Source organism: Oncorhynchus keta, chromosome 19 (genome assembly GCF_023373465.1).
Source record: "Oncorhynchus keta strain PuntledgeMale-10-30-2019 chromosome 19, Oket_V2, whole genome shotgun sequence".
Lineage (NCBI taxonomy): Eukaryota > Metazoa > Chordata > Actinopteri > Salmoniformes > Salmonidae > Oncorhynchus > Oncorhynchus keta.
In genome coordinates, this window is record NC_068439.1 from 67,583,817 (window position 1) to 67,872,174 (window position 288,358).

General features: G+C 42.6%; 7 protein-coding genes and 1 pseudogene across 15 annotated transcripts; 4 read left to right on the top strand and 4 right to left on the bottom strand.

The window, feature by feature from the left end:
* The first annotated feature begins 4,309 nt into the window (after positions 1 to 4,309).
* On the top strand, positions 4,310 to 94,720 carry LOC118398751 (5'-nucleotidase domain-containing protein 1-like). The gene is made up of 12 exons (XM_052471119.1): positions 4,310 to 4,688; positions 5,355 to 5,446; positions 5,692 to 5,763; positions 5,948 to 6,057; positions 6,262 to 6,341; positions 6,470 to 6,551; positions 45,280 to 45,454; positions 65,868 to 65,965; positions 79,864 to 79,985; positions 84,166 to 84,339; positions 92,854 to 93,022; positions 93,322 to 94,720. Exons 1-12 carry the CDS (start codon positions 4,596 to 4,598, stop codon positions 93,435 to 93,437), a joined length of 1,383 nt encoding a protein of 460 aa, XP_052327079.1. The 5' UTR covers positions 4,310 to 4,595; the 3' UTR covers positions 93,438 to 94,720.
* On the bottom strand, positions 6,708 to 14,360 carry LOC118398750 (collagen alpha-1(X) chain-like). The gene is made up of 3 exons (XM_035794412.2): positions 14,194 to 14,360; positions 13,569 to 13,707; positions 6,708 to 9,166 (listed from the first exon to the last, which is right to left on the bottom strand). The coding sequence occupies exons 2-3, from the start codon at positions 13,690 to 13,692 to the stop codon at positions 7,308 to 7,310; spliced, it is 1,983 nt and encodes a 660-aa protein (XP_035650305.1). The 5' UTR covers positions 13,693 to 13,707; positions 14,194 to 14,360; the 3' UTR covers positions 6,708 to 7,307.
* Positions 94,721 to 94,913: 193 nt separating the features above from the next.
* Positions 94,914 to 126,875, top strand: LOC118398749 (dermatan-sulfate epimerase-like). Of its 6 annotated transcripts, XM_035794405.2 has the most exons (6): positions 94,918 to 95,144; positions 98,171 to 98,642; positions 104,623 to 104,876; positions 110,869 to 111,108; positions 120,544 to 120,751; positions 120,977 to 126,875. In XM_035794405.2, the coding sequence occupies exons 2-6, from the start codon at positions 98,215 to 98,217 to the stop codon at positions 122,724 to 122,726; spliced, it is 2,880 nt and encodes a 959-aa protein (XP_035650298.1). In that variant the 5' UTR covers positions 94,918 to 95,144; positions 98,171 to 98,214; the 3' UTR covers positions 122,727 to 126,875. The 6 variants fall into 6 exon arrangements, with proteins under 6 accessions (XP_035650303.1, XP_035650304.1, XP_035650298.1 ...); XM_035794410.2 differs by lacking the exons at positions 120,544 to 120,751; positions 120,977 to 126,875 and adding an exon at positions 109,449 to 109,496 and having other exon boundaries at positions 94,914 to 95,144; positions 110,869 to 110,995; XM_035794411.2 differs by lacking the exons at positions 110,869 to 111,108; positions 120,544 to 120,751; positions 120,977 to 126,875 and adding exons at positions 109,449 to 109,496; positions 110,299 to 110,368 and having other exon boundaries at positions 94,914 to 95,144.
* Positions 126,876 to 127,957: 1,082 nt separating this feature from the next.
* On the top strand, positions 127,958 to 130,822 carry LOC118398752 (NADH dehydrogenase [ubiquinone] 1 alpha subcomplex assembly factor 4-like). The gene is made up of 3 exons (XM_035794414.2): positions 127,958 to 128,182; positions 128,562 to 128,653; positions 128,761 to 130,822. Exons 1-3 carry the CDS (start codon positions 128,041 to 128,043, stop codon positions 129,061 to 129,063), a joined length of 537 nt encoding a protein of 178 aa, XP_035650307.1. The 5' UTR covers positions 127,958 to 128,040; the 3' UTR covers positions 129,064 to 130,822.
* Positions 130,823 to 131,341: 519 nt separating this feature from the next.
* Positions 131,342 to 142,508, top strand: LOC118398753 (probable G-protein coupled receptor 63). Of its 4 annotated transcripts, XR_004828679.2 has the most exons (3): positions 131,342 to 132,115; positions 142,038 to 142,134; positions 142,363 to 142,508. XR_004828679.2 is itself a non-coding variant. In XM_035794415.2 (2 exons), the coding sequence occupies exon 2, from the start codon at positions 138,896 to 138,898 to the stop codon at positions 140,153 to 140,155; it is 1,260 nt and encodes a 419-aa protein (XP_035650308.1). In that variant the 5' UTR covers positions 131,342 to 132,115; positions 138,770 to 138,895; the 3' UTR covers positions 140,156 to 140,516. The 4 variants fall into 4 exon arrangements, 3 of the variants coding, with proteins under 3 accessions (XP_035650308.1, XP_035650309.1, XP_035650310.1); XM_035794415.2 differs by lacking the exons at positions 142,038 to 142,134; positions 142,363 to 142,508 and adding an exon at positions 138,770 to 140,516; XM_035794416.2 differs by lacking the exons at positions 142,038 to 142,134; positions 142,363 to 142,508 and adding an exon at positions 138,770 to 140,516 and having other exon boundaries at positions 131,342 to 131,865.
* A 3,846-nt stretch (positions 142,509 to 146,354) lies between these two features.
* On the bottom strand, positions 146,355 to 162,681 carry LOC118398755 (E3 UFM1-protein ligase 1-like). The gene is made up of 19 exons (XM_035794418.2): positions 162,431 to 162,681; positions 155,438 to 155,583; positions 155,199 to 155,227; positions 155,002 to 155,099; positions 154,794 to 154,908; positions 154,263 to 154,393; positions 154,105 to 154,163; positions 153,775 to 153,921; positions 153,463 to 153,638; positions 151,793 to 151,972; positions 149,387 to 149,513; positions 148,942 to 149,064; positions 148,533 to 148,653; positions 148,226 to 148,392; positions 147,986 to 148,116; positions 147,776 to 147,856; positions 147,560 to 147,645; positions 147,257 to 147,437; positions 146,355 to 147,012 (listed from the first exon to the last, which is right to left on the bottom strand). The coding sequence occupies exons 1-19, from the start codon at positions 162,505 to 162,507 to the stop codon at positions 146,803 to 146,805; spliced, it is 2,385 nt and encodes a 794-aa protein (XP_035650311.1). The 5' UTR covers positions 162,508 to 162,681; the 3' UTR covers positions 146,355 to 146,802.
* Positions 162,682 to 163,515: 834 nt separating this feature from the next.
* On the bottom strand, positions 163,516 to 164,229 carry LOC118397880 (4-galactosyl-N-acetylglucosaminide 3-alpha-L-fucosyltransferase 9-like; annotated as a pseudogene).
* A 123,159-nt stretch (positions 164,230 to 287,388) lies between these two features.
* On the bottom strand, positions 287,389 to 288,105 carry LOC127909065 (uncharacterized). Its single transcript, XM_052468958.1, has one exon. It carries the CDS (start codon positions 288,103 to 288,105, stop codon positions 287,389 to 287,391), a length of 717 nt encoding a protein of 238 aa, XP_052324918.1.
* Between the last annotated feature and the right edge of the window lie 253 nt (positions 288,106 to 288,358).

Genomic DNA, 288,358 nt, shown 5'->3' on the forward strand with positions numbered 1-288,358 from the left:
GTGCCTGTCTGGGGGCATGTTGGCACCTGCCCTGGTGACATCAGGTAGGTGACCATTTGGCGTGCCCGTCTCCATCTGGAACGGCTCCTGGAATGACCTCCGCAGGTAGTTGTGGAGAACACATGTGGCCTTTACGCAGGCATCGATATTTGAGGAATCAGAATCCCAAAGGCGCATTTAACAACTAACCTTGCCCTGGATAATTGTTTGTTAAAGATCCTTACAGGCTTTGGCAATGGCAGCTGGCGTCCAGTCTCATGAGGTTGGGTCTCAAGGCAAGGCCTTGTCACCGACGAGGGAGTGGAATCTCCAATGTGCCATCCTGAAGTGCCTGGCCAAAGGCAGAGTCCCACCATCACTTCCCGTAAGCACCAACATCGATTGGCACAGAAACAGTAGAAGGCAGCTACCTAATTCCAACATGGTGTAACAGTCAGACGTCTGTTTTTGTCTTGTCCCGTGTATATATTGTTTTCTTCATATATATTTCATCTATATTTTTAATCTCAATCTCCTTCTACAGACTGAACATACTCTCCCGCCTCACCCAATGTGGTACAGATCTGCTATTTTGTTATACTTAATTTTTTCTTCATTTAACTTGGCAAGCAAGTTAAGAATAAATTCTTATTTTCAATGATGGCCTAGGAACAATGGGTTAACTGCCTTGTTCAGGGGCAGAACAACAGATTTTTATCTTGTCAGCTCAGGGATTTGATCTTGCAACCTTTCGGTTACTAGTCCAACACTAACCACTAGGCTACCTTCCGCCTCAGGTTAGTGGCATACTTCAGAACCGGAACCCCAATCAGAAGCTAGCCAGCTAACTAGCTACTAGCTAGTAGTCAGTTAACCACTGCTAGCGGTCATCACCGTTACCTCGGACATCAACCAGCCTCAGCCCGGTCAATTCCTGCCAGTCTGCACAGATGTGGTAGACTGCTTTTTCTCTCCCACATCTCCGGATTCCTACCATAAGCTCTGAACCTTTACACCGGATCATCGCTGCTATCCGAGGGGCTACTCCTGGATAATGTCTCTGTCCCGAAGCAAGCACCAGTTAGCCTGGAGCTAGCCTGGAGCTTAAACCATCTCCCAGCTAGCAGCAGATATCCATTGGCCATTTCCTGGGCTACAATACCTATTTTGCCAATTGGCCTGGGCTCCTTCACTGCCGACACGGAGCCCCGCCGATCCATCACGACTGGTCTGCCGACGTAACGGTCCGAGGGGGTTTCTACAGGCTCTTCCATTCTCTACGTCCCCCAGAGGCCCATCTGCTAGCCCCGGCCTGCTAGCTGTCTGAATCGCTGTGTCTCCAGCTCGCCTAGCTATTCATTGGACCCTATGATCACTCGGCTACACATGCCTTTCCCTAATGTCAATATGCCTTGTCTACTGCTGTATTGGTTATTGATTGTCTTATTTCAAAGGGGGAGACACTCTAGACCCAAACTGTTATAGACCTATATCCATCCTGCCCTGCCTTTCTAAAATCTTTGAAAGCCAAGTTAACAAACAGATCACCGTCCATTTCAAATCCTATCATACCTTCTCCACTATGCAATCTGGTTTCCGAGCTGGTCAAGGGTGCACCTCAGCCTAAGGTCTTAAAAAATATCATAACCGCCATCGATAAAAGACAATACTGTGCAGCAGTCTTCATGGACCTGGCCAAGGCTTTCGACTCTGTCAATCACCGCATTCTTGTTGGCAGACTCAATAGCCTAGGTGTCTCAAATGACTGCCTCGCCTGGTTCACCAACTACTTATCAGATAGAATTCAGTGTGTCAAATCGAGGGCGTGTTGTCCGGACCTCTGGCAGTCTCTATGGGGGTGCCAGAGTTCAGTTCTCGGGCCGACTTTTCTCTGTATATATCAATGATGTTGCTCTCGCTGGTGTTGATTCTCTGATCCACCTCTACGCATATGACACCATTCTGTATGCTTCTGGCCCTTCTTTAGACACTGTGTTAACAAACCCCCAAACAAGCTTCAGCGCCATACAACACTCCTTCCGTGGCCTCCAACTGCATTTAAATGCTAGTAAAACTAAGTGCATGCTCTTCAACCGGTTGCCTCCCGCCCGACTAGCATCACTACTCTGGACGGTTCTGACTTAGAATATGTGGACAACTACAAATACCTAGGTGTCTGGTTAGACTGTAAACTCTCCTTCCAGACTCACATTAAGCATCTCCAATCCCAAGTTAAATCTAAAATCGGTTTCCTATTTTGCAACAAAGCCTCCTTCACTCATGCTCCCAAACATACCCTCGTAAAACTGACTATCCTACTGATCCTTAACTTTGGCAATATAATTTACAAAATAGCCTCCAATACTCTACTCAGCAAACTGGGTGTAATCTATCACAGTGCCATCCATTTTGTCACCAAAGCCCCATACACTACCCACCACTGTGACCTGTATGCTCTCGTTGGCTGGCCCTCACTACATATTCGTCGCCAAACCCACTGGCTCCAGGTCATCTATAAGTCTTTGCTAAGTAAAGCCTCACCTTATCTCAGCTCACTGGACACCATAGCAACACCCACCCGTAGCATGTGCTCCAGCAGGTATATTTCACTGGTCATCTCCAAAGCCAACACTTCCTTTGACCGCCTTTCCTTGCAGTTCTCTGCTGTCAATGACTGGAACGAATTGCAAAAATCACTGAAGCTGGATTCTTATCTCCCTCTAACTTTAAGCATCAGCTGTCAGAGCAGTTTACCCATCACTGTACTGTACACAGCCAATCTGTAAATAGCATACCCAACTATCTCATCCCCATATTATTACTTACCCTCTTGCTCTTTTTCACCCCAGTATCTCTACTTGCACATTATCATCTGGACATCTATCACTTCAGTGTTAATGCTAAATTGTAATTATTTTGCCTCTATGGCCTATCTATTGCCTTACCTCCCTACTCTTCTACATTTGCACACACTGTACATAGATTTTTCTATCGTGTTATTGACTACGTTTGTTTGTGTAACTCTGTTGTTTTTGTCGCACTGCATTTGGTTATCTTGACCAGGTCACAGTTGTAAATGAGAACTTGTTCTCAGCTGGCCTACCTGGTTAAAGGTCAAATAATACAAATCTACAACAGCACAACTGAATATTTATTTTTTGTAATTTAATGGGGGCAAGTCACTTAAGAATAAATTCTTATTTACAATGACTGCCTAGGAACAGTGGGTTAACAGCTTTGTTCAGGGGCAGAAGACAGATTTTGACGTTATCAGCTCGGGGATTCAATCTAGCACCCTTTTGGTTACTGGCCCAATGCTCTAACCACTAGGCTACCTGCCGCCCGCAATATGTACCCTTGCGAACCCGAGCACGGTGGAGCCTGGATTACTACATGTTTCCCTTCAATGGAGCCAAGACAGTTGTGGAAATTCCACCTCTCCAGGAATTTGGCAACAATGGCCCTCCAGTCTTCCTCCTTGGGGACAGGCATGTATTCACCTACAAGACAGTCCCAAATGGTTTGTGCCACCGTGGACCATCCAACTCCAAAGCTGAATCTGATGCTCCTGTAGGAGTCCCCTGTCACCAAGAATCTGAAATATAATTCAAAATAATTATCAATATTGTCTAACTTAATATTCCACCCACATATTCTATCTACTCATATACCTACCTCATTACAGTTTATCCTCTACTAATTATATTGTAATACTCATCAACCATCATTAACAATGCCTTGAAACAGTACAAATCAGTCTATGACTGTGTCAATAAACTGTAGCCCGGGCCAACTCTACTTGTAGAAAAAAAGGTGCTGTCTAGAACCCAAAAGTGTTATCCGGCTGTCCCCATAGGAGAACCCTTTGAAGATTATAACAGCTCCAACCATCTGGAGCAGGTGATCGAACTCGCTTCGGTCCAGACGAAAGTAATCTCGAAATTAGTCGAAGCTCTTGAATGAGACGGTGGAACTCCCCTGCATGCTTTCGGGACTTCAACCATCTCTGGACCCACACAGACCTGCGCTTTCGGCGGGGCTGGTCCCAGTCCAACAGTGCGATCAAAACCATTTTCTATCTTGACTATTTATTATTGCATTTCGCTACAAAACTATGCATTTTGGAGGGAAATTATATTGTAGGCTATCACAATACATTTTTGGAAGTCTTCGAATAAATAATATGTATGCTGCTTGGCAAATAAATTAATAAAATATGTAAAAAAATTACGCAATCAAACTGTTTTTATTATGTAATCCCACATTTATTTACTGGATACGTGTACAACAAAAATTCAACATTCACATTTTGCTACTTTCTGTCAAGTCTACGCATACAATTTGATGCATACATTCCATGTATCGAACGCATGACCGACACAGAATACACATGCAACGCAACGCTGCAAGGCAAACGCAGCGTTCCATTGGAAATTAAAGCACTTCTGGTGTCCAAAACGCACAAATACAGTCGGTGTGGTGTGTTCGAAGCGTACTCATCGGCTTTCGTCTTCAGTCGGTTGCTTCAGCCTAACCACGCAAACGAGCCCATTGATTGACAGTAGTGTGCAGGAGTGCACCGAGCAACATCCTTGTTTTCCAGCATTTTCGTTAAAATGAGCGAATATTTTTCCCTTTCAGATTGTGATGTCATTGGTTTTGATTTGGACCACACACTCTGTCGGTACCATTTGAAAGAGACCTCCAGGGTGAGTTTATTTGTAGCTCACGAGCTAAAGCTAACGTTGCGTGCTGTTCTTCGCATTTCTAATAGCACGATACAGTAACAATGTAGCCGGCAATTGCTACCAAGTAGCCTAATGATTGCATGCAACATCACCATCCTTTCCAACTCGCAGTGTCAAGTCAGACATTCACGGTTCGCTGCATTTCATCAACAGCTACTACTCGTAATGTATTACGAAACGAATGGAATATAAAATACTTCCTACATGGTGTTCATATGCTAAACGTTGTAGTCGTATTGCACGCGCCAAAACCTAAAACGATATTGTTGTAGTGCAGGGGAGTCTTTCTCTTTTGCAACATGAAATAGCTAACATGACATGTATAAGCAACATGCTAGCAACAACAGATTAGCCAGCAGGCCCTTAAGGTGTCTGGTATGAGTCACGTCTGTGTGACATCTGACTGCCAGCTGCAGAAAACCAATGGCATCCTCTGTGTGGAACGTAAATTACATTGAAGCCATGACTTTACAAATCGGTTTAATGCATACGAGGCAGCTCCATCGTGGTAGCTGTCAGTACAGTACAGTGTATATGTATCGTACAGTAATACATGTTCAGTGTCACTGAATGTTCACCCCACCTGTGGATAGATTATAACAATGACCCCATTGTGCCTCTCTGCAGCTGATCTATGAGAGCTTTACCAGGTATCTGGTGGAGCATAAAGACTATGACAAGGACCTTCTCACACTGACCCCTGCTACCTGGGATTTCTGGTGAGTCACTAGCAGCAGAATAATGACTGAATTACAATCATCCCTTCCTCTCTATGCTGTAATGACCGTGGTGTGCCCTTGTAAATTCAGACTACCCCATTTTCAGGTTGGATAAAGGGCACTTTTTAAGCATAAATGAAGATGCTGAATAATGCTCACATATTCTTGTTATTGCCTAGCATAGGACATGGATCAACATGTGTTTTCTTTGGCAAAGACTACTAATGTCTGTTCTGTATGTCCAGTTTCAAGGGCTTAGTGGTAGACCTTGAGGATGGAAACTTGGTTAAATTGGCGGAAGATGGAACTGTCTTACGGTAGGTTTACAGTTAATGATACAGTTAAATGCATGCCTTGATATTGGTTTCTGTTAATATTGATAGGAAAAATGCCTGTTTTGAAGTGTTGGTACAGTATTTGGGCACGCATGTCTTTTTGTTACTCCTCTTTCCACCCCAAATAAATAAAAAGCCTGACTTTAAACCTCTTTGTTTTCATTAGAGCAACCCATGGGACCAATAACCTCAGAACAGAAGAGATCATTAAACATTACGGTCCAAAAAGGGAATGGAAGCACTTTAATAGCCTCAATACCACATTTACGAGATCTAGTAAGTCTTAAATCTTGAATCTGTGTGACCCCTTCCTTTTTGTTTGTGCTTTTTTTGTTGTTTTTGTAATGCAGTTGAATTTTCATGATAATGCAATCTCTTGAAAACATGGGCTTTTTTCTTCTCACTTTATTTCCAATTTACAGAGTGGTGAATGATTGGATTGTTTCTCACAATAAATATATTCTGTTTTATTCTCCGCAGCAAAGTACTATTTTTATGACAACTATTTCGATCTACCCGGGGCTCTTCTCTGTGGAAGAGTTGTGGATATGTTGCGCAAGGTAAAATCTATTCAAATCCATGTTCATTATGATAGTTAATGTTTACACATTTGTTTAAATGAAACATATAAAAAAAAAAACCTATAAATCATTTAATTTCAAGGACATTATTTTGTTTTGGTCAACAGCGTGGGAATGAGGTGAATTCAGACTTTTGGAAAGACATGGTCGCTGCCATCGACCACAATTACAACACCTCAGCATTTAAAGGTAGGTTGATCACTTATTTTAGAATCAATCATTTTCTGTTGTTGAACCAGTGCACCATATCAGAATCACTCATTTAATATCTATCAGTGGGCTCAAAATCAAACAATATTTTCAATTTCCTATCGTACTGTCACAAAACAAAACAAGACAAAAGCATCAGTTTCAGAACTTCGACTTTATTCTTTACTTTGGTCAGTAAGTTAAACAGCATAAATGCATCCTCAGGCATAAAGTTGTTGTTGATATAGTACATTTTTGAATGACTGTTTTTCATAATGCGTGTAACAATAATACACTGCTGGTTTGTCAAAGGTTTGTTACAGCATTGCAAAACAACAAAAACATGATTTCCTTTGCATGTATATTACAAGACATTTATTAAACACTTTGAAAACAAAAAATCTGCTGTAAATGTTGCAGGCAGTCAAAGAGCACCATTTTGTGTATTTTCAAACTTTTTAATCATTGTTTGCTGAATACTTGTGCAAATAGGGAATAGTGATAAAAACCATTTAATTCCTAAATTATATTCTTCCCCTGAATTTAATGCTTCCATGAACTGAATGCCTGTCTCAATGGAATACTTCAGAAAATTGCTGCTCTTACTTTTTTAGCTTTTTGAAAGACAAATTAACTTGAAAAATATTACGTACATTTTTTTATTCTACAATGACAACCAAATCTCAATGGAAGTTGTAAACTGATCTATTCTTTAAGTAGTTTCTTTAAGGTTTCACGGTTTTATTAGTGTCTGTATCACGTTGAAGCAATCAGGAACCCAGAGAAAGAGCAGTGAACATTGTCGGCAGCGAAGACACCATTGGTCTCCTCATCAGGGACCTGAATGTAGACTTGGTCATGGGCATTCAGCATAAGTACAGTGCTGCCAGACAACTGATCCAAGAAGCCCTTATTGTACTCATCGTATGAGAACATGATTGGCTCACCATTTTTGTACAGTGCCACCAATGCATTAGCACCATTAACATGCATATGGTAGGAGAAATAATAGAGACCTGGTACCTGGCAGGAGAAGATGCCAGTCTGGGAATCATAGTGCTGCTCACCATTGTAAATAATCTGGTTGAACTGAATAGGTGATCCCGCTGAAGGGTAAGCCCTAGTCAGCACAGCGCTGAAGGCAGACATGGGGGCCTTCATCATCTCATGATGAGGCATCATAATCTCATGGGACTTTATGGGCATGCTCTTCTCATGATGGTAGACCATCTCACCAGGGGGACCAGGTGGGCCAGGAGGTCCCATAGCACCTGGGTTACCATTGTGACCTCTGGAACCAGGAGCTCCAGGTGGACCCATGGGACCAGAAACTCCCTTCGCCATCTTGCCAGCTGGGCCGGGTGTACCGGGAAGACCTGGGTGACCCTTAAGACCTGGTTGACCTGCTGTACCTGAAGGCCCCACTGGTCCTCTTTCCCCTGGGATACCGTTCTCGCCTGGTTTCCCAGGTCCTCCAGGTGTGCCTGTGTGTCCCTTTGCTCCTGGAAGCCCATTTGCACCTGGAGTACCTGGAGCGCCAGTATGGCCCTGACCTCCCTTATTACCCTGATGTCCGGTAGCACCTGTTGCACCAGGAGGTCCTGCTGCCCCGGGGATACCTGACTTCCCTGCATAACCCTGATGTCCCTGATCTCCCTTGGTTCCCTTTGCCCCAGGAGCTCCCACCATGCCCACATCACCTTTAAGTCCCTGAATACCTGTCTCTCCCTGGAATCCTCTAGCACCCTGGGGACCAGCTGGACCCGTAAGCCCAGTAGCACCTGTTGCCCCAGTGTAACCTGTTGGCCCTGGCTCTCCTTTTTGACCAGTGGTTCCTGATGTACCTGGTGATCCTCTGTCTCCTGGCATGCCATTAGCTCCTGGTTTACCAATTCCTGGCATGCCAGGTGCACCTGGTTGTCCAGCATGTCCCTGGGGACCTTTAGGTCCCATATTTCCAGGCATACCTGGACTGCCATTCTCACCTGACTTTCCTGGTGCTCCTACCCCAGGGTTTCCATTGTGGCCCTTTGGCCCTGGCAGACCCATGGCTCCTGGAGCTCCATCCCTACCTGGAGTACCTGACTTTCCAGGCTCCCCGGGGTATCCAGTAGCACCAGACTTACCAACTCCAGGTTGACCGGGCATACCAGATGGTCCCATTGGTCCCACTGCACCATTTGCACCTGGTGCCCCATGAATACCAACTCCCTTCTCTCCCTTTTGTCCTGGCAGACCAGGGATACCTGGATGTCCTTTAAGTCCGGGCTCACCCCTTGGCCCCATGCCGCCGGGCAGACCATATGGGCCTGGTTTGCCAACAGAAGAGGGTCCAGCAGGTCCTGGGCTTCCAGGGGAACCGGGAGATCCTCTTGGACCCATGGCGCCAGTTGCGCCAGTATGGCCCTTCTCACCAGGCATGCCATTACTACCTGGTTTCCCAGGAGCACCTGAGTTGCCAGGCTTGCCAGCTGCAGAGTATCCAGCAGGTCCGGGGTTCCCGGCTGGGCCCTTTGGTCCGGGATGGCCCATGCCACTCTTGCCGGGAGGCCCAGGGGGGCCCATAGGTCCTGGCTCACCAGGGGATCCTGGAATACCTGGCTCCCCTGCAACAGCTGGGTAAATGGATAATTATAATTACTTAAAGGTGCAATAAGCAGAAATCACTGCTTCCTGGTAGCTATAATTCTAATAGTTTGACATAATTTCAGTTTGTGACAACAGCAGTGTATAGTGTAGAGAATCATTGTACCATCGAAACCTCTGTGAAATATGTTTTCAATAACCAAAAATATAGTTTTTTTTCAGCTGTTAGAAGCTGATGTACAAAACCGAAAGGGAAGCATAGAAATAGCACACACAGACCTACGGCTTCTTAGACCTGACATAAATGAGAATGATCTAAAAATTATAGATCATTTAATATGTGAATTTGGTCAGGTCGCCCAAAAAGTTACATATTGTGGCTTTAAGATGCAGTTAACAAGTACAATCAACTGTAATTGGTTTAGATTCAGGATCTCTTTTTTTTTTCTCCATCTCAATAAGTTTGTTTTTGTTTTTCCAGAGTTCATTATAATTCACTCAAGGTGAACTTAGACACTTAGTCCATTGTCTGCTATCAGAGTATTCTCAATTGAAGAGTTGAGTCCACTTTTTAAATTTCTTTAATGCATCTGAATTATTTGTCTTTCATTTTATATTTTGATGTATTCTCAGTGAGGCCACAAATGGATTTGAGATATTTTAGAAAGCTGATGACTGATATCTGTGCCCTATTTGTATTGGTATTGAGGAACAACATGCACCAGTCATTTGTTTTTTGCTATTGAGTCCTGTTGCAAACGTGTAGTGGCGGAGGGGTTTCCCTGATCGGATTAAACTACCATCTCTCAGATTTCCATCCTGTGCAAAATAGAAGTCATAAAGCAAAGTATGAAATTATAATCTCTTGAATTAGGCTTGAAAATGTAACATTTTGCCTCTGCTTGTCATTGCTCTATATACACTACATGGTCAAAAGTATGTGGACTTCCATTAAAATTAGTGGATATGGCTATTTCAGCCACACCTGTTGCTGACAGGTGCATAAAATCGAGCACACCGCCATGCGATCTCCATAGACAAACATTGGCAGTAGAATGACCCGTACTGAAGAGCTCAGTGACTTTCAACATGGCACTGTCATACTGTAGGATGCCACCTTTCCAACAAATTGTAAAATTCTGCCCTTCTTAAGCTTCCCTGGACAACTGTATGTTCTGTTATTGTGACGTAGAAACATCTAGGAGCAACAACGGCTCAGTTGCGAAGTGGTATGCCATACAAGATCACAGAGTGGGACCGCTGAAGTTCGTAGCGGGTAAAAATCATCTGTCCTCAGTTGCAAACTTCCTCTAGAAGCAAGTTCAGCACAATAACTGTTTGTCGGGAGCTTCATGAAATGTGTTTCCATGGGCAAGCAACCTCACACAAGCCTATGATCACAATGCCAAGTGACTGCTGGAGTGGTGTAAAGCTTGCCGCCATTGGACTATGGAGCAGTGGAAACACGTTCTTTCTAGTGATAAATCACACTTCATCATCAGACAGTCCGACGGACGAATCTGGGTTTGGCGGATGCCAGGTGAACACTACCTGCCCCATTTCATTGTGCCAACTGTAAAGTTTGGTGGAGGAGGAATAATGGTCTGTGGTTGTTTTTCATGGTTCGGGCTAGGACCCTTAGGAAATCTTAACGCTACAGCATACATTCTAGACGATTCTGTGCTTCCAACTTTGTGGCAACAGTTTGGGGAAGTCCCTTTCCTGTTTCAGCATGACAATGCCCCCGTGCACAAAGAGGTCCATACGGAAATGGTTTGTCGAGATCGGTGTGGAAAAACTTGACTGGCCTGCACAGAGCCTTGACCTCTACCCCATCGAACACCTTTGGCATGAATTGGAATGTCGACTACGAGCCAGGCCTAATCGCCCAACATCCGTGCCCAACCTCACTAATGCTCTTGTGGCTGAATGGAAGCATGTCCCTGCAGCAATGTTCCAACATCTAGTGGAAATCCTTCCCAGAAGAGTGGAGACTGGTAAGCAGCAAAGATGGGACCAACTCTATATTAATGGCCATGATTTTGGAATGAGATGTTCGACTAGCAGGTGTCCACATACTTTTGATCATGTCATGTATCATTGTCAAGTCCATTTCTCCCTCTCTTTGACCATTTGCATGTCAATTGTTTCCTTTGTCCTGAGTCCTTTGCTTTGGTATTCCCCTCTGAAACACCACAATGCAATTTAAACAACAGAGTCTGTGATTTATGGAGGGAGGTTGTGGGAACGGACTGCTTTTCCTAGGGTCATCTTGACAGCACCAGTGGTCTGAGGAGATGGTCACATAAACACTGGTGTACAATGCACAGCATGTTGAGACTATATTAGACTACTGTAGCCAGTTATTTTAGTTTAATTTACCCATATTCTATGTTGAACCCTTTAATTTCCCAAGTTGTCTGTAGTACATGGAATGGTTTGTCCTCCAGTTGTTGATGAATGTGCTTCACCTTGAAACCTTTCCTCCTCTTTGCTAGTGAGGAATTTGTGAGGCAGTACAATGCAGGCCATATTGGGATATAATGGTTTAAATGTGTGGCATCTGGTCTAAGTCCTGAAATGCTGACAGGATACTTTTATCCCTGTCTTTGAGAGGTTAGCCCACAATACCTCAACAATTTCCTGAACCCATGTTGTTTGTATGCCCAAAAGTAATTAACTACTGAACACTATCAAGATTTGAATGTAGTTAAACTACCTCCAAGCTACTGCTAAATTTAGTTAAATTACACAGTTCACTATTCCCCAACACTGTCCTCAAGTAATGTGTGGTGTTGTATTGCCATGGTGTGAAGTACTGATACAAAATCAGTAGGGAACATTTGGTTACAGTGAACGAAGTGGATTGGATGTACTATTTGTTGAAAAACGTGTTTGCCTTTTCCTGCTTTGGAATAGCACTTTGAGAACAAAACGGCGAGACAGGGCTGTAATTTGAAAGCCACTGAGGAATAGGTTTGAAACCACAGAAGAGCAGAATGTGTCAGAACTGGACACTTTGGCAGCCAAGTCATACCTCAGAAACTGGGAGGTGATGGTACTGACCAGTCATCACAGTGGCATAGCCAGCTGTTGAACCTTGACTTGTCTAGCTAGTCTGAATGGTTTAGGCCTAGATCACGTCTATTGTCAGCATCAAACCATATATATTTCTATATGTAGGCTATGCCATGGCTCTCACATTGTAATATTATATAAACTGAGGATGCATATTTGAGATTATGTGCAATTTTGTCTACTCTACTTTAGGGTGTTTGTTTTGAGAAGTATTGAGACAATTTAAGCACACTACAAAGTGTTTTGTTTGGGAGTGCAATGTGGTAACATCTGTTTCCATTGTTGACTTGTGGAAAAGTATTCTATTTATATGTCAGAGGTCACCGGCCATAAAAACTGCATCAAAACATCTTCAACAAAGCTACTGAGTGCCGGAGTCTGGTTGAGCGGCAACACTTGACTCCGGACCATATTCTTGACAGAATGGTATGATCTCTTCCATTTTGTCAAGCCCCACTGTCTTACCCTCTCTACTTTCCCCGCTGTCTTCTGAGCTTTCTCCTGAAGAGAAGATAGTAGGATATTTAGCAGGATATTTCAATATTTGTCAAGAGTGAGATATCTCGGAAGCAGTGTTATGTGGCAGCTGGTGCATGTTGGTGTTTCAACAAGGCATACAGAAGTAATAATTGCCCCTGGCTCTCACTTCTACAGAACCTCTGTGGTCTGACTGTCAGCACCGTTGCAGCCAGAAGAATAGTTGTTATCCTAACTAATGTTTCTTATCCACTTTCTGTTGACGAACGAGTGTGTCATGTCTTGGGAGCGTGGAAGGATGAATGGGCACCTGGTTTCCTATTGCCACCACAACTATGGTCAGGTGAAAACCCTCAACAAGATTGACTGAGACATTGCCTCAGGTCCCATCAATACATCTGTTACTGGTTCCCTTGTTAAGGATAATGTGCTATCTGTTTCATAAGATTACATGTTCTATGTAGAGTGTTTTACTAGAAACTGTTAACTTCCACAGTGATGTATTTTTTTGTTGTTGTAAATTAAAGTAATGCTGGATATTCTGCAATTTTAAATGAATTAATTGTCTAAATAACATTAAACTGGTTGGCTAATTAGTAACTTTTTAAAACATATATTTTAACAAACCATGCTTACTAGGAATTCAAAACAGTCATGTAACTTCCAGGTTGACATTTTTATTCTCTGGCCAAGAGTTTTTCCTAGTCTGGTGGTGAAGAAAAACTCCTGGTCCGACTGACAAACCTCTAGTACATTCTAGAATTGGAATGAAATCCTCCATAAGCTTTCCACCAAGAGAATGTACTGCAAAGCTGATGTACAAAATATTTTTTACAGCAATAACATGCTGATAGACATGAAGATGTTGAGACTTACTTTGGACATGGCTCTTGGTAGGATACTGCTGCTTGGCTACTTTCTGTACATGGTAATATCTCTCTGGCGTTGCCACGGCCAAGGCAACCAGGAGGAGGAGAACACTTGTCACCCTGAGGTCCATCTTGTGACGTTAAACCTGCATGAAAGAAATTTTCAGACATTCTATTAGTTTGTTGAAATGTCAATGGTCTTCAACATACAGAGACAGTGGCGAGACACACAGTACCATTCTATAGCAGGGCCTGCACAACGGCAAACTAACATTTCTGAGCCAGAATTACAAGAAACAAGCACAGTAGGGAACATTGCAGACCCCCAATCTTCAGTCAGATATCCAGAGCTACCTCAGTCTGTTTTGTATGGGTTGTTCCTTCCCCACCGTCAAGTGAACCATCTCATAACAGTGACGATTAAGACCCGTGCTACGGGGAACACTTGAAGCTAGACACCCCCAGGACCCTCTACTTACACCTGATCCTCAACTATGCACCCAACTGACTCCCCCAAGACCCCAACATCCTCCTCCATGGCCCCATACACACTGTACACCTCACAGCACCAGAAACAGAGGGCCACACAAGAGTCTCACACACACACACACACACACACAGGGTACACCTACCAGCAGAGAAGACTTAGGCTCCAAAAGATCAGTGTGGGTCGGGAGGCTGCTGTCCCGGCACGTTGCTGTATAGTCCTTAAGTCTGGAGGTTAAGTCTGAGCTGGCTGCTGCTACCCAGGCCACTGGGCTCAGGGTATTTATACCAAATCTGTCTCTAACATCACCCACAATCGACCTAGTATAGGCGTTCCGCCCCGTTGTGATGTCAGCTTTAATGAAGGGTGCCATGTCTTCAGAGAGAGAAGGCATGTCACTTCAGGATGATAGTCCTCTCATAGCATTTAAAAACCCCACAGCTCCCTCCCTCCCTTGCCCCATTCTCAATGGAGCAGCACGGAAAGAGGTTTAACTCAGTGTAGGAGACATTTTGATATTTTTGAGGGTATATGTGGTTGTAAGTTCAAGTCGTATACAGAGCTATATGGGTATAACTTTTTTCTGGGATGTCTTTGACATCTTAATTGCTGTGTTTTTGATGAATTCTAATAATAACATAAGTGTTCCCCTCTTTTACCCATTGATGCGTATTTTCAACTGCTCAAAAACAGGTGCTGAGGAATGGGTTTAGTACATTACATGTTTACAAAATAATTTTATTGACAGTGAGTGAGCATTTTACCCTGGAAAAACATCTATACTTGAGCTTTTTCCCGGTCACCCCATGCAGTCCCTCTGTCAGGGTAAATAACAATGTAAATGGCCCAGACCATTGAGTCCTTATGGCAGGAATCTTCAGGCAACAGTGTAGTTTCTGCCTTGTGCACGCAAACAAATATTAATATATTGCTCCCTTGCAGGATTTTAATGTCAGATCGTGTATTGTGGTAACAAAATCAATACGGTATGTCAGCTTAGTGAACTCTGGTAAACATTAGTTACATTTATAGCCATGCTATTTTATTCACTGGAGAGCTAGATTGTTTTAACTGTGTGTGGTGTAGAGTGCATACAGCGGTACTATGCCTCCACTGAGCCGCAGTGCAAGATGGGTACATCAGAGGTCAGAGTTGAGTTTCTGTCTTCAGACCTCTTGTGGTCGGGTGTTATCGAAGGTCCACCATGGTCTTATTTGTGTAATTTTCTTTACTTCTATACTTTTCATATCTTGTTAACTGATTTTGATTATGTGCAGTACTCTTATGTGCATTACCTACCTTTTTATTTTTCCCAAGAGTCTCTCAACTGTGTTTTGTGATGTCACCACGGGCTATATAGTAACATTCGTATGACACACAATGTCATGTGGGACAGTCACATGCAGTGGACAAATATACTTAAAGGTGCAATATGATGAAATCAGCCATTTCCTGATTTCTAAAATTCTAATTGTTCACCTACATTCAGTTTGACAAAACAAGCAGAATCATTGTACCAACTAAACCACTGTGAAATATATTTTCATGAAACCCAAAACATTGTATTTTCAGCTGTTTGAAGCAGGTGTACAAAACTGGAAGTAAATTAAACAAAAACAAAACTTAAGAACGGGAAACATCGAAATAGAGGACAGAACAGTTTCTTAGATTTGCTTTCAATGAGAATGGAAGATCTATAACTCACACTTCTATGTGGATTTGGTCGGGTAGCCCAAAATTAAATATCGCAGCTTTACATTTTGTATAAAGAAGCTCTGCCTCACATTGCTACTAGTGTGTGTGGATGTGTTTAACTATTCTTGTGTGGACCAGAAGTCCTCACAAGAATAGTAAACAAACTAAAATTTGACCAACCACAAATGCTATTTCTAGGGGGTTAAGGTTGGAATTAGGGTTAGAATTAAATTTACAGTTAGGAGCTAGGGTTAGTTTTAGGGTTAAGTTTTTGTTTTTGGGTTAGGGGTTATGGAAAATAGGATTTTGAATGGGACTGAAGTGTGTCCCCACGAGGTTAGCTGTACAAGACTGTGTGTGTTTGTCTCCTTATCTGCAGTATTTATCTCTGTTCTTCTTTGAGCTGTTTTGCACTTGTTAATCCATGCCAGCTTAAGTTTTACTGTAGTTACGACTGAAGTGGACTCTAGGATGTGTTTAGGTTTCAGAAAACCTAACTGCTTTTTTGACATATTTTCAACTCTTAGTTTACAGCCCGCAGAAGAAAGCCAGTCGAGCCACTGGACATCCTTGGTAAACCCCCTTTAGTTAAATGACAGAGTCACAGGGGGTGGAGTCAACACTTCACATGTCCCTGTCCCTCATCACACGTTCACCATGAAAGCTACGTGGACCCCACAGTGGCAACATGTTTATTTTTGATTTGCATCTATGATTTTTTTTTTGGTGTCCGGATTGTCTTACAGACCGTTTTTGTGCAGGATAGAAGTTAAACACTTTCAAGACCACTCTATTGTATTAGTCATCAGTGTTTCATCGTGACAATGGAGCCTGTTAAGAAATGCACAAACGTTGGCATTTTTACAGGTAGCCTTTTTCACATCACTCCTGAACCACTTTATGATGTGGTGGCATTCTTGCTACTCTATTAGAATGTTAGGAGAGTCTATGAAAGGTTCTGACGTAACCTTTGTAGTGCTGCTGTTGAAACTGTTGAACAGTAATGCTTCTCTCCAGACGTGACTAATTCACTTTCATTGGGTTTAATTAGTATGCTGATGACTGGAATTCTGGGGCAGTCGTTTATCCCATTATTTTAGTACAAGATACAGGCACACTGTGGAGTTCAAACGTAGATTCCTATGTTTCTCAAATTAGTAAGCACTAGGCAGATGTTTTTAATCTAATTGAAAGCTGAATATATGTGTGTGTGTGTGTGTGTACACACACACACACACACACACACACACAATTAAAATAAGCCTTTTGCATTCGCCATGGTTTCATGTGTCTGGTGTGCAACATACCCTGTCAAAACAGCAACTGCTTTTTGTAGTCTATTTATTCTCATGGGTAAAGTTGGACTGGTGACTGGGACTACAAATAAGTCATTTTGGATTTTTAAATCCTATAATTGACCGTTCAGATAATGGATACAGATAAATATATATTTTATTCTTACAAGCCCAATGATTTACAGCACTCTGTTAGATTTATGAAATTAATTATTTTGCCCAATATTTTTTTCCATCATAATTGCTGTGCAAACCTTGCCATCATAAAATGATCATCCCTGGGCTTGTCTTTGCTGCCCGGGTTATTTGAATCATTGTGGTGGTGGTTGCTTCAGTTTTAGATTGCTGGGAAGGCATAGGCTGGGTGAGACAGACACGTTTGTCTGTGTTTAGAATCTCTCTCCTCTGTTTGCTCCCAGTGATTTGAGGATGCCACACTGCCTGAGAGAAAGGAGAAAATAATTGCAGGTTGATGATGTAACTATGCCAGTTAAAGGAGTAGAAAGTGGGAGTCTAAAGATAGCTTGTTTTAGCTGGGAAGTGACTGGGATACAGATATAACGTTTTAATAAAACCAATGTGCCACTAAGAGGCAGTTGCAGCTTTATGAATGGAAGGATTGATGTTGGCCCTCCAAGCTGAGTAAGGGTGCAATTACAGGGACCCAAAAGAAAAACATCTAGGGTCAAAAGCAGAACGGACCAACCTGAGGAGGCTGAGGTTGTGTTTCAAATAGGAACCAGAAATCCAAAATGCATCCCTCCTGACTTTGTTGTTGTCATTTTAAGATGTAAATACTTACATTAAGAAATGACTGACAAGCTGATAATCAGAGAAAGGGGGGATTAAGGCCAAAAGCGTTGAATGTTTTATTTTTCACGCTAAAGTCTTGAGATTGTTCCAAATCAGATTTGGTTCCAATTTTAGGCTCTCCTTGAGGACCAGGTAATGGGAGGGGATTGTTGGAAGTCAATTATGTTCATTGAGGCAGTACACAACACAAAGGAGGACCTTAATGACTAGTGCCTTTCAGTCTAACTATGCCTTCCACAGCTCTTTAAGTGGAACAAACGGCTCACATGGATGCCTGAGCCAGTCCCATGGCTTTTTTCTGCTATTGAGACACCAGCACTGTTGCTCAATCTTCTTTCAAATGTGTGTGAACTCTGACCAGGACAAAATAAGATGGAACATTTTGTCCAAGTACATTATTTTTGAGTCTGAAATAATATTGTAATTTGCAGCATATTTTCTACTAGCTATGGATCTAAGAGTATTCTGACCAAGAAATCTGCCTCTGGATTGAAATCTGCAAACTATATACAGTACCAGTCAAACGTTTGGAAATATACCTACTTTTTTATTTGGACAATTTTCTACATTTGTAGAATAATATTTAAGCCATCATGACACACATACATAATAATGTAGTAAACAAAGTGATAAACAAATAAAAATAGATTTTTATATTTGAGATTCTTCAAAGTAGCCACCCTTTGCCTTGTTGACACCCCCAGCTGCTGTCTAGTTTGGCGTCCCCAACCCAGACCCAGAGTCCAGCAACTCATGACCAAGGGACGCTGGGGGTGTAGAGGGCTCTGGCCTGTGCTTGGCTGACCTGGCAGTCGGCCTTCAGGTTTCCGCCTCTGGAGGTGGTGTAGGAGTTAGTGGTGAGATAGCAGTGTTTTCCCCTACCGCTGCTGCTAAATCATGGCCGCCACAAAAACAAAACTAAAGAATATATATTTTTTAAACATACATGTTGGGGAGGGGGGATTGTAAAATGTTTTCAAAGTGAACTTAAAAGACTAAAACCAGATATAAACTATGTGGAAAAGACAATAGAGCTATATATTTTTTTTAAAAATAAGATCATCTTTGAGAACGAACAATCACCAAAATAAAAACTAGACAGATTGGGAGAAACTAAAATGCAATAAATATCATGTCATGGGGCCCCCATCAACTTTGAAATAATGTTTGAGTCACTCAGAGAGCATGAGAACATGGCATAAGCCATGGCAAAATGTTTTGAATAGCATAAAATGAGTTTTTAAAATAGCACAATACATTCTCTGTGGTCAAAAGGAGGGCCTCTAAAACCATGTCACTGGACACGCCCACTACTCCGAATTGACATATGTGCCCAGTAGGATGCACTTTTTTTTTGCTCTTCTGGGAGGAGCTCCTGTGTTTACCAAATTATGAAGTTCTCAAAATAATTATGGTCAGATAAAAAAAAAAGAATAAGACATGCAAGCACTATTGAGAATTCAAGCCATTGCATGTTGGTAAACATCCCATAGTTATATTTTAGGGCTATCTTTGTATACTGCATTTTCACTTTGGTCTTTTGACAAGGATTTGGTTAAATGCCTTGACCTGAACTTAGAAGTGCCAAAGCTTGCAAACAGCATTCAAGAGTGAGCAGCTTTGTCTGAAACAGTAGATCCACCTTTTGGTTGAATATCCCTAATATGTTGTGGACAGTGGTTTAGATTAGCCTTGAATCCTAATCTCTGCACACATTGTTTATAGTGTTTCTGAAGCTGTGGCCTATCATTCTTCGTGCCCTGTAGTATGTCTTCATACAGTAGTGTCAAACTTCTGGATTTCCCCTTTTAGAGTTTGTCATTGGTCAGGACAGTTTTTGTTTTTCTTGGTTGGATCTTTATTTTAGGTGTGTGGGTTAAGAATCTCTGAACACCACTCTCAGTATGGTGGGGAGAATGTTTGGTTTAAGAGGTACTGTAGGCTAGCTACTTCCTCTTTGAACAGAAACCCAGGGCCAATGAATGAGGAAGAACTTCTGAATAAATCTTTTCTTGTGAATACCGTGGTGGAATAGAAGGGGGGAGCTAAATGTTTATTTTGTTGGAAGTTCATTTACATTACTATCATTAGACTGGCTAAAAAAGGATTCCATTACTATATCTGCTCAACCAATTATTCTTGATGGTGCTAAATTGTCTGGATAAATGTTTAGTTTTCCTCTTATTTTTTTTTGGTCCATACGTTACAAAATGTCAATGTTTGGATCTTTGTAGTTCACCACCATATGTGTTCCCTCATTTTATGCTATTATTGTTGGCCATGTGTATGTAGGCTTAGGTGCTGTATGCGTGTAGCGATCATCAGCTGAGCTCTGTGAAATCCATATATTAAAGGCTGTTGACACGTGTTGTTGTTTAGGTGTGTTTGAGAAATGAAAGAGTGGGAGGAGAATTACAGATTCTTTCTGGCATGACAGGATTCTTAGTTGGAGCAGAAAGCACAGAACATTTAAAGATAGTGTTGGGTTCTCCTCTCTTCCCAAAATGGGTGCTTATGTGTCCAACAGCTAGAACAAGACAGTTTTAGAAATGTGTGGAGTTATATTTGTAAACAAAGGTAAGGAGCAAGCTATTTGTAGAATCAAGCTTTTACCGATTTTTCTCCACGTCCTTGGCCTCCTCACAGGAGATGAATTAAATAGGTCTGCACAACACTGACTCTTGAAGCACTGTCCTACCAGGAAAAAAATCATTACATATTGCCTATTTGAAATGCGTTAATTTGAGAATTTTGTCTCTGTGATCATTTTCTTTAATATGGCATCTAGCAACAGACGCTACTAGTGATGTGGCAGTCAGACAAAAACAATGACATGGAGTACCACATTGTTTAGATGAGCTACTGTAATTGGCAGTGTTTAACAACTTTCACTCAGCTGAGGTGAAGTCAATTTCCCCCACTTCAAAAGACTTGCGTTGTTCCTCCACAAATAATAGGCCAAGTGTGCATGTGAGATATGAGTCGGGTTTAACTGCTTTGGGCTCTGTAACTGTCCTATAATGACCACTGGTGAGGGCTCGTTAACCATGCCCCCAACTTAATCACTATGAAACATCAATGTCAGTTTTGCTCAGTGGCCATATTTTTTACCTTGCAAAGGAAAGAAAAGTGATTTAATAGAACCCTCAATTTTCTTGTTTTTTCCCCCCAGCAATTAAGTTAGAATTAACCAAACAGCATACCATCATCAGCAAGAATAGTTGTACTAACACTGCTTATTTTGAAGTATTTTGGTGCCAGGGAAAAAGTGACTGAGTCATAAATTGCTGATTTGGTAAAAGCCAGTAACCTTACATTAGCCTTTCAAGATACTGGTGTTTACAATGGAGTATCACAATGTGAATGAAAATTGTCATCAAAGATATGTACTTGTATTAGCCTATTTCACACGTTGTTGTAAGTGGATTAAAGCTGCATAGATAGCCACTATACCTATATTTTACTGCACATTTGGGACAAAAGCATATGTACTGCACTTTGCCTGAGTTTTGCTGAGGGGCCGGGAGGAGCACATAGGAGAAAATTCATGCTTAATTGTGCCAGTAAACACATAATGGCAACACTGAAATGTGCTTTGTTGCCCGGGAAATCCTGCAGCTCTAAATAAGAAGTACTTTGTCAGTTAATTCAAATGCAGTATTTGAATATCAAACCAACCACTTCAAATGTTTTCATTGCTTATTAGTGCCTTTCAAAGTGAATAAACACCATAGCAGTTGCTCAAAAATATCTAAAGCCTTTTTATATCTTCTTTAAAATACTTTATTCAACCAAACTGTCATAATTCACAAATAGTCTTACAAATACATGTAGCCATGGCACAAAGACGCCATCTGTCAAGATTCTAACTGCTCTGGCCTGCAGGGTAGAGAAAATCAAGTTTATAGCGTAGACTTGGCATATGCCTTCAAAATCAATCTAATTCAATTTTTGCTCACTACAGTACACCACAGCCATGATAAGTGAGCTACGTGGTTTACCAACCATTATCTCCTGCCTGAAATGGTATATATTTTCTGAGTAACCAACATTTGTCTAAAAAAAGTCCCAACTGATTGGAAGGACACTTGCTACAGAAGGTTTTATTTTTCTCAGCCCAGCTTATCTAAAGCCATCTGCTTGGCTCCAAGTCATTACTATCACTGTCATTTAAGTGTATTTTTTGAACAGCTTGGTGGTCATCCTTCTCTATCCATTGGGACTCTCGGCAAAAAATTGTCAATGGATCTTGTCTATGCTGCTTTTGTTCAAGACAGTCACCAAACTGGTGTCCTGTACTCCTGTAAAATTAGACTTTGATGTATTGTGAAATTTAAATGAGCAGAACTTTTTAAAAATCTTCTGTGGTCTTTGCTTTTAATGAATCGTTTAAGCATGCATGGGCAATGGTCTAGCCATGGATGTGTTTCTCTTTAAGGTTGAATGCTTGTCATGAATTGAGCATGTACATACAGCTTGTGTGTTGGCATAGCAACTGTATCATGTACATGCAGCTTGTGTGTTGACATAGCAACTGTATCATGTACATGCAGCTTGTGTGTTGACAGCAACTGTATCCATGTACATGCAGCTTGCGTGTTGACATAGCAACTGTATCCATGTACATGCAGCTTGCGTGTTGACATAGCAACTGTATCCATGTACATGCAGCTTTGTAATGCTCCATGTTTAACTTGGTACCATGATATGACAGCTAGTCGAAAACTGGGCAGGAAAGGCAATTTGGCTGTCTATGTTTACATTTACAGTGTACCCACAACTACTGTGAAATGAGTTGGCCAAACTAATTTGCCGAAACATGTAAGGAGTGAATCATTGAGGCATTATAGTAGAAGATCTCAGGCTTTGGTCTTTATTTATAGCAGTCATTGTGTCCTGACTGCTTTTCAGTTTTGTATCCATAACTCCTGGTTTGTTTCAATGGCATGGCAGAAGTTCAGTTATAAGGTTGCACTGGTGACGTAAGTTGCATTTGAAATGTGGCTGGGCTGTTTTTAGGGTTCACGTACAGGAAGGGCACAATTTACCTTAGCTTGTCTCTGAGGAGAGGATATCTCTATTTGAGTGTCAACATTTTCACGAGATACAGCTTCTTATTTTATCAATTAACAGTAGAACTCCATATTGTTCAAACTTGTTTTGGTTCTTGAAAACGTGTATCTATTGTATGGTTCAGTTTATAGTAGGGCAGGGTGCCTGTGTAGCATGAGAAATGTACGTCTGTTTCCATACAACTTCTGGTAACTCTTCGAAGGGTGGGAATGTCAACTGTTACGTCTGACACTCTAAATGGTGCCCTAGTTTTGTTTGTTCTTTGTTCTGTGCTAGATTAGTGAGATACGACAACTCACTGGGCACACCAGGTCATTTCAATGTAGATAATTAGGTAATAGTTGGTTGAAACATCAATGAGATTACAACCTACAGTATATTCACCCACTCAAAAAGACAGACAAAAGTTAGATACATTTCAAATGTGTTATCAACTATGCTTTCAACCGTTTCAAAAGCATAACCAAATTCCAATGGAGAAACGATGTCTGATTTTTGGTTTAGTTGTCACCCAAATGTCCATCACTGCGCTTTCAACCATTTAATAGTACAGCAAAGTTTAAATGGGAATACAATGTCAGACATTTTGTTGATTTATACGACAGATTGTGTTATCACTGTGCTTCATCTAATAGCAGAACTAAATGACCTGGATTGCAGTTGAACTTACATTAAAAGCAAGATATCAATGCCGTCCGAGATTCTCAGGAGATTATTAGAGCAATTGTGAAGATCTCCACAGACTGGCAACGACCTATGCATGATATCTTGAACATGCACACTTTATATGATTATGTGATAAGAACTTTCTAGTTACATTAACCTCAATGTGGCCATGGATGTGTTTCTCATTTTAAGGTTGAATGTTACATTAGTTTGTAGGAAAGCCTTAACTGTAGGCTATTTACTGTATTACAAAGTAATATTGAATTGTTTAGTTGACAAGTCAATATCAACATTTAAAGGAGAAGTACAGTATGAGTGATAAATGTGTGGTTACCTTTCATTTGCTCTGTTAACGATAACAGTAGAAGTACCTACTGTACAAAACCAAATATACCAGAAAGTCATTATAGATTAAGGTGGACATACTGTACACTACATGAAATACACTACATGACCACTCTTCAGGGAAGGCTTTCCACTAGATTTTGAACATTGCTACGGGGACTTGCTTCCATTCAGCTACAAGCATTAGTGAGGTCGGGCGATTAGGCCTGGCTGTTCAATGGGGTTGTAGTTGGGGCTCTGTTAAGGCCAGTCAAGTTCTTCCACACCGATCTCGACAAACCACTTCTGTATGGAGCTTGCTTTGTGTTGTCATGCTGAAACAGGAAAGGGCCTTCCCCAAACTGTTGCCACAAAGTTGGAAGCACAGAATCATCCAGAATGTCATTGTCAAATCAAATCAAACTTTATTTGCCACATGCGCCAAGTACAACAAGTGTAGACTTACCGTGAAATGCTTACTTTACAAGCCCTTAACCAACAGTGCAGTTCAACAAGACAAACATATTTACCAAGTTGGCTAAAATAAAAAGTAATAATAAAAATTAACACAATAAGAATCAAAATAACGAGGCTATATACAGGGGGCACCGGTACCGAGTACAGGCTAGTTGATGTAATCTGTACATGTAGGTGGGGGCGAAGTGACTATGCATAGGTAACAAACAAACAGCAAGTAGCAGCACAACTAAAACCATAGGGGAGGGTTTGGGTGGGTTTCTGTCGGCTCTGGCGTGGGACGTGGATCCCACTCCACCATAGTCTTTGTTTTCTTTTTTAGCGTCCTTTGAGTGGCGACCCTCGCCGCCGACCTTGGCCTAGTAACCCTAACAAAGGGCCCACCTGGACTGAGGGGTGCCTCATTACTGAGGAAGCTCAGGACCGAGGAGTAGCTCAGGCAGGTTGGCGGCTCTGGCGGATCCTGGCGGCTCTGGCGGATCCTGGCGGCTCTGGCGGATCCTGGCTGACTGGCGGATCCTGGCTGACTGGCAGCTCTGGCGGATGCTGGCTGACTGGCGGATCCTGGCTGACTGGCGGCTCTGGCGGATCCTGGCTGACTGGCGGATCCTGGCTGACTGGCGGCTCTGGCAGATCCTGGCTGACTGGCGGATCCTGGCTGACTGGCGGCTCTGGCGGATCCTGGCTGACTGGCGGATCCTGGCTGACTGGCGGCTCTGGCGGATCCTGGCTGACTGGCGGATCCTGGCTGACTGGCGGCTCTGGCGGATCCTGGCTGACTGGCGGATCCTGGCTGACTGGCGGCTCTGGAGGATCCTGGCTGACTGGCGGCTCTGGAGGATCCTGGCTGACTGGGGGCTCTGGAGGATCCTGGCTGACTGGCGGCTCTGGACAGACGGGAGACTCTGGCGGCGCTGGACAGACGAGGCACACTGTAGACCTGGTGCGTGGTGCCGGCGCTGGTGTTACTGGGCCGAGGACACGCACCTCAGGGCGAGTGCGGGGAGGAGGAACAGGGAGTACTGGGATCTGGACACGCATAGCATGCCTGGTGCGGGGGGCTGCCACCGGAGGGCTGGTGCGTGTAGGTGGCACTGGATAGACCGGACCGTGCAGGCGCACTGGAGCTCTTGAGCACCGAGCCTGCCCAACCTTACCTGGCTCGATGCCCACACTGGAGACACCGTGAGCTCCACAGCATAACACGGTGCCTGCCCGGTCTCTCTCGCTCTCCGGTAAGCACAGGAAGTTGGTGCAGGTCTCCTACCTGGCTTCACCATAATTCCTGTGTGCCCCCCCAAGAAAGTTTAGGTTGCTGACTCTCGTGCTTCCTACCGCGCCGCCGTGCTCATTTCTCCAACTCCATTCTCCTGTAACCTTCCTCGCACTGCTCTATCGAATCCCAGGCGGGCTCCGGCAACAAAGATAACTAAGGCCAGGGCGTGACAGGTACATTTGGTTACATTTGTATGAGACACCTGGGTGACTTCATGCTCATTGTCATGTAGCTCGCTAATTTTTGAAGTCTAAAACTCAGCTATTGTTGCCAGCTATTGTTGCCATCTTATGTTCTTCATTAAAATCATCACCAGCATCCTATTGGTATCTTTGGCTGTTCTTGGTCATTTGAAAGATGATGCAGCATCAATAAAAAACAGAACACTTATGTTTATTTCCTTGTATTTTCTTCTACCAGATCTATTGTGCTATATTATCCTACATTCAATTCACATTTCCCCAAAGAAGTTAATGCCAAAACGGCATGCAAAACAGGCAAGCCCCCAAAAATATGTATATATTTTAGACCTACAGTGGGGCAAAAAAGTATTTAGTCAGCCACCTATTGTGCAAGTTCTCCCACTTAAAAAGATGAGGCCTGTAATTTTCATCATAGGTAAACTTCAACTATGACAGACAAAAAAAAAAAATCCAGAAAATCACATTGTAGGATATTCTGTAAGTCTTCACAAGGAACTTGGTGGCTGACTAAATACTTTTTTGCCCCACTGTATATTTACTTTGTTTGCAACTATAGTTGTAGTGTTCTCAATTTTCCTTTTTAAATTTTATACATATTTAATATTTTGTTACATGCTTAATTGAAAATTTTCACAGGTTCTAAATGAAATAAATAATCAAATAAGAGTAAGTGCCTTTTTTGTTGTTGAGTATAATTCAAAATGTAATACGAAATAGTGCCTCTTTGCTTGACATCATGGGGAAATCAAAAGAAATCAGCAGAGACCCCAGAAATTTTTTTTTGATCTCCACAAATCTGGTTCATCCTTGGGAGCAATTTCCAAACGCCTGAAGATACCATGTTCATCTGTACAAACAATAGTACGCAAGTATAAACACCATGGGACCTCGCAGCCATCATTCTGCTCAGGAAGGAGACTCATTCTGTCTCCTAAAGATGCATGTACTTTGTTGCGAAAAGTGCAAATCAATCCTAGAACAACAGCAAAGGACCTTGTGAAGATGCTGGAGGAAATGGGTACAAAAGTGTCTATATCCACAGTAAATCAATTCCTATATCGACATAACCTGAATGGCCGCTCAGCAAAGGAAGAAGCCATTGCTCTAAAACCACCATAATAAAGCCAATCTATGGTTTGCAACCGCAGATGGGGACAAAGATCATACTTTTTGGAGAAATGTCCTCTGGTCTGATGAAACAAAAATGGAACCGTTTGGCCATAATGACCATCGTTCTGTTTGGAGGAAAAAGGGGAAGAACACCATCCCAACCGTGAAGCACGGGGGTGGCAGCATCATGTTTTGGGGGTGCTTTGCTGCAGGAGGGACTGGTGCACTTCACAAAATAGATAGCATCATGAGGTGGGGAAATGATGTGGATATATTGAAGCAACATCTCAAGACATCAGTCAGGAAGTTAAAGCTTGGTCGCAAATGGGTCTTCCAAATGGACAATGACCCCAAGCATACTTGCAAGAAAAGTTGTGGCAAAATGGCTTAAGGACAACAAAGTCAAGGTATTGGAGTGGCCATCACAAAGCCCTGACCTTAATCCTATAGAAAATTTGTGGGCAGAACTCAAAATGCGTTTGCGAGCAAGGAGGCCTACAAACCTGACTCAGTTACACCAGTTCTGTCAGGAGGAATGGGCCAAAATTCACCCAACCTATTGTGGGAAGCTTGTGGAAGGCTACCCAAAATGTTTGACCCAAGGTAAACAATTTTAAAGTCAATGCTACCAAATACTAATTGAGTGTGTAAACTTTTGAGTCTGACCCACTGGGAATTTGATGAAAGAAATAAAAGTTGAAATAAATCATTCTTTCTTCAATTGTTCTGACATTTCACATTCTTAAAATAGTGGTGATCCCAACTAACCTAAAACAGGGAATTTTTACTAGGATTAAATGTCAGGAATTGTGAAAAACGGAGTTTAAATGTGTTTGACTAAGGTGTATGTAAACTTCTGACTTCAACTGTAACTATTTATACATTTAATTTACAGACAACTTGCTATGTCGTGATATGTTTCGTTATTGGGATTTGAGATTTTGGCCATATAACCCAGCTCTACTCTCAGCAGCGGGTGTGGCTGAAATGTTCAAATCCTTTAATTTGATTGGCTGTCCACATATATATTGTTTACTTCTAAAATGTTGGCAGGTTTGTTTGCAGAGGGTGTGAGGGACGCCACGTTTCTTTGATCAGAAAGTGTATTTTAGTCATCAAGACTCAATGTTTCACTGACATGCAACCATTATGTGGCCTTTTTAGGGGTGTGAAATGTCAAAGTGAGGTATGTCAGCCACAGAAAACACCAGATAGTCAAACACGCTATTCAACTAGTGACCCCCACTCATAGAATGAGAGAGCCTATTGGCATAAACTATATGTATTTTACCACACTAATATAGAGTTGCTTTGGATAAAAGCATCTGCTAAATGGCATATATCATATTAGATTTTACTTGTTTTGGTCAACATTTTATACTATTCCTGAATTAGAAAAACAATCGTCTTTCCCTGTAGTTTATGAGCAAATATCGCGTCTCTGAACCACATTAAAACTGATAATGAAGTATGCTTTACTGATGTGTAATATTTGTGAGATTTGGAGTGGGATGAAAGATTGTTGGCAGAAATTAGTTAGTGTTTAACGTGTTAATATTTTCACTGCAGGGTTTCGTGTCTCGAACTGTGGTTGGGCTTCTTAGCTTCATTATGAGATTTGAATAGACCTTCCCCAGTAGTGGCAAATGTGGGTGTGTTCAGAACTATGCTTAGATTTGAATGACATGTGAGTTGGTTGCCCTCTAGGTCTACATATATGCGTACAATGGTCAGTTTTCCATTAGAATACAGCACACTAGAGCACAGTTTTCAAACTGTCTATTGAAAATGTGTAACCTAATGTTGAATCTTACATCTTCAGGTGTATCTTAACCCATTGAAGCATCATTCAGAAGTATTCAATGTGAATGTTACCAACCCTTCAACTGTTGTGTTGTACTTTTACTGTAGCACCTTGATGTTGCCATAAATCAGATGATGAAATGAAGATGAATCTCATAAATCTCACTTATAGTGTCTAGCACTACTGTAGCTATAAATAACTGTCTGTTTTGGGGCTATAACGTGCCCAGCGGCAGATCTGAATGCATTGTTTATGGAGATTGTACCTTTAGACAGGAGGGGATCATTAATCTCCATAAGTGTAATCATCCCCTATCGTTAAAACACAACTGGGCTAGACTTGCTGCTTGCTGGGATTTTTCACTTTCTGTCTCTGTTTTTTCTCCTTTCCCCATGTATTCCCACTCAATTGCCTAATATTAGACAATTAGGGTTATCTTTTGCAATATTGGGCTATGTAATGATGGAGATTTTTCTCCCTGATGATGGGGAATTTAAGACGAGGCTTCACTTGACTGAAGATCAGATCCTGAAATACAATTCCACCCGACTTTTATTTTCCTAAGATGTCCATGCTAAATATAACTTTGGTTTTATATAATGACAGATTTCAATGTCCACACTTTTCCTTTTAGGGGAGAGTGACTATGTAACTGGCGTCAGTGTCCCCAGAGTTAACTGCACATTGGTGTCCCAAAACCACCATCCCGTTCATCTGAATTGCCATCCATTGTTCTTTGTGTATCACTGTCTTTGTCTCTTTCTTTTTTTGAAACATGTCAATATATCATCAGGAGAGACTTGGTGAGCTGGTGAGTGTCCTTTTGAAAATAGTTTTTCATCCCCAGCGAGACTGTTCGCTGGGGATTTTATCTCTGTAGCCATCATGATGCCAGTGGTAATAGGTGGCAGACATCAGCCCGAGGTCTTCAGTTTTCCCTCTTGGGGTCTTAATCACATGTAAAGGACTGTTTCGCAGCATCTTTCTTAACCCAGACACTAAAGGATACTCTCTGCTGATGACAGACTGCACCCAATCCTGAAGACGCAAATGTGTTGAACCATCTTACAAATGTTTGTGTCCATTCAGTAGGACAAACAGATAACATAAGAGTCTGTGACTTTGGCTTTGTTGAACCATGCCACTATTGTTACCATTGGTCACAAACTAAGACGCCCCTTGTCTTTTCGCTGACATTAAAAAAACGAAAAATGCATAGGTGATCCAATGCAGCAATTTGTGGTCATTCGTCTAAAAATGGCCCATGCTCGGCCGCTGGTGGCTGTGCAAATATTTTCCCAGGGTTCACGCAGGTGCAGGCAAAAATATCCCCATGCTATGTAAGGTTACACTGTTTTGTATCTTCAGAGAAAACAAAACAACATGTTTTCCTAGATTATAGCTTTCCTCTTAATAGATGTGCTCCATATTATTTATTTATACTTGGCCATGTAGTTGTTATCTATCAACTTCAATTAGGACTACATAAATGTTTATTTTCATTTCCATAACCTATAACTTCCCTCCCTGGTGATTCTGTAGATGATAAGGAAAATGTTTGACTCAAGCTCCTTTCCCTTCACTTATGATGCAGCTGTTTGTGAACTTGTGCTGTGCTCTGCCCTAATTTTCATTCTGTTGATTTGTGCATCCTGTCGACACTCTTTGATGTGAGGCGAGAGTTGTCCTGTCGGACGTGGAGCTCGCCTCACCACAGCTGCTGGGCAGTGCTCCAGTCAGGCCCTGCCCCCTCCTGTTACTGTGCCAACGTGTAGGAGCTGTAGTAGCCCCCCACATATTCACTTTAAAGCCACGTACACACGCACACATACAGACACACATATGTATGCCACACACACACACACAACAGATAGTCCAAAGTGTCCTATTTTCTGTGCACCACTGCTGCTACATGTGTAACTCAAACAATTCCATAGTTTCTTGATATGTGTATAGGCTGTGGGCTCCGCCCCTGGTCAATCCCTAGACAACCATTGTCACTTCCAGGTTTATGGTGATATAGGAAGTGGGGTGTCAGAATTTAGGGGGTCGATGTGGTTTTTAGAAGGGAATGGCTGATGAACCTTGAGGGAGCATGGCAGCACCGGGTGGCTCAATATTGAGTCATCATGTCTGAGGGCCGTGCGAGGAAAATTGCGGATTGTGAGAAGAAGCAAGGCAGAAAGAAGGGCGCGAGGTGCAAACCCGAACCGACTGCAAAATACAAGCTGAGTACTTTCTTGTTGGGGTCAAATACAGGAGAGAAAAATGCACTTTACAGCCGTGAAGGCCTTGAATAGTCGACAGATAGTGAACTTTTTATCCTGATAAAAGTGAGGAGAAAGAACCTGTGTTGTCAGGTGATATGAAGGCTTTCCAAGCCTCATCCCAACGATCAGGAAAATGCTCGATGACACTGGCCCAGTGTGAGTACGATTCATGGAGAAAGTGGATCCATGCCTTGTAGTATCAGGTTGGGTTCAGTCAATTCGATCAAAGTATCCAGAGGGGGACTTGTTTTGATTTGTGTGTGTTTGCTGCTCAGAGGGAGAGGGCGCTGCGCGTTTTGAGACTCAGCGCGAAAGCGGCTTTGCTCTCTGGAGCAGAGCGCCACTGAAAGAGTGATAACTGGGGTGGGTTGAGTGTTAAGGTGGACCAACTGAAGTTGGGGATCCCCGGTGTCTGTGATGCATGCCGTTTGATTCAAACCAGACCCGGTGTTGAGTGCGAGACTGAGGAGACCCTGTCTGTTCTTTTGAGTTTTGGTGCTGCGTGTTTACAGAATAGTCATGCTAGTTAATTATCCTGTGAACGCTTTTGTTCTGAACCCATTATGGTGTTTCAGGTGCCAATTAGTTTGGTCATGTTGCAATATGTAGGAGGGAGATTCCAAGGTGTGAAAAGTGTGCAGGAGGGCATGGGAAATGTGTGTAGTTTCGGTGGAAAAAGTGGAGTGTTTTAATTGTGGAGGTTGGCATTGTTGCTGTGGATAAGAAATGTCCTATGAGAGTGATACAGGTTGAAGTTTCCAGGGTGAGAGCAGGGCAGGAAGGGTCATATGCTGAGGAAGTGAGGAAAGTAGAGGATGGTGGACAGTGAGGGAGCCTGAGAGGATCCCTGTGAGGAGTAGGCAAGTACAGAGTGACTCCAACTGTTTGCTTTAGTAAGGTTGGCTTCTTGCCATTTATTGCAAGGATCATTCATTTGAAACCCACAGATGGAAAGGAAATCTCAGGAGATTTAATTGGTAGTTACCAGAGATTTTAGTGCAGAAGAACTACAACGGGTTTAAGAGAAGGATTTCCAGCCTGCCAGGGATAATGGTATATAGAATGACTGTACAAAACATTTTAAGAACACCTTCTTAATATTTAGTTGCACCCCAGAACAGCCTCAATTCGTCAGGGCATGGACTCTACAGGGTGTCGAAAGCGTTCCACAGGAATGCTGGCCCTTGTTAACACCAATGCTTCCCACAGTTGTTGGCTGGATGTTCTTTGGGTGGTGGACCATTCTTGATACACACAGGAAACTGTTGAGCATGAAATACCCAGCATCATTGCAGTTCTTGACACCTGGCATCTACTACCATACCCTGTTCGAAGGCACTTACATTTTTTGTCTTGCCCATTCACCCTCTGAATTGCACACATACACAATCCATACCTAAAATGTATTAAGGCTTAAAAATACTTATTTAGTCTCCTTCCCTTCATCTGCACTGATTGTGAAATGGATTTAACAAGTGACTTCAATGACAGATCATAGCTTTCACCTGTATTCACCTGGTAAGTCTATGTCATGGAAAGATCAGGTGTCCATAATGATTTGTACCCTCAGTGTATATATGGTTAGAAGGCAGTGAAATTGCAACCCAAGGCTCGCATGCCATCTTAGGGGAATGGTTACATTCAGCGGATGAGCTGGTCAGAGTGGGAACTCTCATAGAAAGGGACTTGCAGGCCTCCAATACATACTGGTCCCAAGTCAATAAGACAGTGAGCAGCAGAAGAACTCCAAACCTCCCTCTTTCCCTCCTTTTGGAGGAAGGAAGCCTCCAGGGAACATTGGCATCTTTCAGCCTGCCAATGAAGGGACTGCACTCTCCAATCCAATCACGCTGCTGTTACTGTTTAGGTCATTCGATGCCACACTCTTCTTGATAGTGGATGCACATACACCCTTGTACAGGAATCATTGGGGTGGTGGGTGAGAGGGCCCAAAGAGGAGTTGAAACCATGCCTTGACTGTTCTTTTGTCTTAGCGGATGGCCAAGCCAACCAAGCCATGTGTCTACAGTTGAAGTCAGAAGTTTACATACACATAAACTCTCCTTCCAGACTCACATCAAACATCTCCAATCCAAAGTTAAATCTAGAATTGGCTTCCTATTTCGCAACAAAGCATCCTTCACTCATGCTGCCAAACATCCCCTCGTAAAACTGACCATCCTATCGATCCTCGACTTCGGCGATGTCATTTACAAAATAGCCTCCAATAATCTACTCAATAAATTGGATGCAGTCTATCACAGTGCCATCCGTTTTGTCACCAAAGCCCCATATACTACCCACCACTGCGACCTGTATGCTCTCGTTGACTGGCCCTCACTTCATACTCGTTGCCAAACCCACTGACTCCAGGTCATCTTCCACTGCAAATCTACTATTGCAGTGTTTTACTTGCTATATTGTATTTACTTCGCCACCATGGCATTTTTTTGCCTTTACCTCCCTTATCTCACCTCATTTGCTCACATTGTATATAGACTTATTTTTCTACTGTATTATTGACTGTATTTCTGTTTTACTCCATGTGTAACTCTGTTGTATGTGTCGAACTGCTTTGCTTTATCTTGGCCATTGTAAATGAGAACTTGTTCTCAACTTGCCTACCTGGTTAAATAAAGGTGAAATAAATCATAGAAATATTGTGCATGCGAAGAAGAATGATGAAGGAACAAGGCCCCGTGTTAATTGTAGAGGCATCAATGTGAAGACCACTCTTGACGCCTTCTCCATGCCTCAAATTCAGGAAATACTGGAGTCCTTACAGTATTCAGAATTTTGTGCAGGTGGGCATAGACCCTGACAGCATCCAGAATACGGCATTTGTTACTCCGGTGGGCTTATTTGAGGTTTTCATTCTTCCCTTTTGTTTGAAAAATGCTGGAGCATCGTTCCAAATGCTCATCGAAATAGCCCTTGCAGATGTGAAGGGGAAGTGTTGCTTTGTAAACACTGACGACATGCAGTGTTTTCCCGCTCACAGCAACACCTGGAAGACCTAAGAGATGTGTTCAGCAGGTTGCAAAAAGCCGGGCTCATGGTGAACCTGAAGAAATGTAGCCTGTTCCAGAGGAGCATTTCTGTCTCTGGACATGTGGTGTCGTCTGTGGGCATCGTGACACAGGCAAAGAAGGTTGATGCTGTCAAATATTTTCCAATGCTTTGGTCAATCAAGAATGTGGAGAGATTTCTCAGTATGGCAGAATGCTATCATCGCTTTATCCCTCACTATGCAGACCGCTCTGCTCCTCTCAATGCTCTGAAGAGGTAGGATGTGTCTTGGGCTTGAACATCAGAATGCCAGAGGCCTTTCTAGGACTTGAAGTAAGCCCTAACCAAAGCACCAGTGCTCCTCTCCCTGACATCTAACTTCCCTACAAAATAAAAGCAGATGCCTGTGACATCGGTCTTGTTGCTGTTTTGACACTAGATTGGCGGTGAGTGAGTTATCACCTATGGATCAAGACTGCTGAACTCTGCTGAGAAGAACTATGGTGTCTCTGAGCAAGAGTGCCTAGCCGGAATTTTGGCAGTGAAAAAGTGTCTGCCTTTCCTTGAAGGTAGGAAGTTCGAGGTCATTACTGACCACTCAGCCCTGGTCTAGGTGTTCAACCATCCAAAGCCCAATTCAAGACTGGTAAAATGGATGATCAGACTACAGGAGTTTGCCTTCAATATCACCTACAGAAAATTACAGTGCAACATTGTTCAGGATGCTCTCTCCTGTGCCCCGGTTGGGATACAGATGCAATCCACGGTCTGCTTCAGCCAAGCTTCAGCCAAGACATGGAAGCATCAATTAAGCCATTGAAAATAGGTATCTGTTCCTCCCTGTTGGACAATGGAGGTATAGAAGTTTCAACTGTTTGTGCCACAGGGGATGAGAGAGTAGTTCTTGAGACACGTCCACCAAGTGGACTGTCGTGGAAATCTAGGGGGAAAAAAACCCCATCTTGATTAGATAAGTATTCAACCGCCTGAGTCAATACATGTTAGAATCATTACAGCTGTGAGTCTTTCTAGGTAAGTCTCTAAGAGCTTTGCACACCTGGATTGTGAAACATTTGCTCTCTATTTTCAGAATTCTTCAAGCTCTGTCAAATTGGTTGTTGGTTATTGCGAGACAACCATTTTCAGGTTTTTCCATTAGAGGTGGACCGATTTTTATGATTTTTCAATGCCACCACCAAAAAAAGCAGATACCGATTAATCGGCTAATTTAAAATATATATTTTCTATTTGTAATAATGACAATTACAACAATACTGAATTAACACTTATTTTAACTTAATATAATATATCAATAAAATGAAATGTTCAATTTGGTTTAAATAATGCAAAAAACAAAGTGTTGGAGAAGAAAGTAAAAGTGTAATATGTGCCATGTAAAAAAGCTAAAGTTTAAGTTCCTTGCTCAGAACATGAGAACATATGAAAGCTGGTGGTTCCTTTTAACATGAGTCTTCAATATTCCCAGGTAAGAAGTTTTAGGTTGTAGTTATTATAGGAATTATAGGACAATTTCCCTCTATACGATTCGTATTTCATATACCTTTTTGACTATTGGATGTTCTTATAGGCACTTTAGTATTGCCAGTGTAATAGTATGGCTTCGGTCCCTCTCCTCGTCCCTACCTGGGCTCGAACCAGGAACACATCGACAACAGCCACCCTCGAAGCAGCGTTACCCACCGCTCCACAAAAGCCGTGGCCACTCCAAGTCTCAGAACGAGTGACGTTTGAAACGCTATTAGCACAAACCCCGCTAACTAGCTAGCCATTTCACATCGGTTACACCAGCCTAATCTCGGGAGTTGATAGGCTTGAAGTCATAAACAGCTCAATGCTTGAAGCACAGCTACGAGCTGCTGGCAAAACGCATGAAAGTGCTGTTGGAATGGATGCTTACGAGCCTGCTGGTGTCTACTATCGCTCAGTCAGACTGCTCTATCATATCATAGACTTAATTATAACATAACACACAGAAATACGAGCCTTTGGTCATTAATATGGTCGAATCTGGAAACTATCATCTCGCAAACAAGACGTTTATTATTTCAGTGAAATACGGAACCGTTCCGTATTTTATCTAACGGGTGGCATCCATGTTACATTGCACAACCTTCAATGTTATGTCATAATTACGTAAAATTCTGGCAAATTAGTTCGCAATGAGCTAGGCGGCCCAAACTGTTGCATGTACACTGACTCTGCGTGCAATGAACGCAAGAGAAGTGATACAATTTCACCTGGTTAATATTGCCTGCTAACCTGGATTTCTTTTAGCAAAACATGCATGTTTAAAAATATATACTTCTGTGTATTGATTTTCTGAAAGGCATTGATGTTTATGGTTAGGTACAGTTTTCGCAAATGTGGTTTTGTTAAATCATCCCCCATTTGTCGAAGTTGGCTGTCTTTGGTTAGGAAAAAATAGTCTTCACAGAGTTCGCAATGAGTCATGTTAGCAGGCAATATTAACTAAATATGCAGGTTTAAAAATATATACTTGTGTATTGGTTTTAAGATGGGCATTGATGTTTATGGTTAGGTACACATTGGAGCAAATTTTCGCGAATACGCACCGCATCGATTTTATATATATATATCTATATCAACGGACACGCTAGATAAACTAGCAGGACACGCTAGATAAACTAGTAATATCATCAACTATGTGTAGTTAACTAGTGATTTATGATTGATTGATTGATTTTTATAAGATAAGTTTAATGCTAGCTAGCAACTTACCTTGGCTTCTTACTGCATTCGCGTAACAGGCAGTCTCCTCGTGGAGTGCAATGTAATCAGGTGGTTAGAGCTTTGGACTAGTTAACTGTAAGGTTGCAAGATTGAATCCCCGAGCTGACAAGGTACAAATCTGTCATTCTGCCCCTGAATAGCAACTCACTCCGCTGCCTGGCCTTGTGCTATCTGGCTGTTACCCCCTCCCCTGTACCCGGACCCTAACCCCCACCTCGTACCCCCAGACCAACCGCTGCTGTGGAACTGAAATAATGATTTGAATGAACTGAGAAACTTATCCTTATTTTAGATTTGTGTTTTCTCTTTAAAAACGAAACATAGTATGGCAGTTAACCCACCGTTCATAGGCCGTCAAATTGGTGTCCAAAAATACAGATTTCTGATTGTTATGAAAACTTGAAATCGGCCCTAATTAATCGGCTATTCAGATTAATCGGTCGACCTCTACTTTCCATAGATTTTCAAGCATTTACTTCAAAAACGGTAACTTGGCCACTCAGGAACATTGTCTTTGGTTAGATTTTTTTCGCTAGTTGAATTTTCCATGCAGTCTGCTTTATGTGTGAAATACACATCTTCCTTTCATGACATACGTGCCCTCCCATATTCTTCTATTAGTGGTGTTGGGTTTAGTGACCATTATTAATGTAGGGGAAACACAGAGCCCTATGGGCCCTGGTGAAAAGTAGTGCATTACATAGGTAATATGGTCTCATTTAGGATGCAGCCTGGGTGTCTTACTGTAGCAGGGTGACATCCAGAGGGACAACAGGGTCCTTGGCCCTCGGTCCACCCATAGGTTGTCAGGCAGGCCAGGCAGCCACTCTGGCCAGGCTGTTCTGTTTATCTGGAGATAAAATGAAGTGTGAGAAAAACGGTGGAGGAGACTGCAGGGCTGGAGATCACAGCCAGATGTTTGTTTCTTTCCTAAAACTACTGATATTTCAAAAAGAGAAACAGAGTTAATCAGTTTTTGCCTAATGTTTAGGTTATGTAAACTTTCATTAGGACACATCATATCACACTGCAGAGTTGGTTGTGAGACTGATGGGTGCTTTTGTTTGTTTTGTCTTCCAATGCTGACCTCTGCTGTTAAAGTGATGCTAGTTTTGAAAGTTGCGCTTATGATCCAAAACTGGTCCCGAATTCCAATTCATACAATATGTTATGAATTTGTAGGTGGTTAAGATCCCGTTAAATCTGTTTAAGAATGTTAGCATGATGGATAACATGAATAAACCTTCCAGTACAAATCTGTATTTCAAATTAAAATAACAAAAATGACATTGGCTTTACTAAATAGATGATTTTATTTGCAATGCATGGCTTCTCATTGCTGAAACATTAAGAGATTCTCATCTGGTATCAGTCTCCCCCCTCTTCTGCTGAGGTGCATGAATAGGGTTGCTCTTGGTCTTGGTAAATGCAATGTTGCTTTTGTACCACATGATGGCAGTATGCTCAAACCTTTTACAGCCTCTAGAAAGTCCTGTTTAGTTTGTGAAAGTAGAGGGTCCTTAAGAGAGTGGCGGTTGAAATAATGTTTATTTTCTTTACAGAATGTTGGAGCTGTAACAGATGTCCTTTAGCATGTCACCCTTATATACATGTTGCATATGGAAGCACTGGCAACTCCTACATAGTAGGCTACGTAGATGTGAGTCAATGTTTGTGTTTAGCCCTTTTCTAGCTACAGAAGACATTCCCATTGCATATACGGAACGTTATATAGCTATTTATCATTTGCACATGGGCCTCTGGTGTCTGGAGCTTGTGAACTGCCTAGGGACAGATCTAGGATCAGCTTCCCCTCCCCCAATCCTAACCTCAACCATTACTGGGGGAAATGTCTAGGGGTGACTTCACCCTACTCACATGCTATGCAGCTAGCTAGCTATTTGTCATTTACCCATGCAACTTCTGGTGTCTGTAGCTTATTACCTTTGTTGAGGTAAGGACTCTGGGCTGTTGCCTTGAGAGAGGGAGTGGAAAAGTACAATAGAAGGGTGAGTCTCCTCTCCCTGCTGCCTGTAGTGTGTGTACTGTGATGCTCCCTCCCTGAGAGCTCTCCTCTCCCTGCTGTCTGTAGTGTGTGTGTACTGTGATGCTCTCTCCCTGAGAGCTCCTCTCCCTGCTCTCTGTAGTGTGTGTACTGTGATGCTTCCTCCCTGAGAGCTCCTCTCCCTGCTCTCTGTAGTGTGTGTACTGTGATGCTCCCTCCCTGAGAGCTCCTCTCGTCTCCCTGCTGTCTGTAGTGTGTGCACTGTGATGCTCCCTCCCTGAGAGCTCCTCTCCTCCCCCTGCTGTCTGTAGTGTGTGTACTGTGATGCTCCCTCCCTGAGAGCTCCTCTCATCTCCCTGCTGTCTGTAGTGTGTGTACTGTGATGCTCCCTCCCTGAGAGCTCCTCTCCCTGCTGTCTGTAGTGTGTGCACTGTGATGCTCCCTCCCTGAGAGCTCCTCTCCTCTCCCTGCTGTCTGTAGTGTGTGTACTGTGATGCTCCCTCCCTGAGAGCTCCTCTCCCTGCTGTCTGTAGTGTGTGCACTGTGATGCTCCCTCCCTGAGAGCTCCTCTCCTCTCCCTGCTGTCTGTAGTGTGTGTACTGTGATGCTCCCTCCCTGAGAGCTCCTCTCCCTGCTGTCTGTAGTGTGTGTGTACTGTGATGCTCTCTCCCTGAGAGCTCCTCTCCCTGCTGTCTGTAGTGTGTGTACTGTGATGCTCCCTCCCTGAGAGCTCCTCTCCCTGCTGTCTGTAGTGTGTGCACTGTGATGCTCCCTCCCTGAGAGCTCCTCTCCCTGCTGTCTGTAGTGTGTGTACTGTGTTGCTCCCTCCCTGAGAGCTCCTCTCCCTGCTGTCTGTAGTGTGTGCACTGTGATGCTTCCTCCCTGAAGGCTCCTCTCCTCTCCCTGCTGTCTGTAGTGTGTGTACTGTGATGCTCCCTCCCTGAGAGCTCCTCTCCTCTCCCTGCTGTCTGTAGTGTGTGTACTGTGATGCTCCCTCCCTGAGAGCTCCTCTCCCTGCTGTCTGTAGTGTGTGCACTGTGATGCTCCCTCCCTGAAGGCTCCTCTCCTCTCCCTGCTGTCTGTAGTGTGTGCACTGTGATGCTCCCTCCCTGAGAGCTCCTCTCCCTGCTGTCTGTAGTGTGTGTACTGTGATGCTCCCTCCCTGAGAGCTCCTCTCCCTGCTGTCTGTAGTGTGTGCACTGTGATGCTCCCTCCCTGAGAGCTCCTCTCCTCTCCCTGCTGTCTGTAGTGTGTGTACTGTGATGCTCCCTCCCTGAGAGCTCATCTCCTCTCCCTGCTGTCTGTAGTGTGTGCACTGTGATGCTCCTCTCCTCTCCCTGCTGTCTGTAGTGTGTGCACTGTGATGCTCTCTCCCTGAAGGCTCCTCTCCTCTCCCTGCTGTCTGTAGTGTGTGCACTGTGATGCTCCTCTCCTCTCCCTGCTGTCTGTAGTGTGTGTACTGTGATGCTCTCTCCCTGAGAGCTCCTCTCCTCTCCTCTCCCTGCTGTCTGTAGTGTGTGTGTACTGTGATGCTCCTCTCCTTTCCCTGCTGTTTGTAGTGTCTGTACTGTGATGCTCCCTCCCTGAGAGCTCCTCTCCTCTCCCTGCTGTTTGTAGTGTGTGTACTGTGATGCTCCCTCCCTGAGAGCTCCTCTCCTCTCCCTGCTGTTTGTAGTGTGTGTGTACTGTGATGCTCCTCCCTGAGAGCTCCTCTCCCTGCTGTCTGTAGTGTGTGTACTGTGATGCTCCCTCCCTGAGAGCTCCTCTCCCTGCTGTCTGTAGTGTGTGTACTGTGATGCTCCCTCCCTGAGGGCTCCTCTCCTCCCTGCTGTCTGTAGTGTGTGCACTGTGATGCTCCCTCCCTGAGAGCTCCTCTCCTCCCCTGCTGTCTGTAGTGTGTGTACTGTGATGCTCCCTCCCTGAGAGCTCCTCTCATCTCCCTGCTGTCTGTAGTGTGTACTGTGATGCTCCCTCCCTGAGAGCTCCTCTCCCTGCTGTCTGTACACTGTGATGCTCCCTCCCTGAGAGCTCCTCTCCTCTCCCTGCTGTCTGTAGTGTGTGTACTCCCTGCTGTCTGTGTCTGTAGTGTGTGCACTGTGATGCTCCCTCCCTGAGAGCTCCTCTCCTCTCCCTGCTGTCTGTAGTGTGTGTGTGACTGTGATGCTCCCTCCCTGAGAGCTCCTCTCCCTGCTGTCTGTAGTGTGTGTGTACTGTGATGCTCTCTCCTGAGAGCTCCTCTCCCTGCTGTCTGTAGTGTGTGTACTGTGATGCTCCCTCCCTGAGAGCTCCTCTCCCTGCTGTCTGTAGTGTGTGCACTGTGATGCTCCCTCCCTGAGAGCTCCTCTCCCTGCTGTCTGTAGTGTGTGTACTGTGATGCTCCTCCCTCCTCTCCCTCTCCCTGCTGTCTGTAGTGTGTGCACTGTGATGCTGTCTCCTCTCCCTGCTGTCTGTAGTGTGTGCACTGTGATGCTCCCTCCCTGAGAGCTCCTCTCCCTGCTGTCTGTAGTGTGTGTACTGTGATGCTCTCTCCCTGAGAGCTGCTGTCTGTAGTGTGTGTACTGTGATGCTCCCTCCCTGAGAGCTCCTCTCCTCTCCCTGCTGTCTGTAGTGTGTGTACTGTGATGCTCCCTCCCTGAGAGCTCCTCTCCCTGCTGTCTGTAGTGTGTGCACTGTGATGCTCCCTCCCTGAGGCTCCTCTCCTCTCCCTGCTGTCTGTAGTGTGTGCACTGTGATGCTCCCTCCTGAGAGCTCCTCTCCCTCCCTGCTGTCTGTAGTGTGTGTACTGTGATGCTCCCTCCCTCCCTGAGATGCTCCTCTCCCTGCTGTCTGTAGTGCTGTGATGCTCCTCCCTCTCCTCTCCCTGCTGTCTGTAGTGTGTGTACTGTGATGCTCCCTCCCTGAGAGCTCCTCTCCTCTCCCTGCTGTCTGTAGTGTGTGCCTCTCCTGCTGTCTGTAGTGTGCTGTCACTGTGATGCTCCCTCCCTGAGAGCTCCTCTCCTGCTGTCTGTAGTGTGTGTGTACTGTGACTGTGTCTGTATGCTCCCTCCCTGAGAGCTCCTCTCCTCTCCCTGCTGTCTGTAGTGTGTGTACTGTGATGCTCCCTCCCTGAGAGCTCCTCTCCTCTCCCTGCTGTCTGTAGTGTGTGTACTGTCCTCTCCTCTCCCTGTGTAGTGTGTGTACTGTGATGCTCCTCCTCTCCTCTCCCTGCTGTCCTGTGAGAGCTGTGATGCTCCTCCCTCTCCCTGCTGTCTGTAGTGTGTGTACTGTGATGCTCCCTCCCTGAGAGCCCTCTGAGTGTGTGCACTGTGATGCTCCCTCCTCTCCTCTCCCTGCTGTCTGTAGTGTGTGCACTGTGATGCTCCCTCCCCTCTCCTCTGCTGTCTGTAGTGTGTGTACTGTGATGCTCCTCTGAGAGCTCTGTGATGCCCCTCCCTGAGAGCTCCCTCTCTCCCTGCTGTCTGTAGTGTGTGTACTGTGATGCTCCTCTCTCTCTCCCTCTCCTGCTGTCTGTAGTGTGTGCACTGTGATGCTGTGTGTGTGTGCACTGTGATGCTCCCTCCCTGAGAGCCTCTCCCTGCTGTCTGTAGCTCCTCTGAAGGCTCCTCTCCTCTCCCTGCTGTCTGTAGTGTGTGTACTGTGATGCTCTCTCCTCTCCCTGAGAGCTCCTCTCCCTCTCTCCCTGCTGTCTGTAGTGTGTGTACTGTGATGCTCCCTCCCTGAGAGCTCCTCTCCTCTCCCTGCTGTCTGTAGTGTGTGTGTACTGTGATGCTCCCCCCTGAGAGCTCCTCTCCTCTCCTCTCCCTGCTGTCTGTAGTGTGTGTACTGTGATGTGTGTGTACTGTGATGCTCCCTCCCTGAGAGCTCCTCTCCTTTCCCTGCTGTTTGTAGTGTGTGTGTACTGTGATGCTCCCTCCCTGAGAGCTCCTCTCCCTGCTGTCTGTAGTGTGTGTGTACTGTGATGCTCCTCTCCTTTCCCTGCTGTTTGTAGTGTCTGTACTGTGATGCTCCCTCCCTGAGAGCTCCTCTCCTCTCCCTGCTGTTTGTAGTGTGTGTACTGTGATGCTCCCTCCCTGAGAGCTCCTCTCCTCCCCTTTCTCTGTGCCAGGATAAACACCTGGCCTGCACTGGCCTGATGAATACCTCCACTCATCTGCACCCGGGATGTTTCCCTATGCCTTCTTTTCTCTTACTCGTCAGAAGTGGCTCTGCTTATTTTTTCACATATTGGTCACGTTCTTTTGCTCCGGTGCAAATACAACTCTACTAAGTCCTGTTTTAATAAGCATGCAAATGTGTTAATGTTCATTTTAAATTTGGCCTTGTGTCTCCTGTGTATATGACAAGCATATCAGTTGCAATCCAGTGAGGGTATAGTACAATGCAATATTTCTGGGTTCCTGGGTTCCTCTTAAAAAGAAAACAACAATTAGTAGAAAAGCTTGTGTTGCCACTTCAAATGACCCCCTCCCATTATAATGTATTCAGATTGCTTTTGGTGCTGCATTTTAGCAGGCTGTTTTCAGTACAGCAGGTTAAGTGGGATATTTTGACTGCCTGTTTTTATAACAGAGATCAGAGCATTGTACTAAATTTAACCCGGCTGGAGGTGCCTTGGAGCAGCCTATGGGTCTTTGAAGAACAGACTGCCTGTACTGCTGTCTGGGTGGGGGTGGGACGTGACCCATACATCCCCCTAACCTCCTGCTGTTTCCTGTGATATAGCTCAGGGAGTGAGCTGTCCATTCTGTGGTTAATTCTACATAAGTCAGTCTTGTCCTTCAATCCAGTCAGTGTCACAGGGCACCATCTCATCATCCTGGCCAGACTGAGAATGCATCCCAAATGCCACCCTATTTCTTTTGTAGTACACTACTTTTGACTAAGGCCCAAAGGGTTCTGGTATTAAAAAGGTGCACTTTATAGGGAATAGGGTGCCGTTTGAATGTGTCTGGGGCTCATTATCCTCTAATGAAAACCATATACTGGTTGAGAGCCTTCTAACTTCAAATAGACAGCACTGGTTTAGAAGGAGAGTTGTGCCGGTCTTCTGACCTGGCCTGCCAGGATGGCACACAGCCGTATTGAATAGAATTCATCCACTTGGTTAGGGCTGTCTGCCAGATGACATTTGTAATACTCCAACTGTACATGGAAAATAGAACGACCAGAAGATCATCCTTGGCTTAGCTTACTGACTTACCCACACGTTAATGAGGAAATGGATGTTCTGTGTCCCACGATTGTCTCTCAAATCCATTACATCTCTTTGTGTATAGGACAAGGCTTTACTTCTTTGACAGGAACAGCTTTTTGGAAAGAGAGAGGAGTGTGGTCATCATGGAATTCTTGTAATGAAATTGCTTTCTTCTCCATCCAGGGATAATTACTGTGTGTGTGTGTGTGTGTGTGTGTGTGTGTGTGTGTGTGTTTGTATTTGTATTTTGGGGGTTGAGTTGGGCTGAAGACATATTTGTTTTGCAAATGGAAAATAAAGTACACTACATGACCAGAGGTATGTGGACAACTGCTCGTCGAACATTCCAAAATCATGGGCATTTAATATGGAGTTTGTTTGAGCTTTACTTAGTTAAATAAAGGTTACATTTAAAATTACACCACTCCAGCCGACGCTTGGCATTGCACATAGAGATCTTAGGCTTGTGTGCCTAAGCTGCTCGGCCATGGAAACCTATTTCATGAAGCTCCCAACGAAAAATGATTGTGCTGACGTTGCTTCCAGAGGCAGTTTGGAGCTCGGTAGTGAGTGTTGCAATCGAGGACAGATGATTTTTACACGCTTCAGCGCTCGGAGGTCCCGTTCTTTGAGCTTGTGTGGTCTAGCACTTTGTTGCTCCTAGACCTTTACACTTCACGATAAAAGTATTTACAGTTGACTGGGGGACCTCCTATGGGGGCAGAAATTTGATGAACCGACTTGTTGGAAAGGTGTCTTCCTATGACTGTGCCACTTTGAAAGTCACTGAGCTCTTCTTTAAGGCCATTCTACTGCCAATGTTTGTCTATTGAGATTACGTGGCTGTGTGCTTGATTTTATACACCTGTCAGCAACTGCTGGGGCTAAAATAACCTAATCCACAGATTTGATGGGGTGTTGACATACTTTTGTGTATCTACAGGTGTAGCTAGGATCTTAATTTGAGCATTTTCTCACAGGAGGAAAATAATCCTGTAGCAACAGGAAATGTTAGTTATTCTGTGGACTATAATTAATGGACATTTTTCCAGGGGTTGATACATTTTTAGTTAGGGCAAATCAAGTCTGACATTTTAAAGTGGTAACCTTTTTTAAACCTTGAATAGGCTACACGTTTGCATTTCCTGCTGTGCAACAGCATGATCAAATGAAGATCCTACATCTCAAGTATTCGCTACTATGCAAGTTATGGGTCTCTAAGTGTGTTGTTTGTCTGTCCCTCAGAGGATGCTGGGTGGTACTTTCCCAGTGTGAAGAGGGACCCTGGTCGTTACCTGCAGCCCTGCTCTGAGTCTGTCAAGACCTGGCTGAGGAGCATGAAGAGTGCAGGGAAGGTCCTCCTGCTCATCACCAGCTCCCACAGCGACTACTGCAGGCTCATCTGTGACCAAATCCTGGGGTGAGTTAGTAGTGCACAATATGTCATTTGGGACGCTGCCCATAAAACACACCTGATAGGGGCCAGGCACGAACCATATTGGTTTAGCCCCAGTATGTGAGATGGGAGAGCAGAACCAGTCAGGCTATATTTATTTTATGGTTTTATGATGAGCCCCTAATGCAGGGCTATTTAACTCCAGTCCAGGAGGGTCTAACACTTCTGGTTGTCTTCCTCTCCTTCAAATAAGGGACCGTTTTAGACCTGGGATACCAGGGGAGTGCAATTAACTACCATGTATAAACACAAACCAGAAGTATTTTCGGCTTTCCAGGACCAGAGTTGAATAGCCCTGCCCTACTGGCTCATCCCTCCCAACCCACATTGTGTACAGCTCTCTCATGCCATTACACCTCATTCCTTCAGTCACCAGAGCATCCGCTGACCAGCTAGCAAGTGTCTTCACTGATATTTTCAACCTCTCCCTGACCCAGTCTGTAATACCTACATGTTTCAAGCAGACCACCATCGTCCCTGTGCCCAAGAATGCCAAGGTAACCTGTCTAAATGATTACCGCCCCGTAGCACTCACATATGTAGCCATGAAATGCTTGAAAGGCTGGTCATGGCTCACATCAATGCCGTCATCCCAGACACCCTGGACCCACTCCAAGTCGCATACCGACCAAACGGATCCACAGATGAGGCAATGTCTATTGCACTCCACACTGCCCTCTCCCACCTGGACTAGAGAAACACCTACGTGAGAATGCTTTTCTTTTGACTATAGCTCAGCATTCAACACCATAGTGCCCTCCAAGCACATCACCCCCTCTCAACACAGTACACTGTCAACCCTCATTCCCACTCAGCCCAGCAGAAATACAACAGAAGACTAGAGTGAAACTTACTATGGCCGAGCCTGACCATTATGTAGTGGTGCTGTTTGTGCTAGCAGACCCCCTGTCAGTACCCCCCTAAAACCTCTTACAAATTCGGTCAGGCAGCAAGGGGAAGTCTTGCGGACTGGTGCTGTGGCTGGTCTTGCTGATGGCAAAGTGTGTTTAATAAAATGCCTTTGTGAAGTGTCTCTGCACATGATCTAAACAATCACACATCACCAGTATTACTTCACAGTGGAGAACTTAGTCGTGAGTTTTAATCCAACCAATGCCATTGCCTAGCTACAGTAACATTTGATGCTCATCTGGATAATCTATTCTTCTGTTCCACTCTGCTAGTGTAGCTGGCCGTTATGATGGACAGTCAGACTTAGGGGAGAGGGGCTGAAAGTGAACCGTTTGTTCTGGATGCCTACTAGGTCTTCAGGGACCTCTGTGGCCCAGGCTTTCCCCACAGATAACTGAAGCCAGGAAATGGTGCAGGCTGTGTCTTGCCGTGTGGTGGCTCAGGGATAAGCTTTGCTTTGTTCTGCTGTACGGGTTGGCCTGCATGTGAACCTCCTGTGTGAGACAACATTTGGCTCCACAAGAAACTCAGATTAGTTCCAGTCTGGAGTCTATAAACAATATGCATTTCAACACCTCTCTAATGCATAGACACTCCCCAGTGAAGAATGCCCCCTCGTGATCTGACTTTGGTTTCTGTTGGGAAGAAATAATGTCACTTTTTAAAGCCCATGCTTCTCTCAGGAACACCATAGAGGCGTGTAGGCTGTGGACCAGGGACAGAGAGCTGTCAGAAGTCTCACAACAAGACCAGGGATGCCAGACAGGCCCCTACGTGCCAAGTGTAGCTAGGTGTCTCCTGGCCTCTCCTGCCGTTGGACACAGCAAGATGAAGACCACAACAGTCTACATTACAGCTTAATTTATACACTCACCAGCGAGTGTATTAGTTTATACACTCACCGGCCAGTTTATTAGTTACAACACCCCATACACTAAATTGAAGAAGCCGCTCCATTGGGCCCTCAATCACCAACACTGGACAATTGAGGAGCGGAAAAACGTTGTCTTGCCCGACAAATGCTGTTGCATCATGCTGATGGCAGTGTCAGGATTTGGTGTTAGCAGTCCATGGCCTCATCCTGCCTGGTGTCAATGGTACAGGCTAGTGGCGGTGGTGTACTGGTGTGGGGAATGTTTTCCTGTCACACGTTAGATCCCTTGATACCAATTGAGCAACAAAGGTTTCCGAAACCTTGTAAAATCCATGCCCCGAAGAATTCTGACTTTTTTTTTTTTGGGCTGGAGGCAAAGGGTGGTCTGACACAGTACCAGAAGGGTGTACCCAATAAACTGGACAGTCAGTATATGTTTGCTCCGACTGGTATTTTTAGACCTCCCTGTAATACTTTTTGCTGGCTAGAATTGGATGTATCTATAATGTTATGTCAGGAATATATTTGACTAGCTCCTAAGTCTGTAGAATATGGATTTTCACCAGTGGAGGCTCCTCAGAGGCAGATAGGGAGGACCATCCTCAGTGAATTTCAGAAAATGTTTAATATTGAAACATTTAAAAAGTTATCCTTTTTAGATAAAGCTAAATATATTCACTTTACCAAATGATTAAAACGTAGTGGTTTGCAATGAAGGTCTACAGTAGCCCCAGCAGTGGTGTAGCCAAAGGACAGCTAGCTTGTGTCATCCACTGGGTACATTGACTTCAATATAAAACCTAGGAGGCTCATGGTTCTTACCCCCCTCCATAGACTTACATAGTAATTATGACAACTTCCGGAGGACGTCCTCCAACCTATCAGAGCTCTTGCGGCATTAACATTTACATTACATTTAAGTCATTTAGCAGACGCTCTTATCCAGAGCGACTTACAAATTGGTGCATTCACCTTATGACATCCAGTAGAATAGTCACTTTACAATAGTGCATCTAAATCTTAAAGGGGGGGAGGGGGTGAGAAGGATTACTTATCCTATCCTAGGTATTCCTTAAAGAGGTGGGGTTTCAGGAGTCTCCGGAAGGTGGTGATTGACTCCGCTGTCCTGGCGTCGTGAGGAGTTTGTTCCACCATTGGGGGCCAGAGCAGCGAACAGTTTTGACTGGGCTGAGCGGGAACTGTACTTCCTCAGTGGTAGGGAGGCGAGCAGGCCAGAGGTGGATGAACGCAGTGCCCTTGTTTGGGTGTAGGGCCTGATCAGAGCCTGGAGGTACTGAGGTGCCGTTCCCCTCACAGCTCCGTAGGCAAGCACCATGGTCTTGTAGCGGATGCGAGCTTCAACTGGAAGCCAGTGGAGAGAGCGGAGGAGCGGGGTGACGTGAGAAACTTGGGAAGGTTGAACACCAGACGGGCTGCGGCGTTCTGGATGAGTTGTAGGGGTTTAATGGCACAGGCAGGGAGCCCAGCCAACAGCGAGTTGCAGTAGTCCAGACGGGAGATGACAAGTGCCTGGATTAGGACCTGCGCCGCTTCCTGTGTGAGGCAGGGTCGTACTCTGCGGATGTTGTAGAGCATGAACCTACAGGAACGGGCCACCGCCTTGATGTTAGTTGAGAACGACAGGGTGTTGTCCAGGATCACGCCAAGGTTCTTAGCGCTCTGGGAGGAGGACACAATGGAGTTGTCAACCGTGATGGCGAGATCATGGAACGGGCAGTCCTTCCCCGGGGGAAGAGCAGCTCCGTCTTGCCGAGGTTCAGCTTGAGGTGGTGATCCGTCATCCACACTGATATGTCTGCCAGACATGCAGAGATGCGATTCGCCACCTGGTCATCAGAACGGGAAAGGAGAAGATTAATTGTGTGTCGTCTGCATAGCAATGATAGGAGAGACCATGTGAGGTTATGACAGAGCCAAGTGACTTGGTGTATAGCGAGAATAGGAGAGGGCCTAGAACAGAGCCCTGGGGGACACCAGTGGTGAGAGCGCGTGGTGAGGAGACAGATTCTCGCCACGCCACCTGGTAGGAGCGATCTGTCAGGTAGGACGCAATCCAAGCGTGGGCCGCGCCGGAGATGCCCAACTCGGAGAGGGTGGAGAGGAGGATCTGATGGTTCACAGTATCGAAGGCAGCCGATAGGTCTAGAAGGATGAGAGCAGAGGAGAGAGAGTTAGCTTTAGCGGTGCAGAGCGCCTCCGTGATACAGAGAAGAGCAGTCTCAGTTGAATGACTAGTCTTGAAACCTGACTGATTTTGGATCAAGAAGGTCATTCAGAGAGAGATAGCGGGAGAGCTGGCCAAGGACGGCACGTTCAAGAGTTTTGGAGAGAAAAGAAAGAAGGGATACTGGTCTGTAGTTGTTGACATCGGAGGGATTGAGTGTAGGTTTTTTCAGAAGGGGTGCAACTCTCGCTCTCTTGAGGACGGAAGGGACGTAGCCAGCGGTCAGGGATGAGTTGATGAAGGAGGTGAGGTAAGGGAGAAGGTCTCCGGAAATGGTCTGGAGAAGAGAGGAGGGGATAGGGTCAAGCGGGCAGGTTGTTGGGCGGCCGGCCGTCACAAGACGCGAGATTTCATCTGGAGAGAGAGGGGAGAAAGAGGTCAGAACACAGGGTAGGGCAGTGTGAGCAGAACCAGCGGTGCCGTTTGACTTAGCAAACGAGGATCGGATGTCGTCGACCTTCTTTTCAAAATGGTTGACGAAGTCATCTGCAGAGAGGGAGGAGGGGGGGGAGGAGGATTCAGGAGTGAGGAGAAGGTGGCAAAGAGCTTCCTAGGGTTAGAGGCAGATGCTTGGAATTTAGAGTGGTAGAAAATGGCTTTAGCAGCAGAGACAGAGGAGGAAAATGTAGAGAGGAGGGAGTGAAAGGATGCCAGGTCCGCAGGGAGGCGAGTTTTCCTCCATTTCCGCTCAGCTGCCCGGAGCCCTGTTCTGTGAGCTCGCAATGAGTCGTCGAGCCATGGGGCGGGAGGGGAGGACCGCGCCGGCCTGGAGGATAGGGGACATAGAGAGTCAAAGGATGCAGAAAGGGAGGAGAGGAGGGTTGAGGAGGCAGAATCAGGAGATAGGTTGGAGAAGGTATGAGCAGAGGGAAGAGATGATAGGATGGAAGAGGAGAGAGTAGCGGGGGAGAGAGAGCGAAGGTTGGGACGGCGCGATACCATCCGAGTAGGGGCAGTGTGGGAGGTGTTAGATGAGAGCGAGAGGGAAAAGGATACAAGGTAGTGGTCGGAGACTTAGAGGGGAGTTGCAATGAGGTTAGTGGAAGAACAGCATCTAGTAAAGATGAGGTCGAGCGTATTGCCTGCCTTGTGAGTAGGGGGGGAAGGTGAGAGGGTGAGATCAAAAGAGGAGAGGAGTGGAAAGAAGGAGGCAGAGAGGAATGAGTCAAAGGTAGACGTGGGGAGGTTAAAGTCGCCCAGCACTGTGAGAGGTGAGCCGTCCTCAGGAAAGGAGCTTATCAAGGTATCAAGCTCATTGATGAACTCTCCGAGGGAACCTGGAGGGCGATAAATGATAAGGATGTTAAGCTTGAAAGGGCTGGTAACTGTGACAGCATGGAATTCAAAGGAGGCGATAGACAGATGGGTGAGGGGAGAAAGAGAGAATGACCACTTGGGAGAGATGAGGATCCCGGTGCCACCACCCCGCTGACCAGAAGCTCTCGGGGTGTGCGAGAACACGTGGGCGGACGAAGAGAGCGCAGTAGGAGTAGCAGTGTTGTCTGTGGTGATCCATGTTTCCGTCAGTGCCAAGAAGTCGAGGGACTGGAGGGAGGCATAGGCTGAGATGAACTCTGCCTTGTTGGCCGCAGCTCGGCAGTTCCAGAGGCTACCGGAGACCCGGAACTCCACGTGGGTCGTGCGCGCTGGGACCACCAGATTAGGGTAGCCGCGGCCACGCGGTGTGGAGCGTTTGTATGGTCTGTGCAGAGAGGAGAGAACAGGGATAGACAGACACATAGTTGACAGGCTACAGAAGAGGCTACGCTAATGCAAAGGAGATTGGAATGACAAGTGGACTACACGTCTCGAATGTTCAGAAAGTTAAGCTTACGTAGCAAGAATCTTATTGACTAAAATGATTAAAATGATACAGTACTGCTGAAGTAGGCTAGCTGGCAGTAGCTGCGTTGTTGACACTACACTAATCAAGTCGTTCCGTTGAGTGTAATAGTTTCTGCAGTGCTGCTATTCGGGGCTAGCTAGCTAGCAGTGTTGTTTACGTTACGTTGCGTTAAAAGAACGACAATAGCTGGCTAGCTAACCTAGAAAATCGCTCTAGACTACACAATTATCTTTGATACAAAGACTGCTATGTAGCTAGCTATGTAGCTAGCTACGATCAAACAAATCAAACCGTTGTACTGTAATGAAATGAAATGAAAATGTGATACTACCTGTGAGTGCGACCGGGTTGTTGAGTTCGATTCAGTAGACGTTGGCTAGCTGTTAGCTGTTAGCTGTTAGCTGTTGGCTAGCTAGCAGAGTCTCCTATGTTAAGGACGACAAATAGCTGGCTAGCTAACCTCGGTAAATTAAGATAATCACTCCAAGACTACACACTCTAAACTACACAATTATCTTGGATACAAAGACAGCTATGTAGCTAGCTAACACTAAACTAATCAAGTCGTTCAGTTGAGTGTAATAGTACTACAGTGCTGCTAATCTGTGGGCGTTTGCTAGCGTTTGCTAGCTGCTGGGCGAATAGCAGTGAAGGCTACGTTAGGGCGACGAAATACGATAATTATGCAATTATCTCTGGTACAAGGACGGCTATGTAGCTAGCTAAGAAGAAATTGCTAAGATTAGACAAATCAACCGTTGTACTATAATGAAATGTAATGAAAAAGTTATACTACCTGCGGAGCGAAGTGCGATGCGACCGCTCGCTCCAACCCGGAAGTAACAACAATGGCTAACATGCTGTCCACCCAATCAAAGGATCAGAGAATGAATCTAGTACTGAAAGCACTGCAGTGCATAACATGTGGTGAGTAGTTGACTCAAAGAGAAAGACAATGGTAGAACAAATGAATTTCTTCCAAAATTAAGGAGCAGTGAAAGAGAGCTATATTTCATAGTGTGTGTACACGGTACCAGTCAGAAGTTTGGACACCTACTCATTCAAGGGTTTTTCTTTATTTTTACTATTTTCCACATTGTAGAATAATAGTGAAGACATCAAAACTATGAATTAACACACATGGAAACATGTAGTAACCAAAAAAGTGTTAATCAAATCAAAATATATTTGAGATTCTTCAAATAGCCACCCTTTGCCTTGATAACAGCTTTGCACACACTTGGCATTCTCTCAACCAGCATCACCTGGAATGCTTTTCCAACAGTCTTGAAGGAGTTCCCACATATGCTGAGCACTTGTCAGCTGCTTTTCCTTCACTCCCCGCCCGACTCATCCCGAACCATCTCAAGTTGGTTGAGGTCAGGTGATTGTGGAGGCCAGGTCATTTGATGCAGCACTCCATCACTCTCCTTCGTAAAATAGCCCTTACATAGCCTGTAGGTGTGTTAGGTTATATTCCTGTTGAAAAACAAATGATAGCCCCACTAAGCCAAAACCAGATGGGATGGTGTATCGCTGCAGAATGCTGCGGTAACCATGCTGGTTTAGTGTGCCTTGAAATCATAAATAAATCACAGATCACATCATTATTTGGGAGGCAATTTCTGAGGCTGGTAACTCTAATGAACTTATCCTCTGTAGCAGTGGTAACTCTGGGTCTTCTATTCCTGTGGTAGTCCTCATGAGAGCCAGTTTCTTCACATCACTTGATGGTTTTTGCGACTGCACTTAAACTTTCAAGGTTTTTGAAATGTTCCTTATTGACTGACCTACATGTCTTAAAGTAATGATGGGTTGTCATTTCTCTTTGCTTATTTGAGCTGTACTTGCCATAATATGGACTTAGCCCTATTTGGTAAAAGACCATCTTCTGTATACCCCCCTACATTGTCACAACACAACTGATTGGCTCAAATGCATTAAAGAGGAAAGAAATTCCACAAATTAACTTTGCTGTTTGTAGAATCTCAAATATGAAATATATTTTGATTTAACACTTTTTGTGGTTACATGATCCCATATGTGTTATTACGTAGTTTTAATGTCTTTACTATTATTCTTCAATGTAGAAAATAGTAAAAAATAAAGAACCTTTGAATGATTAGGTGTTTTAAAACTTGTGTACAGTACATGTCAAAAGTTTAGACACACCTACTCATTCAAGGGTTTTTCTTTATTTTTACTATATTCTTCTACATTGTGGAAAATTATTCTTCGGTCTTCAAAGTAGAAATACTACCAAAACATTTTTATTGAAACTGATGGAGTCACGCATGATTCACCGGACAATATTTTGAAAGAGGAAGTAAAGTTCTAATTTCAGTCTCCTCCATCTCCACTAACTGAAGCTAATTGTATGGAATTTTGTCCTATTAATAATGAAACGTTTACATCTACAGAAAGACTCATGTGAAGGCCAACTAACAGAGGAGGAACTTCTTGATGCAATTAAAGCCTTTAAGTCTAGGAAAATTCCAGGGCATTATTTCATACCAGTGAAAGTGTACCAATTTCTTTTTTTTATATACTCAGAGGACCATTATTAGCATGTTTTAAACACTCCTTTATAAACAGTAGATTATCAGACACGCAACAAGAAGGTCTGATTTCATTATTACTGAAACAGGATCCAAGTGGTGTATATATAAAGATCCAGTCCATTTTAAAAAAAAGAAAGAACTGGAGGCCTCTTACACTTCAGTGTTGTGATGCAAATTTCTAGCTAAATGCTTGGCGCATAGAATTGAAAAGGTATTGTTAGATATTATTCATCCTAATCAGACAGTTTTTTTTACATGGACGATACATTGGCGATTAATATAAGACAAGTACTGGAAACAATAGAATACTATGAAATATCGTGGAAATCAGGCCTGGTTTTCATGGCTGACTTTGAAAAGGCTTTTAAAGTACAACTGGAGTTTACATATAAATGTCTAGAATATTTCCATTTTGGAGAATCTCTTATAAAATGGGTTAAAGTTATGTATAGTAACCCTAGGTGTAAAATAGTAAATAATGGCTACATCTCAGAAAGTTTTAAACTGTCAAGAGGAGTAATGGCGCTGACAGAGATGGTCGCCTCGCTTCAGGTCCTTTGGAAACTATGCAGTTATTTATTTTTAAGTATGATTTCTTACATCGTTATCCCAGAAAATCTTGTGTTATTACATACAGCAGGGAAGAACTATTGGATATAAAAGCGATGTCAACTTACCAACATTACAACCAGGAATACGTCTTTCCCAAAGTGGATTCTCTGTTCGGACCTCCACCCTGGACATGGGATCTTATCCCAGAGGCCGACCCAAAACAGTGCTGTCACCGCAGGAGAGGCAGATGGAGCGACCTACTGCTCAGACTCAAAAGGCTAGCACACCATCCACCACTTCCGAGCATATTACCCACCAATGTCCAATCTCTAGATAACAAGGTGGATGAAGTTAGGGCACGAGTTGCCTTCCAGAGAGACATCAGAGATTGTAACCTTCTCTGTTTCACGGAAACATGGTTCACTCGGGGTATGTTTTCAGAGTCAGTACAGCCACCCGGTTTAGTCATGCATCGTGCCGACAGAAACAAACATCTCTCTGGTAAGAAGGGCGGGGGGTGTATGCCTTTATGATTAACGACTCCTGGTGTGATCACAACAACATACAGGAACTCAAGTCCTTTTGTTCACCTGACCTAGAAAACCTTACGATCAAATGCCGACTGCATTATCTTCCAAGAGAATTCTCTTCAATTATAATCACAGCCATGTATAACCATACATCATGAGGCTGCATCTATTGTCGCTGGGGATTTTAACAAAGCTAACCTGAGAACAAGACTTCCATCAGCATATCGAATGCATGACACGAGCTGGTAGCATTCTGGATCATTGTTATTCTAACTTCTGCGATGCATACAAAGCCCCCCCCAATCTGACCATGACTCCATTGTGTTGCTCCCAGCTTATAGACAGAAACTAAAACAGGAAACGACAGTGCTCAGGTCTATCCAACTCTGGGCTGACCACGCTTCAAGATTGCTTCGATCACGTGGACTGGGATATGTTCTGGATAGCCTCAGACGATAACATTGATGTATACGCTGACTCGGTGAGGGAGTTTATTAGCAAGTGCATCGGAGATGTAGTACCCACTGTGACTATTAAAACCTTTCCTAACCAGAAACTGTGGATTGATGGCAGCATTCAAGCAAAACTGAAAGAGCGAACCAATTCAACTGCTCAAACACGAGACGTATGTGGCAGGGTCTACAGTCAATCACAGATTACAAAAAGAAAACCAGCCCCGTTGTGGACATCAACGTCCTGCTCCCAGACAATTTAAACAATTTCTTTGCTCACTTTGAGGATAATACAGGGCCACTGACACGGCCCGCTACCAAAGCCTGTGGGCTCTCCTTCTCCGTGGCCAACATGAGTAAAACATTCAAACGTGTTAACCCTCGCAGGGCTGCCTGCCCAGACGGCATTAATAGCCGCGTCTTCAGAGCATGCACAAGACCAGCTGGCTGGTGTGTTCGGACATATTCAATCAATCCCTATCCCAGTCTGCTGTCCCCACATGCTTCAAGATGGCCACCATTGTTCCTGTTCCCAAGAAAGCTAAGGTAACTGAACTGAATGACTACTGCCCTGTTGTACTCACTTCTGTCATCATGAAGTGCTTTGAGAGGCTAGTCAATCACCTCCACCCTACCTGACACCCTAGACCCACTCCAATTTCCTTACCGCCCCAATAGGCCCACTGACGACGCAATCGCAATCACACTGCACACTGCCCTAACCCATCTGGACAAGAGGAATACCTATGTGAGAATTCTGTTTATTAACTAGAGCTCAGCATTTAACACCATAGTACCCTCCAAACTCATCATTAAGCTCGGGACCTGAATTTCTTTTAACTAGGGAAATTGTGTCACTTCTCTTTTTTTTTATTTTATTTTACCTTTATTTAACTAGGCAAGTCAGTTAAGAACAAATTCTTATTTTCAATGACGGCCTAGGAACAGTGGGTTAACTGCCTGTTCAGGGGCAGAACGACAGATTTGTACCTTGTCAGCTCGGGGATTTGAACTTGCAACCTTTCGGTTACTAGTCCAACACTCTAACCACTAGACTACCCTGTGCAAGCAGAGTCTGGGTATATGCAACAGTTTGGGCTGCCTGGCTAGTAGCGAACTGTGTGAAGACCATTTCTTCCTAACAAAGAGTAATTAATTTGCCAGAATTTTACATAATTATGACATAACGTTGAAGGTTGTGTAATGTAACAGCAGTAATTAGACTTAGGGATGCCACCCATTAGATAAAATATGGAATGGTTCCGTATTTCACTGAAAGAATAAACGTTTTGTTTTCTAAATGATAGTTTCCGGATTTAACAGTATTAACAATCAAAGGCTCGTATTTCTGTGTGTTATTAAGATTTCCTATTTGATAGAGCAGTCTGACTGAGCAGTGGTAGGTAGCAGCAGGCTCGTAAGCATTCTTTCAAACAGCACTTTCGTGCATTTGCCAGCAGCTCGTCGCTGTGCTTCAAGCATTGCGCTGTTTATGACTTCAAGCCTATCAACTCCCGAGATTAGGCTGGCAATACTATCGTGCCTATAAGAACATCCAATAGTGAAAGGTAAATGAAATACAAATGCTATAGAGAAATAGTCCTACAATTCCTATAATAACTACAACCTAAATCTTCTTACCTTGGAATATTGAAGAATCATGTTAAAAGGAACCACCAGCATTCATATGTTCTGAGCAAGGAACTTAAACGTTAGCTTTCTTACATGGCAAATATTGATCTTTTACTTCTCCAACACTTTGGTTTTGCATTATTTAAACCAAATTGAACATGTTTCATTATTAATTTGAGACTAAATTGATTCTGTTGCTGTATTATATTAAGTTCAAATAAAAGTGTTCATTCAGTATTGTTGTAATTGTCATTATTACATATATATAAAAATCAGGCGATTTAATCGGTATCGGCTTGTTTTGGTCCTCCAATAATCGGTATAGGAAAAATCATAATCGACCTCTAGTTTCGACCCCGCTCTGTGCAACTGAGTCCTTGACTTTCTGACGGGGCACTCCCAGGTGGGGAAGGTAGGAAACAACATCTCCACCCCGCTGATCCTCAGCACTGGGGCCCCACAAGGGTGCGTTCTCAGCCCTCTCCAGTACTCCCTATTAACCCATGACTGCGTGGCCATGCACGCTTCCAAGTTAATCATCAAGTTTGCAGACGACACTATAGTGGCAGGCTTGATTACCAACAACGGCAAGACGGTCTACAGGGAGGAGGTGAGAGCCCCGAGAACAAGACTTCCATCAGCATAGTGTGGTGTCAGGGTTATAACCTCTTTCTCAACATCAACAAAACAAAGGAGATGATCGTGGACTTCAGGAAACAGCAGAGGTAGCACCCAACCCCCCCACCCCCCATCCACATTGACGGGACAGTTGCGGAAAAGGTGGGAAGTTTTAAGTTCCTCTGCATACACATCACGGACAAACTGAAATGGTCCTCCCACACAGACAGCATGATGAAGAAGGTGCAACAGCGCCTCTTCAACCTCAGGAGGCTGAAGAAATTTTGCTTGTCACCTAAAACACTCACACACTTTTACAGATGCACAATTGAGAACACCCTGTCGGGCTGTATCACCGCCTGGTACAGCAACTGCACCCCACAACTGCAAGGCTCTCCAGAGGGTGGTGCGGTCTGCACAACGCATCACCAGGGGCAAACTACCTGCCCTCCTCCAGGAGACCTACAGCACCAGATGTCACAGGAAAGCCAAAGAAATCATCAAGGACAACAACCACCCGAGCCACTGCCTGTTCACCGTGCTATCATCCAGAAGGCGAGGTCAGTACAGGTGCATCAAAGCTGGGACCGAGAGACTGAAAAACAGCTTCTATCTCAAGGCCATCAGACTGTTCAATTATATGAGCAAAAAATATTCAATATTATTTAATGGTAAGCCAGGCAAATTTAAAAGGGCCTATTTATATAACAAATATGAATTCGGAGGGCAGAAATGATTAAATATTAAAGCTTAAGACCTCTCACTAAAGGCAGTCATAAAACAGTTATACTAATATACTAGTTATACTGGTAAATTAGTAAATGTCTCACCCCGTGTTCAAGAATGGCCTTTTACCCTTTATTCAGATGACAACTGCTCACTTTCAGTTATTTGAAAACAAAATAATCTCAAATATCGTTATTTTTTTTCAACAAGCCTAAAAAAGTTGGTTGCAATTTAAGTTTAATCCACTTGAAAAGACAGAACAAATAATAACACAAATTTTTATGCCTAATGTCATAATTTTACGTAATTATGACATAACATTGAAGGTTGTGCAATGAAACAGGAATATTTAGACTTATGGATGCCACCCGTTAGATAAAATACGGTCTTGTTTTCGAGATGATAGTTTCCGGATTCGACCATATTAATGACCTAAGGCTCGTATTTCTGTGTGTTATAATTAAGTCTATGATTTGATAGAGCAGTCTGACTGAGCGATGGTAGGCACCAGCAGGCATTCATTCATTCAAACAGCACTTTCCTGCGTTTTGCCAGTGGCTCGTCGCTGTGCTTCAAGCATTGAGCTGTTTATGACTTCAAGCCTATCAACTCCCGAGATTAGGCTTGTGTAACTGATGTGAAATGGCTAGCTCGTTAGCGGGGTGTGCGCTAATAGCGTTTCAAACGTCACTCACTCTGAGACTTGGAGTGGTTGTTCCCCTTGCTCTGCAAGGGCTGCGGCTTTTGTGGAGCGATGGGTATCGCTGCTTCGAGGATGGCTGTTGTCGATGTGTTCCTGGTTCGAGCCCAGGTAGGGGTGGAAGTTGTACTGTTATACTGGCAATACTAAAGTATTCTTAAAGAAAAACTAACAGGTCTGGGAGAGCTAGAATTCTTACTGGTTGGTAGGTGATCAAATACTTATGTCATGCAATAAAATGCTAATAAATTACTTAAAAATCATACAATGTGATTTTCTGGATTTTTGTTTTAGATTCCGTCTCCCACAGTTGAAGTGTACCTATTATAAAAATTACAGACCTCTACATGCTTTGTAAGTAAGAAACACTTGTTCTCCCCACTGTAACTATTGGAAAATAGATTGTGTCTTTAAAATGTGTATAATATGTATAAACTGAAGGTAGAAGTCTAAGTCTTATGGTTTATTAGTTTACTCCAATTGGGGGAGGGGTGGTAGGGTTTGCGGGGAATAATAAAGGTACAGTGCCTTGCAAAAGTATTCATTCCCCTTGGTGTTTTTCCTATTTTGTTGCATTACAACCTGTAATTTAAATGTATTTTTATTTGGATTTCATGTAATGAACATACGCAAAATAGTCCAAATTGGTGAAGTGAAATGGAAAAAAATTACTTGTTTAAAAATATATATCTTAAAAACAGAAGTGGTGCGTGCAAATAAGTGCATCAAGGATGTCGTCCCCACAGTGACTGTACGTACATACCCCAACCAGAAGCCATGGATTACAGGCAACATTCGCACTGAGCTAAAGGGTAGAGCTGCCACTTTCAAGGTGCGGGACTCTAACCCGGAAGATTACAAGAAATCCTCCTATGCCCTGCGACGGACTATCAAACAGGCAAAGTGTCAATACAGGGCTAAAATTGAATCATACTACACCGGCTCCGACGCTCGTCTTATGTGGCAGGGCTTGCAAACTATTACAGACTACAAAGGGAAGCACAGCCGCGAGCTGCCCAGTGGCACGAGCCTACCAGACCAGCAAAAACACTTCTATGCTCTCTTCGAGACAAGCAACACTGAGTCATCCATGAGAGCATCAGCTGTTCCGGATGACTGTGTGATCACGCTCTCTGTAGCCGACGGAGTAAGACCTTTAAACAGGTCAATGAATTACCAGGATGTGGGGCCAGGTGAATTACCAGGATGTGTGCTCCGGGCATGTGCTGACCAACTGGCAGGTATCTTCACTGACATTTTCAACATGTCCCTGATTGAGTCTGTTATACCAACATGTTTCAAGCAGACCACCATAGTCCCTGTGCCCAAGAACACAAAGGCAACCTGCCTAAATGACTACAGACCACTCACGTCCGTAGCCATGAAGTTCTTTGAAAGGCTGGTAATGGCTCACATCAACACCATTTTCCCAGAAACCCTAGACCCACTCCAACCCACCCCCCAAACAGATCCACAGATGATGCAATCTCTATTGCACTCCACACTGCCCTTTCCTACCTGGACAAAAGGAACACCTATGTGAGAATGCTATTCATTGACTCCAGCTCAGCGTTCAACACCATACTACCCTCAAAGCTCATTACTAAGCTTAGGAACCTGGGACTAAACACCTACCTCTGTAACTGGATCCTGGACTTACTGACGGGCCGCCCCCAGGTGGTGAGGGTAGGTAGCAACACATCCGCCACACTGATCTTCAACACGGGGGCCCCTCAGGGGTGCGTGCTCAGTCCCCTCCTGTACTTGCTGTTCACCCACGACTGCATGGCCAGGCACGACTCCAACACCATCATTAAGTTTGCAAACGACACGCAGTGGTAGGCCTGATCACCCACAATGACGAGACAGCCTATAGGGAGGAGGTCAGAAACCTTTTTCTTTTTTTTCACCTTTATTTAACCAGGTAGGCTAGTCGAGAACAAGTTCTCATTTACAACTGAGACCTGGCCGGGTGGTGCCAGAATAAGAACCATTCCCTCAACATAACCAAGACTAAGGAGATGATTGTGGACTACAGGAAAAGGAGGACCGAGCACACCCCCATTCTCATCAACGGGGGTGTAAGGGAGCAGGTTGAGAGATTCAAGTTATTTGGTGTCCACATCAACAACAAACTAGAATGGTCCAAACACACCAAGACACTCGTGAAGAGGGCACAACAAAGCCTACTCCCCCACAGGAAACTAAAAAGATTGGGCATGGGTCCTGAGATCCTCAAAAGGTTCTACAGCTGAAACATCGAGAGCATGTTTGTGGTTGCATCACTGCCTGGTATGGCAATTGCTCGGCCTCCGACCGCAAGGCACTACAGAGGGTAGTGCGTACGGCCCAATACAGTATATCACTGGGGCTAAGCTGCCTGCCATCCAAGACCTCTACACCAGGCGGTGTCAGAGGAAGGCCCTAAAAATTGCCAAAGACCCCAGCCACCCCAGTCATAGACTGTTCTCTCTAATACCACATGGCCAGCGGTACCGGAGTGCCAAGTCTAGGACAAAAAGGCTTCTCAACAGTTTTTACCCCCAAGCCATAAGACTCCTGAACAGGTAATTAAATGGCTTCCCGGACTATTTGTATTGTGTGTACAACCCTTCATTTACGCTGCTGCTACTATCTGTTTATCATACATGCATAGTCACTTTAACTATACATTCATGTACATTCTTCCTCAATTGGGCCGACCAACCAGTGCTCCCGCACATTGGCTAACCGGGCTATCTGCATTATGTCCCGCCACCCACCACCCGCCAACCCCTCTTTTACGCTAATGCTACTCTCTGTTCATCATATATGCATAATCACTTTAATCATATCTACATGTACATACTACCTCAATCAGCCTGACTAACCGGTGTCTGTATGTAGCCTCGTTACTTTTATAGCCTCACAGCTGTATATAGCCTCGCTATTGTTATTTTTCAGTGTCTTTTTACTGTTTTATTTCTTTACTTACCTATTGTTCACCTAATACATTTTTTGCACTTACTTACAGGTTAGAGCCTGTAAGTAAGCATTTCACTGTAACCTGTTGTATTCGGCGCACGTGACAAACTTTGATATGTATTCACCCTCTTTGCTATGAAGCCCCTAAATAAGATCTGGTGCAACCAATTACCTTCAGAAGTCACATAATTAATTTAATAAAGTTCACCTGTGTGCAATCTATATACACCTGTTCTGAAAGGCCCCAGAGTCTGCAACACCACTAAGGAAGGGGCACCACCAAGCAAGTGGCACCATGAAGATCAAGGAGCTCTCCAAACAGGTCAGGGACAGAGTTGTGGAGAAGTACAGATCAGGGTTGGGTTATAAAAGAAATATCAGAAACTTTGGACATTCCACGGAGCACCATTAAATCCATTATTAAAAGATGGAAAGAATATGGCACCACAACAAACCTGACAAGAGAGGGCCGCCCACCAAAACTCACAGACCAGGCAAGGAGGGCATTAATCAGAGAGGCAACAAAGAGACCAAAGATGAGCTGCAAAACTCCACAGCGGAGATTGGAGTATTCTGTCCATAGGACCACTTTAAGCCGTACACTCCACAGAGCTGGGCTTCACAGAAGAGCGGCCAGAAAAAAGCCATTGCTTAAAGTGCTTGCTAAAAGTCATGTGGGATAGTCCCCAAACATATGGAACAATGTACTCTGGTCAGATGAGAGTAAAATGTAGCTTTTTGGCCATCAAGGAAAACGCTATGTCTGGCGCAAACACAACACCTCTCATCACCCCAAGAACCCCATCACTGTGAAGCATGGTGGTGGCAGAATCGTGTTGTGGGGATGTTTTTAATCAGCAGGGACTGGGAAACTGGAGGAATTATGGATGGCGCTAAATACAGAGAAATTATTGAGGGAAACCTGTTTGTCTTCCAGAGATTTGAGACTGGGACGGAGGTTCACCTTCCAGCAGGACAATAACCCAAAGCATACTGCTAAAGCAACACTCAAGTGGTTTAAAGGGAAGCATTTAAATGGCTTGGAATAGCCTAGTCAAAGCCCAGACCTCAATCTACTTGAGAATCTGTGGTATGACTTAAAGATTGCTGTACACCAGCGGAACCCATCCAACTTGAAGGAGCTGGAGCTGTAGTGCCTTGACGAAAGGGCAAATATCCCAGTGGCGAGATGTGCCAAGCTTATAGAGACATACCCCAAGAGACTTGCAGCTGTAATTGCTGTAAAAGGTGGCTCTACAAAGTATTGACTTTGGGGGGGTGAATAGTTATGCACGCTCAAGTTTTCAGTTTTTTTGTCTTATTTCTTGTTTGTTTCACAATAAAAAATATTTTGCATCTTCAAAGTGGTAGGCATGTTGTGTAAATCAAATGATACAACCCCCCCCCCCAAAAAAATCTATTTTATTTCCAGGTTGTAAGGCAACAAAACAGGAAAATTGTCAAGTGGGGTGAATACTTTCACAAGCCACTGTATATTCTAAAGAAAGTGTGTTTTTTTATTTTTTTTAATTTTTAACCAGGCAAGTCAGTTAAGAACATATTCTTTTTTTTCAATGACGGCCTGGGAACAGTGGGTTAACTGCCTGTTCAGGGGCAGAACGACAGATTTGTACCTTGTCAGCTCGGGGGTTTGAACTCGCAACCTTCCGGTTACTAGTCCAACTCTCTAACCACTAGGCTACGCTGCCGCCCCTATATATATGTATATGTATGCATGTACACTAATGTTCAAAAGTTTGGGGTCACTTAGAAATGTCCTTGTATTTGAAAGAAAAGCACATTATTTGTCTATTAAAATACCATAAAATTGATCAGAAATACAGTGTAGACATTGTTAATGTTGTAAATGACTTATAGCTGGAAACGGCTGATTTTTAATGGAATATCTACATAGATGTACATAGGCCCATTATCCGCAACCATCACTCCTGTGTTCCAATGGCAGGTTGTGTTAGCTAATCTAAGTTTATAATTGAAAAAGGCTAATTGAGCATTAGAAAAACATTTTGCAATTGTGTTAACACAGCTGAAAACTGTTGTCCTAATTAAAGAAGCGTTATAACTGGCCTTCTTTAGACTAGTTGAGTATCTGGAGCATCAGCATTTGTGGGTTCGATTACAGGCTCAAAATGGCCAGAAACAAAGTAATCTATTCTTGTTCTGAGAAATGAAGGCTATTCCATGCGAGAAATTGCCAAGAAACTGAAGATCTCGTACAACGCGGTGTACTACTCCCTTCACAGAACAGTGCAAACTGTCTCTAACCAGAATAGAAAGAGGAGTGGGAGGCCCCAGTGCACAACTGAGCATGAGGACAAGTATATTAGTGCCTGGTTTGAGAAACAGACACCCCACAAGTCCTCAACTGGCAGCTTCATTAAATAGTACCCACAAAACACCAGTCTCAAAGTCAACAGTGAAGAGGCAACTCCGGGATGCTGGCCTTCTAGGCAGAGTTCCTCTGTCCAGTGTCTGTTCTTTTTCCCATCATATTTTATTTTTATTGGCCAGTCGGAGGTATGGATATTTCTTTGCAAATCTGCCAAGAAGGCCAGCATCATGTCTCTTCACTATTGACATTGAGACGGGTGTTTTGCGGGTACTATTTAATGAAGCTGCCAGGGTGTATGACTCTGAGACAGATGAGGTGCTGCATGCATATGACCTAGCTTTAGAATTGTGAGTTTTATATCAAAAGGCAGTGCTCTGAATGATCCTGGGCCTCCACTTGGGGTAGGTACTGTACCTGACCACGTAGGGCTTCAGTGAGAGGTCTCTCTCTCATAGTGTAATCCCCATCAGCTCTAGCCAGGTCAGCAGAGAGGAGGTCCAGGTAAACTCCAGGTGACAGGATGCGACCCTGGTCTGAATGTCTGCTAGTGCGTGGAGCGTGATGCTAACACTAAGCCAGTGTTAATAATTACGATGAGTGTATGTCTTTTTTGGCCTGAGTTTGTTTTTCTCAGTCGTTCCTTAATTTGGGCATGCTTTTCATCCAAAATTCTGAATGCTGCCCCCTACCCTAGAGAAGTTAGATTAACTGCACTGTCCAATTTACAGTAGCTATAACAGTGAAATAATACCATGCTATTGTTTGAGGAGAGTGCACAGTTTATGAATTTTATTCATAGTTATTATTTAACCAATTAGCCACATTTGGGCAGTCTTGATACAATATTTTGAACAGAAATGCAATGGTTCATTGGATCAGTCTAAAACATTGCACATACACTGCTGCCATCTAGTGGCCAAAATCTAAATTGTGCCTGGGCTGGAATAATACATGATTGCCTTTCTCTTGCATTGCAAAGATGATGGTACAAAAAAACACATTATTTTCCTTTGTATCATCTTTTACCAGATCTAATGTGTTATATTGTCCTACATGCATTTCACATTTCCACAAACGTCAAAAGTGTTTCCTTTCAAATGGGATCAAACAAATATGCATATCCTTGCTTCAGGTCCTGAGGAGCTAAAGGCAGTTAGATTTGGGTATGTAATTTTAGGCGCAAAAAAAAAAAGGGGGACGATCCTTATGATGTTCCTTAACATTTTCCTCATGCTCATTTCATAAATACACTGTTTATGGTTCATGTTTTTCATCAAATCGCCAATGTTTAGTTAAAGTAAGAGTTTTTGTGTGCAACACAAACCCAATTGGATAGCGGCCAGGTTTTGATCTCACCGTATTTGCTGATGTATTTTAATAATCAGGGGTTTGTTTCTCATTGGCTGTTGCAGGAAGGACTGGGAGGAGCTGTTTGACATCATCATCACCAACGCCTTGAAGCCTGGATTCTTCTCACTGGTGCCCCAACAGAGGCCCTTCAGGACCCTGGGTGAGTACCTGCTTCCCTGCCTGTCTGTATGTCTGCCTGTCCATACAGGATCCCACCTCCCAGGAAACCATCAGTACCCTACGTACAGTACACTCCACCAACAGTAAACACTGTAGATCAGCTCTCTGCCGACATCACAAAGAGCATTACAGGGCTGTGGACTTTATAGCCTAGTGGAATCTCATGATGATGGTTACTGCAAATTATTTCCTTTTTTTAGGATGAGAAAAGCACTACTTGTGTCTTCCAGAAGATAAAACCCAAACATCAAATCAAATCTCATCTCTTCTGAAACCAGTAAGATAAAATAGCATCAAGACAGGTGGTGACCATCACACCACCTCTACTTGCAGAGATATTAGGGTTTAAACTAGGTTCATATTAGCTGTCAGTATTTCTAATTTGATCTGTTATCCACACGTGATCGTAGTTTTCCTGCTCAGGCACCTGATATTTAATCACGGTCGGTTCCTAAAGGTGTGCACAAACTCTGGTAGGCTCCCCCATCTGGACTGCGTTCCTGCCAGGAATGGATGCGGTATGTATGTAACACAATGACCCAGTCACTCAAATATTCATACCTCCTCCAGCCCTCGCCACGTTGGCAGATATAGCCTCAGTCAGTGGCTGCTGCTATTCCATACTATAGCAGAGATATTGGGAGAGATCTTATTCCATAATGTAGCAGAGATACTGGGAGAGATCTTATTCTATAATGTGGGAGAGATCTTATTCTATAATGTAGCAGAGATACTGGGAGAGATCTTATTCTATAATGTGGGAGAGATCTTATTCTATAATGTAGCAGAGATACTGGGAGAGATCTTATTCCATAATGTAGCAGAGATACTGGGAGAGACCTTATTCCATAATGTAGCAGAGATACTGGGAGAGATCTTATTCCATAATGTAGCAGAGATACTGGGAGAGATCTTATTCCATAATGTAGCAGAGATACTGGGAGAGATCTTATTCCATAATGTAGCAGAGATACTGGGAGAGATCTTATTCTATAATGTAGCAGAGATACTGGGAGAGATCTTATTCCATAATGTAGCAGAGATACTGGGAGAGATCTTATTCCATAATGTAGCAGAGATACTGGGAGAGATCTTATTCCATAATGTAGCAGAGATACTGTATGCCTTGGGGCTTTTTTGGATACAGCATCACTGTCACTTATTTTGCCTCAGTTATTATGTTCCAATGGTGTTGCTGTATTTGCCTGTCAAGTTGATCACATAAAGAGCTGACAAGTACAGCTCAAAGCTAAGCTAGTGACTATCAGCAGGTTGCTATCATGTCACCACAACAGTTTTGTGTGTGCAGTTTTATGTCCATTGATAATTCAAAAGCTCACTAATTCTGTACCTACCGAAAAAATGTAAAACCCCTTTTTAAGATTTTTTTCAACATGAGCTTCAAGTTGATGGACTGGGACACATACTGTAAGGCAATGAGCTCTAGTCTTATACAGGACATAATAACATGATCTACTCCTTAAGAAGAGCCCAGTTCCTGCCAGGTACTGTATTCGACTAAGAGATTTTAGAAATGGATTCTTTACTTTGGCTGCTGGTGTCAGACTCCTCCTAGTCTCGTATTAAACATGACCTTCCTTCAGCGGTCATTTGTCCAAAGGATGTCAGCCAGGCCAGGTCTCTCTAAATATTTGCCTTGTGCATACAGCCTCACTTTGGTTACAGTGAAAATGCCACCGGATTTCACATTCTAATCTGGAGGGGGACTCAGAGATAGAAATGTGTGTTTTTGTGCTCAGTTGTGGTCTTCCAGAGACCACATACTTCTCATTCCATCTTCAGTCAAGGTCCGTACGTCCTCACAGTTGTGTGTGTGTGTGCGCGCGTTTGTCTGTGTGTGTGCGAGAGTCCCCGCCCCCAAATCTCTGCTTTCTATCTTCTGCCACAATATTTATATCACATTGAACGTATCGACAACAGTGTCTAAAAGATAGCGCCGAAGAACATGGCTGACGTTTTACATTCTCCCAACCAATTGTGCTATTTTGTCATTTTTTTTGCGTTTTGTGTAAATTATTTTTTTTACTTATTGTGTACATAATGTTGCTGCTACCGTATCTTATGAATGAAAATAACTTCTGTACATCAGAAAAGCTATTACTCACCGTGGACTAGAGGTTGACCAGTTATGATTTTTCAACGCCAGTACCGATACTGGTTATTGGAGAACCAAAAAAAGCCGATACCGATTAATCGGCTTATTTATTTATTTATTTGTAATAATGACAATTACAACAATACTAAATGAACTCTTTTATTTTAACTTAATATAATACATCAATAAAATCAATTTAGCCTCAAATAAATAATGAAACATGTTCAATTTGGTTTAAATAATGCAAAAACAAAGTGTTGGAGAAGAAAGTGAAAGTGCAATATGTGCCATGTAAAAAAGCTAACGTTTAAGTTCCTTGAACTTGAGAACATATGAAAGCTGGTGGTTCCTTGTCTTCAATATTCCCAGGTAAGAAGTTTAAGGTTGTAGTTATTATAGGAATTATAGGACTATTTCTCTCTATACCATTTGTATTTCAAAGACCTTTTGATTATTGGATGTTCTTATAGGCACTATAGTATTGCCAGTGTAACAGAATAGCTTCGGTCCCTCTCCTTGCCCCGAACCAGGGACACATCGACAACAGCCACCCTCGAAGCATCATTACCCATCGGTCCACATGGGCAGTGGCCCTTGCAGAGCAAGGGGGACAACTACTTCAAGGTCTGAGAGCGAGTGACGTCACCGATTGAAACGCTATTAGCGCGTACCCCACTAACTAGCTAGCCAATTCACATCGGTTACACCAGCCTAATCTCGGGAGTTGAAGTCATAAACAGCTTGACGCACAGCGGAAGAGCTGCTGGCAAATGCACGAAAGTGTTTGAATGAATGCTTACGATCCTGCTGCTGCTGACACTTCAGTCAGACTACTCTATCAAATATCAAATCATAGACTTAATTATATCATAATAACACACAGAAATACGAGCCTTAGGTCATTAATATGGTCAAACCGGGGCGGTGCAGCCAACGGGTTTCTCCACGCATCGCGCCGACAGAAACAAACATCTTTCTGGTAAGAAGAGTGGCGGGGGCGTATGCCTCATGACTAACGAGACATGGTGTGATGAAAGAAACATACAGGAACTCAAATCTTTCTGTTCACCTGATTTAGAATTCCTCACAATCAAATGTAGAATCAAATGTTATCTACCAAGAGAATTCTCTTCGATTATAATCACAGCCATATATAACACCCCCAAGCAGACACATCGATGGCTCTGAACGAACTTTATTTAACTCTTTGCAAACTGGAAACCATTTATCCGGAGGCTGCATTCATTGTAGCTGGGGATTTTAACAAAGCTAATCTGAAAACAAGACTCCCTAAATTTTATCAGCATATCGATTGCGCAACCAGGGGTGGTAAAACCTTGGATCATTGTTACTCTAACTTCCGCGACGCATATAAGGCCCTGCCCCGCCCCCCTTTCAGAAAAGCTGACCACGACTCCATTTTGTTGATCCCTGCCTACAGACAGAAACTTAAACAAGAGGCTCCCACGCTGAGGTCTGTCCAACGCTGGTCAGACCAAGCTGACTCCACACTCCAAGACTGCTTCCATCACGTGGACTGGGACATGTTTCGTATTGCGTCAGATAAAAATATTGACGAATACGCTGATTCTGTGTGTGAGTTCATTAGAACGTGCGTTGAAGATGTCATTCCCATAGCAACGATAAAAACATTCCCTAACCAGAAACCGTGGATTGATGGCAGCATTCGCGTGAAACTGAAAGCGCGAACCACTGCTTTTAATCAGGGCAAGGTGTCTGGTAACATGACCGAATATAAACAATGCAGCTATTCCCTCCGCAAGGCTATTAAACAAGCTAAGCGTCAGTACAGAGACAAAGTAGAATCTCAATTCAACGGCTCAGACACGAGGCATGTGGCAGGGTCTACAGTCAATCACGGATTACAAGAAGAAACCCAGCCCAGTCACGGACCAGGATGTCTTGCTCCCAGGCAGACTAAATAACTTTTTTGCCCGCTTTGAGGACAATACATTGCCACTGACACGGCCTGCAACGAAAACATGCGGTCTCTCCTTCACTGCAGCCGAGGTGAGTAAGACATTTAAACGTGTTAACCCTCGCAAGGCTGCAGGCCCAGACGGCATCCCCAGCCGTGCCCTCAGAGCATGCGCAGACCAGCTGGCCGGTGTGTTTACGGACATATTCAATCAATCCCTATACCAGTCTGCTGTTCCCACATGCTTCAAGAGAGCCACCATTGTTCCTGTTCCCAAGAAAGCTAAGGTAACTGAGCTAAACGACTACCGCCCGTAGCACTCACTTCCGTCATCATGAAGTGCTTTGAGAGACTAGTCAAGGACCATATCACCTCCACCCTACCTGACACCCTAGACCCACTCCAATTTGCTTACCGCCCAAATAGGTCCACAGACGACGCAATCTCAACCACACTGCACACTGCCCTAACCCACCTGGACAAGAGGAATACCTATGTGAGAATGCTGTTCATCGACTACAGCTCGGCATTCAACACCATAGTACCCTCCAAGCTCGTCATCAAGCTCGAGACCCTGGGTCTCGACCCCGCCCTGTGCAACTGGGTACTGGACTTCCTGACGGGCCGCCCCAGGTGGTGAGGGTAGGCAACAACATCTCCTCCCCGCTGATCCTCAACACAGGGGCCCCACAAGGGTGCGTTCTGAGCCCTCTCCTGTACTCCCTGTTCACCCACGACTGCGTGGCCACGCACGCCTCCAACTCAATCATCAAGTTTGCGGACGACACAACAGTGGTAGGCTTGCTTACCAACAACGACGAGACGGCCTACAGAGAGGAGGTGAGGGCCCTCGGAGTGTGGTGTCAGGAAAATAACCTCACACTCAACGTCAACAAAACTAAGGAGATGATTGTGGACTTCAGGAAACAGCAGAGGGAACACCCCCCTATCCACATCGATGGAACAGTAGTGGAGAGGGTAGCAAGTTTTAAGTTCCTCGGCATACACATCACAGACAAACTGAATTGGTCCACTCACACAGACAGCGTCGTGAAGAAGGCACAGCAGCGCCTCTTCAACCTCAGGAGGCTGAAGAAATTCGGCTTGTCACCAAAAGCACTCACAAACGTCTACAGAGGCACAATCGAGAGCATCCTGGCGGGCTGTATCACCGCCTGGTACGGCAACCGTAAGGCTCTCCAGAGGGTAGTGAGGTCTGCACAACGCATCACCGGGGGCAAACTACCTGCCCTCCAGGACACCTACACCACCCGATGTTACAGGAAGGCCATAAAGATCATCAAGGACATCAACCACCCGAGCCACTGCCTGTTCACCCCGCTATCATCCAGAAGGCGAGGTCAGTACAGGTGCATCACAGCTGGGACCGAGAGACTGAAAAACAGCTTCTATCTCAAGGCCATCAGACTGTTAAACAGCCACCACTAACATTGAGTGGCTGCTGCCAACACACTGACACTGACACTGACTCAACTCCAGCCACTTTAATAATGGTAATTGATGGGGAAATTATGTAAATCTATCACTAGCCACTTTAAACAATGCTACCTTTTATAATGTTACTTACCCTACATTATTCATCTCATATGCATACGTATATACTGTACTCTATATCATCGACTGCATCCTTATGTAATACATGTATCACTAGCCACTTTAACTATGCCACTTTGTTTACTTTGTCTACATACTCATCTCATATGTATATACTGTACTCGATACCATCTACTGTATGCTGCCCTGTACCATCACTCATTCATATATCCTTATGTACATATTCTTTATCCCCTTACACTGTGTATAAGACAGTAGTTTTGGAATTGTTAGTTAGATTACTTGTTGGTTATCACTGCATTGTCGGAACTAGAAGCACAAGCATTTCGCTACACTCGCATTAACATCTGCTAACCATGTGTATGTGACAAATACAATTTGATTTGATTTGATTTGAAATCCGGAAACTATCATTTCGAAAACAAAAAGTTTATTCTGTCAGTGAAATACGGAACCGTTCCGTATTTTATCTAACGGGTGGCATCCCTAAGTCTAAATTTTCCTGTTACATTGCACAACCTTCAATGTTATGTCATAATTATGTACAATTCTGGCAAATTAATTACGGTCTTTGTTAGGAAGAAATGGTCTTCACACAGTTCGCAACGAGCCAGGTGGCCCAAACTGCTGCATATACTTTGACTCTTCTCTTGCGTTCCGTGCAAGAAGTGACACAATTTCCCTAGTTAAAAGAAATTCATTTTAGCAGGCAATATTATTAATTTTAAGAAAGGTATTGATGTTTACGGTTAGGTACACATTGGTGCAACGACAGTGTTTTTTTTCATGAATGCGCTTGTTAAATCATCACTCGTTTGGCAAAGTAGGCTGTGATTCGATGATAAATTAACAGGCACCGCATCGATTATATGCAATGCAGGACAAGCTAGATAACTACACATGGTTGATGACATTACTAGTTTAACTAGTGATTATGTTAAGATTGATTGTTTTTTATAAGTTAAGTTTAATGCTAGCTAGCAACTCACCTTGGCTTCTTGCTGCACTCACATAACAGGTAGTCAGCCTGCCACGCAGTCTCCTCGTGGAGTGCAATGTAATCGGCCACAATCGGTGTCCAAAAATGCAGATTACCGATTGTTATGAAAACTTGAAATCGGCCCTAATTAATCGGCCATTCCGATTAATCGGTCGACCTCTACCTTGGACTGGAAGAAACTTTTTCCTTTAACGAATCCGAGGAGAAGTATATCCTGCTTTCACTGGAACAGGCCAAGATCCACACCTTTTGCGTGAACAAAAGATGCTGGAAATGGCATCCTTTTGAGAATCCGGAGGCTAGCGAGTAAACTCCCACTGCCTTCCATTCTTCTTGCTAATGTGCAATCATTGGAAAATAAAATTGATGACCTACGATTATCCTACCAACGGGACATTAAAAACTGTAACATTTTATGTTTCACCGAGATGTGGCTAAACGAAGATACGGAACATATGGAGCTAGTGGGATTTTCCATACACCGGCAGAACAGAGATGCTACCTCTGGTAAGACGAGATGTGGGTGTGTGTCTTTTTGTCAATAACAGCTGCCGCGTGATGTCTAATATTAAAGAAGTCTCGAGGTAGAGTACCTTATGATAAGCTGTGGAACACACCAACACTACCAAGAGTTCTCATCTGTATTATTCATAGCCGTCTATTTACCACCACAAAACAAAGCTGGCACTAAGACCGCTCTCAACCAACTCTATCAGGCCATAAGCAAAGAAGAAAATGCTCACCCAGAAGCGGCGCTCCTAGTAGCCGGGGACTTCAATGCAGACAAACTTAAATCAGTGTTACAAATGTTTACCAGCATATCACATGTGCATCCAGGGAGAAAATATCCTAGACCACCTTTACTCCACACACAGAGATGCATACAAAGCTCTCCCCCGCCCTCCATTTGGCAAATCGGACCATAATTCTATCCTCCTGATTCCTGCTTACAAGAAAAAACTAAAGCACGAAGTACCAGTGAATTGCTCAATATGGAAGTGGTCAGATGACGCGGATGCTACGCTACATGACTGTTTTGCTAGCACCGACTGGAATATGTTTCGGGATTCATCCAATGGCATTGAGGAATACACCACCTCAGTCATTGGCTTCATCAATAAGTGCATCGATGACGTTGTCCCCACAGTGACTGTAAGTACATATCCCAACCAGAAGCCATGGATGACAGGCAACATCTGCATAAAGCTAAAGACTAGAGCTGCCGCTTTCAAGGAGCGGGAGACTAATTCCGGACGTTTATAGGAAAACCCGCTATACCCTCAGACGAACCATCAAACAAGCAAAGCGTCAATACAGGATTAAGATTGAATCCTGCTCTGCCGCTCATCCGATGTGGCAGGGCTTGAAAACTATTACGGACTACAAAGGGAAACCCAGACACCAGCTGCCCAGTGACGCGAGCCTACCAGATGAGCTTAATGCCTTTTATGCTCGCTTTGAGGCAAGCAACACTGAAGCATGCATGAGAGCACCAGCTGTTCTAGATGACTGTGTGATAACGCTCTTGGTAGTCGATGTGAACAAAACCTTTAAACAGGTCAACATTCACAATGCTGCTGGGCCAGACGGATTACCAGGACGTGCACTCAAAGCATGCGCGGACCAACTGTGAAGGGTCATCACTGACATTTTCAACCTCTCCCTGACCGAGTCTGTAATACCTACATGTTTCAAGCAGACCACCATCGTGCCCAAAGACCACCCTGTGCCCAAGGAAGCGAAGGTAACCTGCCTAAATGATTACCGCCCTGTGGCACTCACGTTGGTAGCCATGAAGTGCTTTTGAAAGGCTGGTCATGGCTCACATCAACAGCATCCTCCCGGACACCCTAGACCCACTCCAGTTCGCATATCGCCCCAACAGATCAACGTCTGCTAAGCTTATCCTTAACACTGGGGCCCTTCAAGGGTGTGTGTATTTAGTCCCCTCCTGTACTCCCTGTTCACCCATGACTGCGTGGCCAAACACGATTCCAACACCATCATTAAGTTTGCTGACGATACAACACTGGTAGGCCTGATCACCGACAACGATGAGATGGCCTACAGGGAGGAGGTCAGAGACCTGGCAGTGTGGTGCCAGGACAACTGCCTCTCCCTCAATGTGAGCAAGACATAGGAGCTGATCGTGGACTACAGGAAAAGGCGGGGCCGAACAGGCCCCTATTAACATCAACGGGGCTGTAGTGGAGCGGGTCGAGAGTTTCAAGTTCCTTGGTGTCCACATCACAAACAAACTGTCATGGTCCAAACACACCAAGACAGTTGTGAAGAGGGCACGACAACAACTTTTCCCCCTCAGGAGACTGAAAAGATATGGCATGGGTCCTCAGATCCTCAAAAGGTTCTACAGCTGCCCCATCGAGAGCATCCTGACTGGTTGCATCACCATCTGGTATGGAAACTGCTCGGCATCTGAACGTAAGGCGCTACAGGGGCTGGTGCGTACGGCCCAGTACATCACTGGGGCCAAGCTGCCATCCAGGACCTATATAATAGGCGGTGTCAGAGGAAAGCCCATAAAATGGTCAGAGACTCCAGGTTATAGACTGTTCTCTGCTACCGCACGGCAAGTGGTACCGGAGCACCAAGTCTAGGACCAAAAGGCTCCTCAAAAGCTTCTTCCCCCAAGCCATAAGACTGCTGAACATTTTTTTTAATTGCCACCGGACAATTTACACGGCCCCCCTTTGTACGCTGCTGCTACTCGCTGTTTGTTTGTTACCTATGCATAGTCACTTCGCCCCCAGCTACATATACAGATTACCTCAACTAGCCTGTGCCCCTGCACAATCTGTTCCGGTGGCCCCAATAAATAGTGTTACTATTTATTTTAACCTACTTGGTAAATATTTTCTTCTTCTTGAACTGCGCTGTTGGTTAAGGGCTTGTAAGTAAGCATTTCACAGTAAAGTTTACATTTCTTATATTCAGCGCATATGACAAATAGTTTGATTTGAACCTTTGTCCAGGGCTGTCGTTTTAACAAATGAAAGTAGAGGTTTTCCTGCTGCTGGTCTTAAGCACCAATCAGTTAAGCCAGGCACAAGGACTTTGAAGATGAAACACAATATGAATAAAAGTTTATGCAGTTATATTTACACAATGGAGATTCTGGTAGGCCTAAGCTCTTTTACTGAGTTCAGCTAAACATTCGATTTGTTTTCAAGGAACTTTCTGGGGCCTCCCTCCCAGCAGTTACTATTGTGTGAGTAATGCTGTGAGAATTGTGTGGTGCAGTTTAGATTCCAGCTTCTCTGTATCTTGTATTGGCTATGCTCCACTACCCCCTTGCACAAACTGAAACAGACTGTGGTTTTTGCTAACCAGCAGCAGCCCAATCAAGCAGGCCAAAACCCCCTCCAGTCAACCAGGAATGACTATATAGATAGACTTTTTCTCTTAGTGAAAAGTACTTGGCTGTTGTTGAGCATTAAGACATAAACCATGTTGTTCCTGAAGTTTGGAAAGATCATTGGGTGTTATTTATAAACTGTAAATGCTTCCATGAGGTCATTGACACACTTTCCTGTATAATGTGTGACTTCTGTGAGTGAGTGCCTGAAAAAGGAGGAAGCAGACGAGCCTACATGGTTGTGTCCCAAATGGCACCTTATTCCCTACACAGAGCCCTGTATGCCCTGTTAAAAAGTAGTGCACTATATCTGTTTAGGAAACATACTCATGGAAGTACAGTAGCTCCAATTAAACACCTGTGAAAAATCTATTTTAAATTAGTTACTTTTATCCCTCACAAGTGATGTACAGTGCCTTGCGACAGTATTCGGCCCCCTTGAACTTTGCGACCTTTTGCCACATTTCAGGCTTCAAACATAAAGATATAAAACTGTATTTTTTTGTCAAGAATCAACAACAAGTGGGACACAATCATGAAGTGGAACGACATTTATTGGATATTTCAAACTTTTTTAACAAATCAAAAACTGAAAGATTGGGCGTGCAAAATTATTCAGCCCCTTTACTTTCAATGCAGCAAACTCTCTCCAGAAGTTCAGTGAGGATCTCTGAATGATCCAATGTTGACCTAAATGACTAATGATTATAAATACAATCCACCTGTGTGTAATCAAGTCTCCGTATAAATGCACCTGCACTGTGATAGTCTCAGAGGTCCGTTAAAAGCGCAGAGAGCATCATGAAGAACAAGGAACACACCAGGCAGGTCCGAGATACTGTTGTGAAGAAGTTTAAAGCCGGATTTGGATACAAAAATATTTCCCAAGCTTTAAACATCCCAAGGAGCACTGTGCAAGCGATAATATTGAAATGGAAGGAGTATCAGACCACTGCAAGTCTACCAAGACCTGGCCGTCCCTCTAAACTAAAGGCCCATGATCACTCTGGATGAACTGCAGAGATCTACAGCTGAGGTGGGTGACTCTGTCCATAGGACAACAATCAGTCGTATATTGCACAAATCTGGCCTTTATGGAAGAGTGGCAAGAAGAAAGCCATTTCTTAAGGATATCCATAAAAAGTGTTGTTTAAAGTTTGCCACAAGCCACCTGGGAGACACACCAAACATGTGGAAGAAGGTGCTCTGGTCAGATGAAACCAAAATTGAACTTTTTGGCTACAATGCAAAACGTTATGTTTGGTGTAAAAGCAACACGGCTCATCACCCTGAACACACCATCCCCACTGTCAAACATGGTGGTGGCAGCATCATGGTTTGGCCTGCTTTTCTTCAGCAGGGACAGGGAAGATGGTTAAAATTGATGGGAAGATGGATGGAGCCAAATACAGGACCATTCTGGAAGAAAACCTGATGGAGTCTGCAAAAGACCTGAGACTGGGACTGAGATTTGTCTTCCAACAAGACAATGATCCAAAACATAAAGCAAAATCTACAATGGAATGGTTCAAAAATAAACATATCCAGGTGTTAGAATGGCCAAGTCAAAGTCCAGACCTGAATCCGATCGAGAATCTGTGGAAAGAACTGAAAACTGCTGTTCACAAATGCTCTCCATCCAACCTCACTGAGCTCGAGCTGTTTTGCAAGGAGGAATGGGAAAAAAAATTCAGTCTCTCGATGTGCAAAACTTATAGAGACATACCCCAAGCGACTTACAGCTGTAATCGCAGCAAAAGGTGGCGCTACAAAGTATTAACTTAAGGGGGCTGAATAATTTTGCACGCCCAATTTTTCAGTTTTTGATTTGTTAAAAAAGTTTGAAATATCCAATAAATGTTGTTCCACTTCATGATTGTGTCCCACTTGTTGTTGATTCTTCACAAAAAAATACAGTTTTATATCTTTATGTTTGAAGCCTGAAATGTGGCAAAAGGTCGCAAAGTTCAAGGGGGCCGAATACTTTCGCAAGGCATTGTATATGATAGTATCCATATTTGTTAGAATCCATATTTTTTACCGACTGGCTCAATTCGGTCTTATGTAGCAAAATTTGAAATAGTGTTTTTTACTTTGGAAATGTAAAGACTGAGCTAGAAAATGGTATATCATACACTACAGTTGAGGAACAATTGGAAAGTAATTCTGCTTTGAAAGTTGATAAACTTGTAACCTCATTTTTGAGAAAATGGCCCTTGAATATTTTGGTAAACCTACTGGAGAGCTCATCTTAGTCTACACTCATTTAGCATCGTACACCCTCTCTTAAGCCTTAGCCCCAGCCATCTCTTTAAGGATTGGATGGATGTGAGGCCATGTACTAACCACAAAAAGTACAGGCTGCATGACATCAGCGGCCTCGTGGTCCAAAATAGTCAATAAATCACCCATTTTAAAAATGAATTTAGGATATGTCAATCAAGCAAACCAGGCAAATAAAAGCTACTTTCTAAACAATGTTTTTGTTCGTTTCTTGCTTGTTAGCTATCTATCTAATGTTAAGTTAGCTGGCTAGCCAGTTCAAATAATGACCATATCATATAGCTTGACACGGTCTTCATTGTTACAGGAAAATAAACTCTACCAAAGAAATCTTAGAATGTAGACACTGTCTAATTGGCCTAACGTTATATCCTAATTTGACTTTGGTGTAGGTCTCATTACCGTCTCTGGTAAACACATACTATATCAAATAAAATCAAAGTTAATTTGTCACATGCACAGGATACAGAAGGTGTAGTGAAATGGTTACTTACATAGTATGGTATTTTGTTTAGGCATGTAGCTAGCTAGCTAAACAAAGAACCATAATCCCAACTCCTAACGTTACTACCTTGCATGAAACTGCAGGTAGCCAGCTAGCCAACCAGTTTCAGTGTTAGATGGCTAACATTAGGCTATAACTAGCAATGCAAATGGCTCTGAGATATGAATAATATTACTCCACAGATCATATACGTAACGTTAGCTAGCGAGCCAGCCAGCAAACCGTACGCTTTAACTTGAAATTTAAACTACTTTCTGTCAAAATTAGAAACATATAACATCTGAAAATGTAGCTAGCTAGACTATCCTACCCATATACATGGATGGACGCTTCTCCCTATCGGTCACGGATGCCATGGTTCCCTTTAGTTTGAAGATGTAATCTGGATACAGGTGTTTTATACAACAGCCTTCTGTGTGTTCTTTTTTCAACTCCCTCTGCATATTTGCAATCAAACAACAGAATTTTCTCCATCTCCTTAGCTATCGTACTCTAATTCCACCGGGCATTCCACTGTATTCAAAACTCGGTCCTCCAGAAAGTGGAGAACAACACTTTTGCAGTTCTACATTATATCTTAAAATAAACATATGTTAGAAAAGATTACCTACCCATACTGACCAACTCATGTTATAGACAGAAGTGCGCTACATGGTAGACAAATCCAAACTAATCTCTCGGCATGTCCAACCCATCCAATATCTCAGCCAATCATAGCTAGTGGAAAGGTTCCTGCCTTTTTCCGTGGCTAAACCAACTAGGCTTGTAATTCCACCATTTTATTCATATTTACAGATGGCATACACGTTTGTTGTGAAGGCACATGAAATATTCCAGAATGCATTTCTGCCCCCCCAAAAATGCGTTTTTGATTAAAAAAAAAAAAAGTTTACGTTCAAATGGCTCTCCTGTGAAGTAGTGACACGCGACATACGCCTAGTTTCCTGAAAGGTGTCACATTTGCTTGTGGGCCCGGTGTTGTGATTGTGTGCTAAGCGGTGTGGTCGTGTATGTTCATGTCGCTAAACAGTGTAGTCGATCTGTGTGGTGACTTTGGTTGTCGTTGTCTTTTTCCTGGCTGTAGTGAATGATGTGGAGGAGAGCGAAGGGCTGCCATCCCTGGACAAGCCTGGCTGGTACTCTCAAGGCAACTGGCCCCACCTCCACCAGCTGCTCAAGACCATGACTGGCAATCCTGAGCCCAAGGTAAGATTGATAGATTGGTTAGTTGGTTTAATCTTTTCTTATCTAGAGGAAATTCTACTGATCATGTTTTGAAATAACTAACAAGCTGTGTAATAAATACACTGAGCAAAAATATAAATGCAACATGTAACAATTTGTAAGATTCTACTGAATTAAAGTTCATATAAGGAAATCAGTCAATTTAAATGAATTAATTTGGCCCTAATCTATGGATTCATATGACTGGGAATAGAGATATGTATCTGTTGGTCACGGATACCTTAAAAAAAGGGTAGGAGCTGGGATCAGAAAACCAGTCAGTATTTGGTGTGACCACAATTTGCCTCATGTAGTGTGACACATCTCCTTCGCATAGAATTAATCATGCTGCTGATTGTGGCCTGTGGAATGTTGTCCCACTTCTCTTTAATGGCTGTGTGAAGTTGCTGGATATTGGTGGGAACTGGAACACACTGTCATACACGTAGATCCAGAGCATCCCACACATGCTCAATGGGTGACATGTCTGGTGAGTATGCTGAACGTTAAAGAACTGGGACATTTTCATCTTCCAGGAATTGTGTACATATCCTTGTGACATGGGGATGTGCGTTATCATGCTGAAACATGAGGTGATGGCGGTGGATGAATGGCACGACAATGGGCCTCAGGATCTCGTCATGGTATCTCTGTGCATTCAAATTGCCATTGATAGAATTGTGTTCGTTGTCCTTAGCTTAAGCCCCCCCATACCATAACCCCACTGCCACCATGGGGCATGGGGCAGTTGAAACGGGGATTAATCCGTGAAGAGCACACTTCTCCAGCATGCCAGTGGCCATCGAAGGTGTGCATTTGCCCACTGAAGATGGTTACGATCCCGAACAGTCAGGTCAAGACCCTGGGGAGGACGACGAGCAAGCAGATGAGCTTCCTGACAGTAGTGTGCAGAAATTCTTTGGTTGTGCAAACCCAGTTTCATCAGCTGTGTCGGGTGGCTGGTCCCAAACAATCCCACAGGTGAAGAAGCCGGATGTGGAGGTCCTTGACTGGCTCATTTTACACGTGGTCTGCAGTTGTGAGGCTGGTTGGACATACTGCCAAATTCTCTAAAATGATGTTGGAGGTGGCTTATGGTAGAGAAATGAACATTAAATGTTCTGGCAACAGCTCTGGTGGACATTATTGCAGTCAGCATACCAATTGCACGCTCCCTCAACTTGAGACATCTCTGGCATTGTGTTGTTTCAAAACAGCACATTTTAGAGGAGCCTTTTATTGTCCCCAGCACACGATGCACCTGTGTAATGATCATGCTGTTTAATTAAGTTCTTGATATGCCATACCTGTCAGGTGGATGGATTATCTTGGTTAAGGAGAAATGCTCACTAACAGGGATGTAAAAACATTTGTGCACACAATTTGAGAGAAATAAACATTTTGCACATATGGAACATTTCTGGGATATTTTATTTCAGCTCATGAAACATGACCAACACTTTACATGTTGTTTTTGTATTTTTGTTCAGTATATATCCAAATAACCACATCACTTACATATTATCCTGGGATTTGTGTCAAAATGTTTATCCACAAAGCAGTGTAGGTTTGCTTTGAGCTTCCATTCCTGGCAGATGCACAGAGATCTGACGTCCTCTATAAATCAGCTCGGGGTTATTCGCACCGGTGTGAAGGAGAGGGAAACATGGCCGTGTACACCTGCACACCTTAGCATAAGTGTCAACAGGGCTAGAGTGCCAGCCCAGAGAGCTGCCTGTCCTGCTGAGAGGGTATGTGATAAACAGGACCTTACTGTAGAGTACACAGCCCATATGATTTCTGACAGGCAGGCAGCCAGCTCTTCTCCCTCTGAGCCCCTTTTTGAGCCCTCTCTCAGCTTTAATGAAAGGCTCCCACTCACTGACTTGTGCACCCAGGGACGCCCATCATCCACGTCCTCAGCGTCCCCTCCCTCTCCCCCACCCCTCCCACCCGGACAGGAGTGCTCAATGCCCCCCTCTGTTCTCGGGCCACGTGGAGAAAGCGCTCGAGGAATGCAGTGTCATCCTCCACAACCTGCACTTATGGCAGCTTTAAGGCAGCCCCTCTGGGGTGACCAGAGGGTCATTGCTATTCGGGATCCTTGGGATGTCCATTCCCCATTGAAGTTGAGATTTAAAATGGTTATGGTATGGGTTAGGTTGGGGTTTATGGTTAAGGGTAGGGGTTAAGGTTCCGGTTAGGGTTCAGGGTAGGGATGTCTCAAGCATCCCGGATAGCACTAACCGTGATCTGAGGCAGTCTGTTTTGGGTTCTCCTCACTTTCACCTGACAGGACTTAATGCCGGCCGGCTGAATGGGAGGCATTCAGGGCAGATTACAGTCCCCTGTAGCAGTGAGCACAGGTCTGGCTGCGACATGGAGGATCAAAGCTTAGACACTGAGCTGCCCTGCTCATACAGACTCAATGAGTCAATGATTCAAATGGCACTCATTTTCCTCTGTGAGTCATTTTGTTGTAGTAAGCGTACTCCACCCACTACTCTCTATCTGGAATCTCAGACCCTTTTCTCCCTCCAGACACATTTAACCATTCTTAAAGTTCTGTTGTGTCGTTACAATTTCATGTATGAGCAAAGCTGCTGTAATGATCGGATTGGGGACTAAGTAACATGGATATAGTCCTTACATCCCTGGCCCTCTGTCAGATATGTGATCTCCCCTTCCCTCCTCTCTGTCTGTCTGCATCCCAAATGGCACCCCTAAGGGCCGTCCGTGGTCAAAAGTAGTGCACTACATAAGGAACAAGGTGGCATTTGAGATGCAGGCTCTGTCTGTCCCAGCCAGGCCCCACACAGTGGAGCACAATGGGCTCTGGTCACCCTGTTTACTCCCCAGGGGAAAGGCCATGCTGTCAGGCTGACATTAATTTTCTCCTAAGCAGAAGGAGGGAGCTGCAGACTGTAGCAAGTTATATCTTCAGGGGAAAGAGTCCTCAGGAGAGCAGTCTTGTTGTCGTTGAAACCTGAATGATGTTGCTTTATTCGTCCCAGCCTTAGGAAACTGTGTTTAGCATCCAGAGAGCCACATGAAAGTCTCTCAAATAATGTTTTGCCGCTGTGTTGGAATTGGCCTGTAAATATTTATCATACTGATCTGATGCCTTTGCCTGCAGTGGGGAGATGAAAAACAATTGGTGCACTCCGCAGCAGTGCCCTCTCTCGCTCTCTCTCTCGCTCTCTGTGGCCAGTTTCTCTGAAAACCTGATCCCTATGCCCAGCTCCAGAGATCCACAGGCCCAGCTCACAGCTCCACAGCCGAAGCCCTGGCTGGCCAGCTGGCTGTCCTGTTAATTTGTGCGTGGAACTGCAAGACCTGGTCACAGACACTGTAAAGGGCCTGAGAAGAGGAGGGGGTTTCCGGAGTGAGTCCAGCAGCCCACATGAACACATTAGAGACCCTCCACTCCTCCCTCACCACCTTCTCTTAGTGGTCGTCTGCCTGCCTCCAAAACAAACACATACACACCACTCTGCATTCCACACAGAGAGCTGTGTGAAGGACTCTTTAAGTGTGTGTCTTAAGCACCAAAATAGTATCATCCTTATAGAACACTGGCCTCGGTGGCCTGGTGTAATAACCTTTATTCTCTCCTTAAAATAACCCATCATGAAGTCAGGGTTTGGTGATGTGCTGAAGCTGATTCCATTATGTCATCATTCTTGTTTGTTTTTCCTAGTGGTTCTCTAATCCCTCTGACACTCTTCTTAACCCTTAGGTTCCATTGGAGTTGCAAAGCACACAACTATATACATTTGTTGCAATGGTTTTTGAATGTCAGGAAAGGGGTTGCCAGTCGGTTTAGTTATGTCGTTCAGCTAAGCCGGTCTTAACGTGTTTTTCTTTCCAGCCATAGCAAAACTACAAAAGAGACATGATGAGTTTTGCAGCCACATCGTGTCTGGTCTAGTTTGCCCTAGGGGCAGTAAGACATGTCAGAGTTATTGAATTCGACTACGACTGAATGCCCCCTTTGAAACAAATCCAGCCAAATTGCTATTCTATCAGCGCTTTACAACTGAACCTTTACAAATCACATAAAGAAGTAGTTGCTCTATGAAACGTCTACGTAATTTACAGAGCAGATGCTCAGATAATGGCATAATTCTTTGTCTATGTCCTGTCTCCTACCCTCCTATAGGTGGTGTACTTTGGGGATAGCATGCGGTCGGACATGTTCCCTGCTAGCATGTTTGGGAAGTGGGAGACTGTGATGATTGTGGAGGAAATGGAGGGAGAGGGCGTCTCGAGGAGCGACGCAGCAGAGACCAATGAGGCCCAAGTGGAGCCTCAGGAGAAGAAGGGAAAGTTTGAGGTAAGTTCACACCAGCAGTTGTTTCCGTTTAATGTGCTCGCCCACTTTGCCCCTGCTACCTAAAAGACATATTCTCCCAACCCCCAGTTCATTGGCTCAGTGCCAAAATATACCCAATGTAGCATGTGTGTCTGAGAATGTGCGTGTGTTCATTTTGTAGCATTATCAAAAGACATTCTGCAATTGCATTGGTATACCGTGGTGGTTTCATCTTATTACAGTTTCACATTTACATTTACATTTAAGTCATTTAGCAGACGCTCTTATCCAGAGCGACTTACAAAATCTAAATAAGGAACCTGTAAAACAAGTTTGTGAGTCTGTATTTCTCAGAGTAAGCCTAGTGTGAGTACAGGAAAGTCAGAAAATAAACATTTTAGGGAAGCTACGGTACTACTAGGAAGGAAACTATGATGTAATCCGTACGACCAGGATGCAATATCACCCAGTGCTTCCCTCACTGACCAGGCCATGGAGGATGTTTTGTTCCACAGTAGAGAAGTTAGATGAGTCAGCATATCTGTTGCCAGGAGCAATGAGAGGAACGTCCTTGTTTGGCCAAAACACCACTAGGATAGAGGACTCCTTCCTCTGAAGGGACTGACGGAGGACGTTGTGCCACGTTTGGAGCACGGGACCTTGTAGATGGACAAATTGTCTCCGCCTAGACTCACACCTCTACCTCTGTCTCTCTCTTTTTCCCTTCTCCCTCTTTGTATCTCCCCCACTCCATTTTCTCTCTCTCTCTCTCTTTCTCTTTCTCTTTCTCTCTCTCTCTTTCTCTTTCTCTCTCTCTCTTTCTCTTTCTCTTTCTCTTTCTTTCTCTTGCCTTTCCTTTCTAAAATGTATTTCCCCATTTGCCTCATTTAATAGATATTCCTGGAAGCTCCAGTTGGTCTCCATCTCCATGTTTCTCCCAGATTCCTTTTGGTTACAATTTGTCCCTCAATATCTGGTGGAACTTTCCACATGAATAGGCTACTGTTTGTAATGTTGTGCATCGCGTTGCCTCTTACTAATGATATATTATGAGGTTCAGTGTAGAGAAGAGGGAGAAGTAGTTAGTGCAGAAGTAGCCAGAATGTTTCCATGGCTCAGAGTTCGGAGCTGATCTTTTATCTACGTTCTTTTAACATGAAAGATCATGGATTAATTTAATCTTATGAATGACTTCTAACAAACAGATCTTCTCAGCATGCAACTCCGTCTCCAAGTCTGGTTGGAAGTCAAAAGGCGTAATTCAGAAGAATGTCTTCATCACACTTTTCACCAAGAGAGGGACAAAGTAGCAACAGTTATTTTTTTTACGCAATGCCCTTTCTCCCAGGTGAACTGAATCACATTTCAAGGAAGTATCTGCAAGAGTTGAGTAATTTAGATGCATACGCGTCTTCTGCTACCTCTAGTTTGATCTGTTATCAGTCCGTACTTGTTAACCACATCCTGTTTTTAAGGCATGTTCTGCCTGTCAGCACTTTTTAGAGATTAACATGTTGGACTGACAAATGGCACTGATAAGGATGAGTAAGAAGGGGGTGGGGTGTAATAATGGTGCCAGAGGGGATGGCTGCCGTTTTACAGGCTCCTAAGCAACTGTGCTATTTTGTTAGTTTTTTCACATTGTTTGTAACTGATTTTGTACATAATGTTGCTGCTACAGTCTATCACCAAAAAGACCTTCTGGACATCAGAACAGCGATTACTCACACCAAACTGGATGAAGATTTTTTCTTTAATGAATCGGATGCAAAGGATATACTGCTCTCTCTCTCTCAAGACCAGGCCCAAATAACTGTCCTCCGTGTGAAGAAAAGACAGAGAAAAAGGGGGAGAAGGGCGGGGTGCCTTGTGAGAATTCCCTGGCGATTAGGTAAACCACCACTACCCTCCGTATTATTGGCCAACAGACGGATTATCATGACGTGGACTCAAAGCATATGCGGACCAACTGGCCAGTGTCTTCACTGACATTTTCAACTTCTCCCTGACCAATTATGTAATACCTACATGTTTTAAACAGATCACCATAGTCCCTGTGCCCAAGAAAGCGAAGGTAACCTGCCTATATGATTACAGTTAAGTACAGTTGAAGTCGAAAGTTTACATACACCTTAGCCAAATACATTTAAACTCAGATTTTCACAATTCCTGACATTTAATCCGAGTAAAAATTCCCTTCTTTCATCACATTCCCAGTGGGTCAGAATTGTACATACACTCAATTAGTATTTGGTAGCATTGCCTTTAAATGTTTTAACTTGGGTCAGACGAAACGTCTGACCCAAGCTTGTGGAAGGGTAGCCTTCCACAAGCTTCCCACAATAAGTTGGGTGAATTTTGGCCCCTTCCCCCTGACAGAGCTGGTGTAACTGAGTCAGGTTTGTAGGCCTCCTTGCTCGCATACGCTTTTTCAGTTCCGCCCACACATTTTCTACGGGATTGAGGTCAGGGCTTTGTGATGGCCACTCCAATACCTTGACTTTGTTGTCCTTAAGCCATTTTGCCCCAACTTTGGAGGCATGCTTGCGGTCATTGTCCGTTTGGAAGACCCATTTGCGATCAAGCTTTAACTTCCTGACTGATGTCTTGAGATGTTGCTTCAATATATTCACATACTTTTTCTCCCTCATGATGCCATCTTTTGTGAAGTGCACCAGTCCTTCGTGCAGCAAAGCACCCCCGCAACATGATGCTGCCACCCCAGTGCTTCATGGTTGGGATGGTGTTCTTCTGCTTACAAGCATTCCCCTTTTTCCTCAAAGTATAATGATGGTCATTATTGCCAAACAGTTCTATTGGTGTTTATTTAGACCAGAGGACATTTCTCCAAAAAGTACAATCTTTGTCCCCATGTGCAGTTGCAAACCGTAGTCTGGATTTTTTTATGGCGGTTTTGGTGCAGTGGCTTCTTCCTTGCTGAGCGGCCTTTCAGGTTATGTCAATATAGGACTCGTTTTACTGTGGATATAGATACTTTTTTACCTGTTTTCTCCAGCATCTTCAGAAGGTCCTTTGCTGTTGTTCTGGGATTGATTTTCACTTTTCGCACCAAAGTACATTAATCTCTAGGAGACAGCATGCGTCTCCTTCCTGAGCAGTTTCACTGCTGTGTGGTCCCATGGTGTTTATACTTGCGTACTATTGTTTGTACAGATGAACGTAGTACCTTCAGGCATTTGGAAATTGCTCCCATGGATGAACCAGACTTGTGGAGGTCTACAATTTTTGGCTGATTTCCCCATGATTTCAAGCAAATAGGCACTGAGTTTGAAGGTAGGCCTTGAAATACATCCACAGGTAAACCTCCAATTGACTCAAATGATGGCTTTAGAAGCTTCTGGTTGGCTAAATGACATGTCATTTTCTGGAATTTTCCAAGCTGTTTGAAGGCACAGTCAACTTAGTGTATGTAAACTTCTGACCCACTGGAATTGTGATACAGTGAAATAATCTGTCTGTAAACAATTGTTGGAAAAATTACTTGTGTCATGCACAAAGTAGATGTACTAACCGACTTGCCAAAACTAGTTTGTTAACAAGAAATTTGTGGAGTGGTTGAAAAACTAGTTTTAATGACCCCAACCTAAGTGTATGTAAACTTTCGACTTCAACTGTATCTGTAAGAGTTGAGTAATTTAGATGTGTCTTCTGCTACCTCTAGTTTGATCTGTCATCAGTCCGTACTTGTTAACCACAACCTGTTTTTAAGACATGTTCTGACTTTCAGCACTTTTTAGAGATTAACATGTTGAACCGACGAATGGCACTGATAAGGATGAGTAAGAAGGGGGGTGTAATAATGGTGCCAGAGGGGATGGCTGCCGTTTTACAGGCTCCTAAGCAACTGTGCTATTTTGTTAGTCTTTTCACATTGTTTGTAACTGATTTTGTACATAATGTTGCTGCTACAGTCTCTTATGACCAAAAAGACCTTGACATAAGAACTGCGATTACTCACATCAAACCTGACGAAGATTTTTTCTTTAATGAGTCAAAAGCAAAGGATATACTGCTCTCGCAAGACCAGGCCCAAATCCCTGTCATCCACGTGAAGAAAAGACGGAGAAAAAGGGGGAGAAGGGCGGGGTGCCTTGTGAGAATTCGCCGGCGAGTATGTAAACCAACACTGCCCTCAATATTATTGGCCAACAGACGGATTATCAGGACGTGGACTCAAAGCATATGCGGACCAACTGGCCAGTGTCTTCACTGACATTTTCAACTTCTCCCTGACCAATTATGTAATACCTACATGTTTTAAACAGATCACCATAGTCCCTGTGCCCAAGAAAGCGAAGGTAACCTGCCTATATGACTACACCCCACCCCCTCCCCCTCCCCCCAACAGATCCACAGATGACGCAATCTCAATCGCACTCCACACTGCCTTTTCTCACCTGGACAAAAGGAACACCTATGTGAGAAGGCTCTTCATCGGCAACAGCTCAGCGTTCAACACCATAGTGCCCACAAAGCTCATCACTAAACACCTCCCTCTGCAAATGGATCCTGGACTTCCTGACGGTAAGAGTAGGCAACAACACATTTTCCACTCTGATCCTCAACCATACGTAGAATGTATGCACACATGACTGTAAGTCGCTTTGGATAAAAGCGTCTGCTAAATGGCATATATATTATATATATTATATATATATTTATATATATATATATTAACACTGGGGCCCCTCAGTGGTGAGTGCTTAGTCTCCTCCTGTACTCCCTGTTCACCCATGACTGCGTGGCCAAACACGACTCCAACACCATCATTAAGTTTGCTGACGACACAACGATGAGACAGCCTATAGGGAGGAGCTCAGAGACCTGGCAGTGTGGTGCCAGGACAACAACCTCTCCCTCAATATGAGCAAGACAAATGAGCTGATCGTGGACTACAGGAAAAGGAGAGCCAAACAGGCCCCCATTAACAGGGCTGTAGTGGAGCGGGTCGAGAGTTTCAAGTTCCTTGGTGTCCACATCTCAAACAAACTATCATGGTCCAAACACACCAAAACAGTTGTGAAGAGGGCACGACAACAACTTTTCCCCCTCAGGAGACTGAAAAGATTTGGCATGGGTCCCCAGGTCCTCAATTTTTTTTATAGCTGCACCATCGAGAACATCCTGATCGGTTGCATCACCCACCGCCTGGTGTGGTAACTGCTCGGCATCTGACCGTAAGGCGCTACAGAGGGTAGTGCGTATGGCCCAGTACATCACTGGGTCCAAGCTTCCTGCCATCTAGGACCTATATACTAGGCGCGTGTCAGGGGAAGGTTCTAAAAATTGTCAAAGACTTCAGTCACCCAAGTTAGACTCTTCCCTCTGCTACCGCACGGCAAGTGGTAGGGGAGCGCCAAGTCCAGTTCCAAAAGGTTCTTTAACAGCTTTTACCCCCAAGCCATAAGACTGGTGGACGATTAATCAAATGGCCTCCCGGACTATTTACATTGCTGCCCCACCCCAACCTTGTTTTCACACTGCTGCTACTCGCTGTTTATTATCTATGCATAGTCACTTTACCCCTACCTAAATGTACAAATTACCTCGACTAACCTGTCCCTTCATACCTTCATTATTGTTATTTCATTTTCTTTAACTTTTTTTAAGTTGTATTTTTTAAACTTTAGTTTATTTAGTAAATATTTTCTTAACACTATTTCTTGAACTGTGTTGTTGGTTAAAACCTCTTGAGTGTAGGGGGCAGTATTTTGATGTTTGGATGAAAAACATACCCAAATTAAACTGCCTATTTCTCAGGCTCAGAATCTCGAATATGCATATAATTGTCAGATTAGGATAGAAAACACTCTAAAGTTTCCAAAACTGTCAAAATATTGTCTGTGAGTATAACAGAACTGATATTGCAGGCAAAAACCTGAGGAAAATCAAACCAGGAGGTGGCTTCTATTTTGAAAGCTCCATGTTCCATAGCCTGCCTACGCTCCATTTAAAGGGATATCAACCCGATTCCTTTTCCTATGGCTTCCCCATGGTGTGACCAGCCTTTAGCTTCTTGGATATAGGGGGCACTCTTTTAATTTATGGATAAAAAAAACATTCCTGTTTTAAACAAGATATTTTGTCACGAAAAGATGTTCGACTATGAATATAATTGACAGCTTTGGAAAGAAAACACTCTGACGTTTCCAAAACTGCAAAGATATTGTCTGTGAGTGCCACAGAACTAATGCTACAGGCGACATCAAGATGAAATTTCATACAGGAAGTGCCCCAGATTTTGAATGTGCTGTGTTCCATTGTCTCCTTATATGGCTGTGTATGGGTCACGAATGAGCTTAGACTTTCTGTCGTTTCCCCAAGGTGTCGACAGCATTATGACGTATTTGTAGGCAAATCATTGGAAGATTGACCTTAAGAGACTACATCTATCAGGTGGCCGCTTGGTGTCCTCCGTTGCAATTATTGCGTAATCTGCAGCTGCGTGTATTTTTCGTTTGCTTCGAGGAGAAACACAGCTGCCACTAATTATTTATCATCGAATAGATATGTGAAAAACACTTTGAGGATTGATTCTAAGCAACGTTTGCCATGTTTCTGTCGATATTATGGAGTTAATTTGGTAAAAAGTTTGGCGTTGTAGAGACTGCATTTTCAGATTTTTTTCTTAGCAAAACGAGATGAACAAAACGGAGCGATTTCTCCTACACAAGTAATCTTTTTGGAAAAACGGAACATTTGCTATCTAACAGAGTCTCCTCATTGAAAACATCCTAAGTTCTTCAAAGGTAAATGATTTTATTTTAATGCTTTTCTTGTTTTTGTGAAAATGTTGCCTGCTGAATGCTAGGCTTAATGCTAGGCTTAATGCTAGGCTTAATGCTATGCTAGCTATCAATACTCTTACACAAATGTTTGTACCTATGGTTGTGAAGCATATTTTGAAAATCTGAGATGACAGTGTTGTTAACAAAAGGCTAAGCTTGTGAATGAATATATTTCTTCCATTTCATTTGCGATTTTCATGAATAGTTAACGTTGCGTTATGGTAATGAGCTTGAGGCTATAATTACGCTCCCGGATACGGGATTGCTCGACGCTAGAGGTTAGACATAGTTTCAGGCTTATATATTTTTTTAAATGGACTAGAAACGTCACCTCGCGTCATTGTATGGCTGGGTGCCAGCAGCGTTTTGTATGCGCAACAGCTTGGTGCAGCCATTTTCTCTCTCTCTCTCTACTATTGAAAAAGCTACTTTCCGGTTGATATGTTATCGATTATATATTGTAAAAACAACCTGAGGATTGATTATAAAAAACGTTTGATATTATGGATACTATTTGGAATTTTCGTCTGCGATGTCGTGACCGCTCGAGCCTGTGGATTTCTCAACATAATGCGCCAACCAAATGGAGGTATTTTGGATATAAAAATAATCTTTATGGAACAAAAGGAACATTTATTGTGTAACTGGGAGTCTCGTGAGTGCAAACATCTGAAGATCATCAAAGGTAAGCAATTTAATTTATTGCTTTTCTGACTTTCGTGACCAATCTAGTTGGCTACTAGCTGTTTGTAATATGTTGTCTACTGAGAGAGATGTGCTTACATAATCGCATGGTATGTGATTTCGCCGAAAAGCTTTATTGAAATCTGACACGACAGGTGGATTAACAACAAGCTACGCTGTGTTTTGCTATATTGCACTTGTGATTTCATGAAAATGAAATATTTTTAGTAATTTAATTTGAATTTGGCGCTCTGCCAAATGATCCCGCTAACGGGATGGGTGCATCAAGAAGTTTAAGGGCTTGTAAAGTAAGCATTTCAAGGTAAAGTCTATATATACCTGTTGTATTCGGCGCATGTAACATATAACATTTTATTTGATTTCTCTGAAACCAAAGTGGTGCATCAAGTTTGACACCAGCGGGGTTCCTGAACAGCTTCTATCCCCAAGCCATAGCCATTTTGTAAACTATCTGAGTTGAACCTTGTATTTTATTTTTTATTCCTACACACACAGTCACTTCATCATTCGCTCACACCCACATGCATTTATACTGACTGTATGCACACCCACTCACATACAATCATAATATACGCCGCTGCTCTGTTTATCATATCTCCTGATGCCTAGTCACCTTACAGTACATACATACAGTAAGGCACATGCAGTATCTAACTCTATCACTCCAGTATTCCTGCACATTGTAAATACAGTATTGGAACTGGCCCTGTATATAACTTCTTACTTTGTCGTTATCTTCTTATTTTCATTTCGTATGTTTTCCTGTTCTACCTTGTTATTTGTAGTATTACATTGTTATTGATTACTGCATTGTTGGGTTTAGAGCTGGCAAGAAAGGCATTTTCTCTACTTGTGCAGGTGACATGAAAACTTTAGACTAACTCCACACTGCTTTTAATTTTGAAATTCCTGTTAAAAAAGTGGATCCATCATTAGTAATGAATTTCCCTACTAGCAGGATTACTTCCCTCTGTCTGGTCAGAGAATCACTCCCTCATTAGCACGTGTGATGTGCTTTCAGGACCAGGGCATGAAGGCGCCCTCTGCTCCATCCGAACAGTGGGGATCCTACTTTGTGGACACACACAAGACTCCTGGAGGGGATGAGGAGAGCCAGAAACTCACCTGGTGCTGCCATAGCATCCACAAATACAGCACAATGGCCATCCCCAGTGTGGAGTCTATTGCAGGTACAGGGAGGAGAGGGCTATGGGGGCTCACTGACTCTTGTATTGCGTAATGGCCTACCTAACTACTGTAGCGTCTTGTCTTGAGAGAGGCGTGCTTTGTTCGTTTGAAGAGGCATTTGACCACAGATTTCCTCTACTACTCGTTCCTTATTCTTGTTGAGAAGTGTCCCTGGAAAATGTTCTGTTCCTTTTTGTGAAGGTTGGTTTTAGCAAAGCTTTGGGGGTTACTCTCAGCTAAGCAGGCCAAACTGTTTGATGTGACATCATATTATTCATACATTTATTTCAACCCTCCTTAGATCTCCCTCTGGACTACAAGTTCCCCAGGTTCTCTCCCAACAAACCCTGCACCACCGGCTACTACCCCAGACCCCCAGATTCCCTGCTGAAGAAATGCCAGAGTCAATCGTCTTAGAGTCCTTCTTCCCAGAGTCGCCCCCCTCAACCTCCTCAGCCTAATGGGGAGGAATGTGCCTCCATCTCACCTGTAGTTCCACACCTGAACCACGCCAATCATCCCTAGAGCACAGGAAATCACGCTCACATTGATAGAAACCATGGGAATGTAAAAGCACAGTATCGCTCTGTAAGTAACTTGGCTACATTTGAACGTTGTTCTGTACGTGGATTATTGTACGTGTGTGTGGAAAATGTGACTTGCCAATTGTCTAGGTATCTGTCAGCATACAGTGCTGATTAAAGCACATTCATATTGTTTTATGTGAAGACCACTATTTTTTTTATGTAGGTAATTGGTGTTCCAGTTGAACCCCCTATACTGTAAGTGCATCATTCAATGTAAGTCAATAACTCTTTAGAGTAGTAACAAACCTTTCAAGCCCCACAAATAATGTCCTGCATTTTGTTTTTGTGTGTCCTTACCTCAAATCTGAACTGAAATGCAACGTTGAATAGTCCCAGCAGTGTTTGTCTCCCGAGAGAAATTCAGAATAATCCATTACGCCTGGTATTAGTGTGTGTATAATACATAATAAACAGACATTTTGGTTTTGTTTCGCTGTATGCATTTGAATAACAGTACATTTAGATGCCCTTAAAAGGTAAAGCATTTCCCCTGTATTGATTTTGTGTAAGGTGTGTAAGAGCATTGTTCTTGAAGAAATTGCACAATCTGTCCTTGGTGTTACCTTTCTGTGGAAAAAAAATGTAATAATAAAGGAAAACTGTAATACTGGGTGGTTAATACTATGCTCTGTGTACTCTATGTATTATCTTGGTGCAGCAGTAAACTATAGTGCTTTTGGGGTGACTGTAAAAGTGTGGAATACTTAGGCTTCATATGCAGTACCAATTTGAATATATGCTTTAACCGACTCCTGAATGGTTACATGTGTTGGTGGACTGCATATAGACAAGTTGTATTATATTGATAAGAAACAGTCTGAATATGCTTTTAAGAGTATTTTGATAGTAAGTACTGTATTAGTTGATAAGAGAGGACAGGAGACTTTAATTGGGAAGCCAAAGTGGGTTATTATTTATGTTATAAATAATTGTTGGCGTTAAACACAATGCAGCTTTAGTGATCCATTTACTTTTTTTCATGTGATTTGCAAACTTTTATAAGCCCATTTGCCTTATGTTCAATTCATTAGTGCTCTTATGTTCTAGAGAAGATACAGGGAAAGTGTTTAATGTACTGTCTATGAAATAAAGAAATGTTCTACAATTTTGTTACACTGCCTTTTCTGGTACTTTGTATGTTCTCTTGACAGTAAAAATAAAACATTTCTGAAAATGTGTCAGTCAGAGATCATGACCAAATTGGAATAGACTGTTTCAAATCTATTTGAAACTATTGGCTGCCTGCCTTCAATTCTATAAATCTGTTCTGCCTACCTGGTTGTTTGTGTGTACAATCATTACTTTCGGTCTCCCTCCCACGTCCCACTTCTCCAGGCACTTACCCATACTGCCCCTCATACAACAGTTTATGACGTTCTCTCCAAAACAGCAATATCTCCCCTTACGCAGAATGGTAACTTTTTTTCACCACTTGAAAGATTCAACGCATCGATGAATGTCGCGGGGATTCTATTATGAAGTGACTGGTAGGAGTATCAAATCTGGACTACAATTTTACAACAACTGGTTTTGACAGGTAGGTTTATCTTGATCAGTGTACCATTTTGTCTTTACACCAAGGCTTCACTGATCGGGAAAATGTCAATTTCAGTGCGCAATCTGCGCGTTAGCCTATTTTGAGGTGGTATGGTGTGGTACTAGTAGGTGTAACGTTTTTCCAATGTGGGAATAATAATTAATTAAACTTAAGAAAAGTACTATTTAAGTAGATGTACATATAAAACGAAATAATTAACTCAATAGTTTTCTTAAATATGACAGTGATGACAAAAGTCACATACAAGGATAGTACTCGATGACATTCGATAGCCTACCAAATGGAAATGTGTAGGGTGTTCTCAGAGGTGTGTATAGGTATTAAAATATATAATTATATGTCCTATGAAAACTACTAATATGAAAAAGGTGTCTTTTAATATGACTATCAAGTTTGTTAAGACGGATAGCCATTTTCAGGCCGCTAGCAAGGTAAGGAAGTGAGAGCAGCCAGGTAAAGAAAGATATGTGGAGCTGCCTAGTAAATATTGCCATTGTAAATATGACCACGAGTTTAGGGTTTGTTGTATTACTTTCTAGTGATGGAGCAGTATAGAATACTTTCCAAAAGACATTATTGGCACATTTCTACAGTAATTACAAGTCAGTTTATCAAATTTCTGCCCTGCTAGAGCTGCCTCTGTCAACTGTAAGGGCTGTTATTGTGAGGTGGAAACCTCTAGGAGCACCAACGGCACAGCCACTAAGTGGTAGGCCACACAAGCTCACAGAACGAAATTGCTGAAGTGTGTAGCACATAAAAATCATCTGCAACACTCACTACAGAGTCCCAAACTGCCTCTGGAAGTAACGTCAGCACAATAACTGTTTGTTGGGAGCTTCGTGAAAGAGAACGCTACCTGCTCAAATGCATAATGCCAACTGTAAAGCTTGGCTGAAGAGGATTAATGGTCTGGGGCTGTTTTTCATGGTTTGTTGCTAGGCCCCTTAGTTCCAGCGAAGGGAAATCTTAACACTTAGAATGACATTCTAGACGATTCTGTGTTTTAAACTTTGTGGCAACAGTTAGGGGAAGGCCCTTTCCTCTTTCATGACAATGCCCCGGTGCATAAAGTGAGGTCCATACAGAAATGCTTTGTCGAGATCAGTGTGGAAGAACTTGACTGTCCTGCACAGAGCTCAGACCTTAACCCCATCGAACACCTTTGGGATAAATTGGAACGACTGCGAGCCAAACATCAGTCCCCGACCTACTGTAACTAATGCTCTTGTGGCTGAATGGAAGCATGTCTCCGCAGCAATGTTCCAACATCTAGTGGAAAGTGTTCCCAGAAGAGTGGAGGCTGTTATAGCAACAAAGGGGCGACCAACTCCATGTTGATGCCCATGATTTTGGAATGAGATATTCGATGAGCAAGTGTCCACATACTTTTGGTCATGTAGTTGAAATTATTTTAAAAGAGATGGCTAACAACAGCATGCAAACTGCAATAAAAAGCACAGTTCCACTTACCTGATGATGATCATTTGAAACTTAACTTCTTGTTGAAAGTTACTGTTTAAAAGGGAGACGCTAACAACTTAGCAACAACATCCTCTTCGATAACACCTGCTGCAGCCACTGCAAACTAGCCTACAACAAAAGCTAGGTAGTTAAACCGTTGCTCGCTATTGCACAGGGACCTGTTGGCCTTCGAGAAGGCATAAGTTTCCATGCATTTTTGTAAAAACGGTCCAACCCATTACAAGTCAATGTGATTGGTTGATTCCACTGTCACTCAAAAACGTTGCCCTAATACAATTGAATGTCAGATGCCTTCTATCAAGCTTCTGATGGCCTAGCCCTAGTCAATGGCTGATTTATCTCCCCAGAGACCACCATAGAAAAATCCTGATTGGATCTTTTTTTTCTCTTCAGTGTTATACTCCTTTCCTTTCTAACAAAAACTGAATAGATTTAATCGGAACATCATTGAAAATAATATAACAATTATTATTTGTATTATTTTATACATCCTTAGCCTTTCTCTGTCTAAAGAATCCATATGTTCTACTGGACATATTGAACTCTTGTCATGGTGACAATTTTACAAAATTACAGTCATGGTCTTGAATTGGACTCACATTTTTCTGGTCTTGGTCTTGACTCAATCTCAAACCTCTCGTCCCCCTCCCGGTCTTGGTCTTGACTCGGTCTTGCCCCCCTCTGGTCTTGGTCTTGACTCAGACTCAGACTCAATTCGCTCCAGTCTTGGTCTTGAATCAGTCTCGCTTAAGGTGGTCTCGAACAGAACACTGCTAGGTAAAACTAAATAGTGTAGTATAATACACAACAGACAACTCATGCCAATGGAACTGCCCAGAGTCTAGACTCTCTAGACAACCTTCAAATCACCTCCAAATGGTTTTCTGTTAGACAAGTGCCAAGAGTAAGGTCCTGGAATGTACGTCCATGTTTCTGAGAAGAGATGACTAACACTACCATAGTATCAAATGTATCTGTGTCATCTTACTCATCGGTGAAGTCAAACCAGTAGAACTGATAAATAAGAATACCAATCAGGGACTCTATGACCTTTAGAGTGTTGAGGACAACATGTTTGACTATGTGGGTGTACATGGCTAGACCTGCCTGAGATACTGTCAATACAAGAATGAACTAGGCCCCAGGAATCATAGCGATGAACACACAAATGTCATAGCACACTTTACACATTACTGCTACCTCTTCTCAAGACACACATGGGGGAGGAGGAGGGGGGGAGGGGTCTGTTATGATTAATCATAAAGATAACAGTTGCATTTTTACAACAGAGAGCTCAGCTTTCCTTTCAATTGTGACAGTCTACAGCAAGTCCTATGGTTTTGTAGTGTTTAATAACCTTTCAGAACAGTAGAGGATAGCCAGAATGATCAGGAATACAGCTGTATCCAATTATTCAAGGAATGCACCCTTTGTATGAAAAAGCTGGGGAGTCGAGAGAGAGAATATGGCTGGCTAGCTTTCTCAAAGTATTTTCCTCTCCCCTTTCCTTTCCTCCTCAGCTGAGCTCTGTTGGAAATGCCACAGCGCCCTCTCTGATGTGAGGATGAGGTCCTACACCAGAGGGGCCCCCACAGCGTTCTTCATAAGTCTACTGTGGCCCCTGGTGTCCCCGGTGGTGAGGGTGGGAGAGGAGACGGACCCCACTGGAGGGATACCCTTCATGGGAGGGAACTACGATGGACACCCCATGCTGTTTTTCGGCCAGGGTGAGGTGGAGGAGTTACAGGCGGCAGCGGCTGGGACTCACCGGGAGATGGCTGCAAGGATCCGCAAGGCGGGGGAGGCCATGCTGGAGCACCCTGAGGAATACCTGCCCCCCTGGAGCCCGGCCGAGTACAGCGCCCGCTGGAACGAGGTGTATGGAAACAACCTGGGAGTGTTGTCTATGTTCTGTCTGCTCTACCCACACAGGGCCGGGGCCCTTGACCTGGCCAAGGATTACATGGAGAGGATGGCAGCTCAGCCTAGTTGGTATATTTTCTATCTTGGTTTTTCCCATATTTTTCTGTACATCTTCTTATCTGAGATATTGCTGCAGAAAGCACATCTAAATGCAATCAATTGTCTGTGAACATCATCCCTACTTATAGGGACAAGAAATATGAGATACAATCTGTGGAAACAGTTTCTGAGTAGTTACTCAAATTCAGCCCCTGTGGGAACAGTTACTGTGTACCGTAGATACTCAAATTCAACCCCTGAGTGAATTGCTTGCTTCTCAATTGCAGAAAACTGCAGCTTAATCAATGTATTTGTCCTCTGTACATCAACATGTGCCCACTGGGGATACATGACAAATCCTACTCCCCTTCTTTATGGCCAGACGTGCAAGTAGAGATGCATTGTGGTCCGATGGGCCTGTGGTCCAGGAAATATGTTTAGCAGCTGTTCGAATTCACTGCTGAACATGCCCCCGTTGAAAGGAAATGAAATGTTCAGATGTTGAGCTGCCTGGCCTGGTGCAGTGGGATGGGAGGACGAGGGTTTCAGCCTCTACTGCTCTGGATTAGAGGTCAGAGGCTGAGATAGTCATTTGACTGGGGTTCTCTGAGTGGTTACATGGGAAATCTTATCTGCTGTTCACATTGTTCACCCCCAACCAAAAGGATGTGCTAATGGCGGTCCCAGTCTACAGAATCAGAAGGGAATCGCTTAAAGTCTGAATTATGTTATATTTGAATCAAAAGTATATGATATTTATTTAACCGTACTAGGCTATCCTGCAGACTTGTTCACATAAATCATAGGCTAAGAAGAGGGCATCTATGAGATAGCATGTTGTTTCTGTATTTTAACCAACCCTTAACAGTACTGTACTTCAGATGACCCCCGACCTCCTGTGAGGGTTGTGATTGTGAAACTTCTGTGGTTTTAAGATTTTCACTAACAGTACAGTATATAAAGTCCTTTATAACAAGCTTTCTCTGCACGTCGCAAGCCAAGGAATTCAGTGTTAAGGAGGGGTCTCTGACATATGAGGTAAGGCATTTTACTGTCGCAAACAATTTTGGAGTCATGGCGCCTGCGTTCTCAGAACGTCTTTGCTTTTAGCTTCATGGTCAGAGGGCTTCCCTTTTCCAGTTTCACCTTCTCCTTAGCTCTCATTCCTTTTTCAGAAAAAAGCATTACCTCAGCCTCATTGTTTAAATCCTCTACTTAGTCTTTAGCTGCTGCGTCTATAGCCACCCCGTTCAGAGGGAGAGACAAGGTTTTCTTCTGGGTACTGACCAGAAGCATTAGTGCCAATACTTCTCACAATATTTGTCCATGGCACAAGTTAACAAATGAAAACCCACTGAGCACATTTTCCCAGTTTAACAACATACAATGTGAGCACTCTCCTCAGCCACACATTTACTATAGTTTCTGAATCTCACAGGGATCCTTAAAAGTGGCTCCGACAACTTGTCGAGGAGAACCATATTCCCGACCGGTAAACTCCAGCTTGTGGCATACTCTGGTCCCTGGTTTATTTTAAGGCAGTCCATGTGTAAACACACAGAAGAGACGTCTTGTGTGCTTTGGCGTAATGTAATATACAGTACAGTACAGCAGTACTCATTCTAAATACTTTAACAGTGCATTAAACTTGGTTTGTGAACCAAAGACTGTCGTCAAAAAAAACAGTGCCACTTTTATTAAACTTAATTTCTACCCATGTAAAAGGCACATTCATTTAGCTTCTACACAGCTCTTTGACAGGTGGAAATAATGTATTAGTTACATAAAATTGAAAAAATGCTGCCAGAGGGTAGCTGCATATCTTTGATATGTGTGAATAAAATAAAATACAATTTTATTTGTCACATGTGCTGAATACAACAGGTGTTGACCTTACTGTGACATGTTTACTTACAAGCCCTTAACCAACAATGCAGTTCAAGAAATAGAGTTAAGAAAATATTTACTAATTCAAGTTTAAACAAATATAAAAAGTAACACAATAAAATAACTATAAATAAAATAATACAGGGGGTACCGGTATTTAGGTAATGTGAGGGGGTACAGGTCAGTCGAGGTAATGGCAAGAGCCTGGATGGCTGTGATGTACTGGCCCATACGCACTACCCTCTGTAGCGCCTTACAGTCAGATACCAAGCAGTTGCCATACCAGGCGGTGATGCAGCCAGTCAGGATGGTCTCTACGGTGCAGCTGTATAACTTTTTGAGGATCTGGGGACCCATGCCAAATCTTTTCAGTCTACTGAGGGAGAATAGGCATTGTCGTGCCCTCTTCACAACTGTTTTGGTGTGTTTGGACCATGATAGTTTGTTGGTGATGTGGACACCAAGGAACTTGAATCTCTCAACCCGCTCCACTACAGCCCTGTTAATGGGGGCCTGTTTGGCCCTCCTTTTCCTGTAGTCCACGAACAGCTCCTTTGTCTTACTCACGTTGAGGGAGACGTTGTTGTCCTGGTACCACACTGCCAGGTCTCTGACCTCCTCCCTATAGGCTCATCGTTGTCGGTGATCAGGATTGGCCACACAGTCGTGGGTGAACAGGGAATACAGGAGGGTAGCTCTGACAGGCCCCCGTGTTGAGGATCAGCGTGGCAAATGTGTTGTTGCCTACCCTTACCACCTAGGGGCGACCCGTCAGGAAGTCCAGGATCCAGTTGAAGAGGGAGGTGTTTAATCCCAGGGTCCTTAGCTTTGTGGGCACTATGGTGTTGAATGCTGAGCTGTAGTCAGTGAACAGCATTCTCACGTAGGTGTTCCTTTTGTCCAGGTGGGAAAGGTAGTGTGGAGTGCGATTGAGATTGCATCATCTGTGGATCTGTTGAGGCGGGATATGAATTGTAGTGGGTCTAGGGTTTCCGGGATGATGGTGTTGATGTGAGCCATGACCAGTCTTTCAAAGCAAAGAAGTGAGTGTTACACGGCGGTAATCATTTATCAATGATGTTGCTCTTGCTGCGGGCGATTCCCTGATCCACCTCTACGCAGACGACACCATTCTATATACTTCTGGCCCTTCCTTGGACACTGTGCTATCTAACCTCCAAACGAGCTTCAATGCCATACAACACTCCTTCCGTGGCCTCCAACTGCTCTTAAACGCTAGTAAAACCAAATGCATGCTTTTCAACCGTTCGCTGCCTGCACCCGCACGCCTGACCAGCATCACCACCCTGGATGGTTCCGACCTTGAATATGTGGACATCTATAAGTACCTAGGTGTCTGGCTAGACTGTAAACTCTCCTTCCAGACTCATATCAAACATCTTCAATCGAAAATCAAATCAAGAGTCGGCTTTCTATTCCGCAACAAAGCCTCCTTCACTCACGCCGCCAAACTTACCCTAGTAAAACTGACTATCCTAACGATCCTCGACTTCGGCGATGTCATCTACAAAATTGCTTCCAACACTCTACTCAGCAAACTGGATGCAGTTTATCACAGTGCCATCTGTTTTGTCACTAAAGCACCTTATACCACCCACCACTGCGACTTGTATGCTCTAGTCGGCTGGCCCTCGCTACATATTCGTCGCCAGACCCACTGGCTCCAGGTCATCTACAAGTCCATGCTAGGTAAAGCCCCGCCTTATCTCAGTTCACTGGTCACGATGGCAACACCCATCCGTAGCACGCGCTCCAGCAGGTGTATCTCACTGATCATCCCTAAAGCCAACACCTCATTTGGCCGCCTTTCGTTCCAGTTCTCTGCTGCCTGTGACTGGAACGAATTGCAAAAATCGCTGAAGTTGGAGACTTTTATCTCCCTCACCAACTTCAAACATCTGCTATCTGAGGAGCTAACCGATCGCTGCAGCTGGACATAGTCTATCGGTAAATAGCCCACCCATTTTTACCTACCTCATCCCCACACTGTTTTTATTTCTTTACTTTTCTGCTCTTTTGCACACCAATATCTCTACCTGTACATGACCATCTGATAATTTATCACTCCAGTGTTAATCTGCAAAATTGTAATTATTCGCCTACCTCCTCATGCCTTTTGCACACAATGTATATAGACTCCCCTTTTTTTCTACTGTGTTATTGACTTGTTAATTGTTTACTCCATGTGTAACTCTGTGTTGTCTGTTCACACTGCTATGCTTTATCTTGGCCAGGTTGCAGTTGCAAATGAGAACTTGTTCTCAACTAGCCTACCTGGTTAAATAAAGGTGAAATAAAAAATAAATAAAAAATAAAATAGGCAGGTTAACTATGGTGGTCTGTTTGAAACATGTAGGTATTACAGACTCGGAGAGGGAGAGGTTGAAAATGTCAGTTTAAGACATTTGTCAGTTGGTCCACGCATGCTCTGAGTACACGTCCTGGTAATATGTCTGGCCCCGCGGCCTTGTGAATGTTTAAAGGTCTTAAAGGTCTCACATCGGCTACGGAGAGAGTGATCACACAGTCGTCCAGAACAGCTGGTGCTCTCATGCATGCTTCAGTGTTGCGTGCCTCAAAGCGAGCACAAAAGGCCTTTAGCCCGTCTGGTAGGATCGACTCACTGGGCATCTCGCGGCTGGGTCTCCCTTTGTAGTCCGTAATAGCTTGCAAGCCCTGCCACATCTGAGCTGGGATAAAAAAAATCATATTTTAAAGTAAAGCAGCTTCTTTGATATTTGGCACGGAGTAAAGTGTATGGGTCCATGTGATGAGTGGAATGAATTTATACCTACAATATGTCTTTTATATGTTCTGAGAAGAATGATTGTCAAGATGGGGATGCTCAAAATACAATTTCCTTATTGGATTTTTATTTTACTGCCACATTTTACTGTCATTTTTACTATAATTACACAGAGAGAGCTTTTTAAGACCTTTTTAACACCTCTTAGCAGGTGTTATATGACATTAGCACATGGGTAAGGACTAATTTGCCAATTTCACAATTAGTAGCTCTTAAAAAAACAATTCAGTCAGCATTCAAAATGTATGAGGTGCCAGCTACCTTTGACATTGCACATAGTGCACTATATATCACTTTAAAAGGCAGTATATGTTGTTGGACTTTAAAGCATGTGTGAAGATGCTGTTTTTGGTAAAGAGAACTGAAAGCTATTTAGATCTTTGCCAAATCAGAAAATGGGCCTGAGAAAAATAAGTTAAAGTCTACACTTTCGATGACATTTAACTTACAAGAATATGTAGTTAACATTTTCTATTTTTATTGTAGCTTATAGTACTGAGCGAATAGTTTTGAGGTCAGTTTGGTTTTGGTTCGATGAAAAAATAATTAATAACCAATCGATTTTGATTTCGATAATGTTTTTAGACATTAAATGCACTATGCTTTATGTGAGTTGAATGCTGTAGCAACACATAATAAAACGTTTCATATGCCATGATGGTAGTGACTGCACATTACTGCTTATCACTTAACCATCCTTTCTTCACACTTTAATCAAATATTTCAGTTGTTGTGTAATATTACATTTTTTTCAGGCCTATTTGATGACTTTATTATTTGATTCCAAGTCATCATCTCTATAGAGCTGCTGTCTGACAAAGCCACTATTTTGGTAGTGTTTCAAAGTAAATAAGGCATACTTTTATGACTGCTGAATAATAAATATCAGTCTTAGCTCAGACAAGTAGGTGCACAATGGATTATAGGGACAAGAAATTCCACGTTAGTTAATTAATATGTTTTCTACACTAAACTTTGTAGAATATTGGCCTTTTGGAAAGCCTCCTACATTGCTCAGTTCGAACATGATCTGATTTATCTCCAGAGAAACTGCTCATTGCGCTCACAGAAAAAAAAATGAACGAAATGGATGTCGTTCAATTCGTTTTTTTTTTTAAGAGAAAGCTCTAGCTGCCTTCCTTGGGCTCGAGTGAAAAAGGAATTTCAATTAATTCAAGCCTATTCGTAAGGATACTACATATTGTATTAAGTCTTTCAAAGTTAGGAAATGGCACAATATAAATCTGTATTTATCACAGAGGACTATACTCATCAATCATTTTCTGTGTGTTGCAGGTTGGTTAAAGATGCTCCTTGGGATGAGGTTCCTGTAGCCCACTCTCTGGTTGGCTTCGCTACAGCCTATGACTTCCTGTATGAGTACCTGAGCAAGGTGCAGCAGGAGCACTTCCTGCGGGTGATCGGTAATGCTACGCGCTTCATGTATGAGAAGTCCTACGTCCGTGGCTGGGGCTTCCAGTACCTGCACAACCACCAGCCCACCAACTGTGTGGCTCTCCTCACTGGCAGCCTGGTCTACATGGCCCAGGGTGAGTACATCTGGTCCATACACTGTGAACGTGTGTGTGTGTGTGTGTGTGTGTGTGTGTGTGTGTGTGTGTGTGTGTGTGTGTGTGTGTGTGTGTGTGTGTGTGTGTGTGTGTGTGTGTGTGTGTGTGTGTGTGTGTGTGTGTGTGTGTGTGTGTGTGTGTGTGTGTGTGTGTGTGCAGATAAACACAAACAAATGTATTATTACATCATCAGCTTTCAGAGGGTTCCTACAGTTTTTACTCTGTAACCTAGATCATGTCATTTTGGTGGTGGATCATTCTTGATACACACAGGAAACTGTTGACTGTGAAAAACCCAGCAGCGATGCAGTTCATGACCCACTCAAACCAATATTTCAGGCAGCTACTACAATACCCCGTTCAAAGGCACTTAAATCCATGTCTCAATTGTCTCAAGGCTTAAAAATACTTAATTAACCTGTCTCCTCCCCTTCATCTAAACTGATTGGAGAGGATATAGCAAGTGACATCATTAAGGGATCATAGCTTTTATCTGGATTCACCTGGTCAGTCTATGTCATGGAAAGAGCATGTTTTGTACACTCAGTGTAGATCCAGTAGATTGGTCAGTTTCTACTTAGTCTATTCATGTTCCTGGAATACTGTGGCCTCTTCTTGTTAACTTGTGTCACATCCTGAGTTAGTCAAACATTCTGGGCTGGAATTTCCATTCAGTGAGCCTGGGTTTATTCTCCATAGCTGCACTTAATCCCTCATAATTGTTTCTCCAGCGGAGACTCTCCACACGATTCCATAACATTCTGGATTGACCTTTTCCCAGTGTTTCTCTTAGTAGAGACTTAAGGAAGGAACATAAGCCTGAAAAAAGGGCCTTATTATTTCCTGCTCATTTCAAAACTGTTCCTTCTATTGTTTTGCTTTCAATTTCCTGGTTGTGTTTTATTGGATGTTTCAGGCAGAGAGGCAGAGAGGCCATAGGAAGGTGAAGTTGTTCTTGTTGTTCCCAGCAGTGCTATGGTATAACTTGCTTTGTTTACAAGGGATGTGTGAATGAGAGTTGATGTCAACTAAATGACAGCATGGAGATTACTGTGGTCATCCTGTTTTTTCTTGGAGTCTGGTTTATGATAATGAGCAGAGGGTTGAAAAAAAGGGGGGGGGGGGTGCAGACTGGATAATTATAGTACCCCTTTTGTTTTGAATCAGCTTTTTTGTTTCAAGTCCAGGAAAAACCGAGTTTGGTCCAGCAGCTTTGGTTGTTAACTATTCTGTTACCTTGGAGATAAACGTCATTTGGTCATGGCCTTGGGTCTATGTACTGACTGTATAAATGGTTAAAGCTGACTTTGCACCTGTATGTTTTTGATCAGCTGCAAATTGTTAAAAGGTAGCTTAACTAACTAACCGTTTTTGCATAGGGTATAGCAGATTGAGAAAAGGCAGATAACCGTTACCTTGCTCATTCTTGGACCAGTTTATTTAGGGGTCTAACTCTGGCATAATTATTTTACTGTGTGCATATTCACTTCCTGCATTCCTTTGTCATGAATGTATCATTCATATCCTGTGCAAAAGTATGACATTACAGGAAAATATTATTCTATCAAGAACCCAGTGAAGAAATGGAACTTTGCCACTAAGGTTCTGACAGAAATCAATCCTAGCAAATATTGGCTTCATGTCACATTTAATTCAGAGCCATTGTATTGCACATGTCTATAGTACTGAGATTTATGAAAGAATACAGCACCTCTCTTTAAAATATGTGTATTATTTTATAAGGGACGTAAAAAGCCCATTTGAAGCATTTATTTAGAGGAAGGGATAGGCTCCATCTGTTGGAAATAAAGGAAGACATATCTGTCCAAAGCATAAAACCTCTTAAGACCTCTATGAGAAAGTTCATCTCAGCATATAGCTACTGTGTACACTATAGTCCATATTGTATGGGCTCTATCCAAAGGGTGAGTCACGTGGAGAGAGTGGATCAGATGACTAGATCGCAGGACAGCAGCTGATATGGGATCAGTGCATTCTGGATTCCGGTGTCTGCATGTTGACGCTTGGCGGCTGGTCTGCCTCGCTGGGATCCTAATTGGACAGCCATGTGTGCAGTAGTTTACCATGGGTTCATCAGTACTTAACCATCAGGATTTCACCCTAGGACCTGAATCATCCACCTGGCTGCTACGGCCACCAGGTGCTCAAGTGCTCAAGTTGTATTATTTAGTGTAGAATGTTGGGACTCTGGGAGACATTCAAAGTCATAGCCACAATCAGACTACATTGTGTTGCTTTCTTAAACAAAAGCTGTTATACATGAACACTTGATTGATTTGTGAAAAAGTGTCTATTTTACACGTACTGTATAACCTATGGGCAAAATGGGTTGAGTCGACCTAGTTCCCTCGTTATTTCAATGTAATTTACATCATATTCAAATACGAATTAACAACAGGGTTGGTTTACATTTTGACAGTTTGTTGAGAACTTTATCAGATGTCAAATAGAAAAGTACCAGTCAAAAGGTTGGACACAACTACTCATTCAAGGGTTTTCTTTATTTTGACTATTTTGACTATATATTTTATATTTGAGATTCTTCAAAGTAGCCACCCTTTGCCTTGATGACAGCTTTGCACATTCTTGGCATTCTCTCAACCAGCTTCATGAGGTAGTCACCTGGAATGCATTTCAATTAACAGGTGTGCCTTGTTAAAAGTTCATTTATGGAATTTCTCAATGAGTTTGAGCCAATCAGTTGTGTTGTGACATGGTAGGGGTGGTATACAGAAGATTTGCCCTATTTGGAAAAATTCCAAGTCCATATTATGGCAAGAACAGCTCAAATAAGTGAAGAGAAATGACAGTCCATCAAACCCTAAGACATGGAGGTCAGTCAATCCAGAAAATGTCAAGAACTTTGAAAGTTTCTTCTAGTGCAGTCTTAAAAACCATCAAGCGCTATGATGAAACTGGCTCTCATGAAGACCGCCCACAGGAAAGGAAGACCCAGAGTTACCTCTGCTGCAGAGGATAAGTTCATTAGAGTTACCAGCCTCAAAAATTGCAGCCCAAGTAAATGCTTGACATAGTTCAAGTAACAGCCACATCTCAACATCAACTGTTCAGAGGAGACTGCGTGAATCAGGTCTTAATGGTCGAATTGCTGCAAAGAAACCACTACTAAAGGACACCAATAATAAGTATAGACTTGCTTGGGCCGAAAAACACAAACCAATAGACATTAGACTGGTGGAAATCTGTCCTTTGGTCTGATGAGTCCAGATTTGAGATTTTTGGTTCAAACCGCTGTGTCTTTGTGAGACGTAGAGTAGGTGAACGGATGATCTCCGGATGTGTTGCTCCCACCGTGAAGCATCAAGGAGGAAGTGTGATGGTGTGGGAGTGCTTTGCTGGTGACACGGTCTGTGATTTATTTAGAATTCAAGGCACACTTAACCAGCATGGCTTTCATCAAGACAAAGGCTGGCTACTTTGAAGTGTCTAAAATCTAAAATATATTTTGATTCGTTAAAAACTTTTTGGGTTACTACATGATTCCATATGTGTTATTTCATAGTTATTATGTCTTCACTATTATTCTACAATGTATACAATTGAAAAATAAAGAAAAACCCATTCATTAGTAGGTGTTTCCAAACTTTTGACTGGTACTGTAGATCTGCCGTCTTTGCCTGGTGGGTACAGTATGGAAAATTATTTTGCCAATACTCTCAGCTTTAAGCAATTGTCTAGACTTGTTGATTCTCCCACCTTGTATAATCTAAACCCACTTGATTGGCATCATGTCAATAAATGAAGCAGAAACTCTTGTCAGCCCACTATCATTGCATTTAACCTATGTCATATTTGGTTATTTCATTCTTAGAAATCATTCTTTGTTCATTCTTAGAAATGAAACAAGAGGCTTCAGGAATTTTCCTCAACTGGGTCCAGACACCTTTTTTGTGATTTCACAAATTTAGAGAAACTTTCCCCGGACAGCAAATCCCCCAACAAGGCTCCAAAAAACCACCCAAATACATCATTTTAGAATTGGCAAAGCTCTCAGTATTGTGATGTAGGTCTATGGATGTTGTACACATTAAATTGTGTAATTCCGAACTTTATCCGCAAAGTTATTTTCCATTTTGTTGTGTCTCGAGCGATACAGCTCCGTCCATTTTACAGGTAACTGCCAAAAGAAAAGAAACACTTGAGTAAACGAGTGATACAAAGTATATTTAAAGCATGGGGTACTTCCACACCGGAAGTTCCAGACACTTGTAGAATCTATGCCAAGGTGCATTGAAGCTGTTCTTGCATGTGGTGGCCCAACACCTTATTAAGACGCTATATGTTGGTGTTTCCTTTATTTCGGCAGTTACCTATAGCAGCAGGCTACACAGAAAATGGAACCACTCGAGACGGCTTGAGTTGCGGGAAAGGGCATATAACATTGCGGATAAAGTTCAGAATGACACAACTTCATGTGTACAACATCTAAAGACCTGCATCACAAAGCTTTTCTGTTTCTAAAAGGATGTTTTGAGGTGTTTTATTTTTTATTTTGTTCATGTTTTTTAGGGCCCCCATACTACACAATGAGGATGAGGAAGTGATTTGCTGTTTGGGGTAAGTTTCTCTAAAACATGTCAAATCACAAAATAGGTTTTTGGACCCTTCTAGAACATGCCATTTAAATCAAAAATAGAGATTTGGTTGTAAAAAAAAAGATAACTTCTCTTTTAGTGGCTCATCAAATCATATTTTTTTTAAAACTCAAAGGAGTAGGAGGTAAGTCAAATGGCACCATATAAATAGTAAATGCCTTGACCTCCCACATTCCTGCGAACCACAGCGTCATGGCGCGGGCAACTAATGTGTACTGATGAGGGCTCCAGAGCTCCAGAGCCAGTAACATCACTAACATCATGGCTGAAGAGAAGCTATAGATAAGGCCCCAGCATGACAGCAGCATTATCCACTCAGCCAGTCATTAGGTAAACTGAGGCACATCATTAGGCTCCAGATCGATTGTGGAGGTCATGGCTAGAGCACAGTGTTACTGTACGTGATGTGATTGAGCCATGGGTGGTAGAATTTCTTACTGGTCATTAAGATTATTTTGACTTTATAAAATTAATCAGAGTAGTTTGGGTATTCCCCTGACTTGATTTAATTCTATGTATTTTTTTTCTATTATTTTCTATGTACTTTTTATATTCTATTGTAATTATATAAAAAATGTTGGTTCATTAATTCCTACATGATGCCCTTGTCTAAAAATGGAAAATGCAGAACCGTCCAAACAGTGTGTGGACTTGAGAGTATGGAACCGGAGTGTGGGCAATAGTGTAGTGAGATGCTGTTTGTGTAAATGTGGTCTTTGTGTGCCTGCAGTTCCTGTTTAATGCTAAATACCTGCTCTGTGTAGGCCACTGATCTGCTAGCCCAAACCAAACACAGGGGTGGACTCCGGCTCAGGGGCTGGGCTGTGGGCACCGGTGAGTGGGTGGCTGGAGCCAGTCCACTAGGTAGCTGCCAGGCACCAGTGAACGACTGGGATTCCTCAATGAAGTGTGGCTGGAGTGTTTATGTGGTCACTTCTTCTCATAGTAAACTCTGTGTGTGATCCAGAGAGAGAGTGAGAGAGAGTGAGAGAGAGAGAGAGAGAGAGAGAGAGAGAGAGAGAGAGAGAGAGAGAGAGAGAGAGAGAGAGAGAGAGAGAGAGAGAGAGAGAGAGAGAGAGGCTATACATTAGTCTGGTATGGTAGTATCATGCTTTCCATATAACGTGAGTATGAAGTCCCTGAAAATTAAGAAATCTGAATTTTAAATGACTGAGTAGCTTTAACTGCATTTACAACTACAGTACCTCACTTTAGACCACATATTACACCTATTTACTTAGTTAAAGTCAATGCAACAAACACTTTAGGTGGCTGACAGCAATCTATCTCAAACCCACTAAGTTGACCCTGGTTTCTCCTCTGTTCTGTTCCAGGTTATCTGCAGGAGGCCTACCTGTGGACTAAGCAGGTTCTGGCCATCATGGAGAAGTCTATGGTGCTCCTCCAGGATGTGACGGACGGCTCGCTGTACGAGGGCGTGGCCTACGGGACCTACACCACCCGCTCTCTATTCCAGTACTTATTCCTGGTGCAGAGACACTTCTCCATCAGCCACTTCGACCACCCCTGGCTCCACAAACACTTTGCATTCATGTACAGGACCATCCTGCCAGGTAATACAACAATTGATGTTGTATACTCTGCTCTGCTCTGCCATTCAATTGCATAGAACATAATTAATGTTTCCTTTTGCAGAAGTTGCTTGGTTCTATTGACTTTTTACCTCTAACTGTGCAGTCTAGATATCACGTGACATATTAAAAGGTCATATGGATATTGTATAGGGAGCAAGACCATTTTTTAAAGGAAATACAGTGCCAGTCAACAATCTGTGAATAAGTGTTCATAAATGCCTTAGTGAACTGCTGAGGCACCCACCCTGGCCCTGCATCCAGCCAGCGTCCTTCTTGGCAATGTTTCCCAAGTTCGAAGTAGATTAGGTATGAAACCCCCTGAGTGCATTACCACCATGTTAGAGAGTGTAACTACTCATTTGTCCTGATATGGGATATGCATGCGTGCACTTAATAGCTTCCTGGAGGTCTGTCAGAGCTGTGCTGATCCCTCTCCTCTGCTCTCCTGTCCTTTTCTGGCTGACTGTCTGAAAGTCAGGGGGAGGGCAGTGCTGGAGGAAGGGCCTCCTCCCAACACTTTGTATTGTATTGTATTGACTGGGGCTGAGCAGCTGTAGGAGATCTAGATTTGGAATCCCACCATATTCGGCATGAGGCATTTGTTTGTCCAAGATCTAGCTTTGCATCACGGCAGGAATGTTGTAAACAGACGGTATTTCAGAATGGGAAACACACACACCTAGTATCACACCGCTTGTGCACTATCACAGCTCAGGTTGTGACCCAGATGCAGACACAGGAGGTGGATAGTTCCAAACTCAGAATATTTATTTTACCAGTGGTAGAAAAAGTACCCAATTATCATACTTGAGTAAAAGTACCTTTAACAGAAAATGACTAAAGTAAAAGTGAAAGTCACCCAGTAAAATACTACTTGAGTAAAAGTCTAAAGGTATTTGATTTTAAATATACTTAAGTATAAAAAGTAAATGGAATTTCAAAGATATACTTAAATATCAAAAGTGAAATTCCTTATATATGGCAAACCAGACGGCACAATTTTCTTGTTTTTTAAAATTACGGATAGTCAGGGGCACACTCCAACAATCAGACATAATTTACAAATGAAGCATTTGTGTTAAGTGAGTCCGCCAAATCAGAGGCAGTAGGGATGACCAGGGATGTTCTCTTGATAAGTGCGTGAATTGGACCTTTTCTGTCCTGTTAAGCATTCTAAATGTAACGAGTACTTTTGGGTGTCAGGGAAAATGTATGGAGTAAAAAGTAAATTATTTTCTTTAGGAATGTAGTGGAGTAAAATTAAAAGTTTTTAAAAATATAAATAGTAAAGTAAAGATACCTCAAAAAATGACTTATGTTTTGTACTTTGTACTTACAGTTGAAGTCGGAAGTTTACATACACCTTAGCCAAATACATTTAAACTCAGTTTTTCACAATTCCTGACATTTAATCCTAGTAAATATTCCCTGTCTTAGGTCAGTTAGGATCACCACTTTATTTTAAGAATGTGAAATGTTTGAGTTTATTTTCATTTTTACACGGACAATGCACATTAATCAACGTTTCAGTAAACGTGCCGGTTTTAGCCAGCTGGCTAATTTTCAACCACAGTCCCTGGGCAGGTTATTAAAACAATTACAATACAGACAATCAATGAGCAGTGAGCACACACAGAGCAACATAGGACAAGCAAGACATAGCATGCAGACAGAGAAACATAGCACAAAAATCCATAAAAGCAACAAAGTGTTTCCACACCTCACAAGCTACAGACAACATGGAAAGCGGCAATACACAGCTAGTGATTATGTTCACAAATCTGATTGGCCTTGTCTGCATGTTTTTTGTTCACAAATCTGACTGGCCTTGTCTGCATGTTTTTTGTTCACAAATCTGATTGGCCCTGTCTGCATGTTTTTTGTTCACAAATCTGATTGGCCCTGTCTGCATGTTTTTTGTTCACAAATCTGATTGGCCCTGTCTGCATGTTTTTTGTTCACAAATCTGATTGGCCCTGTCTGCATGTTTTTTGTTCACAAATCTGATTGGCCTTGTCTGCATGTTTTTTGTTCACAAATCTGACTGGCCCTGTCTGCATGTTTTTGTTCACAAATCTGTTCACAAAATCTGACTGGCCTTGTCTGCATGTTTTTTGTTCACAAATCTGACTGGCCTGTCTGCATGTTTTTTGTTCCCTGTCTGCATGTTTTTGTTCACAAATCTGACTGGCCCTGTCTGCATGTTTTTTGTTCACAAATCTGACTGGCCTTGTCTGCATGTTTTTTGTTCACAAATCTGATTGGCCCTGTCTGCATGTTTTTTGTTCACAAATCTGATTGGCCTTGTCTGCATGTTTTTTGTTCACAAATCTGACTGGCCCTGTCTGCATGTTTTTTGTTCACAAATCTGATTGGCCTTGTCTGCATGTTTTTTGTTCACAAATCTGATTGGCCCTGTCTGCATGTTTTTTGTTCACAAATCTGATTGGCCCTGTCTGCATGTTTTTTGTTCACAAATCTGATTGGCCTTGTCTGCATGTTTTTTGTTCACAAATCTGATTGTCCCTTTCTGCATGTTTTTTGTTCACAAATCTGATTGGCCCTGTCTGCATGTTTTTTGTTCACAAATCTGATTGTCCCTTTCTGCATGTTTTTTGTTCACAAATCTGACAAATCTGATTGGCCTTGTCTGCATGTTTTTTGTTCACAAATCTGATTGTCCCTTTCTGCATGTTTTTTGGTCACAAATCTGATTGGCCCTGTCTGCATGTTTTTTGGTCACAAATCTGATTGGCCTTGTCTGCATGTTTTTTGTGACAGTGTGATAGGTGGTGCAGTTATGTGTGTCTGGTGGCAGTGTGTTCCAGACATGGGAAGCTCTCACAGAGAAAGCAGATTGACTAAAGGTGCTTTTCCATAATTAAGGGAAATATACAGTCACCTCTCATGGCAGACCTTGTGGATCTGCTGCCATATGTTTGGGTTTTCTGTTTAACAAAAATGCTGAGTGGAGGTCATTTCAGGTCATTTGGATCTTGAATACAAGACATGCGTCGGTGTATTGCACAAGATTTTCCTAACTCAGGAGCTCATGCTTTCTGAGGATGTAACCGTGATTATGGCTATTTGGCTTTCTATCAAGCACTTTGAGAGCATGTTTGTAGACAGACTGAATGGGTTTTAATGTTGTACAGCAAGCTTCGGCCCAACTAGTCAAGCAGTATGTTAAGTGGGGGAGTATCATAGATTTGAAGTACAGTTTTGCTACTTCTGTAGTCAAACAATTTCATATAAATCGGAAATTAGCTAGGTTGAATTTGGTTATTTGAATGACCTTTTTCACCTGCTTTTTAAAAGAGAGGTTGGAATCAAGTATGATGCCAAGGTACTTAAAATCCGATACCACCTGGAGATTATCTCCTGACACATAGACATCTGGCTCAGTAGCAATGGTTGCCCACTTTGTGAAGAACATGCAGACAGTTTCTTTTACATTGAGATGCAAACACAAGTCACTGAGCCACTTTGTAACCTGGACCATTACAGTAGTGAGTTCTTGTGCAGCTTGTTGTTTGCTCTTTGCATGCGCATATATCACTGTATCATCTGCATACATTTGAACTTCAGACCCAGTACAGACAGAAGGCAGATCATTAATGTACAGGCTGAGCAGGAAGGACCCCAGTATTGACCCTTGGGGCACACCCACATCATAACTAAGAGTGGGCGACATCTCATTGCTCACTCTGACACACTGAGGTCTGCCTTCAAGGTATGATTTCATCCATCTCACGGCATCGGGGGAAAAGTTGAACTTGGACAATTTTGTGATGAGAACCTCATGGTTAACAGTATCAAAAGCCTTCCTTAGGTCCAGAAACACAGCCCCAACAACGCCCCCTTTGTCCATTTTGGACAAAGGCCATCCACTGCTTTCCACTCCGGTGAGTATCGCTGGCTCGGTGATGTTAGGCCCAGGATTGAGTTGCACATCCCCGGAGAGCAGGAGGGTAGTGAACAGGTATTTTAACAGTTTCCGATAAATGTTGGACTTGTGTTTGTTACGCCTAAGCGGTTCAGTGGAATAGGGAGTGAGGTAGACTTGGCCATTATTCAGAACATTATGGTATGCTGTGTACTGTCCGCTCCTGTGGAACGGTGAACCAATGTGTTTGGTGTTGATATTCTCCGGCAGTAGATTGATTGTGTCATCCCAGCAAGGACGCACGGAGATTATCAGTAGAGCAGCTACATGACTGACAATCATGGCAATGTACTGGAGATAAAACACAGAATTGCGCTTTAAATCTTTAGTTACTGGAGTTACTTAGCTGGGGTCGGCGTACACCGGATGTTTTAGACAAAATAAGAGCATCTGGAGGAGAAGCAGCACCTGCCGCAACAACCTCCCTTCCGTCTGCCATCTCATGTCAGAATAATAGTAGAGAGCATTATTTATTTGAGATTTTATTTCTTTCATCACATTCCCAATGGGTCAGACATTTATATACACTCAATTAGTATTGGGTAGCATAGCTTTTAAATTGTTTAACTTGGGTCAAATGTTTCAAGTAGCCTTCCTTCTCGTACACGCTTTTTCAGTTCTGGCCACACATTTTCTATCGGATTGAGGTCAGGGCTTTGTGATGGCCACTCCAATACCTTGACGTTTTTGCCATTTTGCAACAACTTTGGAAGTATGCTTGGGGTCACTGACCATTTGGAAGACCCATTTGTGACCAAGCCTTAACGTCCTGACTGATGTCTTGAGATGTTGCTTCAATATATCCACATAATTTTTCAACTTCATGATGCCATCTAGTTTGTGAAGTGCTCCAGTCCCTCCTGCAGCAAAGCACCCCCACAACATGATACTGCCACCCCAGTGTTTCACGGTTGGGATGGTGTTATTCAGATTGCAAGCCTCCCCATTTTTCCTCCAAACATAACAATGGTCATTATGGCCAAACAGTTCTATTTTTGTTTCTTCAGACCAGATGACATTTCTCCAAAAAGTACGATCTTTGTCCCCATGTGCAGTTGCAAACCGTAGTCTGTCTTTTTTATGGTAGTTTTGGAGCAGTGGCTTCTTCCTTGCTGAGCGGCCAATCAAGTTATGTTGATATAGGACTCGTTTTACTGTGGATAGAGTTACTTTAGTACCTGTTTCCTCCAGCATCTTGACATGGTCCTTTGCTGTTGTTCTGGTATTGATTTGCACTTTTCGCACATTGATTTGATTCGCACATTGATTTGCACTTTTCGCAAAGTACGTTCATCTCTAGGAGACAGAACACATCTCCTTCCTGAGCGGTTTGAGGTCTTTGTGGTCCCATGGTGTTAATACTTGCATACTATTGTTTGTACAGATGAACGTGGTACCTTCGGGTGTTTTGAAATTGCTCCCAAGGATGAACCAGATTTGTGGAGGTCCACAATTTGTTTCTAATATCTTGTCTGATTTATTTTAATTTTCCCATGATGTCAAGCAAAGAGGCACTGAGTTTGAAGGTAGGCATTGAAATACATCCACAGGTACACCTCCAATTGACTCAAATTATGTCAATTAGCCTATCAGAAGTTTGTAAAGCATTTTATGGAATTTTCCAAGCCCAAGCTGTTTAAAGGTATAGACAACTTAACGTATGTAATCTTCTGACCCACTGGAATTGTGATACAGTGAATTATAAGTGAAATAATCTGCCTGGAAACAATTATTGGAAACATTACTTGTGTCATGCACAAAGTAGATGTCCTAACCGACTTGCCAAAACTTTAGTTTGTTCACAATACATTTGTGGAGTGGTTGAAAAATGAGTTTACTGACTTCAACCTAATTGTATGTAAACTTCCGACTTCAACTTTAAGTACTTTACACCAAAGTATTTTACAAAGGGTCGAGGTTCGTAATCCAAGGCTGGGTCAAACAGGGACAGAATGGCAGGCAGGCTCAGGACATGCAGATAGGTCAGATCCGGGAAGACTAGAAAAACAAAGTTGAGAGCAGGCGAACCAGGAAACACGCTGGTAAGACCTGACAAGACAAGACAAACTGGCACAGACAAACAGAAAACACAGGTATAAATACACAGGAGATAACTGGGAGATAACTGGGAGACACCTGGTAGGGGGTGGAGACAAGCACAAGACAGGTGAAACAGATCAGGGTGTGACAGTGCACTGTCTGATTTTGGTTATTGCTATTGTTGTTTTTGACTTATAAACAATTTATTGTGGTTAAATATTTACTACTGGTTGCTAGATTTTAATATACCTTTTAATGCCAAACTGACATTCTTCTTAGATCCTGAGAGTAAGCTAAATTTATGGGAACCGTGTGTTTTGGGGAAATGGCTTCAGCAATAAAGCTAGGGAGATGCTAATTTCAACAGGGCCTGTAGTTTCTCTTTCCCTTTTAGGACATGGCATGCCATGCATTTTTTACATTTGTGTTAAAAATGCTAAAATTCTGTTGAAGCTACATATGTAAGATTTACAGTGTATTTGAGGTTTAATAAAGGCTTCTAAGTGTTTATACAAATGTATAATAATCCACATAATAATTGATATTTATAATCCACATAATAATTCACATTTCCTGTTGCTGCAGGATTATTTTCCTGCTGTAGCAAACTGCCTTAAATTAAGATTCTACAATGCCTTTAGAAAGTATTCAAAACCCTTGACTTTTTTAAACATGTTGTTGTGTTACAGTCTGAATAAAAATGTTATTAAATATACATTTTGTGTCACTGGCCTACACATAATAACCCATAATGTCAAAGTGGAATAATGTTTGTAGAAATGTTAACAAAATGAATTTAAAAATTCAAAGCTGTAATGTCTTCAGTCAATATGTCCTGCCTGCTCCCCCTTCCTGAGCGCCAGGCTGCCCATCATTACGCACACCTGTCACCATCGTTACGCGCACCAGCGCGTATTTGTATGCACCTGGACTCCATTCCTTTGTTGATTCTCCCTTCTATATCTGTCTGTTTCTCGGTTTGATCCCAGTGTCAGCATTAATGTCGTTATGTTTCCCCTGTCCAGACGCTGTCCGGGTTTTGTTTCATGTACATTATTTATTAAACATCACTAGACTAGACTAGTAGTCTGTCCTTACACATAAAGTTTGAATAGTAATTGACTCAAGACATTTCAGCATTTCATTTTTTAAATTAATTTGTAAACATTTCTAAAAACATAATTTGTTATGGCAAGCCTAAATAAGTTCAGGAGTAAACATTTAGCAATAATAGTGTTTAACATGATTTTTGAAGAACTACCTGATCTCTGTACCACACACATACAATTATCTGTAAGGTCGCTTCGTCGAGCAGTGAATTTCAAACCCAGATTCATCCACAAAGACCATGGAGGTTTTCCAGTGCCTAGCAAAGACCTGTTGGTAGATGGGTAAAAAAGCAGACATTGAATATTCCTTTGAGTAATTAATGACACATCTGCCTGTGAAGTAATTAATTACACTTTGGATGGTGTATCAATACACCCAGTCAATACAAATGTCAGCGATTGGGTGCAGAGTTATAGCGGAGTCAGGCGCAGGACACAGGTATTAACATAACTGAGTTTACTCAAAATATCAAGCAAAATTCCAAATAGGAACATACAAAAAACACTAGCACAAAACACAACCACTAACAACATAAACAATCACGGACAGAACAGGAATGTATGCCAGAGGGTTAAATAAGGAACGTGATATGTAATAGAAACCAGGTGTGTGTGTAATACAGACAAAACAAAACGAAACTGAAACATGGATCGATGGTGACTAGAAAGCCGGTGACGTCGACCGCCGAACACCACCCGAACAAGGAAAATGGCCGACTTCGGCGGAAGTCATGACAACAAAGATACAGGCGTCCTTCCTAACTCAGTTGCCGGAGAGGAAGGAAACCGCTCAGGGATTTCACCATGGTGACTTTAAAACAGTTACAGAGTTTAATGGCCATGATAGGAGAAAACTGAGGATGGATCAACAATGCTGTAGTTACTCCACAATACTAACCTAATTGATAGAGCGAAAAGAAGGAAAACTGTACAGAATAAAAAATATTCCAAAACATGCATCCTGTTTGCAACAAGGCACTAAAGTAATACTGAAACAAATGTGGCAAAGCAATTCACTTTTTGTCCTGAATACAATGTGTTATGTTTGGAGCAAATCCAATACAACACATTACTGAGTACCACTCTCCACATTTTTTAGCATAGTGGTGGCTGCATCATGTTATGGGTATGCTTGTAATCGTTAAGGACTGAGGAGTTTTCCAAGATAAATAGCACAGGCAAAATCCTAGAGGAAAACATTGTTCAGTCATCTTTCCACCAGACACCAGACACTTGGAGATTAAATTCACCTTTTAGTAGGACAATAACCTATAACACAAGACCAATTATAAAATGGGTGGTTCGAACCCTGAATGCTGATTGGCTGACAGCCGTGGTATATCACGGGTATACCATCGGTATGATAAAATATTTATATTTACTGTTCTAATTACATTGGTAACCAGTTTATAATAGCAATAAGGAATAGCAATAAGGCACCTCAGGGATTTGTGATATATGGCCAATATACCACGGCTAAGGGCTGTGTCCAGGAACTCCACATTGCTACGTGCATAAGAACAGCTCTATATCATACCCATGGTATACCCGTGATATATCACGGCTGTCAGCCAATCAGCATTCAGGGCTCGAACCACCCATTTTATAATTGGTCTTGTGTTTTGGTTATTGTCCTTATTCCTGAGTAGCCTAGTTACAGTTTTGACTTAAATCGTCTTGAAAATAAATGTCAAGACTTGAAAATGGCTGTTTTCACAGTTTGAAGAATTTTTTAAATAATTATGTGCAAATATTGTACAAACCAGGTGTGGAAAGCTCTTAGACACTTAACCAGAAAGACTCAGCTGTTATCACTGTCAATGGTGATTCTAACATGTATTGACTCAAGGGTGTGAATACTTATGTAAATTAGATACTGTATTTAATTTTCAATAATTTAGCAAAAAACATGTTTTCACTTTGTAATTTTGGGGTATTGTCTCTAGATGGGTGAGGGAAAAAAATATTTAATACATTTTGAATTCAGGCTGTAACACATCAAAATGTAGAAAAAGTCAAAGGGTATGAATAGTTTCTGAATGCACTGTATATGTATACAACATGTACCATATTTCTTACATTTTGTAGACTACTCAAGATGGAATCATAAGAAGGTATATTGTTTGTACAACCAAACTGGACCTTGGACTGATCAGTATGTAGCGGTCACTTCAAATTTGGAAGAGTTTTATGATAATAACATTCAATATTTCCCTAACAAACCAGTATGAAAAGCCACTATTGCAGTTGCCTCCTCCTATATTTTAACTGTAAAATAATCCATATGGATATTGGCCCTGGCCTGTTCCATCTCACCAGGGTTCCAGAGGACTGTAGCCGTAGCAGATTCCAACTACAATTGGTTCTACGGGCCTGAGAGCCAGCTGGTGTTCCTGGACCGATACGTGATGAGGAACGGCAGTGGGAATTGGCTGGCTGAACTGATCCATCAGAACCGGGTGTTGGAGGGGCCAGGACAGGCCGGGAAGGGACAGAGATGGTGCACACTGCACACAGAGTTCATCTGGTGAGACTGAGTCACTCACTCTCTCTCTCTCTCTCTCTCTCTTTCGCTCTTGTCTGTTGGTTTAGTTTTACTGTTAAATATGCTGTATTGTATGGATTTAGGCCTAAAGTTTATTATCATACTGATAATTAAATCATTTACACCATTCTGAATGTTAAATAGCATTTTGAGCAAACTTAATTTGTATGTATGAAATGAATATGTTGTTGTTTTTCAATTCTGCAGGTATGATCCAAGCCTGACTCCCAGGGCTCCTGCAGACTTCGGTACATCCCAACTCCACTACTTTGAGGACTGGGGGGTCGTCACGTATGGAAGTGCTTTACCTGCAGACACCAACCACACCTTCCTCTCTTTCAAGTCGGGGAAGCTGGGTGGACGGGCCATATTTGACATTGTTCACAGGAACAAGTACAAAGACTGGATCAAAGGGTGGCGGAACTTTAATGCTGGCCATGAGCACCCTGACCAGAACAGCTTCACGTTCGCCCCTAACGGTGTTCCTTTTATCACTGAGGCTCTGTACGGGCCCAAGTATACCTTCCTCAACAATGCAGTGCTGTTCTCCCCAGCTGTCTCAGGGAGCTGCTTCAAGCCATGGGAAGGTCAGGTCACCGAGGCCTGTGACTCCAAGTGGCTGAAGTACAAGGTGGGGCTGGCGGCGGACGCCCAGGGCAGGGTGGAGGCGGCTCTCGAGAGGCAGGGGATGGTGTTCATCCGTGGGGAGGGCCAGTCGGCCTACAACCCTGACCTGAAGATCAGGAGCTTCCAGAGGAACCTGCTGCTCCTGCACCCCCAGCTGCTGGTCCTAGTGGATCATGTCCATCTGGAGACAGACAGCCCAACCAGGGCCATGAGTGCCTTCTTCCACAACACGGACCTGTCCTTTCAGGAAACCAAAATAGATGGTGTGCATGGAGCCTTTGTCAGACATGGTGAAGACCCGTATAAAATGTTCTGGATGGATGACACGGGCTTCAGTGAAAAAGGGGTATTGGGGTACTGGAACTATCCACGTGGTTACCCCTATAATGGCTCTAACTATGTGAATGTGACAATGCCACTGAGGTATCCACACACCAGGGTGGCCTATATCTTCTTTGGGCCGGGGGTGGACGTGCAGAGCTTTAGCCTGCGTGCTGATGCTAATAGGGTGGACATTTACCTGGCCACCAACGAGCACACCTACACCATCTACCTTCTGACAGGAGAGGTGACCAACAAGCCTCTGTTCGCCATGGTACTGGTGGACCAGAAGAAGATTGTGTTTGAGAAAGCAGCAGGAGTGCTGAACGACACGCCAGAGGAGGTGGAGGAGTATGTCAACGTAGTAGAGGACAACCTCCAGCATGCCAAGCCTGTTTTCCAGCAGCTGGAGAGACACATTCTGGGCAGGGTACTCAACACGGCCAGCTTCCGCAAGGCAGCTGAGCGCCTCCTACAGTTCTCAGACAAGAAGAAGACAGAGGAGGCTATCGAGAAAATGTTTGCTCTGACTAAGAAACAGGGCAAAGGAAAGGGGGCCAAGAAAGCCTTGGGGAACCTTGGGAACGAGCTCTCAGAGAGCCTGCCTGACATATTTGCACAGATCGAGGTGAGTGAGAAGAAACAGAGATCGAAGAGCACAAAGCGGATTATTGAGGAGAGCTCAGAGGAGGATGGAGACTCCAGGGCCTTTATGGATTATGGAGACTCAAATAAAGGCAGAAAGGGTGCCTTTGTGAAGGGTCGCAAGTTCAAGGAGGTCCACATGTCGGCAACAGCCAAGAGTGACAGTCTGTCAAACGTAGCCCCTTATATCAGACTATTCCTAATCTTAAACATAGCCACCTTCTTCCTGCTACTGGCTGTGTTATTGACACGCTTCCAGAGAGGCAGAAGTCTACACACCCAAAGGTGTTTCTATGGCATTCTCCTCATCGACAGCTTCATTTTACTCTGCCTCTACTCATCCTGCTCTCGAACACAGTGTTGACATCATTACGGTGCAACGACGGGGAATGTCAATGTACAGACAGACCTATTGAACTATTGTAGTTCGCTATGGGTGATTAAAATGCACCATACACCTCAGTCTGAGCCAAATCTACCTGATGGTTGTCCAGGAAATCATTCATTCCAAATAGGAATTGATAGACTTGACGATATTAAGCCAGACCACCTCTGAGATCCTAAGCTTCTGTGGAGCTTGAGAATGGAGTCTGTATAAACTTTGTCATGTACCGTTTTTAGATTAGACCCCCTGACTCATATCAAAGATCTCCAAGACTAGCCACTAAAATGCAGATGTCTCTGCCTCTTTCTGTGTACGTTTTGACATGCAGTCTAAGTCATAAATAATATAGAAAGGTCAGGTGATTGTGGAGGCCAGGTCATCTGATGCAGCACTCCATCACTTTCCTTGGTCAAATAGCCCTTACACAGCCTGGAGGTGTGTTTTGGGTCAATGTCCTGTTGAAAAACAACTGATAGTCCCACTAAGCGCAAACCAGATGGGATGGCGTATCGCTGCAGAATGCTGTGGTAGCCATGCTGGTTAAGTGTGCCTTGAATTATAAATAAATCACAGACAGTTTCACCAGCAATGCACCCCCACACTATCACACCTCCTCCTCCATGCTTCACGGTGGGAACCACATATGCAGAGATCATCCGTTCACCTACTGTACTCTGTGTCTCACAAAGACACTGCCGTTGGAACCAAAAATCTCACATTTGGACTCGTCAGACCAAAAGACAGATTTCCACTGGTCTAATATCCATTGCGGGTGTTTCTTGGCCAAGCAAGTCTCTTGTTCTAATTGGTGTCCTTTAGTAGTGTTTTCATCGCAGCAATTCGACCATGAAGGCCTGTTGAGATGTGTCTGTTACTTGAACTCTGAGAAGCATTTATTAGGGCTGCAATTTGGCGTGCAGTTAACTCTAATGAACTTATCCTCTGCAGCAGAGGTAACTCTGGGTCTTCTTTTCCTGTGGTGGTCCTCATGAGAGCCTGTTTCATCAAAGCGCTTGATGGTTTTTGTGACTGCACTTGAAGAAACTTTCAAAGTTTTTGAAATGTTCCGTATTGACTGACCTTCATGTCTGAAAGTAATGATGGACTGTCGTTTCTCTTTGCTCAAGCTGTTCTTGATGATGGACTTGGTATTTTACCAAATATCGCTATCTTCTGTATACCACCCCTACCTTGTCACAACACAACTGATGGGCTCAAACTCATTAAGAAGGAAAGAACTTCCACAAATGAACTTTTAACAAGGCACACCTGTTAATTGAAATGCATTCCAGGTGACTACCTCATGAAGCTGGTTGAGAGAATGCCAAGAGTGTGCAAAGTTGTCATCAAGGCAAAGGCTGGCTACTTTGAAGAATCTCAAATATAAAATATATTTTGATTTGTTTAACACATTTTTGGTTACTACATGATTCCATATGCGTTATTTCATAGTTTTGATGTCTTCACTATTATTCTACAATGTAGAAAATAGTCAAAATAAAGAAAAACCCTGGAATGAGTGTCCAATGAGTGTCCAAACTTTTGACTGGTACTGTATGTTCAAACAAGATATATTTTTGTGTTATTTTCTACTCTTTGCAATGAAAATGGAACAATATGCACAGATGTGCAATGTTATTGTCATTGTGTATTTGCATTTGCCTGATGAATGTGGGGACTTTGCAGATATAAAACAGTAGAAATATGTTACTTCAGGTGACAGGCGGTGGTCCTCTCTGTGTCTATAACTGCAGCTTGATACTATTGCATTCCACCAAATTGGCTTAACTGCAAAACAAAAAACATTGTCATCCCGATTTAAGTCTTGTGATATTGTTCTATAGCTGTCAGGGTCCATGTAATGTCTATCTATTCCATTTAGATTAATACACTTTTGAATATTAATTTGACTTCTGTAATAGATTTACTTTCATGCTCTCAAATGTTTGTCAACAGTATGTTGGTGAAGGCCATTCCATTATGCTAGCGTTGATTTTCCATTACAAAACCCACCTAATATAATTACACACTTGAACCTCCTGATTTTATAATGTGGCATTATTTTGAAACATTTGTCATTTACTGCCCATGTTTATTGTTGTTACTGTCTATTCTAATGGGTCTACAGGCGGCATAACAGGGATGAGGGTTTTTGTGTTATTTTGATGGGATATGTACCTTGGTAAGGAGGAAACCGCTACTCTGCTAAATATGGGATTGTTAGGGAAGGGAGAACTAAATACTAGGAGAGGGGTAGATTTTCGGTGGGTTTTGGTGGAGGAGATTTTCAGGAAATATGTAAATAGTCCTTAACCTGTACATACTGTATGTATACAGACATACAGGTAACTACAAAAATAATGGAAACACTTGAGTAAATGAGGCATACAAATTGTATTGAAAGCAGGTGCTTCCACACAGGTGTGGTTCCTGAGTTAATTAAGCAATTAACATCCCATAATGCTCAGGGTCATGTATAAAAATGCTTTGCGGGACTATATTTTGGTTACCATGGCTATAGCCCTGTAGGATAACAGTGCTCCCATCCACAGGGCACGGGTGATCACTGAATGGTTTGATGAGCATGAAATGTCTTAGTCACCACATCTCAACCCAATTGAAGACGTAGAAAGAGGAGGAAGGGAAGCGCTACTAAGGTACACAATAGTACATTTTGGTAGATAGAAGGTGCTCCTTAGGCAAAAGGGGTAAGTTGGTCATCAAAAAGAAAGGAGGACCAAGGCACTCTTCATATAATTTATTAAAATGCCTTTATTAGTATGGCATGTTCAATAGAAACAACGTTTTTAAAAACCGACACATTTCGGCTGCATGGCCTTCGTCAGGGAGTACAAAAAAAAGGAATAGAATGTCTCTTTTGAACAGCTTTTCAATTAGCCAATTGAACACTTATGGGAGATTGTGGAGTGATGTCTAAGACAGCGTTTTCCACCACCATCATCAACAAAACACCAAATGATTTAATTTCTTGTGGAAGAATGGCATCACATCCCTCCAATAGAGTTCCAGACACTTGTAGAATCTATGCCAATGTGCATTGAAGCTGTTCTGTCTCGTGTTGGCCCAACGCCCTATTAAGACACTTTATGTTGGTGTTTCCTTTATTTTGGCAGTTACCTGTATCTGTCCTCAATTTAGTGTGTGTATGATCAAGTTTTCCTCAGATCAGGAGGTTGGTTGTAGGAAGAGGATGCAGCTATCAACATTTACTCACTGTTACTCAGTCACACAGATAACAAGGAGAGACATGCAAACAAGTCTTTAGTTCCTTTGACGTGTTCTGTACATGTGAGGGTGGGCTCTGTCCAACTATCTTTGTAGGAGTCTTTCTCTCTCTGTCTGTAAGATAGACACATTCCCAGACGTGTCCTGAACATGTGCAAGTCAATATTATGGCCTAGAGCAGGGATCATCAACTAGATTCAGCCGCGGGCCGATTGTTTCTTGAGTGGATGGTCGGGGGGCCAGAACACACTTACAAATAATTTGTAGACTGTAAATTGACCGCAAGAAGCCCAAATGTACATAATATTTTACAAAAAAAGTATTATTTCATACCTTGCTTACATTTGTATATGATCACGTATACTTGGGGACAGATTTCCCAAATTAAAATCACTTATAGCTGATTTCCTGGTGTTTTTACCATTTTTTATGTCCAACAATGAAAATGTTGCTCAGAAGACTTGGGGAGCCAAATAAAACCACCTGTGGTCTGCCAGTAGCGGAACCCTGGTCTAGAATCTAGACACGTGACTCCTCAGCCTGCAAGTGGGAGGAGCTACAACCCATGACAGTGTTGCCACTAGTTGAATTCAGTTTGATTAGGTGAGTGTGGTGCTCAATACACTATACCACTATTGCCTAATCGTGCTGTATCTTGCCAATGAATTTAACTAAACTATGAGTAATGGAAGCCCTAGCCTTTTGTGACAGCGCAGAGATTTGTCTCTGGATACCGAGATTATGAAAGCACTTATGACAATCAAGTAGCAGCTTTTGGTCAGGGAATGCACGCAACAAGCAACAATCAGAATTCATTGTTTTGCCATCTCATTAAATAACAAATTTCACCAGTTTTTTTTCAATAAAGAGTTTTACGCAAGATCTCAAATGTGTCTCTTCTGTCTCAAATGTTGTGATGATGTGTAATAAACTTGAATTGAGTTACTTAGATAATAATTTGAGTTACAAGACAATGAGTCCATCATTAATCTCAATGCCTGCATTCAGAGGTGATCAGACCGTCAGAAACATTTCGTCGGTAGTGTGACAGCCAGGCCAAAATCATATTTTACGTAAACCATCACCTTTGAAACATTTCCAACATTGCTCAAATGCTACTTCACCTGACAGTTCCTATGAGTGTGAGTAGTGGCGCCCAAGTCAATGTCATTTCAGCAAAAGAATGTATGTGTTTCGAATAATGTATGCTATGGTATTTTGAAATGTGGTATTTGTCCTTGCCAGTTGATCCTTGCCAGATGTGCTCTGTAGTGTTCACATATGTAAAGGTGACTTGGTTGGTTAAACTATTCAAGAGATATACAACACCTTCATGGCTCCCATATAACTCAAACCCAAGTCAGACTCACTCAAACTTAACCTATACATAAACTAACAAATACAGATTTTATATTTATTGCATTTATGAAGGTAAAACCTGCTATATATGTTTTTCTACAAAGTAAAAAGACTAAAAACCTGTATGACTCTAGTGTTACCTTACTACAATAACCAGTCCTCTTTGGTCATAGGCCTACAGTGCCTCCAGAAGTGTCACTCACACTCACTAATACTAGAACAAACACTGAACTATAGGCCGCCTACACCAAAGAGGCTGGGAGACTAAGGACACAGCTGGCACTTAAACCAACTAGCAAAAGCCTAAAACGGAGCCTTAACCCTAACCTTAACCAAACCCATAACCCTGACCCTAACCCAAACCTTAACCTAATGTTTTATAAATTAAATATCGGTTTTGTCGTCAGGCGCCTGCGTGTCCTTATAGCCTTTTCCAGAGGCATCATACTGTTTCCATCCTCTGCCTGCTTGTCTACCTACACTGTAGGTTACTGTACTGAAATGACTCCAAGGATCTGCTACCACCTGCTGGTAAGTGTGTCTCCAGTGAAATAATGAATGTGGAACCAAGATGCTTGATGTTCTCCGGGCCACACGGGTTCGCTGTGGAATTTCCAGCTACCATGATATAACTTTCTCGCTCTCCGTTAAAATTGTTGGACGAACTTCACCGTTCCCAGGGTTGATTATGCCAAAAATGGGGGCACGCGTTGCACGGTTGTTTAGGAATTTTAATTTAGAAAACCGGGTACATCGTGAGATCGGGAAGGCAAAACCTGAAGCGGCACCTCGACATCAGACCCACATTGATCCTGTTCAGAGTACACAGAGTGAGTACATACATAGGACTTTATGTCATTGCAATGACGTACTGTTGACTAGCTCCAGACAGTACTTAGCTAACTCAAATCCGAGGGTCATCAAAGTCAGGTACGCCTGCCAGGCTAGCAAGTAACGTTAGGTAGCTAGTAAAGCTTACTCTGTACTGGGTGGTGTTTCGTACAGCTTAGTTAACTAATTTGAAACCAAGGTTTAAGTGTGGGTGAATGTGTGGTGACTATCAGTTTTCCAATTATGTTGCAAGCACATAGCTAGCTATCTATGTAACTTTACCAGCAAAGATTCCTAGTGTGTCAGTATGCAAATTCCCCATCCATCACTAGGGTTCACCCTCTACCTCCATGCTCGGGCTGATTCTGTTTCCTTCAGTTACTGAGATCTCTGATGCCATCCACAAGAGAAACGACCCTCTACTGGGGTTCCTGAAGTCGGTTTATGTGGAATCAAAGGATCCTACAGAGGTGAGCCTAAATAATGACTATTACATTTTAATTTCAGTGATGGATTATTTGATAGCTAGGCCTTTATCTGTGCTTGATTATAACCCTACTCTGTTTGATCCTAATAGGCGCCAAAGGAGGTGACTGAGGAGAAAGAGGAGCGCAGGCCTCTAATTTCCTGCCTACCTGGGGACCCCTATGGTATTGTTGAGATCATTGATGTCCCTAAAGGCAAACTGTCTATTATTGAGGCCCTCCAAGCTCTCAACAGTCATAAGAATGCTCCCCAAACATGGACATTGGACAAGGTTGCCCTGGAGTACTCTCTTGACTTGAAAGATACTAAAGCACTTCTGGAGCATTTCATCCCCTTCGAGGTTAAGATCATACCACCAAAGACGGAGGATGCAAAGAAGATCAAAGATATCTAGGACGAATATGCATTATTCCTGGTCTTTAAACACAACAGCCATCAGCCAAGTGTATTAATTATTGTTGTCCTCGTCCAGATGAAACTGCAATATTTGGAGTTCTACATACTGTAATGAAATGAGGGAGAAGCATGAGGTATGATTTGAATGCATGTTGACGTTTATTGTCATGAATCTTGTCCTGGAGGCAGAAATGAGTGATTTCCGCTAGATGTCAAAATTGGCTATATATTAATTAAGACAATTGGATATTTGGTTAGAGTTAAGCAGTAGGATTAGCAGTTGTGGTTAAAGGGATACTTGGGGATTTTGGCAATGAGGCATAAAATGGTATCCACAAGTTAATCTGCCTCTGCAGAAGTAAATAAAGGGCCACACTGCCAAAATCCCGAAGTATCCCTTTAAGGTTAGGTTTAAATCAGATTTTCTGGCTGTGCCAGCTAGTCACCACTCTGCAGAGCTGCCTCCAGGGCAAGATTCATGACAATAAATGATAACCTGCCATTTGAACCCAGTACCCTTGGGTCCAGAGCTAGACATGTTACCACTGCTCCAAAAATATGGCGTCCTTGTGGAGGTGGTAATCAGTGTTATAAACACCAAGGTCGTAACAATAAAAACATAATTTGTGACAGCATATTTCAATCTCAATACACATTTACTAATCACATTAAAGATGAAATCTGCAGTATGGGGAAACGGCACCACTGGCCACCCCACCATCGTTGTTATCGTTTTTTCCAAACTGCGGAGCATCAGCATAGTAAAAAAATGAATCTACATATTGTGCTCCACTATTGCGTGTGCAATGATGTCCGAGGGGAGAAAACGGTGTTTGTTGTTTGCAGTAACTTCTTTGTTGTAATATCTCAAATGGACGTGGCTGTTTCCCCATTAAGGATTCCTGCTTTATAGTTATGACTGATAGCTATGATATTTGGCCTGCAAATTAATGAATGATTATTGACAAATTACTTTTATTTAAGGGCTTCATCCCTGTATGTTGAGTCATAAGGCTACATGTTCACATACAACTGATCCCAGTTACAAAACTGGTTCTAAATGCTAGTAAGTTGTCACTTACCAGTTGTGCATCTCTCTGCAAGTATCAAGCTACTCTACTCTTTAATTTGACATTTATATAAACAAATGTTCTGTATGTTTGTCAATCCTGTTCCAAGAGTGGAAATCATTCAATATATTTAACTTGTTTTTGTCTTCCATGTGTGCCCCAATATGTCATGATATGTAATCCTCCAGTGTGTATCAAGTGAGGCCTGCAGTTTGCAATGACCAGTGAATGTATCTCTGTGTTCAGTGTGGGGATATCCTGCCAAGACCTATAGTTTAAATATAAATGCATTGCTGGGACATTTCATGAAAGAGTGAATAATCAGGATGCCATTATTTACTTGTCACTAATGTTGATGAAGATGTGAATTAAAGGGATGTTTGAGAGACGTTTAATACATTTGAAATGTAATTCATGTGTAAATAGATTGATTTATTATGGAAGGGGGTGCCCATGTAATAAAAAAAGTATTGTATTGTAGGGTTCATACTTGGACAGTGTCATGTTCTGTGGCCTACTCCACATTGTGATTAAGTTATAAACTCTTATTCATGAGATATGAGTAGTGGGTTCTTTGTTGATTCAGTAGCAATTTTGTGAGGTTACTTTGGTTTGATGGTCTCAGTTTTCACAGCTTGCTGCAAACGCACAATTTTTGCAAAATAAAGGACATTGTTTTTAAAAGTTGTTTTAATGTAGGCCTTTTTATGGCAAGGAAATTCCAGAATGTTCCTCAGCAGTTATCAGTCTTCCTGTTCCAATGTGTGTTCCCATTTTACAACCGGATGTAACTAGAAGGGATGTATGCGATCTATTACGTGCACAGTATTTATAATGTCTTTCCAAAGCTTGAATGTGTGAATGACATGCTTGGATTGAGTTATTCACACTTAACAGCTTCTTGGATACTGCTGAGTTCTCTCATCGCTCCTCTCACCATTACTAAGTGTAGTTTCTGAGATGGTGGCAGAGAATAGAGCACTGCTGATACGGAGGCACTAACCTTACTATTATCTATTTAGCGCTGACTTAAAAAAAATATAGTGTAACTTGCACAGCGTTTCCCAAATTAGGGGTTGAGACACCATGTGGGGTCGCCTGATTTGAAAATGGGGTAGTGAGATGTGTAATAAGCAGTTGTAAACAGCTGTAAGTAGCTATTATTAGTGGAACATCTAATGACCAAACATACACTGATTGGAATCTTGTTGTAACATTTTATTTTTCTGAGTGTTTGATGATGATTGTATACAATGTAACAATACAACGCCTATCACACGTGCCCTATAGGCCTAGTCATGCAACCAGACATTTACTCCTCTTTATGGCCATTATCCATTTCAATTGGAGCTCGAGATAATGGGCGTGCCCTAACGGAGGACCGTACCCAATCCTGTCCATACTACTGGATGATGGGACTGTCAGTTAACCGGGATACCGACAGAGGTTTCAGTGACGCAATATTAGAGCCTACGGTGGACCCCGACAGTGACAATCAAAATGATCGCTCTCAGGATAACATAAAGATTAGGGTAGAGCTATAGGAAAGAGTATCAAATGACAGACAATCAACTTGTTCAAAGCCCGTTTTGAGTCATGATTCTGTCTGGTAGGCCATTAGGCCAATCCAGCCGTTTTTTTATTTTGCTGCGAAATCAATTCCTTGCTAAACAAAGCTGTAACGATATGCGGAGGAGCTACATTTTACTTCACTGCTTTTGTTGAATTGTGTAGGTGGCATTCGCCGTTTGTCGCTCTGTAAACAATATTATTTGATTAGACGTGTTAATTAACGTGCAATTAGAGATGAATTACACCTCGAATATGTAGTTGTGACGTGACTTCGAGGAATTACAAAAACCATCTGGACAGCGAGATGGATCAACAGAAAGACTATATGAAACAAGCAGCGTGAAAGGGTCTGTCTTAACTGAAACCCAATAACGATATTGGTCAACCTGAGACTTTGGAAGGAAAAAGGTAATTTAACTTTTTCTAGACCGAGGATAATATAATCGAAATAAATACTTACTGAAAAGTGGTTTCAGTTAATACAATGCAAACATTTTAAAACAATTATGTTTTATTAAATTAATATTAGGCTATCATCAAACAAGCATAATAATAATAATACTGTTATCAAAAATAACCAAGTAGGCTTATAATTTTAATTTGTATGGGTTTGTTTCAGTGTCTGTATATCGCAGAATGTATAGGCTATGAAACTCTATAGCCTCACAATCAATAATTTCCTGTGATGAGATACTATTTTAATAGGCCGGCAGATAATGGCTGACTGTAGGCTATTGCAGAAAATGCATCAAAAGGAACGTTTATACATTTTAATCACGTCGTTTAATCACTAATTTCTACACCTCTTACCATGTTAATGTGGACTACTATTATTTGTAACTTTACAACTGTATGAATTACTATGAATTTATGATGTTTTATTTCCCCATTTGATAACTGAACAACATTATCCAGCTCAGAAACATATGTGTAATTCAAATTCCTATTTAGACACTCCAAAAGATAAACGCAATTTCCATTAACTGTATGGTTAGCAGCATAACGTTTGCGTCTCCTAGACTCATCTAAGGCTTTATAAGGACCATATGATACATCGACATGATCATTTGCAGTGGTTAATGAAAGCCTCAACATTGTTTTGAAAGAGATACAAAGCATTCAGGCCTAGTGGCTGGCAGCAGGTCCCTGTTGCTAGGTTCCACAACTACTCAACATGCAGTGTTATCATTGACTTGCAAGGTACCAGGCAGTTCCTTCTTACCAGTTACTATGGTTTCTGTGGATATGTACAGTACCAGTCAAAGGTCTGGACACACCATTCCAGGATTTTTCTTTATTTTTACTATTTTCTACATTGTAGAATAATAGTGAAGACATCAACACTATGAAATAACACATATGGAATCATATAGTAACTAAAAAAGTGTTAAACAAATCTAAATATATTTTATATTTGAGATTCTTCAAATAGCCACCCTTTGCCTCGATGACAGCTTTGCACACTTTTGGCATTCCCTCAACCAGCTTCATGAGGTAATAACCTGAAATGCATTTCAATTAATTAGGTGTGCCTTTTTAAAAGTTAATTTGTGGAATTTCTTTCTTTAATGCGTTTGAGCCAATCAGTTGTGTTGTGACATGGTTCGGGTGGTAAACAAAAGATGGTATTTTGCCAAATAGGGCTAAGTCCATATTATGGCAAGAACCGCTCAAATAAGCAGAGAGAAATAACAGTAATAACAGAGGAGACTGCGTGAATCAGGCCTTCATGGTCGAATTGCTGCAAAGAAACCACTACTGAAGGACACCAATAAGAAGAAGAGACTTGCTTTGGCCAAGAAACACGAGCAATGGACATTAGACCAGGGGAATTATGTCCTTTGGTCTGATGAGTCCAAATTTGACATTATTGGTTTCAACCTCCGTATCTTTGTGAGACACAGAGTAGGTGAACGGATGGTCTCTGCGTAAAGCATGGAGGAGGAGGTGTGATGGTGCTTCGCTGGTGACAAGGCACACTTAACCAACATGGCTACCACAGCATTCTGCAGCGATACGCCATCCTATCTGGTTTGCGCTTAGTGGGACTATCATTTGTTTTTCAACAGGACAATGACCCAAAATACACCTCCAGACTGTGTAAGCACTATTTGACCAAGAAGGAGAGTGATGGAGTGATGCATCAGATGACCTGGCCTCCACAATCACCTGACCTCAACCCAATTGAGATAGTTTGAGATGAGTTGGACTGCAGAGTGAAGGAAAAGCAGTTAACAAGTGCTCAGCATATGTGGGAACTCCTTCAAGACTGTTGGAAAGTATTCCTCATGAAGCTGGCTGAGAAAAAGCCACAAGTGTGCAAAGCTGTCATCAAGGCAAAGGGTGGCTACATTGAAGAATCTAAAATCCATTTAGATTTGTTTAACACTTTTTTGGTTACTACATGATTCCATATGTTTTATTTCATAGTTTTGACAGTTGCATCAGCTGCATCCTGAAACAGTCTTATTCTACAATGTAGAAAATAGTAAAAATAAAGAAAAACCCTTGAATGAGTAGGTGTGTCCAAACTTTTGAATGGTACTGTACATGTACTCTAATCTCTTTCTAGCTCTTCCATCATATGCTTTAAATGACTATATTCTGCTGAATATCTGAAAATGGAAGAATACTGGCCTAACCACCAATTCATGTTTATTCTATTTGAAAGTGGTCATTATGTAGAAACAACATTGTTTCCACGTTACTTCAATGAAATAATGTGGAATAGATGTTGAATTGATGCTTGTGCCCAGTGGGAATTAGAATATAAGACTGCTACACAGTGCAGAATTGGTGCGACTGTATCTATCAACAATGCCTGCCATAATATCCTCATGAGGAGAGCAGAGCATGATGATCAATCAGTGTCAGTGATAGGAGGCAGACCTAGATTTCAGTCTGAGCTTTGTTTGCACACATCCTTTCGGTCTTAATCAGAATATAGCACACAACCACCAGTCATTGTATTATCACCTAATAATACATATGTTCCTGTTCTATTCTGGCTAGCCAGTTTATCTCATTAATTAACCATTTTACTCTCTCCCTTGGTGTGGTGAGGTGACTGACAATTCTATTGATGCATAATGGTAAATAGATAGAATTTGCCTCAAGGTTTCAGTCTAGCAACAGCCATCACACAATAATATCCTCCGTGCAGTGTACAAATTAATGTTAATGTAGAAAAAAAGCAGGCCAATTTACATTTTCCTGCAAGTTATTTAAAAGGCCTTGAATCCGCTTTATCACTTTGAATGTATCACTTTGTGTGTTCAACCCACATGGAATGACTAAAAATAGAAATGAGAGAGAGAGCACATTTGAAAGTGCTGCAGGAATGTTAGAAAATCACACTTAACAGAGGCTTTATGCCTCGATCACACGTGCAGCGTTATTGCGCAAAATGGTACACAGCATCATCTGGATGTGTGCAACAAAAGTTCAACATTCACTGTCAAGCCGTCTACGCATACAGTTTGATGCATGTGTTCAATAAATCCAACGTATACACCACACAGAACGCACTGCAACTGCCTCTGTAATGCAATGCTGCAAGGCAAACACAACCTTCCATTGGAAATGAATGTACTTTTGGTGTACCAAAATGCAGTTGGTGTGATCGAGGTGTTACTCCTCGACAATTAATGTTTTTTTATGGTCTCTGGAAAAACACATGCTTAGGAGATCTTATGTTTTCTTCTATGACATCATATTCATCAGCAAATTACACTATGAATTTTAAAGCATATATATAATCAAACCACACTGCTAACCTTAGTGCCTGACCCTAACCTTAAATGAAGACCAAAAAGCACATTTTTCTTTTCATACATTTTTACAATATGGCCAATTTAGACTTTGCACTCAGTTCTGCCTCCAGGACAAGATTCATGACAATAAACGTCAACCTGAAATATGTCATACATTTTTTTAAAGATCTCCCAAACCTGTGTTAAACACCGAAAATAAGGTCTGAGGTTTTCCCAAAACCCCATTCTTTCACAATGAATTCCCCCCATATGAATGGCTGAATGAACCAGAGGTTTCATTTCCATTTTATAGTACTACAAGCTGGTGAGCTCTATGGATGGAACTGCTTATAGTTTGGCAGTTACAACATTTTCTGTTTGAGGTTTGCTGTGGAGCCATTCTAAATGATACCAGCCTGTCTAAAATAACAGTATCCAATGTTTATATAAGCGATAGGCCTTTTTTACCAACAAGTAGTCTTAGCCTTATCTAAATAAAGTACGGGAGAGTGGGGTCAGTTGAACCAAGGTATGATGTGCCACCCATGTTTCTAGGAAAGTATACCAAATATTTAGGAAGAGGTCATCATTTCATGGAGTCTGAAGGTATAAACCACATGGAAAAGGTGGTAAGCAAGTTTGGTCCAAAAAACAGATTTTCACCAAGTCAAATGAATTTGTTGTGTTAGAGGTTTCATGATGCTTTTATCTAAACCAAAGTAGATCATTTAAATATTGTTCTATACATAATTTGGGGTCTATATAAGCTACAATATGAGGTCCTAAACCTAGCATGAAAGTCCACCCTTGTAGCTGTGTGAGCTAATATAGTCAAAATGTTTTCCTTTGGACAGTTGAGCCAATGGCCATGGAGTAAGTTTAGGATATGGCAAGTTGACCAAATGTAAGTGTTTTCTTCCCAGGTGTAATGCAAGGCATTAATCGCAGGAATACGACGTCAAATCAAATTTTATTTGTCACGCGCCGAATACAACAGGTGTACCTTATAGTGAAATGCTTACTTGCAAGCCCTTTAAACAACAATGAAGTTTGAAGAAAATACCTAAAAAAGGTAGTGGAATAATAACAAATGACTAAAGAGCAGCAGTTAAATAACAATAGTGAGGCTATATTCAGGGGGTACCGGTACAGAGTCAATGTGCAGGGGAGTGTTATGGCTTGGGGGTAGAAGCTGTTTAGAAGCCTCTCGGACCTAGACCTGGCGACCCGGAACCACTTGCCGTGCAGTAGCAGAGAGAACAGTCTATGAATAGGGTGGCTGGAGTCTTTGACAATTTTCAGGGCCTTCCTCTGACACCGCCTGGGGTAAAGGTCCTGGATGGCAGGAAGCTTGGCCCCGGTGATGTAATGGGCCGTACACAATACCCTCTGTAGGATGCTCTCGATGGTGCAGCTGTAAAACCTTTGGAGGATCTGAGGACCCATGCCAAATATTTTCAGTCTCCTGAGGGGGTATAGGTTTTGTTGTGCCCTCTTCACGACTGTCTTGATGTGCTTGGACCATGCTAGTTTGTTGGTGATGTGGATGCAAAGGAACTTGAAGCTCTCAACCTGATCCACTACAGTCCCGTCGATGAGAATGGGGGCGTGCTTGGTCCTCCTTTTCCTGTAGTCCACAATCATCTACTTTGTCATGATCACTTTGAGGGAGAGGTTGTTGTCCCTGCACCACGCGGTCAGTCTCTGACCTTCTACCTATAGACTATCTCATTGTTGGCCAGCATCTCCGAGTCACCTCTTCACTGTTGACGTTGAGGCAGGTACTATTTAATAAAGCTGCCAGTTGAGGACACGTGAGGCATCTGTTTCTCAAACTAGACACTAATGTACTTGTCCTCTTGCTCAGTTGTGCACCGGGGCCTCCCACTCCTCTTCTATTCTGGTTAGAGACAGTTTGCGCTGTTCTGTGAAGGGAGTAATACAATGTTGTACGAGATCTTCAGTTTCTTGGCAATTTCTCGCATGGAATAGCCTTCATTTCTCAGAACAAGAATGGACTGATGAGTTTCAGAAGAAAGTACTTTGTTTCTGGCCATTTTGAGCCTGTAATCGAACACACAAATGCTGATGCTCCAGATACTCAACTAGTCTAAACACCAGTTTTATTGCTTCTTTAATCAAGACAACGGTTTTCAGCCGTGCTAACATAATCACAAAAGTGTTTTCTAACGATCAATTAGCCTTTTAAAATGATAAACTTGGATTAGCTAACACAACGTGCCATTGGAACACAGGAGTGATGGTTGCTGATAATGAGCCTCTATACGCCTATGTAGATATTCCATTTTTTAAAAAATATGCAGTTTCCAGCTACAATAGTCATTTACAACATTAACAATGTTTATACTGTATTTCTGATCAATTTGATGTTATTTTACATTTTCTTTTCATTCCAAAACAAGGACATTTCTCAGTGACCCCAAGCTTTTGAATGGTAGTGTATGCAGATATCTTTGTTAGAAATAATAATGTATTTCCCTTGACGGAGTGATGCTGAATATAAAACACTCAATTTACCCCACTCTCCCCCATGTAGGCTAGGCATTCTAACATCTGTAAAACACACTTCTTCTGGGAAAATAAATTACCTGTGGCATTAAAGGGATACATAAATACGCAAAAAATCTCATTAAATCTTTAAATTCATTCTGTACACCAGTTCCACCAGCTGATTGGCAGAGTTGAAGTGGAGTTACCTCCAAATGGAAACCTAAAAATGAGAGACAACAACTGTTATGTTAGTGTTGGGGAGGCCATGTTGTTTATAGGGAAGTGCAGTATATACTGAGGATGAAGAGGAGTGTGGCAAGTACAGGGAAGATCCTTGCCAGTCCCATATGAAGTTGGTAGCTTTTTGCAGTTTTAATGTCTTCTCTGTGCCCTGTGTGCAGTGTCAGGGTAGGATTTTGCTGACTGACTTTTCCCCACAAGGGCCTTCCCTCCCGTCCAACACTGAATGGATTAGAGGCTTTAGTGTCTCATTCACTGTAACACCGAGGGGATTTGGAGGGAAAGGATGTTATCTCAATCTCTGTTGATCTCCTTTCAAAGTGCCTAATCATGGAGACAGTGAATTACGTGCAGACCAATGTGTATATGAACGTTTCAGTTTGACAAATGCATTGAAAGAAGTCATTTAATTTTATACATAATATTGTCTTTTGAGGAATGCAACATTTTAAAACAAAGAATACCCATTTTAAATGTATTATTATTATGGAAAAACAGACAAAGCTATTTAGACATTTATGTTTCTGTGTTGCCTCCATTTCCCTCTCCGTCTCCCCAGGATCTCTCCTTCATGCTAAGATGCTGGCTTCTTCAGGACTAAGAAATGCATCAGAGGTATCATGTTTGGCGAGAGAAGAGCTCCAGTAACGATGCCTAAACCCAAGCCTGCACCCCTTGGGGAAGAATGGTTTACTCCACTGTCGTTCCCCCTGTGGAGGCAGGGGAGTCCAACAACGCCAGCCTCTGCTGCCTCGTCATGAGGCTGCTGAACCTCTCTGACCACCTCCTCCAGGGCCAGCCTGACATGGAAGACATGTCCATGCAAAACAGCTCCAATGTCATCTCCTGGTCACCTCTGGACCTGGTCACAGTCACGCCAACATCTGAGGCCCAGGATAGTGTGCAGGGCGTCAGCCTGCCCCTCCAGGTGTTCTTCTGCATGGCCATGGTCTCCATCCTGCTGGTGGCCTTCCTGGGGAACGTGGTGGTGGTTCTGATGGTCTACCAGCGCGCTGCCATGCGATCCGCCATCAACATCCTATTGGCCAGCCTGGCCTTCGCAGACATGATGCTGGCTGTCCTCAACATGCCCTTCGCCCTGGTTACTGTGGTGACCACACGCTGGATTTTCGGGGATGTTTTCTGCCGAGTGTCGGCAATGTTCTTCTGGCTCTTTGCCATAGAGGGCATGGCTATCCTGCTTATAATAAGCATAGATCGGTTCCTGATCATAGTCCAGAAACAGGACAAGTTGAGTCCCCACAGAGCCAAAGTGTTCATAGTCATCACTTGGACTCTCTCCTTCTGTTTCTCTTTCCCACTTGCCATAGGTCACCCTTCTCTCCAGATCCCCTCTAGAGCTCCACAGTGTGTTTTTGGCTACACCAGCGAGCCGGGGTACCTCGCCTACGTATTGCTCCTCATGATGGCCTTCTTCTTCATCCCCTTCATGGTCATGTTGTACACTTTCATGGGGATCCTGAACACCATCCGGCACAACGCTGTGCGCATCCACAGCCACCCGGACAGCATCTGCCTTAGTCAGGCCAGCAAGCTGGGCCTCATGAGCCTGCAGAGGCCCTTCCAAATGAACATAGACATGAGCTTCAAGACACGTGCCTTCACCACCATACTCATCCTCTTCTCGGTGTTCACCATGTGCTGGGCGCCCTTCACCGCCTACAGCTTGGTTTCCACCTTCAGCAGCCCCTTCTACCACAAGGACAACTTCTTTGAAGTCAGCACCTGGCTCCTTTGGTTGTGCTACCTCAAGTCGGCCCTCAATCCTCTCATTTACTACTGGCGGATCAAGAAGTTCCGCGATGCCTGCCTTGACCTGATGCCCAAGTACTTCAAGTTTCTCCCTCAGCTGCCCGGCCACACGAAGCGGCGGATCCGACCCAGCGCTGTGTATGTGTGTGGGGAGCATCGCTCTGTGGTCTGACTTGGAGGACACAGACTTCACTGCCATGTAGGTTTTGTTCGACCATTTATCCAATTTGCTCGCACTAGTCAAATTCATGAGGAGTTGTGATTGCTGTTTCGACAAGGACAGTATATTTTAGCTGTGTTGAATTTGTTTACAAAGCATGTACATTAACTGCTTCTGTGGTTTTGATTATGGTGAAAGGCAGCCAGGCTATTACATTTTTTTCATTGATATTTCTGTTTGATTGTTTTGTGCCTAATAATTAGTCTATGCCAGTCAGAATGCTGCTACATCTGCTGAAAATGTGCTATTTCAGTGTACTGCACTTAGGCCTCTCTTGAATGTAATAAAACATTAACATTTCTTACCATGTTAATACAGTCTTTGGCATTTACTTCTGGTTTGGTTTACTTCTTTATAACGCATGTTAGATTTTTGACTTATACTGTACTTCTGCAATTATACTATGGTTTACACACATCATAAAAAAGGCAATGAAATGAAAAAAGTTCCTTAGCAACCCACAAATGTTTGTATTTTTTTGTTGCTGCAGTCTATTTGTTTAGATTGACTCAACTTGGCCTTGAATCCTATTTGTGTTTAATGTACCATGCACTCTAGAGACGCATTACACCAGGGTTTGCCAAATGGTGGCCTGCGTGCAGTTTTATTTGGCCCCCAAAATAAATAACCCTAACCCTAACCCCCATTTAATAATTTCATTGTTGTGCATAAAAGACTAAGAACCTCAGAAAATCAGCTCCCAGAGATTTTCATTTTGGATATCTGTTCGTAAGTATTCCCACGCATGGCGTGATCGAATACAAATGTATGCAAGGTTAGAAATTATGTTTTAGTCTAATATTATATGTGCGTGTGGTCAATTTGCAGTCTACAAATGATTTGTAATTATTTTCTGTCTCCCTGATCATCCGCTCAAGAAAATAATTGGCCCAAGGCACATCTCTGCATCACCCAGTGGTGTCTCTTTCCTGTCAGCCCCTCCACTGAGTGGCTACACACGTGAAACGTTTCCACAGTGCATTTATGCATGATCTCACCATACACTTATTTCCATAAGTCCGCCTTCATCTTGGCTATTGATATTAGCTACACACTTCAATGTTGCATTGGTCACACCGCTTATAAAACAGTGTTGAATATGGTAATGGTATATTGCCAGTCAGTCATGTCTGATGCCTGGACTATTTGAAGGTGTTTATGCACAAGGTTCTGTTTGATATGCTAACAGGTTTTAGTGGAATTCTCCTGATGTATTTAACATTCAACTGGGTTAGATAGTAATAGGTAAACAGCTCATTTCTGTTAATACGAACTTAAATTACAAAAGCAAAAGGTCATCTCTGCAAACACATTTGGGTCATGGTCCCAGGCATTGTAGTCTAAAACGGAAGCCAGACTCTGAAAGGTCAACGGGTTGATTTCCAATGTGGACATTTAGCCTCAAAGAGACGTTGGCCTCTGCAACCCTTTGTAGCTGGGCCAGGTGAATTTAGATACATTCAAAAGAACATAGTTGTACCAAGGCGATTCTTTTCAGCTTGAAGAATATAAGGGATGGTGTTCTTAAATCAGCTTCCTCTCTGGAATTCATTATTCTGCCAGCAGTGACTAATGAGCGTGCTAAGGGCTTTCAAGCTCACTATAAATCATAGCTCCGAGCACTATTACTAAGCAACAGCTACTTTGGGGGTGTCTCAAGAGAAGGTGGATCTAATATTGTTCAGTAAAAGGTGTTTCTTCCTCTTAAGGAGCCTTGTGTTTAAATAACATGCATTATAGAATGTGTTGAACATAACACGAATGATATCCAATTATATGGGCAATAAATGGTATGTGATGTGTGCCATGACCTGATTATTCTATGATGTTGCAGTTGCTCCTGTGGACTGTCTACTAGCAAGATCCGCAAAAAAAATATTTCCTGGAAACACATTGCCCATGCACCCTTGAGTCATCCCGTCAGCTCTAAGGTAATGAGCCTGAAGCTCTTCTTGTGTACAGGTGTATTCTATGGAGTCAATTTGAGGACTAAATGATTTGACTTCAAACTATAAAAACCATAAACGAAAATAATAATTGTTAGCAAATGGAGAAGAAATGTGTGTTGAGATCAAAACCTCCAAAATGCTAACAAAAATATAATATTCAGCAATTGTCACGTTTGTTTGATCAAATATCTTGTTCTTGCAACTGAAAAGCGATGGCGAGTAACAAGAGAAAGGAGATGGACGGCCGGTGTAAAGCGATGGCGAGCAACAAGAGAAAGGAGATGGACGGCCGGTGGAAAGCGATGGCGAGCAACAAGAGAAAGGAGATGGACGGCCGATGGAAAGCGATGGCGAGCAACAAGAGAAAGGAGATGGACGGCCGATGGAAAAGCGATGGCGAGCAACAAGAGAAAGGAGATGGACGGCCGATGGAAAGCGATGGCGAGCAACAAGAGAAAGGAGATGGACGGCCGATGAAAAGCGATGGCGAGCAACAAGAGAAAGGAGATGGACGGCCGATGGAAAGCGATGGCGAGCAACAAGAGAAAGGAGATGGACGGCCGATGGAAAGCGATGGCGAGCAACAAGAGAAAGGAGATGGACGGCCTTTGAACAGAGATGAAGGGTGGTCCACTGACTTGATTACTAGAGTAGGGGCTAAAGATACAAAATCCACTGAAACCTTGGACTGGGGAGAAAAGAAATGACAGTTAACTTTCGTGCTTGGGCCCAAGCTCTACGTCATGCACATAGCTCATCCAGCTTGAGCTCTTGCTTGTTTCCATGGCAATCGGAGGCACTTGCCTGTGGATAGACTTGTGTCTATTCACAGAGTATGTCATGTGTCCCTCCTCAGGCGGGTCTATGTGAAAACCACCCAAGACAGACTCCCTCATCTCTGTGGTGGCGTACTGTCAGTCAAGTAGACCTATAGCAGTCAGGTGTTAGACTGCAACACAGATGATCTGCAGCGATCAGAAATAAATACTATGCAGCTAGAACCTGTAGGTTCTATTACATTGCTTGCATCCATCCTTAATCATCAGATCAGTGTAGATGAAGGAAAGGAAGACACTTTACAATATTGAGATGCACCCACCATCTCTACAGTATGCTGCCAGTGGCTTTACTAAAGTTCAGCTGACAGACAACTACCATATGGTAGAAAATGGAGCAGGTCTAGGCGGACCTTACTAAAAACCCATGAAGAAAAGCATTTTATAATCATGTTTCTTCTATTACAGCGGTCTACATTCGGTTCAGTCTAAAAATGTATCATTCAGCAATCTATATGTGTAGAACGTTGATTACTACCTTTCAGTTAAATATCCCCTTTGGCATTCCCCTTTGAAAGCAGCAAATCTCGTTCCATCTGGCACACACAATCCAGATAATGTAACATTATCCAAGCCACTCACTCAACCGTTCACATGGTACCATGATGGGGGGATAAAAATGATATAATTTACTTCTGGCATAGTCTAAAGACAAAATCCTTTACAGATTTCAGTCTATTTTGCTGTTCAATATTAGGGAATACTCCCCTCTCACGGTGGTGATGATTATAATATTGTGCATTAGGAAGTCATGAGGCAAAAACGTAAGAGACAAATCGAAATTGACTGGGGGATGGGTGGTCCAAAATAGGGGAGGGTTATCAAACTATTTTTGTTTGCTTTGGGAGGGTTGTGTGTTTTTTTGAGGGGGGGGGGGTACATTTGTGCTTCTGCTCGTATTTTCACTCTTAAAAAATGGCTTGACTTACTTGATATTACACTAATAAAAAGTTTAGAAAACGTTTGTGAAGGTTTGGTATGGCTTTAGCTACTGCAGGCCTATGATATGAAGGCAGTGTGCCACGGCGCTACAACTAACTTTGACAGTTTAACTTGAGGTGAGGAAGACTTGTTCAGGCCTACCAGAGTTACTCCTATAATTTAAGAATATGATTCTCTTTATACAAAATATTCAGACCAAAAATTTACAAATTACCCTCCTTCTGCATCTGTGTCGTAGCATGCCACCAGCATATCTCTCTAGGGTTAGGAAAGTATTCAGACCCCTTCAACTTTTCCACATTTTGCTACAGCATTATTCTAAAATAAATTAAATCATTTCCCCCCCTCAATCTACACACCATACTCCATAATGACAAAGCAAAAATATTTTTCTGATATTTTTGCACATTTATTTAAAAAATAAATAAAACAAATATACATTTACATAAATTGGAAGGTGAACCTTGACCCCAGTCTGAAGTCCTGAGCGCTTTGAAGCATAGAGTTCCGAGATGGGATTGTGTCGAGGCACAGAACTGGCGAATAGTACCAAAAGAATTCTGAGGCATTGAAGGTCCAAGAACACAGAGGCCGCCATCATTCTTAAATGGAAGAAGTTTGGAACCACCAAGACTCTTCCTAGAGCTGGCCATCCAGCCAAACTGAGCAATCGAGGGAGAAGGAACCCGATGATCACTCTGACAGAGCAGTTCCTCTGTGGAGATGGGAGAAGCTTCCAGAAGGACAACCATCTCTGCAGCACTCCACCAATCAGGCTTTTATGGTAGGGTGGCCAGATGGAAGACACTCCACAGTAAAAAGCACATGACAGCCGACTTGGAGTTTGCCAAAATGCACCTAAAGGACTCTCAGACCATGAGAAAAAAGATTATCTCGTCTGATGAACCCAAGATTGAACTCTTTGGCCTGAATGCCAAGCGTCACATCTGGAGGAAACCAGGCACCATCCCTATGGTGAAGCATGGTGGTGGCAGCATCATGCTGTGTGGACGGTCTTCAGGGGCAGAGACTGTGAGACTAGTCAGGATTGAGGGAAAAATGAAAGGAGCAAAGTAGAGAGATCCTTGATGAAAACTGCTCCAGAGCGACTGGGGCGAAGGTTCACCTTCCAACAGGATGACCCTAAGCACACAGCAAAGATAACGCAGGAGTGGCTTCGGGACAAGTCTGAATGTCCCTGAGTTGCCCAGCCAGAGTCCGGACTTGAACCCAATTGAACATCTCTGGAGAGACCTGAAAATAGCTGTGCAGCGACACTACCCATCCAACCTAACCGAGCTTGAGAGGATATGCAAAATACAGGTGTGCCAAGCTTGTAGCGTCATACCCAAGAAGACTCTGCTTCACTAAAGTCTGAATACTTATGGGTCTGAATACCTATGTAAATGTGATAGTCTTTTTGCTTTGTCATTATGGGGTATTGTTTGTAGAATGATGAGGGATACTTTTTTTAATACATTTTTGAATAAGTCTGTAAACATAAAGTGTCGATATGTAAAGGGTCTGAATTCTTTCCGAATGCACTGTATGTATTTGTTTTTACTGACAAATAAAAATCAACCAATCCAAACTGTGCCACAGCCAATTGATGAATGGAAAGAGACATCTGTTACAAAACACAAAAAAGTTGAATGACATTCTGAGATTGTTGAGCCAAGCCTTCAATACTGGGTAAGCCTACAAGATAGGGAGGGATGTATTTTCTGTTTGTTGAGCTTGACAGTCTATTTATTGTGGTGTTGTAAATGCAAACCATAATATTAAAGTGCCCAGTCAGTATGCTTTGTTTATTGGTTGTATGGTGCATTGACATTTGTTACATATATTTTATATAATTATAAATATGCCATCAGAATGTAGAACATCTGATTTCCCCCTAGTTGATCATTGTCTGCAGCTGGCTCTGATCGCAGTGTAAATGAAACGGGGAGGGAGAAGGAGCTCGTCTGTGGTGGCGGTGAACCCTCAACTTTCTGGCCCGTAGCCTACGTGGCATGTGCCACACAAGTGGCAAAGTTGATATCCACGTTTATAAACACAGGGTAGCTAGTTATTGTTTTTCATTGTATGAGGGGGAGGGTCTTCAATTTATTTTATGACACCTTTAGTTGGACTCGTCCCCTCCCCAGTAAATTTAGATCTGTCCCTAATACAAGTTTCATGTGCAGTTGGTCCCAGTGTGTGTTATCAATGGAGGGCGCCAGTGGTCTGTGTATCTTTCATTTCAGTAGAATGAAGAAGATACTGAAGATACAGTAGCCTGGATGAGGCAGTGATTTCGGACTACTATGGATACATATCTAGCTTCTGTGAAATTTGAAGTGACATGAATAAAATAGTTACCACCTCTGAATTATCATGTTGAATATAAACCCAAAAGACACAAACTAAGTTACATTCCAAGAGAGGCTAAGTGTTTTTTAATTCAGCCATGAATTATTTATTACATTACCGCACTGAGGACTTAATTGGAATGTTAATTCAAATGACATCCCAAAGGAATTTACTGCAAATCATTTGAAATAACAGGACCATTCACAACGCTACTGCGCTGGGTGGGTATCAGATATTTCTTAGTCTAAATGGGTACGACAGTTGAGAAATCAATTTGTAAGACAATTGTGTTTGGGGCAGCTGATCTACAGAATGTCATTATTCATTTCTGATTTTTTTCTAGATCTCTAGATATTCATTGGCTACTTTGGCGAGCAATAAATCCGCAATTGATTGTGGGTAAATCGGTACTAACAGGCTGATCTACAAATAATAATGAGTAGTTAGGTGATTTGTAGATCAGATCAGTCAGCTGGCAGTTTCCAACTGCAACGCAGTCGATGTGGCACAAGCCCATTCACTCTTCAGTCCCAGACGTCTTCTTCTGAGAGAGGACCAGATCCTTTACCTCGCTGGTTAGGGAGACCAGCTCCTTCCGGATGGCCTCTGCCTCGTCCCCCTCCTCTGGGTTCTCTCCCTCCCGCTGCTCCTGCTTTTTCCCCTGGCTCTGGCTCATCAACCTCTTAACCACCAGACCCTGGTAGCCCGTCAGCAGCCTGTGCTGCTCCTGGAATAACCACACCCGTCCAAAAGCTTCAGTATGACGTCATCTTAAAAATGGTGTCAATTGTAAACAGGTCACAATGTAAGTGCTGCAGAAACAGATCTCCATAGGTCCCCCATAGAGCTAATCAAAAACATCCCAACAACATAAAAGGCTGCAAATATACACCATTCGAACTATTACTGGTATAATAACACTAGCAATTTAGTGTATTATCAATGAGAACCATGGAGAAAAGGAGGAGTACCTCAGAGACGCGGCCCACCAGAGTCCCTATGATCTGGGGGACACAGCGTCCGGGGGCGTGCAGCATGCAGTGGGTGCTGGACTGGAATAGCAGCACACTGGTCAGGTGGAGAATCAGGGCTGGGTCCTCAGTCTCCTTCAGCTGCTCTATCAAAGCCTGGCGGTGCAGGAACAGGGCCTGTCTATAGGAACCAGAACAACATGCACTGCCCAGTCAGCCAACAATGTGTAGCACCTCAGACAGTGACCCAGGTCCATGATTATAGACAAGGTAAATGCTTGGACTTAAATTTGCTCCCTTTACCTTTCTCTTTTCTTGTCTCCCTTCTTCAGCATGAATCCACATACCTCAACTGCCGTTTCTATATTGGTTAAAAAATCTTCAATTGTCTGAAAATAAAATATCAATAGTGTCAGAAAAGCTTTCCATGCATATGATACATATATGAGAGCAATCTCAAAGTAATTATCTGCAATGATAAGTAGTAAAACCTCCATCAACTGAATGAACATAACTTACTTTTCCATTCAGAGTGTTGTGCACTTTCATAAGAGGCCCTTTGGTTTCCACTGGAAACATTCCTAATATCTTCACTCTGACCTAAAGGGAGATATATTGACATGCATTGTGACATTTGGGAATGTGTAGAACTATGGATGAAGCCTCACTAAAGTACTCGACCAACAGAAATGGCAAGGTTTGGAATGACAAGCTGAGAGGATAGCTAACCTCATTGGTGATAGAGCTGGGATTCTCTGCTGACATCATGAGTTCAGCTGCCATGAAATTCACCAGGATGTTGGTAACGTCCGTGCACACTGTCTTCAGGACGTACTTGGCAATGTGGACCTGGGTCTCATCTGTGGAATCAAATAATGATGGATCAGTTGATGTTTATGCTGCATTACTAGGTTTTTCATTCAATGAGGATTACCTGTACTTCTGTAGGAGTTAAATAAAGCAGTTTACCAGAGAAGAGCTTGGTCCCTTTCTCAAAGAGCCTGATGTTGTTGTACAGGTTGGAGAGCTCCTCCTGGAAGTCTTTCACACTTCTCTTCTTTGTCACCCCAGTCGTGGAGCTAGTGGAAGACATGAACACAGTCCGAACCACCTCCTGGTAGGTCTTAGTCAAAGGCCTGCAGGCAGAGCAAGACTCTTGCATGTTAAAACTGGCGCATTGATGCACAGTATTTATTTTGTGTGTTGAGTAAAGGGGTTAAAACATTGTGCTTGAAAGTGATTGTGACTGATCGTTGAGTGTGACAGGAATCACTACCTTACTAAATGCTCCGCCAACTCAGAGAGGATTTCTTCGGGGCAGTCACACACTCTCTCTTCTAGGACAGCAGTGATCTCCTCCAGGGCCATGAAGGGGACTTCAGTCTGTTTGTTACGATCTGCAAAAGAGTGAAAGAAAAATATAATTGGCCTTAATGGGTGTACTACAATTACCTTGGTCTTACACTAACAAGCTTAATCACCCAGGAGAGCAATCTCCTCCAACACAACTGTTAACATCTCATTACAGAGGACTACCTCACTGAACAAACAATGTAATACTGTACATTAATTGACATAGGGTTTTATTGTGCACACCCACAATAACTTCAGCATGTGATCCAAACGGGAGCAGTGCTACATAGTGAATTCATTGAACCCAGGCAACATAATGACTGTAGTCTTACTTTGTGGGATGACTGCTGTCTCCTCGTCACTGTCATCGTCCCTCCTGCCCTTCTTCTTGGTTTTGCGTATCCTGACCTCTCTGGCATTGCATCCTCCACCACCTCCTTTACTGCCACTGCCCTCTAGGAATAAAAATAATATCAGAGTCAAACAATTAATTAACACTCTCTGCAGGGTCTGCAGAAAGCAGATGTTTCAGGTTTTCAGGGATGCAGTATTTTTAACCTAACCTCCGTATTTCCTGAAAAACAGATGTGGGGTCTCCACTCAGGCGTCTTTTTACACCTGCTACGTTAGGTTAATTAATGAATAACGGAGAATTGACCAGGAGTCAAATCTCTCCAACTACCCTGCAGAAAATACCTGGGCTTAGAAGAGTTTATCATGTCTAGTTGATAACCTAACAAACATTTTCTAGAGGGATTAGAATGAGGCCTGTACTACCTGTAGTCTTTTTCCTCCTCTCCGCCTCCCTCTTCTCCTTTTTGGAGGGGGCTGTATTTTCTGTCATCATAGCGCCTTGCTTGAGATCATCTTCAGTTATCAGGAAAACAGGGTTGTTCTTGGCTTCCTGAAAGAGAACAGCATGGAATTGATGAAGTGGAAAGGAGACACTTTGCTGACTTTATTGTCGCCATGGGGAAGTTTTGTTACAGTGTCATGTCCACGTTTAAAGTGGTGTTTAAATAAAAACCAAATTGACAAAACTTTCACGAGAGTAATATACCAATAAAAAGAGACTAGCCTGCTGGCCTTACTGGGTCGAAAGGAACATTAGCTCGAGCTATTTAGAAGGGATATCACACCTGGCACAAATTATTGTCTAGTTCTGTTTTTCATGCAGTGGGGTAGGCCTGGCGGTATACCATATTTAATGATATACCTGTATAGATGCAGGGACCGGTTTGGGTTTTTACTTTAACTTCTATACCGGTATTTGAATGTTTGGTTTGTTAAATGTGATGCCATGTGTAATATCAATTTCTATAGTTTACTTTGCTACTTGAGTCATCTCTCTCCACTCTTTCTCTCCTTGCAAAGCAAGAATATGTTAGCTACATGAAGTAGCTAAGAAAAAACATGCGATGAAGCCAAAGCTTACAGGTCCCCTAGGAAACACTTATCAACACTTTAGTTCCTATATAATAACTCCTCCCTGGCATTTTAATTCGTTGTCATCTCAAACACTGTATTCAAAGTGCCCACTATTATATTATCACTATAGAATTAGAATCATCATTCTATTTCCATGATTCCAACAGATTCTCTAATTCGCAAGTCAAATCGCAATTGCAACATTAGGTTAAAAATAAGTCCTAGATTACTTGACAATATCGTGCAGCCCTACGTGTGGAAATTCTCTCAATTGAGCAGTGGTAAGTAAAAATACTTTAAAGTACAACTTAAGTCATTTTTGGGGGTTTCTGTGCTTTACTTTACTATTTTTGACAACTTTAACTTCACTATATTCCTAAAGAAAATACTGTACTTTTTACTCCATATATTTTCCCTGACACCTAAAAGTACATTTTGAATGCTTAGCAGAACAGGAAAATGGTCCAATTCACACACTTGCCCAGAGAACATCCCTGGTCATCTACTACCTCTGATCTGGAGGACTCACTAAACACAAATGTGTTGTTTGTAAATGATGTCTGAGTGTTGGAGTGTGCCCCTGGCTATCCATAATCTTTTTTTTTTAAACAAGAAAAGGGAGACATTTGGTTTGCTTAATATAAGGAATTTGAAATTATTTATACTTTTGATACTTAAGTACATTTGATCAATTACATGTACTTTGATACTTAAGTATATTTAAAAACAAATAATTTTAGACTTTTACTCATGTAGTATTTTACTAGGTGACTTGAACTTGAGTAATTTTCTATTAACATATCTTTATGACAATTGGGTACTTTTTCCACCACTGCAAATGAGTACAGGAAATGCAGAAATGATAAAAGTGCTGAAATTGGTTTTGGTTGAAGTTGAATTGAACAGTATAAAACTGTCAGAATGGAGAGAATCATTGAAATCACTTAGAATGTATGTGTTGCCACCCTAGGATCTATCACTACTCAAAGCAAATGTAAAACTTTAAGTATTCAAAAACTAAAAATACTGTCAAACCGTCCAATTTAAAAATAATATTGTGATATAATATTTTGCCCACATCGCCCAGCCCTAACGTGGTGCCCTATACCTGCACCCAGAAGGGAGTAGTTCAAAGACACAGCTATACGCGGAGCGTACAACTCATTAAGAACACCTTCCTAATATTGAGTTGCACCTCCACCCCCTTTTACCATCAGAACAGCCTCAAATCGTCAGGGCATGCACTCCATAAGGTGTCGAAAGCATTCCACAGGGATGCTGGCCCATGTTGACCCCATTGCTTCCCACAATTGGGTCAAGTTGGATGTCCTTTGGGTGGTGGACCATTCTTGATACACACAGGTAACTGTTAAGCGTGAAAAACCCAGGAGTGTTGCAGGTCTTGAAACAAACCGGTGCGCCTGGCACATACTATAATACCCTGTTCAAAGGCAATTCAATATTTTGTCTTGCCCATTCACCCTCTGAATGGCACACACACACAATCCATGTCTCAAGGCTTAAAAATCCTTCTTTATCCTGTCTCCTCCCCTTCATCTACACTGATTGAACTGGATTTAACAGGTGACATATATAAGGTATATATGCTAGATACAAAAACTTTCACATGGATTCACCTGGTCAGTCTCATTGAAAAAGCAGGTGTTCTTAATGTTTTGTACAATTAGTGTATCTCCATCTCAAAAGACAATGACAATCTGCCCATCAGGTAACTTCATGACAGGTGTGAAATACCTTCTGAGCTTTATGCTGCATGGTTTCCTCAAAGAGACAGAGACAGTTGCTGATGAACTTCTCACTGACCACCACGGTGTCTCCCAGGACCCTGGCAGTCGACAGCACGTTGGTCGTTCTCATGGCCTCGTTGATTATGATGGCAACGTCCTCCATGGACAGACAGCTGGGCAGAATGGGCTACATGTCAAAAGCAGGGGGAGCACATGTGACACTGTAAGTAACTCAAGAAAATTAGATTATTTTATATACAGTGCATTCAGAAAGTATTCAGACCCCTTGACTTTTTCCACAATTTGTTACGTTACAGCCATATTCTAAAATGTATTACCCCACAATCACAAAGCAAAAACAGGATTTTTAGAATAATAAAAAAACTGAAAACAGAAATATCACATTCACATAAGTATTCAGACCCTTTACTCAGTACTTTGTTGAAGCACTTTTGGCAGGGATTACAGCCTCGAGTCTTCTTGGGTATGATGCTACAAGCTTGGCAAACCTGTATTTTGGGAGATTCTCCCATTCTCTGCAGATCGTCTCAAGCTCTGTTAGTTTGGATGGGTAGTGTCGCTGCACAGCTTTTTTCAGGTCTCTCCTGAAATGTTTGATCGATCGGGTTCAAGTCCGGACTCTGTCTGGGCAACTCGAGGACATTCAGAGACTTGTCCCGAAGCCACTCCTGCGTTAGCTTGGCTGTGTGCTGAGGGTCATCCTGTTGGAAGGTGAACCTTCGCCCCAGTCGCTCTGGAGCAGGTTTTCATCAAGGATCTCTCTGTACTTTGCTCTGTTCATCTTTCCCTCGATCAAGACTAGTCTCCCAGTCTCTGCCGCTGAAAAACGTCCCCACAGCATGATGCTGTCACCACCATGATTCACCGTAGGGATGGTTCCTGGTTTCCTCCAGACGTGACGCTTGGCATTCAGGCCAAAGAGTTCAATCTTGGGTTCATCAGACCAGAGAATTTTGTTCCTCATGGTCTGAGAGTCCTTTAGGTGCTTTTTGTCAAACTCCAAGCAGGCTGTTATGTGCCTTTTACTGAGCAGTGGCTTCCATCGGGCCACCCTACCATAAAGGCCTGATTGGTGGAGTGCTGCAGAGATGGTTGTCCTTCTGGAATGTTCTCTCACCTCCACAGAGGAACTCTGGAGCTCTTTCAGAGTGACCATCGGGTTCTTGGTCACCTGCCTGACCAAGGCCCTTCTCCCCCGATTTTTCATGTTTGGCCGGGCGGCCAGCTCTCGGAAGTCTGGTGGTTCCAAACTTAAGAATGACGGAGGCCACTGTGTTCTTTGGGACCTTCAACGCTGCAGAAATGTTTTGGTACCCTTCCCCAGATCTGTGTCTCGACACAATCCTGCCTCGGAGCTCTACTGACAATTCCTTCAACATATTTCAGTTGTATTTATTTATATAAATTGGCAAAAATATTTTTGCTTTGTCATTATGGGGTAGTGTGTGTAGATTGATGAGGGAAAAAACTATTTAATACATTTTAGAATAAGGATGTAACGTAACAACGTGGAAAAAGTCAAGGGGTCTGAATACTTTCCGAAGGCACTGTATATTTTAAATGTGACAAGTTAGTTACTGAGCAAAGTCAACTAATTATGCTGTAAATAATTTGTGATTTGGCAGAGAACGATTGATAAAGCAGGTTGGCATGGACCTGCACATCGGCCCATGTGGCAGAGTTGACAGCCTCCTCCACAGAAGCCTCCACCTGGTCTACCAGGGCCTGGCCTACACAGGCTGCCCTGAGAAACAGCAGCTTGCTGGACTTGAAACGTTTCTTGATGTAGCTCACTGGGTCAGGGATGCCAAGTCTGATCAAAGAATCAAACTCTGTGTGGAGGGAACAGAGGACATATGAGGGTACAAAATCAGGTTTTAGGCAGATTTCCAGTATGGAAATTATGAAAAAGAAATATTGCAACCAATAAGCTTAGGATATCCCCTAAATAATCAAAGGTGGGAGTACCTAAATAGCCATTCTGCTTGAGGAAGGAGTCCACCCAGGCATTCTGTGTTTTGGAGTAGATGTCAGGGATATAGACAGCTTTGTCCTGCCGACCCCCCACCACAGTGCCTTTCAGACGGCCAGTATTCACCAGCTCCTCCAAAACAGCTGAGAACCAAAAGTTAGCTGAACAATAGCATGACATACAACTGCATTTGATTTATTAGGCGTACTCAAAACATTGTTTGTACAGAACACACAGATCAAATTATTATACACCCAAAACACAGTACAGTACTGACAATTCAGCTAGGTCTGAATTTTAAAACAACAGAAGGAACAGCTACTTACAGTAGAGAAGATGTTCCTGAAAACCATAGACGCCAATCACATTACCAACTGGTGTTGGCCTACAAAAGGAACTCAAAAGGAATTAAGTATTAGGAGCAGGGCGGGGGAAAAAACAAAGATTGTGTTGGTTATAAAAGCAAGACAGATATGGAACATACCGAGTCACCGCACTGAAAAGCCCACGGATGCGAGCTCCATGGCGAGAGACAAATGCAGGGGTAAATAAGACTCCCCTGTTGTACTCATCCATCTGGCCTTGGATGACTTTCCCAAGGCGCTTCGACAGCTCCTACGAGACACAGCATAGCACACAATCAGACAAAGTGGTTAACATTTCAGATAACTGTGTGTACAGGTCCATACATGCACCTCAAGCTGAAACTCAAGCTACCGACAAAGCACACAGATACTTAACTTTCAAAAGACTATTGACATCAAAGTATAAACATGATTAAAAAAACAGATATTTTCTATAAGCATCACCTCAAATATAGAAGAGGTGATGGTATTGACAAGGAGACAGAGGTGGCTCTAGACTCACGGTTAGTGCTATCCGGTATCCTTGGGACGTCCCAACCCTAAACACTAACCCTTAACTTAAGCATTTTGAATTTCAAGTTAAATGGGGTGACGTCAGAGTTGGGGCATCCCAAGGACCACGTTTACAGTTTTTTCCCCCCTTGCCTCACCTCAGTCAGGAAGTCCCCCGGAAGGTCATAGTTTTTACATAGTTCTGGGATGTTCACAAAGCCTGCCTCTTGTAGTTTATCATTCACCTCCTCAGAAACTCGATTCAGGTAGTTTCTAGAAGACAGGGGGAATTCAGAACAAATCTAATAGCCCAGTAGCTGACAGTACTACAATGAAAAAATGTGTTGTGTGAAACGTCCTACTCACTCATCGATAAGCTGCCCCAGCACCAGTTGAACACTTTTATCAGATCTTGCAATGTCATTTGCTCTGGCCTCAACATGAACCCAATCAACGTTGATATCCTGTAAACAATAATAAAAAAAACATTGTTGTCAGAAACACTTAACTACAGTGCTACAAACTAGGAAGAGGAATTAGTAGTACTGCAGAGTGACACACACCTTCTGTAGGTCCACAATGTTGACCCGACCTTTGGAAAGCAGAAACAAGATTTCTTAAATCTATGTCACCATAATAGTATTATATATACAGTTGAAGTTGGAAGTTTACATACACTTAGGTTGGAGTCATTAAAACTTGTTTTTCAACCACTCCACAAATTTCTTGACAACAAACTATACTATACAAACTACTATGACAAAGGTATTGGAATCAGAAGAAGATTGCCTAGCCAACTAACCTCCATGGACGTAGAGCTCATCCCGTATCTCTCTACTGATTTGGGACGGGGTTATGTACTCTTTGCCATCAAGTGTGTGTACCACATCCAACTTCTTCTCTTCAACCAGCTTGGCAACGATTTCAATGCAGTTCCTCTCGGACAACCTGGGAAGGATTTACAGTTGAAGGGGTATTTAGACACAAAGATCCTAGAATTTAGTTCTATATGAAATTCTATGCATTCCCCACAGTGGCCTTCAGAATGTATCCAAACCACGGATTACAGGCAGTATCCCTACTGGGCTAGAGATACCTCTTACAAGGAACGGGTAACGGACATACAAGAAAGCCACTACGACCTCCGACGAGACATCAAACATGGAAAAGGACAATACAGGAGGAATCCTATTACACTGGCTTCTACTCTTGTTTTATTTGGCAGGGGTTGCAGACGATAACAGATTACACAGGGAAACCCAGCCATGAGTTGCCCAGCAATGCAGAACTCCCAAACAAGCTAAATGCCTTTTATGCTTGTGTTTCCGGATGACTGTGATCTTGCTCTCCGTGGCCGATGTGAGCAACCGTTTAAACAGGTTAACAATCACAAAGTGGACGCTCAAGTGTTTTAGTACTATATCTCTTGACACAATGATGGAAATAATCATGGCCTCTAAACCTTAAAGCTGCATACTGGACCCTATTCCAACTAAATTACTGAAAGAGCTGCTTCCTGTGCTTGGCCCTCCTATGTTGAACATAATAAACGGCTCTCTATCCACTGGATGTGTACCAAACTCACTAAAAGTGGCAGTAATAAAGCCTCTCTTGAAAAAGCCAAAACTTGACCCAGAAAATATAAAAAACTATCGGCCTATATCGAATCTTCCATTCCTCTCAAAAATTTTAGAGAAGGCTGTTGCGCAGCAACTCACTGCCTTCCTGAAGACAAACAATGTATACGAAATGCTTCAGTCTGGTTTTAGACCCCATCATAGCACTGAGACGGCACTTGTGACGGTGGTAAATGACATTTTAATGGCATCGGACCGAGGCTCTGCATCTGTCCTCGTGCTCCTAGACCTTAGTGCTGCTTTTGATACCATCGATCACCACATTCTTTTGGAGAGATTGGAAACCCAAATTGGTCTACACGGACATGTTCTGGCCTGGTTTAGATCTTATCTGTCGGAAAGATATCAGTTTGTCTCTGTGAATGGTTTGTCCTCTGACAAATCAACTGTAAATTTCGGTGTTCCTCAAGGTTCCGTTTTAGGACCACTATTGTTTTCACTATATATTTTACCTCTTGGGGATGTTATTCGAAAACATAAATGTTAACTTTCACTGCTATGCGGATGACACACAACTGTACATTTCAATGAAACATTGTGAAGCCCCAAAATTGCCCTCGCTAGAAGCATGTGTTTCAGACATAAGGAAGTGGATGGCTGCAAACTTTCTACTATTAAACTCGGACAAAACAGAGATGCTTGTTCTAGGTCCCAAGAAATAAAGAGATCTTCTGTTGAATCTGACAATTAATCTTAATGGTTGTACAGTCGTCTCAAATAAAACTGTGAAGGACCTCGGCTTTACTCTGGACCCTGATCTCTCTTTTGAAGAACATATCAAGACCATTTCGAGGACAGCTTTTTTCCATCTACGTAATATTGCAAAAATCACAATCTTTGTCCAAAAATTATGCAGAAAAATTAATCCATGTTTTTGTCACTTCTAGGTTAGACTACTGCAATGCTCTACTTTCCGGCTACCCGGATAAAGCACTAAATAAACTTCAGTTAGTGCTAAATACGGCTGCTAGAATCCTGACTAGAACCAAAAAATTTGATCATATTACTCCAGTGCTAGCCTCTCTACACTGGCTTCCTGTCAAATCAAGGGCTGATTTCAAGGTTTTACTGCTAACCTACAAAGCATTACATGGGCTTGCTCCTACCTATTTCTCTGATTTGGTCCTGCCGTACATACATACACGTACGCTACGGTCACAAGACGCAGGCCTCCTAATTGTCCCTAGAATTTCTAAGCAAACAGCTGGAGGCAGGGCTTTCTCCTATAGAGCTCCATTTTTATGGAACGGTCTGCCTACCCATGTCAGAGACGCAAACTCGGTCTCAACCTTTAAGTCTTTACTGAAGACTCATCTCTTCAGTGGGTCATATGATTGAGTGTAGTCTGGCCCAGGAGTGGGAAGGTGAACGGAAAGGCTCTGGAGCAACGAACCGCCCTTGCTGTCTCTGCCTGGCCGGTTCCCCTCTTTCCATTGGGATTCTCTGCCTCTAACCCTATTACAGGGGCTGAGTCACTGGCTTACTGGGGCTCTCTCATGCCGTCCCTGTAGGGGGTGCGTCACCTGAGTGGGTTGATTCACTGTTGTGGTCATCCTGTCTGGGTTGCCCCCCCCCCCTTGGGTTGTGCCGTGGCGGAGATCTTTGTGGGCTATACTCAGCCTTGTCTCAGGATGGTAAGTTGGTGGTTGAAGATATCCCTCTAGTGGTGTGGGGGCTGTGCTTTGGCAAAGTGGGTGGGGTTATATCCTTCCTGTTTGGCCCTGTCCGGGGGTGTCCTCGGATGGGGCCACAGTGTTTCCTGACCCCTCCTGTCTCAGCCTCCAGTATTTATGCTGCAGTAGTTTGTGTCGGGGGGCTAGGGTCAGTTTGTTATATCTGGAGTACTTCTCCTGTCCTATTCGGTGTCCTGTGTGAATCTAAGTGTGCGTTCTCTAATTCTCTCCTTCTTTCTTTCTCTCTCTCGGAGGACCTGAGCCCTAGGACCATGCCCCAGGACTACCTGACATGATGACTCCTTGCTGTCCCCAGTCCACCTGGCCATGCTGCTGCTCCAGTTTCAACTGACCTGAGCCCTAGGACCATGCCCCAGGACTACCTGACATGATGAATCCTTGCTGTCCCCAGTCCACCTGGCCATGCTGCTGCTCCAGTTTCAACTGTTCTGCCATACTATTATTCGACCATGCCGGTCATTTATGAACATTTGAACATCTTGGCCGTGTTCTGTTATAATCTCCACCCGGCACAGCCAGAAGAGGACTGGCCACCCCACATAGCCTGGTTCCTCTCTAGGTTTCTTCCTAGGTTTTGGCCTTTCTAGGGAGTTTTTCCTAGCCACCGTGCTTCTACACCTGCATTGCTTGCTGTTTGGGGTTTTAGGCTGGGTTTCTGTACAGCACTTTGAGATATCAGCTGATGTACGAAGGGCTATATAAATACATTTGATTTGAATACCTGCATGTGCAGACCAGCTGGCAAGTGTAAAATATATTTTCAAACTCTCCTTGTCCCAGTCTGTAATCCTAACATGTTTCAAAGTCATCACCATTGTCTCTGTTCCCAACAGCACCAAGGTAACCTGCCTAAATGACTACCCAGCCCTGTAGGACTCACATCTTTAATTATGAAGTACTTTGAAAGGCTGGTCATGACACATCAACACCATCATCCATGACACCCTAGACCCACACCAATTCGCATTCCACCCCAACAGATCCACAGATGATGCAATCTCAATTGCACTTCACACTGCCCCCTCCCACCTGGACAAGAGGGGAAATAACTATGTGAGAATGCTGTTCATAGACTACAGCTCAGCATTCAACATCATAGTCCCCTCCAAGCTCATCACCAAGCTAGAGACCCTGGGACTGAACCCCTCCCTCTGCAACTGGATCCTGGACTTCCTGATGGGCCGGCCCCAGGTGATTGAGAGTAGGCAACAACACCTCAGCCACACTGAACCTCAACATGGGGCCCCCTTTGGGGTGTGTGCTTAGTCCCCTCCTGTACTCACTATAGTGGATTGGATCGAGAGGGCTGTAATGGAGCGGCTCAATAGCTTCAAGTTCCTTGGCATCCACATCACTAAGGACTTACCATGGTCCACACACACCCACACAATCGTGAAGAGGGCATGGCAGCACCTCTTCCCACTCAGGAAGCTGCAAAAATTTGGCATGGGCCCTCAGATCTCAAAAAGTTCTACTGCTGCACCATCGAGAGAGCATCTTGACTGGCTGCATCACCACTTGGTATGGCAAATGCACCACCCTCGACCAAAGCGCTAGAGAGTGCTGCGGACATCCCAGAGAAAGGCCCCAAAAATTGCCAAAAACTTCAGCCAGCCAAATCATAGACTATTCACTCTGCTACCATCTGGCAAACGGTACCGGAGCGTCAGCTCTGGAACAAACAGGCTGAGACAGCTTCTACCCCCGATGCATTAGACTGCTAAAAAAGTCAATTAATGGTACCCGAACTATCTGCACAAATGACCTTATCTTGTACTGACCCTACGCACACTCACTATACAGTGCATTTGGAAATTATTCAGACCCCTTGACTTTTTCCACATTTTGTTACATTACAGCTTTATTCTAAAAATGGATTGCATACCCCCCCCCTCAATCTACACACAATACCCCATAATTAAAAGCTAAAAAAATGTTTAGACATTTTTGCAATAAATATAAAATGAAAATACATTTACATAAATATTCAGATCCTTTACTCAGTACTTTGCTGAAGCACCTTTGGCAACGATTACAACCTTGAGTCTTTTTGGGTATGATGCTCCAAGCTTGGTACACCTGTATTTGGGGAGTTTCTCACATTCTTCTCTGCAGATCTTCTCAAACTCTGTCAGGTTGGATGGGGAGAGTCACTGCACAGCTATTGTCAGGTCTCCAGAGATGTTCTGTCAGGTTTGGCTGGGCCACTGGGGAGATCATCCCGACTCGTCCCGACCACTACTGCTCTGTCTTGGCTGTGTACTTAGCAAGGTGAACAGTTCCAGATGCTCTGGAGTAGGTTTTCATCAAGGATCTCTCCCATTCATCTTTCCCTCGATCAAGACTAGTCTCCCAGTCCCTGCTGCTAAAAAACATCCCTACAGCATGATGCTGCCACCACCATGCTTCACCGTAGGGATGATGCCTGGTTTCCTCCAGACATGATGCTTGGCATTCAGCCCAAAGAGTTCAATCTTGGTTTCATCAGACCAGATAATATTGTTTCTCATGGTCTGAGAGTCCTTTAGGTGCCTTTTGGCAAAATCCAAGCGGGCTATTATATGCATTTTACTGAGGAGTGGCTTTCATCTGGCCACTCTACCATAAAAGCCTGATTGGTAGAGTGCTGCAGAGATGGTTGTCCTATTTCAGTTGAAGGCATTCAGTTGTACAACTGACTAGGTATCCCCCTTTCCATTTCTGTGAGGTCCTTCCATCTCCACAGAGCAACTCTGGAGCTCTGTCAGAGTGACCATCGGGTTCTTGTTCACCTCCCTGACCAAGGCCCTTCTCCCCTGGTTGCTCAGTTCGGCCGGGTGGCCAGCTCTACAAAAAGTCTTGGTGGTTCCAAACTTCTTCCATTTACGAATGATGGAGGCCACTGTATTCTTAGGGACCTTCAATGCTGCAGAACTGTTTTGGTACCCTTCCCCAGATCTGTGCCTTGAGACACAATCCTGTCTCAGAGCTCAACGGACAATTCCTTCGACCTCATGGCTTGGCTTTTGCTCTGACATGCATTGTCAACTACCTTATAGACTGGTGTGTGCCTTTCCAAATCATGCCCAATCAATTGAATTTACCACAGGTGGATCTCAAGGCTGATCAATGGAAACGGGATAAACCTAAGCTCAATTTCGAGTCTCATAGCAAAGGGTCTGAATACTTATGTACACTTCCATTCAAAAGATTGGGGTCAATTAGAAATGTCCTTGTTTTTGGAAGATTTTGTCCATTACAATAACATCACATTTATCAGAAATACAATGTAGACATTGTTAATGTTGTAAATGACTATTGTAGCCGGAAACGGCAGATTTTTTATGGAATATCTACATAGGCCCATTATCAGCAACCATCTCTCCTGTGTTCCAATGGCACGTTGTGTTAGCTCATCAAAACCCCTTTTGCCATTATGTTAGCACAGCTGAAAACTGCTGTACTGATTAAAGAAGCATTCAAACTGGCCTTTAGACTAGTTGAGTATCTGGAGCATCAGCACTTGTGGGTCTGATTACAGGCTCAAAATGGCCAGAAACAAAGTACTTTCTTCTAAAACTCGTCAGTCTAATAATAATAATATAATATATGCCATTTAGCAGATGCTTTTATCCAAAGCGACTTACAGTCATGTGTGCATACATTCTACGTATGGATGGTCCCGGGGATCGAACCCACTACCCTGGCGTTACAAACGCCATGCTCTACCAACTGAGCTACAGAAGGACCACCAGTCTAGAGAGATTGCCAAGAAACTGAAGATCTCGTACAACGCTGTGTACTACTCCTTTCACAGAACAGCGCAAAATGGCTCTAACCAGAATAGAAAGAGGAGTGGGAGTCCCTGAGGCACAACTGAGCAAGAGGACTAGTACATTAGTGTCTACATCATACCTAGTAACTGCAAATTGATCTAGTACTTCCTGTAAAGCTCCATTCTTGTGTGTTTTATTCCTCGTGTTACTATTTTATTTGTAACTTTGCATCGTCGGGAAGGACTTGTATGCAAGCATTTCACGGTAAAGTCTACACCAGCTGTATTCGATGCATGTGACAAATAACGTTACTATCTCAAATGGGTAGATTTAGCAGCTTTTTCCTATAGAAGGCCAGGGGTTCATTACCTAACAGACTCTAGTTGACAGTTAGGTAATACAATATTAGTCCCGCTAAAAACGTCTGCAGGAAGCCCATAGGCACAGTTTATTTTTTAAGTATGTTGTATTAGTTATACTAAAAAATAAATTGCCAGCTAACGTTAGCTGTCCTGCTGGTTCAGCCCACCACACGTTAGCCAACTCGGACTGTAACGGTAATTCTATGACTGCCCAGACATAAACAGTCAACAAGTCAGTTATCTAGCTATCTAACTTACTAGTTACATCTGACTATAAAGTTCAGAGAAGCTAGCTAACGACTCGAGTATCGTTAGCTATTTTGGAATAGCCAGCTGGCTTTCGCTACCTCTGCACTGTGTCAGCAAACTGTGCTCTCTGGAAATCCGCTGCCAGACGTCTGATTTCTTCCCAGGCGGCTGCCATCGTATTGGTGGGTTTCTAAAACGATTCCACTACAGGTTTGCATGAGCGATAATCTTCAACTCTATGGCTATATTTCTTGCTACTAGCTAAACCATGTTGTGCAAAGTACAATAACGTGAGCTAGTAGTGATTCACAAATTCACACGTCAACATAACAGTAGCGTAATACGGAAAGCCCGAGAGTCCAAAAAGCACCATGATTTTTCCCACCCATTTTTCCCGTAACCTCGCCTCCGTCCTCCCGTGTGACGTCACATAATTCAATTAATCATAATATAATAATAATATATATGCCATTTAGCTGACGCTTTTATCCAAAGCGACTTACAGTCATGTGTGCATACATTCTACGTATGGGTGGTCCCGGGAATCGAACCCACTACCCTGGCGTTACAAGCGCCATGCTCTACCAACTGAGCCACAGAAGGACCACATCATCATCATCATCTGGCACCTGCACGTCACATCTTTGGGAAAACAGCGAACAAACACAACAATTTCACTGATTCACACATATTAGCCTGTTATTATTATAATAGCCTAATGTCAACTGTTTGAGAGCAGGAAATGCAAGCTAGCTACAAATGGTTTGAGTATCCATTGTTGTAAATGACTCACTGGAAATCAGCCTACAAACAAATTGGCTTATTGAAAAACATGAAATTGTATGATTTCATCCTAATATGCAATGCTGTAGCCTACATAAATTACAAGGAGGGAAATTATCTTCTTATATACATTATACTCCAAAATTAGGTGTCCTGGTTTTCAGACAAGAGATCAGGCTATGTTTCATGAGCTACCATAACATCGGTTGAACCACAACATTGCAGAAGGAAATGAGCCATCAACCCTAAAACCAAGGGTCAAGGTTATTACAAACATTATTAATCGTAGGCACGACATGTGTGTTCGCACAGAAATGGGACCTCTTTACATTGAAATGTCTGCGCCAGTCAGAATACTGCAGATTCATTTCTTCGTCTGAATGTAAACAGTGTGAGTTGGTTAGCTTGCTCTTTGGGGGAGAGGAAATTATCCACATGTATAAAGTCATCTCTAGGCACAGAGTTCTCATTGGCCTAAGAGCAATTGCTTCAGATCCAGCAGCTAGTGGGTTGTACAGCTTTTCAGTGATGTAATTTGTGAATTGAGTTCTCAAATGACAGATAGAATTTACAACTGGAAATTGTATTCAGGAAGTATTGATCATTGATGTGTTCTCTAAAGGTTTTTCCATAGGTGTGTATATCGATGTGTTTGACCAATTCATAGCTCACCCTGGCATGGTCAGGGTTCCAGTTGCTCACAATCCAGCAGACCAATTTCGTTTTAATTGGCAATACGAAAGCTTCCCCCTCCTCTTGGCTGAATACAACTGACCCATAAGGCACTTCAATATCTGCATCTTGCCTATAAGTCAAAGTCAAATGGAATATTTCCAAGACCTGGCTTTTAATAAGTGTGGGACGGGGACTCTAGATTCCTCCACACCCATTTTTGGAAAGGTGGGCACTGCTGCAATGGTGGTAGATTTGATAAATCACTTTTTGTGTTTCTGTGATGGATGATGACCCCATTTGACTTATTTTATAGGTCTCAGTCAGCTGTTAAAAAACAGCCATCAATATTGAACAGGGTGCTGCATGTGTCCAAATCATAGGAATGACCAGAAGGCCACAGCCTTTTTAAAACTATGGTCTTATTATTAACCTCCTTCATAATATCGTCAAGATGTTCTTCCTTCTGAATTGGTCATTTTTATGATTCAATGGGTCTTGCAAGCCAGTTACTTGGTGGTTTAATAATGTAACAAGGCAGTAAATGTATTGGTTTTGTTTCAGTGTGTATATTTTATCAGGTGATTATTGTTTACCTTATAGCCTTTATATCACAAAAATCGGACACTGTCTGATCACAGATGTCCAACATAGGAACATGTCCATTTATTTTAGCTTACATAGCAAGATCACAATCGATGCATGGGAAAAGAATATCAAATAGCCTAAGAAGCTCATACTGTAGGTTGATCATGATTGAATAATAACCTATAAACCAACTAATTTCATACATTACTAACAAGTGAGAAGATATGCTGGTCAGAGAAACTCAGAGGATAATCAAATCATATAGGCTGCTGATTCATTATACAGTACGACTGTTGCTTTTACGTTTAAAAGGGCAATTTACAAACCTTGCGCATCCCATTCATTCAACATTTATTCATCGCATTTGAGGAGGAAAGCGCACTGTGAATTAGGCTTCCCGTTTGATGTTGACCAATCGAGCATAACGATTTGCAAACGAAATCATGTTATTTTAATAACAAAGATGGTAGATAAATAAGAGAGTTTACTCGAACCGTTTACCATTTTAAAAAATGGTCAAGGTTCCTGTCTGTGTAGGTGGGCATTTCCTCTCTTACGCGAGCCTGCTTTTCCCATGTGAGCATGCCTTTCCTGTGTGAGCTGATTCCTCCATAATATCTGTCACACTCATGGGAGAGAGGGAACAGCTGTTTCTGGTCTAGCAGTGTATGTGCAACGTTTTAGACTGATCCAATGAACCATTGCATATCTGTTCAAAATGTTGTAACAAGACTGCCCAAATGTGCCTAATTGGTTTATTAATACATTTTCATGTTCATAACTGTGCACTCTCCTCAAACAATAGCATGGTATTCTTTCACTGTAATAGCTACTGTAAATTGGACAGTGTAGTTAAATTAACTGGCCATATCAGATATGTCTATGTTGTGGGATTTTTTGTTGTTGCTTACAACCTCATGCTAATCACATTAGCCTACGTTAGCTCAACCGTCGCGCGGGGGGGACACCGATCCTGTAGAGGTTAATTAACCCTGTTGCTGCGATGGGTAGGATGATTGTCTTTCAAGTCAGCGACCAGGGTTTGCTTCCGTGAACAAAAAGACAAACACTTCTAAATGAATGATTAATCTACCAGACTCTGCCGTTTGTTCTTTTACATGAACTATCATCGCATTTGCGTAATAGAATAGAGTAGATTAGAGGTACACTATTTTTAGGATTTAGGCATATAAGGCCATTTCTTTTGTAGGGTCCGGTAAAAAAATGGCCATTTTATAAATGCCTTTCATGCAATCCTACGTATAGTCCTAAAAAATCTTTCACAGTGGCACGTACCAACTCACCCAATGATGAAAATATTTAATAGCGGTGATGCATGGACAATGCACTCGTGCCAATAGTCTCCCAATATCATAACCTTAGACAATGTGTTGCCATTACACATTATCATATTTTTTTTATATTTAGAATAGAGACAAACTTGCACAAAACACATTTTAGAGGTTTTTGGAGTCAACCTACCTGTCACTGTGGGAGAGAACTGGCCATTGCTGCCACTTTCTGGTATTGTTAAAAAGTATTTTTAAGTACATTTCATTGATTGATTGATTGATATTACAGGAGAATATGCTGTATTGGGCCATTAGTGTTTGCTTTTTGTTCTGTTGCCCACCTAAAACCTTTTTAAATTTCTTGACCCACTCAAATGAATGAAACTATGTTTTTTCTGGAGATACAATCCAGTCTGAATATGACCCAATAGGAATATGTTGCAAGTGCATCTGGCTAATGCGTTCAGATCCATGGTTTGGGAAACACTGCCCTGGGCCTGTATCCACAAAGCGTCTCAGAGTAGAAGTGCTGATCTAGGATCAGGTCCCCATCTGTCCATATAGTCTTATTCGTTATGATCTAAAAGGCGATCTGCATTCATACTCTGAGAGGCTTTGTGGATATTGGCCCTGGTCTATAGACTCTCCCGTCTAGCTCTATTAAGAGGTCAAGTTAATGAACTGTGGTGAGATTTTACCCCGTTTTGATGAACTTGTAGTTTCCAAGTACAGACTCTGGAGGGCAGTAAAATACAAGTAATGTCTTTGCATTGATGTCTGCAGATGGCGTGAGGTAGCATTAAACCAGTCACAGCACTGTCATGGAAGCCCAAGATTAAGCTCTGAATAGGAAGCCACTATAATATATAAGTCTCAGTTGTCTAGGCTAGTAAATACAGGTATGTCTCAGACTCACAGACATTCTTATAAACTGTTTTTACACATTAAGTGTCACTGTGTTGGAAACCAATTATTGTCTTATTTTATGTAATGGTTATGGACGAACTAATAGTTTTAATTTCTGCGAAATCCCCCTTGAAGATCAGCATGGCTTTGACATTTGAGAGGTGTTTGGTTGAATGGGAAAGCAGTGGTCTATGTAGCAGCAGCAGGAAAATGCCTCTGTCCTTGTAGCCACTCTGAGATCCCACTTTCTTTCTCTCTCTCTCTCTCTCTCTCTCTCTCTCTCTCTCTCTCTCTCTCTCTCTCTCTCTCTCTCTCTCTCTCTCGCCCTCTCTCCCTGCTCTCCTGATTAACCTGTGGGCCCCGCTGTGCCCAGTGTCAGCCAGTTCCATCCTCAGACAGAGCAATTTATTTTCACAGGGATTTTTTTCTACTTCAAAATGGACTCCATTGAAGCCTACAGAGAGATCGGATAACTCTTAAGCACTCATATGTAGGCTCGACTGTGCATCTAATTTAGATATAGGATTTACAAAAGCAGAGTGCATGGTCTTTTCTCCCACCACAGAATGGAGCTCTGTTTGCATTACACAAACAACTAGTGCACCTTCTTAGCATTTGATCTAAATTGTCAAGGAACATTACTATAGCAACGAGTGGAGGGTGCAGGGTAAAGGGCTCCATTTAGATAGGGGCTGCAGGTGGCTATTTCCTCTTTGTGTAAGACCAGATTCTCATATCTTCAGAATAAAATAGGACTGACCTTAGAGGAAAACAGGGAAAACATTCTGTCCTTGTAATACATTTTATTTTGTATGTCAATGAGTACACATAGTATTATTGCTGTGTTTATTTTGTGGGAGAATGCTACAACCTTGTGCAATGTGATATTCCATCTGTATGGAGATGCCTTTTTTTTGCATTTTCAGCTGGAGAGCATAATACTATTTAGTTCACACAGTATGACTATATTTCAGCAAATGTGAGATACCACATTTTCTCTGCCTTAAAAGTCGAATTTAATAGAATTCCAAAAATAGATGTGACCTTATGTGGCACTGAGCACCTACAGGTTGTGGTGAATTGGACTACAATTAGAAGTGTACTCATTCAAGTTGGTCTCATCCTGCACCCGTGTAGCACACTATTGTACCATAGCAACAGTCCGGATGACTACGAACAATTTGCACCACTTCCCAAAATGCAGTTAGTGGCCTGTTATAATTCATATTCTACATGTACTATGTTGATTGTAATGACAGGATACAGTTGAAGGACAGACTAGACTACATGCTGCACACACTTTCACATGAAGAAAGCTGAAAATGCGGTCAAGAATGTTCTTTGAGATTTTTTGTCAACCTTCTGTTAACAGTGTGTCTAGACCAGAGAAGTGGTTTGTCAATGAGAAGCCCTGCCCATTATTTTCTTCAGCAATACGGTTTGGTAACACTTTATTTGGATAGTCCATCTGTAGATGCTCTACAGACTATCTACAGTAACATTTCAACTAACTATCTACTAACCCTTACCCTAACCCTAGATCTTAAGTCTTAGCCTAACCCTTATTCAAAACCTAACCCTAACCGTAAACTTAGCAAGCAGTTGCTTATCAACAGATAGTTTGTTGATAGTATGACCATCTGTAGAGCATCTACACATGGACCCTCCAGACTATCCAAATAAAGTGTGACCTACGGTTTTAACCAGGTGTTGCCATGACATATCAGAGATGTCATCAGGTTGTCACCTGTGTTATGGTCTGATGACCAGGGCCCATTCAGATCCACTAGGACTGAGACAGGGGTTGCAGAGAAAGGTGATTCCACAAATCCACACAACCTTTCAAAAGTGTTGACAACCCTGGTGGTGATCTTCTTCCGATTCCTTGAAAGGAAGAGAGTGAAAGTGTTCCTATGACTGCTCTGTTGTAGCTAGTGGAATGTAGGAGGAAGATACGCTATTCAGGACAAGCAACCATTTATTGCAGTAAAACCTCCCACAGAGAAGGAGCTTTCGAATCATTATGCAAAGAAATTGGGGTCATTAACGCTGCCACTTGGTTACTGTGGGCAAAGCTGCTGTTCGATGTCTTCATTTGTTTGCTTTCTTGTGTAACAGCAGAAACATGTTCATGGGGCATGTTTCACAGCTCTGTTCAGAATTGTACTCAAATAGCCCTGTCGTCTTTTAACAGCTTGTGTTACATTACCTCATTACATGGTTTGTCCCTCTTCTTATTTAGTCTGGAGAGTTAGGTCACAAATGCTAATGTGTGTCGTCTTATTGTCATGAAAGACATTGATCCAATTGATATGTAACAGTGAAACATGCTGAAAAAAGCAATGAGCCCATTTGTTCAATTAGTAGTTCAACACTTTTGGATTGACTATTATGGGTTATTTATTTTCTGGAGTATTCGGTGTGTGAAAATGTTGTAGCACTTTTATAGAAGCTTAAGAGTCTCATGAGTAAGGCTCTTGTGTCGTCTAGTCTCCCTTCTGTCCCCCTCAGGAAGGAAAAATGAACAATGCTGATGTGCTTACTTGACATTTGGCTCTCTAACAGGTATAAGAGAACATCCTGAAAGGCCTTGTAAGTAGCAATTCTGCCTGTCCAAACTATCATTTGTAACGAGACACATCTCCTAGCCTGTTAGGTGTTAAGCAGAGAAGGAAATGAAACATGATAAAGACAGGAAAATAACAGAGTAGTGCTGGTGTGAGAGCACAATTATGTACCTTCACAGTAATGTCTCTCTGGGATGCTCTCTTAGATTGAACACTGCTATATCATCCTATGGGTAGCATTCATGCAGGCCTGAATGTTGGAAATCATGACATGCTTTTTATTTGGTCTTTACTGTCTGAGTGAATGCAGATCGTGATTGCATGTTCTGGTTATGAATAAATGGTTGACATTCATTTCTTGTTAACATCTAGCTTTAACAAGTATGACAGTGTAGAAGTGTTTTATCCAGTATTCCTATTAATCCAGCTTTGACCAGCATTTAAATGCCCCACTAATGATAGATATAACAAGCTATTAAAATTCAGACATTTCAGTTTTGTCTCTGTAAAAGTGAATTCCTCTTGATTGAAACGGGTCTTACTAATTATGCAGAAGCCAACTGGACATTGTGTATGATGGCAGTTCAGTTGGCCACATGAAGGGTAGAACAGAGGGGGTGGGTGGAGGGGGAGAGATCTTCAGCTGTCCATGTCTTCTGCTGTAGTTGGAGAGGTTTGGAGGGTCGTCTACACAGCAGCCACTCTCATGCAGTAGTTGGAGATGTTTGGGGTGTGAACACAGTAGCCAATACTCCTTTCAGGGGTATATAGGCAACTACACCAGCAGTCTCTATTGAGACCAACATGTTCAGTGAGGGTGGGTAGACATTTTTATTTCTATGTATTTTTCTCTCCTGGGTGAGGTGCCTATCTATCATGCAGCAGAAGTGCTGGGTGAATTCACAAAGGGATTGTATTGCCCACAGCAGGGGCCTTGGTTTGGCGCTTATCTTTTCATTACCTGACAGGAGAAAAAGCCCCATGGTCCCAGATATAACTCTGGTATCACCCCTCAACAAACACTCCATCCTCTGGGGGACAGCTGGTGTTCAACAAGTGGCAAGGTGGAGCCTCACCTGACAGTGTATAGCCTAGCACTGTGATGCTCACCTGTGATCTGCCCTGATCCCGTCACAGGGGTGGAAATGCGTTTGTGAAAGGTGGCCATACTAAAGGATCATAATAACCCGAAGATGGCATGGCGGTCACCTACCTGCTGGGATCTGACTGATGCAAATGTCATTATATAAATGTCATGACAGTGTCCTGTTCTCACCCATGCATTCACAAGATGTGTTCATATTGACTATCTTTTGTGAGTATTTGTGATTTATAAATATCAGGAAACATAGTGTAGGTCTGTAGTTAGTGCAACTTTTGCGTAATTATTGTCCGTGTCTTTATTTTCAGCCGGAACAGGACCTTGTCCATGTTCTTGTGGCATCCTGGATCTGATGCTGGTAACATTGGCTGTCAGTCTCTCAGCATGTCATTGTCATTCCTGAGGGCTCAGCTGGGAGATCCTCTTGACTGGCCATCTGGATGCCTAAAAACGTGTTCTGTCCACAGATAGATAGATTGACAGATATCCTTCTTTTTCCTCAGCCGCAACCTGGTTATATGGAGCTGCACATGTCCTTGTTTTCACTGGGAAAAGATTTGTATTGAAATAAAACAGGAGTCGCTGACAAAAATATTTTTGGGGTGAAAGGGTGTATGAAATGGATGCTTTGTAAATGGCTGACTGCCAGTCAGAAAGTGTAACTGACATACTGGTTTTGTCATTGAAATGTATCAACATCCTAAAGGAGAGAAGGATTGTAAAAAAAAATCTGAATTTATAGTGTGGTAGAGGTTTGGCACATATACAATAGAATAGAATAGTCTGAAATAGCACCTGATGGATTCATTCTGACTTAGTGTTTAGTTTTGTCACTAACTGAATGATAAACATTTAGCTAGGAATATGATGAAAAGATGAGGAATTAAACTATTATGTTTGTGCCATGGTGAAAGCACAAGTCAATAACGAGAAGGCAGAAAGGTAAGTTTGGCTATTTACTTCATGGTGCTGGCAATGACTGACCTTCCACACCTATGGGGCTTGCACGCCATACTGTATATGGAAGTGTCTGTGCACGCTCCTTAACGTACCTACAACCCAACAAGCTCTCACGATCTCACGTCAGAATTAGACGTTCATCCATGTTCCTCAACCAACAAACTTCAAAGTTGTTTCAAACATACAATTTTGAGGGTGGTTAAGGTTGATTTGAGGGATTAACTCCACATTTTTTTAAGGATCTTTTTTAAAGGATGCTCTTAAGGATCCGCCCCTTTTTTTCAATATTCGCCTAAAATGACATCTCACTGCCTGTAGCTCAGGACCTGAAGCAAGGATATGCATATTCTTGATACAATTTCGAAAGAAACACTTTAACGTTTGTGGAAATGTGAAAGGAATATATGAGAATATAACACATTAGATCTGGTAAAAGATAATGCAAAGAAAAAAAACATGTGCTTTTTGTATTTTTGTTGTACCATCATGTTTGAAATGCAAGACAAATGCCATAATGTATTATTCCAGCCCAGGTGCAGTTTAGATTTTGGCCACTAGATGGCAACAATGTATGTGCAAAGTTTAAGACTGATCCAATGAACCATTGCATTTTGTATCAAGAATGCCCAAATGTGCCTAACTGGTTTATTAATAACTTTTCAAGTTCATAACTGTGCACTCTCCTCAAACAATAGCATGGTATTCTTTCACTGTAATAGCTACTGTAAATTGGACAGTACAGGTAGATTAACAAGAATTTAAGTTTTCTGCCAATATCAGATATGTCTATGTGCTTAGAAAATGTTCTTCTTACTTACAACCTCACATTAATCGCATTAGTCTACGTTACCTCAACCGTCTTGTTGGGGACCCACCGATCCTGTAATTAAGGTTAGGGTTAAGTTTAGGCATTAACTCTGAAGGGTTAAGGTTTGGATAGGCTTAAAACCAAAATCTCCAAAACAACTTTTTATCACTGGATTCAAACATGCAACCGTCAGCACCAGAGGCAAATGCCTTACAATGTACATACAGTTTAGACCTACACACACACACACACACACACACACACACACACGTGGTGTTCAGTGCCGTTTATGATGAGGGAGGACATTTTTTTTGTTAATGAGCATGGCCTTATTTCTATTACAGCATGTTGGATGACTATTAATATTCCATTCACCCAGTTCAATGTAACAGTGATAGATTTAGGCTACTACATGATACTCAAATGTTCCATATACCTATCATGAGGTTTCTACAACCTAGCCAACGAGTGAAAGTTTACAATGCAGGTGCACACAGGACGAAACAATAATTTGAGATGACAGGCAGTGACATATGGACAGATAGTGACACATTCAATAATGCCTTGCACACTCTTGCCTGCATCTAGCTTATCTAGAGTGTAATCATTAGTCCAACAGTTGCAAATGAGTTATTCATTTACGTATTTTTATCCCTGTTTTGTCTGCTTCCTCTCATCTTTTTCCTTCGTTTGTGGACTTCAATGAACAACACATCAGCTGTATGTGAACAGGTTAAAAAAAACTTTCCAAGCCAAACCATGTCACAACTGCTAGACGCAGCCTACGCCATTGTCCCCATATTAGCTAAAGTAATGTCCTAGTCAACATAGCTAATAGAACTAATGCATTTGTAAACCCGCTACAATCATGCAGTAACGTTAGTGTACAGTCAGTAAGCAGTTACACTGGCGGGCCCCAGTGGCAATAAATGAATAACACCAAAAGCTTACCTTGACTTGGAATAGTTCCAGTGTTGTGTTGGATAGTCATAGCCAGCTAGCTAACATAGCATCCCTCTGTTTGAGCCTGGTGTTTGAGTAGCTAAACTAGAAAGCTGCATTGGCTAGCTCAGTAAACAAAACTGAAAATAATAAATAAAAAAATGCATTTCTCTCTCTCTCTTGCTTCTTTTAATTTGTTGAACACTGTTCAACTATTGTCTTTGTCTCCAAGTCATCTACTCACATGTTGTGCACTGCAGTGCTAGCTAGCTGTAGCTTATGCTTTCAGTACTAGATTAATTCTCTGATCCTTTGATTGGGTGGACAACATGTCAGTTCATGAGAGCTCTGATAGGTTGGAGTACGTCCTACGGAAGCTGTCATAATTACTGTGTAAGTTTTTGGAAGGGGGTGAGAACCAAGAGCCTCCTAGGTTTTCTATTGAAGTCAATGTACCAAGAGGAGGACGGAAGTTAGCTGTCCTCCAGCTACACCATATGGTGCTACCCCACAGAGTGCTGTTGAGGCTACTGCAGACCTTCATTGTAAAACAGTATGTTTTAATCAAATATCTGGTCACATGTGAATATATTTTGTATAGTTTTATCTAACGTTTTACAATTTGTAATTTTTTAAATGAAATTCACTGAAGGAAGATTGTCATCCCCTTCCTCCTCTAAGGAGCCTCCACTGGCACACACACACACACACACACACACACACACACACACACACACACACACACACACACACACACACAAATGTAGATGTTACTGCATATAGTGAATGTGAATCATTTGCATTCTGGTGTTAAACATACTGAGGAGAAAATGAACTCTGACACAGAATTAATAGAAAACCATTTTAGTCTGGGTCACAATCTCTCCCTCTGATGGGGACTGCATTATAGTTTTTTCCAACTGCTTACCCACATTTTTCAAAACTGTCTCCTTTTTTCAAAACTCTACACACAATTCCCAAAACTGCACAAAAAAAATGCAAAATGCCTCTCATCTCCTTCAAAATGTTATACTGCATTCAAAATGCCATAAACACATGTCAGAATGAAGCATTTGCATCAAATGGCAAACACTGCTTTCATAATAGTACATTTTTGGATATACCATGTAAACACTGTTGTTCTAAATCTAAAGCTCTTTGGTCTTTCATTGGCTTATATCTACATGTCAATACAATGTTCTACAGTGAAAGTCATCTGCTGAGAGGGGTAACAAGTACACCAATGCAGGGTAGAAACAGAAAATATTTATTAGGCCAAACATTACTGTTGTGTACAGTAGCATACAACAAAACCATAAACATATGTAAACCAAAAGTATATTCTTTAGAATACAGTAAATAACACAATTGTGTGTGGGGGGCTGCTACGCTATGCTTCATCTCTTCTCTGGCCTGGGTCTGGCCACAATACTTCGTCCACATCACAAGATACGTTTTCTCTTGCCAAAGATCGAGGGAAGTATCTCCTAGCATGGCGTATCCAACCTTGGACAGAGGCAACCTCTATGACCCCAGATGCGTCCTCCATTACCTGGAGAAGCGGCATGCGGGCATAGGGTTGGCGATCATACACTTTCCAGCGCCAGACTGAGAAGAATTCCTCTATGGGATTTAGAAAAGGTGAATATCGGGGTAGGTACAAAACTACAAATTGTGGATGGGTGGCAAACCAGTTTTGGACCAGAACAGCCCGGTGAAAACTAACATTGTCCCATAAAACCACAAATCTAGCAGGCTCCTGATCTGGATCAGGGACAATCATTGTGTAAATTGTATCCAGAAAAGTGAGCATATGGCCGGTGTTGTACGGACCCAGTGTGGCATTGAGATGGAGGACCCCGTTTTGAGTGATGGCAGCACACATAGTTATATTACCCCCACGCTGTCCAGGGACATTGGTAATTGCCCTCTGTCCTATTACATTTCTTCCGCGGCGCCTGGTTTTGGTGAGGTTGAAGCCAACCTCATCCACATAAATAAATTCATGGCGAATTACATGGGCATCCAGCTCCAATACTCTCTGTAACAGACAAAAGGATATACAGATGAGTAAATATGGTATGTCTGAAGTACTGGAAGTAGTGTTGCATACATACCTCTACAAAGTCATGTCGCATATTCTTGACTCTGTCAGAGTTTCTCTCAAATGGCACCTTGTAAAGTTGTTTCATCGTCACTCGTTGCCGTTGGAGGATGCGTTGTATGGTCGACAGGCTTACAGCATTGATGTTGTTAAATATGGTGTCATTATTCAAGATATGCTCTCTTATCTCTCAAATCCCAATTGCATTGTTGGTCAAAACCATATTTATAATTGCAGTCTCTTGTACATCTGTAAACAAGCGTTCTCGTCCTCCATGTTGTCTTTGCCTTTCCACTCTGTACAGAATTCAAACTCAGTATGTGTTCAGCATATGAACTGTAAACAATGTACAAAAAAATGTAGTACATCATGATAACCAACCTCATTCACTCAATGCAGTGCAGTAAATGGATGGCTTAGAGTTACAAATGTTTATACAATACTATGCAGTCATACGTATTTTACAGTACATTACTGTAATGCTAAAATAGTCATTAGATAGTTGCATGCCTGTTCTCATTTCTGAACGTTCGAATTATGGACGCCACTGTAAATCGACTCAAGTTGGGCTGGACTCTCAGTCCAGCCTCTCTCATGGTCAAACCGTGGTTGATCACATGATCAACAAGTGTTGCCCTAATCTATTCAGAGATGGCTCACCTTCCTTCTCTTCTTTGCCCTCGTCCTCTTCTTCCTCTTCCTCTTCCTCTCCCTCCTACTCCTCTTGCTCTCTGTCCATTGTTGGCATCCATTGTTCAAAACAGGTCATCTGACCTTTGACCTATTTATAGGCCTATACTACAGTAAAGCAGTGATTGGTTAGTGATCAGTTAAGCTATTAGTGTTTGCACATGTGAGGAGTGTGTGTGTGACCTGGTGAATAAGTGTAGCATTTTGATTGGTTGTGTTTGGAAAAGGAAAGCAAGTCACTTTCTGTTAGATGTTTGTGTTTTAGGTAGAAAATTGTGTGTAGTGTTTTGAAAAAAGTGTTTTATGCAATTGACAACTGAGTCAAAGGCTGAGAAATAGCTTATGGTTTTGGATATTTGGTGTGTAGTTTAGAACTTTGAGTGAGAGGTTTCAAAAATGGTGTGACATGAACATTTTTTGTGTGTAAGCAGTTGGAAAAAACTGTAAAGCCTGTAGTCACCGCCCCTCCTTTGCCTCATGCATTTTCTTCCATCTATTACAGTATCCCCCCCCTCCACACACGCACACACACACATGTTTGAAAAAAATACTTTCCTTATTTTCTACCAGATGAAATAGGGATTACTGAACCCCACAGAAAATTACCAAATGACGTAGGGTAATTATGAGTGGTTATGGGTCACAATTACCCATGCGCTCACAAATATTGCACACTCAGGTTTTCAGTGAACTTAGAAAAAGCTGTAAAAATGCATAATCACTGTCATTCAGCATGGTGATCTTTAATATGGTTGTTGTGTTCCACATAGTTTCTCCAACTGATTATTCGATAGGGTGACATTTGAACAGCACACTTACATAAATACATAAGTCATCCAATTCAATATGAGTGGGAAGGGTATGATTCATAAAGGGCCTAAACTCCCTCAACCAATCATGAAAAGAGCACATTTACATTGGGACCGTTGTTCACATTTACATTTCAAATGTACTGTATTAACCAACAAAAACTGGATTGACTCTCTAAAACGCACATTTTTCTTCATAAACGGAATACCAATAGGTTCAAATGTGGCACCACTTTGAGAGTTTATGCAAGGCTAGGTCTCAGCAGTACAAGAAGTTTGTGGTTGAAATGCCTAAATAGATTCTTGGCCGGGGGAGCAGTGAACCTAAAAGGAATGTTGAGCTAAATGAATGTCGAGAAGTACACCTGATCCACATTAAACCCATTATCTTTGTCCACTCGTCCTGCAGATATCTACATTTTTCATACCTGTTACCTCACGTTGTGGAGTGGAAGATAGAGTCACCTTTTATCCTGAAATACAGCAGTTTTTTTCACATTGGGAGCTAGAATCTAGCAACTAGGGGAAGTGCATTATTTTGGAAATGAATTGTATAACAATGGGGGAGGCTAACTTTGATCAGAGTAGCCGATAATTGCATCCAGCTCACTGTCACACTGTAATGCCAAATCATGCTATACTGTATAGTCAATGTTCAACTAACTGGTAGAGAGGCAGTATTCTGTGACATTTTTGAGACTCACACATTATGTTGCATTCTTTTTCAGGGTCATTATGTACAGTGACTCCCTTGTTAGTGGTACAGGCTTTTCACTATGGCCAGCTGTTTATCTGCACACACACACACACACACACACACACACACACACACACACACACACACACACACACACACACACACACACACACACACACACACACACACACACACACACACACACACACACACACACACACACACACACACACACACACACACACTCTCTCTGCTGGAGGCAGAGGGGTTTAGCTATCCTTTTCTGCAGCAGGGTTGCAGAGGGAGTGTGAAAAGTTCATTCAGATTTATCAACAGCAACAACAACAAAAAACAGAACAAAGAATAAAGCAACACATTCTCTGCTGGGACCTGTATCTACTAGCTCATTTGCATAAAGGTCTGCAGATCAAAATTAACGGGTGCTCTTTTAAAAAATATTACTGTGCAGCTTGTTTCAAACCCCCTCACTGTTTTCTAGTGCCTCCCTATCAAAGGCACAGGGAGAGGTGGGAGTTGTGTGGCTGTGTATGTGTACGCCTGTGTGCTGAATGTGAGTTTTTTCTGTCAGCTCCTGTCACATTTTCTCTCCTTTTTTCCATTGGTCAGCTTATCAGTTCCTCATGCTTTCAGGCTTGACAGAGACTGTCTTTCAAATAGCTATTCAATTGGCCAACCAATTCCTTATCTCTCTGGAGAAAATTAAGCTGACTAGTAGTTATACTTAAAGTGCAGCATGAGAGCAAGTGTGTTGGGGGAAATGTTTTCATAGGCCAAGGCACACACCTGGATGCTGGTCTACACAACAGAGGGAAAAGTGCTGTAGTGGTGTTTCTGCCTAGGCATCGGGTCTGAGGGGCAGAGTGACTCACTTTGTTTTATCTCTTCCTCTGAAGTCTCCTGGTTTCTTGATTGTGGTAGAAGGTGGTCATCTCTGCATATGGTAAAGATTTTTGAAGGGATTGTAATCATGACTGAAGCATTTCATCCTTTTCACATGGATTTGTTTATTCACAAATGTGTCTATCTGTGAGTGTGTGCAGGGTAGGAACGTATGTGTTGCCTCTGCGTGTGGTGTGTTTGTGGGGTGGAAACCCGCTCGCACATTTGTATAATTTTGGTTCTCACATATGCTCAGAGAAAAATGTAATAAATCAAATTAAAAAGCAATACCTCCCATGTGTTCCTAACTAAAGCAGTTTCTGCACCATTTGTCATTACATTAAATTAGTCATTTATCAAGTTCCAATGTAGGTTGGACAATGTTTTCAAATGGACAAATATCAGGAAAAAAGTTAGAATGAGGTAGAACCCGTTACTAATGAATGTATATTTAGAAAAATAGTTGTGCCTTGGAAATTTCTCATGAATAAAATCAAAGTGAACACAACTAGTGTTTCCTTATTGATGTTGATGAATTATCATTGGGTAGGCGTGGTGCAAGAAAGGGGATATACATACTTGACTGTATTTACATTATCTACAGTGTATGCTTAGCTTTTATTGTTTCAGTAATACATGTTTGATTGTGAGGAGAGGGCTTAGGGTTCAAATCTCAGTACAGAAGAAATCAGACGTAGGGGAGACCGGGGAACAAAGTAACTGTTTTAGGCTTTTGCTTAGTATGAAAATAATATTTGAGGTAGATTCATCATTTTTTTCTATAAACAACATACAGTACATGCAGTATCTTATCTGCCTTTACAGACTGTAAAGGAGTTTCTAGGACATACAAGTTGTGTACAATTCAACCGAAAGTGGTGGAAGTAAAATGTTGCTCTTGTATTTCTCACAGGGTTAATAGTAACAGGCTTCAAGGTTATTGTAATACGATATTCAATGGTAAAAATCAGGGGTAATTAAAAAATGTTATGATTTGAAGCTGATATTTTGATGAAAATACACCAAAAAAAATAAATTTATTAAATGTATATTTTAGGTATGTCATATTGATCAAAAATGGAGTAGCCAAAATGATCTTCTGTCATTAGAATTGTATGATCAACTTCCCGTCCCCCATTCTGTTTCTCTCTATAGACAGGAGAGTAAACAACATCCTTTGTTTTTCTTCTATCTTGAGCTATCCCATCTGCCGCCGATTAATTTAAATATGCATGAAACCAAACATTCAGTTCAACATGATGAATTACATTAAATACATCATGGTATGTTATCATTCATTCCTTGAAACATTGCCATGCACAAATGTCTTATCAATGAAGGGCACAATAGCTAATAATTCACAAATAGTCTTATACATGTTTTTTGCTTTATTTTGAGTAACAATAGAATGACAAATTATAGAGCCTCTATACCAGGGCTCTTCAACCCTGTTCCTGGAGAGTAACCGTCCTGTAGATTTTCACTCCAACCTTAATCTAGCGCACCTGATTCTAATAATATAGTGGTTGATAAAGTGAATCAGGTTAGTTACAACTGTGGTTGGAGTGAAAACCTACAGGAGGGTAGCTCACCGGGAACAGAGTAGGAGTGAAAACCTACAGGAGGGTAGCTCTCCAGGAACAGGGTTGGAGTGAAAACCTACAGGAGGGTAGCTCTCCAGAAACAGAGTTGGAGTGAAAACCTACAGGAGGGTAGCTCTCCAGGAACAGGGTTGGAGTGAAAACCTACAGGAGGGTAGTTCTCTAGGAACAGAGTTGGAGTGAAAACCTACAGGAGGGTAGCTCTCCAGGAACAGAGTTGGAGTGAAAACCTACAGGAGGGTAGTTCTCCAGGAACAGAGTTGGAGTGAAAACCTACAGGAGGGTAGCTCTCCAAGAACAGGGTTGGAGTGAAAACCTATAGGAGTGTAGCTCTCCATGAACAGGGTTGGAGTGAAAACCTACAGGAGGGTAGCTCTCCAAGAACAGAGTTGGAGTGAAAACCTATAGGAGTGTAGCTCTCCATGAACAGGGTTGGAGTGAAAACCTACAGATGGGTGGCTCTCCAAGAACAGGGTTGGAGTGAAAACCTACAGGAGGGTAGCTCTCCAGGAACAGGGTGGGAGTGAAAACCTACAGGAGGGTAGCTCTCCAAGAACAGTGTTGGAGACCCCTGCTCTACACCATCATTATTAGGTCATCAGTAGCCCAACATGTAGCCTGCTGGCTGCTCTGTGTCTCTCAGACTCGCTCTCTCAACACCTTTGGCTCAGGGACCAGTGGTTGTGCAAGTTTAATTTAGTTAATATAGTATTGATTTCTCCTCTGTTTTCTCAGTGTTTTTACAGCTGCGTGGCCCCAGGTGTGCCAGTGAGTACACAGTCAGGAACAGAAGCCCAGGTTTATCAACAGCTCTGTCATTTGTAATGGCCTTATTACCTGCATGATAAACAACTGCTTCTGGTCATTTGTTGCTAAGGTGTACAAACTCAACAGCCATTTGGCTGTGTTTTAAAATGTACTGCCGCACATGGCAGTGCATAGTGAAGTGATGGAGAGACTTGTTTTAGATGGAAGCCTTCCAATATGAAAGAAATGAAGGATTAATTATAACTTGTGCCCATTCTCTCTCAGATCCTACCTCATGAACTGATCATGTTCATCAAGAATAAGAGCCAGTAGCATATCTTCCACTATTCACCTGGCTCGGGGACTACTTAAAGATTCAAATCACCTGGATCTAAATCAAATTTCCATATCCATGGGGTCTTTTTTTCTCCCTATTCCAGGGGTGTGAACAAAACAAACAAGGCTTTAATTTATGCCTATAATATTAGACAAATAATTAACCTACAAAAATAAATGGTAAGCGGAAATGGGAAATGAAATGGGAAACAGTCATTCATCACGGTCTTTTTATAGTTTAGAGGTCTAGGTATATAGTTTAAATGACCCTTGCTGTGAATTATAGTGAACATAGCACAAACAATCTCCTCAAAAAGTTAAAGGGGGAAAATTGAGGGCAGACAATATTCTCTTTAAATATTAAAACTGCTAATTAGTTCTCAAGGCCTGCCATCATATAGTCATTACAGGCTGAAAAAAATGGTCCAGTGACTATAGTTTTGTACCTCTAAACCACCAAAGAGTAGAAAAAAAGAGTAGAAGTCAAGAATTGAGATATCAGAATGGATGGCATTGCTTTATGAGTGTTCTGGATAGTTCCTTTTCTGTCGGTGGTGAACAATTTGAGAGAAATGTGCCACGACATGGGCAGGACCTTAAGCAGCTACAATTAGAGCCAGTCTCTGACTGACATCTATTTCCACTTCCAGAGGGATGTGCAGAAAACCCCCAGCCTTGTTGGCCTTGCTGCAGACTGTATCAGAGCCAATTCCTCTGGGGATCCTAATCTTAGCTGCAAACTAAGAAATCGGGGTCAGGAAAATGCAAGGAGAATTCAGGAGAATACTGCCAGAATACTGGCACTGAAAAGTAGATTTCCTATACAGAATGTCTCAACCCTCTGATGCGCATTGTAGAGAGTAGGCTAGTCAAAAGGTTGTTCCTGTGTGGTCTGTGTAACTAACAGGCCTAGATGATTATACAAAATACTCACATTACTTTTGCATGTAGTAGTGAGCATGCTTTCTGTTTACAGGTCGAAGGTCATCTAGCCCAGGGTGTCCCAAACTCGGTCCTGCCCCCCTGGGTGCACATTTTGCTTTTTGCCCTAGCATTACACAGCTGATTCAAATAATCAACTCATCCTGTGTATTGCTGATCTAACCCTGATCTAACCTACTACAAACAGCACGCGGTTCTGTCATTCACAAAGTGGACATAAAGGCACTGTAGTTAAATTGTTAGCATTGTTTCAGTTTTGATTATTCAGAGCCATGGCAGAACCTTTAACTCTATAATCATCATCGCTGTTCTGTTCCATATTTCAATGCTCATTCTAATGTCTCCCTTCCTTTCTCTTTCTGATATTAATTAAAGTGTTTTAGCCCATCAATCAACATAGGTAGTGAATTAGCATTTGTTACATGCCATGCAACCTATTACAAATGACTTCCTTTCAATACGTCATGATTCAGTCCTAAAAAAGGGCTCCACATAAAATCCTTGGACATTGGCCACAATATGCAGCATTTCCTGTTGGATTAAGTTTACTGCAAGGGCATTCAGCAAGGTAGCAACACATGTAAAATGACGTGGCATTGTCGAATGAGAAGAAAAAAAAATTACTTGGGAAAGTGGCGGTGGTTAACATTAATGAACCAGGATTTTTCTGGAAAAATTAGATTAAAGCATTAATGTCCAAGCATGAAATAAAGATCGTAAAGTGTTGGAAGCCTGTCTGGAGGATAAAGTCATCTAATTCAAAGAAAGTTAATTCTATCAATTTTAACTCCTTTTAAAAGATGTGTCACGACAACAGTATAAAAGTGTGAATTGACAGAAGATTAAGAGGATCAGTTGTCATAGCAGAATTCATACTGTACATACTAGCGGAGGTTGGTGGCACCTTAATTGGGGAGGACGGGCTCGTGGTAATGGCTGGAGCGGAATCAGTGGCATGGTATCAATTACACTACCATTCAAAAGATTGGGGTCACTTAGAAATGTCCTTGTTTTTGAAAGAAAAACAGTTTTTTTGTCCATTAACCTCTTGCTCCTACCTGGCACGCAGGCGTCCCATCTAGAGCTCTGGAAATGCAAATGCGCTACGCTAAATGCTAATAGTATTAGTTAAAACTCAAACGTTCATTAAAATATGTCAGGATTTGGCCAGGGTTGTTCCGGTTTTTGGTCACTAGATGCCCCCATTGTGCCTTTTGACCTTTTGTTTTCCCTTGATCCCCATTATTATTTGCACCTGTGCCTCGTTTCCCCTGATTGTATTTAAACCCTTTGTTTTCCTCTGTTCTTTGCTCTGTGTTTGTATGTTAGCACCCAGCCCTAGTACTCTGAGAACTCTTGTTGATCCCGGTGGACTCTCTTGTGGAATTCTGTTTTTTTGTTCTTGTTTGTTTTTTTTTGTTGTTGTTGTTTTTTTTTAGTATCTTTTGAGGCTTTTTGTGCTTTACCTTCCACCTTGTGGATTTACCTTTTTTGTCTTGGAGGATTACCTTTGTTCTTGTAGGATTCCTTTTGAGGTTGTGGAGTTACATGTTTTCCTGAAGAACTTCACTTTTTACTTCATTAAATACACCGTCTCAAGTACTGCTGTGTCTGCCTCATCTTCTGGGTTCTGCCGACTATTCGTGGCTCAGTTGGTTAAGTGACTGTTTCTCACTCCGGAGACCCGGGTTCGTAACCGGGTCCTGACAGAAACACAGAGCCAAAAATGAACCCAGAGGCAGCCAGTTCCCAGGACCTTGTTGCCATACTGTCCAACGCCACGAAGCCGCCCTGGTTCAGCAAGAGGCCTTAATGGCTAGACATTCTCATCTTCTGTCGGAGATGCTGACTTCCATAAAGCAGATATCTGATCGACTTACCCCGGCAACAGTTCCCGTCCCAGTACCTCAGATTCACGTACCCATGGCAGTTAACCCTCTGGCTGAACCTCGTCTTCCACCTCCCCAACAGATCTCAGGTGATCCAAGTGCTTGTAAAGGGTTTCTCACCCAATGTTCTCTCTCCTTCGAGCTGCAACCCTCGTCGTTCCCCACCGACCGGTCTAAGATCGCATATATCATCACCCTGCTGTCGGAAAAAGCCCTGGCCTGGGCTACTGCTGTGTGGGATGCCCATAATTCCTGCTGTGCCAGCTACTCTGCCTTTGCTGAGGAATTCAAACAAGTGTTTCAAGGCCCAAGCAGTGGTTCTGACTCAGCCAAACAGCTCCTGACTCTCCACCAAGGTCGGCGCAGCGTGACGGACTATGCCATCCAGTTCCGCACGGTGGCAGCAGCGAGTGGCTGGAACAACGAGGCGCTCACGGTGTGCTTTCTGAAAGGCCTTTCCGACACTATCCAAGATGAACTGGCCACTCGGGAACCACCGGACAATCTCGAGTCCCTGATCAAGTTGGCCTCACGCATTGACCAGCGTCTGAGAGAGAGAGAACTCAACCGTAGACCTCTAGCCCCTATCAGTCCCAGCTCTGAGTCCCCACCTTTATCCTCGCTGGCTCCACCGGAACCCATGCAGATTGGATGCATCTCCCAGGCTGAGAGAGACCGCCGGATGAGGGAGCGACGCTGTCTATATTGCGGCAAACCGGGCCATTTCCGTTCCACGTGTCCCGGGCTCCAGGGAAACGCTCTGTCCCGTACAGACCGGGGGGAACTGTAACGGGAAACATAACCTCCTCCCATCCGTCCAACTCCTGTCTGCTCATTCCAGTCACCCTTTCCTGGGACAACCACAAGCTTCACCTTCAAGCCTTGGTAGACTCTGGAGCCGCAGGTAACTTCATGGATGGTGTCTGGGCGAAGGAGAATGGCGTTCCCTCTGAACCTCTAAGTGACCCCATGAGGGTTACTACATTGGATGGAAGCCCTCTGGGATCTGGACTTGTCACTCATGTCACTACCTCCTTGCGACTTTCAATTTCACAACACCAGGAATTGATGAACTTTCATTTGATCTCCTGTTCCGAGTTCCCTCTCGTCCTTGGATACCCCTGGCTTCACAGCCATAACCCTCACATCGACTGGTCTGTGGGCACTATCAAGCAGTGGGGTCCTATGTGCCAAGCTACTTGTATTTTCCCGAATTCCCAGAGTTCTACTCCCGAGTCTTTAGAATCCATCGACCTGACCCGAGTTCCCGAGTGTTACCATGACCTCAAACTGGTATTTAGCAAACAGAGGGCCACCATGCTACCACCCCATAGACCTTATGATTGCCCCATCGAACTGTTTCCGGGCACTTGCCCTCCCAGGGGTCGGATCTTTTCCCTATGTCCACCCGAACGAGCTGCTATGGATACCTACATCAAGGACGCTCTGGAAGCAGGCCTCATGCGTCCATCCACCTCCCCAGCGGGAGCAGGCTTTTTCTTTGTGGCCAAGAAAGACGGTGGATTACGTCCTTGCATCGACTACCGGGGACTCAATGCCATAACCGTCCGTAACCGTTACCCGCTACCCCTTATGGCCACAGCCTTCGAGCTGCTCCAGGAAGCAGTTGTTTTCACTAAGCTTGACCTGCGGAACGCATACCATCTTGTGCGGATCAGACCTGGTGACGAGTGGAAGACCGCTTTCAACACGCCTACTGGTCACTATGAATACTTGGTGATGCCCTTCGGCCTGACCAACGCCCCAGCGGTGTTCCAAGCGCTCATAAACGATGTGCTTAGGGATATGCTTAACATATTTGTGTTCGTTTACTTGGATGACATCCTCATTTTATCGAGCTCTCTTCAAGAACACACTAAGCATGTCAGACAAGTACTCAAACGCCTCCTAGACAGCCATCTGTACATTAAGCCGGAAAAATGTGAATTCCATTCATCCCGAGTACAATTCCTGGGATTTGTAGTGGAACCCGGTCGAGTCCAAATGGACCCCAGGAAGGTAGGGGCGGTAGCGGATTGGCCCACCCCCAAATCCGTTAAGGAAGTTCAGCGTTTCCTGGGCTTCACTAACTTTTACCGCAAGTTCATCAAGAACTTCAGCTTGGTGGCAGCCCCTCTCTCAGCTTTAACCAAGGGTGGCAATGCAAGGTTTTTGTGGGGAAGAGAAGCTGAGACGGCCTTCCAAGGACTCAAGCAGCGCGTCCTCTCTGCTCCCATCCTGATACTACCGACTACGGATTAACCGTTTGTGGTGGAGGTAGACGCCTCAGAGGTTGGTGTTGGAGCTGTCCTGTCTCAGAGGGGTGAAGACAAGAAGCTTCATCCGTGCGCTTTCTTCTCACACCGGCTTACCCCGGCTGAGAGGAACTACGATTGTGGGGGATCGTGAACTCCTAGCGGTTAAGATGGCATTGAAGGAATGAAGACACTGGCTCGAGGGGGCTTCTCACCCGTTTCAAGTGCTTACGGACCACAAAAATCTGGAGTATATCCAGCAGGCGAAGCGGTTGAACTCTAGACAAGATAGATGGTCTCTTTTCTTCAATCGATTCCAGTTTATCCTCACCTATCGGCCCGGGTCGAAGAATCTCAAACCGGATGCCCTGTCCCGAGTCTACGCTCCTGCCATTCGAGATGACACGGACATGCCTGTCCTTCCTGCTGCTAAGATCGTGGCTCCGATCTCGTGGCAAGTTGAGGATACCGTGAGACGAGCTCAAGCTATTGAACCGGACCCGAAAGGAGGTCCTGCCAATCGGTTGTTTGTCCCCAAGGCAGTGAGGACTCAGGTCCTTCTGTGGGGGCACTCCTCTCGCCTCACCTGTCACCCGGGCGTAGGTCGCACCTTGGAGTCCATCCAGCGTAAGTTCTGGTGGCCTACCATAAGAGAAGACGTTGCCACTTTCGTCAATGCCTGCCCCGTGTGCTGCCAGGGCAAATCTTCTCACCTCCGCCCGCAAGGACTCCTTCACCCTTTACCTGTTCCCCACAGACCCTGGTCCCATATCTCGTTGGACTTCATTACTGGCCTTCCTCCATCCCATGGCAATACTACTATCCTAGTCATTATCGACAGGTTTTCAAAGGCGGCCAGGTTCGTCCCTCTGACTAAGTTACCTTCTGCCAAGGAAACGGCTGAGTTGGTAATTAATCATGTGTTCCGAGTCTTCGGCATTCCTCAAGATATGGTTTCTAATATATAATATAATAATATATGCCATTTAGCAGACGCTTTTATCCAAAGCGACTTACAGTCATGTGTGCATACATTCTACGTATGGGTGGTCCCGGGGATCGAACCCACTATCCTGGTGTTACAAGCGCCATGCTCTACCAACTGAGCTACAGAGGTCCCCAGTTCGCCTCTAGGTTTTGGAAGGCCTTCTGCCAACTTATGGGGGCTTCTGCCAGTCTATCTTCAGGGTACCATCCGGAGTCCAACGGCCAAACTGAGAGGATGAATCAAGAGCTGGAAACCACCCTCCGATGTATGACTCGTAACAACCCGTCCACATGGTCGTCCTTCATTGTTTGGGCCGAATACGCGCACAACACCTTGCGCTCCTCCTCCACTGGTATGTCCCCGCACGAGTGTCAGTTTGGCTATGCCCCTCAATTGTTCCCGGACCAGGAGGCAGAAGTCAGAGTGCCTTCAGCCTTGAAGTTCGTCAGACGCTGTCGGCTTATGTGGAGGAAGACCCATCTTAATCTTATGCGTTCCTCACAGAGGTACCAACAACAAGCCAACAGACGTCGCCGTCCCGGGCCTACCCTGCGCCCCGGCCAGAGAGTCTGGCTCTCCACAAGAGACTTACCACTACGGGTGGAGTCTCGCAAGCTGTCCCAAAAATACATCGGTCCCTTTAAGGTTGCCAGGAGAGTTAACCCAGTTTCTTATCGCCTACACTTACCCAGATCCCTTAAGATTAATCCCATGTTCCACATTTCCTTATTAAAACCTGTTGTTTTTTCTCCCCTTGTCCCGGCAGACAGACCTCCCCCTCCGACTCGTGTCATTGGAGGCCAGCCGGCTTATACCGTCCATCGGATACTGGATTCCCGCCGGGTGCAGCGGTCCTGGCAGTATCTGGTGGACTGGGAAGGCTACGGTCCCGAGGAGCGCTCCTGGGTTCCTGCCAAAGACATACTGGACACTGACCTCATTCGTCAGTTCAGGGCCCTCCACCCTGAGAGAGCTGGTAGGAACGTTAGGAGCCGTTCCTAAGGGGGGGGGATTCTGTCAGGATTTGGCCAGGGTTGTTCCGGTTTTTGGTCACTAGATGCCCCCATTGTGCCTTTTGACCTTTTGTTTTCCCTTGATCCCCATTATTATTTGCACCTGTGCCTCGTTTCCCCTGATTGTATTTAAACCCTTTGTTTTCCTCTGTTCTTTGCTCTGTGTTTGTATGTTAGCACCCAGCCCTAGTACTCTGAGAACTCTTGTTGATCCCGGTGGACTCTCTTGTGGAATTCTGTTTTTTGTTCTTGTTTGTTTGTTTTTTTTAGTATCTTTTGAGGCTTTTTGTGCTTTACCTTCCACCTTGTGGATTTACCTTTTTTGTCTTTGAGGATTACCTTTGTTCTTGTAGGATTCCTTTTGAGGTTGTGGAGTTACATGTTTTCCTGAAGAACTTCACTTTTTACTTCATTAAATACACCGTCTCAAGTACTGCTGTGTCTGCCTCATCTTCTGGGTTCTGCCGACTATTCGTGGCTCAGTTGGTTAAGTGACTGTTTCTCACTCCGGAGACCTGGGTTCGTAACCGGGTCCTGACAAAAATACACATGCAGGGTATTGAATTAAAGCTACACTCGTTGTGAATCCAGGCAACAAGTCAGATTTTTAAAATGCTTTTCGGCGAAAGCATGAGAAGCTATTATCTGATAGCATGTAACACCCCAAAAGACCCGCAGGGGACGTAAACAAAATAATTAGCATAGTCGTCGCTACACAAACCGCACAAATAAAATATAAAACATTCATTACCTTTGACCATCTTCTTTGTTGGCACTCCGAGATGTCCCATAATCACTATTGGGTCTTTTTTTCCAATTAAATCGGTCCATATATAGCCTAGATATCGATCTATGAAGACTGTGTGATAAACGGAAAACAATAGCGTTTCATAACGTAACGTAATTTTTAAAATTCAAAAAGTCGACGATAAACTTTCACAAAACACTTCGAAATACTTTTGTAATGCAACTTTAGGTATTAGTACACGTTAATAAGCGATAAAATTCATCAGGAGGTGATGTCAATTCTATAAGTTTCCGTCTCGAAAAAATGTCTGGAGAGAGCTCGACCAAAACATCCGGTCGGAGACCGGAGGGAATCTGTTCCCTTGATTCAGTTTGACCAAGAATCAAAGCTGAATCATATGACAAGACTCTAGACAACGTGTGGAAGCTGTAGGCACTGCAACCTCGGCCTCATTTAATTCGGTTCACTTTGAACAATTCCTGGAAGTAGCGCAAGGATATTTATTTCCATTTTCAGTGATCAGATTTTCCTGCACTTTTCGATGAAACGCACGTTCTGTTATAGTCACAGCCGTGATTTAACCAGTTTTATAAACGTCTGAGTGTTTTCTATCCACACATACTAATCATATGCATATACTATATTCCTGGCCTGAGTAGCAGGGCGCTGAAATGTTGCGTGATGATTATTATCAGAATGTTCGAAAAAGTAGAGAGTTGACTTAACAGGTTAAAATAACATCAAATTGATCAGAAATACAGTGTAGACATTGTTAATGTTGTAAATGACTATTGTATCTACATAGGCGTACAGAGGCCCATTATCAGCATCCATCACTCCTGTGTTCCAATGGCACGTTGTGTTAGCTAATCCAAGTTTATCATTCTAAAAGGCTAATTGATCATTAGAAAATTCAATTTCCAACCCCAGGTACCATTAAAGGACCAATTCAGTCAAATACTTTATTTTGATTTGCTTTATATATATTTCCACACTATGAAGTTGGAAAAATACTGTGAAATTATGACAGTGATGATAATGCCCCTCTAGTGTAAGAGATGTTTGAAAAGGCCGTCTGAAATCTCAGCCTGTTTTGGTGGGACAGAGTTTTGTCCTGGTAAATTAGTTAATAGACCAATAGGAAAGAGAGTTCCAAACCTCTCTGCCAATAACAGCACATTATTTTGTTTTCCCCTCCCCACTCAGACCACTCCCAAACAGCTTTGCTAAGAAGCTATTGTTGTTATTTTTTGACTATTTTAATTGGGGGGGAAATCACAGTATTGTACTTAATTGTTAGCCAGAAATCATTTGATATTGAGATACAAATGGTTGCATTGAACCTTTAAAATCAAAGTGCCTAGTTGAGATGGAAAGGTGATGTGATAAGATGTCAACTGTCATACTGTGTGACTGCTTGTTTCTGTGTGACCTGTGAAGCGAGGCTCAGCTGTGTAGCTGCTTCTAAATCAATTTTGTCTCCCAGCCAGGTGCTGCTCGGAGTGCGTTTTTAAATCAATGTGGCCCTTCCCCTGCGGAGCCACACAGTTTGCAGGGCAAAAACATCTCACCCGTAAGTCCGATCCTTCTCCCGTAAGTCAGATCCTTCTCCCGTAAGTCCGATCCTTCTCCCAGTAAGTCAGATCCCTCTCCCATAAGTCAGATCCTTCTCCCATTAAGTCAGATCCCTCTCCCGTAAGTCCGATCCTTCTCCCGTAAGTCAGATCCCTCTCCTGGCAAGTCAAATCCTTCTCCCTGTTAGTCAGATCCTTCCCCCAGTAAGTCAGATCCTTCTCCCGTAAGTCCGATCCTTCTCCCAGTAAGTCAGATCCCTCTCCCATAAGTCAGATCCTTCTCCCATTAAGTCAGATCCCTCTCCCGTAAGTCCGATCCTTCTCCCGTAAGTCAGATCCCTCTCCTGGCAAGTCAAATCCTTCTCCCTGTTAGTCAGATCCTTCTCCCAGTAAGTCAGATCCTTCTCCCGTAAGTCAAATCCTTCTCCCTGTTAGTCAGATCCTTCTCCCAGTAAGTCAGATCCTTCTCCCAGTAAGTCAAATCCTTCTCCCAGTAAGTCAAATCATTCTCCCAGTAAGTCAGATCCTTCTCCCAGTAAGTCAAATCCTTCTCCCAGTAAGTCAAATCATTCTCCCAGTAAGTCAGATCCTTCTCCCGTAAGTCAGATCCTTCTCCTGTAAGTCAAGTCCTTCTCCCAGTAAGTCAAATCCTTCTCCCGTAAGTCAGATCATTCTCCCGGCAAGTCAAATCCTTCTCCCAGTAAGTCAGATCCTTCTCCCAGTAAGTCAAATCCTTCTCCCAGTAAGTCAGATCATTCTCCCGGCAAGTCAAATCCTTCTCCCAGTAAGTCAAATCCTTCTCGCGTAAGTCAGATCCCTCTCCCGGCAAGTCAAATCCTTCTCCCGTAAGTCAGATCCCTCTCCTGGCAAGTCAAATCCTTCTCCAGTAACTCAGATCCTTCTCCCAGTGAAAGACAATTTATGTTTGATCAGAAAATGTTGTTGGATGCTCCTTATGGAGGGTATGAAGCAATTAAAGAGCCTACGGAGGCATGCAGAGGCCAAGTTAGCTCTACCGCATCGCCGTGCGCCTCCCAATTTTTTTATCAATGTGGAGGGCTCCGTATAGCTCTGCATTGACATGGTTGGTTGACCGTAGGTGGAGGCGAGAAGGTCCTGTATAAACACAAACTCACTTTCTTGACAACTTCCTTTACAACAGCTCTGCTCAACAGCTCTGTGCTGCTCCGCAAAGTGCAAGAAGTATGAATGGCCTGACTTGAGGCTGTATCACTGTAAATACTGCTCGGCCAATGCAGATATCGGATAGACCATGCACAGGCTTTAAGTCAGATTCTTCTCCCCGTAAGTCAGATCCTTCTCCCGGTAAGTCAGATCTTTCTCCCGGTAAGTCAGATTCTTCTCTCTGTAAGTCAGATCCTTCTCTCTGTAAGTCAGATCCTTCTCTCTGTAAGTCAGATCCTTCTCCCAGTAAGTCAGATCCTTCTCCCGGTAAGTCAGATTCTTCTCTCTGTAATTCAGATCCTTCTCTCTGTAAGTCAGATCCTTCTCTCTGTAAGTCAGATCCTCGTCCCGGTAAGTCAGCTCCTCGTCCCGGTAAGTCAGATTCTTCTCCCCGTAAGTCAGATCCTTCTCCCGGTAAGTCAGATTCTTCTCTCTGTAAGTCAGATCCTTCTCCCGGTAAGTCAGATTCTTCTCTCTGTAAGTCAGATCCTTCTCTCTGTAAGTCAGATCCCTCTCCCCGTAAGTCAGATCCTTCTCCCGGTAAGTCAGATCCTTCTCCCGTAAGTCAGATCCTTCTCCCAGTAAGTCAGATTCTTCTCTCTGTAAGTCAGATCCTTCTCCCGGTAAGTCAGATTCTTCTCTCTGTAAGTCAGATCCTTCTCTCTGTAAGTCAGATCCTTCTCCCGGTAAGTCAGATCCTTCTCCTGGTAAGTCAGATCCTTCTCCCGTAAGTCAGATCCTTCTCCCGGTAAGTCAGATTCTTCTCTCTGTAAGTCAGATCCTTCTCTCTGTAAGTCAGATCCTTCTCCCGTAAGTCAGATCCTTCTCCCGGTAAGTCAGATTCTTCTCTCTGTAAGTCAGATCCTTCTCTCTGTAAGTCAGATCCTTCTCCCGTAAGTCAGATCCTTCTCCCGTAAGTCAGATCCTTCTCCCGGTATGTCAGATTCTTCTCTCTGTAAGTCAGATCCTTCTCTCTGTAAGTCAGATCCTTCTCCTGTAAGTTAAGTCTTTCTCCCAGTAAGTTAAATCCTTGTCCCGTAAGTCAGATCATTCTCCCGGCAAGTCAAATCCTTCTCCCAGTAAGTCAGATCCTTCTCCCAGTAAGTCAAATCCTTCTCCCAGTAAGTCAGATCATTCTCCCGGCAAGTCAAATCCTTCTCCCGTAAGTCAGATCCCTCTCATGGCAAGTCCAATCCTTCTCCCAGTGAAAGACAATTTATGTTTGATCAGAAAATGTTGTTGGATGCTCCTTATGGAGGGTATGAAGCAATTAAAGAGCCTACGGAGGCATGCAGAGGTCAAGTTAGCTCTACCGCATCGCCGTGCGCCTCCCAATTTTTTAATCAATGTGGAGGGCTCCGTATAGCTCTGCATTGACATGGTTGGTTGACCGTAGGTGGAGGCGAGAAGGTCCTGTATAAACACAAACTCACTTTCTTGACAACTTCCTTTACAACAGCTCTGCTCAACAGCTCTGTGCTGCTCCGCAAAGTGCAGGAAGTATGAATGGCCTGACTTGAGGCTGTATCACTGTAAATACTGCTCGGCCAATGCAGATATCGGATAGACCATGCACAGGCTTTAAGTCAGATTCTTCTCCCCGTAAGTCAGATCTTTCTCCCGGTAAGTCAGATCCTTCTCTCTGTAAGTCAGATCCTTCTCCCGGTAAGTCAGATTCTTCTCCCGGTAAGTCAGATCCTTCTCTCTGTAAGTCAGATCCTTCTCTCTGTAAGTCAGATCCTTCTCCCGTAAGTCAGATCTCGTCCCGGTAAGTCAGATTCTTCTCCCCGTAAGTCAGATCCTTCTCCCGGTAAGTCAGATTCTTTTCTCTGTAAGTCAGATCTTTCTCCCGGTAAGTCAGATTCTTCTCCCTGTAAGTCAGATCCTTCTCCCCGTAAGTCAGATTCTTCTCTCTGTAAGTCAGATCCTTCTCCCGGTAAGTCAGATTCTTCTCTCTGTAAGTCAGATTCTTCTCTCTGTAAGTCAGATCCTTCTCTCTGTAAGTCAGATTCTTCTCCCGGTAAGTCAGATTATTCTCCCCGTAAGTCAGATCCTTCTCCCGTAAGTCAGATCCTTCTCCCAGTAAGTCAGATTCTTCTCTCTGTAAGTCAGATCCTTCTCTCTGTAAGTCAGATCCTTCTCTCTGTAAGTCAGATTCTTCTCCCGGTAAGTCAGATTATTCTCCCCGTAAGTCAGATCCTTCTCCCGTAAGTCAGATCCTTCTCCCAGTAAGTCAGATTCTTCTCTCTGTAAGTCAGATCCTTCTCCCGGTAAGTCAGATCCTTCTCCCGTAAGTCAGATCCTTCTCGCGGTAAGTCAGATTCTTCTCTCTGTAAGTCAGATCCTTCTCTCTGTAAGTCAGATCCTTCTCCCGGTAAGTCAGATTCTTCTCCCCGTAAGTCAGATCCTTCTCCCGGTAAGTCAGATCCTTCTCCCGTAAGTCAGATCCTTCTCCCAGTAAGTCAGATTCTTCTCTCTGTAAGTCAGATCCTTCTACCGGTAAGTAAGATCCTTCTCCCGTAAGTCAGATCCTTCTCGCGGTAAGTCAGATTCTTCTCTCTGTAAGTCAGATCCTTCTCTCTGTAAGTCAGATCCTTCTCCCGGTAAATCAGATCTTTCTCCCGTAAGTCAGATCCTTCTCCCGGTAAGTCAGATTCTTCTCTCTGTAAGTCAGATCCTTCTCTCTGTAAGTCAGATCCTTCTCCCGGTAAGTCAGATTCTTCTCTCTGTAAGTCAGATCCTTCTCCCGGTAAGTCAGATTCTTCTCTCCGTAAGTCAGATTCTTCTCTCCTCTTCTTCTCTCTCTTTTGATGTGAGGAGTTGTACTGAACATGTCGCTATATATTCTTAGGAATGACTTTCCCCTCGGGCTGGCACTATGAAATTGACTTGAGAATTGAGCTGTGGGAGAAAGATATGATGGCTCAACTTTGCCTGACTCCCTCATCTTAGGTGAACTCTTGAGTCAACAGAAACGTTAGCTAGCTTAAAATTAAACTTTTTAGTGCATATTATTATCAAACTTAACACAGGTAGAATTTATATACAGCGAGCTCCAACGGTATTTGGCTCTGTACTCCAGCACTTTGGATTTGACATGAAACAATGACTATGAGGCTAAAGTGCAGACTGTTAATTTGAGGGTATTTTCATCCATATTGGGTGAGCCGTTTTGAAATTACAGAACTTTTTCTACATAGTCTCCCCATTTTAGGGGACCAAAAGTATTGTGAGAAATTCACTTATATGTCAATTAAAGTAGTAAAAGTTAGGTATATTTTAATTTAAAAAAATTGTAAATAAGAATAGAATGTGATTCTATTACATTAATGTGGATGCTATCATGATTACAGATAATCCTTAATGAATCGTAAAATAATGATGAGTGAGAAAGTCACAGACGGACATATATCATACCCCCAAGACAGGCTAACCTCTCACGATTATAATAACAGGGGAGTTTAGTTTTATGGGGGGGGGGGGGTGATATCTGTGTGTCTGTAACAATAAAAGTGACTCCAAAATGACACAATACATTATGAATTTCTATTGGGCACAACATAATCTCAAACACAACCAAAACAAACTTCAAATGAATCCAACAAATTTGTAGTCACAAGCTTGCTGCAGTCATTGTGTGCTATGAATATGGGACCAAATACTTTCCACTACTATAATACATACATTGGGGCAAAAAAGTATTTAGTCAGCCACCAATTGTGCAAGTTCTCCCACTTAAAAAGATGAGAGAGGCCTGTAATTTTCATCATAGGTACACTTCAACTATGAAAGACAAAATGGGGGAAAAAAATCCAGGAAATCACATTGTAGGATTTTGAATGAATTCATTTGCAAATTATGGTGGAAAATAAGTATTTGGTCACCTACAAACAAGCAAGATTTATGGCTCTCACAGACCGGTAACTTCCTCTTTAAGAGGCTCCTCTGTCCTCCACCTGTTACCTGTATTAATGGCACCTGTTTGAACTTGTTATCAGTATAAAAGACACCTGTCCACAACCTCAAACAGTCACACTCCAAACTCCACTATGGCCAAGACCAAAGAGCTGTCAAAGGACACCAGAAACAAAATTGTAGACCTGCACCAGGCTGGGAAGACTGAATCTGCAATAGGTAAGCAGCTTGGTTTGAAGAAATCAACTGTGGGAGTAATTATTAGGAAATGGAAGACATACAAGACCACTGATAATCTCCCTCGATCTGGGGCTCCACGCAAGATCTCACCCCGTGGGGTCAAAATGATCACAAGAACGGTGAGCAAAAATTGTGATATTTTGAGTGAAAACCTCCTTCCATCAGCAAGGGCATTGAAGATGAAATGTGGCTGGGTCTTTCAGCATGACAATGATCCCAAACACACCGCAAGGGCAACGAAGGAGTGGCTTCGTAAGAAGCATTTCAAGGTCCTGGAGTAGCCTAGCCAGTCTCCAGATCTCAACCCCATAGATAATCTTCGGAGGGAGTTGAAAGTCTGTGTTGCCCAGCAACAGCTCCAAAACATCACTGCTCTAGAGGAGATCTGCATGGAGGAATGGGCCAAAATACCAGCAACAGTGTGTGAAAACCTTGTGAAGACTTACAGAAAACGTTTGACCTCTGTCATTGCCAACAAAGGGTATATAACAAGGTATTGAGATAAACTTTTGTTATTGACCAAATACTTATTTTCCACCATAATTTGCATAAATTCATTAAAAATCCTACAATGTGATTTTCTGGATTTTTTTTCTCATTTTGTCTGTCATAGTTGAAGTGTACCTATGATGAAAATTACAGGCCTCTCTAATATTTTTAAGTGGGAGAACTTGCACAATTAGTGGCTGACTAAATACTTTTTTGCCCCACTGTGTATAAGTGAATTTGGATGAAAGTACTTTTAAGTTAAAGCGGACAGTCTGCACTCACAGCGCCAAAACAACCAAAACAACCAAAACAATTTCACTGTCCCAATACTTTTGGAGCTTACATGGAGATGAACAGCTTTGTTCGTACAAATTCTAAATTAAAGTTTCACAGCAGGGTAGAAGATATGTTGGACAGACAGCATGAAAATCAATGCACTTACAGAGTGTAGCCTAGTGTCAGTCAACCCGTAGCATCTGGGTTTACCATGCAGCTATGTGAAAAACCCAGTTATTTTCACTGACATTTGAAGCCCTTAGCGCTGTATATGTCATAATTAAGTGTGATAAGCATTCCCTGCCAGCATAATATCAGTGCATGTAACACAACACCCACACTTGATCTAACTTTAGTTTCTTATTGGCTTCGCTTAACAAGAAAAACTCACACTAGCTGACATTTTCGTTATGACCCTCATTCATTCTGTCATCGAGTAATCATAGTTTCACAAATTTATTCTGATCATCGATACTTCAGTTCACAAATGTCCAATTACAGCTTAACTTGCCTTCTATTGTTGAAATATACACCAAGGTTTTTCATGCAAGGTTACAGTCAGGCATTTTCTCCCCAGAAAGATTCACACATATAATTTGGATTAAACGAGTGTAATTTCCCGTCTTTGTATTCCCATGGCCAGACTAAGATAGAGATATGGTCCATATCTCTGCCTTTTTGGCAGCCACCTTGTAGAAGAGTCTTAAGAGCCAAATCCAATTAGTTTAGTTAATATTCACATTACAGTGCTGGGGATCCAGCCTGGACTTGGCCAATCTGAGTGAACAGTGGTATTGATTTTACTTACAGTCTCCTAGGCCTTCCTATACATGTTTGATCTACCCTATAAATGTTTAAATGCAACTAGATCTTAAATACTGTATACCTGGAGAGGAATAGAGGGAGTGGGACATTAGATGGTGGTCTAGATCATGAATGCTTTGATTACCCACTATTTGATGGTCTTGAGGTTCTATGCACTGCCAGAAGAAGTTTAATCTCAAAGATGCATGGTTAACAAAAGTTGCACTTCACATCCATCTGCCACTTTAGGATCTAAGGAAAGAGGCTTAAGTGCGATCTCCCATGCTGTCTCACTGAGATGGTGTATACCAGTACAGGGATTCTTATCTAGGGGGCCCAGCCAACATGTCCCTATAATGTGAAGATAATCTCAAACATTGGCAGCTACTCGATTCCATTAGCTGATATGAGCAACTTGAGTGGATGGTTGGCCACTGAAGTTGGGGCAATCAGATTGAACTGACACCACCATTTCCTGGACTTGATGTGTCGCAGCTCAAATCTGTTTACTAAGCTGCAGTGCATGGTGACAGCAGATTACACTCACATTGACAGTGACATGGGCAGCCAGCCTTTTAATGTAAAAAAGGTTTCAGGAAAAAAGTAAGAAAATGTATGCAATACTGTAAAGCTAGCAACATGGTCAATCCGGAGTCTGCATTGGCCAAACTGCATTTACTGCGATGTGGCCTCTGCAGAAGTCAGAGTATTGATATTTCTTGCACCTACCGCCCCCACCTGCCGTCAACCAATCATGTCAATGCGGAGCTATACGGAGCCCTCCGCATTGTTTCAAAATTTGGGAGGTGCACAACATTGCCGATCGGAACTTGATTTTGCCTCTGCAGATCTCTGGAGGCTCTGCAATTGCGTCACACCCTCCGTACCAAGCCCATGGGCTGCATAAATGTTTAAGTCGCTCTGAATTAGAGTATCTGATAAATTACTAAAATGTAAAGTGTAATGACTCATGAGGCCATTAACTTTCATTTTAGACCTACACACACAGACACCCAAACTTGTAACTGGCAATGAATGTTGTTCAGAGAGAAAAGGTAATTCGACATCTAGCAGGGATGTTCATGCATTAATAGTATGGTATATGACTTACAGTACATGAATGGTACAGGTGTCACAATAGATTTGTCACCAAATTTGATCAGTCTTCTTCCTACCCACTTAGTAAGGTCAGGAACACACCAACTGTAGATCTTCACACACTGAATTGGAAGATTGAAAGAGACCTCGACCAATGAGAGGTGGCGTTTGCAGGTCTGGATACTAATCTCCACAGGGATCTACAAGGATAGGAGCAGAGCATCACACACACACTGGGAAATCATGGGAAAAGCTTTAATTTTCTCAACTTGTGCAGCTCAAGACATTTCCCCTTGGATATAAGTAGATTAAGGAAGTGGTATTGCTCAGTGTGAAGTAGCAGCAGGTAGATAATAAGATACTGTACCACTTACCATTTACTTTGCAGGGTTTAATGTCATGGGCTTGATCCCTGTGTCATTGTTTGGATTCGCTGTGTGGAGGCACGTTTTGATTGGCAGCATGGCATTTTAAATGGCTCCCTCAACGCCCTGCTACACTACAGCCACCGGGCGCCCGGTGTTGCCATAAGCCATTGAGGGAACGCTTTCTTTAAAATGAATGAAAGCTGCTCTTCTGCCCACGTTGTGTCGTGTCCAATGGTAGTGTCCAACCTCAAGAATCACAGAGGTTCAATTCTTGATGGCTGATGCAAGCGTTCATTCTATCTTGTCAATTGAAAGAATGAGAAATAAAGTTGATTTCTGTTAGTTTCTGGTGTAAGCAGGTAGATTGTCACATTGGTACGATACTGATGGTAACGCAACGCAACACGTGTAGTGTAGTTGAAGTGTCAGGCTGCCTGGGAGTAACAATGGCTTGCAGGTGGTTGCTGCTTTCTGGGGTTTGAGCTTAACCTCGAGCCAAAACAACTACTTAACCTAAGTGTGTCTAGAGGAATAGTAAGCAGCTTCTGCTGCTTCTTAATGGACGGATGGAGTGGCTACCAGTATACTAGCACAAGGCTTCAGTCAGATCTAAAGCACAGGGTGGCCCTCGCAACTTTCCAGAAGGACAGCAAGCAAAATAAAGGCTTACATATTCTTTCAAATAACCATGTGTGTGTAACCCAGCTCTGAAATCGAATAATATTTCAATATGGGAATCTATGAACATTTCCCTTGAGGAAATGGACAAATGGATTGCAACATCTTTTACAGTCCTGTGGTTCGTTCTATAACTAGTCCTCCGCCCTGCTGAAAGTTCAGAGCACAGCTGGCAGAGCAGTGATCAATGCAGTAACAAAGCACACAGCAACATAGTGACTGACTCAAAATACTGCCGGCTAATTGACTACTCCGAGTGGTGTTGCAATTTGGTCACGCCTTGTGCAATCAGGATAGAAAAACTCAATAGACTGAGTTAACCTGCTCCCAGAGACGAATGAGTTCACCTCAATCACACAATGTGGCGACATTAAAGGCCCAATACAGCAATTTTTATCTCAATGTCAATATTTCTGGGTAACAATTAAGTAACTTACTGTGATTTTTTCCCAATTTAATTCGTCAAAAAGAAACAAAAATAGCTTCTTAGCAAGAGCAATTTCCCAAGCAAGAATTTTGCTAGCACTGTCTGGGAGTGGTTTGAGTGAGGAGGGGAAAACTAGCTGTTATTGGCAGAGAGGTCTGGAACTCTTTCTCTTATTAACTAATTTATTAAATAATTAACTAATTTACCGCCTGTTGATGTCACCAGGCAGGCCAAAACTCTATCCCACCAAAACAGGCTGCAATTTCAGGCGGCCTTTTCAATCAGCTCTTACACTAAAATGGCATCATCAAAATTTTAACAATTTCACAGTATCATCCCAACGTCATAGTGTGGAAATATATATAAAACACAGGGAAATCTTGTTTTTAACTGCACTGGGCCTTTAAGGAGCAGGCAATATTCATGTAGAGCAATGTGTAACTTCCTAGTTTGCTCAAATATGCAGGTAATATTATCTTTAAATAGAGCCCCCAGTAGCCTACAGTGATGTTCTGTTTTACATCAATGGTTAAAAGTGGCTTCCACGTGGGGTCATAGATGGGGTGTTGAACAATCCCATGCTGTGTTCACAGGACACATCCATTCTGTGAACTCCTCTGTCCTCAGAATACCCATTTACTATGTGAAACAGTCAATAGCAACTCATAAGGAAAAATCCATCAGTATCTGGAGTGATGGTGTCCATATCAATAGCCCCTGCTCAAAGAACCCCCTGGCCATTTGAGTTCACATAGTTAAAGTAGCACACATCCCATGCCAGTTTTTGCCATGAGTGGTGCCAGGTAGTCTAGTGGTTAGAGCATTGGGACAGTAACCAAGAGGTTGCTGGATCAAATACCTATGCCGACAAGGTAAAAATATGTTGTTCTTCCCCTGAACAAGGCTGTTAACCCAATTTTCCCTTGTAGGCTGTCAATGTAAATAACATATTTTTCTTAACTGACTTGCCTAATTAAATTGAACTTTAAAAAACTAATTTGCAGACAAAGCTGAAGCATAAAATCTTTCTCAACAGAAAGTGTTTCAGATTCAGTGCTCGGCCTGCGTTTTGTCATACATCAAACTTGCAGATGCCTCTGACTCATTGAAAATACATTTATTTATTTTAGATTTTTACCCTCAGCATACATACATCACACCAAATTCCTGTACAAATGTGCCTACATTGTCCAATTATAGCACCACATCACATATGATCAATACAAAGACTCATCTTTACACGATAAGTTACCAAAATGGCTTGTTGTTTGCCAATGAAAAAGCCCAGGTCTGAAGAGCTGTAAATGATGTACATTTGACATTTTAACAGTTTAGTCATTTAGCAGACACTCTCATCCAGAGTGATTAACAGTTAGTGAATTCATCTTAAAATAGCTAGGTGAGACAACCACATATCACAGTCATAGTTAGCAACAAAAATATCCTCAACAAAGTAGCTATCAGCAAAGCTGTCTTGTGTTAATAAGAATATTAGTGCAAGAAAGGCAAGGAAGTTCATTTTCTTTCTTTCTTTTTTTCTTATATATATATTTTATTTTGGGGGAGGGCTGTGTTGGTCAGCAGGTCACTAGCCCAGTGTAAACCGAGTGTGTTGGTGAGGCAGCTAAACCACAAACAGAGAGAGGCATTTACTGATGTCCTTGATTCACCTCTATGGGAGGTCTGACAGATTCAAAAAGTTCTCATTTGGGTTTTGGGGGAGGGCTAATACTGGCCACTCAGCTGACCATGTGGACATGTGTGGGTGTTGTATTGGGGGGTCTGGACATCCCAGTCGGGCCCAGGACAGGACCCACTTCTATTATCGCCAGACAGCAGGGTGTCTTTATCTTCTGCCATGCACATAGCTCTTCACTCTGGCAGGCTGGTGGGCAACTCAGTCACACTGGCACAGCATCACAGCCCAGGCTTTGAAGCTGGCTGAGCAGGCCTGATACCCCTGGGCAGCGCTGAACTTCTGACCCCTGTGTCTTGGAGACGAGTGTCACAGCGCTGTAATCCCCTAATCCTTTTTCACAACGAATTTATCTTCACATAAAATGCGTGATGTAAAAAAGGTACGCATTTAGAGAGCTTGGATAGACAACCCTGTCCTTGGCATCTTTAATGGGGACTTTCTTTGTGTCTGCTTGTTTGTGTTGCCTAGAATAGGAGAGGAGGAGATGAGGAGTGGGCTTGCTTTAACCATCATTATTTGCCATCTGCTGTTGCCGCCGGTGCCTCCAATTGCCTCTGTGCTGTATGAAATAAGCCTGTTCGCCATGTAAAGCTGAGAGAACAGGCAGAGAGGAGTGCAGCTGAGCAAGTGACCGAATAATCCCCTTAACACATGGGATGGTGCAGGCACCAGCTCTAATTGATTCTGAAATGACTTGGGCTCTATCTGGGTGGAAAATGAAAGGTTTGAGATTCCTGCATGGGTTTCTGTTCTAGGAGCCAGGATCGGAGGTCTGTATTATGCTAGATTCTGAAATGTGTTAGATAACTCCAGAATCAGATAAGAGACACAGATTAGCTTTGACGCGTTGAATGTAAAGTATGTGCACGCATATTTCAGTCTTTGTAGGACCCTATATAAATCTTTAATACTTCATTTTCTCTGGAGGTGGAGAATTTTCAGACAAGGGGCATTTTCGGGGGAGGGGGTAGTTGTTAGATTTTTTTCTTTAGTTCCCATCACATATTTATTGAATCTTCTTTCAGAGGCTGGAAGGCAGAAAAAGAGTTGATGGTACCTCTGAGAGATGTTCTGTGTGCCAAACCTTAATATTTTTTTCTCGCTCAAACCCAGCAACTGATTAGGCTGTCAGAATTATTTTCAGACATCCCTATTTCAGACTGTCTAGTATAATCAAACAGATGTACTGTATTCTCAAATCCTTCTTATATTATCATAGTAGCGTCCTGATATCAAGCTTTACATTTCTCAGCAAGACATATCTTGCAGATTTAATCTCTTACATTCAGTAGTTGTAGGAAGGTAAATGATGGCTTGCACTACTTTATAGACGAATAAAAATACAGAAAGCGCCTAGTCACCCGTATTTACAGTATTAATTGCTTATCAGTTAAAAGGATGAACAAGAGCAGTCACTGAGGCCCCTTGAGTCAAGACTTCCGCATTACTTATTTAGGAGCCGTTTGACTGCACAGATTGGTCCTTTCGAAGGATCGTGGAGTGGCGTTGCCAAGTTCGTTCCCCCTAGTGGGAGCCTGATAAACTGCAGAGGACAGTTTAGCCTGCATGCACATGTGGGAGGATTCGACAGGCCAGGATCCTAGATTCAGCCACGAGTCAATTTTTTTCTTGAGCAGATGGTCGGTGGGCCGTAACATAGTTACAAATAATTTGTGGACTGCGAATTGACCACAAGAAGCCTAAAAATATATAATGTTTGACTAAAACATAATAATTTCTAATCTTGCTGTCACGCCCTGGCCATAGAGAGGCTTTTATTCTCTATTTTGGGTAGGCCAGGGTGTGACTAGGTTGGGCATTCTAGTTTCTTTATTTCTATGTTTTTTGTTTCTATGAAAATGTTAGTGACCACTGTTCTAGAGTTTTCCCTGTTAACACTGTCAATGTTTCTCTTTGCTTTGGGAATTGTAATCAAGTAGCAAGCTAGCATTGATTTGCTTTAACAAAGACATCTTTTTTTGAGCATCTGATGACCTAACGTGGTGAGTGATTAACATTAATTTCTCCTGTCCCTAGTGTTGCAGTCATAACTCAAGTGGTACTATGCCCTATGTTAACGTTCCCCAACTGGTGGCGGTGGTTTTATTTGGCACCCCAAGTCTAGAGAGCAAAAAACATTACTATAATTGTTGGACATAAAAAAGACTGTAAAAACAATAGGAAGTCAGCTCCAAGTGATTTTAATTTAAGAAACATGTTCCCAAGTATTCCTATGCATAATAGAGAGACACATGATCATTTGCAAATGTAAGCAAGTGTAAGGGCTCTCGTCGTTATGAGGATCGGACCAAATCGCAGCGTGGCAAGTGTTCATGATTTATTTACATTAAAAAAGCAAGAGTGAAAACCGAAACAGTTCTGCAAGGTGCATAAACTAGACTGAAAACAGCTACCCACATCACACCATGACCTAACTGTAATGAGTTTCCTCCTCTTCTTCCGAAGAGGAGAGGCGAAACGGATCAGAGGACCAATACGCGGCGTGGTAATTTTCCATGGTACTTTTTAATGCTATAAGGTACACATGAACAAAACTAACAAAACAAGAAATGTGAAACTCAAAACAGTCCTATCTGGTGCACACACAGAGACAGGAACAATCACCCACAAACACACAGTGAAACCCAGGCCACCTAAGTATGATTCTCAATCAGAGACAACTAATGACACCTGCCTCTGATTGAGAACCATACTAGGCCGAAACATAGAAATTCCCAAAACCTAGACAAACAAACATAGACTGCCCACCCAACTCACGCCCTGACCATACTAACTAAACACAAAACACAGAAAATAAAGGTCAGAACGTGACAGTACCCCCAAAGGTGCGGACTCCGGCCGCAAAACCTGACCTATAGGGGAGGGTCTGGGTGGGCGTCTGTCCGCGGTGGCGGTTCTGGCGCGGGACGCGGACCCCACTTCACGATTGTCTTTGTCCGCCTTATTGTCCGCCTCCGTGGCTTTCTCACCATGGCAACCCCTCTCAATGACCCCACTGGACAGAGGGGCAGCTCGGGACAGAGGGGCAGAAGCTCTGGACAGAGGGACAGGGGCTCTGGACAGAGGACAGGGGCTCTGGACAGAGGGACAGGGGCTCTGGCGCCTCTGGGCTGAGGGGCTCTGGCGCCTCTGGGCTGAGGGGCTCTGGCGCCTCTGGGCTGAGGGGCTCTGGCGCCTCTGGGCTGAGGGGCTCTGGCGCCTCTGGGCTGAGGGGCTCCGGCAGCGGCGCCGGACAGGCGGGACGCTCTGGCAGCGGCGCCGGACAGGCGGGAGGCTCCGGCAGCGGCGCCGGACAGGCGGAGGCTCCGGCAGTGGCGCCGGACAGGCGGGACGCTCCGGCAGCGGCGCCGGACAGGCGGGAGGCTCCGGCAGCGGCGCCGGACAGGCGGGACGCTCCGGCAGTGGCGCCGGACAGGCGGGACGCTCCGGCAGCGGCGCCGGACAGGCGGGAGGCTCCGGCAGCGGCGCCGGACAGGCGGGACGCTCCGGCAGCAGCGCCGGACAGGCGGGGCGCTCCGGCAGCGGTGCCGGACAGGCGGGACGCTCCGGCAGCGGTGCCGGACAGGCGGGACGCTCCGGCAACGGCGCCGGACAGGCGGGAGGCTCCGGCAACGGCGCCGGACAGGCGGGACGCTCCGGCAGCAGCGCCGGACAGGCGGGACGCTCCGGCAGCGGTGCCGGACAGGCGGGAGCACCTGCAGGGAGGAGACAGAGAGACAGCCTGGTGCGTGGGGCTGCCACAGGAACTACCAGGCTGGGGAGACCTTCAGGAGGCTTGGTGTTAGGAGGAGCCTGAAAGACCGGGCTGTGGGGAGCACTGGAGCTCTGGTGCGCAACCTTGGCACCACTTCCCCAGGCTGGACAACTACTCGAGCCCGGACCCTCCAGAGTGCAGGCACAGGTTGAACCGGGCTGTGGGTAAGCACGGGAGATCTAGTGCTTACTACACGCACCTCTCCCTAGGCTCCACTCCCACAGTTGCCCGGTACGAGCGGAGCGCAGGCAGAGGACGACTGCACCCTCCCAGCGCCCGGAGACACAGCACGCAGAGCCGGCGCAGGATAACCTGGACCAAGACTGCGTACCGGCGACCAGACCCGCTGAGCAGGCACCATACGCCCTGGCTCAATGCCCAAACTCGCATGGCACTCTCGGGGGCTGCCCTATAGCGCACCGGGCTATGGACACGCACTGGCGACACCGTGCGCTCAACCGCATAACACGGTGCCTGACCAGTAATGCGCTGCTTATCATAAGCACGAGGAGTGAGCTCAGGTCTGCTACCTGGCTTAGTACCACACCTCGTGTGCCCCCCAAAAAATTTTTTGGGGCTGCCTCTCGTACCTGTCGCACTGCCGTGCTGGCTCCTCATATTGCTGCCGCTCAGCTTTCGCTGCCTCCAGCTCTGCTTTGGGGCTGCGATTTTCCCCAGCCCGTGCCCAGGGTCCCTCTCCGTTCAGTATCTGCTCCCATGTCCAGGAGTCCTGTGATGGTGGCCTCTGTTGTTGATGCTGCTGCTGCTGTCGTCGCTGTCCTTTACCACGCCGCTTGGTCCGATTGTGGTGGGTGATTCTGTAATGAGTTTCCTCCTCTTCTTCCGAAGAGGAGAGGCGAAACGGATCAGAGGACCAATACGCGGCGTGGTAATTTTCCATGGTACTTTTTAATGCTATAAGGTACACATGAACAAAACTAACAAAACAAGAAATGTGAAACTCAAAACAGTCCTATCTGGTGCACACACAGAGACAGGAACAATCACCCACAAACACACAGTGAAACCCAGGCCACCTAAGTATGATTCTCAATCAGAGACAACTAATGACACCTGCCTCTGATTGAGAACCATACTAGGCCGAAACATAGAAATTCCCAAAACCTAGACAAACAAACATAGACTGCCCACCCAACTCACGCCCTGACCATACTAACTAAACACAAAACACAGAAAATAAAGGTCAGAACGTGACACTAACCAAATTGAGAAGGTGCGGACACTGGCCGCAAAACCTGAACCTATAGGGGAGGGACTGGGTGGGCATCTATCCGCGGTGGAGGCTCTGGTGCGGGACAGGGACCCCGCTTCATCTCTGGCTCACCCTACTTTGGTGGCGTTTTGAGATTACTATTAGGAAAAGTGCTATAGAAAGTTTAGAAATTATTATATTATTATATATTTGAATCTGGTTCTTTTCAGGAGTAAATGTGCAATAACACTTTTGATGTTTAGAATGTGACACAGATTCCATCCTATGCCAATTGTCTGAGGGAGGAAAAACTCATTAAAAGTTATATTTTTTAAAGTGATTAATCCTACACGAGTAATCCCCTTGTCAGAACCTTGCTTAAATCGAGAAACAAACGCTCCCATTGGATTACAGGAGTGAAAGGCTGACCCAGGACTCCTGGAGAGGAACTGTAGGGGATATAGTCTTTTAATTGTCTGGCTGCTCACTAACAAACACATCTCTTTTCAACCAACCTTTACGCCAGCAACTCACCTCGGTAAAAGACTCATTCATTTGACAGTCTCCCTCTGTCCAACTAGAGTGTATGGCCCACTGCTTCTAGCTAACCTTTTATGGGCCTTACACAACCTGAATTAACGGGAAGAACAAAACACCCTGTTAGATTAACATTTTTATACTGAACTGAATTAAGACCTCCAGATTGAATCCAGATTTGAAATACGTTGTTCTAGTACATGTTATATAGTTTAGAATAAATACAAAGATCACCAGTACCTATTGTACATGTTTACATTGATGCCTATCCCATCTGTCAGAATAAAACAAAAACACAGCAATGAGGATATGTGCTTCTACACCTGCATTGCTTGCTGTTTGGGGTTTTAGGCTGGGTTTATGTACAGCACTTTGAGATATCAGCTGATGTACAAAGGGCTATATAAATACATTTGATTTGATTTGATTTGATATAAACAAATTCTTCATCTACCATCCTAAACCAAATCAACCAAAAACAACTGAGAAGCTATGCACCTGACCCTTGGGAGACCGGTGTTGTGATTTTAATTTGAAATGCATGGCCTGTGTGGTGACGGAGCCAGTGGCATTAATCTGTTGCGCATCCCCAGTGTGGCACAAAAGCCTCTGTCAACGACGCAATAGGGGGCTGTCTCCAGCGTGGGGCTATCTGCAGAGCTCGATGCTTTCCAGATGAAGTGTTTTTATTTCAGGAAAAACAATCAAATAAATAACATTTCAATCTCACCAAATAGAGAGAGAAATAGGGTGATTTGGGAGCTTTCTTCTTCCCAAATGTATTGCCTAAAAAAAATTCCTACAGTGAACAAAGGTGGCTCTGCATGAGGAGAGTGGGACTTTGCAGAAATGACTTAAATCAATCCTATAATACAGAATCCCTTATCCAAAACATTTCAAAGATTGGTATTTTTACATGTAATATTCACCAAACAGGTAGAGATATGATCTCAAGATTGTTCAGAGACTTTTTCCCTTTCTATCTGAATTTAACATCTACTCATTTCTAGTAAACCATCAAAGATTTCCCCTTTTAATGTTATTAAAGAGTCATTACATGACGTCTTCAGCATAATACCTGCGAAACCTGCCATTAATGCCAATGAGTTGGATTCCATCCCAGGGTTTATCAATCTTGGCCCTTTATCTGTTTTTCAAATTGAATTAACGTCAAACCCAAAACGTCTCAGTCTAAAGGGATTTAATGCAAACTGCCTGAAATATCCCCCTCCTCCCAGTAAGTCTGCTGCCTGACATCTTTGAGTGGAATCCCAAGCTACAATAATGAATCCCTTTGAAATGGAGTTCCACCGTGTTGCCTTGCATTAAAGTGCTAACGAGAAGTCAATCAAGAGGATCAGCGGGATCTACTGCCGCGCCGAGAAAAACGCCCATCGCACCCAAAGAAGAGATATGCCACATCTAATCGCACAGTGTAAGGGTATTCACATGAACTTTGAGCCCTAGAAGTGGTAGAGACTAAAATATAGAGATTTGATAAAGGGATTAGTCCTCCAGCACATTATAAATCATTACAATGATCTGATGAAAGGCTAGCGGATGTCCCACCATGCTCAGTATCTAGGCCACAGTGGGATGCTGTCTCTCTCTATGACAATGGTTCATTCTCACATACCTCTGACCCACTTGGGTAAAAGGGACAGAAATAGCCTAATCCCCATTCCCTTATTACCCATACAGATAAGATGGTAGCTACTCATGGGGTTTGTGCCAACAGGTATTCATGGTTCTGCTGATAATAACACTATCACACAGTTAGTATTAGGAACAGGCTAAAAATTGTAGTTGTTAAAAGGGATGTTTGTTTACCTTTCTTGTAAAGGGAAATAATAACTGTCTCAGCATCACCTAAACACTGGTTTAATCAACCTGCTGTCCATAATGGACATGAAAGCAGCAAAAGGAGAAATGGGCGGACTGGGACCAAAAATTGGCTTTGGTATTTCTAACACACTGGCCCATTTTTTTCCTTGAGGCCCCCACACTGGACAATTATTTTCCCTTGAGGTCCCCACTCCAGCCCTTGTTGTCATTATTAGCCAGATAATGATAATTTTGAGCAAAAAAAAACAAGTTAGACTGGCCTTCTAGCGCTAAAAATGGACCAGCCCATCCAGCCAGTCCACCCCAGAAAGGAAGACCACCACATCTCCAAAGAGTCACAGAAAAAAACACAGATTGTGGAAACAAAAGCTTTTAGAAGCATATGTATTAGTTGGTAAACCAGAACAAATGCTTAGAGACGTTTTTTCTCTTTGTGTATGCAAATAAGTCCATGATTCAAAGCATGTGGATTAGATCTGTTGAATCCAAGCTTTTCTTAATCTATTTACAAACAACATTAATCATACAGGTGATAGTGACCTAGGATGTGGCTATATGGCGTTGTTTGTCAGAATCTAGAATAAAAAAATATGGACGAACAGAAATAGGATGTTTTGTAATATCAACACATATTGTTTATAACCAATTACGTGTGTCCAAATAATGTTGAAGTGCATGTCCATTTATTTCTCTGTGTGAGAGAGCAGCACCCCAAACACTGGCTCCTGACACCCTGGTGCTATTAGTGGGCTGCTTTGAACAGGAAGTGATAAAAGTAGAGTACACCCAAATTGTTATTTCAGATATTCCATCTGTGTGGAGGAAATGTAAAAGTTAACCCAAACAGTTTGAAAACTGCTTGACAAGTTTAGATGACCAGTTAGATAATGCCAACTGTAAATTGTATCACCTATTGGCTTCGATTCTAATGATTAGAGGCGTAATACACAAAAAAAATATATATAAAATCAACATGCAACAATTTCAAAGATTTTACTGTTACAGTTCATGTAAGGAAATCAGTCAATTTAAAAAAAATCATTAGGCCCTAATCTATGGATTTCACATGACTGGGAATACAGATATGGGTCTGTTGGTCACAGATACCTTAAATAAAAAGGTAGGGGCGCGATCAGAAAAACAGTCATCAGTCAACAGTCAACAGTCATCTGGTGTGACCACTATCTGCCTGATGCAGCTCGACATATCTCCTTCGTATAGAGTTCATCAGGCTGTTGATTGTGACCTGTGGAATGTTGTCCCACTCCTCTTCAACGGCTGTGTGAAGTTGCTGGATATTGGTGGGAACTGGAACATGGATCTCATCACGGTATCTCTGTGCATTCAAATTGCCATTGATAAAATGCAATTGTGTTCATTGTCCATAGCTTATGCCTTCCCATACCATAACCCCACCGCCACCACGTGGAAATCTGTTCACAACGTGGACATCAGCAAACCGCTCGCACACACGACGCCATACACAAATTAGTTTGGTTTGGGTAAATACAACCATTAAAAAGCACACATAAAACTTGAAAATCCATACATGCACATTTGTCTGGGACTTTTTCGTGCAGAAATTCTTCAGTTGTGCAAACCCACAGTTTCATCTGCTGTCAGGGTGGCTGCTTTCAGACGATCCCCCAGGTGAAGAATCCGAATGTGGAGATCCTGGGCTGGCGTGGTTACACATGGTCTGCGGTTGTGAGGCTGGTTGGATGTACTGCCAAATATGGTAGATAAATGAGCAATCAGTTATCTGGCAACAGCTCTGGTGGACATTCCTGCAGTCAGCATTCCAACACAACATTTGAGAGAAATAGGTTTTTTGTGCATATGGAACATTTATTTCTGGGATCTTTTATTTCAGCTCATGAATCATGGGACCATCACTTCCCATGTTGCATTTATATTTGTGTTCAGTATATTAGACACACTTAACATGTGACCGACCAGCTCAAATTGGTCTTATGTAACAACATTTGAATTTGTGTTTTTTACATTGGATAAAAGTAGAGACTCAGAGCAACAAAACGGTATATCATACATAGCATCTGAGGAACAATGGTAAAGTAACTCTACTTTGAAAGTTGACAAACATGTGAACTCACTTTTGAGAAAATGGCCTTTGAATATTTTGGCACCTACTGGAGAGCTCTCCTTTTTCTACACCCAATCTGCATTGCTCACACCCTCTTAAGCCAGCCCCACCCATCTCTTCAAGGATTCACATGTGAGGTCATGTGCTAAACAGTGAGTAGTGTAGTAAAGAGTAAGACTAAAAGTGGTAAAGTAGCCTACAATAAGGAACATTTTCAGTATGTGGACACCTGCTCGTTGAACATCTCATTCCAATATCTTGGGCATTAGTAGTGAGTTGGTCCCCCCTTTGCTGCTGTTGGTCCCCCATTTGCTGCTCCCAAGTGATCTAAGGCACTGCGTCTCAGTCCAAGAGGCATCACTACAGTCCCTGGTTTGAATCCAGGCTGTATCACATCTGGCCATGATTGGGAGTCCCATATCACGGCGCACAATTGACCCAGCATCGTCTGGGTTTGGTCGGGGTAGGCCGTCATTGTAAATAAGAATTTCTTCTTAACTAACTTGCCTAGTTAAAAAAAGGTTAAATATATATATTTTTTAAATAGCCGCCACTCTTCTGGGAAGGTTTTCAACTAGATATTGGATCATTGCCGGGTGACTTGCTTCCATTCAGTCACAAGAGCATTACTTGAGGTCGGCACTGATGTTGGGCAATTAGGCTTGGCCTGCAGTCATTGTTCCAATTCATCCAAAAGGCGTCCGATGGGGTTGAGGTCAGGGCTCTGTGCAGGCCATTCAAGTTCTTCCACAATGATCTCGACAAAACATTTCTGTATGGACCTCGTATTGTCATGCTGAAACAGGAAAGGGCCTTCCCCAAACTGTTGCCACAAAAGTTAGAACCACAGAATCATCTAGAATGTCATTGTATGCTGTAGAGTTTAGATTTCCCTTCACTGGCCTAGCCCAAACCATGAAAAACAGCCATAGACTATTATTCCTCTTCCACCAAACTTTACAATTGGCACTATGCATTGGGGCAGGTAGCGCACTCCTGGCATCCACCAGACCCAGTGTTGTCCGTATGACTGCCAGATGCAGGGGTGATTCATCACTCCAGATAACCGGTTTCTACTGCTCCAAAGTCCAATGGCAGCGAGCTCAACACCACTCCAGCTGATGCTTGGCATTGCGCATGGTGATTTTAGGAATGTGTGTGAATCTCCCGACTAACAGTTATTGTGCTGACGTTGCTTCCAGAGGCAGTTTGGAACTTGGCAGTGAGTGTTGCAACCGAGGACAGGCAATTTTTATGAGTTGCAAACTTCAGCACATGGCGGTCCCATTCTGTGAATTTGTGTGGCCTACCACTTTACAGCTGAGTCGTTGTTGCTGCTAGACGTTTCCACTTCACAATAACAGCACTTACAGTTGACCGGGTCAGCTCGAGCAGGCAGAAATTTGACGAACTGACTTGTTGGAAAGGGAGCATCCTATGATAGTGCCCCTTTAAAAGTCACTTAGCTCTTCAGTAAGGTCATTCTACTGCCAGTGTTTGTCTATGGAGATTATATGGCTGTGTGCTCAGTTTTATACACCTGTCAGCAATGGGTGTGGCTGAAATAGCCGAATCCACTAATTTGAAGAGGTGTCCACATACAGTGCATTCGGAAAGTATTCAGACCCCTTGACATTTTCCACTTATTGTTACATCACAGCCTTAATCTGAAATGTGCTAAATAAAACATGTTCCTCAATCTACACACAATACCCCATAATAACAAAGTGAAAATAGGTTATTAGCCATTTTTGCAAATGTATAAAAAATAAATAAAAAATACCCCTATTTACATAAGGACTTGTCGAAGGAATTGTCCGTAGAGCTTCAAAACAGGATTGTGTCGAGACACAGATCAAAGGAAGGGTTCCAAAACATTTCTGCAGCATTGCAGGTCCCCAGGAACACAGTGGTCTCCATCATTCTAAAATGGAAGAAGTCTGGAACCACAAAGACTCTTCCTAGAGCTGGCCACCCGGGGATCGGGGAGAAGGGCATTGGTCACAGAGGTGACAAAGAACCCGATGGTCACTCTGACAGAGCTCTTGAGTTCCTCTGTGGAGATAGGAGAACCTTCCAGAAGGACCACCATCTCTGCAGCACCCCACAAAACAGGCCTTTATGATAGAGTGGCCAGACAAAGCCACTACTCAGTAAAAGGCATATGACAGCCCGCTTGAAGTTTGCCAAATGGCACCTAAAATGACCCTCAGACCATGAGAAACATGATTCTCTGGTCTGATGAAACCAAGATTGAACTCTTTGGGCTGAATGCCAAGCGTCACATCTGGAGGAAACCTGACACCATCCCTACGGTGAAAAATGGTGGAGGCAGCATCATGCTGTGGGGATGTTTTTCAGCAACAGGGACTGAAAGACTAGTCAGGATCGAGAGAAAGATTAATGGAGCAAAGTACAGAGAGGTTCCAGAGTGCTCAGGACCTCAGACTGGGACCAAGGTTTAACTTCCAACAGGACAACGACCCTATGCACACAGCCAAGACAATGCTGGAGTGGCTTCGGCACACGTCTCTGAATGTCCTTGAGTGGCCCAGCCAGAGCCCGGACTCAAACCCGGTTGAACATCTCCGGCGAGACCTGAAAATAGCTGTCCATCCAACCTGACTGTGCTTGAGAGGATCTGCGTAGAATGGGAGAAACTCCCAAAATACAGGTATGCCAAGCTTGTAGTGCCATACCTAAAAGTCTGTAATCAACACTCAAGGTTGTAATCGCTGTCATCAGTGCTTCAACAAAGTACTGAGTAAAGAGTCTAAATACTCATGTAGATGTGACATTGCAGTTTTTATTTTTGTTGAAATTTGCGAACATTTCGAAAAAACTGTTTTTCCCTTTGTCATAATGGGGTATTGTGTGTAGATTGAATTTTAGAACAAGGCTCTAACATAACAATACGTGGAAAAGGTCAAGGGGTCTGAATACTTTCCGAATGCACTGTGGTACAGTCTTGAACATTTTATAATTTACAATGTGGTAAAACACTACATTTGAGGCCCAAACTATTGTTTTTATGGCAGACCCACATCAAATCTCAATTCTCAACACACACTGAAGCCTCTATGCTAGGGATTACCAGAGAGAGGCTGTTAAATCTTATCAGGCTTTTCAACGACACACATGGCTGATGTGATGTGTAAGGTTATGCAACACCAGACTGGGTAAGATTTGTACAGTTCCATTAAGGATGTCACACCCTGATCTGTTTCACCTGTCTTTGTGCTTGTCTCCATCCCCCTCCAGGTGTCGCCCGTCTTCCTCATTATCCCCTGTGTACTTATACCTGTGTTTTCTGTTTGTCTGTTGCCAGTTCGTCTTGTTTGTCAAGCTTACCAGCGTTTGTTCCTGTCGGTTCCTGTCTTTTCTCAGCCTATTTTTTTCTTGCCCTCCTGGTTTTTGACCCTAGTCTGTCCTGACCCTGAACCCTGAGCCTGCCTGCCGTCCTGTTCCTTTGCACCTATCTGGATTTCCGACCTCTGCCTGACCTAACGCTGAGCCTGCTTGCCGTCCTGTACCTTTGCCTTTGTTGCTGTAATAAACATTGTTACTTCGACATGGTCTGCATCTGGGTTTTATGTTATCCTGATAAAGGAGGAGGTATTTGTTCCTTTTATTGTTTGACAGCTCGGTGCTGGAGAACTGACATATTCTCCAATAAATCGTAGCTTACGGCTTCATATATCCACACCGTCTGAAATAGAAGAACCTTATCTACATGTCCCCTTTGAAGCGGCAATCTTATATTTTAACAAGGATGTCTGAGTGCTTGCAGGACAGTCTACACTAAATCCTGATTTTATTGCTGTTGATATTGAGAATACAGATTTTTCCCTGTTACGATTTGGCGGCCATCCAATGTTTTTTATTGTCATTTTATTTGGGTTAGAAGTTGTTTTGCAAACGTATCCAGTCCATTCACATGCAGACCACTTAGGGTCCCTTTGCTATGATTGGTGACCCCCGGGGGATATTTGAACCCTGGGGCTGATCCCACACCTCACCACATTGGCTCCTGCTGACCGCATACATCACACACCCATGAACTTTCCCTGGAGGCACCCTTTCCCTATACAGTGCGCTACTTTTGACCCTAGTGCACTATGAATAGGGTGCCATCTGAGTCACCCAGAGTCTACACTGTCACTCAACCGAGGTACCAGCAACACGGTTGCTGACAGGTTCACAAGGCTGCCAAGGAGGTTCTCGCTTTCTGTCATCGTAACTGACCTATCCTTACAAGAAAACACATGTCAATTTTGCAGTTTCACGTGTGAAATAGCTGTTTTCACATGTTGAGCTTAAATTTCACGTGAAACCATATTTTCACATGTATTACAATGAGTTCACATGTTAACACCACCTTTTCACTTGGTAGGAGAAAAACTAGTTTTCTTCTCACGTGTGAATTCAAGTTTTACATTTGAAAATCGGATATGCAGTTTCACACATGAAAAGCTGTGGAATTACATTTTCACATGTAAAAAAACATCACATGTGAACATCTTATTTGCAGTTTCACATGTCACAAACTCCACATATGAAAATCTTACTTTCTTATGTGGAATAGGAAGTTCACATGTGATGTTAACATGTTACAGTAGCAATGTTTCCAAATATGAAATTTAAAATTCTGTAATGGCATTTTTTAAACTTCTTTTGGCTGCAGGGACAGTATTGAGTAGCTTGGATGAAAGGTGCCAAGAGGTGCCCAGAGTAAATGGCCTGATCCTCAGTCTCAGTTGCTAATATATGCATATTATTATTAGTATTAGATAGAAAATACTCTGAAGTTTCTAAAACTGTTTGAATGATGTCTGTGAGTATAACAGAACTCATATGGCAGGCAAAACCTGAGAAATCTGAGGTTGGTCGATTTTCAACCCAGGCCCTATTGAATTCACATTGGGATATGAATGAAGTTGCACTTCCTAGCGCTTCCACTAGATGTCAACCATCTTTAGAAACTTGAATGAGGCTTCAAATCAAATCAAATCAAACACTAGTTTTCCTTGTCTCCTTATTTATCTTGTTTAGCTTCTACACTGTTGTGGGACTGAATAAGAGCTGAATGAGTCAGGTTACTGGCAGAGAGCCATTTCCTGGTCACACGCATTCCACATTCTCCGGTTGGAACTTTATTGAAGATTTATGATAAAAACATCCTAATGATTGATTCTATAGTTCGTTTGAAATGTTTCTTCGACCTGTAATATAACTTTTTGAAGTTTTTGTCCGAAGTAATGCTCGACCTGCACGAGCGTTAGGATTTGTATACCTAACGCGCTAACAAAAGTAGCTAATTGGACATAAATAACGGACCTTATCGAACAAATCAAGCATTTATTGTGGAACTAGGATGCCTGGGAGTGCATTCTAATGAATATCATCAAAGGTAAGGGAATATTTATCATGTTTTTTTCTGGTTTCTGTTGACTCCAACATGGTGTCTAATTTGGCTACTGTTCTGAGCTCCGTCTAAGATTATTTCATGGGTAGCTTTCTCCGAAAACTTTTTTAAAATCTGACACAGCGGTTGTATTAAGGAGAGGTATATCTATAATTCCATGTGTATAACTTGTATTATCATCTACATTTATGATGAGTATTTCTGTTGAAACGATGTGGCTATGCAAAATCACTTGATGTTTTTGGAACTAGTGTGCCAATGTAAACTCAGATTTTTTTAATGAAGTCCTATGAGTGTCATCTGATGAAGATAATTCAAGGTGAGTGATTAATTTTATCTCTATTTCTGCACTTTGTGAATGCTATATTTAGCTGGAAAATGGCTGTGCTTATTGTGGGTTGGTGGAGACCTAACATAATCGTTTGTAGTGCTTTCGCTGAAAAGCCAATTTGAAATCGGACACTTTGGTGGGATTAACAACAAGATTAACTTTAAAATGATATTAGACACATGTATGTTTTAGGAATTGTAATTATGAGATTTCTGTGGTTTGAATTTGGCGCCCTCTATTTTCACTGGTAGTTGTCATATCGATCCCGTTACCGGGATTGCAGCCATACCAAGTATTAACTCAAGTTCACTTTTAAAAATTTTAGTGCACATTTTTTTTGTGCATTGTATAAAAGTGTTCAAAATACACTGAAAACATCCTAAATATTATAAGAAAATTATGAATTAGCGATTCATCTTGATTAATCACAGCAAATCCTGCAATAAACTTGATTACATTTCAAAAATATATTTTGACAGCCCTACTTGACATTAAATTGTCAAAATGCACATGTGAAAGTGCAGCGGACATGAGTTGGTCATGGTTGCGCATGGTCACGTGATGAGGTAGCCTCGCCTACTTGGTTTCTAATCCTGTCAGTTACACAAGTACACGTGAAATGTTTAACCTGTCTAGGACTGTGTCATGACGTTGGCCTGGGGGTAGGTTTATGACAGTCATAAATACCTCTTCCCCCCTTTTCCTCTCTCTACCCTATGTTACATTTGAAAACCCCTTGGTTAACATAGAGACTCTGGGAACATCAGAAGGTGGGGGGAAATGAACTATATTCTGGTAATCCGACCAATTGAACATATGCGGTGGTACTTAATGAATATGATGTCAGTTCAGTTGTCATCTGAGACATTCTCATCAATGATAAGATGACATAAACTCTACAGTGGAAAGTCTACACATCAGAGTTATCGGATTCACATGGAATTGTTGTTCAATTTAAATGTTTGAATATACAATTATTGGTGAAGAGATAAAATGTAATTTTAGCTTCCAAATGAGAAATTTGGGTTTTCATAAGGTTCGGGCTCTGCTCCATCAGTGGCCCGCCCCTGTGAAGGGACATGGGTTCTAAAACTTTTCAAACACGCCCTTGCCTTGACGACAATATAACCTCCTGTTCCGAGGATGTGAGGACCACGGTCCGATGTCAGAATGGTTCAGATAATAACTTTGAACTTTGAACTCTTATTCACTACAGAAGTGATACCTCCTAGCCGTTGAGTTAGCGACAGCAGCTGCAAACGCAGGTCAGGAAGGAACAGACAGAGTATCCCATCTACCACACAACGACGTTACTACAACGTATCCAATTAACCACCAGAGACATTCTTCAAAGGCCTCGGTTTGGCAACACGGCCTTCCATCTACCACCAACCTACTGAAGCTCAGCTCAGAGTAAATATTTATTATATTTTCCTTTTCCAAATGGGCGGTAATTTAGAATGCATAAGATACTGTATTTACGATAGCACCGCTTCTTCCTTTGTTACTCAGTCCTCCCGCTCTTTCACTCAAACCCAGCCCCTTTTCTTTTGTGTAACAAGCTGTCATATCTGTTCTACCCGCTAGGGACGTTTTCCTTTATGATGTAATTTGTAATCAAGTTATGATGAATCATGTGTATGTGTATTTCCGTGTGATTAGTTAGGTATTTTATAAGTAAATAATTAAACCCAATTGTGTATTGCTGATTCAAATTGTTAGCCAGGGTTCGTGAAGGTAAGCAAGAATTTACAACTTTCAGATGAGACTGAATTAAGGTGACGATTAATATTGACTGCTATTGATGTAAAATATTACTAGGTCTTTAAGAGTTTATTCAGAAGATAACGCTCTATAAATATTATTTCATGGTGCCCCGACTCTCTAGTTAATTACATTTACATGATTAGCTCAATCAGGTAATATTAATTACGGATACATTATTTTATAGAATAGCATGTCATATCACTTAATCCGGCATAGCCAGAGACACGACAACTGGAACCCCATTCCGCTAACCCCCCCCCCGCAAGAGCCAGTGAATGTGCAGGGCGCCAAATTCAAAACAGCAAAAATCTCATAATTAAAATTCCTCAAGCATACAAGTATTTCACACCATTTTAAAGATAAAATTCTCATTAAACCAGCCACCGTGGCTGATTTCAAAACGGATGTACAGCGAAAGCACCACAAACGATTGTTAGGTCACCACCAAAATTAATCACTAACCTTTGATGATCTTCATCAGATGACACTCATAGGACTTCATGTTACACAATACATGTATGTTTTGTTTGATGACGTTCATATTTATAAAAAAAAATCTGAGTTTTTATTGGCACGTTACGTTCAGTAGCTCTAAAACATGCGGTGATATTGCAGAGAGCCACATCAATTTACAGAAATACTCATAATAAACATTGATAAAGATATGACTGTTATACATGTAACTTTAGATAAACTTCTCTTTAATGCAACCGCTGTGTCAGATTTTTAAAAAACTTTACGGCGAAAGCAAACCATGCAATAATCTGAGTACAGCCTTTAGACAACAAAGCAGCCAAAAAGATACCCGCCATATTGGGTAGTCAACATTACTCAGAAATAGCATGCGGGAGCGTTATCATCGCCTGAAACAAATTAGCATAACGCAGCGGACATAAATATCCCTAGAAAATATTCCTATTCATGAAAATCACAAATGAAATATATTGAGACACAACTTAGCCTTTTGTTAATCACTCTGTCATCTCAGACATCTCAAAATATGCTTTACAGCCAATGCTAGACAAGCATTTGTGTAACTTTATAATAGCCTAGCATAGCATTATGCCTTGCTAGCAGTAGGCAACCTTGTCACGGAAATCAGAAAAGCAATCAAATTAAATTGTTTACCTTTGATGAACTTTGGATGTTTTCACTTACGAGACTCCCAGGTAGACAGCCAAAGTTCATTTTTTCCCAAAATATTATTTTTGTAGGCGAAACAGCTCCGTTTGTTCTTCACGTTTGGCTAAGAAACCGCAGCGCCAAATTAGCTCCATAATATCTACAGAAACATGGCAAACGTTGTTTAGAATTCATCCTCAAGGTGTTTTTCTAATATCTATTCGATAATATAACCGGACATTTCCTTTTTCTCTAGGACCGATTGGAGTAATGGCTACTTCTGTACTTTACGCGAGAATCTCTCTCAGAGCCACCATGTGACCACTTACGCAATGTGCCCCCATACGGCTATTCTTCAACAGAAATGTGTAAAACTACATCACAATGCTGTAGAAAGCGTAAGCTCATTGATGGTACATTCACAGCCATATAGGGAGTCATTGGAACGCAGCGCTTTCAAAACCTGGGGCACTTCCGGATTGGATTTTTCTCAGGCTTTCGCTTGCAACATCAGTTCTGTTATACTCACAGACAATATCTTTACAGTTATGGAAACGTTGGAGTGTTTTCTATCGAAATATGTCAATTATATGCATATTCTAGCATATTTTCCTGACAAAATATCCCATTTAAAACGGGAACGTTTTTTTTCTTCAAAACGACAATACTGCCCCTGGAGTTCCAAGAGGTTAAATATTCCCTACCTTTGATGATCTTCATCAGAATGCACTCCCAGGAATCCCAGTTCCACCATAAATGTTTGATTTGTTCGATAATGTCCATCAGTTATGTCCAAATATCTTCTTTTGTTTGGTAAACAAATCCAAAAGCGTGTATAGGTCGCGCCGAAAGTCGGACGAAAAGTTCAAAAAGTTCCGTTACAGCCCGTAGAAACATGCCAAACTAAGTATGGAATAAATCTTTAGGATTTTTTTAACCTAAAACTTAATTCATGTTCCAACCGGACATTTCTTTTGTCTGTACAAATTAAGTGGAATGTAACTACGTTTCACGTGAGCATGCCAGACAGAGGCTGTGGCACTCTGCCAGACCACTCACTCAAAGAGCCCTTATGAGCCCCTCCTTTAGAGTAGAATCCTCAAAACAGGTTCTAAATAATGTTGACATCTAATGGATGGGAAGTGAAGCCTTGGGAAGTGAAGCCTAACTAATATCACCCTGTATCTTCAATGGGGGCTGAGTTGAAAAACTACAAACCTCAGATTTACCACTTCCTGGTTGGATTTTTTTCTCAGGTTATACTCACAGACATCATTCAAACAGTTTAGAAACTTCAGAGTGTTTTCTATCCAATACTAATAATAATATGCATATATTAGCATCTAGGAAAGAGTAGGAGGCAGTTCACTCTGGGCATGCTATTCATCCAAAAGTGAAAATGCTGCCACCTATCCCAAAATGGTTAATATCACATGTGGGAATGTTAGTGAAACACATGTGCCTTAGTTGTGAAAAATGTATGTGAAATGTCAAGTGTCTGAAAAATACATTAACATTTTTTATTCATAATTTTATGTGACATTTTTCACATGCGATTTGTTCACATGTGGTTTTTCACGTGTTCTTTTCACGTGACTTTTTTGTTTTTTGGTTTGTAAGGGTAATTATTGTTAAAATAACAGACACCTAATATGGAAAATGATGAGCTGATTAATGAAATGGCTGCCATACAGTAGTTTACCAAATAATTCAGTGCTAGAATGAGGTTTCTAGCACTTACAGTGCATTCAGAAAGTATTCAGACCAGTTAAGTTTTTTCCACATTTGTTACATTAGAGCCTTATTCTAAAATGGATTCAATATTTTTTTCCTCATTAATCTACACGCATTTTTGGTTCAGTGTATTTTGCACTCCTACAGTTGGAGTGGAGTGCAATGTCATCTGGGACCGAACCCCCTCAGGTCATATTACTGATCTTGTTCAGCACATTACCAGTACATACTACTACACCTTCCTACACATCTAATCAATCAATCAATAAATCAGCCGATGTCACAAAGTGCTATACAGAAACCCAGCCTAAAACCCCAAACAGCAAGCAAGCAGATGTAGAAGCACGGTGGCTAGGAAAAACTTCCTAGAAAGGCGGGAACCTAGGAAGAGACTTAGAGAGGAACCAGGCTCTGAGGGGTGGCCAGTCCTCTTCTGGCTGTGCCGGAGGGAGATTATAACACTACATAGCCAAGCTATTCAAATGTTCATAGATGACAAGCATGGTCAAATAATAATAATCACGGCGGTTGTAGAGGGTGCAACAGGTGAGCAAGTAAATGTCAGTTTACTCCTGAGGATGGATTCATTTTTCTGCATTCTTTTTGGACAGAAAGTTTCTGATTTTTGAAATGTTACATAGATGGAAAAAAGCTGTTCTTCAAACAGTCTTGATATGTTCTTCAAAAGAGAGATCAGGGTCCAGAGTAACGCTGAGGTCCATCACAGTTTTATTCAAGACAACTGTACAACCATCAAGATTAATTGTCAGATCCAACAGAAGATCTCTTTGTTTCTTGGGACCTGGAACGAGCATCTATGTTTTGTCTTAGTTAAAAAGTAAAACATTTGCCACCATCCACTTACTTATGTCTGAAACATAGGCTTCCAACGAGGGAAATTTTGGGATTCCCCGTGTTTCATCAAAATGTAGAGCTGTGTATCGTCCTCATGGCAGTGAAAATTAACATTATGTTTCGCGAATGACATCGCCAAGTGGTAAAATATATAGTGAAAACAATAGTGGTCCTAAAAAGTAACCTTGAGGAACACCGAAATTTTTTACGAAAATGCAGTAATTTTATTTTTGGAACTTAAAATTTGCTATCGTAAATGTTTGCAACACCTCCATCTTTGCGGGATCCGCGTGGGATATGGCCACTAGTGTAACCAGGAGGAGAGGCCTCATTTAACACCGTCAATTCTAAATTCATCAGGCTTAAGCCATGTTTCAGTCAGGCCAATCACACCAAGATTATGGTCAGTGATTAGTTCATTGACTATAACTGCCTTGGAAGTGAGGGATCTAACATTAAGTAGCCGTATTTTTAGATGTGAGATATCACAATCTCTTTCAATAATGACAGGAATGGAGGAGGTCTTTATTTCAGTGAGATTGCTAGAGGGAACACCGCCATGTTTAGTTTTGCCCAACCTAGATTGAGGCACAGACATGGTCTCAATGGACTACACTGACTGTGTTTAAGTCATGAAAGACCTGTCATCCCGCAGAAGAAGAAGCCGGGTGAGGAGGCCCTCGAGTGATTACACGTGATCTACAGTTGTGAGGCCGGTTGGCCCTATTGCCAAATTCTCTAAAATGATGTTGGAGGTGGCTTATGGTTTGATATGCCATAACTGTCAGGTGGAAGGATTATCTTGGCAGAGAAGAAATGCTCACTAAGAGGGATTTAATCAAATTTGTGCACAACATTTGAGAGAAGTAAGCTTTTTGTGTATATGGAAAATGTCTGCAATCTTTTATTTCTCCTCATGAAACATGGCACCAACACTTTAGATGTTGTGTTTATAATTGTGTTCAGTATAGATCTCAGTATATTCAGGTGTCTGCACAATACTGTAACATAACTAATTACTGTAGTACTGTTATTCTGAACCCTCATTTGAATTATATTTCAGCATAGGCTATAGGCTACACATTGGTTTTGATAGAGAAGACCCACATCTTGCTGTAGTACGCTCTCTTCTCAACCAATTGGCAAGATCACTGAGAGTGATTACTGTTATTGACATAAAATTGGCTTGAGGAAAGGGGAAATTAATGAGTTGGGGGAAAATCATTAGAGGGAAAATTGAAAGCAGCTACCTGGTGTGCTAAACTGCTGCCAGATCTCAGACAGGTTGCATGTTGATTGAGAAACTAGATGGCCATCTCTGCAGAATTGACCTATTCATCATAAATGTTGGCTATCGTCAATCATATTTGTTCATTTGTATTACTCTACAATTCCTTGTGCTTTACCTTACAAAAAAATAGTTTCGTAACCTATCATTTTCAGAGAAGCATAGCTAGGAAAGATAGAGCAAAACAAACATTGTTTATTTCAACAAAGAAAATGTCATATATTAATAGATGTTCACGCTGTGGAGCTGTGTATTGTGCTCCCTCTACCTTACTGTCAATCGTGGACTTTAAATGCCAACCAGCAATCTCCTGCTAAAAATGCATTGACATGGCTGTCTGGTGTGATATCTGTTTTACTGTAGACAGATTATTATTTCTTCTTAGTCACTAGCCATCCTCCCTTCATCTACCTAGCTTTTAAAAGCTTTTGAGGTACACTACTGTTCAAAGGTTTGGGGTCACTTAGAAATGTCCTTGTTTTTGAAAGAAAAACACATTTTTTGTCCATTAAAATAACATCAAATTGATCTGAAATACCGAGTAGACATTGTTAATGTAGTAAATGATTATTCTAGCTGGAAACGGCTGATTTTTCATGGAATATCTACATAGGAGTACAGAGGCCCATTATCAGCAATCATCACTCGTGTTAGCTAATCCAAGTTCATCATTGTGAAAGGCTAATTGATCATTAGAAAACCCATTTGCAATCAATTGTGTTAGCACAGCTGAAAACTGTTGTCTTGATTAAAGAAGCAATAAAACTGGCCTTCTTTAGACTAGTTGATCTGGAGCATCAGCATTTGTGGGTTTGATTACATGCTCAAAATGTCCAGAAACAAAGACCTTTCTTCTGAAACTCATCAGTCTATTCTTGTCCTGAGAAATGAAGGCTATTCCGTGCGAGAAATTGACAAGAAACTGAAGATCTCGTACAACACTGTGTACTACAGTCAACAGTGAAGAGGCGACTCCGGGATGCTGGCATTCTAGGCAGAGTTCCTCTGTCCAGTGTCTGTGTTCTTTTGCCCATCTTTTAATATTTTATTTTTATTGGCCAGTCTGAGATATGGATTTTTCTTTGCAACTCTGCCTAGTGATGGTTGCTGATAATGGACCTCTGTACGCCTATGTAGATATTCCATTTAAAATGTGCCGTTTCCAGCTACAATAGTCATTTACAACATTAACAATGTCTACACTGTATATCTTATCAATTGGATGTTATTTTAAAAAACAAGGACATCTCTAACTGACCCCAAACCTTTGAACGGTAGTGTAAATTATGTACTTCATCAGAAATCCCTTCTCTGTGTGTTTGGACATATAAAAACTGGATGTCTTGTAAATTACGAGGTTGTTTCAAATCTTGAGAACTAGACCCAGCATGCGCTGGAAACGTTGTACTCTATACAGGGTCTTCATCACTTGCAAACTGTCTTGAAAAAAAATGTAGTTAATAGTCTATTTATTCATCCGTTGCATAAAGGCGTTGTTTTTTTGGAGGGTAATTTGAGTGGGTTCTGCATCGTCATTTGTCTTCTACAGAATAGAGTGTACTTCCTTTTGTAAAAGCTTAAAGATGCACTATGCAGCAATCACTTTGCCATTTCTTGGTTGCAAAAATGTGAATAGTTTACCTGATTTCAGTTTATGTGACAAAACAAGCAAGTATAGTGTAGAGAAACATTGTACCCTCTCAACCACTGTGAAATATATTTCCCATAACCAAAAATATTGTATTTTCAGCTATTTGAAGCTGCTGTACAAAACCAAAACTAAAAGACACAAATAAAATCTTAAAGAATGGGAAGCATAGAAATAGTACACATATAGCAGATCTACCGATTCTTAGACTTGCTTTCAATGAGAATGACAAATCTATAACTAACATTTCTATGTGAATTTGGTCGGTCGCCCAAACAGTTACACATTGCAGCTTTAAAGCATTATATTCAAATGCACAGCGGGTGGCTAGAAGTATCTGTCATCTTCACTTTTCCAGTAGTTCCACTAGACATTGTTAATAAACTGCAGGCCATAAACCATGAGTGCATAAGAGGTGAAGGGGAGTGTAATCTTTAAGTCCATATCCTTCAGTGCAGTAAGTGATTCATGTTCCTTCCAGCACCCACTCTTGCAACGAGTTGGCCAAAACAACCATCTGAATATCTACCAATGCAAATTAAAATAACAACTTTTTGCTTCTGCAGCAATTTCACAGTGACAGACCAATGGAAACATTTGAACCATTTTTCTTCTTCTCACAGCACTGCAGTTGCACTCATTAGAGCAATAACAGCCTGCTCTCATAGACTAGACGTAACATACTAAAGGTAAATCTGAGACACTTAAATTAGTTTGATATGTTACATTTGGTATGGTTACCTAAGACAGATGGTAACTTAAGGCAGAAAATAAAGTTGAGTGGTTGGTCGGGGTGGATAGGTAGGCGTATAACACGATCGTCGAGCAACCCAAAGGTTGCGAGTTTGAATCTCATCACGGACAACTCTAGCATTTTGACTAATTAGACATTTTTAAACTTCTTACTACTTTTTAGCTACATTGCAACTACTTAGCATGTTTGCTAATCCTTCCCAGTCCCCTAATCTTAACCCTTTTAGCTAACACTTCCCCTAACTCTAACCCTAATCTTTAACCTAACTCCTAACCTTTAACCTAACTCCTAAACTTAACCCTCACCTTAACCCTAACCCATAGCCTAAAAAACGTTAGCCAGCTAACTAACGTTAGCCACCTAGAATTTGTAACATATCATACTGTCACGCTGTGGTCTTAGTATTTTGTGTTTTCGTTAATTATTTGGTCAGGCCAGGGTGTGACATGGGTTTATGTTGTTGTATTTCGTATTGGGGTTTTGTAAGTATTGGGATTGCGGCTGAGCAAGGGTGTTGCATAGGCTTGGCTGCCTGAGGAGGTTCTCAATCAGAGTCAGGTGATTCTCGTTGTCTCTGATTGGGAACCATATTTAGGTAGCCTGGGTTTCGCTTTGTATTTCGTGGGTGATTGTTCCTGTCTCTGTGTAGTTTCACCAGATAGGCTGTAATTAGGTTTCTCGTTCCGTTTGTTGTTTTGTATTTGTATAGTTATTTCATGTGTCGCTTTTTTCATTAAAGTCACGAGTAACCACCACGCTGCATTTTGGTCCGACTCTCTTTCTACAAACGAAGAACGCCGTTACACATACGTTTTGCAAATTTGTAACATATAGTATTTTTTGCAAATTCATAATATATTGTACGTTTTGTAAATTCATAACATATAATAAGAATTGTAATTCATTACATATCATACGAAATGGGTCATGGACATCCACAAAGTAATACATATCATACGAAATATGGGTAGCTCGGATGTATGTACATAATAATACGAAATTCTCTGAGACCATGTTTCACATAAATACAGTATAGTGGTGTTGAAAAGTTTAAGGAAAAGCCGCATCATGTTCTCATGTAGAATACAGACATCAACTTTCTCCTCCTCCCTATCCCCATCTCCCCCACCCTCATCCATTTCTTTTCCTTTTTGTTGGGTTTTTCTTGTGAAGTATGCACACTTCAAAGCTATTGGATTGACAGCACTGCAGACTGAGAGATCCTATTCATCTGCCTGGTGGAATTACACAGGCATCTCTCTTGAGCACTCCTTCAGAAACCCTCTCTCTTTACTTGAAATATCTGGCCTCTGTATGACACCCGGCAACACGCAGGAAAAAATATAGCTGTGAACCAAAAATAAAAAAGTTCTCTCTACTAAAGAGGAGGAAAAAGGAAATATTTTAACGCAATATAATCGCACATCACTAAAGCATCCTTCAAATTGCTAAATGCAGTGGCATCAGTGTTACTTTGTGAGATCGTCATCAGGAGTACGAGACACTGGAAAATACAAAGAGCTTCTCAAAGAAATGTGTTTTTGCTCCACTCAGACAGAAAAGTTATCTACAAGACTAACCTGGGGGTATACTGTGAAAACCGTACCAGACTGCCACAGAGTGACAAATAAGAGCCCCGCATATGCAAGGCTAATGAGTTTCTGCTCCATTGTCCACATCAGAGACATCTCTCCCTCGAAAGTAGGGTAAGCTTTATTGTGCTTGGGATGATTTCTCTTGGTTCCTACAAGTGTCATGTACAGTTGAAGTTGGAAGTTTACATACACCATAGCCAAATACATTTAAACTCAGTTTTTCACAATTCCTGACATTTAATCCTTGTACAAATTCCCTGTCTTAGGTCAGTTAGGATCACCACTCTATTTTATGAATATGAAATGTCAGAATAATAGTAGAGAGAATTATTTTTTCAGATTTAATTTATTTCATCACATTTCCAGTGGGTCAGAAGTTTACATACACTGAATTAGTATTTAGTACCATTGCCTTTAAATTGTTTAAATTGGGTCAAACATTTTGGGTAGCCTTCCACAAGCTTCCCACAATAAGTTGGGTGAATTTTGGGCCATTCCTCCTGACAGAGCTGGTACAACTGAATCAGGTTCGTAGGCCTCCTTGCTCGCACACACTTTTTCAGTTCTGCCCACAAATGTTCTTCGGCTTGCAAGCCTCCCCCTTTAACCTCCAAACATAACAATGGTCATTATGGGGAAGCAGTTCTACTTTTGTTTCATCAGACCAGAGAACATTTCTCCAAAATGTACGATCTTTGTCCCCATGTGCAGATGCAAACCGGAGTCTGGCTTTTTTTTATGGCGGTTTTGGAGCAGTGGCTTCTTCCTTGCTGAGCGCCCTTTCAGGTTATGTCGATATAGGACTTTTGTACCTGTTTCCTCCAGCATCTTCACAAGATCCTTTGCTGTTGTTCTGGAATTGATTTGCACTTTTCGCACCAAAGTACGTTAATCTCTAGGAAACAGAACGCGTCTCCTTCCTGAGTGGTCCCATGGTGTTTATACTTGTGTACTATTGTTTGTACAGATGAACGTGGCACCTTCAGGCATTTGGAAATTGCTCCCAAGGATGAACAGGACTTTCAACAAGTCAAAATAACTTATTTAATCTATTCAAGTCAACAAAATGTGCAAAATGTGTTGATTTGACAAATCGTTATGTTGACTTCAACTTCAGTTCAGTTCAGTTAGCGAAGAACAATTTGCTCAGTCAATGTTCAAATCAGAACTTATAACAAATAAACTTAAACAAGATCCTAGTTGTGTTTACGAAAAATGGCAAGTTATAATAACTACAAGCCATAACATTGTCTTAACTTTAAAAAATCAAGTTGAATCAGCTATGAACTATGTGTTCCCTCAACATTCATATTAGATCCAATAAGTCAAATGAACTAAATTAAGTCAACCTTTCAGACAACAGTTGTCTTGACTTTAAATGTCAATTCAGGATAACTACAAATCTGTACATTGACTTAACTTAAATCGGCTAAGACCTATGTGTTCATTTAACTTTTAAGTCGGTGGTCTGTGCAAATCAGTGGTCTGTGCAACTGCCTCGGGTGCACATGTACTGTAGAGTGGGTTTGAGTCTGGGTTTGAACTTTTAAATTATTGCCCTAATATTGTACATATTGTTTAATAGTGGAAACCATTTTTTATTTTTGAATTTGTGAATGATTTCGCCTTTCCACATAGTGATTGATGAAAAATGCATATTCCATGTGTTGTACCTTATTTTTATACCCCAGTTAAAGGGATCCATGGAAAGCCACAATACATTTCCTTTTTTCATAAGTAAGAATCTCTATGGGGTGCCAACAACAGTCACAATTGTCATATTGTTGATCAGTTTGTTTTAAATGGAATTTGATTTGTGCAACTTTGCTGGAGTGACTTCCCCCATATTCATTGCAGCCAATATGTTAATGTTTTTGTCTGTGAGGGCAAAGGTCACATGCAATATCTCATTTTCTAATTTCAGACACCAATGCAGCAAATGTTAAAGAATATGGAGACACATGAACTGTGTCAATTGTATGGGCTATGGTTTCATATTATGTTAGCTGAGGGTTGCAGGTTTTTACTGCATGAAGGTCTACACGTGTATCTAAGGCCTATTGCTTATTCCTGTAAGACTAACTGTAAGTGGCTCTGGATAAGAGCATCTGCTAACTGAGTAAACTGTAGAATGATTTACATATACTATTTCTCTATGCATGCACATGTATTAGCGATCCTAATATTGAGCCTAAGCTTTCATGGCTAGCCATCTAACAATTTGTGTTTGGTGGGGCCAATGTAGTGAGTCATATGTGTAATGTTACAATTGGTTATAAAAAGAGATTAACTACAAAAAAAACACTCGGAATGCATCAGATCGCCTATCCCATTGTGTGATGTTTGTGTAGAGTTTGCTCCTTGTTTGCGCATTGATAGGGATATAAAATTATTTTGCTCATTGTAATTTTAGTAATCAATTAATTATTAAACAAAAGTGTATAATGTTTAGAATCAAACATATTTACTTAACCTTGTGTTGTCTTAAGGGTCAAAAATGACCTGCCACTATGTTTAACAGCAGAGAAAACCCCCTAAATTATTTTCTTTCAACTTGAAATGTTATTACTTTTCCTAGAGTGACCCTAACAAACGTGAAACATCGACTTTTTTCTTATTTCCATGAAAGCTGTACACTACCAAGGTACAAAGATTGTCTTAGGGTCATTTTTGACCTGGCAGTTATAAAATAATTTACACACCACAAAAACCACAAAGACACACACACACAATGAGACATTTAGCTTATGTATGATACTGATTGAACTCAGACAAAACTAAAACTTTATTGTGCTTGAGAAGCATCTCCCCGCCATGACCCCACACATCACTCAAGTTCACAGACAAAATGCACAACATTTCAGACAAAATAAACATTTCTTGAAAGCATTGTTTACTAATGGACAATGCAGTCAGAGGCTATAAAGGTGCTTCAGTGCCCAACGGGCCGTAGATCAGATTTTTCCAGATGTCCAGGAGGAACAAGAAAACAATCATTTAGATGAGGATGATGTATCTGAAGAAGATGGGGAAGAATACAACCCAGAGCACTATGCATCATCTTCAGATGATGAAGAAATCCCCCAAGCTGAAAGAGAGACATTTTTGTCAAAGAACAGCAAAATAACATGGTCCTTGTCACCATATGATAACCAGGGCAGGATGGCAGCACAAAATGTCATAAGGATGACCCCAGGGCCCACAAGACATGTAGTTGCCCATGCCCAGGACATTGCCTCTACATTCTACATGTTCATCACACCAGCCATTGAAGAAAACAACCTCCAGGATGACAAATTTGGAGAGTTTCCGTAAATTAAGGAGACAACTGGAAAAGGATGGATGAGATTGACCTGCGTGCCTACATAGGGCTGCTAATCTTAGCGGTTGTGTATAGGTCCTGAGGCGAGGCTACATGTAGTCTCGAGGATGCAGAGAGTGGAAGGGCGAAATTCTTTCACACTTTCTCAAGAATGCTACGATTTGATAATGTTGAGTCAAGACCTGCAAGACATGTGAGAGGCAAACTGGTGGCCATAAGAAAGGTATAGGAGAAGTGGGTGGAGCATCTGCCATACCTCTACAATCCTGGGCCTGAAGTAACAGTGGAGGAGCAACTGATTACATTCAGAAGTACATTTTTATTTTCATATCTGTAATGTCATTTTCACTGTTCATTTTATTATGTATTGCTGTAATGTCATTGATTTATGTGATTGTTTTCTGTGACACTGATACTAATTACTAATAGTAATCTCTTTTGTCAAAAGGTCGTTGTCCTTTCCGGCAGTATATGCCCAGCAAGCCAGCAACGTGTGGCATCAAGATATGGGGGGCCTGTGATGCACAATCCAGCTATGCTTGGAAGATGCAAGTCTACACAGGGAAGCCGACCAGTGGAGGCCCGGAGAAGAACCAGGGGATGCGGGTTGTGCTTGATGTGACAGATGGACTGAGGGGGCACAATGTCACGTGTGACAATTTCTTCACCTCTTATGAACTCAGCCAGCAGCTCCTGAAGAGGAAGATCACCATGGTTGACACAGATAGAAAAAACAAGCCTGAGTTTCCCCTGCACTCCTCGCAAGAAGGGGGAGAGGCCTTCTCATCAAAGTTTGCCTTAACCCCCACCACCACTCTAGTTTCTTAACTCCCAAAGAGGAACAAGAATGTGATCTTCCTAAGCACACTTCACAAAACTGCTGAGATCAGTGATTGTGAGGACAGGAAGCCAGCAATCATCCTGGACTACAACCACAACAAAGGAGGCATGGACAACCTGGACAAGGTGATTGGAACTTACAGCTGCAGGAGGATGACTGGCCCCTGGTCATCTTCCATAACATCATTGATGTGTCCTCATACGATGCCTTCATGATATAGAACAAGATCAACCCTACCTGGATGCCTGATAAGCGGAACAAGAGGAGGGTGTTCCTGGAGCATCTGGGCACTTGTAACCCCACACATTCAAAGAAGGGAGCGCCTCCCCAGCACAGCAGCATCTGCAGCGCTTGTGAAAGCTGTTCAGGGGGCTGAATCTTGTCCTGATCAGCCTGAGGCTGCAGCTGGGGCAGGCAATTGAGATGCCAATTCTGCCCCCCAAAGATGGACTGTAAAACAAATGCTATGTGCTGCACATGTGAGAAATACATCTGCAAAGTCCACGCACACACTTGCATAATGTCCTACATGTGCTAATTAGAGTTGATTGATTTATGTTCTTCACATTTTTGTTTTGTATCTATTATCTTATTTCATTCTTATTAATTGTTGTTGTTTATACACCTTGTGTATAATATATATAGTCCTGGTGGTTGATTTCTGAGCAAAGTGTTTTAAAACACTGGGGTTCACATAACCTCAATATTATTTACAAAGAAGAAGTGTAATGGCATTATTTGCTACATTTCATTTAATTTGGCATGTTGTTTTAATTTAGCATATGTGCTTTAGAATGTAAATTATTGAATAAAAGTTATTTTTTGCAACTACAGATGAGGTCGGAAGTTTACATACACTTTGGTTGGAGTCATTAAAACTCATTTTTCAACCACTCCACAAATTTCTTGTTAACAAACTAAAGTTTTGGCAAGTCTGTTAGGACATCTACTTTATGCATGACACAAGTAATTACTTCATAAATTCTTTACAGACAAATTATTTCACTTATAATTCACTGTATCACAATTCCAGTGGGTCATAATTTTACATATACTAAGTTGACTGTGCCTTTAAACAGCTTGGAAAATTATGTCATGGCTTTAGAAGCTTCTGATAGGCTAATTGACATCATTTGAGTCAATTGGAGGTGTACCTGTGGATATATTTCAAGGCCTACCTTAAAACTCAGTGCCTCTTTGCTTGACATCATGGAAAAATCTAAAGAAATCAGCCAAGACCTCAGAAAAAAATTGTAGACCTCCACAAGTCTGGTTCATCCTTGGGAGAAATATTCAAATGCCTGAAGCTACCACGTTCATCTGTACAAACAATAGTACGCAAGTATAGACACCATCATACCGCTAAGGAAGGAGACATGTTCTGTCTCCTAGAGATGAACATACTTTGTTGCGAAAAGAGCAAATCAATTCCAGAACAACAGCAAAGGACCTTGTGAAGATGCTGGAGCAAACGGGTACAAAAGTATCTTTATCCACAGTAAAATGAGTCCTACATCGACATAACCTGAAAGGCCGCTCAGCAAGGAAGAAGCCATTGCTCCAAAACTGTCGTAAAAAAGCCAGACTACAATTAGCAACTGAACATGGGGACAAATATCGTACTTTTTGGAGAAATGTCCTCTGGTCTGATGAAACAAAAAAAGAACTGTTTGGCCATAATGACCATCGTTATGTTTGGAGGAAAAAGGGGGAAGCTTGCAAGCCGAAGAACACCATCCCAACTGTGAAGCACAGGGGGTGGCAGCATCATGTTGTGGGGGTGCTTTGCTGCAGGAGAGTCTGGTGCACTTCACAAAATAGATGGCAGCATGAGGAATGGAAAATGTATGTGGACATATTGAATAAACATCTCAAGACATCAGTCAGGAAGTTAAAGCTTGGTCACAAATGGTTCTTCCAAATGGACAATGACCCCAAGCATACTTCCAAAGCTGTTGCAAAATGGCTTAAGGACAACAAAGTCAAGGTATTGGAGTGGCCATCACAAAGCCCTGACCTCAATTCTATAGAAAATGTGTGGGCAAAACTGAAAAAGCGTGTTTGTGCAAGGAGGCCTGCAAACCTGACTCAGTTACACCAGCTCTGTCAGGAGGAATGGGCCAGAATTCACCCAACTTATTGTGGGAAGCTTGTGGAAGGCTACCTGAAAAGTTTGACCCAAGTTAAGCAATTAAAGGCAATGCTACCAAATACTTATTGAGTGTATGTAAACTTCTGACCCACTGGGAATGTGATTAAAGAAATAAAAGCTGAAATAAATTATTCTCTCTACTATTATCCTGACATTTCACATTCTTAAAATGGAGTGGTGATCCTAACTGACCTAAAACATTGAATTATTTATTGGATTACATTTCAGGAATTGTGTATTTGTCTAATCTGTATATGTTTTATTTGGCACAATGAATACATCCCAGCTGACATTACAAGACTGAACAAGGTGTAGCCACAACCAAAGTGCAAGTCAAGACACAAGTCATTATAATCAAGACTCGAATCAGACTTGTGTACTACAGCACTGCTTGCATGGATGACTTAAAATGTGTGTGCTCGGCACCAGTAATCAAGTTTCTAATGTTTAAGAGGTGCCACTTGTTTCAGAGGTGCCACTGATGACACTGTGATACAGACAACCAACAAATAGTGCTGGAAATGTTTACACAATAATAAAAAAAGTTTGACAAAACATTTATCTTTAAAATAAATGTTTGTAGCTGATATTGGTTAAAAGACAAGTGACAGCAGAATTTGTCTGTCCATTTAAATGCACCCAAATACATGCATCTAAAAATATGCATTGTTAGAATATTTTCTTTTGACCATCAAAATGCATTCTAGGGAGCAATACATTGATGCCAATGTATTTGTTTGTTAATACATAGTGTAATACATGTTCTGAAATACACAATTGGACTGTTTTCTTGTCATTTCAAGCTAGATGGAAATAATTGATTTCAATGTAAGTTGTTGAATCGATCAATGTACTCATGATAGTAAATCAATCATTGTAAAAAAATTAAGTCATTTTGAAATGGAGATAAGCTTTACAAAATCTGAACTTTGTTCAACTGTCCATACTGGGTTATATTAAGTTTACATTTTTTTTAGTCAAAGTATTTTTTTTTGAGTTAGAACAGTTTTTCTCAACTTGCAGCCTTTGGCAAGCATGTTTGTTATGCCATTAATAGTATAGTTATTTATGTATGTGTGGCCTGCTTGACTTGCTCGTAGCCACAGTGGAGCACCACCAGCCAAACAGGTTGAGAACTCTGTGTTACAATAACTCAATATGAAGTAGGCTTAAATGTGGCTTTAGATCAGATAACTCACACTTGAATGTTGGTTCAACTTATTTCCAGTTATCTAGTTTCATGGCCTTGTTCAAGCTCAGAGTACATTACATGTCAGCTTATCCTTGCTTAGACAATTTTTGTTATGTAAACTTTAAATGTAGTTATCATAACAGTGTTACTAATTATGATATATTTATTAAAACTTGACATTACAAAATTGGAAAAATATTCAACTCAGAATAGTAAGTTATAATGGCAAATGGTTAAGTCTTTTATAAATTGAAGTAACTGGCTTTAGTTCATATAACTCGAGCTTTAAGGTTGTTTCTACTTCTTATTTCCTGTCATCTAGTTGCTTGGCCTTTTTCAAGCTCAGAGCACTTAACATGTCACGTTATCCTTGCTTAGACCATTTTGTTATGTAAACTTAAATGTAGTTAGTATTACTAGTTACAATAACTTAATTGAAAGTTGACTTCACAAAATGTGAAATTAATTAAACTAAAAATGATAGCTTATACTGATATATGATGATGTGGACTTAAAATTGTTTTATTTTTCAACATAAATGTTGCTTTAACTATGATAACTCAACATTTATTGTTGACGTTATAAATGTTTAAGTTGACTCAATTGAGAACAGTAAGTTACACTAAAAAATGAAGCAGTGGACTTAACTGTCTTTTACTTGACAACAATAATGTAGATTTAGTTATTAGAACTCCACACTTACTATTAACATAAGAAAGGTTTAAGTTGATTCAAATAATAATATTAAATTAACAATGAACAAACATAAAATTAACCATCTATTGTTAGTCAAAATAAATGTAATACAAGCTAGGATAAGGTGAAATGTTAAGTACTCTGAGCTTGAAAGTGGCAACTAGATGACTGGAAATAATAAGTTGAAACAAGAAATCATGTTTTACAGTGAGCAGTATCACAAATAAAGCCTGTGTGTCAAAGCAGTTATATACAGAGTGTCAGGGTAGTATAGTATAGCCTGGTGGGAAATGTCTTACGCAGGGCCCTAGTGTTGACATCCATTGTGCATCATTCTAGTCCACTGGCTAACAGACAACGGTCATTTACCAGGTGTTACCAGGTGGATTTTTGTTGACGATTACGTTCAGTGAAGCGAGCAAAAAAAGTTTAGTGCAACGAGACCAAAGATTAAGATTATTCAGGGTAGATGTAATGTGTCGCGACAGATGTTTCTTCATATTATAAGCTGCATTTGCTGCTGCAATTACAACAGCATGATTAAAAGAGTAATTGGACATAACAGAGTGATTGTAACTTAAAATGCCAAAGCCTCTTCGGTATGAGCAACATTCATTGAACAAAGCAAGGGTCGGCTTGTACAAACCTCTGTGCTCCTCTGAGAGGCCTGATGCTCTGGCGCTGTGAGGATGCTGTGCACTGATGTTTTGGGTGTGTGAGGCTGATGTTGCAGGGTGTGAGGCTGATATTAGAGGCCATATAGGGTAGGGTTGGGCGATATCCAGATTTTCATACCTTCATACCGTTCCTGTACCATAATGGGATATACAGTATTACCGGCATAGCACACAAAGGGCGCTATTACTTTGTTAATGCAAACAATTATAGCAAAGTACTAGCAAATTCCAATAGCGGATGCTAGCTAAATGCTAACAAGCACAAGCACAAGCACAAGCTAACATAAACTAATTGTAAGGACAGACAACTCAGCTCATTAAGTTATACAACTATCATAAAAGACTACTCGCAATTTGCTGCATGCACAGACAAACACATTTAACACAGCAGGGATCTTGATATATTCTTAATTCCATTCCTTTATTTGAATGTGTGTGTATTGTTGTGAAATTGTTAGATATTACTTGTTAGATATTACTGTACTGTTGAAGCTATAAATACAAGCATTTTGCTACACCTGCAATTGTTTCTGCTGTAACCAAAAGGCATGAATTTGCAAGCTTAGTTACCCACTTAGCTAACAAGTTAACAAGCCAAGTGCATAGCTGGAGCTATGAGCTGGAGATACAGTAATTTATGGGGCATATTTTAGATAGTTAACTTATAGTTATAAGATATTTAGCTGGCAAACATTATCAGTGAATTTCAAGTGTAAGTCTTGTGCTGAACAAGTGGATCGTCACATCATGAAGCTTCCGTTTGCCCCCCCCCCCCAAAAAAAACATATATACACTTATCTTTTCCCACTATCACTGACTGCTGATAAATACTTTGTTGAGGGAAAGTGTCTGCAAAAGGATTAAAATGTACTGGAAAATGTGATGCTCTGCATGCTCTTTGGGGAATGGTTTCAAATTGAAAAAAATTATACAACAGGCAAAATGAAGAACGCAATCGGCTTTATCTATTAATCTAGTGCATAAGTTGACTGCAGGTATCTATAAAAAAAAATACAAAATGAAATATTCACATTTATGCAAAAACTGTTTAAATGGTATGGGAAATCATACCGTGGATATTTCCAAACGCCCCGTTAATGACTTAAATGTAAATGTAAATGTAATGTTATATGTGTACTGCCCAAGCCTAGTGCAAGGCTGATGTTGGAGGGTGTGTAAGGCTGGTGTTGGAGGGTGTGTAAGGCTGGTGTTGGAGACTGTGTGAGGTTGATGTTGGTGGGTGTGTCAGACTGACGTTGGAGGGTGTGTCAGGCTGACGTTGGAGGGTGTGTCAGGCTGATGTTGGAGGCTGTGTGAGGTTGATGTTGGTGGGTGTGTCAGACTGACGTTGGAGGGTGTGTCAGGCTGACGTTGGAGGGAGTGTCAGGCTGATGTTGATGGGTGTGTCGGACTGACGTTGGAGGGTGTGTCAGGCTGACGTTGGAGGGTGTGTCAGGCTGATGTTGGTGGGTGTGTCAGGCTGATGTTGGAGGCTGTGTGTCAGGCTGACGTTGGAGGGTGTGTCAGGCTGATGTTGGAGGCTGTGTGAGGCTGGTGTTGGAGGGTGTGTCAGGCTGATGTTGGAGGCTGTGTGAGGCTGGTGTTGGAGGGTGTGTCAGGCTGGTGTTGGAGGCTGTGTGAGGTTGATATTGTTGGTGGGTGCGTCAGACTGACGTTGGAGTTCAGGTGTGTCAGGCTGACGTTGGAGGGTGTGTCAGGCGTTGATGGGGTGTCAGGCTGATGTTGGAGGCTGTGTGAGGTTGATGTTGGTGGGTGTGTCAGACTGACGTTGGAGGGTGTGTCAGGCTGACGTTGGAGGGAGTGTCAGGCTGATGTTGATGGGTGTGTCGGACTGACGTTGGAGGGTGTGTCAGGCTGACGTTGGAGGGTGTGTCAGGCTGATGTTGGTGGGTGTGTCAGGCTGATGTTGGAGGCTGTGTGTCAGGCTGACGTTGGAGGGTGTGTCAGGCTGATGTTGGAGGCTGTGTGAGGCTGGTGTTGGAGGGTGTGTCAGGCTGGTGTTGGAGGCTGTGTGAGGTTGATGTTGGTGGGTGTGTCAGACTGACGTTGGAGGGTGTGTCAGGCTGACGTTGGAGGGTGTGTCAGGCTGATGTTCGAGGCTGTGTGAGGTTGATGTTGGTGGGTGTGTCAGACTGACGTTGGAGGGTGTGTCAGGCTGACGTTGGAGGGGGTGTCAGGCTGATGTTGATGGGTGTGTCAGACTGACGTTGGAGGGTGTGTCAGGCTGACGTTGGAGGGTGTGTCAGGCTGATGTTGGTGGGTGTGTCAGGCTGATGTTGGAGGCTGTGTGTCAGGCTGACGTTGGAGGGTGTGTCAGGCTGATGTTGGAGGCTGTGTGAGGCTGGTGTTGGAGGGTGTGTCAGGCTGATGTTGGAGGCTGTGTGAGGCTGGTGTTGGAGGGTGTGTCAGGCTGACGTTGGAGGGTGTGTCAGGCTGACGTTGGAGGGTGTGTCAGGCTGATGTTGGAGGCTGTGTGAGGCTGGTGTTGGAGGGTGTGTCAGGCTGACGTTGGAGGGTGTGTCAGGCTGAAGTTGGAGGGTGTGTCAAGCTGATGTTGGAGGCTGCGTGAGGCTGGTGTTGGAGGGTGTATGAGGAAGCAGCAGCAGTGCTCAGATCTGATCCCCCAGAAACCTTCCACATCCTAACCCCCTTAGCAGATGCACAGCAGCTGTTCCAGAGACAGATGAGTGGTGAGGCAGAGAAACCCCTACGACCGCTGATGTCCCCCATCATCCATCATCAATGACAGGTTTCCATCATTATTCATATTTAAAAAAGCTTCCCATCAATACAGAAGACTGGCATGCTCCCAGGTGAGCTGCTTTCTGTGCCTGTCTTTGTGTGCGGATGGACACTATGAATCTATTCTCCATCACATCATATCCTGAGGCAACATGTGACCGAAAAAATCTACTGAGTATGAACATTACATTGAGTTGCTTAGAGTTTGAGCACAGATAAAAGTCATGAGGTCAACAAAATACGTATATCTAGGAATTCATTTTGATGTTGATGTGCATCCCCCTTTTCAGTTCCTATCTGGTGTATGGCATGATCCAAATCAATTCAAATCTTAACCTGAAATATTTATAAAATATTGCAAATTAGATAAACTAACGACCCACATAATACAGCATAACTACAATATGTTTTTTTCATCTGGTTAAGGTGAAAAAGTTTGACTAAGGCACCCAACTATGCAGTTTATTTTTAAGAAATATAGGTTTCTCCCAGATTATATAAGTGTTTGTTTTGAAGGTTTCTGATGTCTTTCCTTGATGCGGATGTGACTGGAATGAGACTGTTTGAACTCTGAAGAGAACTTTGAAAGGAGTGCGTTCCTCAGATGTAATCTCCTTCGCCTGGATAAAAGGCCCAGTCATAACGGACCATCTCCTGCTCATGAGGGCTTTTGGAGCAGGTCTGTAGCTTAGAGGGAGATTACAATGGATTTAGCACTGATCTCACACTCTCCTATGCAAAAAAATATATAAATCCCACTGCAATGAGCCAGGGGCGGCTGCAGGTATGGGAGGCAGCAGCTGGGAATATGTGTGATGACAAGATTTAAATCTTAGCTCAAGGGAGGCTTTTCTTCTGATCAATCATTGGGGGTTCACTGCTATCCCTGCTAGCAAGCTAGCTAGCCTCTCAAGCTAGCTCGCCTTTCTATTTACAATCAACACAACAGAATATACTAGCGGAGGCTGGGGGAACAGTTTCTTTGAGTTCAGAACTTCAAAAAGAGATTTCTGAAATCTGGGTCATGTCTTAATCATGGTAGGGTGAGGGAAAAGGTTACAGTTGGGAATCATTACCATCCCTGTACATATGTAACTCGTTTCTGTTGATGAAAGTCCCTGTGCTCTTCCCCTAAATGCAATGTAGGTCATTACTGCATAGATTTGTATGAATCAGACAGAAGGAAGGGGGCTTTGCCAATGAATAATTAATTTAGATGGATTATTGGGTGAAAAAAACGATGTTTGTGTATAAAAATCTGAGGAATGAGAAACACCTCACTATAATTGCAGAGAGATGCAAAGGGCAAGTATCAAGGGACTTTGGCAAATTTTGAGCGATTAGTCATGTTTATTACTACAGACAACAGTGAAGCAAGGATTTCATCATTTCCTTTTGGTGTGTTGTGGCAAACATTTATCATGAGAGTGCATTTGCTTATTGTAGATATGCTTTGTTGATTTCAACATACACTCTTAGAAAAAAGGGTTCCAAAAGGGTTATTCGGATGTTCCTGCAGGTAGAACCCTTTTTGGCTCCAGGTAGAACCCTTCTGGGTTCCATGTAGAACCCTCTGTAGAAAAGGTTTTACATGGAACCAAAAGGGTTCTACCTGCAACTAAAAAAGGTTGTTGAAAGGGTTCTCCAATGGGGTCAGCTGAATAACCCTTAAATGTTCTAGATAGCACCTTTATTTATAAGAGGGTACTCTATACTTCAGTAATGTTATTGTTATTGTTATTGCATGTAAAAGAATACCAAGCATGAAATGTTACGGATTTTAACCTTTCACATAAAGTTAATTGCTGTATTATCTCATACCGGAGTCCAGAGCCAAGTGCTGTATCCATGTCATGGGATGCATACGTTCGTGGGGATTATCTTTTGGGCCATTACTTTTGAGGGAAATAGTGTAATGGAACATTCAAATGACTGGCAATGGGTTTATACTCTTTCTTTGACTTTTCTAGGCAAACTTCATCTAATCCAATGCAAGCTTCAGGAGAAGAATAACTCGTCATTTTCCATTTTCAGTAAATTCAACCTTCACTTAAATAATATGGAGATGTTTCAAATACACCAGGTCCCTCAAAAGTAAACAGTACTTGCACGTTGTAACGTTCATCTTGTTCAACAAGCCTTTGAGAGCTTTTCACCTCTGATGATGGCTAAATGACCTTGAAATTAGTCATTAGTATGATAATTATTGCTGATACGGATTGTACACTACCGTTCAAAAGATTAGGGTCACTTAGAAATGACCTAGTTTTTTGAAAGAAAAGCACATTTTTTTGTCCATTAAAATATTGATCAGAAATACAGTGTAGACATTGTTAATGTTGTAAATGACAATTCTCAGCAACCATCACTCCTGTGTTCCAATGGCACATTGTTACCTTTATTTATTTTTATTTAACTAGGCAAGTTAGTTAAGAACAAATTCTTATTTTCAATGACGGCCTAGGAACAGTGGGTTAACTGCCTGTTCCGGGGCAGAACGACACCTTGTCAGCTCGGGGATTTGAACTTGCAACCTTTTGGTTACTAGTCCACTAGGCTACCCTGCCACCCACGTTGTGTTAGCTAATCCAAGTTTATAATTCTAAAAGGCTAATTGATCATTAGAAAACCCTTTTGCAATTATGTTAGCACATTTGGAGAATGATTAGAATCTAATCATTGTTTTGTTCAAATATGAGAGTTGATTGTTTGTGATGTTGTCATTGTAGTGTATGGCAGTTCTCCAACATTTGAAAATGGCATACAGTACAAAAACTCTGAACAGTTTAAGCATGAAGACTCTATGAACACAAGTCTTGTATCCTACTTCATATAGAAAGATACATCAGTTTCAAAAGCACATGCTGCTACTTAAGTCAAATCAAATCAAATTGTATTTGTCACATGTGCCGAATATAACCTTACAGTGAAATGCTTAACTACAAGCCCTTAACCAACAATGCAGTTTTAAGAAAAATAAGTGTTTAGTATAAAATAGATAAGTAAAAAATAACAAATAATGATTAAAGAGCAGCAGTAAAATAACAATAGCGAGGCTATAAATAGGGGGTACCTGTGGGGGCAACGGTTAGTTGGGGTAATATGTATATGTAGGTAGAGTTAAAGTGACTATGCATAGATAATGAACAGAGGGTAGCAGCAGCGTAGAAGGGGGGTGGGGCAATGCAAATAGTCTGGGTAGCCATTTGATTAGCTGGTCAGGAGTCTTATGGCTTGGCGGTAGAAGTGGTCAAGAAGCCTTTTGGACCAGACAGTGATGCAACAAGTCAGGATGCTCTCGATGGTACAGTTGTCTAACTTTTTGAGGATCTGATGACCCATGCCAAATCTTTTTAGTCTCCTAAGGGGTATATTGTGGACATCTAGGAACTTGATGCTCTCAACCTGCTCCACATCAGCCACATCGATGAGAATGGGGGCTAAATCATTTCCTTTGTCTTGATCACGTTGAGGGAGAGGTTGTTGTCCTGCCACCACATGGCCAGGTCTCTGATCTCCTCTCTATAGGCTGTCTCATCGATGTCGGTGATCAGGCCTACCACTGTTGTGTCATCAGCAAACATAATGATGGTTTAGGAGTCGTGCCTGGCCATGCAATCATGAGTGTACAGGGAGTACAAGAGGGGACTGAGCACGCACCCCTGAAGGGTCCCCGTGTTGAGGATCAGCATGGCAGATGTGTTGTTACCTAACCTTACCACCTGGGGGACGCCCCGGATTCAGTTGCAGAGGAAGGTGTTTAGTCCCAGGTTAGATATTGATTTCAGTTGTATGAGATATTCTAGAGTGAGCCTGAACAAAAAATGCAAGATTTGAGAGAAACTGTGTCATGGTGAATAGTGAAATACTTAAGCTGGAATATAAAGCCATACAGGGCTAGGATATCTATATATACAGTACCAGTCAAATGTTTGGACACACCTACACCTACTCATTCAAGGGTTTTTCTTTATTTTGGCTATTTTCTACATTGTAGAATAATAGTGAAGACATCAAAACTATGAAATAACACATTTGGAATCATGTAATCATGTAATAACCAAAAAAGTGTTTAACAAATCAAAATATATATTATATTCTTCAAGCTTTTGCACACTCTTTTGCACACTCTTGGCATTCGCTCAACCAGCTTCATGAGAAATACTTTTCAACAGTCTTGAAGGAGTTCCCACAGATGCTGAGCACTTGTTGGCTGCTTTTCCTTCACTCTGCGGTCCAACTCCTCCCAAACCATCTCAATTGGGTTGAGGTCGTGTGATTGGGAAGGCCAGGTCATCCATCACTCTCCTTCTTGGTCAAATAGCCCTTACACAGCATGGAGGTGTATTTGGGGTCATTGTCTTGTTAAAAAAACAAATGAGAGTCCCACTAAGCGCAAACCAGATGGAATGGCTTGTCACTGCAGAATGCTATGGTAGCCATGCTGGTTAAGTGTGCATGAATTCTTAATAAATCACAGCCAGCAAAGCACTCCCACACGATCACACCTCCTCCTCCATGCTTCATGGTGGGAACCACACATGCTGAGGTCATCAGTTCACCTACTCTGCGTCTCACAATTACACAGCGATTGGAACCAAACATGTCAAATTTGGACTCATCAGACCAAAGGATAAATTTCCACAGGTCTAATAGCCATTGCTCATGTTTCTTGGCCCAAGCAAGCCTCTCCTTCTCATTGGTGTCCTTAGTAGTGGTATCATTGCAGCAGTTCAACAATGAAGGCCTGATTAACACTGTCTTCTCTGAACAGTTTCTGTTGAGATATGTCTGTTACTTGAACTCTGTGAAGCATTTATTTGGACTGCAATCTGAGGTGCAGTTAACGCTAATGAACGTATCCTCTGCAGCAGAGGTAACTCTGGGTCTTCCTTTCCTGTGGCGGTCCTCACGAGAGCCAGTATCATCATAGGGCTTGATGGTTTTTGCGACTTGAAGAATCTTTCAAAGTTCTTGAAATGTTCTGCATTGACTGACCTTCATGTCTTAAAGTAATGATGGACTGTTGTTTCTCTTTGCTTATTTGAGCTGTTGTTGCCAAAATATGGACTTGGTCTTTTACCAAATAGGGCTATCTTCTGTATACAACCCTTCCTTGTCACAACACAACTGATTGGCTCAAACGCATTAAAAAGGAATGAAATTCCACAAATTAACTTTTAACAAGGCACACCTGTTAATTGAAATGCATTCCAGGTGACTACCTCATGGAGCTGGTTGAGAGAATGTCAAGAGTGTGCAAAGGTGTCATCAAGGCAAAGGGTGGCTACTTTGAAGAATCTAAAATATATATTTTGATTTGTTAACCTCTCTAGGGTAGGTGAGACGCTAACGTCCCACCAGGCCAACACCCGGTGAAACTGCAGAGAGCTAACATTTTAAATACACCATTCGTTGTATTAAACATTCTTGTAAATACATGTATCTTATATCATTTAAAAGATGAACGTCTTATTAATCCAGCTGCTGTGTCAGATTTCAAAAAGGTTTACTGCAAAAGCAAACATGCGATTTTCTGAGGACGGCGCCCCACACACACAAGTATTACTAGCATTTTTCAACCAAGCATTAGCGTCACGAAAGTCAGAAATAACAATAAATAAATCGCTTACCATTGAAGATCTTCCTCTGGTGGCAATGCCAAGTGTCCTAACTACACAGTGAAAGTTTGTTTTGTTTGAAATAATCCATTTTTAGAGCCTAACACGAAACCTTTGTAAACCGGTTGCGTTGTGATTTCCGTCTCATTCAACTTTGGATGAAGCGTTCATGGTAATTACACACTAAACAAACTTTCATCCAGTTATGGTTGGTTTCATTGCAATCCTCTGGTTGTTACTAACACAACCATACATGATGGTTCTTTTCCCGGGGCGTATTGACCGAAACAAACTGATTTGAAGACACCAATCAAAGACCTCATTACGCACCAATGGTAGGACCGGTCTATCGTTGATTGATTGGCCCAATGACCAATGATCATCTTGAAATCTAGCTTGGAAGATAGCCAATGAGCTGAGGTAAACGGCAATATGTAATGGTTATACGTTCGAAGACCAGCCTTTGTCGTAAACTCTGTCGTAAAAGAGGTTAATTCGCCATTGCAAATCCTACTTGACGGAGCCACGAGTGTTACGCATAGCAGTACATATTCAATATCATTTTCAACAAGTTTATATATTTAAAATATGGCAAAGAAATCAGGAAAAGCTAAAACAAAGTCTAGGTATACAGATTTAACCCAAATTATAGAGGAAATTGATTGAGGCAGCGAGACCGAGTTTCTTCAGGAAGATGAATCTTTCAGCGAAGCTAGTTTTGCTAGTTTTGACTCCCAGGCGGAAGACATGTTTCTGCACGGCGAGGATGCCTTGCTGGATTGGTAAATGTTAATGCTAATGTCATTGTTTGAAATTAATATGAAATATTGTTAATTTGAGATTATTATGATTTTTTAAAATTTTATTTGCAATATATAAAAATATAATCTGGAATGAAATGTGTAAAGTACATATTGGCAATACTGTGTGTGTGATATATATTTTAAATGTATTTTACATAAACATGGAATGGAACGGCACTTCACCATAGTGATTATGTTCCCTGTACTCTGTATATATCTGTTTATTTTACGTGTTCATACAGGGCTCATACGTCAAAGTATTGTTACTGATTTTTTAAATCTTTCACAGTGGCAGTGATTCTTATTATGAGCCGCCAATGTTTAGGTGTCCATCTCCCTCTGAAGCTGGTTCATCCAGCCGGACCCCCGCTGTCTCCGGCACCACACCTACCCGGCCATCTTGAGTTGTGAAGTCAGTGACAAAGAAGAGGAGGTGGGGAAGAGAGAAACCTGCAGACAGAGGGCCAGAGGGTCGTTGGCACTCTGTGTTAGAAGATGATGTGGAACCAAATCCACCAGTTTTTAGACTCAAAAGGCAGCCAGGACCTCAACTAGACATGACTGCAAAGTACAGCCCCCTTCAACGTTCTCAACTGTTTTTCACCTCGTCAGTTGTTGATTCCCTGGTGGCGAACACCAATAAGTATGTGGCTAAGAAGCAGGCAGGAAAGAAAGAGGCATGGAAGACCATTTCCATGTCAGACCTTTTCCACTACTTTTCAATGGTCATTTACATGTGGCTGGTGAAGTTGAAAACTCTAAGGGACTACTGGAAAACGTCAGCTCTCTATCAACTGCCTTTCCCCATGACTGTCATGTCTTCTGAAAGGTTTCTGACTATCTCACGGGCACTTCACATCAGTGACCCAGAAGTTGATGGGGAGAATGACAAAAAAAGAGGCACACCAAGGTTTGATAGGCTCTGTAAAATAAAACCTCTCACATCGTTGATGCCTGCAAGACTTATTTTCAGCCCGCCCAGAACTTGTCCATCGATGAGAGGGTGGTAGCCTCAAAGGCCAGAATCAGCCTCAAACAATACACGCGTAACAAACCAACCAAATTGGTTTACTAGCTGTTTGTTTTGGCTGATTCTGTGTGTGCCTACACTTGCAATTTTTTTTTGTTTATGAGGGGAAAAACAGTTTTGCTGCCGGTAATGGACTGAGTTATGATTCCGTTATGGAGTTATTGGATTTTCAACTGCTGGAGAAGGGCTAGAAACTGTTTGTGGACAACTTCTACACAAGCCCTACCCTGTTTACAGAGCTGAGGAAGCGGGAGATGTAGCTTTTGGCACCATTCGTACCAACAGGGTGGGATTTCCAAAGACTGAGGTGAACGACATGCCTAAGCGGGCTGAGCGGATCCGTGAAGATGGCCTGCTGTTTGTGAAGTGGATCGATACCAGAGAGGTGGTCATGTGCTCCAGTATCCTTCAGTGGAGATCACGTCGTCAGGCGTGTGAAGGACGGTGCCGGGGCATGGACCACAAAAAATTTCCCCATTCCAGCTGCTGTGAAGGACTACAACAAGAGCATGGGAGGTGTGGACCTGTCAGATGCACTGATAGGATACTACAATGTTCTTCACAAGACCATGAAATGGTACAAAACATTTTTATATCGTTTAATTGACATTGCTGTGGTGAATTCCTTCATCCTCCAGAAGGAAATGGCCAAGAGCTGTGGACAACCCCTCATCTCACAGCTAGCCTTCAGGGAGCTGCTCATCCAGGAGCTTGCTAGCTACAGCAAGTCCACTGCAGCACCTTCTGCTCCAACCAGTGGTGTTCATCTGCCCAGATTCATCTCTGCAGGCATGAATGTGCCTCAGGGCAAAAAGGGCACAGTAGGTTGTTGTGCCCTTTGTCACAGGAAATGCCCCATCACCTGCACCACCTGTGCAGTAAGCCTCTGTTTTACAGCGGAAAGAGACTGCTATGGGCCATGGCATCAGCAGCACAATAGTGTGTAAAGGACTGAGGGTCTTCACAATATTGTAAATAGAAAATGTGTAAATAGTTACCCTTGTTATTTGTTTGTTTATTATTATTATTATTTAATATATATATATATATATATATATATTCATTTTTTGGGGTGTGTTAGAATAGCATTTATGTATTTTGTATATAGTTCTTTCCTTCAAAATGTATCACTGTACCAATTCGGCCACTTGGGTACATTTGTGTGGGACACCTGGGTGACTTCATGCTCAATGTCATGTAGCTCGCTCATTTTTGAAGTTATCTATCTAAAACTTTGCTCAGCTATTGTTGAAATCTTATGTTCTCAATTCAAATCATCCACAGCATCCTATATGTATGTTTGGCTGTTCTTGGCCATTTGAAAGATTTGAAAAAACAGAAAGCGTATGTTTATTTCCTTGTATTTTCTTCTACCGAATCTATTGTGTTATATTCTCCTACATTCAACTCACATTTCCACAAAATTCAGTGTTTCCTTTCAAATGATACCAAGAATATGCATATCCTTGCCTCTGGGCCTGAGCTACAGGCAGTTAGATTAGGGTATGTCTTTAGGCGGAAATTGAGAAGAGGGGGGTTACCCCAAAGAAGTTAAACACTTTTTTGGTTACACCATGATTCCATGTGTTGTTTCATAGTTTTGATGTCTTCAGTATTATTATACAATGTAGAAAATAGTAAAAAATAATAAAGAAAAACCATTGAATCGGTAGGTGTGTACAAACTTTTGACTGGTACTGTATATAGGCAAATACTGGGAGTGTAATAATTGTTAGTTTAATTTACATGTTTGCTGAGAAAATGTTTTTGCTGAAAAAAAGTATCGCTTTTGATTATAGGTAGTCAGAGATTTCATGGGCAATACTTCAGGATATTGAAATGCTGCTCCTTTTTGCAAGTAATCTAGTGAGCTAATCTAGAACCGCAGCCTGACTGTGATTACCGTGGGAAAATTCAGGACGTTCAGATTCCTCTTCAAAGCATTTATGTCCTGTTGTGAATCAGCTATTTAAACCATGAGGCAACGTCATTACACTTTACTGACTAGTAGGGTTGTACATTTTGGGGAATATTCAGAGGTGGAAACTTTCTGGTGGAATTAATGGGAATATATGGGCATTACTTAAAACTTTGTTGCATTCTTCACATATGTTTTGGCACAGTATTTGAAAATGTACACAGCTTTTCCTTATACATTAGCTGCAGTGAAATGTCTCCACACATCAGATAGTACCTGTGGCATTTTCCTGTAAAGATGAGAAAATAATTGTAAGAACCCCAAATACAATTCCATGTACAGATAAATAGTTAAGCAGTTAGATTAAACATCTCCTTTGTAAGATACATGTTTTAAAATGTGGTACCAAAAACTAACTAGCAGAAATTGTTAACAAGTTAGAAATTATTTAAACACACTTTGCTGTAGGTTACTATCTACTAGTTAACAAAAATCATATAAAATATATTCACCCCACCCAGTATTGTAATCAAAACTTACCAGAAAGCATGTAGTCCTTGGCTCAGACAGTGTAGTAGTGTGGGCTCAATAGCATCTCATTAGTGTGCAAAATCTTGAGAATCAGCTGAACATGTGATGGAAGAATGCTCTGTGCATGCAGATGGTTGCAATTCCATCGAAATGGGGATAGTTTAACCTCTCTGCGCACCAAGCCCGTTAGCGGGATGAAATTCGACAACATACAGTGATCGCTACATAAATAGTCATATTAATCATTCACGAAAATACAAGTGTTTTGAAAGCCTAGAATCTTGCTAATCCAACTGTGTTGTCAGATTTAAAAAAGGATTTACTGCGAAATAATACGATGCGATTATCTGAGGATAGAGCCCCATAAAAAAAAAAAAACTATTTCAACCAGCACAGGCGTAACAAAATCTAGCTGGGTAGATAGCCAATGAGCTGAGGTAAATGGCAATATTTAATGTTTATGTGTTGGAAGACCAACCCATGAAGTAAACTCTGGCGTAAAGAGGGTCATTCGCTATTGGAGTTTCATACCGGAAGGAGCAACGCATGTTACGCACAGCGTTGTTTTGGTAAAGCGCATCTTCAGCTGTATATATATCAATCAGTATGGCGACTAAGTCAGGAAAAGCTAAATCTAAGTCTAGATATACAGATGTACACACAATTTTAGAAGAAATTGATCGGGAAAGTGAGACAGAGATTGTTGGAGGACGATTCATTTAGCGATTCCCAAATGGTGGAATATCTTTTCAATGGAGAGGACATCGTTTTGGACTGGTAAGTTCTTCTCATGCTAATGCCGTTGTTTGAAATTAATAATATAAAATATTATTTGTGATTTTATTCACATTTTAGTAGCAATATATAAAAATGTAATGTAATGAAATGTGAGATGCGTGTGTCTGCTGCCCCACCCCACCCTCACATGAAATAGCCTATTTGAGGCTGTTGAGGGGAGGGCAGGCCCACAACAAGGGCCAAAGTGAAATGGAGTCAGTAGATACAGCTGGTCTGTTGTAATATAATAAAGACAGTAGATCTAGCTGGTCTGTCATAATATACTAGAGACAGTAGATCTAGCTGGTCTGTCATAATATAAATGAGACAGTAGATCTAGCAGGTCTATAACAATATATTCAACTTTCTGTTCCCTGTACTTTATATATATCTGTTTATTATACCTGTTGATACAGGGCTCATATGTGAAACTATTCTAACTGAACAATTTCTTTCACAGTGACACTGACTCCGAATGGGAGCCCCCAGTGCCAAGGTGTCCATCCCGCTCCTGCCACAAGTGGAGTTCATCTGCCCAAATTTATTTCTGCAGGCATGGATGTGCCTCAGGGCCAAAAGGGCACAGCATGGAGGCGTCGCTGTGTTCTTTGCCAAATTAAGTCCCCCATCACCTGCACCACATGCTTGGTGACCCACTGCTTTACAGCAGAAATAGACTGCTATGGCACCTGGCATCAGCAGCACAATATTGTGTAGAGGACTGAGGGTCTTCCAAATATTGAAAGTGTTATTTTGTAAATGTATATATTTTTTTTTCATGTTTTTTCTCCATTTTTTGGAGGGTGTGTTAGAATACCATTTTGGTATTTTGTATATAGTTATTCCATTCAAAATGTATAACATCACCAATTTGGCCACTTGGGTACATTTGGGCTACTTGTGTGAGACACCTGGGTGACTTGGGTGACTTCATGATACATGTCATGGAGCACACTAATTTTGGTTATCATTCTGAAACTTTGCACAAGTACTGTTGCCCTCTTATGTTTTTCACTGAAATTGTCCCCATCATCCTATCTGAATGTTTGTTTTGTCTTGTTAATTTTAAAGATGATGATACAACAATAAAAATTAAATCACGTATGGTTTTTCATTGTATTATCTAAACCAGATCTATTGTGTTATATTCTCCTACATTCAAAGTTCAGCGTGTTTTCTTTCAAATGAAATCAAGAATATGCATATCCTTGGTTCTGAGCCAGAGCTACATGCAGTTAGATTTGGGTATGTCTTCAGGCAGAAATTTAAAAAAGTAGGGGAGTAGCTGTAAGAGGTTTTAACCAAAATATGCCACAAGACCTGGAATTCCCTTGTGTATCCCACAAAAAAGGTTCACTGTTATAAGCTGACTTTTTTGACGAATTTAAGCAAAATTTCATAAATTTACCGGAAAGTTTCTGACCCTTTGCAGCCCTACTGACTAGACACATGTTTTACTTGAAGTTGTACTCATTTCTATTAAAGTAATAGACAGCAACAGCTATTACAATATGTCCATCTATATGTTTTCATCAGTTCACTGATTTGTTAAATCTAGTAGTTGAGAAAAAAACTACTTTTTGGTTAGATTACATTTTTAAATTACATTATATTTGCATGGGATAATGCTAACGAAGAGTCAGAATACCACTTTACTGCAATTTTCACCATGTTATGCCTTTGATTGTTTCAATTCCTGTTTTAAGCATTCCACAACTACATAAGAGGGACAATTAGTTTGTTTAATTTTTCTATACAGAAATTATTTCTGTCAAGCAAAACACTTTAGAATATCAGACTTCCATCAAGTGTTGTCTGAAAAATATTTCAGATGACAACCATCCAGGCTTCAAAGGATGCTTTCAATGTTACATTTATGGATAATAAAGCACGATCTAAAGTTTGGTTTCACAAACCTTTTGGCAATTAAAGCGGCCGTTCTGATTATTAACGCTCTTCAAAAATGTTATCTTGAAATGTAACACGTCATATCAGCCCTTAGGACATGTAAAGTCACCCAGATGTCTTTTCCAAAATGGCCTCCACAATGAGGAACGTGAGTTCTAAAATGTCCCTTGTTTGCTAATAACACAGCAAACCACAACTTCCACTCATGAAAAATACATCAAAGTGGATCACAGACAAAATAGTGTAGTTCTCCTGCACCGATGAACTTTCCAATTACAAAATAAACTGGAAAGTAGAAAGATTACATTGTGTTTAATGTTGACTTGAAAATAAGTGAAAAACTACTTACTTTGGGCATGAAAAAACCAAAGTAGCTAAAAAGAATTGTTGCGTTTTTAAATACACTTATTTAATGTGATGTTAAGAATTTGTTGATGACATGATCATATATCATATGTTCTATTTTAATGTTGGGCTATTTGCTTGAGTCATAATCTTTCTTTTTGTGAAATGATGAATGAAAATCACATTGATTTGCAATGAATCATCATCACAGATAGTTGAAGAAATGCTTTATGTTATATATCGATCAATTAATTTGCACATCATCATCTGCACATCTATCACTCCAGTGTTAATGCTAAATTGTAATTATTTTGCCTCTATGGCCTATTTATTGCCTTACCCCCCTAATCTTCTACATATGCACACACTGTACATTGATTTTTTTTATTGTGTTATTGACTATACGTTTGTTTATGTGTAACTCTGTGTTGTTGTTTTTGTCTCACTGCTTTGCTTTATCTTGGCCAGGTTGCAGTTGTAAATGAGAACTTGTTCTCAACTGGCCTACCTGGTTAAATATAGGTGAAATAAAAAAAGAAATAACACGTTTTTTTGTCTGCATCTGTCTGCAGTACCATCTCTTCCTTGATGGCCTACCATTGTTGTTGAGTGAAGGTTTGAGTAACGGGTGGTTCAGGTGTTTATTTTGGTTTGAATAATTTATGTAACATTTGTCAATTGGAGAGGAAGGAAGCTCACAGCGTGTTCTTCGTGCCTGCAGAGCTATTTCTGAGCCCTCTGATAGTACACAGCTGTGTGATACACTGGTCTTTTGTGTCTCATATGTTTTCAGTCAGATAACCCACAGGCTGAGTGGGGCTCACCAACTCTTTCGGCAGTTTCCTCTCAATTGCCATACTTGTAATCAAGTTATCCGATCTATTTGTGTAAGATACTGTATATTGATTGAAACTACTACAATATAACATCACAGTACCCAGAATTTGTGAATGTATATCGACTGAGCAAGCTGTAACAGGCAATGATGTAAGATATTAGCGTTACAGAATTGTGGACACACACAGACACACACCCGCATACACTCAGTCAATCTCTGTGTACTGTGTGCCTATCTGACCTCTGCCATGTATTTCAGAATGCAGTTGTTGGCTCAGCTGGGATATTGGTTATTTTAGTAATATGTAATATGAAGTACTGATGAAAAGGGTATTATGTACAGGATTGTTTTTGGCGTGCAGTCATTGCTTTAGTTTTCATGTTCAACAGAGAGGTGCTGGTATCATATGGATAGCATGTAGAAATTGATTAAAGCTTTACTGAATTAACAGCCTTATATGCACAGAGCTAAATCGTATTCAATCTACTGTGAGACATACCTTTCATTACAATTTGAAGAATAAGCCATAGAGACAGAAAGTGTTCGTTTGGAGAATACCACCTACTGCTTGCATTATTACAGCTTCTAAAAGGAGCACCAAAATATAATATTGCATATTTTAATATAACGCTCAATGCACTGAAAAATGAACCCTCCACAGATTTTTTGATACAGTCTACAATAAAAGTTTATAAAATTTGCTTTGAAAAGTGGCTGCTACTGAATTTTAGTTGCTTCTCACCATGTTTGCATATGTAGTAGTATGTACTTTGTAGATTCTTCAGTTTCAAATTCTGATTTGATGGTGATAATACTGTGTCAGTGTATGTATGTACGCAAAATTATTAATTTTACAATGCCAGTTGCAGGCCTAAATGTAAAGTCTGCTTGCTATATGGAAAGCTAGACAGGGGCTGAATACTGATACAAGGTTGAAGGCACATTGTTAGTTGATTATTTGAGGCTCAAGGTATTTGAATTCACAAAGCAGAGATGACATTAACTATTAAAAAAACTAAATTCAACCCAGCCCCAATCACCTTTACTGTATCTCTTGTAGGAAAAATAAAACACATGTGCCCTGATAGAAAAAAATAACTATAATGTTCATAAAAAATAACTAAACACAACATCCTTAGAACACATGTTTTGGAGGCACCCACTTAGTAAAGGTCACATTAAAATATAGAGTATGTGTCACGCCCTGACCTTAGTTCCTTTTTTATGTCTCTATTTTGGTTTGGTCAGGGCGTGAGTTGGGGTGGGCATTCTATGTTGTTTTTCTATGTTTTCTATGTGTTTGGCCTGGTATGGTTCCCAATCAGAGGCAGCTGTCTATCGTTGTCTCTGATTGAGAACCATACTGTCTGTATCCAAGATGGCGTAGCAGTGAAGACATGTTTGTTTTGTCCTCTCATGTACTTTTGTATTTTTGGTATTTCTTGGATATATATTTATATATATTTCAATTTATTTTCAACCTCTTTTCGATTCTTAATTCAATTATACCTTCCCGTAACCTGCCTCACCCAATGTGATACGGAATCGCTATTATTTAAAATGTTAGAACACATTCAAGAACCTCCAGAAGCTAACCAGCTAATTAGCTACAAGCTATTTAGTCATTGGTAGCCACTGCTAGCGGCTTTTACCTTCACAGCTAGCTTGCACTCACCGTGGTACCCAGTACCGAAGCTATCCCTGAGGCCCACCTCCCGGCCTACTGTTCACCCGAACCCCACTCATACCCGGCTAGAGCCCAATACTCCACCGGATCCTTGCTATAAACTCTGGACCTTGGCACCGGATCACCGCTGCTACCGATTGGATATATTGGCTAACGCCACTGCCACGAAGCTAGCACCAGTTAGCCGTGGGGCAGGCACATCTCCCGGCTAGCAAACTAAATTCCACAATACCTCTTTCGCCATCTGGCTTGGATTCTCTGTCGACACGGCGCCCCGCCGCACCACCACGACTGGTTTGCCGACGAATACTCCATCCGCTGTGCCTTCATCCGGCCTCCCTCGGAGCAGACGCTCCTACTAGCCCAGGGATACTAACTTAAAACGCCGTGTCGCTAGCGTAGTGGCGGCTTCCCTGTTCCATCTGCTGTTGCCCCCTGGACACTATGATCACTTGGCTACATAGCTGATGCCTGCTGGACTGTCCATTAATCACGGTACTCCATTCTGTTTATTTATTTTTATCTGTCGGCCCCAGCCGCGAACTCAGGCTCTGTGTGTAGTTAATCCGACCCTCTCTGCCTAGTCATCGCCATTTTACCTGCTGTTGTTGTGTTAGCTGATTAGCTGTTGTTGTCTCACCTGTTGTTTTAGCTAGCTCTCCCAATCAGCACCTTTATGCCTCGCTGTATGCCTCTCTCAAATGTCAATATGCCTTGTATACTGTTGTTCAGGTTAGTTATCATTGTTTTAGTTTACAATGGAGCCCCTAGTTCCACTCTTCATACCTCTGATACCTCCTTTGTCCCACCTCCCACACATGCTGTGACCTCACCCATTACAACCAGCATGTCCAGAGATACAACCTCTCTTATCATCACCCAGTGCCTGGGCTTACCTCCGCTGTACCCACACCTCACCAAACCCCTGTCTGCGCATTATGCCCTGAATATATTTTACCACGCACAGAAATCTGCTCCTTTTATTCTTTGTCCCCAACGCTCTAGGCGACCAGTTTTGATAGCCTTTAGCCGTACCCTCATCCTACTCCTCCTCTGTTCCGCGGGTAAACCCAGGCCCTGCATGTCAACAGGCACCCTCTTTTGTTGACTTATGTGATCGAAAAAGCCTTGGTTTCATGCATGTCAACATCAGAAGCCTCCTCCCTAAGTTTGTTTTACTCACTGCTTTAGCACACTCTGCCAACCCCGATGTCCTTGCTGTGTCTGAATCCTGGCTTAGGAAGGCCACCAAAAATTCTGAGATTTCCATACCCAACTATAACATTTTCCGTCAAGATAGGACTGCCAAAGGGGGAGGAGTTGCAGTCTACTGCAGAGATAGCCTGCAAAGTAATGTCATACTTTCCAGGTCCATACCCAAACAGTTCGAACTTCTAATTTTAAAAATGTATCTCTCCAGAAATAAGTCTCTCACTGTTGCCGCCTGCTACCGACCCCCCTCAACTCCCAGCTGTGCCCTGGACACCATTTGTGAATTGATCCCCCCAAATCTAGCGTCAGAGTTTGTTCTGCTAGGTGACCTAAACTGGGATATGCGTAAAACCCCGGCAGTCCAACAATCTAAGCTAGATGCCCTCAATCTCACGCAAATCATCAAGGAACCCACCAGGTACAACCCTAAATCTGTAAACAAGGGCACCCTCATAGACGTTATCCTGACCAACTGGTCCTCCAAATACACCTCTGCTGTCTTCAATCAGGATCTCCTCGATCACTGCCTCATTGCCTGTATCCGCTACGGGTCTGCAGTCAAACCACCACCCCTAATCACTGTCAAACGCTCCCTGAAACACTTCTGCGAGCAGGCCGTTCAAATCGACCTGGCACGGGGATCCTGGAAGGATATTGACCTCATCCCGTCAGTTGAGGATGCCTGGTCATTCTTTAACCTCTTGGTCCTACCTGGCACGCAGGCGTCCCATCTAGAGCTCCGGAAATGCAAATGCGCTACGCTAAATGCTAATAGTATTAGTTAAAACTCAAACATTCATTAAAATACACATGCAGGGTATTGAATTAAAGCTACACTCCTTGTGAATCCAGGCAACAAGTCAGATTTTTAAAATGCTTTTCGGCGAAAGCATGAGAAGCTATTATCTGATAGCATGTAACACCCCAAAAGACCCGCAGGGGACGTAAACAAAATAATTAGCATAGTCGTCGCTACACAAACCGCACAAATAAAATATAAAACATTCATTACCTTTGACCATCTTCTTTGTTGGCACTCCTAGATGTCCCATAATCACTATTGGGTCTTTTTTTAAATTAAATCGGTCCATATATAGCCTAGATATCGATCTATGAAGACTGTGTAATAAACGGAAAAAAATAGCGTTTCGTAACGTAACGTCATTTTTTTTAATTCAAAAAGTTGACGATAAACTTTCACAAAACACTTCAAAATACTTTTGTAATGAAACTTTAGGTATTAGTACACGTTAATAAGCGATAAAATTCATCAGGAGGCGATGTCAATTCTATAGGTGTCTGTTTCGAAAAAATGTCTTGGAGAGAGCTCGACCAAAACATCTGGTCGGAGACCGGAGGGAATCGATTCTCTTGATTCGGTTAGACCAAGAATCAATTGCGAATCAAATGACAAGACTCTAGACAACGTGTGGAAGCTGTAGGCACTGCAACCTCGGCCTCATTTAATTCGATTCACTTTGAACAATTCCTTGAAGTCGCGGATGGATATTTTTTTCCATTTTCAGTGATCAGATATTCTTGCACTTTTCGATGAAACGCACGTTCTGTTATAGTCACAGCTGTGATTTAACCAGTTTTATAAACGTCTGAGTGTTTTCTATCCACACATACTAATCATATGCATACACTATATTCCTGGCCTGAGTAGCAGGGCGCTGAAATGTTACGCGATTTTTAACAGAATGTTCGAAAAAGTAGAGGGTCGACTTAACAGGTTAAAAGTAACTTCCTCACCATCATAGATAAGCATGCTCCGTTCAAAAAATGCAGAACTAAGAACAGATATAGCCCCTGGTTCACTCCAGACCTGACTGCCCTCGACCAGCACAAAAACATCCTGTGGCGGACTGCAATGGCATCGAATAGTCCCCGCGTTATGCAACTGTTCAGGGAAGTCAGGAACCAAAAGGAAAGCAAAGGCCAGCTTTTTCAAACAGAAATTTGCATCCTGTAGCTCTAACTCCAAAAAGTTCTGGGACACTGTAAAGTCCATGGAGAACAAGAGCACCTCCTCCGAGCTGCCCACTGCACTGAGGCTAGGTAACACGGTCACCACTGATAAATCCATGATAATCGAAAACTTCAAAAAGCATTTCTCAACGGCTGGCTATGCCTTCCTCCTGGCTACTCCAACCTCGGCCAACAGCTCCGCACCCCCCGCAGCTATTCGCCCAAGCCTCCCCAGCTTTTCCTTTACCCAAATCCAGATAGCAGATGTTCTGAAAGAGCTGCAAAACCTGGACCCGTACAAATCAGCTGGGCTTGACAATCTGGACCATCTATTTCTGAAACTATCCGCCCCCATTGTCGCAACCCCTATTACCAGCCTGTTCAACCTCTCTTTTATATCGTCTGAGATCCCCAAGAACTGGAAAGCTGCCACGGTCATCAAAGGGGGAGACACCCTGGACCCAAACTGTTACAGACCTATATCCATCCTGCCTATCGAAGGTCTTCGAAAGCCAAGTCAACAAACAGATCACTGACCATCTCGAATCCCACCGTACCTTCTCCGCTGTGCAATATGGTTTCCGGGTGCACCTCAGCCACGCTCAAGGTACTAAACGATATCATAACCACCATCGATCTGTGCAGCCGTCTTCATTGACCTGGCCAAGGCTTTCGACTCTGTCAATCACCATATTCTTATCGGCAGACTCAGTAGCCTCGGTTTTTCTAATGACTGCCTTGCCTGGTTCAACAACTACTTTGCAGACAGAGTTCAGTGCGTCAAATCAGAGGGCATGTTGTCCAGTCCTCTGTCAGTCTCTATGGGGGTGCCACAGGGTTCAATTCTCGGGCCGACTCTTTTCTCTGTATATATCAATGATGTTGCTCTTGCTGCGGGTGATTCCCTGATCCACCTCTACGCAGACGACACCATTCTGTATACTTCTGGCCCTTCCTTGGACACTGTGCTATCTAACCTCCAAACGAGCTTCAATGCCATACAACACTCCTTCCATGGCCTCCAACTGCTCTTAAACGCTAGTAAAACCAAATGCATGCTTTTCAACCGTTCGCTGCCTGCACCCGCACGCCCACCCTGGATGGTTCCAACCTAGAGTATGTATCTATAAGTACCCATGTATCTGGCTGGACTGTAAACTCTCCTTCCAGACTCATATCAAACATCTCCAATCCAAAATCAAATCTAGAATCGGTTTTCTATTTCACAACAAAGCCTCCTTCACTCATGCCGCCAAATTTACCCTAGTAAAACTGACTATCCTACCGATCCTCGATTTCGGCGATGTCATCTACAAAATAGCTTACAATACTCTACTCAGCAAACTGGATGCAGTTTATCACAGTGCCATCCGTTTTGTTACTAAAGCACCTTGTACCACCCACCACTGCGACCTGTATGCTCTAGTCGGCTGGCCCTCGCTACATATTCGTCGCCAGACCCACTGGCTTCAGGTCATCTACAAGTCCATGCTAGGTAAAGCTCCGCCGTATCTCTGTTCACTGGTCACGATGGCAACACCCACCCGTAGCGCGAGCTCTAGCAGGTGTATCTCACTGATCATCCCTAAAGCCAACATCTCATTTGGCCGCCTTTCCTTCCAGCTCTCTGCTGCCTGTGACTGGAACGAATTGCAAAAATCGTTGGTTGGAGACTTTTATCTCCATCACCAACTTTAAACATCTGTTATCTGAGCAGCTAACCGTTCGCTGCAGCTGTACATAGTCCATTGGTATATAGCCCACCCAATTTACCTACCTCATCCCAATGTCCAGTCTCTTGACAACAAGGTTGATGAAATCCGAGCAAGGGTAGCATTCCAGAGGGACATCAGAGACTGTAACGTCCTCTGCTTCACGGAAACATGGCTCACAGGGAAGACGCTATCCGGGGCGGTGCAGCCAACGGGTTTCTCCACGCATCGTGCCGACAGAATCAAACATCTTTCTGGTAAGAAGAGTGGCGGGGGCGTATGCCTCATGACTAACGAGACATGGTGTGATGAAAGAAACATACAGGAACTCAAATCCTTCTGTTCACCTGATTTAGAATTCCTCACAATGAAATGTAGACCGCATTATCTACCAAGAGAATTCTCTTTGATTATAATCACAGCCGTATATACCCCCAAGCAGACACATCGATGGCTCTGAACTAACTTTATTTAACTCTTTGCAAACTGAAAACCATTTATCCGGAGGCTGCATTCATTGTAGCTGGGGATTTTAACAAAGCTAATCTGAAAACAAGACTCCCTAAATTTTATCAGCATATCGATTGCGCAACCAGGGGTGGTAAAACCTTGGATCATTGTTACTCTAACTTCCGCGACGCATATAAGGCCCTGCCCCGCCCCCCTTTCGGAAAAGCTGACCACGACTCCATTTTGTTGATCCCTGCCTACAGACAGAAACTTAAACAAGAGGCTCCCACGCTGAGGTCTGTCCCACGCTGGTCCGACCAAGCTGACTCCACACTCCAAGACTGCTTCCATCACGTGGACTGGGACATGTTTCATATTGCGTCAGATAAAAATATTGACGAATACGCTGATTCGGTGTGCGAGTTCATTAGAACGTGCGTTGAAGATGTCGTTCCCATAGCAACGATAAAAACATTCCCTAACCAGAAACCGTGGATTGATGGCAGCATTCGCGTGAAACTGAAAGCGCGAACCAATGCTTTTAATCAGGGCAAGGTGTCTGGTAACATGACCGAATATAAACAATGCAGCTATTCCCTCCGCAAGGCTATTAAACAAGCTAGCGTCAGTACAGAGACAAAGTAGAATCTCAATTCAACGGCTCAGACACAAGAGGCATGTGGCAGGGTCTACAGTCAATCACGGACTACAAGAAGAAACCCAGCCCAGTCACGGACCAGGATGTCTTGCTCCCAGGCAGACTAAATAACTTTTTTGCCCGCTTTGAGGACAATACAGTGCCACTGACATGGCCTGCAACGAAAACATGCGGTCTCTCCTTCACTGCAGCCGAGGTGAGTAAGACATTTAAACGTGTTAACCCTCGCAAGGCTGCAGGCCCAGACGGCATCCCCAGCCGCGCCCTCAGAGAATGCCCAGACCAGCTGGCCGGTGTTTTTACGGACATATTCAATCAATCCCTATACCAGTCTGCTGTTCCCACATGCTTCAAGAGGGCCACCATTGTTCCTGTTCCCAAGAAAGCTAAGGTAACTGAGCTAAACGACTACCGCCCCGTAGCACTCACTTCCGTCATCATGAAGTGCTTTGAGAGACTAGTCAAGGACCATATCACCTCCACCCTACCTGACACCCTAGACCCACTCCAATTTGCTTACCGCCCAAATAGGTCCACAGACGACGCAATCTCAACCACACTGCACACTGCCCTAACCCACCTGGACAAGAGGAATACCTATGTGAGAATGCTGTTCATCTACTACAGCTCGGCATTCAACACCATAGTACCCTCCAAGCTCGTCATCAAGCTCGAGACCCTGGGTCTCGACCCCGCCCTGTGCAACTGGGTACTGGACTTCCTGACGGGCCGCCCCCAGGTGGTGAGGGTAGGCAACAACATCTCCTCCCCGCTGATCCTCAACACGGGGCCCCACAAGGTGCGTTCTGAGCCCTCTCCTGTACTCCCTGTTCACCCACGACTGCGTGGCCACGCACGCCTCCAACTCAATCATCAAGTTTGCGGACTACACAACAGTGGTAGGCTTGATTACCAACAACGACGAGACGGCCTACAGAGAGGAGGTGAGGGCCCTCGGAGTGTGGTGTCAGGAAAATAACCTCACACTCAACGTCAACAAAACTAAGGAGATGATTGTGGACTTCAGGAAACAGCAGAGGGAACACCCCCCTATCCACATCGATGGAACAGTAGTGGAGAGGGTAGCAAGTTTTAAGTTCCTCGGCATACACATCACAGACAAACTGAATTGGTCCATTCACACTGACAGCGTGTCGTGAAGAAGGCGCAGCAGCGCCTCTTCAACCTCAGGAGGCTGAAGAAATTAGGCTTGTCACCAAAAGCACTCACAAACTTCTACAGATGCACAATCGAGAGCATCCTGGCGGGCTGTATCACCGCCTGGTACGGCAACTGCTCCGCCCTCAACCGTAAGGCTCTCCTGAGGGTAGTGAGGTCTGCACAACGCATCACCGGGGGCAAACTACCTGCCCTCCAGGACACCTACACCACCCGATGTTACAGGAAGGCCATAAAGATCATCAAGGACATCAACCACCCGAGCCACTGCCTGTTCACCCCGCTATCATCCAGAAGGCGAGGTCAGTACAGGTGCATCAAAGCTGGGACCGAGAGACTGAAAAACAGCTTCTATCTCAAGGCCATCAGACTGTTAAACAGCCACCACTAACATTGAGTGGCTGCTGCCAACACACTGTCATTGACACTGACCCAACTCCAGCCACTTTAATAATGGGAATTGATGGGAAATGATGTAAATATATCACTAGCCACTTTAAACAATGCTGCCTTATATAATGTTACTTACCCTACATTATTCATCTCATATGCATACGTATATACTGTACTCTATATCATCGACTGCATCCTTATGTAATACATGTATCACTAGCCACTTTAACTATGCCACTTTGTTTACTTTGTCTACATACTCATCTCATATGTATACACTGTACTCGATACCATCTACTGTATGCTGCCCTGTACCATCACTCATTCATATATCCTTATGAACATATTCTTTATCCCCTTACACTGTGTATAAGACAGTCGTTTTGGAATTGTTAGTTAGATTACTTGTTGGTTATCACTGCATTGTCGGAACTAGAAGCACAAGCATTTTGCTACACTCGCATTAATATCTGCTAACCATGTGTATGTGACAAATAAAATTAGATTTGATTTGATTGGATTTACTGTTTTTATTTGTTTACTTTTCTGCTCTTTTGCACAGCAGTAACTCTACCTGCACATGACCATCTGATCATTTATCACTCCAGTGTTAATCTGCTAAATTGTAATTATTCGCCTACCTCCTCATGCCTTTTGCACACAATGTATATAGACTCTTTTTTCTTTTTCTTTTTTTTCTACTGTGTTATTGACTTGTTTATTACTCCATGTGTAACTCTGTGTTGTTGTCTGTTCACACTGCTATGCTATATCTTGGCCAGGTCGCAGTTGTAAATGAGAACTAGTTCTCAACTAGCCTACCTGGTTAAATAAAGGTGAAATAAAAAGTATAAAAAAATACTTAGGTAGCCTGTTCCCACCTGGTGTTTATGGGTCGTTGTTTCCTGTTTTGTGTTGTGTCACCTTTCAGGACTGTTTCGATTTTCGTTGTTTCACTTGGTTATTTTGTATTTCGTTTTCAGTGATATTAAATTAACATGGACACTTACCTTTGGTCCGATCTTTCCTGAAGAAGATTGTCACAGTATGGCTCTAGAATAGCATTCCTCTGCATATTCTTCTGGGCAACAACCATTCATTTGCCACAGATGAGCAGGGAGACCCTCTCATCCTTTACCATGATACTGTCATAAATGAAATTACGTACAGGGGAACTGCAGGAGGAGAGAGGCGCAGTATTGGTGACTTTCCAGAGTCAAATCAAGAAATCATTTAGCAACCGTGCTCTTTACACCTTTCATTTCCCTGAGCATCACATGTTCCTACTGTATGTTATGTGTGATGTTGATTACGCACTGACATAGACATATACTCTGTGCCATGTCCTCTTTAGTATAGATGTAAAAATGTATAAAGACGTATAGATCATATTTACAACGTTTAATTACAAACTATGTTGTCAAGGGGGTTCCCTTGTTTGTTTTAGTCATTGTCAAGGAGATATTGGATTTGTTGATATGATCCAACTACAGTCCAGTATGAACTTTATTTGTTCAATATGTGAAAAATCGACAAAATCCTTGTTTTGATGTCTGCAATCATCCATGACATATTCACATTTTAAAGTTGTGTAAATGTAATTCTAGATGGGGTGACACACTCTTAAGTGGCAGGAAATTGATGTGTTTAACAAAACAGTGACTCATCTCTTAATCACAACCTAAATGTAGTTCTTGGCGCCGGCAGAGCGGCTCAGTGTTGTAACTAAAGGTCCAAGGTCCAATCAGTTCACAGTGTTGTGGATGGCTGAAGAATGTCACATAGGATTCAACAGGCAGTCAGCCCTGGAACAAGGGATGTGTATAGGGGTGATTATGAACTGGATAACACAATAGGGAGATTCATCTGTGGTCTCGATTTTCAGATTATGTTATATAGGGTGGATATTGTCATCAGTAAGGTCAGGAAATATGTCATTATTTGTCTGTCAAAAGTGTGAAATGTATGCTTTCAGCCAATTGTTTTATTGTCTCGGCTGATATCAGGACAGTATTAAATCTTTTTTTTGCCAATTGTTATTTGTTTTTACTTCTAATTGTTGAAATTTCCTCAATTTATAAAGAGAAATCACATGAAAAGCATTTTGTATTATAAAGAAAACATAGTGAAATAAACAGTAATACAATAGACTAGAAATGTGAGGAGTGATTCATGTCAGTTCCCTTCAGTCTGATAATGCAGCAGAGCAGAGGGAGGCAGGGGCCTAGCGGTGAGACAGCTGTGGCCCTCCTGGGACGTGATCCCGTGACCCTGAGGTCATGTGCTCCGAGGCACTGAACACAACCCTGCCCAGCCGAAACCAGACACCTCTCACATCATCCCGTCTCTCAGCCCCTCTCTCCGGTTGCGTCCCAAGTGATAGCCTTTTCTCTATGTAGTGCACTAATTTTGACCAGGGCACATGGGGCTCTGGTCAAATGGTCAAAAGTAGTGCACTATGTAGGGAATCGGGTGCCGTTTGAGACGCATTCTCTGTCTCACAAGGCTCTCTCTCTCACCAATGCTCCCACTGCTGTCCAGCACTACCCAGTCACAAGGGGTCTGCCGGGGCCCAGAAAAAATGGAAGAATCAATGCCATTTATATTCCAGATGCCCCCTCCATCCCTCCTTACGCCAAGCTATGAGCTGACCCTCTCCATCTGCAGAGGATGCAGCATTCACAGACTGGGCCTCTATTGGTTGACCTGATCTGTCATGATATATTGCTTGCTTGTTTGTTTTTTGTTTATGAAGCCCTTTGAGATTTTTATTATGAATAGCGCTATAGAAGTTTAATAAATTATTATTATTATGACTTTATACTTGACATTGGTCCAACATTCTAAACCATAATAGGGCCCCACATCCTATCCCTCAGCTGACACAAACAATTTGTTGGTGAGGGTTCTCTGTAGGTGTGAGTTCTGACAACAAGTGTTGCCTTTTCCCCTCCCTCCCTCCCTCCCTCCCTCCCTCCCTCCCTCCCTCCCTCCCTCCCTCCCTCCCTCCCTCCCTCCCTCCCTCCCTCCCTCCCTCCCTCCCTCCCTCCCTCCCTCCCTCTCTCTCTCTCGCTCTTGCTTTCTCTCTCCACTGACAAGTAATGTTTTGTTTTGCAATGCAAAGTGGCTTGTCTGATCGCTCCTCTGGTGTTTCAACACATGACCAAACACACGTGTGAATTTGTTTGCCACACAGACAACCATAACCGTGTCTTTCTCCATCAACAACCTGTATTATGAATACATCTCCTGCAGTGGGCCATGTCCTTGTTGTTTGTGTTTCTGTATGACTAAAGATTGGGGTTTCTCTGCAGCTCTACAACTCCAGGGCAGATTTTGAGAACACAGCATGTCTCCAATAGATTGCTGGTCTATTGTAACACGTTTGAACCGCGTGTCAGAGAATTCATTATCTCATCCAGAAGTCAACGAATAGAAACATGATTAGTTGCTTATGATATTGTTGTATACAGCCTTTACTATCACAAAGCTGGTGTTACCGTAAAGTGTCCTTGGTTTTCAGAATGGTTTGTGTTAGAAGTGGATAAAACATGTGAAATCACATACCGTATGTATTTTCAGGCGACTGACAAATGTGTCCTACAGATAGCACTAGCATAGCACTTCAAGGGCACTTCATATGTAAACCTTCCTTAGCACTGAAAGGAAATTCTCTTGTGCAGATTGATAGGGTGTCGTGTCCTCCAAGAGAGAGCAAATACGCCTGCTCATTCTCCACCGCATTCCTTCAATTAAATCATCACCAAAGCGGACATAACATAAGCAGTTTCACAGGGATTCCAAATAAATTACACAATTTACATAAATAGTATGTTTCCACATCCCCCCCAGCAAAATATTGTACACTAATGCTACTGTCTATCTATGGTCTACCGTGTCTGTTTCGAAGGCGGGGAGTGACCTGACCTGGGGAGATCATGGGAGTTTAGCTGCTTTAACCCCCAAACATGAACCTTTTCTGGGGGGGTTGTGATTTACTATGTGCCAAAGCCAAGGAGCTCACACCGGTGTGATTTACAGAGTGCAACTGGATTTGGAATAAGACTTAAAACCATTTAAGTTTACAACAGGGTTCACTCCATTACCTATCAGCCATCCACAGAGGCTTTCCAAGACATCGCAGCTCAGCATCACTGATAGCAGTACAAATAGTTTATGGTCCATCTATGTTATTTATGTGATGCCTGTTGCCTGTGTGTGATTCCTCCACAGCTGTGTTTATGTATGTAAACGGCTCCTAAATGGATACCTAAGTTGAAGTGTTCTTTGATTTGTTTCCACTCTCAACAATATCCCCAACAAGGAGAGAGGAACACTATTTCACATCCACATAATTCAAAGCGTGTTTGACTTTTAACGAGGTACTAAAAATGTGGACGCAAGGCCCCACTCAACGCTGTATAAACCACAGCATAAATTCTTAATGCTGTTTTATCAACTCCATCAGTCCAATGTGTTTATATAATCTATAATAAAAATTCTAGACTGTATTTTAGGGACATTACATTTCCCCCAGAGGTCGAATATGACTCAAAAAGCACTCGTTTACATGTTAATAGACACTCTTATCCAGAGCAATTTACAGCTGCAATTATGGTTATGTGCCTTGCTCAGGGCATATCGACAGATTATTCAGCTAGGGGATTCAAACCAGCAACCTTTGGTTACGTTCTTTACTGCTAGGCTACCTGACGTCCCACTCTTGGGCATACTTAGTGGCACAGCGGTCTAAGGCACTGCATCTCAGTGCCAAAAGCTTCATTACAGACCCTGGTTCGATTCCATGCTATATCACAACCGACCGTGATCTCTATAGGGTGACGCACAATTGGCCCAGCGTTGTCTGGGTTTGGCCGGGGTAGGCCGTCATTGTAAATAATAATTTGTTCTTAACTGATTTGCCTAGTTAAATGAAGTTTAAATAAATACATTTATATTGACAGCAGAGATCAACATCATCTCCTTTAACCAACTTCTCCATCAGCATTGGCCTCTACCTTCCTATCAGCCTTGGCCTCTACCTCCCTATCAGCCTTGGCCTCTACTTCCCAATCCGCATTAGCCTCTACCTCCCTATCAGCAATGATCTCTACCCCCCATCAGCATTGTTCTTTACTTCCCCATCAGCATTGGCCTCTATTTCTCCATCAGCATTGTTCTCTACCTCCCCATCAGCATTGGCCTCTACCTTCCTATCAGCATTAGCTTCTACTTCCCCATCAGCATTGGCCTCTACCTACCCATCAGCATTGACCTCTACTTCCACATCAGCATTGACCTCTACCTTCCTATCAGCATTGGCTTCTACCCCCCCATCAGCATTGTCCTCTACTCTCCTATCAGCATTGGCCTCTACCTCCCCATCAGCATTGGCCTCTACCTCCCTATCAGCATTGGCCTCTATTATCCCATCAGCATTGGCCTCTACTTCCCTATCAGCATTGGCCTCTATTAACCCTTCAGCATTGGCCTCTATTTCCCCATCAGAATTGGCTTCTACTCCCCAGTCTGCACTAGCCTCTACTTCCCTGTCAGCATTGGCCTCTATTTCCCCATCAGCATTGGCCTCTACTTTCCAGTCAGCATTGGCCTCTATTCCCCTGTCAGCATTGGCCTCTACTTTCCAGTCAGCATTGGCTTCTATTCCCCTGTCAGCATTGGCCTCTACTTTCCAGTCAGCATTGGCCTCAGCATGTCGCCTCTACTTTCCAGTCAGCATTGGCTTCTATTCCCCTGTCAGCATTGGCCTCTACTTTCCAGTCAGCATTGGCCTCTATTCCCCTGTCAGCATTGGCCTCTACTTTCCAGTCAGCATTGGCCTCTATTCCCCTGTCAGCATTGGCCTCTACTTTCCAGTCAGCATTGGCTTCTATTCCCCTGTCAGCATTGGCCTCTACTTTCCAGTCAGCATTGGCCTCTACATCCCCGTCGGTGTCGGCCTATACACTGTATGTGGTTAGAATTCTCAACACATATTTTGTTCTCACATCACTCAAGTCCATTTCTCAGTATAATATCAAGTATGAGATTTAATCTGTGCAGTTGGTTTTAATATATTACACATTATTAACACACATGATTTATTTTGCTAAAGGCCATTCTACATGAGTTATTGGACAAGAGTAATATCAGACAGTGCCTCAATCTTCTTGCCTATAGCTTAATGTACAGTACTGTAGTATCAGTGGGTTACTCCATACAATTCTCAATAACCAGTGACACATGTTGGCATGGATAATTGGCCTGATTTTAAGGGATGGTCTCACGTTTATGAGAGTCTGAGGGACAAGGGGATACAATTACATGTCAAAAAGGGGATGTAGAGTGTGTTCTCTATATACGGGATCACAGATCAGCTGTCCGCCGACTTGCCAGCTACCCACTCTAGCCCCCTGTCTGTCCCTTACTGGGCCAGGAATTCAGACTCCAGGAAGGTTGTCATAGACTCTCTTTCTCTTATCATGAAGATCTATCTTCTCGACCAGTGGTTCCAAAACTGTGGGGTGCGAGGGGTCGGCAGGGGAACTGAGTCAGGCTTTAAAAGTAAACGTTCCCAGAACAGCCAAAATGTTCAATTCTGTTCTCAGAACTTTAAAAAATATATCTGTTTTACCGATCAGGAAACGTATGACTTCATTCACACAACCAATGTCAAGCCAAAAACATATGTCCCCACAACTTCCAAGGAACCAAATGCGCGAGCTGAGTGGATTCATCCTCCCATGGACATTTTGAAACATTTTGATTTGTTTGTTACCTTGCACTTTACTTCAAACTAAAGTTGATTATTTAGACAGTTTTTTGAAAATGACATTAACGTGTTATTTAGAGATTAGTAATACATAATTGGCTTGCAATTTCAGGCATACATTTTTCTTGGTTGATTAAAAACTAATGGCACTAACTTGAGATATGTGCACATAATTAGGACTTTAATTAGGCACTGATGAGATTTACATGTGAAGGTCACTATTAATTAGGTTACCTAATCATCATCGGCAAGTATAAGAACACTGAACTACTTTATAACGTCACATATATATACTACTACTATATAGTATATAGTAGTAGTATATATATAGTAGTTTATAAATAATGTCAAATATATTCACTAGTTTATAAATAATGTCAAATACAGTATATTCAGTAGTTAGTCATTTATAAATAATGTCAAATATATTCACTAGTTTATTTCCCTGTTTTCATTTGATTTGAGAAAGTGGCGGAATGGTTCTCCAAGTATGATACGATACATTTTTATATTACAGTGTTCATCTGAAAGTAAAACATGAATGATCGAAGACAAAGCACCAGTGTGTACACTGCAGGCCATTCAGTCATTCCACTGTCAAACTGGGTTCACACTGGGTTCACCAAGAGATAATCAGCTATGTGCGTGTGTGTGAATGAATAAGGGACGCATGTTACTCATAGGTCACATCATTCAGTATCATGACACATTTGTCACAGTACCCATCTTTGCCCTATAGAACGCCTATTTATTTAATCATGGGGGAGAAAGACAAAGACGTGAGTATAGAGGCCTGCATGGCACATGGAATCAGTTTCATGGTCTAGAACAGTGGTTCCAACACTTTTTCACTCCCCCCCAGAGAACATCTCGCGCCGCGTCTATTTCTGTGGGGAAAAACACTGTTCATGACACAAACCGTTCACATACCTCTAGTTGGTGGAGAGACTTTGGCAGGTTTAAAGCTTATTTCCTGCAATTCTACACATTTTGTCATAGGATGCAAAGAACATTTTGCAGTTTAAAAGCACATTTTCGTGCAATTATATTCATTTCGCCATGTCTATTCATGTGATATTTGAGTGACAAAAGAATTACAGCAACATCTATGGGCTAAAAAAACTAAATAAAATGAGCTATTTCTGACAAGTTATAAATAGCTCTCTAAGATATGCAATAACTACCATGACAAGAGGAACTGATGATGCACTGCTGTCACGACTTCCGCCGAAGTTGGTGCACCGGCTTTCTAGCTGCCACCGATCCATGTTTCTTTTTCCATTTGTTCTGTCTTTGTTGTACACACCTGGTTCCCATTAAGTTATTATTATTTCCCTATTTAACCCTCTGGTTCCCATTATGTTTTGTGGGTGATTGTTCCTGGTTTGTGTTAGTCTTTTGTGTTAGGGTTGTTATCCCTGCGTGGATTTATTTCCTGATTATTTTCCCGAGTAAAGTTCGTTATTTTTTTCTCACCTCTGCACAACTAACGCCTGACAACTACCCAATTTTGAAATTGCACCTTGTGCATTCTACTATTACAACTTTCAAGAGTAAGTTTAAGTTGCGGGAGGTTCTGAGAACATTTTACTCAGGTTCCTTGCCAGTTCTTCCATGAGGTTTTATTAAAGCTCTGAGAATGGAAATTATAGGTTATTTTGAGTTTTTTTTTATAACTTCCTTAAAAATTTCAGTAACACTGCAAGCTTTTTTTGGCCCTCCATGCACAGATGGAAATATAGGAATTAACATAGGAATTAATCATGCAAACATTATTTTTTTGTGTGTAACACGGCATCAGTGAGATTTGAACCTACCTTTTGTTCTCTATCTTCAGTCCACTGTGCCACCAGGATGGAGCTAGCATACCATGTTGTTTTACTCATACAGAGCTATTCATTTTAGTCTATTCAAACAGAGTTAATTTCAAAGGAAACAAGCACTTACTAAGATCAGGTGTGGCCTATTAGTGGGTGTGACCAATGAGTGGGTGAGGCCACAGTGATCCATACAACCATGCAGGGGGGAGTAATTATTTTTCTCTGTTCATATAGTACATGAGTAATACATGTTTTTATTATTATTATTGTTATGTAATACCCCTACTTCCAGCGTGTCCCTCTGCAAACATAACCCTTGTTGTATTCACCTCTGAACACACTTAACAAGATAGAGGATAGAACATTTTTGTTGATGCTGAGAACGGAATGTACATTCTTAAGAATGTTCTCAAAACGTTACTAAAGTTTTCTTGTGTTTTTTTATGGGAAGTTGTTTTAATGTTCTCTGAACAATTTTTTAGACATTACTTTAAATAGAACCACGAGGAAACCTGTAGGAAACGTTAAGCTAAAGTACTGAAATTCCCACAGAAGAATGTTATTTCTTAATTAACATTCTTGTAACAATTTGAGAACATGACTTTAAATAGAACCTTGAGGAAACCTATAGGAAACGTTATGCTGAAGTACTGAAATTCCCACAGAAGAATGTTGTTTCTTAATGTTCTTTGAACTATTTGAGAACATTCCCAATGTCAAACCAGTTCCTAGAACCTTCTCCGACAAAAAACACAAAAATTGAAATTAAATGTAACCATGTTTGAAACGTTCTGTAATGAAAGTAATAAAATACCAAGAAAATAAAGTTTTTTTGTCAAGCAGCTATCCTGCACCATTCCTAGAAAGTTGTAAGAAGGTTGAATGCAAAATAACCATAGCACAACCATGCTCTCACCAAGCTTAAAGAAATATATGGTTCTCAGAACGTTATGTGCTAGCTAGGCACCCAGTATTATGCCACTCGATGACCATGGCAAGTTGAAAAAGATACCTAGATAATCCAATCCTGATCCAATTAGTGATTTGATTTGAATGAAGAAATATATATATTGACGCAACAGCAGTGACCCTGGGAGTGTATAGCACCATCTGCAACATGGGAAACACAATTTTGTATTTGTATTTGTATTTATTAAGGATCCACATTAGTTCCTGCCAAGGCAGCAGCTACTCTTCCTGCGGTTTATTATGGATACCCAGTAGTTCCTGCCAAGGCAGAAGCTTCTCTTCCTGGGGTCCAGCAACATAAGACAGTCTTATACCATTTAAAATATTACATGACATTACATTTCATAACACTTTAACCAATACATTTAGTGTTTTTCCTCAGGCCTCCACTATCACATATTTACAATACAACATCCATGTGTATGTGTGTGTAGAGTACGTGTCTTATCATGTGTATGTGTGTCACGTCCCTTGTGCATTCTGTTGATGTAGCTGTAAAAATACTCTACAATAGTTTGCTCCCTAACGTAATACAGATGTTTTCCTGGAACTCTGTGGCATGTTTTGATGAGGAGGTTTGATCCAAACGTAGGGCTATGTAGAGCAGCAGGGCTGTCTGCAATGCACACCTATGACAGTTCAACTCCATACACAAGGGGTCATAGTTTACCCTCCATACCAACTATCGTACCAACAACAAGCAGCCCGGCCAGTACTGGTCCATGTCTCCAGAAATTGCTTGTGAAACTTCTATATACTGTATAAAATGGCATAATGTACACTCCTAAGAAAAAAAGGTGTAATCTAGAACCTAAAACAGTTCTTCGATTGTCCCAATTTTGGGTTCTAGAGAGAACCCGTTTGGTTCTAAGTAGAACCCTTTTTGGTTCCATGTAAAATCCTTTCCACAAGGGGGTTCTACATAAAACCCAAAATAGTTCTACCTGGAACCAAAAAGGGTTCTCCTATGGGGACAGCCGAAGAACCCTTTTGGAAAAATGTCAGAAGATTGTTTATTTTAACATAAAAGGCATTTTGAAATGCATAGATTATACCTATTATGCATATACCTATTTTTCATGCAGTTGATGTGTTCCATGGATCCAATAGTTTGCACATGTAGTCAGTTCCACATGCATTGGGCTATACACAGCATCTCCAATATAGTCAGTAGCAGTCATGCAGGTGAATTGGGATGAGTGCATCCTGGAGTGAATGACTTGGGGACAGCTAGTGGATGATGAGGTGACAGCTATGTATGTGTGAGTAGAGCATGTGTGAAAGTAGACTTGTTGTGCGCAACCTAATGGAGCTGGGTCAAATGGATTGCAACAGTTACACAGCTTACGCACAATCAATCGCACCTAGTGAACGGCTGTTGGTCTACAAAGGATGATCAACAACTCACCACATCAATTACAAACTAATACCTAAATACACCCTTTTCAATAGAGGGACAATTATAACAACTGAATAGCACAGTAATTATGAGATCCTAAAGTAGACTATTCATTTTTAGCAGTCTGTTTTAAATGCTATCTTATTCAAAGTCCAGGTCTGCATTCCAAATGGCACCCTTTTCCATAGTTAAGTAGTGCCCTATGTACTGTAGGGAATAGTGTGCTATTTGAGACACAGCCCTGATCAGAAAGAGCTGAATTCCGAAACGGTCAGGGAGGAAATCACACGACAGCAGAGCAGTAACACAACTAAACGGATCTGACTTGGATTTCATGGCCATATGAATAAATAATGAATGTAATTGTTCATTAGCGTTGGTGTTTAATGATTTGTTGTAATTGCTTGAGTTACTGAGGCCAGATCATAAAAAAGGGGAAATGCCATTATTCAGATGTGAACTGGTGGGATGTACTGGAACTATGGTTTTCCGTTTGTCTTAATTTACATCAACATTGATGAATAAATTGTATTTGCTCCATTTCTTTCCCTGCTGATAACAATGACAAATGCACACCGCAGGGAAAAGCTGACAATTCTAGGCCTACAATAAAGCATTATCTCACCCTAAAATAAAATAAACACTATAAAAAAATATGTACATTTGGTGCCAGTAGTCACAGGGGTTTTCTGAAAGACAAAGATCTCTGTCAACTGTAGCAATACCTTTTCAATACATGGTCACATTATGAGTGTGTTTAATTTGGATAAATGTTCAATAGAAAATACGTGGCGTGGATGTCTGGGTAGATGTCTGGGTAGATGTCTGGGTGGAGGTCTGGGTGGAGTGTCTGGGTAGATGTCTGGGTGGAGGTGTGGGTGGAGGGTGTGGGTGGAGTGGCTAGGTGGAGGTCTGGGTGGAGTGTCTGGGTAGATGTCTGGGTGGAGGTGTGGGTGGAGGGTGTGGGTGGAGTGGCTGGGTGGAGGTCTGGGTGGAGGTCTGGGTGGAAGTCTGGGTGGAGGTCTGGGTGGATGTCTGGGTGGAGTGTCTGGGTAGATGTCTGGGTGGAGGTGTGGGTGGAGGGTGTGGGTGGAGTGGCTGGGTGGAGGTCTGGGTGGAGGTCTGGGTGGATGTCTGGGTGGAAGTCTGGGTGGAGGTCTGGGTGGATGTCTGGGTGGAGAGTATGGGTGGATGTCTGGGTGGAGGGTCTGGGTGGAGTGTCTGAGTGAATGTCTGGGTGGAGTGTCTGGGTGGATGTCTGGGTGGAGTTTTTGGGTAGAGTGTCTGGGTGAATGTCTGGATGGAGTGTCTGGGTGGATGTCTGAGTGGAGTTTCTGGGTGGAGTGTCTAGATAGAGTTTTTGGGTGGAGTGTCTGGGTGGATGTTTGGGTGGATGTCTGGGTGGATGTCTGGATGGAGTGTCTGGGTGGATGTCTGGATGGAGTGTCTGGGTGGAGTGTCTGGATGGAGTGTCTGGGTGGAGTTTCTGGGTGGAGTGTCTGGGTGGATGTCTGTGTGGAGTGTCTGGGTGAATGTCTGGGTGGAGTGTCTGGGTGGATGTCTGGGTGGATGTCTGGATGGAGTGTCTGGGTGGATGTCTGGGTGGAGTATCTGGGTGGAGTGTCTGGATGGAGTGTCTGGGTGGAGTTTCTGGGTGGATGTCTGGGTGGAGTGTCTGGGTGGATGTCTGGATGGAGTGTCTGGGTGGATGTCTGGGTGGATGTCTGGGTGGCATGAATGGGAACGGACACCTGACAGTCTATTTCCTCTCTTCATCAGTGTACAGCAGTGATCTCTATCCAGATCCAGTCACACGGCTCCTTCAAGGAAATGAAAACATCTCACTTAATGGGAAGCTTAATGACGGTGGACAGATGGAAGACATCTCCCTTTACACTATATTTCACTTGAATGAAGGGACTGCTTGTTGACAGATAACTGTTTGGAGAAGTGAGAGAGAGGGGGAGAGAGTGGGAGAGAGTGGGATAGGGGGAGAGAGTGAGTGAGTGAGAGTGAGAGAGAGGGAGAGAGTGGGAGAGAGGGAGAAAGAGAGTGAGAGAGTGAGAGCGAGAGAAAGAGTGGGAGAGAGAGAGAGAGAGAGAGAGAGAGAGAGAGAGAGAGAGAGAGAGAGAGAGAGAGAGAGAGAGAGATTGTGATCTGTCACTGTGCTGCTCAGACAAGCCCTATTTATTTTTATTCTCCACTTCCTTCATTTTTCACCTTCTCTGGATTTGCGCTGGCAACACTCAAGGCTGGAATGTATTCTTTGTGAAAAATAAATTCTAATTGTATATAGTATGCTCACGGTACATGTTGATGCCTCTTCATTGCTAATGATTTGCTAAACCCAGTAGTCATGGTTTATAGAATGGTGTGTGTGAGGGCTCACTTGCTCGAGTGTGTTATTAATGGCTTATGTGTGATTTCGGTTATGTGTCGGTGCTTGTGTGTTCATGCTTCTGTGTGTGAGTCTGTGCACTTGTGGGTCCATGCTTTTGTGTGTGTTTGTGTGGGGGAGCGGGGAGGGGTGTGTGTGTGTCAAACAATGGGCTCCAGCCATTTCCCCCCTCACAACACCAAGTCAATACCCCTGCTAGGATCTCTGCTCCCAACAAGGCAGGTCAGATTTCACAGAGTGTAGAAATAGCAGCTGACAATTCATTGCCTCTGATTTATGAAGCATGTCAATATTGAGACTAACAACACATTTTGCTGGGGAAGATTGGTGGTCAACTGGTCAGATATTAACCACAGCCTCGCGACACAATTGACAGCTGCTGTTGGGTGTCAAAATACAGTTGTTTTCAAAACTCCATCATCTTTACTGATACCATGACTGCTCAGTAACCAACCTCAACAGCTAGTTAATGTTTTATTTTAAAGCTTGTCTTGTTCTTGAATTTTCCCAGACAGATCTTGCAGTGTTTTTCTAGTGTATTTACCCAGAGTGCATTGAGTGAATGTTGGAAAACGATCTTTGTTCTTTTCTAAACATAGCAATGCGAACGCAAAGAGGACTCAGACCACAAACATTTTGAAGTGATCTAAGACATAAAATAGGATGTCTGTCATTTAAAAACTATTGAAACAGTCTACAGTGTTGTGCCATTTCCCCTCAGAATCATACCAACTACAGTGGAGGGGAGGGCCCTACTGTACAACTCTATGGAGACCTTGGAGGGCTTGGTCAAGCATGGACTCCGTTATAGATGGAGTAGTTTAACATTGTCCTGTAATATTCCCTGCATGCAGTGACAAGCTGCAGTCAGATCTGGGAAACTGCTGAGCGGCATAATTGTCATCTACGAAAAATGGAGACGCAGTGGAGAGGGGACTGAAATAGCAGGAGGGATACCATGTTTAAAAAAGAGTGGCACATGTTGTCTTTCGCCTCTGACTGGGTCAGGTACTATCAATCACCAGCCTGTTCCTATCGGGGGGGTGAGGGACATCATCCATTTTCTCAGGAATTTTTATTTATTTATTTATTTTACCTTTATTTTACCAGGCATGTCAGTTCAATGACAGCCTAAGAACAGTGGGTTAACTGCCTGTTCAGGGGCAGAACAACAGATTTGTACCTTGTCAGCTCAGGAGTTTGAACTTGCAACCTTCCGGTTACTAGTTCAACGCTCTAACCACTAGGCTACCCTGCCACCCCAGAATGTCTGACAAGTTCATAGTTGTTGATTATATTGTGTCTTTGAAATACCTTGACTGGATCCAGTGTATTTATGAGTGAGAGGGACAGTTGGACACTGTTTCCCAAAGCAAAGCTTCAATTGAAAAGATATGTGTCTCATTAAGTGGAACATTTGAAACCTTATTTTGAGCTGTCACTGACATGAATTTTAGTGGCATCATCTGTAAATGATAGCTTAGTAATGTCGTGACCGCAGAGTTAAATCTGTACCGAGTTCAAACCAACGCTTTCTACCACTAACCCAGCTAAATACCTGACAGTGTCAAATATTTTCTACCTGCTATTTAGATAATTATGTCAATATTTGGGTATTATTTCCTCACAAACAAAAGGAAAAGCCTTTTTTATGCAAAAAATAATGAGAAAACAGGTGTTTTTCTGAAGATCTGAATGTTATGAATTGATACTACTTACCATTTCCAACATTTCAATAATGAATACCAAAAGAATGCACCAGCCTTTCTACAGACAACATCTAAAAATCAGCCCATTCCAGTCCATCCCCACTCCCCATGTAATTGTTGATAGGAACAGTGGCAAGGAGAAGAAGGGAAATGTCCTGATTTCTGCCATGAAGTAGCCTCAACCCATGGAGAGAAATAGAGAATGGAGCGGTAGCATCACAGCATGCATAATTCATGAGTGTAAATTAACCCTGAGTGGGGCTCCATCAATCAGGGGAGCTGCCATAACAGGCTGGGGGTGCAGGCCCAGGGGGCATGGGGCCTGGGGTATGGACAGTGGCAGTTGGAGGTTGGAAGGGGTAGGGTGGTCTGTCAAGTGGAGTGTTACACCCACTCCTCGAATTAGCCACCCACCATTTCAACAGGTGGCCTCTACAGTAATGTATGGCATGTGGGCAGGCCCAGACTAAGGGACTTGAATTTGGAGGAGGAAACTGGGCCACTTTGAATGAAACAACAGAGCCATTGAGCTGTGTGGATCCTTCATATTAAAGAGAATACTTGTCGTATTTTCTAAAATCATTTGATCTCAGTGACGTTGTTTTTGTGTTGTGTTATGGAATGATGTGTTGGTTGACATCAACAAAACACCTTATAGTGGAAGGTTTCAATGTGATTTGAGTGTAAATACTTATCTGGTGCTGCTTATCTGGTGCTGAGTTACATCTGTAGAAATGAATTAGAATATATATATATATATATATATATATATATATATATGTGTGTGTGTCCATTTATTTATCCCCACTGTTGTGAAACGCTGAGAAATATTTGATTGATTGACAGCTAGCTATGAGGGGCACTTACAAGAGAGGCCTTTTTACACCTGCAATATTTTTTTCTGGATCCTGAAAAATTCTTATGTAACAGAAGGAGAAAGAACAAAAATAGATGACACAAACACGGACAGAAAAGCTCTCCTTGGGCATCCATATTGGATGCATTGGGTGCATCAGGTTCATCAACACACATGCAAGTGTGAATTCACTGCATTTTCTAAGTTTACTGACAAATGATTCGTTTATCACAATTCTACAGAGTGCTATATCCTATGATATCTTGTGAAGTTAGATACAATTTGAAGATATTACACAATGTTTGGCAGACAATGTACTACCTTTTTTTTTACCTCGGTTATTGTACTGTCGGAAATGAAGTTCCCTCAAAGGCACGTTAAACTACAGTTCCTGCATACAAGCCACATTAGAGATTCAAAGCATTATTCAATGGAGAGAAAGGCTATTAACTCAGCATTCTGGGACAGAGTCCAAGTCCGATCAGAATTCTGGTGTGGTTAAATCCCCACAAGAGTTCCTCAAACAGGGCTGGCGCTTTCTTCTGATAGACAAGCTGCGGACACAGACATAATGACGTTAGCCACGGCGGTCTTATATTTGGATAGCTGTTTGTTTAACTGCATATTCATTGGCTGTTGCTGATAAACCTGGCGGAAACCTCTCGGAGGAGTCGGACACCGCTAACGAATTGCGATGGATCTTTTGGAGATGACTGTTTCACTCTCTTCACCCTGACACTCCATACGTTAGAATGACCCGTTAGAAAAACGGGCTGTGGCTGGTGTCAATGTTTGGCCTGTGGATCTCTGTGACATCCACCACTGTTACAATCTGTTTTTGATAGAAATGGGGGATACATGACACAGATAATGCTTGTGCTCTTACTCCCAAACATGTGTGTCCAGTTTATGACCACAGCCCAAAGTCTGATTGAAGTGCCAGTCTTTGGGGTGTCCACCCGCTCTGGGTGAGTAACCTCCTTATGTTATAAAATACCTTCCACCAACACAAATAGGATTCTTTATGAACTTAATCATTCAGTAGTGTCTTTCTTACATATAATTAACAGTATTTTAAAAAGTCAGATTTCGTAAGCTAATACATCCGATAATAGGCACCGAGCTCTGTTGACAGAGCGATATACTTTTTCGCGGTGACTATTGAGGATTTTAAATATGGTGGCGGTTGTCTGCAAAGTAGTTTGAAGTGAATTCAATGTAACAGGCTATGAAAATAAAAAGCTTGTGGTACGCTCAATATGTGGTTAGCTCAGTCCTCCATTGACATTTCACAGTGGTATGCTCAGTTCTCCGTTGACATTTCACAGTGGTATGCTCAGTTCTCCGTTGACATTTCACAGTGGTACGCTCAGCTCTCCGTTGACATTTCACAGTGGTACGCTCAGTTCCCCATTGTTATTTCATAGTGGTATGCTCAGATCCGTTGACATTTCATAGTGGTACGCTCAGTTCTCCATTGACATTTCACAGTGGTATGCTGAGTTCTCCATTGACATTTCACAGTGGTATGCTCAGTTCTCCATTGACATTTCACAGTGGTATGCTGAGTTCTCCATTGACATTTCACAGTGGTATGCTCAGTTCTCCATTGTTATTTCACAGTGGTACGCTCAGTTCTCAAATAACATTTCACAGTGGCACGCTCAGTCCATCGTTGACATTTCACAGTGGTACTCTCAGTTCTCCGTTGACATTTCACAGTGGTACGCTCAGCTCTCCGTTGACATTTCACAGTGGTAATCTCAGTTCTCCGTTGACATTTCACAGTGGTACGCTCAGTCCTCCGTTGACATTTCACAGTGGTATGCTCAGTCCTCCGTTGACATTTCACAGTGGTATACTCAGTTCTCCATTGACATTTCACAGTGGTACGCTCAGTCCTCCGTTGACATTTCACAGTGGTACGCTCAGTTCTCCGTTGACATTTCACAGTGGTACGTTCAGTCCTCCGTTGACATTTCACAGTGGTACGCTCAGTCCTCCGTTGACATTTCACAGTGGTACGCTCAGTCCTCCGTTGACATTTCACAGTGGTACACTCAGTTCTCCTTTGACATTTCACAGTGATACGTTCAGTTCTCCATTAACATTTCACAGTGGTACGTTCAGTTCTCCATTAACATTTCACAGTGGTATGCTCAGTTCCCCATTGTTATTTCACAGTGGTATGCTCAGTTCCCCGCTCAGTTCCCCATTGTTATTTCACAGTGGTATGCTCAGTTCCCCATTGTTATTTCACAGTGGTATGCTCAGTTCCCCATTGTTATTTCACAGTGGTATGCTCAGTTCTCCATTGACATTTCACAGTGGTATGCTCAGTTCCCCATTGTTATTTCACAGTGGTATGCTCAGTTCTCAAATAACATTTCACAGTGGCACGCTCAGTCCACCGTTGACATTTCACAATGGTAATCTCAGTTCTCCGTTGACATTTCACAGTGGTACGCTCAGCTCTCCGTTGACATTTCACAGTGGTACGCTCAGTTCCCCATTGTTATTTCATAGTGGTACGCTCAGATCCGTTGACATTTCATAGTGGTACGCTCAGTTCTCAATTAACATTTCACAGTGGTACGCTCAGATCTGTTGACATTTCACAGTGGTATGATCAGTTCTCCATTGACATTTCACAATGGTATGATCAGTGCTCCGTTGACATTTCACAGTGGTACGCTCAGTTCTTCATTGACGTTTGACAGTGGTACTCTCAGTTCTTCATTGACCTTTCACATTTTCTCCACAGTGGTACGCTCTCCGTTGACTTTTCAGTTCTCAGCTCTTCATTGACCTTTCACAGTGGTTCTCAGTTCTCCATTAACATTTCACAGTGTGGTACACTCAGTTCTCTATTGACATTTCACAGAGGTACACTCAGTCCTCCGTTGACGTTTCACAGTGGTAAGTTCAGTTCTCCAATAACATTTCACAGTGGTACGCTCAGTCCTCCGTTGACATTTCACAGTGGTACGCTCAGTCCCCCGTTGTTATTTCACAGTGGTACGTTCAGATCCGTGGACATTTCACAGTGGTACTCTCAGTTCTCCATTGACATTTCACAGTGGTACTCTCAGTTCTCCGTTGACATTTCACAGTGGTACTCTCAGTTCTCCGACATTTCACAGTGGTTTGCTCAGTTCTCCATTGACATTTCACAGTGGTACTCTCAGTTCTCCGTTGACATTTCACAGTGGTACTTCCGTTGACATTTCACAGTGGTTTGCTCAGTTCTCCATTGACATTTCACAGTGGTACTCTCAGTTCTCCGTTGACATTTCACAGTGGTACTCTCAGTTCTCCGTTGACATTTCACAGTGGTTTGCTCAGTTCTCCATTGACATTTCACAGTGGTAAGTTCAGTTCTCCATTGACATTTCACAGTGGTACGCTCAGTTCTCCGTTGACGTTTCATTGTTCAGTTCTCCGTTGACATTTCACAGTGGTACTCTCAGTTCTCCATTGACATTTCACAGTGGTACTCTCAGTTCTCCATTGACATTTCACAGTGGTACTCTCAGTTCTCCGTTGACATTTCACAGTGGTACTCTCAGTTCTCCGTTGACATTTCACAGTTTCTCAGTTCTCCGACATTTCACAGTGGTACTCTCAGTTCTCATTGACATTTCACAGTGGTTTGCAGTTCTCCAGACATTTCACAGTGGTAAGTTCAGTTCTCCAATAACATTTCACAGTGGTACACTCAGTTCTCCATTGACATTTCACAGTGGTACTCTCAGTTTCACAGTCCGTTCTCCGTTGACATTTCACAGTGGTACGCTCAGTTCTCCGTTGACGTCACAGTGGTACGTTCAGTTCTCCGTTGACATTTCACAGTGGTACTCTCAGTTCTCCTCCGTTGACATTTCACAGTGGTACGTTCAGTTCTCCGTTGACATTTCACAGTGGTATGCTCAGTTCCCCATTGTTATTTCACAGTGGTATGCTCAGTTCCCCATTGTTATTTCACAGTTCTTGTTATTTCACAGTGGTACATTTCCACATTTCACAGTGGTATGCTCAGTTCCCCATTGTTCTTTCACAGTGGTATGCTCAGTTTCAAATAACAGTGGTACTCATTTCACAATGGTAATCTCAGTTCTCCGTTGACATTTCACAGACATTTCATTTCAGTGGTACGCTCTTCCCCAGTTATTTCATAGTGGTACGCTCAGATCCGTGACATTTCATAGTGGTACGCTCAGTTCTCAGTTCTCAGATCTGTTGACATTTCACAGTGGTATGATCAGTTCTCCATTGACATTTCACAATGGTATGATCAGTGCTCCGTTGACATTTCACAGTGGTACGCTCAGTTCTTCATTGACGTTTGACAGTGGTACTCTCAGTTCTTCATTGACCTTTCACAGTGGTACTCTCAGTTCTCCATTAACATTTCATAGTGGTACGCTCAGTCTCCGTTGACTTTTCACAGTGGTACGCTCAGTTCTTCATTGACCTTTCACAGTGGTACTCTCAGTTCTCCATTAACATTTCACAGTGGTAAGTTCAGTTCTCCAATAACATTTCACAGTGGTACACTCAGTTCTCTATTGACATTTCACAGAGGTACACTCAGTCCTCCGTTGACGTTTCACAGTGGTAAGTTCAGTTCTCCAATAACATTTCACAGTGGTACGCTCAGTCCTCCGTTGACATTTCACAGTGGTACGCTCAGTCCCCCGTTGTTATTTCACAGTGGTACGTTCAGATCCGTGGACATTTCACAGTGGTACTGTCAGTTCTCCGTTGACGTTTCACAGTGGTTTGCTCAGTTCTCCATTGACATTTCACAGTGGTACTCTCAGTTCTCCGTTGACATTTCACAGTGGTACTCTCAGTTCTCCGTTGACATTTCACAGTGGTTTGCTCAGTTCTCCATTGACATTTCACAGTGGTACTCTCAGTTCTCCGTTGACATTTCACAGTGGTACTCTCAGTTCTCCGTTGACATTTCACAGTGGTTTGCTCAGTTCTCCATTGACATTTCACAGTGGTACTCTCAGTTCTCCGTTGACATTTCACAGTGGTACTCTCAGTTCTCCGTTGACATTTCACAGTGGTTTGCTCAGTTCTCCATTGACATTTCACAGTGGTAAGTTCAGTTCTCCATTGACATTTCACAGTGGTACGCTCAGTTCTCCGTTGACGTTTCACAGTGGTACGTTCAGTTCTCCGTTGACATTTCACAGTGGTACTCTCAGTTCTCCATTGACATTTCACAGTGGTACTCTCAGTTCTCCGTTGACATTTCACAGTGGTACGCTCAGTTCTCCGTTGACGTTTCACAGTGGTACGTTCAGTTCTCCGTTGACATTTCACAGTGGTACTCTCAGTTCTCCATTGACATTTCACAGTGGTACTCTCAGTTCTCCGTTGACATTTCACAGTGGTTTGCTCAGTTCTCCATTGACATTTCACAGTGGTAAGTTCAGTTCTCCAATAACATTTCACAGTGGTACACTCAGTTCTCCATTGACATTTCACAGTGGTACGCTCAGTTCTCCGTTGACGTTTCACAGTGGTACGTTCAGTTCTCCGTTGACATTTCACAGTGGTACGCTCAGTTCTCCGTTGACGTTTCACAGTGGTACGTTCAGTTCTCCGTTGACATTTCACAGTGGTACGTTCAGTTCTCCGTTGACGTTTCACAGTGGTACGCTCAGTTCTCCGTTGACATTTCACAGTGGTACGTTCAGTTCTCCGTTGACATTTCACAGTGGTACGTTCAGTTCTCCGTTGACATTTCACAGTGGTACGTTCAGTTCTCCGTTGACATTTCACAGTGGTACGTTCAGTTCTCCGTTGACATTTCACAGTGGTACGTTCAGTTCTCCGTTGACATTTCACAGTGGTACGTTCAGTTCTCCGTTGACATTTCACAGTGGTACGTTCAGTTCTCCGTTGACATTTCACAGTGGTACGCTCAGTTCTCCGTTGACATTTCACAGAGATCCTCTTGTTTTTATGAGAAATCTTCTAAAAAGATCAGGAATATCGCATCTATTTAAAAAGCTTATACTAAATTATGAAAATACTACATTTCATGTCTCAAAATCTATATCTATCTTACCTCTATGTAGTTTTTTGTCCTCCTGATTTGAAAAGAAACATAACGAGTTCAACGGTGAGCCTGTCAGCTAGCCCCAATTCTCGCACAGCATCGAACCTAGCAGACGCATTGCGATTTTCCAGTTTTGACCACTTTTTTTTCTCTGGCCTCCAATGATTTAGCCACCCTAATTTTGGACTAATTTGGATTATGATAGATACATGAGTTTCGGACAGTTGGTTTTCTTAGAGGGGCATCTCTAAAACATCTCTGAAAAACATATAATTTTACCCATTGGTCAAAATATGTGTTTTTGATTGGACACTCAACACTCTTTGTGTTTCTTCCAATCATCACATTTTGGAATGGGTCATTTTTTATTATTGTACAATGTTCCTTTTAACTGTAGTGTTGAAAATGAAGGCTCTGATATCCGGATAAAACTGATGACAATGACAGTAATTACGATCACAATTTCTCTTTACGTCACCGTGAAAGGCTCTTTGATTAGTAATCTAGTCTGCAATGTGCCTATCTCTGTCGCAATTTCTATTCTTGATTTATATTCATTTCTGATTTGCTCAAGGATAAAAAATATAAAAGAAGTAACAAAAATATATTTTCAGATATTACACATGCCTATAGCATTTTCCACAATATCAATATCGTAGTGCCTGGAATCTGATATGCAGTATAATGAGGAGAAATTGGGATTCTGGTGTAACACTTTATAGATCTGTTTTTTTCCTCTGCTATGGTTTTAGTGCACAGCAGTACACAGCTCATGTGTAGTACTTTGTTTCCCTCTTATTCCTCTATTTAGGTCATGCAACAGATTGGCTTCAGTGAGATAGAAAATGGTCAAAATCACTCACCATATTGCACTCACTGACATAAAAGTGCAAAAACTGTAGAAAATCATCTTGCTCTTTGTTACTTCTATTTTCTTATACTAAAGCATAGAACTTTGGTCATTTTGGTCAATGATGGGTTCATTGAAAAGTGTCCTAAAACCTGTGCATGTACATGTTATTACATGGACGGGTACAGTGTAATTACAGTATACTGTATCGCCATAGTGAGATTTTATGCAAATCCTTGAAATTGTAATCTTACCTACATTCCAAGTTTCAAGTTTTAATGTCACGTGCACAAGTACAGTTAAATGCCTTTCTTGCAAGCTCTAAACCCAACAATGCAGTAATCAATAACAATGTAAAACTAAAAATTACCAAAGGTATAATAAAAACACACAATAAATAAAAAGAAGAAGAACACAAAGTAAGTAAGTACCCTATATACAGGGTCAGTCAGTCCACATTCAAACCTAAGTTGTAGGCTACATACCGTGACCTCAGAAAGTATTCAGACCCCTAGACTTTTTCCCCATTTTGTTGTGTTACAGCCTGAATTTAAAATGGATTATATTGAGATGTTTTTGTCACTGGCCTACACACAATACCCCCATAATGTCAAAGTAAAATGATATATTTTTAAAATTCAACAAATTAATAAAAGATGAAAAGCTGAAATGTCTTGAGTCAATAAGTATTCAACCCCTTTGTTATGGCAAGCCTAAATGCGTTCAGGAGTAAAATGTGCTTAACTAGTCACATAACAAGTTGCATGGACTCAATCTGTGTGCAATAATAGTGTTTAATATGATTGTTTAATTACCACAACATCTCTGTACCCCAAACATACAATTATCTGTAAGGTCCCTCAGTCAAGCAGTGAATTTCATACACAGATTCAACCACAAAAACCAGGGAGGGTTTCCAAGGCCTCGCAAAGAAGGGCATATGTTGGTAAAGCAGACATTGAATATCCCTTTGAGCATGGTGAAGTTATTAATTACACTTTGGATGGTGTATCAACACACCCAGTCACTACAAAGACAGAGGCGTCCTTCCTAACTCATTTGCCGTAGAGGAAGGAAACCGCTCAGGGATTTCATCATGAGGCCATTGTTGACTTACTACACAATACAAACCTAAATGACAAAGTCAAAAGAAGGAAGCTTGTACAGAATCCAAATATTCCAAAACTTGCATCCTGTTTGCAACATGTGTCAAAGCAATTCACTTTTTGTCCTGAATACAAAGTGTTATGTTTGGGGCAAATCCAATACAACAAATTACAGAGTACCACTATCCATATTTTCAAGCATAGTGGTGGTTGATCCTGTTATGGGTATGCTTGTAATCGTTAAGGACTGGGAAGTTTTTCAGCATAAAAAAAACTGAATGGAGTTAAACACAGCCAAAATCCTAGAGAGAAAAAAACTTTTTCAGTCTGCTCTTCAACAGACACTGGGAGATTAATTCACCTTTCAGTAGGACAATAACCTAAAACACAAGGACACATCTACACTGGAATTTCTTACCAAGAAGACAGGGATTGTTCTTAAGTGGTCGAGTTACAGTTTTGACTAAATCTGCTTGAAAATCTATGTCAAGGCCTGAAAATGGTTGTCTAGCAATGATCAACAATCAATTTGACAGAGCTTGAAGAATTTTGAAAAGACTAAATGGGCAAATGTTGCACAATCCATGTGTGGAAAACTCTTAGAGACTTACCTAGAAATAACCACAGCTGTAATAAGCTGTCTCAGCCTCCAGTATTTATGCTGCAGTAGTTTATGTGTCGGGGGGCTAGGGTCAGTTTGTTATATCTGGAGTACTTCTCCTGTCTTATCCGGTGTCCTGTCTGAATTTAAGTATGCTCATTCTAATTCTCTCTTTCTTTCTCTCTTTCTTTCTCTCTCTCGGAGGACCTGAGCCGTAGGACCATGCCTCAGGACTACCTGGCATTATGACTCCTTGCTGTCCCCAGTCCACCTGGCTGTGCTGCTGCTCCAGTTTCAACTGTTCTGCCTGCGGCTATGGAATCCTGACCTGTACACCGGACGTGCTACCTGTCCCAGACATGTTATTTGACCATGCTGGTCATTTATGAACATTTGAACATCTTGGCCATGTTCTGTTATAATCTCGACCGGGCACAGCCAGAAGAGGACTGGCCACCCCTCATAGTCTGGTTCCTCTCTAGGTTTTTTCCTAGGTTTTGGCCTTTCTAGGGAGTTTTTCCTAGCCAACGTGCTTCAACACCTGCATTGCTTGCTGTTTGGGGTTTTAGGCTGGGTGTCTGTACAAGCACATTGAAATATCAGCTGATGTGTACACCTAGATATACAAAAAAAACCTAGACATACAAAAAACCCTAGACAATACAACAACTACACAAACCACCCTCGTCACACCCTGACCGTACCAAAATAATAAAGAAAACAAAGATAACTAAGGTCAGGGCGTGACAGGGTCTGGGTGGACATCTAACCTCGGTGGCGGCTCTGGTTCTGGACGACCGCCCCCCTTCTTTACACTGACCCATGGATCATCGTCGGTGGCTCTGGACTGCTGGTCCTGACCGTAGGCCCCGGGCTGAGGACCCTTGCTGCGTGGATCATCGTCGGAGGCTCTGGACTGCTGGTCCTGACCGTAGGCCCCGGGACTGAGGACCCTTGCTGCGTGGATCATCGTCGGAGGCTCTGGACTGCTGGTCCTGACCGTAGGCCCCGGGCTGAGGACCCTTGCTGCGTGGATCATCGTCGGAGGCTCTGGACTGCTGCTCCTGACCGTAGACCCCGGGCTGAGGACCCTTGCTGCGTGGATCATCGTCGGAGGCTCTGGACTGCTGGTCCTGACCGTAGGCCCCGGGCTGAGGACCCTTGCTGCGTGGATCATCGTCGGAGGCTCTGGACTGCTGGTCCTGACCGTAGGCCCCGGGCTGAGGACCCTTGCTGCGTGGATCATCGTCGGAGGCTCTGGACTGCTGGTCCTGACCGTAGGCCACGGGCTGAGGACCCTTGCTGCGTGGATCATCGTCGGAGGCTCTGGACTGCTGGTCCTGACCGTAGGCCCCGGGCTGAGGACCCTTGCTGCGTGGATCATCGTCGGAGGCTCTGGACTGCTGGTCCTGACCGTAGGCCCCGGGCTGAGGACCCTTGCTGCGTGGATCATCGTCGGAGGCTCTGGACTATTGGCCGTGACCATAGGCCCCGGGCTGAGGACCCTTGCTGCGTGGATCATTGTCAGAGGCTCTGGACTGCTGGTCCTGACCGTAGGCCCCGGGCTGAGGACCCTTGCTGCGTGGATCATCGTCGGAGGCTCTGGACTGCTGGTCCTGACCATAGGCCCCGGGCTGAGGACCCTTGCTGCGTGGATCATCGTCGGAGGCTCTAGACTGCTGGTCCTGACCGTAGGCCCCGGGCTG

Excerpts from the sequence above, each read along its gene's own strand:
- LOC118398751 (XM_052471119.1), top strand. The coding sequence starts at position 4,596 with ATGAGCGAATATTTTTCCCTTTCAGATTGTGATGTCATTGGTTTTGAT. Across the intron at positions 4,689-5,354 it reads ATTTGAAAGAGACCTCCAGG|CTGATCTATGAGAGCTTTAC; the intron begins GTGAGTTTATTT and ends GCCTCTCTGCAG. Across the intron at positions 6,342-6,469 it reads TTGTGGATATGTTGCGCAAG|CGTGGGAATGAGGTGAATTC; the intron begins GTAAAATCTATT and ends TTTGGTCAACAG.
- LOC118398750 (XM_035794412.2), bottom strand. The coding sequence starts at position 13,692 with ATGGACCTCAGGGTGACAAGTGTTCTCCTCCTCCTGGTTGCCTTGGCC. Across the intron at positions 9,167-13,568 it reads TACCAAGAGCCATGTCCAAA|CTGTTGCAGGGGAGCCAGGT; the intron begins GTAAGTCTCAAC and ends CCATTTACCCAG.
- LOC118398749 (XM_035794405.2), top strand. The coding sequence starts at position 98,215 with ATGAGGTCCTACACCAGAGGGGCCCCCACAGCGTTCTTCATAAGTCTA. Across the intron at positions 98,643-104,622 it reads ATGGCAGCTCAGCCTAGTTG|GTTGGTTAAAGATGCTCCTT; the intron begins GTATATTTTCTA and ends TGTGTGTTGCAG. Across the intron at positions 111,109-120,543 it reads GTACAGGACCATCCTGCCAG|GGTTCCAGAGGACTGTAGCC; the intron begins GTAATACAACAA and ends CCATCTCACCAG.
- LOC118398752 (XM_035794414.2), top strand. The coding sequence starts at position 128,041 with ATGCCAAAAATGGGGGCACGCGTTGCACGGTTGTTTAGGAATTTTAAT. Across the intron at positions 128,183-128,561 it reads TCCTGTTCAGAGTACACAGA|TTACTGAGATCTCTGATGCC; the intron begins GTGAGTACATAC and ends TGTTTCCTTCAG. Across the intron at positions 128,654-128,760 it reads AATCAAAGGATCCTACAGAG|GCGCCAAAGGAGGTGACTGA; the intron begins GTGAGCCTAAAT and ends TGATCCTAATAG.
- LOC118398753 (XM_035794415.2), top strand. The coding sequence starts at position 138,896 with ATGGTTTACTCCACTGTCGTTCCCCCTGTGGAGGCAGGGGAGTCCAAC.
- LOC118398755 (XM_035794418.2), bottom strand. The coding sequence starts at position 162,507 with ATGGCAGCCGCCTGGGAAGAAATCAGACGTCTGGCAGCGGATTTCCAG. Across the intron at positions 154,164-154,262 it reads CTTTTCAGTGCGGTGACTCG|GCCAACACCAGTTGGTAATG; the intron begins GTATGTTCCATA and ends TTCCTTTTGTAG. Across the intron at positions 147,013-147,256 it reads TGGTGGGCCGCGTCTCTGAG|GAGCAGCACAGGCTGCTGAC; the intron begins GTACTCCTCCTT and ends TGGTTATTCCAG.
- LOC127909065 (XM_052468958.1), bottom strand. The coding sequence starts at position 288,105 with ATGATCCACGCAGCAAGGGTCCTCAGCCCGGGGCCTACGGTCAGGACC.